This window comes from Sciurus vulgaris (genome assembly GCF_902686455.1).
Source record: "Sciurus vulgaris genome assembly, chromosome: 5".
NCBI classification, from domain to species: domain Eukaryota; kingdom Metazoa; phylum Chordata; class Mammalia; order Rodentia; family Sciuridae; genus Sciurus; species Sciurus vulgaris.
The window spans coordinates 36,875,185-37,159,170 of NC_136465.1; the positions used below are offsets into that span (position 1 = coordinate 36,875,185).

A 283,986-nucleotide genomic window follows, 5' to 3' on the forward strand; every position below is an offset into this window, starting at 1 on the left:
AGATACCCCAGCTCTCACTGTAGGATGAAGGTTCTGTTTCTTTGCTGCCTGTCAGCTGGGACACCCATTACTCCTAGAGGCCTCTCTCTGGTTCTTCCTCATGGGTTTCCACTCCCTAGAGCCAGTGATGATGCACCAAATCCTTCTCACCTTTGAGATCTCTCCGGCTCCCCCTTCTTCCTCATCTCTCTTCTGCCTTCAGCTGGAAGAAGGTTCTCCTTACAAGGACTTATGGGATTACATGGACCCAGTCAGATAATCCAGAATCATCTCTATATTTTAAGGTCAACAAACCTTAGTGAACTTGATTACATCTTCAAAGTCCCTTTTTCCATGTAATATAAAATATTCATAGGTTTGAGTGATTATGATGTGGAGAGTTTTGAAAGACCATTATTCATCCTTCACAAAGAGATTGGAGTTATTAAATTAGTGATGTGGTTTTGATTATCTAAAAATTTTTTAAGTTCACCTTCATTTTGAAAGATTAGTTTCATTGGTAATAATTCTAAGTTGACAACTATTTACTTTTGGTATTTAAAAATATATTCCATTGTCTTCCAGTTCCATCCTTCCTGTTGAGAAGTCAGCAAAATGTTTTATTGTTATATATTTGAAGTTAATGTGACTTCTTTCCCCTGGCTACTTTTAGGATTTTTTTTTTTTTTTTTTTGTCTTTTGTTTTCAGCAGTTTTATCTTGATAAGTCCATGTGTGATTTTCTTTGTGTTTATTTTACTTATTGCAAAATCTATGAGATCATGTTATATAATAGTTTTAGAAACTGTTCTTATCTCTTCAAATATTTCTCTGCCTCATTCTTATGGAATTTAAATTACACATGTATTAGATTGTTTTAATATACCCCACTTAACTCCTTGCACATTTTTTACATTTTTTCTTTTGTGCTATAAATTTTGTGTAGTTTCTATTCATCTTTTTCAGCTCAACAACTTTCCTGTTCTGTATATTATCTAATTTTAAACCTATCTATTGAATATTATTTTCAGAGATTGTACTTTCCATTCCATTCTAGAATTTCATTTGAATTTCTTCTCTCACCCATGGCAAAGTTGTCCTCTGCTGTTTTTTCCCACATTTTCCTAAAACATTTTAGTTTTCTTAAGAGTTCTTCTTGCTATGGGTCTGTTTTTGGTATATATTTATCTCCCCCACCCAAGGAACTCAACAAACTAAGTACAGTGATTTTCCCTTACATACTTTATAACTTTTAACTGAATGCTGGACATTGTCTATGAAATCTTGGAAAATCTCCAGATGATGTCATCTTCCACCAGAAAAAAATCACCCTTTCCCTTGCTAAGATCCTTTTGTTCAGTAAGGAACTGGGAAGCCTGTAGTCTGGCCTACACTTTGACATAGTTTGGTTTACCTTAGGCTCTTCCCTCCTCTTAGGCAAATGTGTTCTGAGGCTTTCAACTGAGGACCTGAGGACCTCTCCCACTTGGGTCATAAACTCTAATTTTTGTCTCATCATTATGATGAGTCTGCCAAAACTTTACTGTTTTTCAGCTGAGTGTTTGATCCTCCCATCCTTTGTAGGTGTCTTAAACAGAAAAACTGTCCTTGTTTGAGGCCTTTTAATTTGTGTCACTCCAGCTGCGTAAAACCACCACAGAGTCTGCTTATTTCTCCATCCATTAGAAGCAGCTCTCTACTCAGGCCAAGTCTGAGAATTTCCCAATTTCCTTCAGGAAAGGTGGCTATAGGAGGTTGACTCCTTGTCTCATAGATCCCCCCTCTGTGATTTTATTACCTTTTTGCTTCAGAGGCTGTGTGATCTCTTTAAGCAGACAGTCTTATATTTTATCTAAATTTTCTAGTCATTCCTGGAAGAATCTTTTTTTTTTTTTTTTGGCGGTGCTGAGGATCGAACCCAGGGCTTTGTGCTTGCAAGGCAAACACTCTACCAACTGAGCTATCTCCTCAGCCCTGGAAGAATCTTTGACCTGACATATGCAACACCATCCTACTTAGAAGCACAGGGTCAGTGCTCAAGACGATATTCTTTTTTTTCTTTAATAACTTCTCAGAGCTATTTATTGTGGTGGTAGGTTTCACATATCAGTTGTTTCTGAGATGTTAACTATTCAATGTCTAAAACTACTTAAGTAAAAAAAACTATTATTTTAAGATTACACTCAGTTTTCTAGAAAATAAGTGTGTATGGAATATAGAGGTGATATTCTTATATATAAATTTAAGTGCTTGTAGTGAAAACACTTAGAATAAACTATGTGCTCTATTGCTAGAAATGGAAGGCTTAAATGTATGTTTTTCTTGAGGGTACATTTTCTACAAAGATATGTTTTCTTTCCTGTACATACATATTTAATTCTGGTATGAAATGTCATTTTTTGACATGAAGTGTTCATCCAGTGACTTTTTCAAATTATATGTAAACTTTTCAAAATATTTAAATGGATGGTAGAACATATTAAAAGTCCTAAGTTGAAAATACACTAAGTTTGCATAATTACCACAGGTGGTAGACAAGTCTTGTGGGTGTGCTATTTATTTCTAGGATCAAGAAAATTCCCATTAATAGTATTAAAGAAATGTGAAATTACACACAAAACTACTTCAATTTTTAAAATGAACATATATATTTTTTCATCAGGAAAAAATGGGATAAATGACTAAAAGTTAATGACTTTATTTTGAATCACCAGGAAAAACTAACTACATATAAAATTTTTCTAAACTCTTTGGTCAGTCACATGTAAAGTGATCTAAGTATAAAACAGCATCAGAATCTAGTTTATTTTACCATTATATGCCCCAATCAGGTGGTTTTGAAGCTCTACTCTTTAATAAATGCAACATGAATTAGATCATTATGCTTTTTCTTATGACTATGTTTCTGCCTTTTAAATGTTTTGATATCTGCATGTTTCAGATAGCAGTTATCTGATTAACCATACAATTTCCCTAAAACTCCCTATTTTTAGTTGGCCCTTTCCTTCCCTTTGGAAATCTGCCATCTGCAGTAATCAAAGAGGGGGGAGGGCCTGTTTACTGGAGAATATGTGCTTTGGGCAAGATGGCAGCATCCTGGCAGGTTATAATTTCCCCTGCTGGAGATCTCAGATACTGAGTATTCACATCCTTCTTGGAGAGGGATACAGTCAAGGATAGAACTTAGCAATTATATTTTTTGAAAAATGAATGGATAATGAACTGCTGTTACTGCAGTAAGTAGGAGAAAATACATAAAATTGTGTTCTACCATGTAGCTTTGTTATGAACATCAGCAGCTATTGTTATTTCACATGAAGTAGTAACAAGGTATGCCTATATCCATCTGTATAGGAAAATAATGTTAATATAGTATGTATTTTGTCAGTAGTTGTCAGTTTTCCCACCTGGCCTTCATGGGGGATGCCATTTACATGAAGAACACAATTCCCTGGGAGTACCAGTGAGATGTGCAAATCCTGGCAGGGTTTCTGTAAGTCCACTCCTTCATTTCTTACCTAAGAAAGCCCCAAAATATGCTAAGGAATAGGAGTAAAATTATTACTGATGAAACTTTGAATCTTCCCTAATTTAAAAAGAAATCAATCCCAAAGTGATCTTTTAATGTTAATAACCATTTTCGTAAAACACACTTCCAATTATAGACACTCAGTCATAGATCAAGACCCCTAGGTTGGGCTGGGGCTGTAGCTTAGTGGCAGAGTGCTTGCCTAGGATGTGTGAGGCACTGGGCTTGATCCTTAGCACCTCATAAAAATAAATAAAAGAAAATAAATTATTATTAAATAAAAGAAACTTAAGAAAAAGAGTTGCAAAGAGCTAGGTTGCAAAGAGCTAGGTTGTAAGTACGTCAATATCATACTGTAAGTCCTTATTTTTAGGGCACTGTATGAAACGTACTAATCTTTCAAGTGTTAGTTTAATATTACCCACTGCATGAAGTCTTCTCTCACTCCAAGTGCCACACATTTATAATTAACCTTTCCTTCCTTTAATTCCCTTCTGTTTTTCTGCTTCTCTGCAGTCTTGCTTCTACTGTTGCAGCAATAAGGCATAAATTCCTTTTGCAGGGATTGCTTGTCTATCTTCTCATACAAATCATAAGCTTCCCCCACATAAGGGCCATGTCATATCTTTTTCTCTGTGTGTAGTGCTCAGTGCTCTGCTTAGAATACAGCAGTTGTTTGGCACATGATTGTCAATAAATGGGAGCAAGACTTGGTAAGTTCTGGTTATTCTGAATTAAAACTTGAGGCAAGCATGTGCGTGATGCAGGCATGAGTACTGTAAACATTTCAATAATTTGGTGTGGGTGATGGAATAAAAATGAGCATGAAATTTGGATTGGGTTTATAATATCAAGTAAGAAAAGAATAAAATATTTTATTGGAGAAAATATTACTCTAGGCTGTTTTCTGCTCTCAATTACTGCTGTGCTCTTTGAAAATTTGTTTTAGCCCAGGATGCACTTCTGTCATTGTAATTAAGGTGCCCAGGTCAGTACCACATTTATATGGCCTTTAGGCCAGAGTGAAGAGGGGTCATGGGTGTGTAGGTCAGCAGAAGTTACTATGGCCTGAACCAGTGTCCTGCAAAAGTCCATGTGTTAGAGGCCTTGTCTCTAATCCATGGCACTATTAGGGGGTGATGGAGCCTTTGAGAGACAGAGTCCAGTGAAAGGAAGTAAGGTAACTGTGGGTGTGCCCTCAAAAGGGAGTGTGGTATTCCTCTTTCTTTGCTTCCTGGCCACTGTGAAGTGGGCAGCTTCTTATGATGTGCTGCTTTACCACAGGCCCCAAAGTAGTGGGTCAAATTGAAATTTCCCAAACTATGAACACAAATAAATCTTTCCTCTTTATAAAGTTGATTATCACAAGTATTTTGTTACAGAAAGTTGACTAACACAGAGGCATTATTCAGAAGCACCTCAAGAGCCATTTACAGATCATGTTTAGGTCATATGAAGCTTTAATTTCTAGTGGCAATATTAAATTTTGTTCTAGAGAAGATTTATTCTCTTTGGGAAAAATAGAGGAATCAGAATAGATAGATCAGTATCCAGGGGGCACTTTGAGTCATTTTGAGAAAGTGTCTTAGGCAGTTGGAAAGTCTTTCCCAGGATCTCGAGAAAGGTAAGTGTCATTAGTAGGTTGTAGGGAGAAGTGAGGTATGGGATGTGCTTTTGCAGTCGTTTTAATATCAATGTAATTCTCAATCACAAGATAGCACCAATATCCTCAAAGTAAGTAATTCACACGTGTGCCTCAGATAAAAAAGATTACCAACTCTGAGAAAAAAAAGTACTGGAGTCTTTATAGTGTAGTTGTTATGAGTACAGACTATAAAACCAAACTTCTTGGATTTGAATTGTGGCTCAGTGACTTAACAGCTAAGAAGATGCAAATGTTTCAAAACTTCTCTGTGAATCAATTTCTCATCTGTAAATTAGGATAAAAACAGTATCTAACCCATATGGTCATCATGCAGATTAAATGAATGAATATACATGAAGTGTGTATCATGGTACATGACGCATAGGAAGCACCATAAAAAAGTCAGCTATTTTTTTATTCATCTGAAATCAGTTGTAACTTAGGCATTAATAATTGATTCTATTCTTTCTGGATAGTAGGTGAGCACATAGTCATAGCATCAAGCAAAATCATGAATACTGGAAAAGTGATGTGATACAATTATTATTATTTTTTTTAGTGGTTCTGGGGATCCAGCTTGCCTGGCATGCACTCAACCATTGAACTACATCCCCAGCCCTGATGTGACACAATTAAAAGTGCATTTCCTTGAAAGAATCCTTTGGGAGTCTTGTAATTAGAACAAATGGCCACCTTGTGGTTATAGGAGTTCTATGGAAATTCTAGACTCCTACTGCAGTAAGGTTTTATTGAGTGGTTTGAGCAGATGCCATTGTTTCTGACACATACCCATAATACCAGAAAATATGGACTTACGTACGTAAATCCATTCACATTTTTAAATAAAAATAATATATCAGGACATTGTTCTTTCTTTATAAAAATTGACTTTTCCTAGATGCTACTATTAGGACATCAACAAAATATCATTTCCTGCCTAGATTTATATCAATTATAGTTCTATGGGAATGACACATATATTGCAAGAGCAACTGTATTCCAAAGTTATATTTCTATGTAACTAATCATCCCAAAATTTGGTGATGTAAAATTGTCACCATTTTATTATGCTCATGATTCTGTAGGTTAGATATTCAGACAGGGCACAGTGGGGATGGCTCACCTTTGCTATGCAAAAAAGGAAGTTTCGACTGAGAGCCTTGTGTGTCTGGAAATGTTGAGGACAGCTCTCTGGGCCATCAGACTGGGGCCTCAGTTCTTCTATTCTGCTGGGGTTAGAATTTTCCTCATTTATATTTCTGGTGACTGGTCTGGGATGGTGAGGACAACAGAGGATTGGCCAGAGTTGCTCTCTGCACACTTTCTCCATGTGCTCAGTCTGAGCTTCCTCACAACATAATGGTCTCAGGGTAGTTGCACTTGTTACATGGTACTGACTTGGAAAAGCAGAATTGGGAGCTAAGAGATCAATAAGGTTTACACCCATCTGGTACAGTCTCCCTTCAGTTCTATTCTATTGGTCAAAGAAATCACAATGCCTGACCAGCGTCAAAGGTGTGGAAAGACTGCTTCTTGGTGGGGGAGTGGCAACATCCTATCACAGAAATGCACATGAATGAGATTGTGGCAGCCATCTTTAGAAAACACCATCTGCCATGAACAGAAATTCCCATCTGAAGGCACTTAGGCTGGAATGCACCTCCCTTAGCGATGATTGTTTGGGCTTCTGTTATAGCACAGTAGACAAGCAGCAATTGGTAAGTTTGGACAAGAACAAGTTCAGCAAAGCACTCTTTCCCAGCAAAAATGGCAGGCTACTGACTGCAAGCAGTGGGGAGAAGGGCTGACAAAGAGTTTAATTCACAATGCTCTTGCATCCTGCACAAAATCCCACTCATCCTGAACTTCCATCTTGAGACAACTGAAGCAAGTGTTCTCCCCAGGATATTTGAGATGGCTTTGAGGACTATGTGGTTGGATATTCATGCACTTCTACATCACTTTTATCTGAATGTTTTCAAGTAAATTGGAGCATGAATTTCTTGTGAATTATGTAACACTGGTTTATTTTGTAGGTTCTTAGCTTTTTCAGAAGTTGCAGTGGATGGTGAAGAAGCATGGGTTGGAGTCAGAGATCAAGTTCATATTTTGGCTTTATCAAGTATTAATTCATGACCTTGAGCATAGATTACTTAACATCAGAGAAACTAGTTTTTCTTAGAAGAAAATTAGAATAATAATAGTTCTTCCTTACTGAGTTTTGTAAGAATGAGGCATTTAATAAATGTTAAATGTTTTTCCTCAGAAAATAACCAGGAAATCTTACCACTACTAGAGTCAATATAAAGATCTTGGATACCGAATCTAGGAAAGGAAATAGTTGTTTGCAAGCAAAGTTTGCCCATTTCTTTTTGATGGTATGTATAAGCACCTCTTTGAAAGGGATATAATAACAATAACAATATTTCCAGCAATTTCAACAGTGTGATCAATGAAGTTTTGACAAGTTAAGCTCCTTTTAATCTTTTGGACTAGTAAAAGCCCACATCTTCTGAGAAGTCTTCCCTCATATTCTGTCCAATGCAGGACCCACCTGCTTCTCCATCACTTACCTGTTTGACATGCTGTAAATACACTTTTGGTCATTTCTTTACCTAGTGATTGCTATGACCACTTATTTTCTTTGACTGGTGTTTCTTTTGTTTTCATAACAGTATTTGAAGAGATGCTCAGTTTATGTCTGTTCCAGCTCTCTGCTATTTAAGCAACTAGAGATTGGAGGCTGGGGGAGGAGAGATGGGGGTGATGTAAATGTGAGAGGGAGGAAAAAAAAGGAGAGACTGAAAAGAAAAAAAAATTATCTTCATGGACAAATTATGGTGAGTTGACATGGAGCAGAAATAATTGAGTCCACGATGGAAAACACTAAGGGACAGCTAGGAACTGAGAATAATTGAAAATAAAAGTACATTGGGTTACTTATCTCAAAATAGTACTACCATTATATCGACTTCTTAAAAAATCACAATAAAATAAATGGCTATATAAGAAAAGTTGATGGTGATGTTAATGAGATTGGTTATAATGCAGATGCCAACAATAGTAAGAACCAAGAAAGTCTCTCCTCATCCTAACTCTATTGAGCTCTAATGGTGCATCCTCTAAGATGGCCCTTGTTTTGGAGACAGAGTTTTTCTGATATTGGTTTGCTTGCATGTATGTGTGTATTAAGAACTTTCTATGTGTGAAGGAGGTTATTTATATTAGAAATTGCTCTTTTAATTTGTCATGTCATTGCAATTGTCTGAGTAGTAGAACCTAATCCTGGTTCATTATAAATGTTGTGGTAGGCAGCTTCTACAACTCCTAACCATCTGTACCTCTTGGTATTCATACCTTTGCTTAATTCCCTCTCCTTAAGTGTGGGCTTGGCTTGAATGACTCATTTCCAGCAAATGGAATGCAGCAGTGGTGATGGGATGTCACTTCTAAGATTAGACTGTGACTTCCATCTTAGATGGTATGAAGAAAGTCATCTTGCATGTGGTGAGCTACCTTAGGGTCCATGTTACAAGGAATAAGGTGGACCTCAAGAGAGTGAGGACCTGAGACCCTAAAACTAACTCTCCAGAACTGAATCCTGCCAACAATCACGTAGGTGAGCTTGGAGATGGATCCACACCCATTTGGACCTTCAGATGAGACCACAGCCCTGGCTTGACTACAAGTTCATAGAGACCTCAAGCCAAAAGCAACCAGTAGGGCTGAATCTGGATCCCTAACCACAGAAACTGGGATGATGAATTTTTGTTGTTTTAAGCTACCAGGTTTTGAGATAATTTGTTATGTAGTAACTGAAACAAATGTCAAATATCCTTTACTCAAGAGGCAGTGTTGAAGGACTTTTTGAGAAAACTCTACCTTACCAGTAGTTAGTTAGCTAGATGGAACACATGGAGATTGAGCTCTGCAGACAAGCTGGCTAGATTAGGATTCTAGTTCTGCCACTTCATTGATGGGGAATCTGAGACAAGTTACTTACATTCTGTGTATCTTAGTTTCCTCATCCATAAAACAATGAGAATGGTAATAATATGTAAGAATATGTATGAATTAAAGACCTTTTCATACTGTTAACTACTGAAGTGCATTTCACTCCATTATTTGAGGAAGACAATAAATGACTCTTGGATCTAGATGTGGAAAGAGTATGTAGATAGGATTTGTCCAGACGTCTTAGAGCTGAGCTCCTAAGTTATGTATTTTGGAAAAGAGACTTTATTTCTGCAGATTTAGGGATAGGATAGGGAATGTTTGAGTCTTAGTCTTAACCAAAACTTGGCTTTAACACTTTTGAGCCTAGGTAATTAGCAGAAATGGGAAGACCTATTTTTTATTTTTCATTTTGAGGCAATTTTTCAACAAGTAACTATTTGAAAACACTGCTCCTTTGAGTGTAGGGAATATTCTTTGTTCTGGAAAAATCATTTGAACAAGTGGTATTTAGTTATGCAATACATAACAGATGTATTAGTACACAGTAATACATCTCCTCTGGATAGAATATGTCCAGACAGAGTTCAAAGGGAAATATATTTGGTTGTCAGGGGTGCCCCACGTTGGAGGTAGTCTTGCATTTCTTTTCCTAGGGAAATGTATCACATAGGCAAATGCTTGTTCTTATGGTATTCTGGACATTTTTGTTCCAAAACTGCTGATGGAAAATGAAGAGTATGTGTGGTGATATTCTGGGAACAAACAGAACTGCTTTAGGGCAAGATGACAGAAGGCCTACATCATGGAGCACTCTACCTTAGTTCCTTGAAGCAGCATGGTTTAGGCAAGATTGGGAGATAATAAGGAGCCCTTGAGAAGCTTCATGAGCAGGGATCAGGATAAAGGGAGGCATGGCAGGAGACCCCAAATATAGCTGATGCTATATTTCTGTTGCTGGCAACTTACCTTGGAAGCAATCACATGGAAAAGGTTGGATCACAAGATGGTCTTGCGCGTAAGTACTAGTCATTTAGAAAAGCTCTGAAAAGGATTCAGTCTGGAAGGATAGTTTGCCCAGGTGATCTTTAAGGTCCCTTCCTTCTTATGATTATATGCTATTTAAAAATGCAAGACACGATAGAACTTGCAGTAGAAGCAGCAAAATTCCCACTTCTGATTCACTGGAGGGAAAGCCTAGACATTGCAATGCAGTTGTATTCTGGGCTCTGGGAGAAGCAGAAATTGGGATTAGGAAGGAACTATACCATGGGAAAAATGTATCTCCATATGTGAATGACTAGAGAAGGAAGAAATTGGTGTTTCATTGAACGCCTGCCACTTTACACATTATCTTGCTTCTCATAACAACTCTCCATTTTGGACATAAGAAATTTGAAAGTGACAGAGGCAACTTGCCTAAGTAAATAGATTGATAAGTAGATTGAATATCTAAGACCACATTCCATAGTCAACTCCTTGTAAAAGCCATGCTGTCTAATATTTACCGTACAAATTACTGAGGACATTTATATTATAAAGGGGTAAGTATCATGGGGAGGGGAATGCTCATGAATAAGTGGGCTAATCAAAAACAAATGTCACCTCAGTAGCAGTGAACATCCCTATTGGCCAGATGTTGGCTTCTGAGTAACAATCTTCAATAAAAAGAACCAGAATTCCTTGTTAAAATGGCTGATCACCCCCACCCCCACCCCTGAAGTGAAAAGATCTTGGGACCTCCTGAAATGTCAGAAAGTAAGAACATTCTCAGAGATGATTGGATAGATCCAAAAGCCAATTTTAGAGGGTCATACTGGGTTAATTTAGGATCATATGAGCACAAAAATAAATGATAGTTAAGAATTATAACCATAAAAGTAGAAATGCATAGTCTCAGTCAATACAAATAATAGAGAAGAAAGGATAGCTTATCCTTACCGTGTAATGGCAACTAATAAATATAGAGGGAATGATGGAATTATATTACCAGAATTTAGCAACCATTATAATAACCAGGCCGAGCTAGAATCACTAATCACTATAGCTAATCGGTAAAATTTTGAGGAGTAACAGGATGATATTTATATAGTCTCAAAGCTTCTCTCAAAAAGATACTTGTTCATTACAAAGAGTAAAAAGGAGTTTATACTAGAGAGATGTTAAAAACAGCTTAGAAAAGGAATTTGTGTATGTGTGGTCTCAAAGGGTAAAATGTTAACTGGGGAACCTGACAAAAGATATGTGGGTGATTCTTTGTACAATTCCTACAACATTTATCTGTCTGAAATTATGTCAAAATAAAAAAAATTAAAGAGGTAAGTACAAATAAACAAGCAAGTCACAAGTGTAACATTTTTCTTTTTTCCCTTTTCCCATTCACCATTACTTCCCTTCTGGAGGACCAGCCACTGAGGAAGGAGGTGAAGAATGTGGCATTTCAACAGCGCCAAATTGAGGCTTAGAGCTAAAACACTAAAAGCTGGGCAAGAAAATAACAGGTCTCACCCAGTGTGTGCCTAGGGAATTCTCAGGGCAGGATTCAGAGCTCTAGCTGCTTTCCTCATGCCAAACCCAGGATTCAGCTTTATGAGGTCTGAGGAGCACCTGGTGTCTGTGACTGGTGACATGCCCTGGTAATGATGCAAATTTTGTAATCTGAGGGGACTTCATATTCCTTTCTTCTCTTGATTCTTTCCCCAGCTCAGTGACAGGGGCTGAGTAGTACTTAACTTCCATTTTATAGATGGGGAGACTGAATTATGTGTTCAAGGTCACCCTCCTCAAAGACTAGGCTTTCAAGAATCACAGGATACCAGTAGCAGAGTGCTCAGTTATTCCTTCAATCACCAAGTGTAGGCTGGACAACATTTTTTTTCTGGTTCATTGTTTTCCAAAGCATGATCTAGGACCATCACCCAGGAATTTGCTAGAAATTAAAAAAAAAAAAAAAAAAAGGAATATTAAAAAAACCAAGTACTCTCCAGATCGACTAAATCAGAGACTCTGGGGATGGGACCCACATACTTGATTTTAATAAATATTCCTGGTGATTCTGATGCACATTGAAGTTAGCCACTGCTCTAGGTAATTGGAACTTTAACCCCTAATGCTTCTTATATCAATCACCTCTTTAGATAAGACTTCAAGTCTCTCGATTTAAGAAAAATAGGCAAAAACAGAACCCTGTATAGAAACAAGCCTAAAAAGAAAAAGTATAATCATTTCCTTTTTAGTAAATTTCTATGACCTCTTAATGAATTGAGTGCTGCGTAGCTTATACTGGGAATTACTGGGTTTCTTTAGAGTAGGCCCACAGTACCTGTTGGAGACCCAACAGTAGAGTTTCATAAGAGTTTGCGAGGAGGTACTGATGACAATTTTTCGTGGTTGACTAAGTTTTTTAAAAAGCCACTTTCAAGGGTACATTAACTAGTCAGCGGGAGGTGGGAGGTGGGGGCGGGGGTGGAGCGTGGGGAGGAGCGACGCTCGAAGCTCGGGAATCGGTGCCTTCCAAGTGTTGCCGAGTCCCTCCCTCTCCCCCGTGCGCCTCCCGGTACGCTCACGGGCCCGCCACCCAAACGCACCCCTCTGGCCATCCACGCCACTTAGATCACCTTAGACACCGGACTCCTCGGAATTCCTCGGGCCGAGTCCAGCCAAGGGGATTCCCGGGCTCTGTGCGAACTGCCCGCCCCCTCGGCACCCTCCTCCTGGTCTCCGCCCCCGCCGGGGCCGCCGGGTGCCGAGGGCGGAGAGGGTGCAGCCGCTGGAAAATGAGCGGTGCCGGGAGGGTGGCCCGGAGCTGCAGGTAACGTGCTCGGGACCTCGGGCGGGGGCGGGCTCCGCACCCCTTCCCTTTCCTGCGCAGCGACCTGCGGCGCCCGCCTGCGGGCTGGGACTGCGCTCTGGCCGGCGTCCGCAGCAGCTGGGTCGCGGGGGGCGGTCAGCAGGACTCGGCGGGGACACTGACGCTCCCCACTTGCCGTGCAGCTACGTCCGGGCGGCTGTTCTCAGCACCGGCGAGGGACGGCGGCCGCGGTGAGCCGGGGCCGGGCGGCGGATGCCTCAGAAGATGGAGAAGTTTCTGCAGATCGCGCCTCACTCTCTAGCCATCGTCCTGGGCCCGGCCGAGGGGCCGGCAGGAGAGAGGCCCCGGGCGGCCCAGCCCGAGCCCTCGGTCCAGCCCCGGCAACTCGCCCGACACCACATCGGCTACGAGATCTTTGCGGATTTCAAGGCCGAGAACATGCAGCACTTCTGGAACAAGAAGGTCACGGCGGCGGTGGCCGAGACTTTCTTCCTGGGCTGGATCGACGAGCAGGTCCTGCTGATCCAGGGAAAGGAGGAGCATCTGGAAGCGCTGCGCGAGGGCTGGACCCGCCGGGCGCTGCGGCCACCTTCGGGCTTCCACATCCGCTGCCTGGGTGAGTGAGGCCGCGGCGCGCCCCGTCCACTCGGGTCCATTTCTTCCGCGGGACCCCCAGCCTGCCCTGAGCCTGCCCGCCGCCAGCACCGCGGAGGTGACCGGTGCCTGGGCATCTCCAGATGCCTGCGCCTCGGCGCAGGGCGTGGGGACCGTCGGCCCTCTGGAATCTCGGGTTGGGGAACTTCCTGGCACCTAAAAGAGGGAGCTGTGCTTTTCCCCACACGCCTCCCGGGCCGGCCCACGGAGCCTCCCTGGCGGCGCAGGCGGCGCACCCCGGCGGGGCGGTGCCTGGGGCGGCCAGGTAGGCGGCGCGGTGGTGGCGCGCGAGCTCAGCGGTGCGCGGCCGCTCTGGGGTCTGTGAGTCTCACCTTGTCCGCGCAGCGCTGGTGGCGGAGGTGCGTGCAGAGCTGAAGAAGGTGAAGAGCGCAGATTCAGGTAGCGTCAGGTAGCTGCGAGGCTCCAACTCCCAAGCGATGGCTGGCAGTTCAGGTGCGCCGCCGGCCCCCGGACTCCTTTCCCAGGGTGGCGACCTCGGGGGACGCGTCAGGTAGCTCAGGTGTCGGTACGCACCTGCATTTCAGACAGAACGGTAGATTTCGTTTTAAATATCTTGCTTCCAGTACTTTTTTCCACGTCATTTTGTGTGACTGAAGGAAGTAAGGACAACAAAGGACAGAGAAAAAAGCCCGAACTCTTGTTGATGAAAGAGGAAAAGAAAAATGTTAACAGGGGAAGGGAGTCCGAGAGGTGATTTTTGCCACCGCACTTTCAATGTTGCCTTGACTTGCTGTTTTTTATTGCACTGCTTAACATTTTTTCTTAATCCAGTTTGCATAGCTTTTCGAATTTGCTTTTTAGTTTTGTAGCGTGGGCCCGGTGGCTAAAAGCGAGTATAGTAAATAGTAATGCTTTATGAAACGATTTCAAGGAAGAAAGCGTTCTTTCTAGTTTCAGGGTTTAGAAATTCTTTCGTGACATTTTGGGAAGAGGTCAAAAGTTCAAACTCTAAAAGCAAAGTTGCCTTTTTCGTTACCCATGGTTGCTATGATGCCTTCCTCTGAAGGATTAGCTTTTACCTGCTAATGTGTTTTATATGCGCATGACAAATTTATAGCGTTTTCAATTTTGTTGTGTTTTGTCTATTTTTTTATAGCAGAGATTTTTACAAAGCTGTCCTTGAATAGAGTAGATAAAAAGCAGCTTGCATCTTGTGGGTTTTGTAACCTGTGCTGCATTTCAAAAGATGCTTTAATTCTCCTCCACCACCACCTCCTCCTCCTCTTTTCTTTTTCTTTCTTTCTTTTTTTTTTTTTTAGTTTAGGAGAACCCTCAGTTGCCTTCATGTAATTAGGCTGCTTTAGTGAAAGGGCTGAGGTTAATACTTATGAGACTTGATCTGCTCTTTTACTGTAGGGCTTTAACACATTAGGAAAAAAAAAATATATATATATATATATATATATGTATATATGCACACACACAGACACACATATATATTTACACATTAGGAAGAATATATATGCATATATGTATTCATAGTCATATTTATGCACTATATAGATTTTCCCTACAGCATTTTAATAGTTTGAGACTTGTTCTCATACTTATTTTTTTCTGCTTTTTATATTGGAAGTGGTCAAATATATTCAAAATTAGTATAATATAAAAACAGCATATTGAAACCTTCAGGTACCCAACTTCCAAATGTATCAGTGGCCTTGCCAATTATACTTCATCCACCCCTACCACCACCATTTTGAAATCTCAGATATGATAACATAATTTAATTTGTAAATATTTTAGTGTAAAAAATATTTTAGTGTGTTCATTTTTTTCCATTTCAGCAGAATTTATAAGCCCATAAGAATTCATGATCTATCCACCAAAGAGAAAATATCCACCAAAGAGAAATATTTTGGCAGTTTTTAAAGGTTCCAAATTGCTGTAGTTGATTGTTGCCCTGATCTGGGTAGGTTCAGGGGGTTGTCTCAGGCTAACAGTTTTCTGATGGGGCTTGCTATGGCTATTGCAGTATTGATTGGCTCAACCCTTACCTTAGTTTCATCCTAGGAAGAAAAGGGACTTCCTCTTAAAAGGGAGGCATCAGATGAAAGAGCAGGGGTGATACCTGCTGATATCAGAGTGAGAACTTTCTTTTGAACTGCCTTGGAGGATCAACATCTGTACTGGAATTCCAGTTGTGCTTCAGTAATGATGGTACAACTCCGAATTGCTTGAAAGATTTTATCTGCTATAAAAATTCTCAAATGGAACCTTAGTGTCTGTTGCAGGCTTCCTCATTTTTCCTTCTTGCCACATATTTTATTGGGCTTTGTAATGCCAGTGTCTGAGAGTCACTGATAATTGACTTGCAGGCTTTTTTTCTGAGCCACAGTATGAGTGATGACAAGGTCAAATGCTCAGAAAGAAGGGGCTGGGGATGCAAAACCACAGTGGAATGTCCACCCAGAGCCTGGCTGAAACTCTACTCTGAGAAGAGCGATTGATGTTAACATAGGGATATCCTGGAATCTTTGAAATTTATACGCAAAAATAGGAATCAGTCACTGTCTTTGACACTTTTTTATTAGTAATACATTTCTTGCAGCATCTCTGGTCTGCATTACATGTATTATCAGATATTTTTATACTACTTTGTGACTTTAGGTAATTATTTCATGAATGTGAAATACCTATGGAACCAATCTCATCAACAAACACTGCAGAGGGCGCTGTTATTCCTACTGGTTGAATTTGAATGAAACTCATCAATCACCAGTAGTCCTCTGAAAAAACTGGTAGCCAAATGCTGGTTCAAGTTCTATTATTCTTATGGTAGATAATGATTATTCATAAAATTGGTTGTTTTCTAGGTGTTCTCTTGGACCCCATTGTGGAGAGTTGTAATAAAACTCTTCTCTTAGATTGTCCCATTGAAGATGGGAGAGGAATGGCTTTGCTTCTGTTCTGGATTTTGATTTTCCTGGGTTTGTGCTCTCACAAAACCTACAGTAGAGAAGCTGCTCAGGGAGAAGCAGAGAAGGGTTTGCCTGGGCATTTTCCTGGCTAGTCTGCAGTACAGTTGAGGCAAATCCACAAGTTTATATATTTTTTTGTAACTTGAAAAATCTATGTTGAAAAAATGCAAGCATTTTGGTGCCTGTAATTCCAAAAGTTCTAACCAACTATAAAATTTTGGCAAAGGTTGGAAAACAAGGTAGTAATCACATGTATTAACAAAAAGCAGGGAATTAGGGAGCTTGAAGAGAACATAGTTTTTTTTTTTATATTCAGATCTTCTACTTAGAAATAACCTACTATAATATTCAAGTCCATTCTTAGAAATAGCCTACTCTGGGCAAATGGAACAAAAGGTCAGACATTTGATTTCTAGAACTCCCTTAAAAGGGCTGCATATGTGTATATGAGAAGTTAGTAGCATTTTAAAATTGTACTATGTATTTTGAGTAAATCTTATTAAAATAAATCCCATACATATTTATTGAGGACTTACTAGTGTTAGTCTCTGTGTCATTTTCTGAGACTCAGAAGGCATGCAGTTTTGGGGAGGGGATTCAGACATCAAAAACTGAGCATGTTAAGTGTTTTGAGGACTTCAGTTACTTTTGCCTTGTGAGTAGGTAGGGGTGGTTTCCTGGGAATGAGATGAGCTAGGCCTTGTGCAGGTGCGTGTGGGAGATTGTGCAGAGTGGAGAGTTCAAACCATGTTTGGGAACTGGGTGGGGTGTACAGGGTAGAATAGTGTAAGACAACAGAAAGGTAGGCAAGGGCTGGATATGAAGATTTAGATGCCACCGGGAGCTTTTAAGCAGGAGGAGGGTGACAGTTTTTGATCTGTGATATAATGAGATTTGAGGGGCCAATGTGGGTGATGAATGGGACTAAGAGGGACTTAGAAACAGGAATACCAGCTAAGAGTCCATGGAAACAGTCATGGGCAGAAATGATAAGTACTGTATTTGTCTCTTATGGTCCATTGCACAGATACCCTGGGTGAACCCAGAGGACCTTAACCATAAATTCCATAAACCCTCAAGCATTAATGTGGAGCCACACACTCCCCTCTCTCGTGGGGCCCCTGGATTTTTTCAGTTCTCAGGGAACATAAGTTCCCTTGACTTCAGATCTCAGGGAACATAAGTGAGCCATCTCTGTTCCCTTCAGTGGCTCTTTACACTTTCCTATTTGATCCTTAGATATTCAAATAATTAGGACCAAATATACTTTTTAGGACTTGAGTATTCTTTTTAGACTGTGTCAGAACTTATAGTTCATGTTATAAAATTGTTTAGAACATATGGGCATCAAGATTTATATTCTATTTCAAATTTTTAAATTTTTTTTTCCAAAAAGAGTTGCTCTCTTGAAGCGTTTTCTCTAAGAAATCAAATTTCAAGAGAGAATTGTTAAAAAAAAAAAAAAAAACCTGTATATTCCAAAAACATTTGCATACACAAAGAGTTCGAGTTAAAGTGCTTGTTTAGGTCAGTTTAAAATTGAATAGTATTTCTAGACTGATAGTTTGAATTGCTCAACGATCGTTTTGAAGCCTTTTGAATTATAAATGTCAATTCATTCAGCAACTGGAGCACCTGCCAATTTCTGGGTTTGGTTCTAGGCAGCACTAAAGTGGAGAACGAGGCAGGCGTGGTTCTTTTGGAGGCTACGTTTTAGTGAGGCATCAGATATTTAAAAATTTAAAGAAGAAAGGTGGAAAGATAGAGATTAATGGGGAGAAATGTCATAATAGTTAATATTTATTGATTATTTACTATTTTAGGTGCTTTATTTTCATTAGCTAACCTTTTTGACTCCTGCACTCTTTAGATGTCTTTATATTACTGTTTTAGTCAGCTTTTTCATTGCTGTGTCTAAAAGGACCCAACCAGAACAACTGTAGAGGAGGAAAAGTTTATTTAAAGGCTCATGTTTCAGGGTTCTCAGTTCAAAGACAGCAGACTCCATTCCTGGGGGCCCAAGGTGATGCTGAACAACATGGTGGAGGAGTGTGGCAGAGGGAAACAGCTCATATGAGGATCAGAAAGCAGAGAGAAAGCTCTGCTTGCCAGATCCAACTATGTACCCCAAAGCCACACTGCAGTGCCCCATCTCCTCCAGCGCCCCATCTTCTCCAGCTCCACCCCCCCGCCTTCAGTTACCAATCAATTAATCCGGTCAGATGATTAATTCACGGATTGGGTTAAGATTTTCATAACCCAATTGTTTCTTCTCTGAACTTTCTTGCATTGTCTCTCACCTGAGCTTTTGGGGGACACCTCATATACAAACCTATCTATTTTGAAAATGGGATATTGAGGAACAGAAAGATAAGTGCTGTAGTTTAAATATTCTTTGTCCCCTGAGAAAGTCATGTTATAATTTGCCATTGTGTTGGTTTTATATGGTGAGATCTTTTAAGAGGTGCTTAGGTCATTAAGTGGAGAATTATGCCTTTCTCAACTGAGTTAATTTTTGCAGTAATTACCTGGAGAGTGTGCTGTTATAAAATGAGATTGCCTATAGTATTTTGCCCTTACCTACTTACCCTTTCAGCTTTCCACCATGTTATGATACTCTTGGAAGACAGTGTAGCTAATGCTCTTGCACTTCAACCTCCAAAAGCATTGGACAAAGAAATTCTTTTCTTTCTAAGTGACCCAGTCTCAGGTATTCTGTTATAGCAATAGAAAATGAACTAAGACAGTAAATATTTCTCTAAGGACATTTAATTAGTAAATGATAGAGGTAAACTCTATATCCAGGCAGATATATGTGAGAGCAGTGTCTTGAATAATTACTATATACAAACTTAATTGAGGGAACACTTGAATGATGGGTCAGGCATCAGCCAAAAGTGATGGAGGAGCAGATGGAACCCATATTGTTGTGTTGGAGGAACAGAAAAGAAAGTCAGAGGGTCTGGCAAAGTTCAGGTCTTGAGGGGACTTGTGGGCATATATTCTGTGGTGAGAGGATATGAGCATCCAATAAATATAGAGTGCTGGGTTGGGGACTGTAGAAAATCCAGAAAAGTCTGATGTGGGCCTCATTTTTAAAGAAGCTTACCTCTCATATTAAAATCTTAGGATTAAGTCTAAACAGTGAACAATGATGTGTTTAAAGTTTTATTGATGTCTAGTAGTCATAATTTTTTTATGCATTACCTCACTCTGGCTCAAAGATATTTTAAGCAAAGGCATGTCAGTTTATTATACTAAAGCATTTAGAATGAACCTGTGAGATCTAGGCCTTACCTAACCATAACTGAGAGATTTTGCAAAGATTTATACATTTCATTACTGATAGCTTACTTATGGTCTTGAGCACATGTTTGGTTCCTTGAGGGCTGCCTTTGAATTTGGAAAAGAAATTGCATTGAAAGGTAAATTTGGGAGTTGTTACTGAGTTCTTTAGAAGGGCTGGGGATCCGGGGATATAGCTCAGTTGGTAGAGTGCTTGCCTTGCAGGCCCTGGGTTCAATCCCCACCAATGCAAATAAGTAAATAAAAGGGTGCTTAAAACAGAAAAGTTGTCTATCTGGGCATATTGTACAGGAGTGAAGGTGCTTCTATTCTAGAGGATGATTGTATGTTTTGGAACAAAACAAAAAAGCAGGGAAGTTTGTTGTACATAAGCTTTTTGCTCCTAGTAATTTTAAACATTTTCAGTCTACTTATAGTATCTCACACAGTGATGATTTAATCAACTTAAAAACAGAATTTTCAACCCAGCATGGTGGCATGCGTCAGTTGTGCCATACTGGGGAGGCTGAGGCAGGAGGATGCTTGAGCCCAAGAGTTTGGGGCCAGTCTGAGCAACACAATAAGTCTCCATTTCTAAAAGCTAAAACAAAAACAGAATTTTCAGTGTATGCAGTGGTGTTATCATAGTTACTGGAAGTTCAGAGATTGTACTTGAATCATTTTACTCAGTTTATATTTGTGAAACAAACTTTAAGCCTTGTAATATAGCTATAGATAAGAGATAATTGCAGACACTAGGTAATATGGGGAACTAATTATCTGGTTTATAATTTATCTCACTTAAGATTAAATAGGAATGCTGTTAAGAAATTAGATGTAGATCTAATGTACTAATATATAATACTATAATAATAAATGTATCTTTAAGAAGGTCCAAGAGCTTTTGATAAACTTGATGTATTAGTTAACTTTGTGTTACTGTGACAAAAATACCCAAAAAGAAAAACTTAAAGGAGGGAAAGTTTACTTTGATTCACAGTCCATAATGGGTCCATTCCATTACTCTGGGCCCAAGATGAGGCAGGACATCATGGCAGAAGGGTGTGGTGGACAAGTCCTTCACACCTCACAGCAGCCACGAAGCAGAGAGAGGGAAGCGGGAAGGGACCACAGGGAAGATACATCCTTCCAGGGAATGCCCCCAGTGACCCACCTCCTCTAGCCACACCCACCTGCCTACAGTTACTACCTAGTCCATTTAAACTAGGATGAATTGATGAGGTTACAGCTCTCACAATCCAGTCATTTCACCTTTGAACATTCCTGCATTAACACAGGAACTTTTTGGGGAAATCTCATATCCAGATCATAACATTTGAGTCACACTGTTATTGGAGGATTTGTTTTAGATAGCTTTTTGTATCTCGATATTAGCTGATCTCAACACTGTTACACTATCAGAAGTAGACACTGTCAAGGGCCAGAGCTAGAGCTATTTCTTTGAAGCATTTGATAAAAGACTTAGATAAAGAGGTAAAGAGGATTCATCCAATCCTTTGGGTTAAAGATGAGGATGTACCGTCCTAGGGTTTAGAAAGTCCACATGAGCAGACTCCAGGTCTTCAGATGTTCTTATGATGTTAATAATGTGAATAATACCTCTGTGTTGGAGAATTCACCTTTTTTTTCTTTTTCTTTTCTTTTCTTTTCTTTTTTTTTTTGGTACCCAGGGGTGCTTAGCCACTAAGCCACATCCCCAACCTTTTTTATATTTTATTTTGAGATGGGGTCTCAGGATTTCTCTAAGTTGCTGAGGGCCTTGCTAAATTGCTGAGTCTGGCTTTGAACTTGCAATCTTCCTGCCTCGGCCTCCTGAGCTACTGGGACAATTCCCCTGCGCCCAGTAAGTGAGAATTTACTCTTAAGACCTAAACACACATAATAAAAATCTATTTTCTCAATTTACTTTGAAAGCCCTAGAATATTATTTTCTAAAATGATTGTCTCTGTAACCAGGATGTCACATGATCCTTTGCAGAACACATCATATCCTTTAGTTTATTTCCAGGTTGTGGATACCGGTAACTAGTAATAAGCTCAAAATAATCTTCTTCTCATGGATCTAGGGTCCTTGGAACCCCCTAAAGGTTTACCAGTGTCTTTAAGAGGTAGAATCCAGTCTGGTAGGATTCCATCTTCTTACCGCCTGAGATTTCTGCAGTCTTCTGTCTTCATGGTGGACCCAAAGATGCTGAGAGATGCTGGCTCAAAGGATGGGCACAGAACCCAACAGTTCTTGCTTTTGATTCTTCCTCAGGGACTTTGGATTTCACAGCGTTTTTAGTCTCTCTCTGCACCTTTTATTCAGTGCTGGCTCAGGCAGCTTCCCTGATCCTTCCTGCTCAGCTCCTCTATTTTTCCTCCAGGGTTTGGGCAATTTTTTCCTCTCAAACTTTTGCAACACAATGTTAGGATTACATCTGTGTTTCTGCTTCTAAGTAAAGTTTTATGCCCTCCCCACTCTTTATTTATTGATTTTTTTAACAAAAGTTCTCTTTCTGTGTCCATTTCCAGGACAATAGACCCAGTACGTGTTCCTCCAGGGAAAGTCATCTTCAGATGACAGGCTTCTCCTACCACCACCACATCAATACCTGCAGGTGACCTTCTAGGTCCAAGATTTCCTGACACCCTCATGCTGAGAAAGAGGGGAGAACGTCTAGAGTGCTAGAGAGGGGGACACAACCACTGAGACCATTTTCAAAATAAAAATTTTATTTCTGTACAGAAACCCCTAAATCTTTAGCTGTTACCCCTTTAAGAGGTTTTCTCCTTTTGAATGGACCTGCAGATTTTCTAAGCCAAACAAAGCAGCCCTCCAGCCTGCTGCAGGGGTCAGCATTTGCTGCCACTTCCACTTTTGCTACCAATTCTCCTTTTCTTCCTTCTTGGTAATTTGGCTTTGACATCTTCTTGAAGGTGGCATCTGTGCTTTATGCTATTAATTTTACAGCTTAGTTTCTTATATTTTCCACTTGTTTGATGGCCTTTGGTGGGAGGATTGAACTGGGCGAGGCTTGGGGATGGGGGGATAGGCAGGTGAGGTCCCATATGCTTTTGGAGTCAACGGAGATACACAGGGTGTGTGATGGGGAGAAGGTGGGAGTGTGGGAAAGAGCACACGTCCAGATGGGGTGCTGAAAAATGGCAAAGGTGGTAACAGAAGGGGAGAGAGAAGAGAAGAGGATCTTCTGTCAGTGTCGGAACTATGTGGTTAATGTGAGATTGCAGGATGACTTTAGGTTGGAAGGAATCTTGGTGTAAGCCAGGTTGCTTCGTTGAAAATTCTGTCTAGTGGGATTTAGGGCTGAACCCTCTGCATTCTTTCAACCTATCTTGCCAAGGCAGGCGGAGGATTAAGATATCTAATATGGTCATCTCTTGGTTTGCTCGTGAGATTCATTTCAGGACCCTTCTTGGATACCAAAATCCTCAGATGTTCAAGTCCCTGAGAATGGTGTAGCATTTGCACATAACCTACATGCATCCTCCAGTATACTCGAATCTCTAGATGACCTATAAACCTAATATGGTTTAAATGCTGTGTAAATAGTTGCTATACTTTATTGTTTAGGGAAAAATGACAAGAACAAAATCTGTCCACATTGATCACAAATGCATTTTTTTTCTGAATATTTTGATTTGTGGTTGGTGGAATCTGCAAATACTGAAACTGCATATAAGAAATGTGTATTCTGGACTGTTCACCTTGGATTTTTTTTCTCTCCAAATCTCTATTGTCTGGCCAATAAACTAGACACTTCTGGACCCCTTGTAGGAGTGAGTGGATGATTCAGCTCAGTGAACACTGCCATTCTTTTAGAAAGACATTCTCATTCTTCATCTCATCCGTTGCACCTGCATCCATCCTGGACTCTTATTTTGTTGCCCATATTCCCCCGGTCTTTCTCCTTCCAAGATAATGATCTATTACCATCTCGGTTCTGATAACTCATCATTTGCCCCCCTGTTCCTTCTGGTTGGGTTCTGATAAGCTCAGAAAGCCTTGGAAAGCCTGCCGACTTTGGAGTTAATACAGAACCATAGGAAACATGAGTAATTCTTTTTTTCTTATTATGGGAGACTTTGTGACTGGCATGATTTATCTAGGTTGATCACTCTCCTTTCATCAGAGCCTGGTTATTAATTTGTTAAAAAAAAAAGTTTGTTCAAGGCAAGTATTTAATGGTTAGTAGACCATGAAGCACTAATGTAGAATAACAAAAGCATTGCTTTAGAAACCACCTCTGCTTCCAGATAATGGTGGTTACTCTAGTGTCTTTTTTTAAAAAACATTTACCTGTATCATCAACATTTCCTTTTATATTGAAACAGGAACATTCTAAAAGACAGTCTGTGTACATGTGCTTCTTCATTTCATTAATGCTTGCTATTCCCACCTCAGAGTTGGGAGGGGTGGAGTAACAGGAGAAGAGGAAGAATCAACAATTATTAATGTTTACTGTGGGATCAGGGATTATTCTAAGCACTTTATATACATTCTCAATTAATACTAAGAGAGGTATTGTTAATCTTGTTTCCATTTCATGGAAGAGGATGCTGAGATTCAGGGAGTAGCTTTGAATGAGCAATACAAATTTCAGCCCAGTAATCTGACTACAGAGTTTCTGCTGTTAACCCTTATGAGACAGTAGGCCATTTCTGCTGGCAAAGTTTGACTTTGTTCACTCGCATTGAAAAAAATACATATATATATATATACACACACAATGCACATATGTGTGTATATATATATATACACACATATATAGATATGGTACTGTAATTTCTTCTGAAAGTTAAAAATTGAAGACTTGTATTATGATTTATGAAACTTGATTAAAATGTGCAAATATCTCAGCAAATAAATTAAGCAGAATACTAAAGATAATGCTTTGGTCTTGCTATTTTAAGCCAGACAAGTAGTACTGCTTCGAACATCTGTAGAAAGTGACACAAACTTTTGGGTGACTTGCCAGCCCAGTTCTTGATAGAAGGAGTTTTAAAATGCAGCATTAGCAGGTGACTGCAGGATAGTGGTTGTGCCAGATGTGTATTCAAAGAGTTGTCACACTGAAGCCTTAGGAAGTAACTCATGATAAGAAAAATTTTGCAGTCAAATGAGAAGTACTTTATTTTAGAAAATAAGACACTATGAAGGATATTGAGAAAATTGTTTTAATAATAAAAATGGGAAATGGTGCTGGAAGGAACTTTAATCATATCATTCTTCACTGTTCTTTATTTTTCTTTTCTGAGGATCCAGAATTAAATGGCATTTGAGTCTTCAGATTCTGAATAAACAAATTATCAACATTATTGTACTTAATCTCATTCAGGGCATAGCTTCTCCTAGTTAAGTCTGTTTATTTTCTACATAAAAGTTTACACTATAAGTATTAGACATGAAAGTATTATGTTGATTTTTCTCAAATTAAAAAAATTAACTATGTATGGCAAAGTATATTTCAATTCTTTTCAGTTTTACTCTTGATCATGCTACAGATTTTTTTTCCCCAAAATTATATAGGTTCTGTGAAATAAATGTTGGACTGCATGATTTATATGATACATGTGTATTGAATAAATGTAAAGTGTAAAGTCTTCAGAGTTATGAAAATGCTTTTTGTGTGTGTGTGATGCTGGGGATTGAACCCAGGCCTCCTGAATGCTAGGCAAGCACTCTACCACTGAACTACATCCCCAGCTCTAGGAAAATGCTTTTGAGTACAGCTTTGACTCTTCCATGAGCTGCTTTGATTTACAGTATTCTCATTGTCATGGTCATTTAGATCGTCTATCATTAGTATTTTGATTTCCTATTGACCTAGTCAGTATCTTAGCCTAGTTTCTTTCTTCCTTCCTCCCCTAGAAATTGTTTTAAAACTGTTCTTTTTGATTTCTCATATTTTATAATAGTCAGTGTTGACTCTTTTCATAACCATGAGGTGAAAACAAAAATTAAAGGGGGGAAAGTATAAAACTTGAACTGCTGCTATACCAGTTTCAGAGTGTCAGTACAATTACAGTCATTCCTCTGTATACAGAAGGGACTTGGTCCCAGGATTCCTGTGGATACCAATATCTGCTGATGCTCATGTCCCTTATATCAAGTGACATAATACTTACATATAACCTCCTTACATCCTCCCGTAGACGAAGTCATCTCAAGATTACTTACAGTACCTGATACAGTGTAGATACTATGTGAGAAGTTGTTATACCATATTGTCTGGGGAATAAGGACAAGACAAAATGTCTCTACATATTCAGTATGGACACAGTGTTTTTCTTTGAATAATTTCAATCTGCTGTTGGTTGACTCTGCAGATGAAGAACCCATGGGTTTGGAGGGCCTACTGTATGTGTTTTTTCCAAGTTTATTGATAGTATATTATAGCCTAAGAGAGATCAAGTTTTTGTGTTCCACAGAAACTTTAAAAAGAGGAATTTTTCCAGAGGATGTTTATGTGTTAAATTTTGTTATTGAATATATATATATATTAAACATTATATTATTCAAATCTGCTGTGTTCATTTTTTTGTGTTTTTTGGGGGTTAGATGTTGTAATGAGTGTACTAAAGTCATCTCCCAGAAGTTATGTAAGTTTTTTATTATATTACCAGTATTTTGCCTCTACGTATTATGATATTTTGATGTCCTACACATCTTGAGTATTAATTTTGCCTTTTATATACATAAACAGATTCATATATTTTTTGTTTGTCCAATTTTGCGTAAGTTGTATTTTTATACAGATTTAACATTCTAGAAAACAAAAGAGAAAAACAGACTTTCAACGTAACCCTTATACATTTTCCTTTAGTATATTTACTTTGCATTAGCTGTTTTCAATAAAATATTTTAACTGCTAAATTTTTCCCTCTGAAATACCTTTGTACCAAACTGAATTATGAACACCTTTTGTTCACTTTTCATTATCCAAAAGTTATATGTCTCTATGTGAGACAATAAAATATCAGCTTTTTGTAAATCATTTACATTGAATTGATTGAAGTAATAAAGTACAAGACTCAAATGGACACTGCCATCTTTTTGTTGTTTGTTTGTTTTGTTCTTTTGGTACTGGGAATTGAACAGGAGCACTTTACCACTCAGCTATATCCCCAGCCCTGTTTATTTTTTATTCTGAGATAGGGTCTCTTGGCCTAGCTGAGGATGGCTTTGAACTTACAATCCTCCTGCCTCAGCCTCCCAAGTAGCTGGGATTACAGATTTGCACCACTGTGCCCTGCTTGCTCAGTATTATTTTTACTAATGAAAAATTAAGTACTGTCTTTGGAGTTTTCCTTTATAAAATAAATTTCTTTAATACATATTCCATTTTAATTACACAGACTAATGGGTTTCATTGTGGATGGTGGTTTCCTTTTGACCTCATAACTGCAGCACTGGTGTGTAAACCAGATTATTCTATGGATAAGTGAACTCTGTGTTCTTTACCACTGACCCTAAGGAAGTGAAGTAGGGAGAAGTAACTATAGTTGCTACTTTTAGTTGCATAGAAGGAACCAGCATGGATGTGAACTGGTAAAATGTTCACTTCCTAACCTGGCAACACCCTATGGCTGTTGAGATTACTCCTTCCTGATATTAAGGAAATTATTTAAGCCAGGCATGGTGGCACACACCTGTAAGACTGAGGAGACTGAGGCAGGAGGATCACAAGTTCAAGGCCAGCCTGGGTAACTTAGTGAGACTTTGAAAACATAAAAAAGGCTCAGAGTGACAGAGGGCCCTAGATTTAATTCGCAGTACCACAAAGGAAAACTTTATTCAGGACCATCATAGTAGATATGGGACAACTTCAATGGGGTGTTGCAGTGGGGAAGAGATTGGGCTCAACCAGAGATATAGCATGGGCAAGTGGCAATTTATAGCCAAAGATCAGAGATGAGTCAGTGGATGGAAAATGACTTAAAAATCAGAGGTAAGACGGGTATTCTGGCCAAACCATCTTAAAAAGATTCTTGCTGCAGGAAGGCCCAGGTGGTCAGACATTCCCTGTGGAATGATGGAGGACAATGAATGTAATCAGATATTGAGAGTGATCAGGTATCAAGAATGGGGGTTTCTGCTAAGCTGACTTAGCAGAGATTTTTGCCAAAAATGCTTTTTAAAATGCATAGACAGGCCTAAGGAGAAGGTTCAGGAACCAGACTAAAGTTCAGTCAAGCAAATGCTCTTTGTTACTGAACAGCACTTATAGGACAGGATGGAATTTTGGAGAGTACCTGGGCCGTGGCATCCATTTTCCTAAGGAGACTACTTCAGTGTCACTTGAAATTCAAATTGTTTTTTTGTTTGTGTGCCAGTTTATACTGTGTAAACTGCATGCTGTGTAAGTATTTTAGATCCAGGATTCAGAAGCAGAAAAGTGACGATGTTGGCACTGTTCCTAAGTTAAACTGGTTCACGAAGCCAGCAGTACTCTCCAGGCAATTCTAGAGAATTTCAGAGGGTATGAGCACCAGATATTTGGCGCAGGCTTGAAGAATGGGTGTTATGATCTTTCTTTGGGTGACGAGTTTTGTTCTTGTCACACTCTTCTCATTAGAAATCTCCCTTCTCCTTTATGTTTGAAACTATCACAAATCAAAAAGTAGATAAAGACAGGAACAAAAATAGAAGATTCTTGTAAGGAAAGTCTTCCATTTGAAGAGGTTCATGGAGACAGAAATCACATGGAAATGGATGGGGTTGCCTCAGCTGTATATGATTAATAAGAAAATGCTTCCTATGAAAAAGTTTAATCAATTATTTCTTTCCTTCCTTTCTTCTTCAAAATGAATACTATGTATTTCATTAAGACTGTGGAACAAAGAACACTCAGAAAACTCCAAGATTTCCTGTTTTCTTCAAGTAATGTCAGTTTCTTTTGTTATCAAGTGTGTACCCATTTCTTATACAGTGGCCATAAGAAAGCAATACTGAGTCTGGGGTTGTGGCTCGGTGGTAGAGAACTTGCCTAGCATGTGCGAGGCACTGGGTTGGATCCTCAGCACCACATATAAATAAATAAATAAAACAGTTATTGTGCCCATCTACAACTAAAAAATATTTTCAAAAGAAAAGAAAGAAAGAAAGCCCTTAAAGTCCCACTCTATGTAGCTAAATATATAGTGAAAATGTAAAAAACAGGTTTAGCTGGCCAATTTACATGAATCAATTTTACCTAAATGTTTATATTTTCACACTGGTGATCAGTTGATCAAGTCTCATTGTGCATACTGCCTTTGTGCACAAACTAAAGGGTTTTAGATTGGTTTCTTAAAAACTGCTAAAATAAGTATTACATTTAAAGTGATTTTTTTTCTTTCTTGTCTCCATTAAAATTTCTGAAAATTTATTAGAAGATAAGTCATAGGCTGGTAGACAATTAACTGAAACTATTTCTAAAGAACAGTTTTATGTGAATTGATGAATTCATGTAATCTCCATGGTATGTGTAAGATTGGCTCCTTTGTTAGAATGTCAGTCTTTCCTAGCCAACCTGAGGGTCAGGAGTGTGATCTATTCAAAAAATGCTTCTATTTTCAAGGAGAGGGAGTTGGATATGTGAGGTTATTCAGAGGGAGAATGTAAGTATTTTTCTCTAAACTCTGACCCTCTGAAGATGGAAATGTGAACTCTAGTGAATGAAGGTAGTCTTTTGTAAATTGGGAACATATTTAATTTTCCAAGTAGTAGGTCATTGTGCTGACTTTGTCTTCTTGCCAAAAAGATTATCTGGGAATTTCAATTAAGATACTGCCTTCTCCAAGTCATAAAAGTTGCAAGTGGTTCACTTTTATAAGATCTATTATTTTAAAACATAGTTGGCATTCATATTCTAGTTGCTTATATGAGCAGGTCTAGTTGCTTGTATGTGTCTTTTCCATTAGAATGTGATTTCTTTGAAGGTAGAAACTACAAACTTCAGTTTATATTTTCTAGTCCGGTTCTTTATGTAATGCAGATTTATAGATATAGTGTAAGTGTACTTAAATTATAGTTAATGTTAACAAGCTGCTACTGGTAATTCCTAAGCTACTAGTTTAACATTGAGGGAAAACATGTTGATAAGGGTGAATTAAGTCTGACATCTAATGCATTGCCAATGATACTGTAAATTGAGAAACTTTTTTTTTTTAAGAAAGCATCTTGACACTATGTGTCAAAAAGCCATCTAAATGTGCACATGGCTTGATGTAGTAATTCTACCTCCAGGACTGCATCTAAGATATTAGGCCAAAACACAGAGAACAGTGTGAAGGAGGCTGTTCATTAACAATTTCTTTCTTTCTTTCTTCCTTTTTTGGTACCAGGGATTGAACCCAGGGTCGCTTAACCACTTAGCAACATCCCCCAGACCTTTTCAAAAATATTTTATTTAGAGACAGGTTCTCACTGAGTGGCTTAGGGCCTCACTAAAGTGCTGAGGCTGGCTTTGAACTTGTGATGCTTCTGCCTCAGCCTCCTGAGCTGCTGGGATTATAGGTACACCAATGCACCCGGCTACACAATTTCTAAGAAAGAAAAGTTTCAAGTAATCTAAATGACATGAATGGAAAATAATTAGATAAATGAAGTTCTGTTTATTGGATAGAAAAACTATACAGCCATTAAAATGTCTATGAAGGTCATGAAGCAACATGAAAAAATGTTTATAGTGTCCACTGTTATTTAAAATGTATTTAATATTTCATAGCATACAAATTAGAACTAAATTTTAAACTAGATATTTAGGGTATAGTGGGAAAGGTTAACAATGTTGCTGTGTATTGAATAATTACCATGTTCTGGGTTCTGGGCCAAGTGCATTTTCTCACTTAGTTTTTATAAATGACTGTCCACGTGCCCATTTTGTGGACGAAAAAGCTGAGCTTAGTGAATTGGGGTAATCTTGCTCAGCTCAGCTAGGTTAAGTGATAGGATTTCCATGGTATTTCTAAGATTGGCTCCTGTGTTAGAACGTCAGTCTTTCTTAGCTAATCTGAGGATCAGGTCTGTCTTTGAGATTCAAAGTTTGTGCTTAAAACAGGGGATTCACAAATTCTCTCTACATAGGAAACATCTGAGAACTTTGAATGAATGAATGTGTGAATGAATGAATGCGTGAATGAATGAATGCGTGAATGAATGAATCTTCTCTGGCCTATCTCCTGAATTAGAATCATCCAATAGACATCCAGAAGCCCGTGTTGTTAACATGTAAATGTGGTTTGGTGGCCAATCTGTGACCAGCATTTAGGATCCTCTGCACATGTCGTTTGTTGTATATTAAAAGAAAATACATTAAATATTAATGTTGTGAATACTAATAGGTAATAGGACTAAGGGTGACTTTTTTTCTCTATTTTTCAGATTTTCTTCAGCAAGACATGATGTTACTTTGGGTATATGAATTTAACAAACAGAAAATTGAATAGAAGATTTTATTTAAATAGTACCTCTGTTTAAATATATGTAACTTCTTTAAACAATCTGTTGTGAGGAGGTATAAGAGGAGAAGATGGAATTATAGTCCAAAGAAGCTTAATCTTGGCAAAATACATCAGTCTAATGATGATTACAGTCAGCATATATTAAATCTATTTGATTTATGACAGTGCTTTAGAAATTAAGACTTGGACTATCAGTTTTTAATAAGTTAAATGGTATGTTAATTATATCTCAATTTAAAAAATAAAACAAATTGGATAATTATGAAATTATCCAGGTAGACTGGTCTGTTTAGCTCTTTGACATGAGAGAAAGGAAACTGATCACAGAACATTTTTTGTTAGGGGGAAAAGAGGTCTTTTTCTTACAGTTTAGAGGAAACGATGTGAAGTTAAATAATAACTACAGGCCTTAATGGACGTTATTGTTAATGTTCAACCTGTGGTAGTCAATATCATGTCTCTAAGTCACTGTAGGTTGCCATATTGGGTCACCCCCAGGCAGGAATAAATGTGTATCTTAAATTAAATAAAAAGGAAACTGAAGAGTTTCTATTTTTTTTAAGAAGACAGTGGAAAATGTCAACGTTTATACAAGTTGTATGTGCATTTTCTAAAAATTTTTAAAAGCATTTATACTATTGTATTTATTAGGATACATAGGATCAAAAATTTTGCTGACGCAATTGGATGAAGTAGTTAACATTAGCCTCCAGTATCCAACATCAACATCTTCCTGACTCTCTAGGCCTGACCAAACAATCCTCAGAATTCTTTTCTTTTGGGACCAGGGATTGAAACCAGATTGCATTTAACCACTGAGCCATAACCCCAGACCTTTTAATATATATATGTTTTTTTGAGACGGTCTCTTGAAGTTACTTAGGGCCTTGCTTAGTTGCTGAGCCTGGCTTTGACTTGTGATCCTCCTGCCTCAGCCTCCCTAGCTGCTGGGATTACAGGTGTGTACCATTCTGCTCAGCCTCAAAATTCTTAGGTCACTTCAGAAGATAACCAGTAATTTCATGAGGTTTATGTCATGTGTGAATTTATTTATTTATTTATTTATTTATGTGTGAATTTAAAAGCATATAGAGTAAGATGAATATTTACTTACTATCTATTTATTTATTTTTATTTTGCTGTGCTAGGGATTGAACCCAGGGCCTCATGCATGATAGGTGAGGTCTATACCCCCAGTCTCTTGTATTTAGTTTTGAAAGCTGAGCAATGATATCATTTTGCCTTAATCATAAAAGCCTTATTAAAAATAGTGTTTTTTCACCCTGGGGAATTCAGTTTTCCTCCATCTGTCAGACTGAATGGAACTGGAATGCGTTACCAGAAATCTAAGAAAACTGTGAAAGTTTCATATTAAATAATTCTTTAATTGAAAAGGTTCAGAAGTCCTTTAAAGATATTCTCATGAAAACTGACAGTTTACATCTGCCAAAACCTCTTTGGGGAGGAAATGGAGAAGAAATTCCAGATGATAGTGCTGAAATTTGGCTGAATTGATGACAGTTGAAAACGACTGAATTTCTGGTGCAGCCACAGATGGAATCATCACTTTTGTCGTTAATTGTGATAAATTGAAACTGTGTTCAGTCCCTGGTCTGGGTGTAGTATATGCCTGAAGTCATGGCAGGAGAGAAGGACTGTTGTTTTCCACATGGGAAACCACTGTTAAAACTTTGAAATGATGTCAGCATTCTTGGAAAATAATGAACTGAATCAGTGGGGAAAAACGAAACCAAAAACAAACAACAAAAATAGAAAACCTTCCAACTATTTTGGCATCTGAACTGTGTCATTAAACTGTAGACTGGGGCATGGTGGTGCACACCTATAATCCCCAGTGGCTTGGGAGGCTGAGGCAGGAGGATCTCAAGTTCAAAGCCAGCCTCAGCAACTTAGTGAGGCCCTAAGCAACGTAGCAAGATCCTGTCTTAAAGTAAAAATATTTTAAAAAGGGCTGGGGATGTGGTCCAGTGGTTAAGCACCCCTGAGATCAATCCCTGGTACCAAAAATATAAAAAATAAAAAAAAAAAAACTTTGGCCCCTAAAACTTCCCAGTATCTGGGAGACCAAATTTCTGATTAAAGAGTGGTTCATTGTGTGTGAAAGTGCACACAGCTTTGTTGATAATGGGGTCCCTCCTTTGATGTGTTGTCAGAGGGAAATAGGGTTGCAAGATTTATGATCTAAAAGACATGCTAGTCCTATTTTGGAACTCCAAAGAAAATATCAACTTCTTTGCACTTTTGAAGAATTTTTCAGTGAAGCATTGCATATTTGGTGGAAAGATTGGAAATTCTGAATGCACAGAGATGGATACGTCAAGGGATAAAGACCAACATTATAGGGGCTGGAGATGTGGCTCAGTGGTAAAGCACTTGTCTAGCATTTGTGAGGTCCTGAGTTCAATTCCCAGCACCACCAAAAAAAAAAAAAAAAAAAAAAAAGGCCAACATTACAATGCATACACTTTTAGATACATTTTTTTTTAAGCAAATTGAAAACCTCTGGTTGGATGACATTCTCAAGACTGCCTGAAAGTGATTTTAAAGAAGTTATATTTCACGGAGTTTGGGTGAATTTAGGCAACTGCACTTGACACTGGTAGAAAGTGGCATTTGTGAGCTTATGAGGAGAGACCTTGATGTTATTGGAAAGAACTGCACAAGAGATTTGGGCATAGGACATTGATTCCTGCGTCAGATGTACTTTACAGGTCACTGTGGTGAGCTCCTGATTTACATTCCATCAAACAAACATGCTTTTCCAGGTATTTTCTTTCTTTCATGTATATGCATTTGTTTAGGCTTTTTTTTCTGGACTATAAAAAAGCAGCAGAACACCTGATTTTGAACTGTCATTGTACTTTTGGTGAGCAAAATACTCAGCATTTAAAAAAAAATTAGATTTCAAGGTTACTGAAAATATTTTTCTTTAAAAATATTCCTTCAAAATTTTCTATGAAATTTCAGGTAAAATTAAAGGAGGAAGTTTATTTTTTTATTTTTATGTTTACTCAAAGACCCAAGTTGAAAAATCTTGAAACATTTTGTCACAGTAAATCACAAGTAGGAAAACAGCATTTCTTCCTGTGTTTGCCTTGCTGGTTTTAGGGCTGTGATTTTTTTTTTCCCATGCAAACTGCCCCTGGAAGAGAAGGTGGCAGGGTGGTGCTCCCAAATAAGAGAAGGTTTTGGAAAATGGTTTTATAGTTGAGGTTTGGAATGCTTAGAGGATAAGAATTGTGGCACAAGTATCCAAGTTAAAGTAAAATCCCAATAGATATTAGTGGTTAAAATGATTATTTTATTATAATTTGTCAGATAGTAGGACTTAAAAATAGTTTCCTCATTCTCAGTTTGTGAAGTGTGCTTTTGTTGTACAGTTTTAAAAAAATCCTCAAATTCCAGATATCTAAAATTTCTTGACTAAAATCATGCTGTGTGTCCACGAGGCTGATCGGCTGCTTCCACGCGTATCTCTCACCTTGGTGTTCACAGCTGGTCCCTATTCTTAGGACCCCACGTAGCAAGGCAGTGGGTAGCCCTCCCTTATCTCCACAGAAGGGCTTGGTGGGCGTGCCATGAGCTGTCTGCTTTTCTTCCCTCTCCTGTTGACACTTCCCTTATTAATGTCTTTGTCAGGGGACAAACCTGGGTGCCCAGCCAGGATATCTTGTTGTGGATTTGAATTTCCATCTCCACTCTGCCCTTTACCGGTCTGAGGCTTGGACATGTTGCTGTCCTGTTGGAGAATTAAATGCTATAAAAGGGACTACCAATGTAGTCATTTATTCATTATCTTTTTTTTTTTTAACGATGCTGGAGACCAAACCTGGGGCCTGGTGCATGCTAGGCAAGCAATTCACCACTGAGCCACATCCCCAACCACTGAAGCTTTGAATTTTGAACAAGTAAAGCAGGCTACTTTGTTGTTGTTGTTGTTGTTGTTGTTTTTCCTCTTTGGGTCTGCCTGCTTATTTATACAGTGTAGTATATGATTATTTTATACTATTAGGTTATGTATCTTGCAAAGGACTGACATTACCCTACTTGGTTTCAAAGTGTGCTGAGTACCATAAGTTGTGGTTGAAGTCAACCTGGCTGATTCCAGTAGTGAGTTTTTAGACACTCAAGGTTAACCTGGAACCAGAAGATAAAACACTGAAGTTAAAGCATTTTCTGTGCACGGTTCTGCTGACTTCCTGGCCCTCCTTTCCTGATGCTAATCCTGTGTAGTGTAACGACTTTATTTTGCTCTTGAATTGTGCCCAGAGGCTTGGTGAGGACCCTCCCTTGGCTGGCTGCCCATGTGTAACTACATGGCACTTCATGGAATGCAGATAATGGCTTCATTTCCCCCTCTGTTTTAATAGACGGAGGCCTGTGTGAGCAGGTAGATCCTTCGTAAAGCACAAATGAAAGCATTACACTGGTATTATTCATGCCCAGAGCACAGCGGACTGTTAATCTGTTCGGAAAATCCTAGTTCTCTTCCTACTACCTGCTCCATCTCCCCTTCCCACCAAAGCACCCCATCCCTGTTCTGCCAGGGTGGTTGCTGATCCTTGTTCCAGGAGTGTGTCACCATGTAGTTGGAGTCCACAGAGCTGGAGTTTAGGAGATTAGAGTGGATGGAACCTTAAGGCTCAGCATCCCCTCCCCAGCCCTTCACTGGTAGGAACCTGAAGTGTAGGAAGGTGATTTGCATAGGGTCCCCCAGCCAGGCTGACCCAGGTCCTGCCCAAGGCTTGGGGCTTTGTCCCCCAATATGGTTGCCTATCAGATTTGTTTCCTTCCCTGTTCTGGTCAGCTTTGCAGGGACTGTGGTGTCTTTGATGGGAGTATAATGGCTTTCCCAGGCTGGCCAGAGAGGGCCAAAGTCCCATAAACCACAAACCTGGAAAGGATTCCTTTACCCTCGCAGAGAAGCCAGAACCCATTGTTGCTTAAGAATGAACTTTAAGCCAGGCGTGGTGCGGCACTTGGGTAATTCCAGCAGCTCAAGAGGCTAAGGCAGGAGGATTGTGAGTTCAAGGTCAGCCTCAGTAACTTAGTGAGGCCTAAGCAACTCAGTGAGACCTTGTCTCTAAATATATATTTAAAAAAAAAAAAAAAAAAAAGGACTGGGGAGATATGGCTCAGAGGTTAAGCACCCTGGGTTCAATCCCTGATTACCCCCCACCCCCAAAAGAGATGAGCTTTACCAAGCTGCCATCTACTGAATATTCACTATATGTTATGTTCTGATATATCTCATTTACATACAGTGATGTAGCGCATAATGGCAATCTGGTCGGCAACAGGCTGCATATCCTGTATTGGTGCTGTGCAGCTTAGGTGTGTAGCCGGCCCTACCATGTGGGTTTGTATAAGTCCACTCTGATGTTCACACAGTGCCAAAATTAGCTAATGATACATTCTCAGTCTGCTTCCTTGCTGTTAAGCCATGCATGACTACATTAGGTATTTAATTTTTGCAGAAACTCAGTGAGGTTTCTCTTATTATCTCTGTTTTGTGAGAGGCTGAAGTTTAGAGGGTTTATGTGTCTTATCCAAGGCCAGCTGGGTAAAGAGTGCTACTGCTGAGACTTCAGCCCAGATCCTCCCAACTCTGCAGTCAGAGGACCTCCTACCGGTGTGTATTTCCTCTCACAGATGTACATGCTTTGGCTCTGTGGGCAACCCGCAGGTGGTCTTCAAACCTTATTCAATCATTTTTTTTTTCTTTGAATACAGTTTTTTGGGGGGGCGGATACCAGTGATTGAACCCTGGGATGCTTTACCACTGAGCCACATCCCCTGCCCTTTTTAATATTTTACTCAGAGACAGGGTCCCACTGAGTTGCTTAGGGCCTCCCTAAGTTGCTGAGGCTGGCTTTGAACTCGTGATCCTCCTGCCTCAATCTCCTGAGCCCCTGGGATTATAGGCATCTGACACTGAATTTGACTACAGTGATCTAATAATGTTCCTTTTTCTTTTTAAAACATCATGTAGAGGCCATGACTGTCAAAGTAGTCATCAAAGGCAGATTGTGCAATCAAAGGCTTTCTTTCCTCCTCGCCCATTATATCCTTTAGTCTCACAGATCTGGAAAAGGAGGGACTGTGGTATTCTGTGACTCTGCCCTTTCTTCCTAGTCAGAGTGGTTCTCTTGAGTCACCAGACATTTGACTCACGAGGGGTTACAGCAAAGCATGTGTTCAGAACTCTCAAACCAGAGACAGCAGTGCCTAAAGATATTTCACTCTCCCCAAGTCCCCAAGTTTGGTGGACAGCTGTAGCAGCTTTGAAATTTTACCTGAGGAGCAGGCTTTTCAATTCTAGCAACTTCCACAACTACCCTGGGTTTTTCCTTGGCTCTTCCCATCTGTGCTTCTAGATTATAAATGCTCCAGGGCAAGGATTGGTTCTTTGGCACATTTTAACTACCATACAGGGTGGTGTACACCATACTTTAAAGATGGTACAACAACAATACAACCTTGTGCCTCAAATGCAGCCCCGGGTCTCGATCTTTCTCCAAGATATGCAGACATGTATAGCCATGTATCTTGTAAAATCAGCTACTGAACTTTTAGTGAGAAGTGGTTTTTACAAGATGTCTTTTGCTGTGTTATTGCAAACTTGGAGAAAGCGTCAAGTGTTAAAATAAAATTGAACAGTTTTGTGTAATTTTTTTTTAGCTTTATGGCATAAGCTCTCACCTACTTGAAAATAATTTGAGATTAATACAATCTGGTAATCAATTGAGACTGGCCAGAATAGGAGAGTTTAAACAGTGATATTCTCATAATAAACTTTACTTTTTATTTTCTGGGTCATAAAGCTATTAAAATAGTCTTACTACTGCCTGATGCTCCCTAAAATAATTTATTTTAATATAAATTATTCTACTTTCATTAAAACCTGTTTTATTATCCAAGGCCATGAACCATGGGTACATTCCTGAGGTAAATTTCAGTTACATCTAAAATGAAATGCATAGCAAAGAGTAAAATGGAATCGTCAGCCTTCTCAAAAAGGTTTGGGAGCTTCCCAAACAACTATAAGATATTCTGATGTGATTGTAGAAGAAAAAGTTATTTCTGAACAAACTTGTAATCAAAAGTTATATTCATTGACTTGTGGCGTAGGCTTCAGAGGGAAGCAAAGAGAAAAATGTATATTTTATGGAAATAGAAATATTTGAACCAAGCATTTTAGTGCATGTTATGTGATACACAAGTTTTAAGCATCACCAAGGATACAATGTCACATGTGGTTCCAGGTCCTCAGAGGCCTGTGGCTTCACCAGGAACCATAGGGTAGACTGTGGTAGGGGGCTAAGTGCCAAAACGAGTTGTTGGGTGGGAAACCAGTCTGTCTCTTCCTGGACTGCAGATCCAGAATGCTCTCCATGTCTCTTCTCTCCTCACAAGGCCTCAGGCTTGGGGACAAGGGGTGAAACATGGTGGATAATCCTTGTCTCTTAGGGACCAAGGGAACTAACTGCACATCAAAGGCATTTGCTAAAAATGCACATCAAAGACATTTGCTAAGTAGAGGTGGAGGTAGGAGTGAGGGTCATTCCATGGTGTCAGGAGGTCAACTATGGGCAGGGCAGATTGAGGTAGTTGGGACATTCTTTTCTTTAATGATCTTGAGCTTCTTATTCATAGAAGAGATGGAGAAGCTATGAGTGAGGAAGAAAGGAGGCAGCCTGAGGAAGGAGGAACGGGGAGAAAGCCTCCAAGCGATGGGAGCAAGCCAGCTCAGGGCCTGTCGACAGCCGACCCATTTCTGGCTTGCATTATGTTCCTGTTGGGGCGGGCAGAGGTCAGATCATCCCTGTACAGTGAAAGGTGGCTTGCATGGTGCATTAGGCACCTTGAGCAGAATGGAGGTAGACTTCACCACAGGTCTGTTGGCAGCCTTTGCGGGAGTTGGTGGTAGGAAGCTGTTTGGATTTTTCAGCCTAGGTGCCTTGTAGTCTCTACCCTTTGGCCTGGGTTGAATGGTTCTTCCCACTTCCTCTGTGTCCCCCTGTTTTCTCACTCTAAAACCCTGAACCCTTGCTTATGTTGTTATTCTCTGGGGTTAGCTTTGGGATGGATCAACCTTAACCTTCGGGCAGCATTAAGTGGAGTGGAATGAGGAGGTGTTGGGCCTGACTTGCTCAAGGAGGAGAGCAGGCAGAGGGGTTTCGACCAGAGCAGTGAGCCCTGGAAAGCTGCCTCAGCTCCTGAGGGAGATTTTCTGGCCATGATAATGGCACTTGGTGTGGTGGACAGGGAGAAGATCGGAGAAGTAATGGCTCACTGGGCTGGACATCCTTTCCAGCCACTGAGTCCTTTGGGTAATCTGGCTTCTTCCCCTGCTCCTTCCTCTTCATCTAATCTAGCAGTTCTGCGTTTTCAGTGCGTGACGGATTCACTTGAGAGCATATTAATGACATGGACTCCTGGACTCCACTTTGGGGGTCCCTCTGACTCAGGAGGCCAGAGTAGGGTTGGGAATCTGCATTTCCATTTGTTACCTGGTTGATTCTGGTGCATTTGTACTGAGGACCTCCTTTGAAAAAAACGACCCCACTGGCTGTCAGGATAGAACAACTTTTGTTCTTTTTGCCTTTCCAGTTGGGCCCTTCTTTCTGTTCCGATTGTCACTTATTGTCCTGACCCTTAGCAGCTTCCCCGGGCCTTACCTCTCCCTGTCCGGGTGGTGAGCCCTCTTGCCTCTGGAATGGCCTGCTCTTTCATGCCAGGGCACGCCTCTCCAGCCCACGTCAGCTCATGGCTCAGGGTACCCCTGACCCCATCACTGTCCTTGTGGTGCATCTTAGTGGTGCTGGCCTGACCTCCCCAGCTCAGTAAGAGCTCCCCTCTCTGCTATTTCTATGGTTTTTATTATCCATACTACCAAATCCTTCTCATATACAAGCTACCAGCTTGTGGAGAGAGCAAGGGCCTGCTGTCAGATGGCCCTGGGCTGCTGCTCGCTGGGCTGTGCCCATCTCCCTCTCCTTCACTCTTCCCCACTATGAATCCATCCTGCAGGTCTTGGTAAGGCTTTGTCAAAAGAAAACACATGAAGGGGCTGCACCGTTCTAGTTCATAGAATGTGTTTAGGCAAATATTATTTCTTGATTTCCCTGTATGCCCTAATCCCCAGCTGCACAAAAGACCCTCAACAGAGACTGTGTTTTATGTTCTCCATCCTCAGAATGGAGCTTACTGCTCAACAGGTAATAATAACACAAGAAGGAGTTAAGGGGGTTCATGGTAATGGTAGCAATAGTAATAAAAAATTTGTAAGTACTTATGATATTCCAGGCACTGGAATATTATATGAGTACATATAATGTTACTCATTCAGCCTTCTCCATGAAGCTTTGAAGTAGGTACCCTCGGTAGCAGTGGATGAGAAAACTGAGGCCCAGAGTAGTTAAGTAAGTGGCCCAAGTTCACCTCGCTGTGACCTTGTTAGTAGTTGAACTCAGAAATTCTGGCTGCAGCTTCTGTACTTCTACAGTGCTTAAGTAAGATAAAAAAAAACACTTTTTTTTGGTCATGAAAAATATCAGACATGTGGAAGTAGAGGGAATGACATAATCAATTCCTGTTTACTTAGCTTCCATGGCAATCAACAAATGACCTTTGTGTGTGTGTGTGTGTGTGTGTGTGTTTCGTCTGTACTACTACCTACTCCTCTGTCCCCATTTTGGATTATATTGAAAAAAAAAAATCTCAGATATCATATAACTTCAATGGAAATACTTGGTAAATACATCTCTAAAAGATGACTTTTTCCCAGTTTAACCTCAATGCTATTATCCCACATAAAACTATTGCCAGTTTTTTAATATCCAATATTGTTTGTGTTCACTTGCAGTTCATTTGTTCAAATTGGGATTCAAACAAAAGATAACCTATTCTTAAAAAATAAATACATAATGGTTTTTAAAGCAGAGTACTTGAAACTTTTGTGCACTTCCTGCACTTTATTCAGTATTTCTTGTGTCCATGTTTTGTCAGGCACAGTTAGAGGATGGTGAAAGGAGCTGTCAGCTGGCTGTGATGACTGATTGGACTCAGAGAAACAACCCCTGTTGGCTCATTTTGCCTCTTAGTTTGCTTGGGTGAATGACACAGGATAGAGCTCCTGACAGAGACAGGGAAGGTGGAAGAAAAAAAATAGCCCCAGGAAGATATGACCGATATAGCTTGGGGTATGTATTTAGACTCTTCAATCACACTGGCGTGCATGTGTTTTCTGCTTTTCATTCTATATCTCTACCCTTCCACTTGCTTCTTCTTTCAATGGCATCTGGAAAGTCATTATGGTGTCTTCCCTCTCCCTTAAACAAACCAAACCAAACCAAAACAACAACAACAAAAGATGGATAGAAATTTGAAGGAAGTCCTTAATGATGACAGTGTCTTTGAGCCAAGTAAATGAATATGAAGGGGTAAATCCATTCATTTGGGGCATAATCCCATTGGTGACAGATTTAAGTTTTAGGTTTACGTTTTTTATTATTCAGCCTGGCTCTGCATATTGAAAACATCTTGTCAAATGAGCAAGCATTCAGAGTAACTGGAAGAATTAAATTCTGTGAAATATTTCTGTTTGCTTTGAAATCATTCATCTCTTTGTTTGGGGGACCTTACCAACTTCAAAGTAAAGTATCCTAATTTACCTTGAGCTTGATGGAATTTTTTTTTCTGTATTTAACTAAGATCACACTTTAAATCTAGACAGAGAATCAGAAGTATGTTATAAAAATCTACCACTGAAAACAAACCTGCTGCTACAGACATATGAGTTTCATCAAGTAGATTTAAGTTGTAACAGGCATAAGGAACAAGCAGTTTGGCTTTGGTGCCAACCAGAGGATTAGAATAGCAATTTGCTTATTTCAGCTGTTTTATAGGAACATTTATAAAGTTGACTAATTTTCTCCACAGTTATCTTGCCAACTAGCATTAAGAAACAAGAGATGTAAGAAATAAATGTTTACTTTTTTCCTGCCCGAAGAAGTGGTATTCCTTGCCCTGGCTGTTGCCTATCATCTTTTTCTTTGGTTAGAGAAATTATATCTGATTTATGTCTAAATATTTTTTTATGCTCATTATAAGTTATTTTTAAAACCAAATCATGAAACGACTAAATGTTTTTGGTGAGTTATTGAATCTGCAATGCTTTGAAACTTAGTTTCAGATATACAAGTTCTTATTTTTGAAAAATTAAAAACATTAATCTCTATATTCAGTGTTCTTTAAGACTGTGGTGGGATCGTGAGTTGCAGTAACAGCAAAGGGGACAGAACATGGAAAAGGCCTGTTTACTTCCCCCTTTTAAAAAGCTTTTAGTCCATTGCTACTTTTTTTCCCATTTGTATTTTATTTAGCATTTTCATGTATACCAAAAGAATTTCTATGGACATTTAAAGTATAACTTGGCAAAAGTGTAAATTCTAGTGTTGGGGGCTGTGCCATGCAGAGGGCGCCAGAACGGCGCCTGATCACATCCGCAGCGAGGAGGTTAATTGACATAAGCACACTCAGGTGATTTATCCTCCACGCACAAAATGCATGCGCGTGTGTTCTGGAGCACTCCTGATTGTGCCTGCTCGGAGATCCAGCGTCTTGCCTAATCTTTGCATAAGAGGCGTGGCTCTACTCTCCGCCTCCTGGAGGTGATATAAGCGGGCCCTAGAAGAGGGCGACCGTAAGAGCAGCAGCTAGTAGAAAGAAGCAGAGAAGCCATTAGCAGAAAGGAAGAAGAAGAAGCGGCAAGCAGATAGAAGCAGCGAGTAGGGGCAGCGGCGGAATGCAGAGCGGAGAACTGAGAACACACCTTTAGGTTGCAGATCACAGATAGGCAGATCGCAGTACGCAGAACACATCACCAAAGCACCTTAGATAGACACACCCTTAGTTCACAGGATGCAGGTCGCACCTTTAAGAAGAAAGCAGCTGAACTAAGAAGATATACAGTCTTTCTTATGCAAAGCCTCTCTCACTCTCTCTCTCTCTCTCTCTCTCTCCCTCCCCTCTCAAAGCAAGTAAGCCTCATTTCCTCTATCCTCTATAAACAAGTAAGTAAAGAAGCAGCTCAGAAATAGAAGTAGCTCAGTTTCCAGTCCACCACTGATAAATACCCGCGCAACTGTTGCCCTGGCGGTAATAAATATCTGTGGGTGGCAACATTCTAGGATGCTTTTTGTTGTTTTTCTTTTTAGATATACATGACAGTAGAGCGTATTTTGACATCTTATGTGCACAAGAAGTCTAACTTATCCTAATTAGGATCCCATTCATATGGCTGCACATGATGTGGAGTTTCACTGGTAATGTATTCACATATGAACATGAGAAGGTTATGTCTTATTCCATTGCTGTTTTATTGCGTTTCCCTCCTTTGAAGGCTTTTCCAACTTCCAGACCACTAGTGCTGTTACATGTAACTAGAAAACTCCGGTAAGCAAGATGACTGATATTCCCTGGTTTCCTTGCTCTTGGCTACAGGTCTCCCTTGTATTTTTATATTAATCTATAAGTCACTGGTACAGGTAACTGCTGTGGTTCAGAGATGGTTTTCAGTGTGTTTTCCAAAGGTTCACAGGTTGGAAGCTTGGTTCCCATCGTGGCAATGCTAAGAGGTGGGGCCTGTGTTAAAAAGTGAAATTCTGTCATTTGCTGCAAAATAAATGGAACTCGAGGGCATTGTTAAGTGACATAAGCAAGGCACAGAATTCTCTCACGTGGGGATGCTGGAAAAGTTGATCTCAAAGTAGAACAGAATAGATATAGTGATTGAATCTGGAAAGGTAGCAGGAGGAGGGATAAAAGGAGTTTGCACAATGGGTATCAAAATCTAGGTAGATGGGAGGAATGAGTTTCAGTGTTCTGCAGCAGAGTGGGGCCACTTTACTATGTAATAATCTATTATATATTTCAGAAGAACTAGGCTCATTGCCCTGATTTGAGCATCACACCTTGTATGCATATACTGAAATACCACACTATCACTCTGTAATCCACAAATACACACACATGTTCATTTATTCCGTGTTAACTTGCCTTGCTTATCATCAGGCAAGCTCTCAGAAGAGATTAAGGTAGTTCCCGTGGGACTCCAGTCACTCTGGCTCCTTTTCTTGTCATGTGATCTCTTCCTTTCATTCATGCTCCTGCCATGATGCCATCCACCATAATGTGACGCAGGCAGGTGGGCTCTCAACAGAGCCCACACTATGCTGTTTGGCTTTTTCATCTCCAAAACTATGAGATACACAAACCTTTTCTTTTTAAGTTACTCATCTTCAGGTATTTTGTTATAGTAATAGAAATGGACTAATGTAGTAACATAACACATTTAAAATTCCATATGGAAATCAATCCCTATTCACATTATCTGGAACACTGGGACAAGTACCTGCTGCTTTCAGCCTTACCTCAGGAATTCACAGTTATACGAGTCAACGGATTCTCTCCATTTATGTGTGTGTGTGTTTGTGGTGTTGGGGATTAAACCCAAGGCTTCGTGCATGCTAGGCAAGTGCTCTATCAATGAGCTACATCCCCAGCCCCAAATTCTTTGTAGTTTTTAAAGTGTGACTTGGGGTTTCTGTTACTTGCAACCCAAAGCACATAAATGATCCTAATTGTAATGAATTTTGTAAGAGACAGGAAGAAAAGTGAGCAACTATTGAGCACCTGCTATGTGTTAAGCACAGGGCTGAGTGTTTTCACAGACATTTTCTAATTTGATTCTGTAACTGGGCATTATTGTGCCTGTTCACCTGCTCATGCAGTTGCAAGACTGGGGTAGGACTGGCATTTTATACCACTTAGTGCATTGTTGCTGGAGTTATGCTGAGTGTGGCTATTTCTGGGACCTCAATAGACTTTTACATGGCCCTGGGCACATGCCTCAGGGAGAAAGTACTATTTCTAGTTTCTGAGAAGTAATCTCACTTCCACCCCTAATAAGGTATCTAGGGTCACTCTGTGCATTCTTATTTGCTTTTCTGCTGACCTGTTTTTTTAACACATGGTAGAAAATTGGGCCAAATACAGTGTTCTAACTATAATTAAAAGTTTTAGTGTTGAAACTGTAATTAAAAGTTACTGAAGATACAGAGGCATAAATCTCCAAGCAAATGTTTATTTGGGAATAATGTTTCCATGACGGGACATATATGGAGACCCGGAAGGCTTCAAGGATGTTAGAAGAACAAAGGGAATGTCTGGGGTTTTTATCAAGAATGAGAAAAGCTACATGGATTGTATTGAAAAAAAGTTCATTGGCACTGGCAGTGTCTTATGGGAGCTGGAGAGCTCTGATTGGCAAGTGGCAGCATTTTCTAAGTATAGTTCACCCTAAAGTCACAATGGGCCATTGTGGTTTTGGATTAGTTTTGGGAAACAGTTCCTGGATCAGGTGTTTGTGACTTGAATGTTTTACCCTGTGGCCCCTTGACTCTGTTTTAGTTGGGTATGACAGAAATAACTCCATTTTTCATAATCAGTTTTTGTATCTCCCATTGGCCAAACACAAGCAGACAGGGTTTTAAAACTCAGTTGGCTGTAGTGCAGTCTAGATGCATGGAGAGATTACTACTGTGGTGTTGTATTGTTTTCTGAATCCCCTAGGGCTGTGAAATAGAGCTAGAGTTGTCTCCTTTTTGCTTTAGAGAAGACAGGTGTCCAGTGAGGCCTGAGGGCCAGGATTGGGAGACGGTGGTGATGGTAGTCCTTGGGCTCCGACTCTGGGACTGACTTCCCTGTTGGTCCTGCTCTCAGGCCTGGTGCACAGGGCTGGTCTGGCTCAGTCACTAGTCACTCTTTGTGTGAAGTTACATAAAGGTACTTGAGGGCTGCATACTTGATGCCTTGATGTCTGTTGGTTGAAATTAGCTGGGGTAGAAAACATCTCTTTCATCCTAGACCAATGGTTCATTGAAAAGAAATTAGTCATGTACTTCACTCTCAACTGAAAAGCAGTAATTAAGGGTCCTCCTGCAAGAATAGGGAATTGGTTATGGTTTCTGTGTCACTTGATCCACCATTAATTCATTTGGGAAAGTCACCATGGCAGGGGACACTGAATAAGAATGCTATGCAATGCATTTTAAAAGGTTGTTGAAACAGGCTGCTCTGCATTTTTAGTAACTTTTTTTTTTTTTTTATCAGAAGTGTGTAATTAAATAGTTCTCAGTTGTGCCCTCTGGCTTTTAGATCCTTGCTGGCCTTAGGGGAAACAACGAGATTGGGGGGGGGGTGGGGGTCAGATCCCAAGGCAGTGGCACAAGGACTAGACTCAACTTCAGGCCTCAGCCGCTGGGTGGGAGGGGCAGGGGTAGGACAGCGGAGGGAGGGGTGTTTCAGTGGGAGATGTTTGTGCCCAAGGGCTGCCAGGAAGTAGATTTGAAAGTCAGGATACAGAAGTGGAAAAGGTTGTCCTGTAAAAATCACACCCACAGAATCTGTATAAATTTAGGGAAAAGTTTGGAAGGAAAACAGCTTGACTTTTCGCTTTTACTCATTCCTACCCCTAATTCTGTCTTGAGCGTGGAATCTCTGCTCACTGGTGTTGCCAGATTACAGCTCCTGTCAGGAAACACATGGGTTAGACAGTTCCTGAAGAGGCGAGTCATTGTGTGGATCTTAAAAATCAGTTTTCGAAAACCCGGATGGAAAGTTTAGAAATATGTAAATGTTTTGTGAATATCAGACTTCAATTTGGGGGAGAAGGAGGTTCTGGAAATATTTTGTTTGATATTGGAATTTGGTGGGGCAGTGAAAAATCAATCTACTACTAACATAAAAAAATCTGTTATAACTTGTTTTTTTCAAGACATTTTGTGAGTCTTTGCTGCTTGCTTTCTCTAGCTATGACCCCAAACACCTGATTCCCACGTTTAAGTCTTTCTTTTTCTGGTTTTCTTTACTGGAACTGCCCTGTTTGGATCATCCCAGTCTTCAAGGGTTAGTCACTTTATCATCTCGTCCCTGAAGCTTCCTCTGAAATTTCTGCTCCTTTTTTTTTTTTTTTTTTCCTTGAGCAATGCTTCTAAAAACTACCAGTTTTGGCTTGAAACCATAGCCATGGTCAACAGAGAGACCTTACTGAAATTAGCTAAAGAAAATAAAAAATTACCAAATTTATTTAAATTTCAACTCTTTAGTATCTTTTTAAACATTGTTTTTTAGATGTTGATGGACCTTTATTTTATTTATTTATGTATATGTGGTGCTGAGGATCGCACCCAGTGCCTCCCACATGCTAGGCAAGTGCTCTCCCACTGAGCCACAACCCCTGCCCCCAACTCTTTAGTATCTTATGACTAGTTTCTTATTGTGATTATATTTTTTCTCTGAGTCTTTCTCAGTTAAAATGAAGATGAAGTAAGCTTTAGACAGAATTTCTTGAACGCGTTTGAGGTATAAGGGGTGTCTCCTTTGAACTTCACTTTTGCAGACCAAACACTGCAGTTTCAAGTAGTTTCTGCTTTGGCATAATGTTTTTCCCAGATGACATTGGAAGATTGGTTGGCTATTAAGAATATTTTGCTAATTTGTTACCAAATTTAAATTATCCAGGTTGACAGTGTGCTTAAAATTTGCTCCCTGAGGTGGGAATGGTTCAGTGAATTTTTAACATTGATGAGTTTAGTTCTTAAAAATCTTTCTAAGTTTAGCTTCATTTCTTTTTTTATACATCTAATACCAGCCAGCAAGAAACCCAGTCCAGACTAAAGGGCCAGAATCTCTTTCTGATTTTATGGGAACATTTGTACTTTGTAACTTGATCTGTGTTTATAATGAGACCTATCAGAATTCTTTCATGATTACTGAGCAGAGCCCGTAGGTCCAGAATAATCAAACAAGGTCAAACTATGTTTGGTGGTGGTGGTGGGGTTGTTGAATTACTCTTAAAAAGTTGTTTCCGGGGCTGGGGTTGTAGCTCAGAGGCAGAGCGCTTGCCCTGCATGTGTGAGGCACTGGGTTGGATCCTCAGCACTGCATAAAAATAAACAAATAAAATAAAGACATGCTGTCCAGGTACAAAAAAAAAAAATTAAAAAGAAAAGTTGTTTCCCTGTAAGCTCATATAGCATGGGTATTTTTCCACAGAACATTTTCAGATGTTCCTTAATCTCTGTAATCCATCCTTTAAAGCCTTCAGCTAATATAGACAGAATCCTGAATAAATCCAGTGAAAATAGTGCACCAGAAACAATTGCTCCAGATTGTCCCAGCCAATAAATGGCAAGCGGGAGGTGGAGTTGGAATTCATGAAAATGTAATGTTGTAGACAGAAGAGAACTTTGGTGTTTCTACATGTCCTCTGCCCCCTCTAGGCATAAAGAGTTTGTCCGAAGCAGGTAGAAGAACGTGAGAATGTGTTGTCACACATCCGGGCATGAACGCGCTTACCCCACCCGTGACCCACTGAGCCTCCTTGGCCAGTCATTTGATCTCAGATCTCAGCTTCTCCTTCTGTAGAATGGCCGTAGTAGTGTGATTTGCTTCACAAGGAATGTTTGCTTTGAATTTCAGATTTAGACATGCATTATTCATTTATTATTCCCCAAATCATATTTAGCTTTTACCCTAGATCCCATATTACACTGGGGGCTGAGGGTCTTACCTCAGGATGCTTCAGGTTCTTGGTGGGAGAGACACACGACCTTTAAGATCCAGGCAGTGAAAGCTGACCAGATGCTCTGGGAACCCACGGTGAACTGTGAATCTTTGATGTCAGGGCTGGAGTGATAGGAAGGATGCAGGGTGTAAATGATTTTTCAGAATGTGATTCCACAGTGTGGTGAGGAGGAAACCTGTGTGTCTTGAAGCAGACCACAACTGATTGAATGTCATCTCTTCCTCTAAACAAAGGTATGATCCTCAGATGAATGACTTATTTTTTATTTTACTTTTTAAAATCTCATGCTTTTCATCTGAAAATGGGCAAGTCCAAAATCTTTAGCACGGTTATTGGCAATTAATGCTTTTTTCTTCCATATTAGGAACTGAACCCTCAGGGCACTTAAGCACTGAGCCGTAATTCCCAGCCCCCTTTTTTACATTTTCTTTAGAGACAGGGTCAAGTTGTTGAGGGTGACCTTGAACTCATGATTCTCCTGCCTCAGCCTCCTGAGCATCTGGGATTATAGGTGTGCACCATCAAGCGCAGCAACAATGGGTTTTAACTGTACTAATTAATTAACATCCATTTGTTTTCACTTTCTTCCTCTTACCATCTTTCACATTATTACTAGAGTTGAAAGACCTCTGAAATCCATAGATTCTGGCTCTGGTGATAATCCACTGTGCCACCAGGGCCCCAGAGTACACACCAAAGGTCCCCTTCTCTGGATCTTCTGTGGGATCTGTGAGAGGAAAGACTGGGTTGAGCTATTTCTGCTTATTGACTGTGAGTGATGCTGCTGCAGACTTTCATATACAAGTCTTGGTGTGGAAATATGTTTCTGTTTTTCTTGGGTATTTGCCTAGTAGCGTTATGACTGGATCATGTGGTAACTCTGTTTAACCTTGAAGAACTGCTGGACTGTTTTCCAAAGTGGTGACACCATTTTATAACTTCAACGGCAGTGCGTAAGGATTCCGATTCCTCCACATCCTCGCCAACATTTGTTACTTTCCACCCTTTTAATTTTAGACGTCTCTGTGGGTGTGGAGTGGTATGTGAGTGTGGTTTTGATTTGCGTTTCCCTGATGACTGGTGATGCTATCTTTTCATGTGTTTACTTGCCATTTACCTGTCGTCTTTGGAGAAACACGTTTTCAACTCCTTAGAGAGTCAGTGATTCTTAGATGATGGGTTTGATTTTCACTGACTCTCTGAGGCTACACAGCAGATCTGGTTCTTCAAGTTAATGGATGTGGTAGTGGTAGAGGGGCACCCAGCAGAAACAGTGACTTGAGGACCCTAGAAATTACTATGTATCAATGTTGCTATGTTAGTCAGAATAAGCTGTTTTGTGCTGAAGTAACAAACAATCCCAACATCTTAGTAAACCTTGTTCCTCCGTCATTCAAAGTCTGTGATCCAGGGTCCTTCAATGTTATGACTGTCTTCTGCTGTCCAAGAAGTCAAACAGCTGGAGGTTGTTCAGGTGATTTTCACTACCTCAGTCATTGGGAGCAAGGCTCAGGTTGTGGTGTGGCTCAGTGGTAGAGCATTTGCCTATCATGTGGGAGGTTCTGGGTTGGATCCCCAGCACTGGGGCAGGAGGAAAAAAAGAGCAAGCAAACTGGGTGTGGTGGTACATGCCTATAATCCCAGCTACTCTGGAGGCTGAGGCAAGAGGATCACAAGTTTGAGGCCAGCCTGGGCAACTTAGCAAGACCATTTCCAAAAAAAAAAAAAAAAAAAAAAAAAAAAAAAGGTTGGTGATGTGGCTCAGTGGGAGAGTGCCACTGGGTTCAATCCTTCAATCCCCAGTACTACGTGGAGGCAGGTAGAAGACTCAGTCACAAGGCTTCTTGCAAAGGAGAGGAATCCAACAAGTGTAGCTTTCCACGTCTCAGAAGAACTGATTTTAATGAGCACCAGTGGCCTCTGTCCTAGTCACCTAACTCTCACTCTCTGCAGGAGTCCCAGCCTCATGAGGATGAAAAAGGGGAAATGACGTTCAATTTGATATTTTACAATGTTTTTTTGAAAACATTCTAGTTGTCCCAGTGAAACCCCAGAATTTCACTCGGGGACATTGAGATTGATCTGGAACGTCTGCTTCTAGTTTATTAGCCTAAGCAGGTTCAGTAAAACTTTGAATGAGCTATTTTTTTCTATCTTTTGTATTGTCCTTCCTAGACATCATTTTTCTGAGTACCTACTATGCGCCAACAGGTTTGTTGTGTACTAGGGATATGGGATTAATCAGAGCTCATCCACGCAGGCTGGGAGTCATGCTGTGAGTGAAGGTGTAGGCACCTCAGTAGCAGGAGGAGAGGCTCCTGAGAGCCGAGGAGTGACACCTGGAGCGTCCTCAGAGTGAAAGGAAGCAGCTGGGCATTTCCTTTTTTAAAATTGTGGCAAAATATCTTTACTATTTATCATTTTGACCACGCATAAGTGTACAGCTCACTGGCACTAAACACATTCGCGAGGTCTCATGACCATCCATCAGGGTATGTACCAAGCCTTCTCCATCATCCCCAACAAAAACTCTGCTCATTCAGCAATAGCTGCTCTTCTGAGCTCCTCCAGCCCCTGGCATCCTCTTCCAATCTCTATGGTTTTGCCTTTTCTCAGTACTTTAACTAAGAAGAAATCATATAATATTTGTCTTTCTGTGCCTAAGTTATTTCACTAAGCATAATGTTTTCAGGGTCTATCCACGTCGTAGCATATATCAAAATTATATCCATTTTTGTAGCTGAATACTATTCCATTGTATGGTCACACTGTATTTTGTTCATCCATTTATTGGTTGATAGACACTTGGGTTGTTTCTAGCTTTTGGCTGTTGTGAATAAGGCTGCTACAAATAATGGTGCATAAATATCTTTTTCAGTGGCATTTACTTTTAAAAGTATATATTGTGAGATACATACTCACTGTGTATCACTGGAAATTATAATTAAAATAAGAATAACCATATTTGGATTTAGGGCCAATTTTACATTTAAAAAATGACATCTTCAATATCATGCTCTTTTTTCTCTTAACATTATTTTGTGATTATTAGAATTGTTTAAAATATTTTTAATGATCATAGAAGATAAATTTGTGGGTATATCATAATTTGTTATTTCATTTGCTGTTTTAGGTCATTTTGAGATTTATTATAAATTACATTGAGGTGAACATATCCACATAAACCTTTGCGGATGAATCTGTTATTTACTTGGAAATGAAATCGCTGCATCTAAGATATGAACATTTCAGTGTGCTTGTCGCAAGTAGTCAGCTTACTTTGTCAGAGTAGGGTAGGCAGGGTAGGAGGGACCCTGTTTATTTAAAGCAATATGGTAATACTCTCTCAAAACTGTGCATAAGTTTTAAAGCTTTTGTCCCCATCTGTGCTGTCCCACTGAGGACGGCCTGTTGTGGATGGGTGGACTCTGGCAGATAGCAGAGTGGGGGACCCATTTGCTCATAGGAACTCTCAACCCTTTGATGTGCTTCCACCTCCTTCTCCTGAGTTAGACAATTGTGTGTCATCATGCCTCATTCTTTGCAGAAATCTTCACTTTGGAGAGAGAAGAATGGGAGCGTTTTTTTGTTTGTTTTGAGACCCACTTGAGAATCACTGATTGTTTTAGCCAGGGTTCTCCAGAGAGGGAGAACCCAAAGGATGTGTGTATACACACACACACACACACACACACACCATACACCCCACACAGAGCAGGCCAAGCTGAAGACAAAGAGTTGATGCTGCAGACTGAATTTGAAGTCACTTGTTAGCAGAATTCTCTCCTCCTTGGAGGCTTGGAGGTCAGCCTTTTCCTCTTACGGCCTTCAGATGGTGGATGAGGCCACCCCCATTATGGAGGGTAATCTGCTTGACGCAGTCTATTGACTAAAGGTTAGCCTCATTTAAAACGTGCCCAGTGAAATCCAGATGGGTATTTGACCAAATATCTGGGTACGGTAACCTAATCAAGTTAACCATACACTTAGCCATCACGCTGATCTAGAAAGTTTGGGTTCCAATGATTTTAAAGTTCTACATTTTGTAAATGCAAGCTTTTTTTTTTTTTTTTTTTTTAAGCATGAAACAATTTTTCCTGACAGCCACCTGAGGGCACTGTGAACACAGGAAACGGAAGCTGCCGCTTAGCTGATTCTTTTAGAGTAACCAACAATCGCATGGCAAGAAACCTGAGGCAATTTCTCCATTCATGTCCCTAATTTTGCCGTTGAGAAAGTACCTGTCCCTGAGCACAGGGTTGCATTGCAAGGTTACAGAGTAAATTAATGACAGAGGTTGAAACTAGAACTGTGACCTTCTCACATTCTTCCTGTTTTGCAGCGCTCTATGTTAATAATGTAGTGGAAATAATGTGAAAGGTATCTGAGTCATTTTGGTTAAGTTAGTATGATGAAGTGCCACCTATGTATTATGCAAATTTCACAAGTTAAAGTTGCAGAAAACTTTTAAGCATGAATTATGGAATGATAAACTTTCAGGATACCCAGATTTTGTTGGTATTGTGTGCAAAGCTAGTTTTGATGAACACTCTAAGGAGCTCGTTTGTTTTTCTTTTTGTAAAATATTGACATCAATTCACACAAGGAGGCATGTGGTACAGGAAGAATCAGCATGCAGATCCCCTTCTTCATGGTGTGTGTGTGTGTGTGTGTTGGTTCCTTGTATTGGAGGAAAAGAGAATGCAAAAAATAATAATAATACATGAATAATTGTTCTCTGCTGTGTTGTAAAAAGGAATCTGATCACTTCGCTTTTGGAATCAAGTCTTTCATATCTATACTGGAATGTTCTAATACCTTACCATTACAAATCAATGGGTATGAAGGGCTGAATTTTTTGAGAATGGATGGATGATTTAAAACAATGATTCTTGTCTCTTTGGAAAATACTGTGTTCTTGCAAATATTCTCTCCTTGTCATTTTACAGACAATTCTTCCTGGCCGGGAGGGGCCCCGTTTCGGGGGGGAACGGTGGCGACGGTGGGCCCCGCCGCTGCCGCCCCGGCGGGTCCCTCTTCACGCTCCGGCTTCCCGCTTAGGGCGGTTCCAGCGCGCTTCCCCGTGCGGTGCGGTTGGTGGCGAGTGGGTGGCGTGTCCGGCCGCCCGCTGCCGTGTCTGTGTGTGCCACCGACGCCGGGCCGTATTTAAAGGACCAATTCTTTTGGCTATTTTGTCCCCTTCTTCAGGTGGCTGACTCGGGTTAAGTCTGCCCACCAGGGGGCAAGCGAAGAAAAGCAGAATCCTTCTGACACACCCCATTGCACTGTGAATTCTTTGCTGTCTTCCTAATACACCTACAGCAACCCCAGGGTTTACCTATGAGTGTGTGTGTGTGTGTGTGTGTGTTGAGAAAGAGGGAGAAAGAGAGCACGCACACACATCCCCTAGGGAAGTGGGGTGGTTATTTGCTGTATTTGCCTGTGTAAACTAACCACATCTTCTCCCCAGCCTCTTAGAAATCCTTTAAAAATGAGTAGAACACAGTAACGGTTTTAGTAGAAAATTTTAAGACTCTGGGACCTACCTAGTATGCATGTTTCATACTTGACAGGGACCTTGAGACTTGGTCATTATTTATTTGTTTGCAAAAAATGCTTAGGAACATGGTTCGTGTGTTAGAGATGTTGAAGACTGTAGATCTGTGGAGAGAGTTTTCCATGTAATGTGGATATTCTTTCTCCAAAATGCGTGAGCCTGGTGGTGTTTTAGATTTAAGATTTTCTTGGATTTTAGAATAATTTGCATGCACATAATGAGATATCATGGGGAGGGAATGTGAATTCAAACAGGAAATTTGTTTCATATGTGTTTTAAACACATAGCTTGAAGGTAATTTTATACAGTATTTTTAGTGAGCCTTTTTATTTTATTATTTAATTTTCTCTTGGTACTGGGGATTGAACCCAGGGGCATTTTACCACTGAGCCACATCCCTAGCCCTTTTATTTTTTATTTTGAGACAGGATCTCCCTAAGTTGCTGAGGCCGGACTTGAACTTGTGAATCTCCTGTCTCAGCCATCTGCGTTGCTGGGATTATAGGGGTGCACCACCATGCTTGGATAGTGCCTGTTTTTTGACTGTGATTTGTTACATGAGGTCACATTTGGAATTTTCCATTTGTGATGTCATGTCAGTGATCAAAAAGTTTCTGATTTTGGAACATTTCAGAGTTTGGATTTGTGCATTAGAAATATCCCCCCTTTTATTAAATAATCAGAAACCTCTGTAGCATGCTGGGTCCTTCCCCACTCTGTAGTGCTCAACCTGCTTATTATTTTAAAGTGAGGTTTATTTATAAGTTGCCTCGCTCACTCTTGTTGACCATCTAGAGAAACTTCTTAGAATAAGTAAAAAATGTAGAAAATAGGGGTAAGAAAAAATAAAGACCTAATTAAGGCATTCCAATATATATACCAGATGATTGTAGAGAATAACTCTGTTTTAAAAGTTTATTATTGGTGGGCAGTGAAAACAAATACAGAGTTGACCTTGCATTAGTCAAGATATTGAAGAATAATGGGTAAGATAAATACTTACACTGGAGTAGGGATTTTATTTTCTCACGGAGCCATATGATTTCAAGGAGTCATTTATATGGAAAAAATTTTGACTGTAGAATTATGAACACTGGCATTGCTTTCAGCTGTGTTCTTGCCAGCGTGCAGCTTATGTAATTAATTTCCTCATATAATCCCTGTTAGAAAAGTTAGATGGATAATGAAACCACTTGATCCTTTCACAATCATTACGACGTATATTCATTAAAATATAGCACACAGGTAATTCCCCATTTCCCTGGTAGTTTGTACCACCTTTATTGATTTGAGTCTTTAAGAAGCCAGTCTTGTTATTGGCTGCCCCAGGCATTCAGCAAAACTCAGTCTTTGTAAGAATGTATGAGAACTGCTGTTCCTAGATGAAACCTAGCCTGTATCGGTTTACTAGTTCCATACGACATGACTAAACTAATTTTTCAGATGCTTTGAATGGAGTTGAGCAGACTATTGCTTTACTAAAAAAGCAAACATGAAAACTCCAAGCCTTACAGTCAACTCCTATCAATTTCCCTTTAATTACCTCCTGAAGTACCTGTTAATGACTCATTAGTTATAAAAATAAATTATAGGTGCTCTGCAGCCTTGTTTGTAGTTTCTTTAAAGTTTTTGATTTGGCTACCACCCGGCAAATGGGTGTGTGGCAGGCATACAGGAATGTGCGTCCAATTGCTTTGTAATTTTATATATTTAATAAAGGGCACAACAGGGCAACGTGCAAATGAGTTAAGCTGAGGTGGAGGAAAGTGCTTTAGTACAAAAATCACATCTTATAACAAACCATGCTGGCTGCTTATGTTCTGTGACATGACATTTATGCTTGGGAAATGAGGCTGATTGGTTTCCAAACGTGTTTGGGGTGGTTTTAGAGCATAATGGTTCCTGTTTTATATGTGACCTTTGAAAGTTGCTTGAGGTCGTAGTCTCCTGTCATGGATAAAAGAGGTCACAGTGACTTTGAAGTTTTTTAAAAAAACTTTATTCAAGTAAAATGGCATCTGAATATATATATATATATATATATATATATGTATGAATATGGATAAAACAAGTCTTTGGGGGAAGAGGGATAAAAATCTCAAAACCTGTCTCCCATATGGACATCGCCTGGATCTGTAGGGCTTCTTAGAACACTGTGTGAAAAACACTACAATAGAAGAAGGCATAATTTTTGTATTTGTGTAATACTTATGTCCACTTAATTTTTATGCTTGTTCAGTCACATTTGCATACAGAACCACGTGTGTAGCTTCATGGGAACTCAATTTTAGATCAGGAATCCTCAAACTTTTTTATAAAGGATTAGATATGAAATAATTTTGAGGGCTGGGTTTGTGACTCAGTGGTAGAGCACTTGCCTAGCATGTATGAGGCCCTGGGTTCGATCCTCAGCACCACATAAAAAGAAAGGTATTGTGTCCACCTACAACTAAAAAATTTATTAAAAAAAAAAAAAAAAGAAATGTTTTTTGACTCTGTGGGCCAGATAGTCTCTGTCACAACTGCTTAGCTCTGCCATTGTGGTGCAGAAGCATCAATGGACAATATGGACTTGAATAAACCTGACTGTTCCAATAAAACTCTACTTATGGATACCAAAACTTGAATTTCCTATTATAGTGTTTTGATTTTTTCCAATGATTTAAAAGTGAGCAAGATGTTCTTAGTTCACCGGCTAGATTTGTCTCTGAGCCATAGTTGATTGCCATTTGCTTCAAGTCATTCTGTATACGATATTACTTCTGGAAAAAAAAAAAAAAAAAAAAAAGAAGAGGAGGGATATATTTTGCTGAAGTTCAAATTAAGGTGTTTGTAGTCAACTTCAACTTCTCTGACAATCTCTTTCCTTTCCTGAGACTTTTCTGAGACTGCTATATATGTCTGCTTTGTGTCTCAGAGACTGCCAATTCCTGATATAAATGTTCTCTTAAGTACATTGTGTTAAGAGACAGTTAAATATAGACTAGGTCTATAAGACATTGACCTAGGTTAAAAACTGGCTAAACTCTAGAGTGTAAAATTACAAAGTTGTTATTTCAGATTTAATACTTGATTGATTTCTTCCCAGTGTCTTACACTTCCTTCCTAATAGAAATTTTCTAAGGAATAGATGTCAAATCCCAGAACAGAGAAATATAAGCCTTGGTGTGGTAGGTTTCTCTGCCCAGTGTCTCCCCCACCCCCGTCCATGTCACACCAGAGCACAAAAGAACTGAGAAAGCATTAGGAGAGAAGGAGCTATAATTAACAAGTGCCCCAGAGGTAGACACAACATGAAATACTGAAATCAGTTCATTGAAGGAGCTGTTTAGGCCTCGTGTCCTGTAATTCTTCTCTTAGCCATTCCTGGACTTCTCTGCTCTTCTTTCAGAGTTGTAGGGGTAGGTGAAAGATGGAGAAGATGGTCTGTGGGTCATCTGGCTTCCTTCACTATCCTCATCCCCCTTGCTCTCACAGGTTACCACTGGAGGAGAGGATTCTGGGAGCATGCCAGGCATAAAGTATGGTGTACTTGGTGATATTGAGGCAGGACAATGAAGCAAAGATCTGTCTGTCTGGAAGTTACCAGTGAAAACTCAGACAGATGGAGCTGAGTCGGGCTTAAGGAATGAGGCAAGAGGGAAGATGGTGGCTGGAGGCCCTGGCCTTTAAAGCAGAAGTGATGGACAGATGGGAGCCACTTTGGGCTCTTGGGCATGGGAGCTGTGTGAGAAAATAGATCATTCAGGAAGTGTAATCTGATAACCTTTCAAAGATTTTATTACAAAAACAGGAAGCAGGAAAATTAGGATGCAGTGTTCATGACCCAGAGCTGCATGAGGAAGGTGTCTATGGGGCTCAAAGGGGAGTTGATGGACGAGAGGATTTTGAGAGACAGTAGGGAGAAATTGGTGACAGGTGAACGTGAAGAGGGAGCAGGAGGTGCTGGCCTGGAATGATGCCATCTTTTTCTGTTTTTCAGGTAAAGTAGCTTGACCATTTGGAAGGAGCTTTGTCCTTGAAGTCTTGGCGGAGGGCTCCACCACTCCTGATCTCCTAGACCTTAAGATATTTTTCATTTGCCCATTCACTCATTTGAGTAAGCAAGAAATATTTATGGATCATATATTATTATAAGAATAGGGTCTCTAGGGAATGCAGGAGAACCTGGCTTCCCTCCGAGAGAGTAGTTAGGAGGGACTCTGACATGAAGACAGGCAAGGGCAGCACAGTGTGGTAAGTGCTTATGAACACATGGGGTGGGTGCAAAGGCTCCAGCTGGGTGGCGATGAAGCCTGGGCACGAGGCCCTGAGTGAGTGAGCCAGGCAGGGGACAGGTGAAGGATAGGAGAGATGCCCTGAGGAGGCCCCAGGTGGGGCGTGGAGTCCAGAGGCAGGTCTGTGGGGCTGGTGCAGGTAGAGCTGGAGCTTCAGCATGAGAGGGGAGAGCATGTGATAGGGCGCGCAGGTGATCAGGGGCCACCTCAGTGAGGGCCTCTGTCCAGGAATGTCCACCTCTTGATCATGGTCCAAAGAATGGAAAACACTATACATAGGGATCAGTACGCCCACACTGGCGTACTTTAGGACCTAGAACGCTCGTGCATAGGACATGTATAACCAAAGACAAAAGTAATGCTCTTCGTATGTGCAGTGTATTCCATCATTTTATATTCCATTCTCTTCTTCCTTTTGTTTTTTTTTTTCCATTAGTGCTAATTGCCAACCAGCTAAATGGATCTCTGGATTCCTAGTGGATTGTGATACACAGTTTGATACACACTGTTTTATGCTTAGCATTATAAAGAAGTTGAATACTCTCATGGCATCGGGGATCCATTAAGCCTTCCAATCAGGATCCACACTTCCATTTGTGTGCCATGTAGAACGATCCCTCTGATTGGATGAGAAATAGACGGGTTGGAGACCAGATTGAAAGAAACCAGCAAGGAAGCAGTTGTAGTATCTGGCTGGGAGGAGGAGGTAGTGAAGTGAGGTCCCGGCTGTGAGATGGAGGAGTGTGGACACCACTGAAGTTAGGAAGGAACCAGAAGGGCCTGGTGTGGGTGAGTGTGTGCAAGGCCGTGTAAATGCACACTCGTGTTCTATGGGAGTTTCCTCTCTGAGTCTCAGTGTCTCTGTCTAGCTGGTGACAATAATGCAGGTTCCCATTCCTGGATTTTCATGAGGTTCCCAAGATGACAGGATAGGTGGCCTTGTTACGCTCCCCTGTCCTGGACAGAGGCTGGTTTCAACTGTTCAGAGGTTTCTTTAACTGCACAGAAAGATAGAAAAATGACAGGACTTCATGGATTAGTTGTGAGGGTTAAATGAGATGGTAGCTGCAGTGCCCCAAAGGTAGTGCTCGTTGAGTGGCACCTAGAAAGTTCATGGTGCTGGGCACCGTGGTACACGCGTATAATCCCAGTGACTTGGGAGGCTGAGGCAGGAGGACTGTGCGTTCAAGGCCAATCGCAACAGCTTAACGAGGGCCTAAGCAATTTAGTGAGACCCTGTCTCAAAAGAAAAAAAAAAAAAAAAAAGGCTGGGGATGTGGCTCAGTGGTAACATGCTTCTGGGTTCAATCCCCAGTGCCAAAACCAAAACAAACAAAAAACCCCAAAAAACTGGAAAACTCATGATGTTGCATAGATAATCCCAAATGCCAGATTCTTCCCTTTTCAATTTTTTTTGCTAACAGCAGATATTTAAATCATTAAAAATCATTCTTATTACTCTTTTCTACTTAAGTTGCTATAACAAAATACCACACTATGGGGGGCTTACACAACAGAAATTTATTTCTCAGAGTCCCAGCGGCAGGCAAGTCCAAGATCAAGGTGCTGGCCAGTCCAGTTCCTCATGAAGCCCCTTCCTGGCTTGCAGAGGGTCACCTCACTGTGACCCAGGAGTTGGAGAGAAAGAGTTCTGGTCTCTTCCTCCTGTCATAAAGGTACTAATGCCATCGCTAGGGCTTTATCCTCATGACCTCTGTCTACCTGGGCACCTTCCCAAGGTGCCACCCCCAAAAGCCATCACATTGGGGGTTATAATTTCAGTGTGAATGGCATGAACATTCAGCTGTAATGCTTTCCAATTTCTGTATTTCCATTTTCAAAAAAAAAGCAAAATTGGAGCTAATACACTCAGAGGGTTGTCTCATTCCTGCATTTGCTCTTGCCAACATCCTGCATCATTTGATAACAAAAAGTCAAAACTCCACTTACTTGTTTTCGAGGGGAGCATCAGGTTTTAAAGACAGGAAGCGGGCTGAAAAGAAGACCTGCAAGTGGCACACACCTGGAAACCCAGCAGCGAGGGAGGAGGGGACAGGGGGATTGCAAGTTTGAAGCTGGCCTTAACAACTTAACAAGACCCTGTCTCAAAACAATAAATGAAAAAGGACCGTGACTTAGTGGGAAAGCACTCCTGGGTTCAATCCCCAGTACCTAAAGAAAGAAAGAAAGAAAGAAAGAAAGAAAGAAAGAAAGAAGCCAGGAGAGCTCACCAATTCAAATGCAGCCTGAAATGTACCTCTTCTATCAGTAAACACCCGTGAAGAATTTTGCATCTTATGACTTGTCATCTCTTCCTCCCACCCAGCCACCCCAAGCCCAGTGCTCTATTCCCACAGCGGAAATGGCCATTGGCAGTTGTGTAGCATGTGTGTTTCGTAATCGCTGTATCTGCTCTTTACAGCAACCCTATCAAGTCAGTAGGCAATGCTGTCATTGTGTGACCTCCACTTTAGAGATCAAGGCCAGAAGTGTGGGGAGCTGGGGAGCCTGGCCCAAGATCACATCACAAGTTAGCAGCAGAGCTGAGATTGAACCCAGGCCTGCAGCTGAGGGTCTGTGTAACTGTCACATCATGCAACTTCCTACTGCCCCCTGGGTGGTGAAAAGTGCTTGTCTAAACCTTATCTTAGGGGCCAGATAACAGAGTTTCCTGTTTCAGCTTCCTGCATCCTGCCAGCTCTGTCATATTTGACCTTCTTGCTATTTTGTGTCTCAATTTAAATATTTCGGAAATGGGGTTGAGGGTAAATCCTTTTCTCTTTTTCTAGGGAAATGTTGCCTTTCTGGCACAGTCCTAAATTTTGTAGGATGTTAGAAACAAATTTCTAATCGTTAAGAAATTAAAACTGATTTTTCAGTGTAATTGTAACTGGCCCGATACTTCTAAAATGTGATTCGGCTTTTTTGAAATCATGTGCAGGAGAATGAAAACCAGAATGACTGATAGAAAAACAATAAGAATGGTAAAGCAAGAAATGAATAAGTCATTCTCTAAGGGTAGTACACATTCAGGATATGCATTCAGGTCTCTCTTAAGAATCATTATCTTAAAAAGATCTTTACAGGTCTGAATAAACTTATTTTTCTAGGCTGCAGTTGCACAGAGCGTTTGAAGTGCTGGAACTGACTTTGTAGAAGTTCTTCCTTCTGGCCCAGTGTTACCCCATGGAAGCCGGGGATGAGACATCTGAGCCCTGGGTGGCAGCTGGCTCTTGTAGTTCACTTTGTTAAGAAGAGAGCCAGAGGGAAATTCTGGGCCCTTTGGTTTTCATTAGCTGGGAAGCAGGGCCAAGTACAGCCTCCTGTTTTCCTAGAGATTCTAGGCCTATGCCAAGGATAGATATGGGTCCCCAAGCATTGCTGAAAATTCCTGAGGGTAGGAACTCTGGGGCAGCTCTCCTCCATGTTCTCGGTCCTGAATTTCAACCTCAGCCCGGTCACTCACTGCTGCTTCAGAACTGTGTGACTTTCGTTTTCCTTATATCAAGGATGATATAATCCAACAAGGTCTCGGGATTAATAAGAAGAGTCTACGTATTTCCTAGTACATGGCATAGAGTAGGTGTTTAATAAGGGGCAGTTCGCTTTCTTCCTCCTTACCATTTCTCCTTCTGTATGGTTCTAGGATTAAGTGACCCTTGAGGTCAAAGGAGGTCAAAGACTCCAGAACTGGCCAGTGGGTCAGGTGTGTGGGATGCAAGGGCCCTAGGCAGCTGAGGCCACACCTGTCCAGTCCTGCCTTCTGAAAGAGGCTGGATTTTGTTCGGGAGCCAGGAGAGGCCACTGAGTGAGCAAGAGACCCGTTACAGAAGTTACCACCTGTATCTGAGCCTCCCCCTCCACTGTGAAAACACCCACTGGAGTATCTACCAGTGATGAATCTTAGTAGCATCAGCTTACAGGCTTAGGACATGATTATCATTCTTCACTACAACTGCTTATGTATTTATCTTCTTCGTGTCACTAGGAGCTCTATGAGAGAAGCACCACGTTAACTTAATAGAGATAAACTCAGTGACTGAATATCAGTAACAAAATGACTGTTGAATTAATGAGGAAGACAGTGTATCTCTGAGAGCTGGGATTAAAATGTGGACTCCATTAATGCTTGCTGAGTGACTATATTTTTTTGTTACTTTTTAGTTGTAAATGGAGTAATTTTTTTCAGTAAATTTTTTTTTTTTACATCTGTACGTATATATGTGCACATGTGTACAGTCATCCCTCAGAATCCATGACAGATTGGTTCCAGGACCCATTGTGGATAACAAAATCCATGCATGCTCAAGCCCTGTATATAAATGGCATACATCTTCATACATACGTCATATTACCTCCAGATTACGTATAACACCTAATAGAATGTAAATGCTATATAAATAGTTGTTATACTGTATTGTTTAGGGAATAATGATAATAAAAAATTCTGTGTGTTTTCAGTTATAATTTTTGGGGTTTGGAATATTTTTGATCTGTACTTGGTCAAATCCAAGGGAAGATTAGTTAGTTACATTCTGAATCCACAGTCACAGAATCTGAGGCTGTTGGGGGGGGCTGACTGTGCATACAAACAGCCCCCCACACACATGTAACAACCACTTATATCTAGATACGAGGGTATAGAAAATTCCTGGTACCTCGAGGGTTCCTTTTTAGAAGGAAAGTCTGCATAATATATTCTAACTTTTATATTAAAATTTATTTATGTAACTGTTTTATAGGACACATGATCACAGAACTATGCTATATACCAGTGAAGATATCCACAAAATAAGATACATTCTGTCTTTATTATAGGGTCTTGATTTAATTTTCAAGATAGGACTAAATATAAAACCATCCAGTAACCAGTTGCTCATCAAAATTAGCACTGGAGATCAATGGTTTCTGGATATTATTTTCATACTTTTAGCAGCAAAATTCTTTCTTCAAACTAAAATATTCTCAGAGCCTAATATATAAACCAATAAACATGGAACGTTCTGGTTGAAGCTGGAGTACGGCCACTTCCCCACCCAAGCAGGGCATGGTGGAACCCACTGGAACTGTGGTCTGTGGGTGTTTAGAGGAGGAAGAGATGACAGTGTGTAGAGCAGCTAAGGAAGACCCCCAGATGCTGCAGAGGAACAATGTGTACCTCAGGACTGGGTGTGCTGTGGGTGGTTAGAGTGTACAGGGAATGGCTTTCCAGCCTGGGACAGCAGCCTTTGTAGCTTGCAGGGAACTGAGTTGTGTTTCAGGGACAGAGAGATGACTGCCCACCCTGGGGAGTTCTGAATCTGTCATCATGGGAGCCACTGAATTCCCACAGGAGGTGAGGGACGGGTTGGTGAAGGCAGAGGATCCGCCCTGTAGTAGGATCTGCATAAGTGCGAAGGGTCTCTGGAAACAGAATTATTCCTCACCAGGCATTACATTTAGTTGTTCTTATGCATCAGGTTTCAGTTTCACCCCAAGGAGACTTGAGCTCTACTTCTTTAGATGGCCAGGTCAATGTCAGAGGGTAAATAAAGGGAAGGTGAGTTAGTTACATCCACGGCCCACTGCGGTCAAGGGTGCAGAATCCATAATACTACCTGATGTGGTTGCCTTGAGCTGTTGGAAGAGTTCAGGACTCCGAACGGATGTCTTGTCAGTGTTTAAAATGGGAATTGCAAAGACTAGACGGAGAGGCTGGGGAGCTGCGGTTGTATTTATAGAACCTGAAGCCTCCAATGGTGGTGCCATGATCAGAGGACTCCTAATTATAAACAGGGAGCCTGGCAAAAGGCTCAGATCCACTGAGTTTTCTTCTAACAAGGTGAAGAGCGCCGATGTTCACCTCTTGGAGGCATCCATTCCCATGGGCAAGTAGGTTGTCATTAAGTGTCATTAAGTGTTAAGTGACAATTTACTTAATGTATCCTGTACTTAAAAGAGTTGTATGTCGAAATGTCTCCAGTTGTCAGTAAGGTGAGCTGTCCTTGCTGATTAAAATGACGTTCTGTCTGACTCTACAAAAGAGCCCTGGACAGTAGAGATTCAAATTCAAAAAGTAAACATGAAAATAATTGTTTATACTAACAGGAAAATTGGTAACACTTCTATTCCCAATTATTTGACTACTAAGCTGAGTCTTTTTATCATTTAGTTCTACAGAATAAAGAAATAAGTGACAAACATTTATTGAACGTGGTTTAGTCAGTTTTTTGTCGCTGTGACCAAAAGACCTGATAAGAAAAACTTAGAGGAGGAAAAGTTTATTTTGGCTCATGGTTTCAGAGACTCAGTCCCTGGTAGATTCCATAGCCCTGGACCCAAGGTAAGGCAAAACATCATGGCAGGAGGATATATTGAAGGAAAGCAGCTCAGGACATGGCAACCAGGAAGCAGAATGCTCTGGTCACCAAGGACAAAATATAAACCCTAAAGGCATGCCTCCCAGTGACCTACTTTGTTCAACCATAGTCTACTTACCTATAGTTACCATCCAGTTAATCCATTCAAGTCGATTAATCCTCTGATAAGGTTAAAACTCTTATAATCTAATTATTTTACCTTTTAATATTCTTATGTTGTTTCACACATGAGCTGTAGGGGGACACCTCATATTCAAACCATAACAGAGTGCTCACTGTATACGAGGCATCATACTGTTGACTGGAGACACAGCAGTGATCAAAACTGCAAAAGTTCTTGCCTTCATGAAACTTATTGTGTAGTAATCCCAATGTTCTTTCCACAGTTTCACTAACAAGATAACACCTTCAGAAAGCATAGGCAACTAGTTTGACTGAAATGCAGGTGAATTATCAAGTGCATCCAAATCTGACAAAGATTTTAAGAAAAAAAGATATATAAAAGTGAATTGTAACTCAACCTTTCAATAACCATTGATGTCTGCTATTTAGTAGCATTATATTCAAGGAGAATTCTTTCGGAAATTACTAGCAGATATTTTTAAATATTTCATTTCATGTAGAAAATAATGGAATTTGGCAGCCAATAGCCAAAACCAAGTATATAAATGGTCAAAGTATATAAATATTGATGATGTGAAAACATATAAATTATAGACCGGGGTTGTCCTGGGTGGCTTTCACATTTTGAAACATGTATCTATGAACACTTTGTCCATTTCTTTTATGTTTAACTCTCAGAGTAAGGACATGACTGAAACCATTAACATGAAGTGACACATAAAAATATGAATGTGAGGTTCAATGGCTAAAATGTTCTTACTTTTCTCATTTCTTGAGTATAGTGAGGGAGCAGAAGCGTTTTAAGCAATGAAAGAAAAGTTGTTTAGTGAGTGTCTTATCAGGATTGTCTCCCTGAAAAATCAAATAATGTAAACATGATAAAACAATCAGTTTACATGTTTCTCTTGTATTTATAAAAACCAAATACTTCTTTAGGGTTACTTAAGAAAAAAAAATCCCACTTATAATATTTTCCTTAAATATAAAAACACCAATAGTAAAAAGAAAAAGACAAGATTAATTACTCCATGTTTTATTTGAAGTTTTACTTCAAACCCAAGAATGGTTGGTTGTTTCCAAACTTGGTGTTAAAGCATTTTTCTGTTCCAAATTAAAAAAAATACAGAACATGATTTGTCAGTTACTTTCACACTTGTTAAAATTTAAATTTTAGAGACAGTTTAAAGAAAAACAGTGAAAATAAACTGTAAAAACCATTTATAATGTTAGCAGGAGAAAAAAAGTTTACTAAAGGTTCCCAACAAATATTCTCATATTATTTGTATTTAAAATTGGTTACAGAATGCACTAACTCAAGTGCTTCAGTTTTTTCCCTGGTTTTTAGTAAAACCTTTTTTTTTTTTCTAGAATTTCTTTTCTTCTGTTTACTCTGGTTACTCTAAAGGTAATAACACGAGAGAACATTTCAGAAGGAAAAGGCAAACAAACACAACTAATCCCAAATTCCATAATCCATTCATTCTATATCTTTTCTTCATGACAATGTATTTCCTAATAATTATAATTAACCTATAGTTCTGTAGTTTTAAAGAGCTTAGTTAACTTTTTAAGGTATAAGTCATGTTTTTGTAGCATAGGTATAATGCACTGAGGAGATATTGTATGTACTTCTTGAGTTTCACCCATATTCAGTGTTATTATATGCAATGCCAGTATCTAGTCTAAGAATAATCAGATCCTTTATGTAAAAAAGAAAGATCAGTCAGTATGTTGAATTTATATTTGTTAGTATCTGGGACATATTCTCTGAAAAAGTGACTTGTCATCTCAAGTTTTTATTAGGATGGCACTCATTCTTTATCCTCTGCCTCTTAATACCATCAAGTTCCTATGGTCTAGTTGAATGGCAAAGATAAATGTCTTTAGGAAAGCCATGGTTGATTCCCTAGAAAGTAAACCCATAAACTCATTTTCCACGTTAGGTTTCTTAGCATTTGTGGGTGAGTGAAAATCTAGGGTGAACAATTGATTTATTTTACTATAAAATTGTCAGTTTTGTTCATTTTGTCTTGTGGTATTAAAGATCTTTTTTAAAAACCTGGGCATAGTTTTGCTATACTAGGTTCAGGGATTTCCTTAAACATCTGAAACAAAAAAGACACAACAGAAAAAGAAGGAAAGAGGGAAGGAAGGAAGGAAGCTGGGGAGAAGTGGAGGGATGGAAGGAAAGAAGAAAGGAAGGAGGGATAAGAAAGAAGGAAAAATCAGATCACTAGTAGACTGTGGGTTAGCACATAACCTTCAACACTAAGCCTTATAGCTCGCAACTCTGCCTTAGCCTTCACTTCCTGCTTGTGCAGAGCCTGAAGTCAGCCAGAAGTGAAAGCTTAAGGCCATCTCAGGTCTTTCCTGAGCATGTTCCCTGCCTTTAGCTTATGTGTGGAGTTCTTGATTCCCAGGAATCTGAGAACTTGGCCACATCCTTATTTGGAGATGTGTCTCACCACTAGCCTTTCTTCTCAGGCTTTTTGGTGTCTATTGTTTCCTCTAACCAGTATACCTTGCCTCAGGTATCACCAACTAATTCATATACTTTTAAATACTTCAGACAAGTGATACTTGGGTAGTCATCTCTCCACCCAGGGTGAGTTCTGATTTAGATTAAATAAAGGTAAGCCATTTGCATCAATCCTTCAAGGAGTCACTGGACAGGTTAAAACAAATATAACAATTATTTGAAAACAAGGTGTACTCTGCTCCTTCCAGCATCAGGAACCTCTCAGCAAAGAGGGTTGCTATCTTCAAGATTACAGTTGAACTGGGTGGAGGGCATGGGACTGGGATAAGTTAAAATGTCATAAATCTCTACTACTGAAATTCAGTTGCCTTTTTCTTACATGTTCATCTGGTTCCTGTAAACTTATACTAGTTCCAGAGTTCGGATAAAGTTGATTCTGACAGATTTTGCTCATTTGTTAACTGTTTCTGGGGAGGAATAGGCCTTTGTAATTTTCTACTGTGCACTCTGTGTGAATGTGACTTAAAAACACAATGTCTATAGAAGGCTATATATATGTATACACACACACACACACACACACACACACACACACACATGCAGAATGCTAGTTTATTCCTTTTGGTATAAAATAAATAGGTGAGGAGAGAATTTGAGAAGAAAGAAGTAGGAAATGGGGATACCTGCTTCAGGCACCAAGATATAAAGGTTTTCCTAGAAAGTTATGCAATTCAGGTATCTGTTCTGTTTGGGGGACACTGTTTCGTTGCTTATAACAGAAAACTGAATCATTTTGGCTCACACAAATAAGAATTTATTTGACTCACATAGCAGGAAATCTGGGGATGGGTAGGCAAGGGCTGGAGAAGTATCCCAATGATTCTGCCAAGTGCTCAGATCCTATCAATCCTTCCCTTTCACTGTCATTAAAATATGGGTTCCTGTAGCCTCAGTTGTTGCCTCTTGATCTAAAAATGGCAAATGCAGCTTCAGATATCCCCTTTATATCCAAGCCAGAGAATTTTAAAAGACTTTTTCTTGGTGATTATTTTTAAGTTGGAAGAGAAAACTCTCCTCAGAAAACTTCTAATGTCTCATTAGTCATAAATACGTCACATGCTCACTCTCCCATCAATCTTTGACTGAGAGAAGAGATGATTATTACAAATTCATGATCGCCCAATGGGGGGCTCTGGGAAATGGTCCCCAAAAGATCAACGAGCCAGGGTTCTGTAAGCCAGGAAAAAGGAATAAGGATAATTACTAGACAGGTGGTAGACAGTGCTGGCAATTGACAGAAACAAGGAGGAATGGCAGATAAGGGTGAGGGATGGCTGCTTAGAAGGGTAACAGTTGTCTGTCCTACTCATATCAAGATTGAAGCAAGCTACCATCTTTATTGGGGAAGGGGAGATTAGAAATGGGGATCAAAAATATAAAATGTCCAGTCATGTAATTGAGGCAAAATCAGAAGTGTCAACTCTGAGCAATGTAAGCTAAATCCTGTAGTGTGTCTGATGCTGGAACTGGAGCTCAGAGCTCCTGTCAGGGCACAGATGGAGTCCTGATTGCTGGTTACTGGCTCCATTTTTTTTTTTTTTTTTTTTTCTTGGTGGGAGTTTAGGTTACATTTAAAGCTGACAAGCAGTTCCTGGAGGCTTGACTATCTCTAGACCCTCAGACAACTAGTCAGCTCTGGGTATGAACAGGTTTGCAGGGGCTAGCAGATTCTCAGCATTTTGGAGATGGGAGAAGGGACTTTTAGGGCCAAGTTGGGAAACTGGCAAGAGTCCCAGACCCAGGAGGAGCCAGATTTATTGGGCAGTTACCAAAACAGGAGCTTGGGAACAGGGCTTAGAGGTGAAGCCCTGTTATTTGAAGGTTGGAGGCAGGCAGGCGTTAGGGAAATAGGAGCCCTTTGATTAAAATTAGGACTTTAGGGAGGGATTAATAGCCAGTACTACCTTATGCAAGACCCCAGGGTTGAGCTGGCCCAGGTTAAGGGCCTCCTGCCTCAGGATGTGATTGGTCCCGAGAACTGAAGATTGGACTGAGCCTACCACAGATATATCAGATGGTCCCTGTTGGGGAGGGAAAAGAAAGAATGTAACTTCACAGGGGACTGAAGTATTTTGGAGGTAGCATTAACAGTGCTTGACAGAAGACAGTGTTGGATTTTGAGCCTAAGTGACTGGCCTTACCAAAAATATAGAATATGGCCGGGCGCAGTGGCACTTGCTTGTAATCCCAGAGGCTTGGGAGGCTGAAGCAGGAGGATCACAAGTTCAGAGCCAACCTCAGCAAAAGCAAGATGCTGAGCAACCCAGTGAGACTGTGTCTCTAAATAAAATACAAAATAGGGCTGGGGATGTGGCTCAGTGGTCAAGTGCCTCAGAGTTCAATCCCTGATAACCCACCCCGCCAAATGGATAGGCAAGCCCCAGCAACTTTTGAACCCCAAATGCCTTGAGTCTGAGCTATGTATAAGGCATGTTGGTAGAGATGTTATTCATTGACCACATTGAGATTGGGACTTGGGAGAGAGAGTACTGGTAGAAATAAAGATGGGAGCCATCCACTGGAGGAAAACGAGAAAGGGAGATTGTATGGGGAGAAGTCACTGAGGGCACAGCACATTGTTTCTGTTTATGTGCCATGAAGGAAGAGTCATTCTTTCAAATACTTGTACTTGTTTCCAATTCATTTTATTTGCCCATGAACTCTTTCCAAATTCCAGAGGTGTCTGGTTGATTTTCCAGAATCCATCATCCTCCAACCCTAAGACAAGAATTTGTTTTTATTATTCTTTATCATTTCCATTTTCCATTTATAGTAATTGTTACTAATAGATAATCCACCATTATTATTTTTTAAGTGCTGAGGATGGGACCCAAAACCTCTACATGCTAGACCAGTATTCTACCACTGAGCTACAAGCTGGCAACCCACCAGCTTTCCTTAAGTGAGGTTTCTTGAACAAAAAGTTAGAACATGTTGTTACCTTTGCCTTCATCCTTTAATTATGCCACAAAGAGGAGAATGGAAGACACGGTCTTATCATGTTCACATCAAAATTATTTTAGGGTGAACATCCGCCCCTGTACTTTGGAAGGAAGGAATATTCCTTTAAACCATGATGAATTCCTTTTTTCTGTATTGTTAGAGGTGGAATTTTTAAGATTTGAATTAATAAAGAAAAGGAAATTAAAGCCTATGCAATAAAATGAATGGATTCACAAGTTGGTGTAAGTCATTGACAGGCAAAAGCTGTAAGTTTTAGATAAAACGGCTAAATCATTATTTGAACCTATGATTTTGGGATAGAGGTATCAGCTATTTTTTTTTTTTTCAAACACACATGAAAGATGTAAAGAACTTTCTAGAAATTAGGTCAAAGCTATAGATAAGATAATCAAGTAATTTATTAACGAAACCAGGAGACTTTTGAGAGGAAAAAAGCAGAATCAGGAATAATTATGCACTAATACTGTTCTGGGGGAAAGAAAGGGACTTAAGGTCACCCTGGTTCTGGACCTCAGCAGTGGTTCACAGTTCATATGACTCAAGGTGAAATCATATGTGAAAGTAAGGTATTTCCTCCTGGTCTGGCATCTAAGTGGAATAATTGTTTTGTTATATAAAATACAGGTGGTTCCAGGTCCTAGAAATGCCAAAATGCGATCGTCTTAGTTGTTAGGCCTTTCTGGTTGCTTTGCAGGTCAAGGTGATGGTGTTTGGAGACGGTGCTGAGTGGATTCAGGGCCCAGCCATGTAGGTCCTTAATGACTTCAGTGTGGGTTTTTAATCTCCTGCCCAAGTGTTATCAGACTTGCCCAGACAAGCCATTCACCACAACAGGAGAGTGTGGGAAAATTAACACTGCCTGAGCAACCCGGGTAGGAATAAAGTGTCTGAAGGTAGAAATGAATTGCAGTAGGATTTATTTTAATGCAGTCTGGGAAAGTACAACTTTAAATCTCTGGGCTGCTTAAGGAGAGCCCACACCTTCCCTTGGAGGGAAAAAGAAAAAGAGGATTGAAAAATATACAGAGCACAGCTATCTTTAATGTTTGAGTTAGCTATCAGGAAACCTGAAATGCTGAATGTAATAAAATGTTGACAGAGTTTCCCTCAACATGCGGTAACTCTGGAATACAACGACATCTTTGGCACCAAAGGAAATCAAGAGAATAAAAGCAGCAGTCGCCAGGATTTGGAGTAAGCCACAGATGATTGCCATCTGTATGTTTTACAGACCTCTTGCAAAAACCAGAAACCCAGAATCCAGACTGCAGAGTAAGTATATGGAACTCTGGGGTGTTTCATTCAGACAGAAGGAACCCAGAAATGGGGCTGAATTTTTAAATACAATACTTCATAAAATCTGACAATTTATTTTTTTCTGGTGACGGTGACATTAATAGTTCATTTTTTAAAAATCTGGACCATCAGGAGGAATTACTTGTGTGTCTCATGTGGGATATATCACTGTTATAAACTTTTACTGTACCAGGCCTTCCTACCTTCACGATTCCTCTGTAAATGCAGAATTATTTGTAAATTACTCTCTAATTTCAGATTATTCTTACACAATGTGGCTTTTTTTTTTTTTTCTTCCCCTAGAAACTTGTAGAAAGGTCATCAGGAAACACATTTAAATGCTTTGAACAATGAATCGGTGCCTCAGTATCATAGATAATGTAGCTTGGGCTTTTTTATTGATTATACAAGACAAGGTTCTTACACTGAGTCTACATTAAATATCATTATGTGAATTTTTTTTTTACCTTATGTTTAATTATTTGACATGATAACTTGGATCATTAGTTGGATTCTCTATGGTTGAGACTAATAGAGACCAAACATACAACATAAACATTTCTAATCACAGTGCACTGGAGTGTGCTTGTGTGTATGTGTGCGTGTGCGTGTGTGTGTGTGTGTGTGTGTGTGTGTGTGTGTGCAGATTTTAATCAGAGGTTATGTTTGTTAAGAGATAGTAGTTCTGAATTTATAAACTCCAGCTTTTGAAAAACTAGATTCATGGTGGCCAGGTGTGGGAGGGACAGTGCAATGAGTTTATTTTTATGAAAAGGTAATGCATATTTAAAAGTAAGTAGTAAATAAGAGAGGCCCATTTTTCTATAATGTCTACCTAAGAATACAGTTAAATCCTATGTGGAAGGAACCATTAAGTAAATTATTTGACACCTCAGTGAGAAATAGTAACTTCCTTATAAACGAGTTTGATATAGAGCCCTGAAAATAAATGTTCATGGAATCATTTTAACTTGAAAATAGCAAATAATGGCAGATTGCAGAAGTCAGCCAATTAATTGTCATTTAGTGCTTTTGTCTCCAACACATATGGAAGACAGTTGACAAACAGGGAATATTTTTTTAATGCGCATGTGAATGTAGTGTAATACTTGGCAATTCTTGGCTAGTTTGGCAACATTAAAATCCGAGATCTTCAGTACTTAGACTAGTCTCATGAATAGGAAATATTCCATGGGTAGATTTGATCTTTTCCTTGCAAGCCTGAAATCTTAGTGTTTAAACAAGAAACTCTTGACTCCAATATTTTTCTTCAGTAACCTAAAATTCACAAAATATCCAAGACAGAGAATATGTCCAGATTTAAACAAGAAAGGGTAGAAATAACAAATCACTCTTTATGCTGTGTGGAACACTAGGTTAGCAAGTGAGCTGAATCACACACATTAGTTCAAGTGTTCAGTTCTGAACATAATGCGTCCCAACTGCTCACTTGGTGATTCAATCCTGTGTTCAAATCTCTCCTCCTAGTGTCCTGCAGCCCATTGCGTGTCTTTAACTCACAGTGTGGGTCCTTTTTGTTCATAATCTAGCTTTGAGGGAGTCACACAGGCCCATGTGCAAGGGGTCTCCCGGCTTCCCGGACACCTGGGTCCTATTGGATAAATTACTGCTTTGATACATAAGTGGACCCTAGTATCCTAAAAATGTTCATATAATTTCCATGCTTGCCTTTTCTTATTGGAAAGTATAACTTATAGCAAAGATAGCTTCGAAATCCAGGCTGAATATTGAAGAAAAATGAAGAGCTGTATGTTTAGCATCCATTTCAAAAAGTATCAGTGTGGGAAAATCTTTTGCAAAGTTTGTGATGAATATGCTTGTAATATACTTTAAAAATGTATATGTAAGCACTTTAAAGCTTAAGAAGAAAAAGTGCCAAATAGGCATGGTTGACTTCTCCCATTGCAAAATACATGTGAGCAAGCAAGAGGGTTTTATTCAGCGGAAGAAGGTATGGTTGGAATTGAGTTGAAGAATGTTAATGATTTGTGCAAATGGGGGACAAATGCTGGCCCTTCACCTCCATCCTGCCTTCTTTTTGAAGTGATATGTGGCATTGTAGCAGCCTTGTGCTGCCAGTCCGATAGAAATCTTCAGCCTATCATAAGAATTCTGGAAATGCTCTGTTCTCAGCAACTGCAGTTTGGACCAGGGACAGGGCAGGCTTAAGGGAAGCCTTGGCAGTTCTCCTAAGTCTGCTCTGTCCATGGGCTCATTCCTGGCCTCCCTGTGAGAGGGGCTTCTTGATGGATTTCAAGAGATTCTTGCGAAGGGATATACCTCTCAGAAACATCCTAAGGGTATACCTTGGGAACCCTGACAGGCCAATCATGGGGTGTCCATCTCCATCCGAACTGAAGGGCAGACCAAGACTCTGCCTGCAGACACCTTGTTTAAAAGCAGTCTCTGCTCTCAACCTCCTGTCCCTAACTACTCTTAGCTAATGATGGGGAGGACCATGTGAACATTGTTTTGCATTTGTTTGGCTTGGTTCCTGGGGGTGATAACTTCTTTGCCCAAGAATAGTGGGGTGTTTTGCTCTTAGGGAAAAAGGAAAGGATGATGTCAGGATGTTTTCTTTAAAAAAAAGTCTTTTTTTTTCCCCCTGTGGTGGTGTCTGTTTAAAAGTTATTACACATTTATTAATGTCTGTAGCTTTATTCTCTTTGGCACTTGTCCTCTGGGATTGAAACAGTCAACTGCCAGATCTCATCCAGAGTTGACTGTGGAAAGTCCTAAAGATTTGGTCTACGCCATCTGAATGACGGGGGAGGACCACAAAGCACAGAGAAGGACATGAGTGTGTAATTACAGCTAAACTGTGTGGTTAGGCTGGGAGTGCCGCAGGGTTTAGAGGTCAGGAGATCAAACAGGCCTTCCTCTCCTTCTCAGGGAAATCCTTCTGCTCTCTAAGTGTCTCCCCCAGCCGCCCACAGCTGTACAGCTTCACTCTCTCCTGTTAACATGTGTAGGTCCTCCCTGAACTTCAAGCTCTACCCTGTGATGGTTTGGATTTTAAATGTCCCCCAGAGACCTGTATGCTAAAATCTTGGTCACCAGCCTGTGGTACCAGTGGGAGGTGGTGGAATCTTTAGGAGGTAGGGCCTAGTGGGAGAAAGTTAGATCTTTAGGGGTGCGCTCTTGAGCACACTGAGATCCTGGCTCTTCTCTCTTTTTCTTTGCTTCCTGGCTGCCATGAGGTGAGCAGCTTTGCTTCACCACATGATCCCTGTCATGATGTCCTGTCTCACTACAGGTCCAAAAGCAAGGAGCCAAGTGTCCATGATCTGAAAGCTTTTTGAAACTGTGAGTCCCCTTCAGATATTTCTTGCTTATAAGTTGTTTATCTCAGGTATTTTGTCACAGTGATGGAAAACTGACTAACACATGCCCTAACTCAGCTTCTCCTGAACTATGAGGTTTTACATTTCCACCACACAACCTAAGAGATAGCTCCACATTCATTCCTTTCTCTTACCTCTAAGAATCGAGCTGGTATCTTCCCACTCTTCTGAAATCGTTCCTCCCTGAATCATGGGGAACCTTATAATTAATGAACTTTTTTTCCCAGCCCTGCTTCTTCTTGCTCTTGGCCACAGTAGTTGCTGTTGGTGTCCTTTTCTATATTTTAACACCTCTTCCATGCTATCTTTTTTGCATCTATGCTGTTGACAGTACTGGGAATATTTCCCAAGTTCTATTCCATTTCTCTCTGTATTCTCTCCCTCAGATCATGAAACTCATTCACTCCTATTACTTCAGCTATCATCCTGGGCACTCAGCAGTTAAATTCTGAACCATTCATGAAGTGTCTGCTGTGCAGACATACTGATCAGGGGCTGGGGTGGAAGAGGAACAGGACAGGAGGTGCCTGCCTCCTGGCCTCTACTGTCTAGCAAGGGAAAGAGACACGGTCCTTTAAGCTCAGTCTGAAAGGCGCCCCCTGTGGGCTTTCCTGGGAACCCATGGAGGGGTGCCTGACCCAGCTTCTGAATCTACAGCCTCTTGGATCCCTAACCTCTTGCTGGCACTGCAGTCTCTACCACTTCAGACAAACTGTGGCCAAGGAGTAAACGGATGATGTTTTCTTCCATGCCAGCTGCCCTCTCTGCTGACCCATTTGTGGAATGTGATCCACCTTTTCTGTGGGACTCCCACTGCATTTCCCATTCCCCTTAAATTCCTCAGCCAGGCAGCCACCCACCTCTGCCAGCTCCTCCTCTGTAATTGCTCTCAGCTCTGCTTCCTGCTTTCTGTTCCCATCGCCACTGCCTGCGGCCAAATCCTCACCGCCTCATTCCTGCACTATTTAATATTTATAAATGGGCTATTTACTTATTCAGAGGAGATTAAAAAAATACCTAGGCAGTTTATGTCCATGGCAGAAAAAAATTGGAAAATCCAGATAAATAAAGAGAAAGAAGGAAGGAAGGAGGGGGAGACAGGGAGGAAAGAGGGAAGGGGAAGAATAATATTTTACTAATTATATAGCATCCCTCTTAATGCTTTTCGCCCCCTATTAATGCTTTGATAGTTATTCTTCTAAACTTTTCCCTGTGATATCTATATATGTAAATATTCTCATACATATAAACGCAAAAAAATCTTACATGTCGTGACTATGTAATCTATATTGTTTTGTAGCCTGCTTTTTTGGATATAATCTATATGATTGCATTTTTGCATCTGTAAATATAATTATTTGTAATAATTTTTTATAGCTTCATAGTAATTGGAAATAATTTGTCCCTTGATCTCCATGCCATCTCAAACTATTTTGTATACACAGCTGCTAGGCAATCTCAAAACTTGATTATTCTTGCTGCTCTTCTGAAAAAACATAGGCGACTTCCTATTGCTCCCCTTCCCTTTATTTGGGACGAGCGTTCTGACTCCCTCAGTCTTCAGCATTCCTTCCGTCATCTGCACTTTGACATATCCTTTGGACACAATTTGGAGGCTATAATACCTTAACACCTTGTGTTATACATCTTTCAGGAAGGTGGGTCCTAGGGGACGTGGAGAGACAATCTTGGAATCCCCCAGCAACTTGCTCATTGCCTCATTTCTCCCTTGGCCTGTTCACCTCTTTCTGGTGTCATTGGGTGTCATAAGCGGGCTAGGTCATGAGACTACCAGGGTGACCAAAGTACTTCTGAGCTCTGACTCCTACTGACAAATGCAATATGGCAGGGTCCTGATGCTGGAGAAGCAGATGGGAGGCAGGTACTGATCCTGGGTGACTCGGGAGCTTGCACCACAGTGAGAGGAGCACTTGAGGAGTTTAGTTGGTGATGAGTAAAGAGGTGAGAGCGAGCAGTGCAAAAGTAGGTGAGCCGGGCACACAGGGGCATGGGAGGCAGTGTCCTGGAAGTAGCCAGACCTAGAATCTAAAGACCTTGGCACGGTGGGCAGCCTGCCAAAAGCAGAAGCCAGATTGTTACTGTTGGTGTGACGGCGGCAAGGAAGGGGATGAGAGACCCTCACAGGAATTTCTCATTCCACCCATTAGACGCTTTCGATTAGGCCAGTTAAATGATGAGGGAATTCAGACCAGAATGGCTTATGCCCCCCAGGAGCTCATAATGGAAACCATGACAAATTGCTGTAATTTTGTGATTGTGATATTAGAACCCAAATCCTGAAATTCATGTCATTGGGATAATCCAGATTATTTTATTGAGCTAGCTGAATTTTTCCCCCTAATATACCAAAGACCGTGAAGCTTTTTCGGTATCTAGGACTTCATTTTCCTTGTCAAAGTCTTCTTTATATTCAACTAGTTCTTGTCAGTTATATGCACTGATTTAAAGGCAGTTGAGAGAGAGAGAGAGAGAGAGAGAACTTGTGAGAGCACATTTATGTATTTGTCAACACCTTAAAACTAGTCAAAAACATAACTAGACCTTTCTAGGGGGAGCATTTTGCTGTTTTTAATGATAATATGTAATTCTGCTGTTAAATATTTGTGTCCCTTTAAAAATCACATTCCTTTTTGCTGATGTCTGTACCTCCTTAGGATGTAAATTGCGATACATTTTTAAATCAAAGAAATAACTTGCTCCAGTTTTTAATAAGGAGACAAGGAATTATTCAGGTTTCACAAATAGATTCATCTGTGTTTTAAACTGTGAGGGACTTTCCATTTGGTCCAACCTCATCATTATACAGAAAAGGAACCAGAGGCCCTCAGAGGTGAAGCAATTTGCCTAAAATGACACAGCTAATTAGTGGTTCAGCCAAAACCCAAATCCAGGACTTCTGGCTTTCAGTCCTGTGACCTTTCCACTATTCCATGCTGCCTGCTGCTTTGAAAGAAAGAAAGAAAGAAAAGGGGTGGGGATAGAAAGAGGGGGGAGGGATTGAGGAGGGGAAAAAGAGAAAAGCAGCAGAAAAGAAAGGAAGAAAAAAAGAAAGTAGCCCGAAAGGAAAAATTGAAGAATGAAATTGATATTGCTTTAATTCATTTACCTCTTTATAAGAGTGTGAAAAATCCTGATGGGTTTTAAAATAAACATTTAAAAATGTATCAGGATTTGTTAAAAAAAGGAGAAAAAAAGACTAGGAATATTTGCAATATGCTAATTAGAAAGTATCTCATTATGCGAGTAACAGGAAATTTGGCAGAGGGAGATGCTATTCAGAGTAACTTAAGAAACTTCAAAAGTAGACAAAAGAGTGGTTTTTTTTATTTATTTGATAATGGGTGGCTGCCATCAAATTTCTGATAGGGTCTGACACCTTCATAATAAACCCTATAGAAACTGGGGGAATCTGTCAGACACATGGAAGGAAAAGCAAACAATTTCATTTCCACCCGCATCTCCTCAGGAGTAAGACAGGGCCTTTCCTGGGGTACTTGCCTGCCAAACGTCTTCCTGTAGAAACTTGTCAATGCCACCCTTAGTCGTTTGCAAAGGATCATATTTTGGCAGCCATGCTAATCACTCCAAGGTGACCCTCTATTTGGAGAAACAAATCCTTTTCAGTTGTTATGGTACACTAATCCAACGATGCAAGTAGTTATTTGATTAAAAAAAAAAAAAGTCAAAGCATATTTTCTCCCCACTACAGCTTTCTCTCCAGCTCTCTCCTAACTAGAAACTTCCAAAGTTTCTAAATGGCATGGAGAAAAACACCAGAAACTGGTCAGATTTCAAGGTAAGGAGCAGACAGTCTCACCTAGATCTTAGAGGGAGTTTCCCCTACCCCCAGGAGGCCAAAGAGCTCCAGGTGAGAGTGGACTGACCCTTTGCCATGGCAGGCCCTCAGTCCTGCTTCCTTGGTGCAAACAGTGCCCTTTCTGTCCATTGTCTTTGTTTGCACCACACCAGACCAGTGCTGGTGTGTTCCGTGCAAAGGTGCAATTCCCCCACTGTGGTGCTGGTAGGTCCAGCAGAAGATGCAGGGTAAAGAGCATTCAGCCACTCCCAGCCCTGATAGCCTGTAGGTAGAGAAGGGTATGGGGAAAGAGAAGAACCCCCAACCAGCAGTTCTGACTCCGGAAGTGACTTCAAGCAGAGTACAGTGGAACACATGAGTCAAACCAACTGGTTTGGGATCCCAGTTTTGCTTACCAGCTGTGTGACCCACAAACAAGGTACTTATCTCTGAGCACCTCAGTTTCTTCCTCTGTAAAATGGGTCATGGTGACTCCCTGTAGGAGTGTTTTGAGGATACAGTGTGATGACACACACAAAATGCTGCGCAGAATATAGGACTCATTGTGGGTACTCAAAAATAGTAAGAATTATTATTTCTGTATCTACGATTATGTAAGCATGAATTTACCAGGAACCATTTTACTTTAAATCAGGACTTAACTCAAAAGAGAGCCCAGGTTAATTTACGGTAAGCGATTGCAAAGTGCACACACCCACATCACCACTATCCAGGTAAAAACTAAACAGTACCAGTACCAGGGAAGCCCCCTCCCCTCTCCCCACCTGCAGCAGTTCCCCTGCCTTCTAGTCCAAGGCAGCCATTTTCCTAAACATCTAATGCTCACCTGGTGGGGTTTCCTAGACTCCAGGCACTGACCACAGTGAACAAGATGACTAGGTTCTTGTCCTCATGGAGCTTACATTCTAGAGAAGGAACTGGACGACAACAACATAAGTGCGTAAGTTAATACAAGGGCATCAGGTAAGGCTAGGTGTCATGGCTGCTGGCTGGAGTAGAGCCATCTAAAGAGGTGCTTCTGGAAGGCTGGCGAACAAAGCCCCTTCTGAAGAAGCAAGACTGGGCAAGAAGCAGCCCGTGAGGAGGAGGAATGGGAAGCCCTGGGAGGATGGGACAGGGTCGAATTTGAATCATGGGAAGGTGGCCAGAGTGGCATGAGAAGGTGGTTCTGTTCATAAGGGCCTGATAGGCTTTGGGAAAAAATGGAGTTTTACGGTCAACTGCCGCAGTCAGCATTGTGAGAAAAAGTAGTGAGGGAATTCAGAAGAGGTGAGATTGCCTCCTCTCTGCTTCCTTCCAACAGGGTCCTATATGGGATATTGGATAATGTGTTTTCCTTTTGGACATAGGATTTCAGTTGATCCTCATGACCACCCTGTGAGGTCTCCAAGAAAGGGCTGGTTATTTCCTATCAGAGGTGAGGCGGTTGGAACCACGAATGCTTAAGCTTGCTGCAGAACACTTTCCACCCCCCCAGGGGGCCCACTGACCCTTGCAGCAGACATTGAGTGTGCGATTTCCAGTTCATAGCAGAGCTTTGGAGCAGATCCTCTCCTCCTACCTAAGAAACCAAGTAACTTCTTCAGGGGACAGGTAGTCCTGTGGCTTCCTAAAGGTTATTTGTAGAACATCAGTACTGGGTTTTGGAGGTGGTTTTTCCCCAAGGACTCATGTGCTGGAAGCTTGGTCCTCAGAGTGGTGATTGTCGGGAGGTAGTGGGAACATCTAAGAGGTGGGGCACTTAGGTATTTAGGTCCTTGAGGGTACTACCCGCAGAAGGATGGTTGCTGGTCTGGTGGATTGCCTTAGTTGTTCTTGCGGGAGTGAGTTATTATAAAAGAACAAGACTGGCCCCTCTCTGCTCCCTGACTTACTATCTTACCATGTGATTTCTCCCAGTGCTACCATCCACCATATGTGATATAGTTGGGGCCCTTGCCATGCTGTTTGGGCTTTTAGACCCCCAAAACTGGGAGCTAAATAAACCTCTTCTCTGCACAAATTGCTCAGCCTCAGTTATTTTATGATAGCAATGGAAAAATGGACTACTCCAATTAGTCACATATAGTACTTATGAAAGAAAGGATCCCAGGTTGAATACATGTGGACATGGTACATGGTACCCATCACCAGCCCCCAGAGTCTTGGTGTAAAATGTTAGAAAGGTTCTGAGAAGCTCTGCAGGGAAGATATATCTTAACCTTGCTATTTTCCACTTCAGGTTATAGGACCCCCTTTTATAAGCAATAGCCATTGACATTTCAAGGAATTCAAGTTCTGGAAATACCATTTGGAAAACGCCAGCCCAGAGCACTGCTATATAGTGTTTATTAAATGGTCTCTTGAAAGAGTTCAAGTATTTTCTGAGCCTGAAACTCTTCTCTGTGTGAAAGGATTAGAAACAACATTTGTAAAGTACTTCCATATGTTTAGAATGAAGAACCTGGATGAATGGAGATTCAGAGTGTTGAAAATCATAAACCCACTTCTGTTTTGAGCACTAATGTTAATTACTTTGCCCTTTGAACCCACAGCATTTCCATTAGTAGTGTGCAGTGATTTGCTTATGCTTCTGGATCCTGCGATCTCAAAGCAAGAGCCAGTCTTATCCGGTTTAAAAGATAGATAAATGTTCTAAATCATGCATGACTTTGATTTTGGATTATTATCTACAAAGATATATTTATATAGAAAAGAGCCCATGTATAGATCACGTGTGACGGTCATCTATACTTATTTCCATACAGATTGCTCTTCTTTTAACATTTTCTTGTTCTCACCCAGGGATTTGCACAATAATATCTGAACCTGCAGGAAATGTTTTTGATAGGTGTTCACAGAAGCCCCACTGATCTCTGGTGAAGTTTGTGCAAAAGTGGCTGATACACTTCTAACTTTAACTTTGTTGTTTCTCAAGGAATTTTCATATCTCTAACCACCTTTATCTTTCTCTTTTTCCCATCTTCAGCTCTGGGTTATCTTCATTTTGTTAACTTTGTGGTTCTACACTTTTAAAAATGTGAATGTTGTTTTATTTTAATACTTAAAATTACCTGGAGTTCTGCATTCTTCAAATTAGGTTTTCAAAATGAAACATTTAGAAATATGAGAGGACACAGAGGTAAACATGGTTTTTGCTGCGGAACTTCTCAGTGCCTTTAGGATTCTAATATGTATCCAGAAGTGAGATAGGATAGTTAGTATTTTCCAAACTTACTTAACTACTAAACGCCTGCCTCATCCCGTAGCAACTTGTAGAAATGTTGTTCTGCAAATCTCACTTTAGCTAATGCTGTTGTAGGATCAGATCCAAGCCTGTCTACCTGGGTTTTCCTTAACCACTCCTCCAGCATCACATCCTATTACCTCTTAGATGATCTGTACCAAACTAGTTGTTTTATAATCCTCCTAAAGAACTTTGCATTTCTCCACTTTGCATCTCGTGATATTTTCTCATTCTTTCCCAGCAAGCCTGGTATGCATTTCTTTCCTCTGCACTTGTATGGAAAGATCACAGTTCTTCAATCCCAGTGCACTTGGGAAGACTTTTGTAACCACCCCAATCCTCAGATAATCCTTCATAGAGTGGTTCACCCGTTCCACACCTTTAGCTAGTATTATGAACACTTGCTGCCTTCTGGTTTGTCACATATAGACTGTCTCTGCTCCCTGGGGCTAAAATGTGCGGTTGTGTGTGTGTGTGTGTGTGTGTGTGTGTGTAATCCCTAATTGAGCTTTGCATGCAGTGGAAACTCCATTGAATGAAAAGAATAGTTTATATTTCATTTTGAAGACGAATGATTTATCTCTCTCTTCTGGATACAAGGTTCGAAAGTGACTGGGGTGGGTGGGATTGTGAGTTGACCTACCTCCCAGTCCATCAGGGGGACAGAGGGTACAGGAAAGGGATGAACAATTGCTGAGGAAAATTGCCACAAACAAACATATGAAGCACTTAGAGGATGCCAGGCTCTGTGAATAAAAAGCACTTTTATTTTTCCTAAATGAACTTACAGTCTGTTTAGGGAGATAAATATTACAATGCAGTTTAATAAAAGGCCATGCTAGCTGTGTTCAAAGACATTCTAGAAATAGAGAAATGAGGCTGGCTAATTTAAGGCGCAGAGGGCTGTGGGAAGGTAGATATAAGGAATTTAAAGGATGTAAGGAAAGACCCACCAAAGAGAAGACAGTGATTTAGGTTAAAAGAACAAGATGGAATTAGGACCTTGGAAGGGGGAGAGAAGATAAAGGAGGTTGCAAGCAGAGGAAGGAATTGGCATGAGCGAGGACAAGAGGCCCAGAAAACCCTGCCATGTAGGCTGCGTGGGGAAGCTGTGGGGACAAAGGAAGAACTTCACTTGGGGGTCATTTACCACTGAGTCATCAAGAGGCCATTAAAGCAAAGTTTAAGCTGCTGAGTGATATGGTAAATTTATGTCCTAGGAAAAATGGAAGAGTTGTTGACTACAGATGAGTAAAAACAAGGTTCACCTGAGGTGGTCGCAGATCCACTGCTCTTGGTTATTTATTCCCGGCAGACCTGAGCAAGAGGAGGAGAGGAAACTTGGCTCCTCACTGGGGGCAACAGCATGGGTGACCCTTGTCTTTCCAAGTGTGTTTCCCTTCCTTATGAAATAGACAATGCAGGTGACTTAAGCTCTTGTTGTGGCCCTCCAAGTGACCACAGCTTGGCAGGGTCGCAGGATAAATGTTCAGCTTATCGCAAGAAAATAAATGACCCCTTAGTCTGATCCTCACTTGTTTGGAAACCTAAGTGCCGATTTTCCCAGTGGCCTTTCTCTCCAGGTTTCTCTAACCGGAGCCTCGAGGTATCCTATTATGGAGTGAGGAAAGAATGTTTTCCACAGAGAACTTGTCCCGACACCCTGAAGATCCTGTTTCTCCCAGTGTTAGGGGGTTGGGGGGGCAGTCCTCAGAGCTTCAGGGCATCGGATTTAAGAGCCATCTGCTTTAATCAGGCATTTTGCCTGATTTATGAAGAAGCTGGGGAGAGGGTGAGCATATTCTACACTGTTCTCCTAATGAGATCAGCATTATTGTGCAAGTGCCAGGGGCCCAGGCACTGAGGTGTTTGTTATTTGATGTCATTGTTGTTTTTTCTTTAATTGCTCTGCAGCTTAAAGTTTCAAAGCCCTTTATTAATGTTCTTTGAAAAACTTTAGCCATTTATATTTTTGGAACTTCCAGACTTTCGTTTTTTAACATAAAAATTGCTAGGTATATTTTATACTGTTTCTTAATGTATATATTGTCTCCCTACCTAATAAAAATAGTCTAGAGTACTTACTGTGTTCTAGGAATTGTTCTACATGCCAGACATAAAAATTCAGTTAATTCTCCTAGTAACCCACTCAAGTACGTCCTGATTTTATTATCACCATGGAATCACTTTGGAAGCTGAAATACTGAAATAGTGAAGAGTGATAAGAGTATCCCTGATCTGAAATGCCTGGGACCCAAAGTGTTTCAGATTTCAGATTGTGGAATATTTGCAAATACAAATGAGATACCCTGGGCACAGACTCAAGTCTGAACATGAAAATCCATTCATGTTTCATACACACCATATCACATAGCCCAGAGATGATTTTCTTACAGTACTTTTGGTGCACCTGTGTTTTGTCCCGTGAGGTCAGGTGTGGGATTTTCCACTCGTGTCATGTTGGCAGTCAAATTTCAAATTTTGGAGCACTTTGGATTTGGGGTTTTCGGATTAGGGGTGCTCAATAGTACCACCCGAGAGTGGAATCCAGGTGGCCTAAGTTTGCAGTGCATGTACACACTCCATTATATTACTTTTTCTCAGGTAATTTTTGCACTTACTATATGTAGAAAGATGTTATCTACGCCATTTTTCTAAAATAAAAAAAATTCTATAATGTGCTAGGTAGGAATCATGCATTTCCTACTAAGTTTACCCCTTTCCTTTTTAGAAGTTCTTATGGAAAATACAAATGATATTAAAAAGCTGCCAGGTGAGCTTAGTTTTTAGGAGGTGGTTGTGCATGTGCAGTAACTTGAAGGTCACAAGGGAGTTTCAATGTTAACATTGGTTTAGATCAGTTTTGTGACCTTATATAAGTTACTTTTGTTTCCTGAGTTCATTCTTCATATATAAAATGATTGCAGCTTTGAAGTTTGATGCTAACACAAAACAGTGGAAAGAAAGGGTTTTAAACATCTCTGGCAGAGTTGCAGAATCTGAGCTGGTTCCTTTCAGGATGACCAGATCTTGGGACTTTGCTGGAAGGTGTGGAGTTAGGAAAAGCAGGGGCGGAGCTGTCTCCCAAAGTAACATAACCTTCAGAAAAGATTTAGCTTGTGCTTTTGTGTAATTTTTTTCTACCTTTCTTTCTGGCATGTCATTTTCATAGAATTATGTTTTCCCCCCATATTTTAAATTACTATTTGGAATTTTGTCACTGTGTCTTGTTAGCATAAGCATAATCATCACTCATAGAAGGAATAAAGGTTAAAAGGGGTTTGCATTTTCTTAGTTCTCAGTTTTGTTTGTGAATCAAATTTAACTTAAACTCAACGTCTTGACAGCACTTCAAGTTTAACCAGCGATCATTATGCATCATGGCATAATATTGGAGTAGTTCTGACTTTTAAATCATGTTGTTATTCCCACTCTAAATTGAATATTTGATCTGTATGATTTCCCTTTGGTCTCTCATTGTCGATTGTGACATGCTACTGTACAGAAAGGATATGAGAATCTAATACATCATTTTCATGGAAAAAGACATGTTTTGTTGTGTGGCATTTTCAATCTTCTTTGAGACCCTCTTCTTATTGCTCTTGCTAAGTTTTACATGAACTTTTTTCAATATTCTTTTAAAAGTCTAGGAATAGAGTAAAATTTAAGGATGAAGGAAACATTTAATCACTTGGGCCTTCAGGTCTTCGGTAGTAGAAATTTTTGAAGTATATATAGTTGGATTGTTGGTTAGGTTGTGTTAAAGGAAAATCTGAGACCTGCTAAATTTTACAAAGTTTACTTTGAGTAAGAGACAGGTTCTAGAACTGGGAACTATTCTAGACCAAAGATGGTTCAGAATGCTATACCCCGCTACATGTATAGGATTTATTTGTAGCCAGAGAAAAAGGAAGTGACATACAGAAAATAGCCTGATTGACTACAGTCGGCATTTGCCTTATATAGATGTGGTCTGATCAGTTGGTAACCTGTTATTGGGAGAAGCTTAATTGCTGTGATTGGCTGAGACTCAGTTGCTTGGTTACTAAGATATACACTCAGATTAGGTCACAGTTTTTAATGCATCAAGTCAGGTAGGGAGGTCACTTTGGGCCGAACTTTATTACCCAAGTACAGAGACAGTTTTCAGCCAGACTTTTTGCAATTTAACAACTGTAAATTAAGTTTGTTTTTGCTGCTGATTTAATAGACTTAAACTCTGTGCTCACTTTAGAAGATATAAAATATTAGATCACGAAAGAGGTAAGAGTAGGGAATGTAGGTCTTATATGAGATGAACAGTGTATTTCATTTTGTAAATCAACACAACTAGAAGTTGAAGAAATTTACCTTCATATTTGATACTCTGATACAAATTAGAGAAAAGAAAAAAGGCTCTATTTCTCTCTCTCTCTCTCTCTCTCTCTCTCTCTCTCTCTCTCTCTCTCTCTCTCTCTCTCTCTCTCTCTCTCTCCCCTTGTTGCTGGGAATTGAACCCACCACATCCCTAGACCTTTTTATTTTTTATTTTGAGACAGGGTTTACGTTACAGAGGGTGGCTTCAAAATTGAAAATCCTCCTGCCTCAGCCTCCTGAGTCACTGAAATTATAGGTGTGCAACACTGCACCTGGTTATAGTTCTTTTTTTTCCCCCCTCTTTGAGTGGGCTCTGTCTTACATGTCAAGGGATCAGTGGTCAAACTTTTGGTTACCATGTTTCAGCTCTAGAACTGCTAATAAATAACACAGATTTCAGAGTAGATCCAGGTGGCTGTGTGTTCACCATGCATACATTTAACATGTGCCTGTTTCGAATGTTTAGAGCATAGTTTTTCTCTAAATCTCACTTTTGTTTGCTGACAACACTTTAGGGTATTTCACTGAAATTCTGATTGACTTCCAAACAGCCAGACTACCTTTAAAACTCACTGAGACTGTGTACTGAAGGGTTAAACAGAGATTTCAAAAATACAGCCTGGACAGAAAGGGTGAAAGGTTCAAACTTGTAAGCCAAGAGCCCAAGGACAGAAGGACAAGATGGTGGAGTGGCTCTCTGCCATTTCCTTGGCAGAGCTAGTTAGGGAAAGGAGTCCAGATGAGCTTTCAGGGAGTGCTGTCTCATTTTCTTCTTGAACACTTCATCATCTATAAAAGCATAGAAAAAGTCATAATCTCAGAGCGCTGTCTACTCCCTAGTCAAGATACCACTTTATGGTGGGACAGGGACCAAAGACCAGCAATTACCCCTTTTACATCATGAGAAGGTGTCCTCTTTAGTGACTCAGAATCTCTTTCCCATGCCAGCTCTTTTCGCTCATAATTGATTCTTGCCTTGTGCAATCACTTTTAGTTTATCCATATTCATTGCACCCACTTTCTGGTCTGGGTTCTGTGCTGGGCTCAGCCTTTCTTCAGGGGCATCTCATAGCTCCACAGGGGGAAGCAGACAGGGATGCAACTCAGCTCAAAGTGCCAAGTGTTACAGGAGAGCTCCCGCAGGGAGCTAGGGATGTAGAAGGAGGAGCTGATCGCCTGGGAGGGTCAGAACTTCTTCAGCTTTTCATTCATATAGTGTGAAATTTGCAGGCTAGGGAAGCAAATTTATATGTTGTGTCAACTTACACCTTGCAGTGTATTCTAATATAGGATTGGGACACTTGTTCAGCAAGTCTAATTGCCCTGAATGCTGAAGCTTCTCAATGGCATCTGAGGGAAATATTAGGAGAACCTTTAGACATTAGGTAAAAAAAAATCACAGAAACCAGTTTGCTTAGATTTTTTCTTTTTAGAAAACACTAGAATCCCAACTCGCCATAGGTGATCATTTCTTTGCATCATTTTTGTTCCGGAGCTGGGTGATGGAAGATGTGGATCTTATTCAGGATGTCAAGTCTGCTGGTAAGGCAGCAGAATCTGCTTCCAGGATGATAGTCAAAACATAGGTCAGGTTTGCTCGGGTGTACTTGAAAAGCTTGGGGAAATGAGGAAGTGTTAATTAAAGTAGAGGAAGATGTGGTATAGAGATCCTGATTGCTGGAAAGGAATCAGCGACTCAGTTTTCCTCTTGAGTGCAATAAAGTGAGTGTCTTCTCGAACCCAAAACCTTAAGGAAAGCAAGCACAACCTCAAATGAATGGAAATAAGGGGCCTGACTGAACTGAACTTTTTCATGTATGAAACGTAAGCCCTTTTGTTAAGACTAAGCTCTTCTATTTAAAAAAAAAAAAAAAGTAACCATTCATCCCCCATCCGTTTTTCTTCCCTGGTTTTGTCCGGTCATGAAAATATGTCTTTAATATAATGTTGGGTGATGATACCCTTGAGCTTTCCCGGTTCACCTATTGTTTTGAGGATTTCCTAGGTTTATTTGGCTTTGGTGTCATCCTTACAGTAATACATGAGCATGTAGCTCTGGGGGATTTATTTTCTGTGAGTTTAAACAACCAAATAAACATTGATTATGTACTTATTTGCTGTGTGAGAGTTCTGGTTAGTGAAATTAAAGCTTCCCAGCACTGCAGGATGTAGGCTGGTTTTAGTGTGCATGATGAACATGAGAAAGCAAGCTGTGTATCTTACAACAGGGTTTACCATGAAAAGGAAAGAAAATAGACAATAAAGAAAACAAACCACTCCTTAATAATGCTGTCAGAGTTGTCAGACGGGGCTATAAACTATTATTGAAAGCTATTCAGATTCCATTCAGAATCTGTATCAGTGATGCATACATAGTGATGGGTACTAGAGACCATTTTTATGATATTCCTGAGCTTGTTTTTTTTTTTTGGTATAGCAGCAGGAACTCCATGAAAGGTCACGACTTATAATGTATCACCTTTTCAACTTGCTGACATATTTCTACCATTGAAAGTAATTTGTATTAATATATCTATATACCACATGATCACATAGCTTTGAAAATAAGAAATGTTTTCATTCTTTAGATTAAGTCAATACAGGTGAAATCTGGCCTGTCAGAATACTTAGAATAGTCATTTATCACACTATTAGCTGGTGGACTCAGAATTTACCTTTAATAATTTTGGCTTCACTAATTCTAAATTTTGTGACTACTTGGATCAAAGCTGGACTGGGCCTAATTTTGTGAGATTTATAAACTGGCTTGTTAGATTTTACAGCTGTATAAGTGAAAACAATCAGTGACTATTTCAGGTATCATTTCTTTGGAAGTTTCTATATACTTGAAAATATTGGTAAGCTGTTTAAAAGTCAGTTAACAGAATCCTGGACATGATTTGCTTTTCCTTGCTTCTTTTTGTGAAGTATTAATCCCAGCCTTTATTGTGTTGGACCAGAGAATGGGCTTCTAACAGACAGTCATGTGAATCTTTCCTGAGATTTATTTAGGAGCTCATCTGGAAACTCTCAGAACTGATAATCCCATGGGAAAAAAATTGATGCAGTGAATGAAGTTTTAGACTAAGCATCCAAAGCCTATTTAATTTCTTATGCAGCTGTGATATTCTCACACTATTATCTTCAAATTATAATGCTGTTTTGCAGTCTACTAGTACTAAATAATACAGCCATAGAGTGATTACAATGGCTTTGTTTTGGACACTTCCTTGATACTTTAACAGCACATGTGAGTCTCTTCTGAAAAAAAAAAAAAAAATGGTTGGATTCTGGGTTAATCTATGAGTAAATGACTGTTTTTATCCTTAAAAACATTGATGAACTTTAATACCATTTCTTTCTAGTCATCAACTACAGGTTACATGGCTATCATCATTACTATTATTATTATTATAATTATTATTATTATTGGTACCAGGGATTGAACACAGGGGCACTTCACTACTGTGCCACATCCCCAACCCTTTTTATTTTTATTTTATTTTTTTGTGGTGCTGGGGATCGAACTCAGGGCCTTGTGCTTGCAAGGCAAGCACTGTACCAGCTGAGCTATCTCCCCAGCCCCCTTTTTATTTTGAGATAGGTTCTCACTAAGTTGGTTAGGTCCTTGCTAAGTTGCTGAGGCTGGCTTTGTATTTGTGATCTTCCTGCCTCAGCCACCGGAGCTGCTGGGATTCCTGGTATGCACTACCACACTCAGCTATTATTTTTAACTTTTTTTTACTACTAGTTGTATATTAAGACTCTTGTCCTTTTAGTAATTTCACCCACATTACAGATTACATTGGCTTTTTGTACTTTGTCCTATGACATGAATTACCATGTATAATATTATTTCTTGGGACAATACATTCTATAACTGGTTGTGGTTTATAAATTTTAAGTTGAAGAGAACCTCTGTACGTATTGGATTTATAAGACTGTGTTCATCGGCATTCCATCACTGTGACAGAATATCTGAGAAAATTAACCTGAAAGGAGGGGAGATTTATTTTGGCTTTCAGTTCCAGTCCATGGTCAGTTGGCCCTGTTGCTTTGGGCCTGTGGTTACACAATACAGCAGGGAGAAAGTGTGTGGTGGAGGAGCCGCTCACCTCCCAGAAGCAGAGAGGGGGAGAGAGAGGGATCAGGAGATGGCATAGACACACAGACAGAGACACACACGGAGGGGACAGGGTCCCAGTATTCCCTTCGGTGGCACCCCCCACCAACTGACCTAACTTCCTACCACTGACTCCACTTCTTAAAGCTTCCACCACCTCCCAATAGCACCATAGGCTGGTGACCAAGCGTTTTTAATACATAGGCCTTTGGGGGGACACTTATTCAAACCATCATAAAGACTGAGAATAAAATATGTTTTAGTAATAACGCTTCATTTTTAAAACTTTCTTTGATTCTTTTAAAAATTTCTTTTAGATATTTTAGACTTTCATTTTATTCATTTATATATATGTGGTGCTGAGAATCGAACCCAGTACCTCACACATGCCAGGCAAGCACTCTACCACTGAGCCACAACCCCAGCCCCTTGAATGATTCTTACAGCATTTCCTCTTTATATGGTCTTTCAAAGTCATAGTTATGAATGTCCGTTTTCATGGTGAACAATGTACTAAGAATTTCAGTGTTTACTATATTGAATGTGGAAATGCTAATTAATAGAATCCTGTTTGTTGATTATGCTATATTCTTAAAAATATGAAAGTGTATTTTTTTTTTCCAGAAAAAGAAGATTCTTTTTTCTCAGTTTAGTAAGCTCGTATTCGTGGAGTTTACTGAATGTAAAAATGTTCTTGCATGAAATGTTGAATCTATGATTCTATCCTGAAAGTTATACTTAAGAAACCTAGAAATCATGCAGATACTGATTATAGCAGCTTACTCGACATCTGCCTGAGATTATTTATGAGCTTTTAATTTATTTGATTTCCTTATCTGCTTTGGAACTGATATGGGAACACAGAAGTATTCTGGTGGGTGGAGGCCATTCCTTCTGGAATGTCAGAGGGGTGCTATTTTTGAATGGGATGGCAGTTTTTATGCCTAAGGTCAGATCTCTTGCCCCAGGTATGCCCAGAATTTATCCACTTATTTTTTTGCGTCATCAAAATCTTTGTCTCTTTATCTTTGTCTCTTTATCTATTATGAAATATCTTCAGGGAGTAAGAATTCTTTGTCTTCTTCTTGGCCACCCTTTGGAAGCCTTGCCATTTGATAGGTATTTCCTGTTCTGTTTTCTAATATTGTTATACTTGAAAAAGGTTTTGAACCTTGCAAGGCATGTATCCTGATCTGCTTTCAGTACTAAGGCCAGTGAGTAAAATTATACTAATTGCTTTTATCTCTCAGTCACTTTAGTTTTGGTATGAGAACATTTTGGTGTTTGTGAGCAGGCTTTTGTGCCAGAAAAATAACATAAAACTATTGCTCAGAAAAATAATGCCATTAGGAACCATCAGCAGCACATAATAATGGCAATTAATGACAATCAGAGGCCAACTTACTGCAGGCTATATCTGACATTTTTTTTTTAAAGGAGCAAAACATATGAAGTTTATTTTATTATTATTTTTTTCTACTTTGTGTAAGTATTTTTACATCTGCTTGTGATTATTCTGCCTTGTAACTACCACCTCAGGCCCAGTTCTTTTTTAGGGGAAAAAATGAATTCCTTATGTAATAAGTTATAGTTTGGAAAATTTCTCTGACAGACCATGAGCTCTTCTTATGAAACATTCAATACAAGAAAAAAAAGTGCAGCTATAATTCACTACAGAAATATGGGTTTATAATAGAAAGATTGTGGGTCTTATGTTAGTTACTTTCGTAAGGATGAAAAATGTAATAATTTAATATGAGGTGTAACAGTATGAAAACCAACCAACCAACCAACCAAAACCCCATCACCGGATACACTGTAACTTGCATCACATCAGAATGGCACCAAGCAGAGCCATTTGGAAAGACCTATTTCCCATGACTTATGTATTAGTATAGACTCTAAAGGAAGTTATAGGTAGATTCCCGAAAAAGGTACCAACTTTGTATGTACTTCAATCACAAGTGAGTTTTAAAATATTTAAATATTAGGGAGAAATGCAGAGACTGTATCAGAGACTTGAAATAGCCTATTTAACACTGATAACCAAAGGGCTTCTTGCAGAATGTGGTTTTTAAAATTAGAAGCTGGATATGTTGCAACCTGAGAAGCAGACCATAGAGCTGTTGCTAGGGTAAGTGTACTGCCTTGTGCCAATAGCTAAGTAAATAAACAAGATAAACCCACATAAATTGATGACTCTGTGCTCGTAACTCATTGACCATCTGCTTATTATTATTTTTTTAATCCTGCATTTTCTCACCCTACAATATCTGTGTATCTGACACTTAGGAATTCAGATCTGCTATAATGAGATTAGTCAGTGCTCTTTGTGGTTCTGCTGTTTGCTTTTCAGTGAAAGTTTGAAAAAAACCTGTGAAGTCCACGGAATCAACCATAAGACAGAACACTTTCATAAAGTCACGTTCAGAGACTTGTGTATAAGCTTCCCAGATTTTCAAGTGTTACTTATTTTTCAGAAGCTTTCCCTTTATTTTAATATGAAGATAGTCTTAAGTCTTCCCCCTATGTGTTACATCCTGTTGGGATCTTCAGATCTCTCTATAGACCTTCTTTTTTCGGGGTGGGGGTGTATAATGCACAAATGAAAATGTGGGGGAATGGTTGATTTCTTTGGGTGTTCCATTCTGGGTTTCTAGAAGGGCGTTGAAGACAGCTTTGACAACATTTAGGTGATTGCTAGTGATGCACACGGCATGCAGTCTCTCTCCTGGGACACTGGGCTTTGGGATTGTTTTTAAAGATGCTGTAGGAGTAGTGGTTCCACCCTTTACCACCTTGCAGGAGTGTTGAGAGGATAAGAAGACAATGTATGTGAGCTTGCTTGCAGTTCTTTGGGAGAAAGCTATTTCAATCTGGTAGGTAATTAGTTTCATCATCATTTTTATTTGTGTTTCTTGTGAAAATTGCTCAGGGAAGCTCCACATTACAGGAGTGAGGCAGTGTTTGGGTTGTGCAAACAGAACCTCTGGGGCCAAAGAACAGTGGTGCTATTTGCCTAGGAGTGTAACTCCAGTGCTCTGTAGTGAGTTTGAATGACATCTTCTCAAATTAGAATGTGTGGATGAACTTCTATCCAGACTTGCTGTCCCCTCCAGCGGAAGTCCATCCACTTGCTCTCTGAGGAACTCTTCAGGAGCCTGCTCTTTTCCCCATATGGTTGGATATCTGGGACAATTCTGCTCTGGCTTCCATGAAGCAAATGTGAGTGGACTGTCATTCTCTCTGTTTAAGAGAAGGGATATTTGGCCTTAATTGTGGTTGTACCAACTTCCCAGCAGATGGCAAGAAACACGTTGCAGAGATCTGGAGGGAAAAAAATATCATGGATGTGGTTTAGAGAGCATTTCCTAAACTCAGACTGAAATTCATTTGCTGTGGTGAAGGTATTAAGAAGTGGCACTATTAACAGGCCCATGAAGAGTCGACCCTCATGAGTGGATTAATGTCAACATCAAGAAAATGGGTTGCTATAAAAAGGAGTTTGACCCTTTCTGTTTGTCTCTCTGTATCTCTTTCTTTCTCTTGATGAGGCAGCATGAAGGCCCTGACCAGATACCCGCACCTTGATTTTGAACTTTCCAGACTCCAGGACCTTAAGTAAAATAAACCTGTTCTCTATAGATTATCCAGTCTCAGGCATAGTAATTCCCTTTTTTCTGACATGCATTTCAGGATCCTCAGGGAATGTCTGAAGCCACAGATAGTACCAAAACCTGTATTTACTGTGTTTTTTCTTACATATACATTCCTATAACAAAGTTTAATTTACTCATAAGGACTAAATTAATTATATACATGCCTGTAACAAAGTTTAATTTACTAATAAGGACTAAATTAGTAAGATATTAGTCATAACAATAAAATAGAACAGTTATAAGAAGGTACTATAATAAAAGGACTCTCAGAACATCTTACTGTACTGTAATTATCCTTCTTGTGATGATGTGAGATGATGTGGCACCTATGTGATGAGATGAAGTGAGGTGAATGATGTAAACATCATGATGTCACATTAGGCTACTCTGAACTTTTTTTTTAATTTTGTTTTTGTTTGTTGATGGACCTTGATTTTATTCTTTTATTTATACGCGGTGCAGAGGATTGAACCCAGTGCCTCACACATGCTAGGCAAGTGCTCGACCACTGAGCCACAACCCCAGCCCCTGAACCTTCTTTCTTGACCACAGGTCCTATAGTACTGCAACTGTTGATCTGATAACTGAGATGTCTATTAAGTGACTAATGGAAGGGTAGCATATACAGTGTGGAAACAATGGACAAAGGGATGATTTATGTCCTAGGCAAGATGGAGTGAGAAAGCGAGAGATTTCGTCATACTTCTCAGAACAATGCACAATGTACAACTTATGTATTGCTATTTCTGGAAGTTTTCAGAAGCACAGTTGATTGAAACTGTAGAAAGTGAAATCATGGATGAGCAAAAGCTCCTGTCTTCTGTTATAGCAGCAGAAAATGGACTAAAACAATGTGCCCAACCCATATTTGGAGCTACAGCTCTTGTTGGGATATTTTCTTATCAGTGACATTGTGGAAAATGTTCCATGCCTGGGTAAAAAAGATCCCTTTGTAAATCAGTTTTCTTTGGGTATGCTGGGGTATTCTACTATTCTCTTCAATTTCAGTCTCCCTGAAGTCAAAACTGAATAAAAAAAGTCTTTTGGTATTTACCGTTTCTCAGAGAGGGTAGACAGTTATGTGTCCAGAGCTTAGATTTATAGAATTATTTTTAAGCAGCTGCAATGTTTGGTTGACTCCTACAAAGCTCAGAGTATCTCAGGAGAACTAAAGATAATTAATGAACTTTGTTGACTATTTAAAAATGTATGTAGTGTTCTTAGCCATTGTATAGAATTCTTTCTGATAGTGTTGTTCTTGATTTGTAAAACTGTGCATACATATATGCAGAAATACACTTCTCTTTCTCTCTGTGTGTGTGTATATATATATATATGTATATGAATATATATAATAATTTTACAGTTTAAATTAAATTTGCATGTCATGGGATATCACTGGTTTCTGTACTTTCTCAAGAACAGAGTTAAATAATTTTGAATAGCTCCTATTCTTCACTGTCCTCAGACTTAGTGGCTCTCTGCTGCCTCTCTCACTGGCCAACATTCTACCCCAAGTGGTCACCAGCAAAACCTATTGTCAGGGGCTGGAGATGACTGGGGTTGTGGAGAAAATTAGCACCAATTCTAGTTTTTACACTCTTATAAAACGAGGTGGCTCCTTCCCTTTCTTTCTCTTCCCTCCACTTCTTCTGGGCTTTAATCTTATGCAGTGGTGAATACCATGGTCAAGGTTTTAGAGGGTGGGGCAAATGGAAAGCAGCCATGGTGGTTCTGTCTTCTCTTCCTTCTTGAGAACACCGTCCCAGAGGCAAAATGACGTTTATAGGCACCTGTGCACTTGTCCCAGGGCAAGTCCCCTTTGGAGGGAACAACCTGTGACAGTACACTGTGGGGCTCTCTTGGAGGACTCTCAGTCCCCTGAGCAGGAGTCAGAAGCTCTTTCCCCACCTCATCATGCTGCAGTGGTTGGTGACCTTTTTGCAAAGCTCTCTGAGAAATTTAGTGTTGGGTTGTGTTTCATCAAAAGAGGGTTGAAAAACAGGGTGAACTTAAAACCTGGCTTTTGAGAAGGATGGAGTTTTGCTAATTTTAGTCTTACATGAACACTTTAGATACTGTTGATGCAGAGTCCTGACTTCAGCTAGGAACATTTTGGCAGGATTCACCTTGAACCCCACAAGTTTCCCAAGAGGTACAAATCTCTCTTGATGACGCACATTCTGTTTCTTGGGGGCACCTGAACCCTGTCTCTGACAACACACATGGTTCTTTGACAGAGACTGTTGCCCATCATTTGAACTTGAAGGGGAGACTCCCAGGTGGGCTGGTGCATTACCCCTTCTTGGCAAGGCCCCGAGCTCTTGGCAGTCTCCCAAGCGTCCTGTGAAGGCTATGCATGACAGCCTTCCCGAGAGTGTGCAGCAGGCCTGGGGAGTCTGGGCTTCGTTTCCTTTGGGGAAAATGCCAGCTTTGGCCCCTCGACCTGGTTGGCTGTGACCAGTAAATGGATAAGTAATAGACATCTTGGTATTCTTTGTTTATAGTATTAATGACCAGAATTAAAGCTGTACCAGAGAAGAGATTGTTAAAAATGAAAGTAGTAAGTCATGTACGATTGGATGGGGAGGAGAGGCAGCCAATTCCAAGTGATTTGAAAGATGCTGAAAAGGCCCACTGTTTGTAATTGTCATTGTGCAGTCAAGGTCCCAGATCTTCTATTCTCTTCTGACCAGCCCTGTGACCTGAGCCACGTCACATCAGCACTGTGTCCTCTTGCTTTCTTGTCTGCAGAATGAGTGGGGTGGACCAGGTATTGCTGGGTAGGTAGTGTAAACTAGTGAAATGGGCTTCATGAATGTCCTCTTCTACTGTTTCTTGAGACATGTGGCCTTCTGAGTACCATTGCAACATGGGAATTGAGAAATATATTTCTAGTTTGCGAAAACTTGACGGTTGTGCATGCACCATGGTACCTGGCCATTGCCCTTTGGTTTTTTTTCCTGGGGAGGAACACAGATCATACATTGGGGAGGGATTTGGAGACTCAGTGTCCCATCTATAAGGTCACTACTCAGCTTCAGCCTTCATTACCATTGAGGAAAAAAAAGTTCCATGTTATGATATCTGTACAACTTGCCCAATTTCTATAAACGCTTTGAGGACCCAAAGAACAAATGAACAAAAATAAACAAGCAAATAAACAAAAAAACCCCACTGGTGTGTGGCAAGTTGACCAGTTTTCTCTCTTTGGATCAAAACCATCTCTATGTTCTCTTTTGGTTCAAAGTTTTGTGAATTTCTGATTCTAGTAACCTCCTGAACCCTCGTTCACTTCCTGCTTGAAGTGTGGTCCATGGACGAGCACATGAGCGTCTCCTATGAGCTTAAGAGAGTGAAAATTCTCTCAGTCTCCTGCCCAGACCTACAGGATCTGCATTTTAAGAAGATCCCACACATTTCAGGAACGATCCTGCTAAAATGTTTAGAATAGGGGAAAACATAAATACCTGCTGCTATATTAGCGTACATCCATTCTTCAGATTAATTTACTGAACAAAAAGATGAATGGGTCAGAATACGTGAAGATTTATTTTGATGAAAGCAGAAAATCAAGTCTGTAACTTTTGTTGCAATACTGTTTTGCAAGGCAGGAGGCTTGGAGGCTTTGAGCCTCTGCTTGAGGATAAAGGGTCATTAAATTATTAAGAATTTTAAGCACCTACCAGATGTCACACTTTCACATAATTTTTCAGAAGCCCTGATAGTGGTATTTTGAGGTGAGAATTATCACTCGATTTTTTTAGACAAGAAAACCGATTTGCAGAAAGCTTAAGTAACAATCCAAGGCCAATTGCTCAGAAGTGAAAGAATTGTGATTAGCACCCAGGAGAGCTGAATCCTGGAAGAGTTATCCAGTTCAAACTTCCTTTGCAAAATTTTGCCATGGCTCGACCTTGCTGGGGACATTTTTTAGATTCAGTGAACCTACCTGGTAAAGGGGCCATTTCCAAAGAACAAGAATGACTAAAACACAGGTCTAATACAGCAGCTTCTAGCCTGTTCATTGTATTTTATTTTTTGATTGTTTTTTGGAATAGCTATTTCTTAGGTATTCAGCCGTGGGTTTGTCGAATAAAAAGCGAGAGCAGCCACAAAATCAGAAATATTTGTCACTTCATAAGGACCAATTATTCTGTTTTAACAGTTGTTTCTGCATTTAATCCAGGAAGTTGGTTCCTGATTTTGATTTTGAATTAGAATCGCAGACAATAGCAAATTGGGAACATACAGGCCTTCTCAGTGTTGAAAGAAAACTGAATGAGTGTGAATTTAAAAAGCATGCTCATTGTGCACCTTTTAGCAAAAATTTTCCTCTATAACAACCTGTTCCATTTAGTATTTAACATTTCAAAGGATTTTGAAGGACTCTGCCTTCTCAAAAGTTGCCACAGATTTTAGCTATTGTCATCATTAGGCTTCAAAGCAGAAACTTGGGGCTATTTTAATGCCAATGATTTTAATCCTAACCTTTGTATTGAGATTAGGAGCACAAAGGGCAGCAGGACTGGGGTAAGCTGAGTCTTTCTGTTTTGTTTTTCTTTTCCCAAAGAATTACAGTGAAAGCTTTACTCTCTGAAATTGTCCTTCACTCATTGGTAGATGTGTGTGTGTGTGTGTGTGTGTGTGTGTGTGTGTGTGTGTTTGTGTGGTTTCTGAAGTATGATGAAATCTACACAATGGTGTCTGTCATTAAAAAAAAAAAAAAAGATAACTGCAGTAGTGAAAGGACTTGGCACTATACATCAACTTCCTGTGCTCACAGGCTGTTTCCAAAACAGATAAAAGGCCATAAAATTCTCCCAAGGAATGGGGAGATAGCTCAGTTAGTAGAGTGCTTGCTTTGCAAGCGCAAGGCCCTGGGTTCAATTCCCCAGCACCGCAAAAAAAAAAAAAAAAAAAAAAAAAAACACCAACTCTCCCAAATTATGTTATAAGCCGTGGTTATTTGAATGTTTAAAGGGGAGATCTGTGTGTGGGGTGAAGAGGTTGGTGTATATTAGCTACATTGTAATGACCTCAGGATGAAGGGGTTGGTGTATATTAGCTACACTGTAAGGACCTCGGGCCACCTGTGCTTTGCCAAGGGTCCTCCTGGGGTGGCCCTTGCCCATTCCTTCTCACTCTCTCATTCTTCCCCACCCCCATGAACCCTGTGCACAACTACTCACATGCCTTCCTACTCTCAGCCAAAACATCCCATGTGGAGTTTTTGGTACAGTGCCCCCAACAGAAGGAAAACTCCCCAGAAGCATCCAGTGGCCCTAGGGTAGCATCTCTGGGAAGGAAACCACAGAACTTCCTCCATGGGTGGCTTCTCCAGTACTTGTACATCTGGCATGAGCTAAGAATGTGGCTGGACAGGGGCAGATCGTAATTACAGCCACCCCTTGATATGCACAGGGAGCAGTTCCACAAACCTTGTAAAAACTCAAATGTGAGGATGTGAGGATGTTCAAGTCACTTTTATAAAATGACATAGTGCCAGGTGTGGTGGCACACAACCTGTAATCCCAGCGACTTGGGAGGCTGGAGGCAGAGGATCACAAGTTTGAGGCCAGCCTTGGCAACTTAATGAGGCACGGTCTCAAAATTGGAAAATAAAAAGGACTGGCTATGTAACTTAGTGGTAAAGCACCTCTGGGTTCAATCCCCAGTACTGGAGGGGAAAGAAAGGACTTGTAAAATTACATAGTATTTACAGATAACCTATGCACATTCTCCTGAATACTTTAAATCATCTCTACATTACTTATATTTCCTAATACAATGTAAATGTCATTTACATTGTGGTTGTATTGCATTTTTAGGGAATAATGACAAAAAAGGCTCTACGTGTTTAGTAAAGTTGCAATTATGTTTTGTTTTCCTGAATATTTTCAATCTGCAGCTGAATATTTTTGATCTGATAACGGTTGAATCTACAGGTGTGAGACCCGCAGACACAGAGGGTTGACTGTAATTTTCTCTTTAATATCAACTAAGGTTAGCAAGCCTTGTGTAGCCACAAGTTAAGGTGAGATGCATCTCCACTACAGCCTCTGTCATTGCTGGTGTGGGCTTCCTTGGGTTTGTGTGCTCCCTTCCGCCATTTCTCAACAGGCAGTTGCATAACAGTAAATTCCAGGAGAAATCTGGAGTGTAGTTTTGGAAGTCCAAAGTCGCATAGTTGATTTGCTACTAACTAGTTGAAGGAAAGACCAGTGCACACTGTATGGCTTCTGAAGATGCTTGTGGGATGGGAATAAGATGGGGAAAAAAAAGGGAACAAGAATGAGGGATGCTTGAGATGAATGGAGAGGTATGGAAATGAGGGGTATAGGAAAGTGACAGAAGGACATGGTAAAAATAGCACCGAATTGAAAGCCTAGGTCCTAGACCCCTCATGCTGCTCCATAGCTATATAGCCTTGGAAAGGTCATTTTTTTTTTAAAAAAATTTTTTTAGTTGTCAATGGATCTTTATTTTACTTATTGAGATATGGTGCTGAGAATCGAACCCAGTGCCTCACACATGCCAGGCAAGCACTCTGTCACTGAGCCAAAACCCCAACCCTTGGAAATGTCATTCTGTGCTTCACTTTCTTTAGCCATGCACTATAAGTGTAGGAGCAGATGGATTTAAAAGTATTCTTTTTTAGTCATTAGACTATTTGGTACTGATCTAAAGTATCTAGGCACGAAGCCTAACAGTGAGCCAACCAACCAATCCAACCAGCCAAAGATCTTATAGTGGAAAATAAACACATGGTGTTAATTTTATAGAGCAATGGAATGATATTGTTAGAATTTTACAAAGAGAATGTCACAGCCAGTACAAAGACAAAGATAATTTTGTCATCTACATAAAAAATATTCATAAAAACTGTGTTTGGACATCAGGAAAATGGAAGCGATGGATTAAAATGTTTAGGTTAGAATTAAATTGGGACCTGTATCTGATAAAATGAGAGATGGGGGGAGACGGATCATCTAGAAAAGATTGCGAGAGAATGGAATTTGACAATTCTGGATTATTTTCCTCTCCTTTTAAAATTGGAACGACCAACATAACTTTTTAGCATCTTGTTTCAGACAGGTAAAGAACAATGTGGGGTGGGTAGTAGTTTCAACTGTTTGGTTCAGAAGAGGATTTAGTAATTTTTTTTTTTTAACGAGTGTGCAAGCTTTTAGAGGAGATTTTTTTTTCCCCCCGAAGGAATACACATTATTTTTGGAGATGCAAAATTTAGACCGTTGCAGCTGGGCACGGTGGCGCATGTCTGTAATCCCAGTGACTCAGGAGGCTGAGGCAGGAGGATTGAGAGTTCAAACCCAGCCTTAGCAATTTAGTGAGACCCTAAGCAACTCCATGAGACCCTGTTGCTAATAAAAAAAAAAAAAGGCTGGGGATGTGGCTTAGTGGCTAAGTACCCCTATGTTCAAACCCTGGTACAAAAAAAAAAAAAATTAGACTATTGCTAGGTGCTGTGGTACATGTCTATAACTCTAGAGTCTTAGGAGGTTGAGGCAGGAGGATTGCAAGTTTGAGGCCAGCCTCGACAACTTAGCAACTTAGTAAGACCCTGTCTCTAAATTTTAAAAATTATTAATATTAACAAAAGGGAGGCTGGGGATATGGCTCAATGGTAAAGTGCCTCTGGATTCTATCTTCAGTATTGACCAAAAAAAAAAAAAAAATTAGACCATTGACTATAGCTGTCAACTGCCACCTCATTGGTTTCATCGTGCTTCGGATACTAAGCGAAGGAGCGAAGGTAAAAACAACTCCAATGAACAAGACCGTAGGGTGGCAGGGGCCTCTTCTTCGAGATCCTTTCTGCCTCCAATGAGACTGAAGTAAATTGTCTTTCCTGAGTTGCAACTATTGCTGAAGTTACCCATAAGCTGAGAGATTGTACCCAAAAGAAAGAAAGAAAAGCCTCAGCATCAAAGGAGCAAGAAAGCGGCTGGGCTTATGGCTCAGTGGTAGTGTTTGCTTAGCATGTGTGAGGCACTGGGTTCAATTATCAGCACCACATATAAACAAATAAAATGAAGGTCCATTGACAACTAAAAAGAAAATATTAGAGAAAAAATTAAAAAGAGGGGGCAAGAAAATTCTAGACCCAGTGAGGGAGACCAAGAAAAGGTGGGAGTCAGTGAATTGAAAGGATGTTTCTATGGCACATTCTAGGCTCTTTGGTAGATGGTGAATGACTGAATGAAATTGACTCTTGAAAAATAAGTTCCGCATCTGTTTATGTCCAGGGAACGAAACTGACTCTTGAAAAATAAGTTCTGCATCTATGTATGTTCAGGGAACATAGGAAATCCTGATAAAAACATTGAGTTCTCTACTTACGATGATGTTTAGACAGGAGTGCATGGCACAGAAACCTGTGCTTTGTTATGTTTTTCTCATCCCCACTCAAGCCTATTTCATACTATGGTTTACATTTTTCATCTGATTAACTTCTCTTTGTGGCATATGAGCCATCATCCGTACGACTTCATAACACCGACAGCTAATGGAAAGAATTGTTACAGAGAGAGACATCTTTCGGCATTCTCCATTCTAGGGGTGAAACTTAATTTGAACCAACAACTTTAAAAATAACTTATTTCGACTGGTTTGAACTTGAACTGACCTAGAACTGAATTAATTACATGTAATGAGGGTCCCCTCTAAAGTACCATTCTGTAATACACTTTATGATCAAGGGGCTATGTAAGAAGTACCAGTAAGTGACAGTTATTAGGACTTCAGGTCTAAAGTGCATAAACATAACTTGCTGTTCTGAAAATTGACCGAGAAAATATTTGGCTCAAACAGATTTCAGCCTGTTTTGTTGTTGTTATTATTATGAACCAGGGCTTCCAAAATGGAATTTGGGAGATTGAATCCCTGAGATGAAATGCCAATCCCTTGATTCCAGTTAGAGACTTCCCTGTTTTTCTGTATGTAGAGTTATCTGTTAATTGATCTGTGACTCAGAATGCACATCGATCTTGATGGATTCGTGAGTGCTGTGTTCCCACTTTTTAAAGCAATTCTGAAAGAGAAAACAGGGCATTTCCCAGACGGAAAACTATTTCTCATTTCCAAGTGAGTCAGTTAACCTTAGGATATTGTCAGAGTTCAATAAAACCTAATTTGGTTAAATTCTATCGCTTCATCTATCCTCATTCTGGCGTAGACCTCTGACTGCACGTGCAAGAACAAAGGCAAGACTTTGCTCATGTCAGACATGTATCTTTCTTTCGGTGTTTAAGTGCAGTGCTTAGGTTTTGTAGTCCAACAAATGCACTGTAGAATTTTAGCAGCTGTTAGAATTTACTATGCCTGGGTGCACTTTAAACTGCTTGTCTGACATATTTTGCTTCTTATTTTTAAATGGGCTTCATATTTCATTGAATCTTATAGCTGGAGGAGACCTGGGGAAACTCCTGGTCCAAGGCCCATAGGGGTTAAGAGATATGCTTAAGTTCTCAAAGCTAACATGTGGCCAAGCCAGGGCTAGAACCCCAATGTCCTAACTCTTGCTCCAGTGTTTTTGGTATTTTATTTCTGAATAGGCTTTAGTAATGTTCTTCACCTCTGTCCAGACTCCTGATTGAAATTTTTCTAAGGAATGCATGTTATTATTGGAGATTTAAAATTCAGATCACTTTATTTAGCTGTTGCTTTTTTCTTTCCCTTATACTCACATTCTAATATACATAAAAGTAGAGAAGACTAGACAAACCCAATCACCAACTTCAGTGGTTTTCAGTTTATGGTTCATCCTCTTTCATCTTTATCCCCAGCTACTCCTCTCTTCCCTCAGTTATTTTGAAGTGAACCCAGACATATTTTTGATTTATAAATATTTTAGTATGTGTCTCTAAAACATAGACACTTAAAAAATAACCACAATACTACTAACCTGATAACCCAAATAAATTAGCAGTAATTCCATAGTGTTATTAAATATCCTATAGTCATTCTTTTTGATCTATTATGAATATTATATGGTCTTTTTTATTTTCAAATATGTTTTCCCTTTCAAAGGAGAAACAAACTCTGTCAAGAATGGTGAGTGTTTTAGGTCAATGGAAAGAAAGAGATGCCATTAAGGACTCTCAATATCACTATTAAAATGAAGTATGACTTTATTATTGCAGAGGAACTTAATAGATAGTCGCTTAATTTTGGAGTGTTCTAATTCTTTCTACTTAAACTCATAAATTTTAATATGTTTTCCCAAGACAGTGCAGTCATTCTTTATGTATCTCCTTGTTTTAAGTATCAGTATCTTAAAGAAACTTGTCACTCCAATATGGGACAAAGTCAAGGTTACTTTTGCGACTGGTCCTTAACTGATTTGGAGCAGATGCACATACCCTGCATTCCTGGAGTCCAGCTAACTGGTATGAAAACATATGTTATGCTTAGAAACACCTTCCATTCACTAGGGACTCAAACCCAGGGAAGCATTCTAGGGGAGGTGGGTTGATTCTGTTGTGGGGCGTGGTTGATAATGCATTTCCCATTTCTTCCACCTCTTTTCAATTTCTTTAGTGATAGAAGCTGAGAACCTGTTTTGAATGCATATCACATCCCATTGGTAGTTTAAGATCGGCGTGGGATATTGTCATGCGTAGTACAGGGATCCAAACCAGTGTGTCATCGCTTGCCTGCTTCATGAGAAAGTGAGGCATTTAGTCAAACTGACTGAAACCAGAAAGAAAATGTCTCTTCCTGAAGGAAAAGTTAGGGGGCGTTGGAACCTGGGAGTCGCAGTCATGAAAGTAAACCTCCCCAGGAATGAGCTGGTGGGGAAGGACGAGTGTGGACGGTGGAGTATGACGCAGATGGAGGGATATGGCCCATGTGCAGGGTGTTGCTGTCTTCATCAGGACCCTGAATGTGGACAGTGGGGGGACGTGTGATCCGAAAGTCATTGATCATCTGCTGTCCTAGTCAGACTGAGTTCCAGGGTGAAGTCCACACCAGTGTTCTGCCGTACCTGGGGTCACTCATTCACTTTGTGTTGCGCTTAACTGTTTTCTTCCACTGCCTTGTCACGTATGTACCCCATCGCCATCCCCACCCCCACCCACCTTTCTCAATTTGGAAAAAGTTCTTCTCTCTCACCTTCCGGAGTGTTTATTGTGTGTTGGTGTGTTTCACTTTTTTCTCTCTGCTCTTGTCTTTGACTGGTCCAAGAAGGAAAAGTATTTCAGGAGGAGGGTGGAAGTGTGCTAAGTGGCTGGCAAATCCTACCTGTAGTTCCAGCAGCTGATTTGCAATTAGGAATGAAGACCCGGATGCGCACAGGCCTGCATTTTGTGGTCACTGCTGCTGTCCACGACCTCCTTGCCATGCTGAGTTATGGTGATTCTATTGTAGTTCTATGCAGGCAGAGAAGTGAGGATCCTGCATCCGAGGGCTCTGTGTTGGCCAGCTGCCTCACATCTGCTCTGTGAGTGGTGTTGAGGAAGGAAGAGGAAGCGCTTCAGCTTCTGGAAGCTAAACAATGTGGACATTCAGCTTGATGGATGAGTCAAATTTCTGCATCTCCCTTAGCCAATGGACCATGTATTCTAGGATCTGTTTGTTCTTTATGTTGCTGCTTGGACAATGGAGTTGTAGGAACTCCTCCTTTAAAATGTTTTGTTTTAAATTCATGGATTACAATTGGCTAATACCAGATGCCTAAAACCAATAGAGAAAGTTAACCCCCTTTCCACCATGTTTACATGGAAAATGCTTTCAGAGTTCCTAAGTCATCACATCTCTTCTCAGCCCCTGTCCTCTGAAACTACTGGTTGGAGAGAAGGAACCCTTTCCTAGATCCAGCTCATCTGTCGCCAGAGATTGGGGCCCAAGTGACAGGGTGGGCACAGAAGATTCTGGAAGGGAATAGGAACAGGGTCCCGAGAGGCAGGGGTCCTACAGGGCATGAAGGCTTACAGGACTTGTGATGTAGTTTCAGATGATTGTCAGGTGGTGTAGACAGATGCAAGATAAGTGTTCAGTAGGGTTGGTTGTCTTAGACCTAAGATATACTTCGTAAATTGAATGTTTCTACCTGGGGCACTTTTCAATAAAACAGGCTTTAAGAATACGGCCAGCCTGCATGCCTGCAAGTTCACTGGGAGCCCCAGGAGATCAAGAGAAGGAGAAAGAGAACTAACATTTGAGCAATTGTGTGTGTAGCCCGTGGCTTTGCTAGAGCACTTCCCAGGTGCAGAATGAAGAGAGAACTGGGCTGGAGTTAAGCAAATTTTACCAGGGTAACATACATAGGAAAAGAGAACCAACAGTTAGGTTTATTCCTTCATACCATCTTTCTCTCAAATACTGACCCCCAGCCCTGCCCAAAGCCGTGACATATCACCTACGGACACTTAACGAATGATCTTTTATACCTGCCCTTGCCGTCGTCACCTCTCCTTCCAACCCCTTCTTTTTTCCTCCTACCAAAGGATCATGCTAGGTTCTCGAAGGATACATTCCTGTTCATGTAGAGATTCTTTTCTATGACTGATCAATTCAGGGCCTGCCTTGCACAAGAGTGTCCTAACCAAGAGGACACCATTCACATCAGGGACATCATGAATTGGTACAGTATAGTCATTGTCACAGTTTCCAGAGAGGTAAAAAGAAATGGGTACTTAGAAAGGCAACTTTCTTTTCCCTAATTGTCACAAAGGTATTATATGAGATAATGGAGGTCTTGAATCTACCACCTTCCCCATTTGGTAATGACATATTCTACTAATGATTGATCACTGAACTAGTTGTTAGCAGGCACCCTGCTGAGCATTTTACATCCATGTTCATATTTATTCTTTATACAACATTAGGAGACCTTGACCTTAGAGGGAATAATGGCTTAGCAGAGATTTTGGACTTTGCCCAAGGTTTTGCATCTAATGAGAGTTGGATCCAGGAAGTACATCATGCTCCAAAGCCCATGCCTTTGTTAACACTGTAGAATGGTAGCCAAATCCCTGAGGCCTATCTGAATCCTCCTACCCCATGGGAGTAAAAATATGGTATTGGAGTTGTCCATTTTTCTGTAGTACTCCTGAGAACTTCATTTTTCAAAGGATGGAAATTCAAGACTTTCAGCAAGAATCTCCTTAGCCTCTGCCCTCCAAAGAGTATGAGTCCAGGTTGAGCATCCCAACTGGAATGCTTGGGACCAAAGTATTTTGGATTTCAGATTTTGGGGGGTTGGGAGGGTGGATACTGGAATATTTGCCTGTGTCATGAGATATCTTGGGGATGGGACGCAAGTCTAACGCAAAATTAATTTGTGTTTCACATATACATTATATGCATAGCATAAAGGTAACTTTATGTAATATTTTAAATAATTTTATGCATGAAACCAATTTTCACAGTGTGGAATTTTCTACTTCTGGCATCATGTTGGCACTAAAAATGTTTTGGATTTTGGATTTTGGATTTTCGGATTAGGGATGCTTACCCTGTAATAGTGCACATTTATAGTGCTTCCTCTTTCCCAGGCATTGTTTTAAGCAGTCCACATATGGTATCTGATTTGAGCTTTAAGGCTCAGCCTTTAATAGCTCAGCCCTATTGCTGTCCCCATTACACAGTTGAGGAAATCGAGATACAGGGGTGATCACATGGCTGCATTTTACTTGGGCAGACTGTCTTCCTGACATGCCACCTGGATCCCTGGTGTTATGAACCCTGCTTCCAATTTCCCCCTGGGCTAGAAGGAGCCTTCATGAGGCTTGACTGCCAGCTTCCCTGGGTCTGCATGAATTTTCTTGCCTGTTCCTTGCTAATCCCGTGGCTACTTCTTATTCTGACTTGCTTACTTCTGGGCCCTGGGGCTTGGCAAGCAAAAGCAGGAGGTTCACATGGCTTCACAGAAATGAGACAGATTCTTGCTCCTGTTAATGAGCATTAAACATCTGAGTTCTGTCCTTCCCCTCTCCCTTCCCCCACTGCACTCTTGCAGAAAGTGCCCAAATCACTCAAACCACACATTCATGCCGGTGGCCCTGAGCAGAGCTGATTTTCACTTGTTCCTTGAGCTCATTGAGCTTTGTGTAAGGGAAGGGGGAAATAATCCCTTTCTGTGGACCCCAGAAAACAAGTTGACTTCTTCTTGTGTAAGGGAGGAACAGGTTTACCAACAAGAAAGATTCGCTTTTATAAACTGTTAAAGAAGTTCTTGATGCATTATTGGGCCCTGTCTTGCTTGGTCGATTTATTTTTTTCTTAATGAATCTGGCTTTGCTTAAGGAGGTGGAATGATTTGAAGGATTGTCTTCAACAACACTGTTATGGTTTGAATGTTATTTTTATTCTCCACAATTGTTGAAGTCCTAAACCCAAGTAGCTCAGAGTAGCATCTTATCTGGACACAGGGTCCTTGCAGGTTAAATTAGTTCAGAAGAAGTCATGCTGGAGTAGGGTGTACCTTAATCTAGTATGACTGGCATCTTTATAAAAGGGGAAATTTGGACGCTAATATGCACATAGGGAGAATACCATGTGAAGACAAAGGTGATAAAGCAGAAGCCAAAGAATATAAAAGATTGCCAGCAACTTCTGAAAGCCAGGAGAGAGGCAGGGAAAAGGCCTCAAAAGAAACCAACCCTACCGACCTTTGGATGTTGATCTACAACTTGCGTAGTTTAAACCATTTTGTGGTTTTTGTTAGAGCAGCCCTAGCAAACTAATACAAATACCTTCAACAAATAAACAAAACAATAAATACAAAAACATTGTTAACTAAGTTTGATGGACTTGAACCCTTTGCAAAGGTAGTCTTTTCTAACACTGCAGCAATTTAGAGGACCTTCACTCTGAAAGGATTCTAGCTGGGACCTTCATAAGGAGCAGGTCAGAGTCTGGCCCATCTGGCTCTTCTCCTTATCTTTCCACTGGGCTGTCAGGCCTTTTCATAAGCTCTAAATCCCAGAGATGCTCTTCTTTCAGCTGCTAATTGCTCTCTCTTTTCCCACCTCTTCCTTTAAATCTTCCCAGTTTGATAAAAAAAAAAAAAAAAAAAAAAAAGTGTGTGTGTGTGTGTGCACGCGCGCGTGCGTGTAATATATATATTGACTACTTTCTTTCAGCTTTACCAGTCTGGAAGTGAAATCACTATGCCCTCTCTCACAGAAGAAAAGCCACCCTAATTTTAGATTTTATCACCTCCTTTAGTCTCAGCAGTGCTTTTTGCCTCTGCCTGTGCATTTAGATACCATTGTCTTAGGCCTCCCTGCCTCATCCTGGCATACTTCAGCCATACATTACTCAAGTCAGAGCTGAGGAAGCCAGGGAAGCCAAGGACTGGAGTGGGCTGAGGCTGGAGGTGATGTTAAGCCCGGGTAAGACCAGAACCATAAAGGGGTGGCAGACCAACAGTAGAAACATAAGGCAACACATAGCAAGACTGGGACATCTGGCCAAGAATCAGAGATAGAGGAGAAGAGAGATGTATGTAGAGGCAGGAAGCCAGATCAGATATCCTCTGGAAATTAGTCTCTGAGATTTTGGATTAAAACTATGTCACCCCCCACATCTCTCTGTTTGACCTGTCTCTTTCTTGTGGCTTTTGGGTTGTGCCTCATCTCATTTCTAGGATATTTTTTCCCTGCAGAGATAGGTAGAGAGCAGCCGACTCTGCCTGGTTGGTCTGATCACATGGACACGCACTTGTGGGCTGAGACTAGGTGTGGACTGCAGATCTTGTCCAGGTTGTGTTCTGAAGCATGTTCACGTGAGGAAGGTTAGGGCTTGCCCCTTTCTTCTGCTGCCAGTGTCTGTGGCTTGGTGGACTGGAGGGAGCCCTTGGTCTCTTGGGAATCAGGCTCCCTCATTTCCTGTGCAAACTGGGAAAGCAAGAGGGAAGAAATGTCTGGAAAATGCAGATCATGCTAGATTTCATGCCTCACGTTTTGGTTATTGGAAGGACTTGTCATCATATTTGATTACCTGACAATTTTTTGTTCAGTGGTAAATGGAGTCATAGTAGGCCAATTTGGTATATGTCTTGCCAAAAATTAACCTTTTACCACAAATCTTTGAGTCTTCATCTTTCTACTCAGGGATGGCAGAAGAGAAGCCAGTTACCCTAAAACACTAATATTTTGCATTAAAAAGTCTCGAAAACTACTGGTAATTTTTCTTGTCTCCCACTTAGATTCATTTCTCTTATAAACAAAGCATATTTTCTTGACTGGCTTCTTTTCACTTAAAGTAGGGTGACCTTAAGTTCTAGTTTGCTCAGAAGCATACTGGTTTAAGTGTTTTGTTCTAGTGTGATCAATAGCATCCTTTGTACTTTAAAAAAAAAAAATCCTAGTTGAATAAGTAATATGGTAACCCTAATTAAAGCTCCAGCAAACTATTGCTAGGTTTTCTGACCTCCTATGTTTTTGAAATAAAAATTCTACAGCACCTTTAACATATCATGTGAATAATAATAAGAAGATGTAAAGTTATTATTCATAAGCTTAATTACTTAAGCTGCTAAATATTGAAACGGAGATTTTAGAAGTACAAATGGTCTTAGCTGAAGTTATTAAAATAATAACATCTCTTTTTCATTCTATATTGTCATTGGAAATGTCGTTAGTAATTATTGAAGGGTATCACACAAAAGTCCTATAATTGCTAGAGTTAAAGAATTTTTTTTTTTTTTCTGTTTTGGGACTCAAACCCAGGGCATCACATATAATCGAGAAGTGCTCTACCACTCAGCTACTTTCCCAGCCCTAAAGAAGTTATTCTTAAATAGAGTCTGGAATTTAAATATTGGGAGCCTTAGTTTTTACAATTACTGTAATTTGACGAAACAGGAAATATTTGAGCTTTACTTCTTTTTTGATATATGATTTTAATTGTTCAGTATAACATTTCCTTAAATTGCAGGAAGCCGCGTGTTGGAAAAAGGATCCAGTCTTTAAAATCCATCTGTGTTATAGTGTGGTTTTTCATTGGCTTGGGAAGCAGCTCTGTGGTGACCTGCAAACAGAATTGAGAAAAAGAAAACTTTCAAGATTGATTAGTCTGAAGGAGGCATGTGGATTTACTCTAAATCTCATGCACCATCTGTATAAATGAGCTAGGGAAGTCATTTTAGTCATCTGTGTAAATTTGTCTTCTAGTTTACATGCACATATATTCATAATACCTTATTAATAAGATAACCTAAAAATTGGGGGTATTCTAGCAATAGAAAGACTTACATGAACTTCAGTCACACTATACAAACCACGATGAACAAGAAAACCCTTAAGTCTAGTTACTGCTCACACCAGGCATGATAGAAACACAGCAGATAGGGCAGGAAAAAAAAAAAAAAAATTCCTAGTCTAGAAATCCTAACTGCAATTCTAGTTCTTCAACCTCTGTGTGACTTTGAACAAGTTGCTTTTGTCTTTGAACCTTAGGTTTTTCATTTTTTAATTCTGATAACAACCCCTGCCTTCCCTGATTTGCTTATAAGGCTCAATAAACTGGAAAGTCCCGTGTTAGGTTTTTGACACTATAACAAATACCTGAGATAATCAACTTATAAATATAAAAGGTTTATTTTGGCTCATAGTTTTGGAAGTTCCAGTCCAGGATCAATTGATTCTGTTGCTTTGGGGCCTGAGATGAGGTATCACATCACAGTGAGAGTGCATGGTAGAAGAAAACCTGGTCACTTCATGGCCAGGAAGGTCACCAGAGGGCATAGGGGCATAGCCTCAATGACCTGAAGACCTTCCCACCTCTTCAAATTTCCACCACCTCCCAGTACCACCTCCCTGTTTTCTAAGTCTTCATCACATGGGTCTTTGGGGACATATAAGATCCAAAGCACAGAAAGTCTTCCACAACATGAGGGATTTTTTATTTTTCCCCAAGACCCAGAAATATTAGGGAAGATGAAGTAGACCTAATATTTGTTCCTTTACTATCCTAAATCTACTTTATAAATCCATGACATTTGATGTCCCTCTGCTAGGAGCACAGCACTGAAGAGTGCCTAACGTTAACACCTTGTGGTGCACATTTATCAAGGCCCTACTGGAGTTTTGAGATGAAATTTGATTCAACGCTTCTACTGCCAGGTGGGGTCTGCACCAGCTGAAGCCTCTGTAGTCGAGAAATGTTGCAGCTCTTAATGGCGGGCCATGACCCGGACCCCGGCAGCTCACCATCAATTTCTTCTTCTTTCAGAGTTCTTGTCTCATGAATTTGAAGAATGAAATCCACAGACCAGGATGGGTCAGTGTAAGAGCAGGATCTATTGAAGAATAGAAATAGAACCAGAACTCTTGCAGAGTAAGAAGTAACTCAAAAGCAGATTTTCACCCACGGAGTATGCTAGACTAGGGTTTATATAGCAATTGGGTCACTGCTCTTGGTTTAAACTTAGGCTAATTAGGGTTTGGAAACAAACTAGTGCTATTGGTCCAAGTTTATGCTAATTAGAGTTTGGAAATGTAGCAATGTTATTGGTCAACTTTCCAGTCCTGACTTCCACACAGGTGTGTCCAACTTTGATTTTCTCTCAGCAGGATGGGAAGTGGGAGGTTAAGGATGTCAGATGGTCTATGCTTGCAAGTTCTGGGCTGCCACACTCCACAGAACGGGCTTCTGCAGCAGGTGTGTGTCCCATGTCTAGGCCTGGCCTAGGGTGATAGGTTGTAGCGCTTTTGCTTTGGCATGCAGCACCTCAGGACCACCAGGCCTGCGTGGTACCCACCCAGGCTGCCAGTCCACCATGCCAGTGTTCCATTGCTGCTTCTCAGCATGGCCCTACAGGCCAGCTGCACGGCTTGGTCACCAGGGAGCCACGTTACTACTTTTTGAAATGCACCAGGCATGAAATGATCAATTAAGTGACTTCTTCCATCCCATTTTGAATTGCAAATGGCATTATTTTCAGTCTTAGGAAGTGGAGTTGCTTTCTTCCATTATACATAGCACCATTTTATACTCTATACAATTCGCTAAGTAATGGCTGTGTGGTGGTCTCCTCCCATTAGATTGTGGACTCCTTCATGACTGAAGCTTTTGTTCTAGTGGTTGTGATATGACTTTGCTTTTAAATTTTTGTATCCCAGTACTTATAACCATAGCATGTGCCCTGTGAATATTAGTTCAATAAACTAAACAGCCTTTGTTCTTGAGGAGCTCATGAACCAGGAGGGCGGGCAGATATTTTTCTATGGCATAACCTTGTACACCAAGGTAATGGAAGAGCACCTATTGTTGTATAAACAGACCAAGGACTTTTAATTGCAGGGAAATGGGAGTGCAAAGAAAGGAAGAGGGAAAATCTTTGGAGAACTGACCTTATTTTAAGTCTTGGAGGATGAATAAGGGTTTTCTAGGAGGCCCAGGAGGCGGTAGGCATCTCACGGAAACAGGGCAGCTTCCAAGAAGATTCAAGACAGGAAATGATACTATTGAGGAATGGGCATCGCTCTGTGTTTTTATACGTAGCAGCAAGTGCCCAAGATGATTTTTGGGGCATTAGGGGAAGATGTGAGAACTTAATTTGTAGTGATTTTTTTTTTTTTTAAGTAAAAACTACAAAAGAAATGGAAGTCTTAAAAATGGATATCTGAATGGATACTGGGTGGGCCAAACATGTGGCTACATGTTCCACAGAGGAGTCTGGATGTATTAATCAGGTAAAGGTGATTTCTGTGTGGTCCTAGGCCATGCTTTACTTTAGTATATTGCTTCCTATTGCAATTTATCTGTGCTCATTAAGTGAATTTGCTTTCATGATTTTGTAATGAGGAGAGAGAACTTGAAAAAAAATTTCTACCACACAGAAGTCCACACTGATTGTGGCAAAATATGTTAAGGATCTGTTCAAATGAGATATGCATTTTTCTTTGTACAATGATGACAATTACATTTTTGCATACCTGTTTTGAATATAAAACATTGGTAGTGTCATGATTGTCTGAGGAACCCAGCTTTGTGATGTTAGGTGGACTTTGGGGGGTCTTAGAAGGAGTGGTGTGAAGAAGCTCATGAAGACATCGTGGTGAAGGTCCCATTTTACCTCCTGAAGTTTGGCAGTAGAAGCAAAAGTTAACCATGGTTATTTACACGCTGTAGGCCTGAGATGCACGTGGAAAATCCAAAAATGTACTTAATGGATTGTTAAAATTGTCAGACATGTAAATCAGGCAACTTAATGCCTACTTCCCCCTTTCAACTTGTGAAGTTTGTTGACTCTCAGCAAGTATTATTTCATTCAGAGGCTTATTGGATTTTATGAGAGGAAGCCTGGTATTTGTCTGTGTGTTTAGATGGACATGGGGTTTGTTCTCTCGGTGAGAGGACCTGCTTGCTCCTGGTTTCATTAATGATAATATTTTGGTGCTATCTTTGTCTGTTTGAAGACTGGTGATTATAACTTTAAGTTCTTCAAAATGAAGAAATACGGTGGCAGTATATGCTAATTTGCAAAGACCGTGTTTTAGAATGAGACACAGTTGGAAAGGCTGGTTGTGGAGTTGAACTTATGGGCCACACACTGGGAATGTGGTAGACTGGCTTCTTTTAGTTAGGAGAACAGCCAGATTATGGATTCTTCTTATTTTAGAAGAAGAAAATATTTTATCCATTTTGGAGACATGAAAGCTTGATAAAAGAGCCTCTTGGATATTTTTCTCCAAGAGGAAGGCAAAGATTTTATTAAATACCAGCATATGCAAAATAAATAGAGTCTGCTGCTCACTTCCAGTAACAAGACTTATTGACAGAAGTAAGTGGCTTCATTGTCACTGTCCAACCTTGTCAGAGAAGATGCTTTAGTGTTTTCCATTATTCCCAACAGCATCCACATATGAATTGGGGCTTCTCCATACCAGTTAATATAAAAACTGAAATATATAATCTTATTATACAGCCTGATCTTTGCCTTAAAGTGTTCAATAATGAACCCAGTGACTGATTCTCAAGTTCCTTTTTTTTAAATTGAAATGCTTGTTTTGAAGTAAGCAGTTTTTATTTGTTCTAATTAGTAATAAATGACAATAGAATGCACTTTGACACATCATACATAAATGGAGTATAACACTTCTCCTTCTCCTTCTTCTGATTGTACATCAGTCCTACAGTCATATATGTATACAGTGTAATAATGTCCAATTCATTCTACTTCTCCTTCCTACCCCTATGTCCCCTCCCCTCCCTTTACTAATCCCAATTAAGCATTTCTTTTAAAAAAATTTATTTGTTCTAATTGGTTGTACATGACAGTAGAATGCATTTATACATTTTGATAGATCATACATAAATGGAGTGTAATCTCTCATTTTTCTGATTATACACATTGTAGGATCACATCAGTCATGCATTCATGTATGTACACAAGGTAATAATGTCTGTTTCACTCTACTATCCTTCCTTCCCCCATACTCCTTCCCCTCCCTTCACTCCCCTCTACCTAATATAAAGTAACTCTGTTCTTCCCTATCCCCGCCCACCGTCCCCACCCTATTGTGAATTAGCATCCATATATCAAAGAAAACATTTAGCCTTTGGTTTTTTGGATTTGGCTTATTTTGCTTAGCATGATATTCTCTAACTCTATCCATTTACCAATAAATGCCATAATTTCATTCTTCTTTAAAGCTGAGTAATATTCCATCATATGTGTGTGTGTATGTGTGTGTGTGTGTGTGTGTGTGTGTGTGTGTGTGTGTGTTTGGGTATATACATATATACACACACACCACATTTTCTTTATCCATTCATCTGTTGAAGGGAATCTAGGTTGGTTCCATTTAGGTGTATGATTATATGTAGTTTGTCATATATTTTGTTACAATTTTTAATATTTTAATTTTGTAGCATAGTCTGATTTTATTTAAGTTTTTGTTACTTTTTAATGTATCTTTGGTTAGCAGTGCTGGTTTTCTGGCTAGGGGCTCCCTCTCCTACCCCAGTGCCTTGGCTCAGACCTTCAGGATATAGGAAGGTGACAGAAACAGTCTGGTGACAGATTGAGTGGAGTGATGTCTCAGGAGACTGGATGGCGGGAATGTGCTAATCACCACATCTGGAAACATGTGCCAAGACCCAGAGGCTGGAAGAGTGAGGGTAAGGTGATGAATGTCATGTAATGAGCAGCTTGAGTTTGATTGTTCATGGAGTATTCTGGGAAAGCTTACAATTGACAGAAGGAAATAAGAATTTGGGGATCCAGAGGAAAGGTCTAGGATAGTGAGAGGTATTTGGAAATCATCCACTAACAGAGGTTAAAACAAAGCAGTGGACGTTGTCGGACTCGGCTAGTGGGTTGCAAAGGGGAAGAAAGGGTGATTGGAGATGCAACTCAGAGAACACCCAGTACTGAATGGGCAGAGGCATAATCAAGAAGTAGGAGAGGCAGTGGAGAGAGGCAATAAACAAGACCAGGAGGGAAAAGTTTTAAGATGAGAGAGTGGGGGTCAGCATCAGCAAGAAACCAAAAGAGGACCCAAGTTTTGCATGGATTTGGAACTAGACAAATTCTAGGTTATGTTAGCAAGAAGAAAAATGTGAGCATATGTAATTAGGAATTACTTAACACCAAAAAGTTACGGTGAGAACAAGGGCCGAAGTCAGTAGCATGAATGATAAGGAATGCAATGTTCGGAAGGGAGATCAAAATTAAAATGACTTCTCAGTTTCTGTGTGGAGTCACCCAGCCATCACGATTGGAGATCTCTCCAACCTGTGTCCTCCCCGACCCTGCTCCCACCCCAGTGTGCTCAGCTGTCAAGGTCAGCAGGCTCTAGCTTGGCTGTGCTTCCTGTCCATCCTCCTCCATTCTGTGGCTGGAATACAAATCCAGACTCACCTCATCTGTGGTACCGCTGTGTTTTCTAAGTTATTCTCCACACTGTAACTTGATAACTTTTTCTTAAACAGGTCTATTGAGGCACAAGTATCATGACACGTATCGTAAAACTTATCCATTTTTAAGTGTACAGTTTGATGTGTTTTAACAGATTTATGCGATTGGGCATCCATCACCAAAATTCAGTTTTACAGCATTTGCTTCACCCCAGAGTTCCCTGGTGCCTGTATGCAGCCAGTTCTCATTGGATTAAAATTTTAAATGCACGTCCAATTATGTCCCTCCTTTGCCTCGTAGTGCCCCCTTTCCTTTCTCATTATGCCCTGATTAGGTGGAAGCTTCAATGTGAGAAAGAATAAAATTGTAAAATAAGCGCCTCTCCTGAGACTTTAGAAGCCATTAAGAGATGATGGGCTAGTTTTGCTATCCAAAAACAAGGCAGACACTTCTTTTATCCTGCCTATGGTGAGCTCTAGGTCAGAGAGGAAGCAGACACAGCCTACTCAGGATACTGTGCCCCTAAGTGATGAGACCTCAAGCCGTGGAGGAGAAAACCTCACGTGGCGGGGTGCAAGTGTCCCTAGTTGGCTTCCATTCTTTTCACTGTTCCTCTTATTTTTTTTTCCCTCTTGCTATTCATATTCCAGAAGAGCAGCCTTTGAATTTTACGAGGTGCCCTATATACTGTCCTGCTCACCACACCCCTGTGCTCTCTTGTATTCCATGCCAAGCCCCGGTGTAGGGAAATCTGGGTCATCACTGAAGCATGTGGTAAGGGGACCTCCTTGTCCCAAGCAAAGGAGATCTGGGAATTGTCCTGCACCCAACATAGCTGTACATCTTCAGCCCTGAGAAGGGTAAGGCCTGGACCAGAAGTGAAGCTTTGGGGACATGGATGATTCCAGGCTGTGCAGAGGACAGCTCTCTCTTCTTCAGGTCACAGCTCACGGCAGGTCATAGGTCACAGGACGAGACACACTTACAGGTATCTTTATTCAACTGGAAGTGTGATAAGGTGCAGATTGGGCCATCAAAAGTACACATGGTCCCATTTGCAAGTTGGCAGTTAGGATTTGATCAAATGTGAAGTGAAGTTTATGTCAGGTCTTTAAAATAAATTTAATAATGTAGATTTGGCTTTAATTCAGCTCGAAAAAGTATTAGTTTATTAAGAAGAGGATGTTTTTCATTTCATTTGTTAATGTATTTCTTAATGTAAAATTTAAAGAGCAATAATGTCACTGTCTATAAAGTTAAAAAAATACTTAAAACATTTTTCTACAGATCTTTTACAAATTCATTTTCCGGTACCAGTTGGGTGGAACCTGACCATGTCAGTTTGCCTTTGAGCTTCTTTTGTATTTATGAGCTGATACTAGGCTTTGCTTTTAAGTATAATAAGGGAAAGGACATGGGCCCCCAGTGTGTGCCAGTAAGGCTCAAAGAACAATTCACAACTCATCCTCCATACCATGCTCATACCAAGCCCTTCTTGACTGTGACTTTGTTGCTTGGACTCTATTCTTATTTTTCTACTTCTGCTGAAATATACATAGCATAATACTTACCATCTTCATCACACAGTTTGTGGTGTTAAGTACATTTGCATCATTGTGCGACAGTCAGCCCCAGCCATCTCCAGAAACTTCCCCACGGATGTTCTGTAATCATCCTATATGAACTCCCCGTCCCTGGAACCTGGTAGGTCTTTTTCGCCTTTGCATCTCTGAATTTGATTACTCTGGGCTCCGCATGGAAGTGGACTCATGCAACATTTGTCCTTTTGGGACCAGTTTATTTCACCTAGAAGAGTGACTTGCAGGTTCATCCATGTTGTATAGCAATGTCAGAATTTCCTTCCTTTTGAAGGCTGAATAATATTCCATTTTATACCACTGTATGTGTGTGTGTGTGCGTGTGTGTGTGTGTGAGAGAGAGTTGCTGGGGATAGAACCCAGGGTCTCACTGCATACTAGGCAAGCATTCTATCACTGAGCTACATTAAGGCCTATACCACTTTTTCTTGATCCATTTATCCATCATGGACATTTGGCTAGTTTTCACCTTTTCTAGACTCCATTCTTGATCCGTACTGAATGCCACAGCTGCTGAGCACACTCCAGCTAGCCTGGGTTTTATTTTCTTCTTTCTTTTTCTAAACCAAGCTATGGATATTGTGTCTTGCAGCTTCCTAACTTAGCAGTACTCGTAGTGTTAGTGTTACTAACTGGCAGCATCTCTGTATATCACTGGGATTTAGCCTATCTAGTTATATAATATGAACATGGTTCACGGGTGACCCGAAGGATCTAGAAAGGATTCAGATTTTTAAAATGCTCCTTATCCTCTTAGAACTTGATTAGTATTTCGCGGGGCAAGATTTACAATGTGCTCAGAGAGGTCCGGCAGGCCTGTTTTAACCTTAAAATATTTTCCAAATTTACTTGACAATAAACTCTCTTTTCAAGTCACATCTGTTACCAAGTCTTGGACAAGCATTCCCTGCAGCACATCTTTGGGAGATGCACAGATAAATGCTAACCGTGTGACCACAATCAAGGTGTACACGTGGGGTCCACAAGAGGAGAGAGTGTCTTCTGGGAAAGACTATAAAGTGCTGGAGTTTTCTGATGTTCTAACTGGGAGTTGGGATCCAAAATCATACCTTTCAAATGTGCCTCAGGGACAAAACCTTGGTCATCTACCTTTCTGAGATGCCTTAGAGGACATACATATGTGAATGTGGATATATGGGTGTAGATATTCATCTTGTAAGAGGTTTCCCACCTCACAAGCCTGTGAAAGCCCAGGTCTTCCAGAGACTGGCTCTTTGTCAAATGTCCTCTGTTTCATAACCTGGGCCACACAACTACCTAACAGCAAGGTATATTATGTGTATGTTTTTATTTTCTGGGTTACTCAGTGTATTTGTAAAATTAAACTGCTAAATTTTTTTTTTGCAATTTGTGTTTCAGGAAGAAGCATAAGCATAAATTACTCTCAGATTCAGGACTCAGATTTTTATTCAACAAATATTTGAATCACAAAGTTCCATGCTTATGTAAATGCATTTATGCCTCTTTGCATGCTTAAGTCATGTTACTGCATCAAAGCCATGCTTTGCCAGAGAAAAGGCCAGGGGCAATTTGGTTTCAGTTTCAACGGAATGTACTTGGAAATTCCAATTTGATGAATCTAATGCACTAATGGAAGTTGCCAGTACTGTATCCGTGAGCTTCCATGTATCCAGGGTGATGTGTGTTTGGAAGGTCCTAGACTGACATTCATCTTCTGTGGGCTACATGTTCAAGGATCATCTCTGTTACATTTATATGCTTACATTTATTTATTTATTTATGTTTACTCAAATCCACCTTTTTTTTTAAAAAAAAAAAACTTTAGTAGTTCAGTTTCTTTCTGATCTATTTTATCCTATAGTTTTCAGTCAGTGTGGACTTTTCATTGAGGTAGGGAATCTATATGCAGCAAAAATGTTTACAGATATTCAGACCATTAATTAATGTTCTGTATACTAGTGATCCAAATTCAAATATCAAGGATTCCTTTACTAGTAACAAAATACCTGAGATATCAAATTAAAAAATAATTTTTTTTTTTGGCTCACAAATTTGGAGGTTTCCAAAATGTGGTCATTTTTTAAATAAGAAAAATAAAAACCATAACTCTTAAAAAAAACATTTGATCAACTCAAATTGAAGGCTTAATTCCCTTTATTCAACCATTATCTCTATTTAGAAACACAATGAAATACATTCCCTTCAATACTTAATTTCACCTGTAAATTTGGTATATTTAATTTTTAAAATTTATTATTTTTATCAAGGTAAATGCACATAACAAGTTTATAATTTTAATTACTTTAAGTATACATTTAGCAAAATTAAATGAATCCAGAACATTAGCATCCATCACCACCATCCATCTCCACAACTCTCTCTCCACCTCGTAAGATTCATACTTTCTACTCAACTCCCCCCAGCCACTCCCCGAGTCCTAACAAATGTCATTCTACTCTTGAGTCTCTTGATTTTGATGATTTGAGTCTTCATATTTGTGGAATTATACATGATTAGTCTTTTTTTTTTTTTTTTTTTTGACTAGGATTGAACCTAGAGACATGTAGCCACTGAGCCACATCCCCAGCCCTTTTTATTATTATTATTATTTTTTATTTTGGGACAGGATCTCACTAAGTTGCTTAAGGCCTTGCTAAGTTGCTGAGGCTGGTCTTGATCTTGTAATCCTCCTGTTGCAGCCTACCAAGTCACTGGGATTGCATGCTTGTATATTTGTCTTTTTGTGACTGATTCATTTCACTTAGCATAATGTCCTCAGGGCTCATCCATGTTGTAGCATGTATCAGAATTTCTTTCCTTTTGAAGGCTGAATAATATTCCATCATATGTATGTATTGCATTTTATTTATCCATCCATCCATTGATGAACACTTGGATTGCTTCCACATTTAAGGTATTGTGAATAATGCAGTTAGGAACATTGGTGTATAAATATATTTTTGACATTTTGCTTTCATTTTTTGGGGTAAATATCCAGAAGTAGAATTGCTAGATCATCTCGTAACTCTATTTTTAATTTTGAGCAATCACAGCACAGTTTTCCCTGGCTGCTCTACTATCTTGCATTCCTTCTGTCCATGTCCAAGGGCCTGGTTTTCCCACATCACTGCCAGGCTTGTTGTTTTCTGTGTTATTGATAGTAGCCATCCTAATGGGCGTGAGGTGGTGCTTTATTATAGTTTCAATCTGCACTTCTCTAATAATAAATGATGCTGAGCATTTTTCATGTGCTTTTTGGCCATTTGTGTATCTTCTTTGAAGAAATATCTTCTCAAGTTCTTTGCCCATTTTGGAATTGGATTATTTGCATATTTATTACTGTCGCTGAGCTTTAGGCCTCCTCTCTATAGTCTGGATATCCATCGTTTATTATGTTTACGATCTGCAAATATTTTCTCCCCTTCTGTGTCTTGCCTTTTTTCTGTTTCTGGTGAAAATTGATGCACACAATTTCGAAATTTTCATTAAGTCCAATTCATCTGTTTTTTCTTCTGGTCTTAAAAGTTATACTCTTAGTACGTTTAATTTTTAAAAAGCAGTTGCTATATCTGGGAAGCCTTCAATCCAAATCTTCCCCAGTGTTTAACAGGCCTTACTTAATCACTCCCAGGTATTGCTAGCCACTGGAGCAATAATTATGAATAAAATAAGCACAAGGAGCAACAATGCCGAGAACAAACTCTTACTCTTGTGGAGTTCACATTTTTATATCTCTTAAATTCACTCAACTGTTACAAGCGTCATAAAGTTTTAAGTGAAGAGAATTTCAAAGTCAAAGTTCTTACACCTTCGAATTTAAGATTACAACTCAAAAATCAATTATGCAATTGAATGAGAATCACAACGCTCATCATTAGTGTTGCTAATATGTCTGATATCTAAATATTAAATATACAAAAATTGTCCTTAAGCCTGATTAAATTATATTATTCTATAAAACCAATTTGCTTTATCATTTCTTTATTTAATGCTCGACTTTCCTGATAGTGAATACTGAGGTTGCAAAACTGAGCTTGCTTGATGGACAGCCAACGTCCCAGATACAGGATTGGCTCAGGTAGACCAAGAGAGGTGAAACTGGGACTAAGGACGTAGAGGTTGTGTATGACCAAAGTGAATCTTTTCCGCATCAGAGATGGACACAGCGAGCTTAATTTTGACAGTGGCCACGAGTGTCCATTCTCTTCCGATACGACTCATTTCACAATATATTGCTTGCCAGATTAAAGCCTTCTATTTAAAATTACCTGATTAGATGAATAAATTACCTAACTGCCCCTCCTCTCCTGCTTTACCTTCTGATGTGATTTAGCAAACCCAGCATATGACTGTCGTATTCTCCCGTCTCAGGTCGCTTGGCCGTGGCCACTGGATGATATGGCTCCTCTACCAGCTCTGCTTTCAGAGGTGGCTAAATGGAGCTGTAGCCCTCCTCCCCAAATATCCATCAGCCCACCCCCGGTTTCTCATATGAACAAGTTAATATTTTTGTAGTTGCAAGTCAAATGTGATTCATACTTACTTTCTGGAAAATTCCTAGCTGATTCCTTCCTTCAAACAGACCCCCTTCCCTAAGCCCCTTCTATATAGAAATCCTAAAACTATTTTTTTTCTTTGATTCACATTACACTTAAGACTAGAGTACAAACCTCTAACATGGCCTGCAAGTCCTTGCATGATCTGACTCTCCCCTCCTTTATGATCTCATCACACACCTCTCTTTCACTCCAATTCCAGCCACACTGGCCTTCTTTCACGTCTTCCAACAGTAGCTAAGACTCTCTTCTACCTCAGTGCCTTTGCATGGGCTGTTCCCATGTTTGCAAACATCATTTCACGCACTCTTTGCTTAGGTAGCGCCTTATGCTGTAGGTCTCAGCCCAACTGTAATTTCCCAGAGGTTATTTTTTCTTCATAAAACTTATTGTATCTCTCAACACCCATCACAGTGCTAGCTAGCATATATAAGAGAGTCAATAATTATTTGCTCAGTGAATGAATATCACAGTTGCCAAAGCTATCACCATTAACCTTAAATCAAACTATTAATAGTCATTCATATAACCACTTTTGGTTCATGGGAGGTACAAACTGTCAAATAGAGATATCTAAAGGTCAGTATCTTCTGCACTCATTAATGCAATTATTTTTATTATCCTTTTGGTTCTTTACACATTTAGCTTATAACTTCTAAAGCTGTAGTCTTTATGCTCTTAGAAGTTCTCTTACATTAAAGGAGACTTTTAGCAAAAGTGGCTTTTGGAGAACTATCCTAACTTTAAAATAAAATGTCATTGAGCATTAGCTAATTGGTTTACAGTTAATAAATACTGATTAGTGTAAATATAAGATCCATAAGAGACTTACTGGTCATTTATTTACCCCTGGTATCCCAAGAGATAGATTATACTGGCCGCAGATTACAGAGGGCAGCCTTGACATACTGAAGGATGGAAGCTCTAGTTCTAGATTCTATAATGCCTCTGCCTGGTTTTCTAAGAATCTTGTGCCCTCCCAAAGAATTGAAGCCTTGGAATAGCACCAGATTGTGCTAGAACTTCCTGAATCTTAACCATTTAAAATCCGCTGGCTTTAGCACAGCATCAGCCTATAGAGCATATCCCTAGATTTATATCCTTGTCCCTGCACCTTGGCACCTGTGAATGTGACACAACAGCATAAAAAAGATTTTGAACGTTGCATTGTCACAGATGAAAAGAATGCTCTAACATGAAATAAAATACAACGTTAAAAGGGAAATCATTTACTTTTGTTGTTGTCCATAGCACGAAAGCATTTTTTGGAAAGCCAAATGGGGGCGTTTTGGAGAAGATGGCAGTAGCCGAGCGTGGTTGGGGTTTGCGGCGGTGTGGCCGGGCGCCTTTAACTCGGCGTGACCTCGGCGTCCCGGGCCCAGAGCCCCGGCCCGGGCGGCGCATCGCCCCCTCCGCCCCTCGCGCGCCGCGCGCATTGTTGTCCTATGCCGATTGGTTGTTGGACCAGAAACAGCTGTGCAGACCGTGCGGTGCACAGGGGCTGTGGACCCGGGTGCAGCCCAGGCGGCTGGCAGTGACTTACACCGGGGATCCTGGGGGAGAGAGGAAGAAGCCGAGGCCACGGGCACTGCGCTTTCCAGGCGGCGTGAACCAAGGCCTCCGCGTTTGCCGCGGTCGGAGGAGCTCGCGCTGGCGCCCCCTCCCTCTGGCTCTGGCTTACTTCGGGGTTGGCGCAGGTGGGCAAGGCTGGGCACCGCAGCTCTCCTGTTCCCACGAAGCCTCGCTCTCCCTGCGAGCGGGAGGGACCATCCTGAAAATATGTAAATATCCCAGCGCTGTCCTAGACTGGGGCACCAGCCAAGGTCCCCGCGCCGCCGCAGGGTGTTTTACATGAGAATGAGAAGCGTGACAGGATCTGTGCTTAACTCGGGGCAGCTTGGTGATTAGCATGAGACTGGGCGGCTGTCCTGCTTCCTGCCCTTCAATAACCGCTCTGCGTGCTGGCTGCTGAGCCGCGGTGCCAACGCGCGGGGTCGATCGGCGGGCTCGGCATCCTTGGCAGCCATGGCTCCCGTCGCCGCCTGGGCCAGTAAGTAGGAGCATGCCTGTGGAGGGGGGCACATGCGTGTCGCCGCGCACACCCACCCACCCACTCACCCACACCCACACGCGCGCACACCACCCCGAGCCTCGGAAGGAGGAAGATTGACGAGGCGCCGCAGTCGCCGGGACAACTGGGCTCTTCCTGGATTCCGCAGGAGCCCGCCTGCCTTGCCGCAGCTGCTGTCTGCAGAGCCTGCCGCGATCCCCGTGCTCACGCGCCCCCCGTTCGAGCCACGGTAATGAAGACTGCCTCCCAAGGACTGCAGGGGAGGCAGAGCCAGCCTACGCCGGGGACCGCGGGCCGCACGGCGGATAGGCCCGGGGGGACACGACTTGGACACTGTCATCCCCACGCCTCGCGCTGAGTCGCCGGGTGCGGTGGGGCTTCCCGGGAGCCCGCGCCCGGGTCAGCCTCGGAGGCCTGGGCGTCCTCATTTGTTTGGGTCTTTTGTGCCGTGGCTCACAGTTGGCTAAGCACTCCTGCGCTGAATCGGGCCATTGTCTGCGCTCCCATTGCTTTCACGCTGCAAGTCTCGGCGCCCCCACCCCGCCCGCCCCCTCCCCGCCTCCTCCTGGCCAGGGAGCCTCCTAACGTGCCTTTCCCCCCAGGAATCTGGAAGCTATAAGCCGGGCGGATTGCAAATGAAGTGTAATGCATTGTGGGACGTGTGTAAAATCGGAGCCTTCGCCGTGGGGGTGTGGGGGGGTGTGGGGAGGGCCGGACCCGCCGCTGGCGGTGTAGACGCCGACGAGGAGGGGCTGGGAAAATGTGCGCAGAGTGCGCCCGGGTCGTGCCCGCCTTAGACGGATGAAGCAGCGCGCTGCGCCCCGGCGCTGAGGCCCCAGGATCGGGGCAGCAGGTCGCCCTCCCCACCATGAAGAAGACCCGGAGCACAACATTGCGGCGAGCCTGGCCTAGCTCGGATTTCTCGGACCGGGCCTCGGACCGCATGAGGTCCCGCAGCGAGAAGGACTACCGCCTGCACAAGCGCTTCCCCGCGGCCTTCGCGCCCCAGGCTTCGCGGGGCTACATGACATCAGGTTGGTAACCGCGTTTCTGCCCCCGGGCCGGGTTCGCGGGGCGTGCTCGGTGCGCGGCCGCCGGGGTCCTTCCAGCAGAGGACCGGCGGTGATGGATGCGATAAGTTATGGGGAAAGCAGGGAAAAATTAGCTCACATCCACCATTTTGTACCTCCGTAGGATCCACAGCAGGCCCTCTCAATATGGGGTTTGGGAGCTATTAGTTAGGTAAAATCAGGGAGGGGGGACGAGCCGGGCGTTTTGGTTGCAGGGAGATAAATGACTGCAAGCTCCGGCGCTGCAGCCTCCTTGAGCTTTGTGAAAGAGCTTGCGTCCAGTGTTGTCCGCAGGACCAGGCTGGCTTGCTCCTGCATTGTGGCCAGTTCCCTTAGTGGGTATTTAAACGGCCCCTTTTTCTTCAAAGGGAACAGGTTCGCTGCGCCGTTCTGGATGGTTCGAGTCGGGGGAGAGCTCTGCATACACAGGTCTCAGGCTTCTCCGAATTGCACGCAGGGAACTATGTTGGAGCTCATTGAGTGCATTCTGTGGGGTAATGGTGTGTATGCGGATTGAATACTCACATGATTCTGCAAGGATTTAACATATGTTGCTTTGAATTGGGTTGCATGGAAAGAATGGAGGCACTATCATGTATTTGCATGTCAGACAGGAGGACAAACAAAACGGTAAATGGAAGTGAAGCCTTCAAAATAGGTTTCATCTTAAAATGCCATGCGTTAAAAGCACTTCTGAATGAGCTGGTTCTTTGGAAATAGGATGGAATGGCTTTGGTTTGTGATTTGGGAACCCAGGAATGATATACTTGAGATGCTGAAGGAAGAAAATCCTGGAAATCTTTCTTTGCTCTCTCCTTACTTGTTGTTAACCACTTGTATGTAATGTTGTGTAAGACACCAATTTTTATTTATTTTTCATGTTGAAAAGAATTAATTTGCTTCTAAACACAGTGCAATGGAAAAAAATCAGGATTTTATTTTAAACCACATGCTATACCATCCTAAGCCTTGTCTTAAGTGGGAAGATTGTTTTAAGCTTGTGGTTGATACTTATAGTCCAGCTTTACTATCTTTCTCCTAAAACAGCAAGTCCTTTTAAACTGGGATCAGTATCTCATGCTTTAAAAATGTCTTGTGACCACATTTCCATGCATATAAAACCTAAATAAATAACTATCTTTTTTATTGCAAAATTAGGCTACATAAGGATGTTGTAGTACTTTTGGCAATAAGACTCCCATGATTTTCTCTTTCATGAAAAGCCAAATTTGTAAAGGAAGTGACAACTACAGTTTATACTTCAGTCATTTAAGTCACTGCTGTGATTGCTGTATTCTTCAGACTTGTGGCAGAAAAAAATTGAAATACACCTAGATCCAAATCTAACCTCAAAACACAAATGTATATAAACCCAAGACTGTTCAGATAATCCTGGCTTTCATATTCTTAGGGTTTGAATATCTTCATTCCACATTTAGCAGGCCGCTCTTTTCTGCCTGTCCTAAGGCAAGATTTAATTGTGAAGATATAGGAGGGCAGGTGGTCCTAATTTCTTCAACAAACCTTCAAGACTCCAATAATCTCAGGCTCATTCCCGTGGAGACTATTTTTTATCTATTTTGGCATTGCTTCATTATTATCATCACATTGATACTTTTTGCTAAAGAACTTCTTTGCTATTGCCAGGACTACAAGACATTTTTGAGGGCAGGAGGAAAGAAGCTTTTAATTTGATAGGATTTCATTTCTTGGCCTGCAGGAGGTAAGATGGTCTTATGGTGATAAGCAAAGGTAGCCTGTTTCAGTGGTGTTTTACCCAGATTGTTCAGTTACAGATCACAAGAAGAGCTGTGTCATTCATTCAGCATTTTATGGAGTGCCTCCTAAGGGCAGAATGTCTTTCTGATTCTCATGGGTTATAGAGTTGGGTAAGATGGAATTTCTGCCCAGGGAGGGAGAGCTGTTATTTATTCTTTTATTTTAAATGTTAACTAATGCACGGAATAAAAAGCAGGTGTTGGTGCTAATGGGAAGAAACAGTAAATATTAAGACAGACACCTACAGTGAACATTGAGAGTAGGTAAAGTCTTTGCTCCTATGCAACTTTTTGGCAGGGTGAGGGAGAGTTGAGGGAGGGAGAGTCTTATCTATTTCCTTTCCAAATATGGCTCCTTTAACATGAGAGTGCTGATAGAAACAGATGCTATATTGAAACTCTTTGAGATCATTTGTAAGAAGTTCTCTTCCCTTTAGGAAATGTAAAGGAAATCCACTTGTATCCAGTCAGTTGCTCTGGCTACAAACAGGATTTGCCACATAAAATAGAAATAGAAAAGGAAGCAGCTTAGATACACGTGTGGCTTTTCACGTTTCTTTTTTCTATTTGTCCAGTCCTTTGCTTTAATTACTACTCATCATATTTCATTTTTAGTAAAAAGAGTTTTTGGTGTGGGTAAATTACCTGGGTTCAAAGGACAAGATATGCCTCCTTAGAGATGTACTAAATAACTTAAAATAGCTTCAGCTATGAGACTATTTTTAGAACTCCCCCAGCAAATATTCTTGAAAAATAAGGGATTTTTTTTTTTTTTTTAAACTTTGGGAAATTAGGGATCCCTAGAAATTTTTAGAAGTAGATGTTACTGGTAGTCCTTTTGGTCTAGCATACTTATTGAGCACACAGTGGGTGCTTCAAGCAGAATTGTAGGCTTCTGTGATGGCTTTCTAATGAGGCAGCACCATTTCTAACTGGTAACAAGTAATTACCAGTGTGGAACGTGATTTATAGCAGTGGGTTTGACATTTAGCCTTGGCCTTTCGTATCTCTTCAAGATAACCACATTTAAGAGGTTAGATTAGGCACACATAAAACTGAGTAGGTTTTGCAAAAGGACAGTTTTGGAAGATTCTGAAACTTTTAATCTTGAACACCATGGTTTCTATGACTGTTTTAAACTCCCAGTCCATGCTACCCAGTCTAAAGTAATCCTCTAAGAATTCACAGGCCTCCTAGCAACCAGGAAGTTCACAGGCCAGGAGATGGGTTCATTGTTCCCCTTGCATATTAATTTCCCATTGGTAGTTTCTGAGCAGAAGGGGGAAAATCATGCCTTTTGTTTAAATCAAGACGAGTAATAAAATGCCCTGGGCATTATCTGAAGAAGAAAGGGTGTTGAATAAAACTGGATGTGGGATCATCCTTTTGCATGTTCTAAAACTATAACTTGTGATATTGACTAGAGATAGAAATCTCCCCTTGAAGAAGGCAATCTGTATAATGTAGAATACTTCATATATGCAAACATGCTCATGTACTGCTGTGAAATGGTTTTGAAGGCCCCAAACCTGTTGTGGATTAAGCCATTAGAACCTTCTCTGTTACAACTGTGTGAACTATGACCTCTTTGTCCAAATGATGCTAACTTTGAATTTCCTTCACTCTCTCTCTTTTAGCAGCATTGGGGATGAGTGCTTCTTCATATTCTGTATATAGTACCACCAAAGTTTAGGGAGCATTCTTATTGATCAAAATTGCAAAGTAAATTTTTTTTTTTTAACTTTACGAGTTCTACATGTTCATAAAAGGCTTTGTTTGTGAATGAGAAAGCAGAGTCGTGGCATATTTTGATTTGATACTTGTCATTTTAAACAGCATCTTCAAGGAATGAAGTGAATGTTTTTAATACTATGGCTTTAAAGGATTTGAAAAGAAATAAGACAAAAGCACCAAATTGACATCTTAAGGAAATTTAGATCAGTTTTGTCTGCCGATTTAATGAATGTAATCAGTGGGAAGGAATAGCCAACATACCACTTGATTAGTTTACTAGTTTCCATTTTATAGAAACTAATTCTGGGGCACATTTGACTGTGTGTTCCAGTTCCTTATGCTCTGTTATTTTAAGAGACGTGAGAGTTTTTTGGGAACGGAGGATGGACGCTGGAGGTTCTAATCTGGGCCTGCCAGGAACCAGCTGTGTCCCCGGCGAGTAATATGACCTCCCTCCATCTGTAATGAGTCCTCTGGTTCCACACTTCCATTACAGAATTGGGCTTCACAGTGGCTCTGTAATGAACAAGTGCAAGACTTCTAAACACTAGCACAAAAATTGTTAGAAAAACCCTTTGCCCTTTTCTACTTATTGGAGTCATGTGCTTTTATATGTGAGAATAGTGCTCAGGTTGCAGTGAAATCCTGTTTCATGTCATCTTCAAACCTTACATTAAATGATCGCATCTCAGGGCTCGCCCTGGTGACCAGAACAATGGGGAGAGGATGACAGATGAAGACCTGGCAGGTTATAACCATACTCAAGTTTTAATAAACAGCATCCTGTCACCTCGTTCCCCACTCTTTGCAAAGATCCATTTTCATCTTAGTTGCATCAACTGTGTTTTAATTTGAAACTATCTGTGTTGATTCCTTTCATCAGGCATGTGAAAGTGAGGAATATTGCACTTGGTGGTAAATGACTTTATTCTTTATTTCCCAAGAGAACATGAATGTGCTTACCAAAGGTCACCTCTCTTGGTATTTCAATATCTTGTATACTCTTGTAAAGGTTTTTATTTGAAAAAAGGAATATGAGTATATTGTATAAAAATCTTAGAATTTTTACACCTCCAGAGCAATCCGGGCCTTTAATTCCTTGCACCCCAGAGATGATGGACAGTTCAGACAATGGTATGTTTTTTGGTTCAAGATGGCTTATGTTGAATTCATGTAACCAGGGAGAAAAATCTGGTTAAGATCCTTGCCAGTGGCACAGTGCACTAACTTTTGAGTTTAGGACAAACTTTTGTAGATCAGTCATAGAGACAGGATGGTGCCTAATCTATAAGGAATCAAGCAAAAGCTCTTGTAGTTTGCGAGAAGATAACTACAGTCAACTCTAAATTAACTTTAGCAATAATAACACAGAAATGAAATGACATGGGTAATTTTTAAAGTAGGTAATAAACTTTTCCTCAAGTAATAAATCCCTAGACTATTTTTATTTGACATTGGAATGCACAACCAGTCGGCCAGAAAATCCTGTTGATTTCTGCCACCTAAGTTTTTCCAAAATAGGTCTCTTCCTCTTCATCCCTGCTGTTTAAATCTTCTTCTGTTCTGTTAAAACATCTTCCAAACTGACCTCTTCCTCAGTCTAATCCATCTTCCATGTGTCCCAGAAGAATTTTTTGTTTTGTTTTGTTTTTGTTATTTTTGATCTTTCCTAAAGCAAAATTGATGTATGTGACGAGTGTCTGGGAGACCTGCTGGGAGGTGGTTGGGGGCCCCTGTAGTGATCGCAAAGTAAGATGATGCGAGACTGTCATGGAATCATGTTCCCCAATGCTACTGGGCATTAGCATGCCATCCTGAAGATTTTTTTAAAATCATGCCCACATGCATGGTTTTACAGTGCCTTGGATGCATATGAAGTCACGGACCGTGAAGTTTTCATGGTACGACTTCCTCTACCACTTCCACATCTTCCTCTGTTCCTTCTCCCATCACCCTGTGTGTGCCCGAGGCTCTGGGGGCTCTTAACCTTCAGCTATACTTGCTGCCATTGTGTACCTTTGATACTTTATGTGCCCCTGCTTAGAACATACTCCCCTTCTCCCTAGGTCTGATGGAATCCCATTTAACTTTCCAGAACCAGCACAGGCCTGGCCCCCTCTTTCAGTCTTTCTCCCGATCCTTTCTGGAGTGAATCACTCATGACATTTGTTTTTACTGGGTGTTATAGTAACATGGTCATGTGTTGTACCAGCTGCTTTACCTGCATACCTCCTGTCCGAGACAGTGAGCTCCCGGTGCTGTATCTGTTTTATTCACATCTCTATTTTTGCCAGCAACCACAGAGCTTGGCACTGTTCAGGACTCAGTAAATGTTTATTGGATGAATGATTAAAACATGAGATCTCTTGAAAAGTTGGATGAAGAGATATCTTGAAGTCTTAATATGAGTCTTTTTAAAATAACCGTGTAAGTTAGAAATATATAGCTTTCCCTAGGATCTGACCCTTGAAGAATCTCCTGCTCTGATTGGTAGGACCAATTGTCCATCAGTCAGATATTGGAAAACAGTAAATGATAGAATATAATCAGGCATCAGGTAGTGTGATTGATAGGGTTGGTGTTGGCTATATGGAGGAAGGACTTGCTGGGATCTTGATGGAGTAGGTAGGATTTAGAAGATAGAGGAGGACAAGAGTTAGGGGAAAATTGGAGTTCGAACAAAGGCTTGAAAAGAAAATGGGTGTGTGAAATTTGTCATACTGTAATTTTGGGATGTAATTAGAAGTAATGTGTAGATTGGCCGGTGGGATCTTGAAATTTGGGTGGGTTCAGAGTTTACAGGGCAGGTAATAGATTTGTGACTTTGTGAGGGAATCAATGAAAGAACATTTTAGGAAGTGATGTCTCGCAGCCACTTGCAGGATAGAGGTATGCTAGGAGCCCAGAGGTGTTTGGGGGGCCATGTGGTAGATCACAGAGGAAGCTGATGCAGGATCATCGTAGAACCATGTTTCTCAATGCTGCAGGTGCATGGCACCCTGAAGGTTTTTCTTTTAACTATATCCACTTACCACCTAGTCTGGAGCTGCTGTAACAAACTACTTGAGTAACTTGTAAAGAGGTTTATTTGGCTTGTGATTCTGTTGACTAGAAAGTCCCAATGCCTGGCAAGGTTCCCCATCCCCATGGCTTCATTACAGTGTGTCTAGAGAGAACTGACTGCATACAGAAGAGATCATCATTTGGGATTGTCTCACTTTATAACCCACTCTCAAGAGAGCTAATCCAGTCACATGAGACCTAATGTACTCCTACTGGATAGATAGTAATCCCTTCCCAAGGGCAGTGACCTCATGATCTAATCATCTCTTAAAGATCCATCACCTTGTGGAACCATTACAATGAGGGCCAAGCTTCCAGCACATGAACCTTTGAGGAACAAACTCCACCCCAAACCTAATACACCTGTTCTGTTGTTTACTTAATAATTTTCTTTAAACCTGACCTACTTTTTATCTAAATAAAGAGAAAAATCCCCTTTCTGTGAAATTATGGGTTTTGCTAATTACATTTTTTCTAATCCCCACTAAAATGCATATATCAGTATTTCAGTTAAAAAATATTTAACCTGGGTACCACCTAAAATGAGCTCATGGACCTGATGGGAACTGCATAGTACAACACCTGTGTAGGCCAAGGAAGTAGAGATGGGAGGAAAGAGGAGAGGGAGGACCTGGGAGAACAAAGGAGCTGGCTGTTCTTTGAAACTGATTGGATTTAAGAGGTGAAAGAAAATAAAAGGGGAACCAGACTTTTTTTTTTTTTTTTTTTTTCTTTTAAAGAATGCAATAAATGACTAGGAAGCTGGGAAAGTGGAACAGATGAACAGCTCTGTTCTGGACCAACAGATGAGCTAAGCAGAGGGGTCTTGCAGGCACACGGTGAATAGTAAAAGTTATGGGGACAGGTTGAAGGTCATCCATGCAGCAGTGTCAGTTGAGAACACGAGGAGCGCTTAGCTTTTTGTACTTTATGTTCTGCGTCTCAGAGGGGAACAGATGACTTAGGTTATTTTTATTTCCAGCAGATGGAGGGTCAATTGGATTCCATTGACTCTGAGTTCTTCTTGGGTTTTAAAAAACTTGAGAATTGAGGTTAGGATTGCTTGGAGATGGCTCTTCTGTTTGTAGGCGCAAAGGGTGGTTTAATTTTTCGACTTGTTTTATTAGTGTTTGCTTTGATTCAGAAGCTGTTTTTTCCTTGGTAAAGGACTATGATTTTGATTATCTATAGTCAGATTTGGAAAGAGGTAGACTATTGCAAGTAGCTGCACAAAAGATGAGGACAGCTATGTAAATACTGTGCATTTCAAACATCAGTCATATTCAGGGGAAAAATTATGGCTCAGGTAACTCATACTCACAGCTAAAATCTCCATTTATCTTTCTACTTTAATCCATGATGGCTCCTCCAGGCCAAGTTTTCTCTTTTTGAAGATAAAAGAGATATTTGGCAGATGCCTGTGGGTACTCGGGGTAGCAGGACGTATGCCTGGCCTTATCCTTCTGATGGCCGTAGTTTCAGAGGGAGGAACGAACTAGCTTGACGGTTCACACCCTCACCTCACCCCTACTGCAAATTCCTGTCTGATTGGCTCCCCTAAGACAGCTAATAGACTCTTCATTGCTTTCAGCACATCCACCTTTTGCTTTGAAATCATTTCACCATTAAATAAAATGAAGGCCCCCCACCGCCCATAGCAATTGAGATGTATTGGTTATTTTTTTTTTCTACCCAGCATCTGAATCTCTCTTATGTCTGTGAAGTGCCCCATTCTTAAGTATTGAATATGTCCTCCCAAAAGATACAGTCAAGCTCTAGTCTCTGATACCTGTGAGTTTGACCTTATTTGGAAATAAAATATTTGCAGATGTGACCATATTCAGATGCAGTCATACTGGAGTAGGGCAGGCCCTAAATCCAATATAATTGGTGTCCTCAGAAGCAGAAAAGAAATAGAGACACCCACCATGTGAGGATAGAGACAGACAGGGCACATCTCGGAGAGAGTGGACACACCTGTCATCATCTTTCTGTTTGGCCCTCTTAGACTGGAAACTCTTTGAGGAACATGGCGAATGTCTCCCTTGGCTTGTATTCCCAGTGTCCAACAAGTGCCCAGCGGATAGTAGGTACCTAGTAGAAGTATAGACATATAGATGTGGTCTTGTGACTATGTCTATTTCAGTGGGGTTTCCATGTTCCAGTTCTTTTTTAACTTTAGGCCTAGATGGCTCCCTGGGTTTCAAAGAAGAGACCTGTGAGGTAATTTTTCTTGTGTCAGTCATCATGCTGAACTCACTCAGACTAAAGGAGCACACAGGTAAATTGGGGCAGTTTCAATGTCCACTGAGTTATGCAAATATGTGCTTCTGTCAGGATTTTTTAAAAATTCTGCTCTGGATCTTTGACATAATCATAGAACAATAGAACTTGTTTGAATCCACCAAACATCTTAGGTAAAACGTTCTTTTAGTTCTTGTAAGTGTGAGCGAGCTTCCTGTTAGCCTAGTGGAACTCATTTGAATTTTCGTTTTGATTGGATTTCAAATAATTGAAAGAAGTATTTAGACATGTTTTTTCCACATTTACTGACTGGCTGTTTATCATGTAGACAACAGACATATGCTGATAAACTTTTAAAAAGTCTATTTAGTCAGAGAGTTAACAAGACCAGAAAAACAAAACAGGGAGGATGGTCATCATGTCAGATGGATTTTTCTACATTTGTAATAGTGGCTTCTGTCTTAGATCCACAAAATGCCTTTATATGTAGCTTAGAACATTGTGATTTGGAGCTTTTTCATTTTATTTATTTTTAAAATTTTTTATGATGGTGTCTTAACAGCCACTTGCTGGCTGGGTAATCTTGGCAACATATGTGATCAGTCTATTTTGTTTCCTTATCTGTAAGATGAGGATGAACAAATGCATGCAGAATAACGAGCACAGTGCACCACACAGTGAGAACTCAATCCACCTTCGCTATTTGATTATTATTCTCTTGGAACGTAACAGTGTAGGCGTGGTCAAGCCTTAATGTTTTGCACCTGAGGATGCAGAAGGAGGTAGCCAACTGGTCCAGGGTCAGATAGAGTTCAAGGCACCTTTGAGTCAGATATTTAGCCTCATGCTTGATACTCATGTAACCACAAATCAGATATTCCATTTCTTACTGATTTTGGTGTGTGATCGTCTAGGAAAACTCACAGAATTATTCATTTATCCAAGTGGACTCGCTTGGCCTTGAATTTCCAACTTTGGAAAAATGGTGAAGAGTCATGGTGTGTTCAATATTCCTGTGAAACATAAATCTAAGAGAATTTGGCTTCACTTAGAATCAGGGAAGTTGTACCCTATCTAATCAGACACAGTTTAATCTGAGGTACTTATTTTGACTTTTCAGTTGAAAAGAAAAAAAATGCCTCTTGGGAGCGGGGAGTGTGCGTGTGTGTGTGTGTGCACATATGTGCACGTGTGTGTGCAATAAAAATGGGTCTCGCAGAAACACAGTATGAGAAAGGAAAGCTACGCAGCTGAGTGCTTCTTTCAGGGCCAGTTTGGAGAGGAAAGCCCATTGAACTCTCTTTGAAACCAAGTGCATTTTTCTTTCTTTAGTGAGTTTTTAAAGGTAATAATGGTCCCAGAGGAACCTCAGAGTTGTATAGGAAATAACAAGAGGCGCTACAGTTTTGGGTCCACCTTTCACAGGTGTTAATATTTCATCCACTTTGCTGGGAGCAGAAGGTTTGGCAGCCATACTTAGGGCCCTGAGCTGGGGAGGCATGAAGGGTAGGCCTCTTCTGCAGCTTTCAAAGCTGCCACCCCATGGGAACTCAGCTGACCAGGACCTGGGGCTCTGAGCCACTGGGGGGTGCTATGCCCACCCCAGTTTTCATTTTACCTAGTCATTTCAACATGTTTCCCCTCCCCAGTTTTTTCCTTAATTCAAATCCAGGAGAAAATACCTAAGGGAAAGCCTGAAAAGTATATGTGACTTGTTTTCTGTGGTAATGGCCAACGGATGAGGCTTCAAAAGCCATCTCCACTTGGGACTCCATAGCCTTAGCTTTTGCTAAGCCTGGTTTCTGGAGAGCACAGATCCTGTTTACCCTGTTTTATGGGGATGATTTAAACAGGGGGGAAATCACCAAGAGAGTGTTTGGGCTCCCAAAGATGCACTAGGTTGTGGTGTATACCCTCCTCCCATCAGTGCCAAAAGTGAGGTTGCCATTGTCAAACACAGCCATCTGTGTGGAACTCTTTCCTCTCCAGTGAGGCACTGTCGTGTCCTTATGCTGGGAAGGATGCTGTGGGCTTGCTGGGGGTGTGGTCATTGGTGATGCAGTGTCCTGCAGGCAGCAGGCCCTGGAAGGTGTAGGCTAAGAATGGCGGTGGGAAGTCCCAGGAAGTTAAAGGGCCTGGGACATAAGCACTGGCCTTTTCCCTCAGTTGACAACATATTTTTTTAAAAAAATTTTTTTAAATTATTTTATTTTATTTGTTCTAATTAGTTGTACATGACAGTAGAATGCATTTATACATTTTGATAGATGATACATAAATAGAGTGTAATCTCTCACTTTTCTGAAAATACATATTGCAGGATCACATTGATCATGCAGTCATACATGTACATGAGTTAATAATGTCTGTTTCACTCCACTATCATTCCTTCCGCTTTCTAACAAGACATCAGGAATCTGGGGTGCTTCTGAGATTTAGATCCTCCCAGAGGGATCCTCCTTACCTTCAACTTACATTGCCCCCAGGGAAGAGAACCATTGTTTATTGAGCATGTACTTGGTACCAGGAACTGCAGAAGCATTACCTCATTTAGACCTCAGAACCATCCTCCAAAGCAACCACTAATATTGCAAGCAGCACAAATGACAAAACCGAGATTCTGTACATACATATGCACAAACTCATACACATACTTTTAATCAAAATGTATGATTCATATGCTATTATTAGTAAAATAAATTTCTTATTTTTGAATAAAATGTTTATCTTATACATAGCCAAAAGTGGGGGCATCCCATTTTAGAGACCAACTATTTAGAGAGGATAGATTTTAAGCATCTCTGCATATACTAATGATTCTACCTTTAGATATTCCTGTGCTATTTGAAAGTAATCTCTACACAACCAGCTGAAGTTCTAAGAACTACCCAAAGAACAAGAGCCTCCTCAAATCTGTCCAAGGGTGAGGAGGGGGACTTGCTGTAGTATTTCCCTAATGCCGTTTCTTACCCTTCCTCCTCTTATCACGGTGGAGTGGGTTTTTCATGCCCTCTGAGCACTGCTGTCTTAGTTGTCTTGATGTTATCATGAGCTGTCAGTCATGCAGTCAACATCCCTGATTCTTGGAGGAGATGAGATGGTTGGCATTGCACAAGTCCGAGGTCTTAACTCATTTTGCACGAGGTGCCCGACAACAAAATGAGCAACTTCAAATGCAGAGACGTCCCAAACACTCGCACGATTTAATTCATTTGCAAACCATTTTTTTTTTTTTTTACTACTTTCTCATTTTCTCTTGTACTAAGTGTATGGATCTTGACTTTTTTAGTTATGAAAAACTGCTGAAGAAACACTAGGTTTAGTGCAGTCTAGCTTTTACCATCTGTTGTAAGAATTTAGACTGAACATTATTCTGAAGATAACCATAGGCCAGAAATCCAAATAATTGAACAACTTGACAGAATGTGGCACGTTAATTTAGAATGTAGCAGGGGGCAGAGAAGGAGGGGTTGTATGGGTCTGCCTGGTGTAAGATAAGATTAAGCCCTGGATAATCAAGAAGTTAATGTACTAGGAGTTTTGGTGAATATGATAAAAACATAGGTGTTTAATATTGGGTGAATCAACCATATCTTTGATAAGAATCAGGTAACTGGTTTTGAGTACAATACATTAAATGTGTATTATAAAAACCTTCAATTTGGAAGGAAAAAAGTGTCCCTGTGACTCCTCAGAGGAGAGTCACTAGATTTGAGAAAATCCTTTACAGTTTTCCAGTGGCCAAAGAGGATGAGTTCAGTAACCCATGGCAACATAGTGAATGTGGATAATAAGAAAGCCTAATCTTCAATTAGCTTTGCTAGTAGGCGGACTTGCAAAATCTAGCACCTACATTATCCTTCGAGTGTGTAACACTTAAAGCAATACAAATACAGCAAACTCCTCCTCTTTAGACTATTTCAGAATAGTCAGAATGCATCAGAATGTATAGTATATTTTCCAGAAAAGCCTCAATTACTTTTAAACAATAGGTAATAGTTAGAAATTATTTTTTATTAACCCTTCCCTGGATATATGACTAATATTTCAGTTCTCTATTGTCCAAAGATACTTAAGAAGTACAGCATAACCTTGTTTAGAATCGAGACATCAAGATAGATGAGCTCGGGCTGGGGAGATAGCTCAGTTGGTAGAGTGCTTGCCTTGCAAGCACAAGGCCCTTGATTTGATCCCCAGCACCGCAAAAAAAAAAAAAAAAAAAAAGATGAGCTCTCATAATGTAAAAGGTCAAATTCATCTGTAGCCAGTTTCCTCATATTAGAATTTTTTAAATTATCTCCATAGCTGTTTTTTTTTAACTTCTCATTGCCTTTCTCTTTATATTGATTTGCCAGCAACAGATTTAATTAGTAAACTACTACTTTACAGAAAAAGAGGTCAACAATATACAGTAAATTCAATGTGTAGAAACCACAGTTATCAGAGCTAGAAGACTTTCACAAATGGATTACGCTCTGGTCCTTTGAGAAAATAGTTTGTTGCATAGGTGCAAGTATATTTCATTTTGCAGATTCATTTTTAGTTATCTGCTTTTGTTTTTTAACAATAATTCCCATGTCCCCTTCCTTCTAGCCCCTGGAAGCCACCATGCTGTCTCTGTGAATCTGACTAATCTAGAAACCTCATCTAAGTGGAATGTACAATATTTATTTGTGACTGGTTTATTTCACTTAGCATAATGCCATCAAGGTTCATTCACATTGTAGCAATGTCAGACTTTTCTTCCTTTTTAATGAGAAATAATATTCCATTGTATGTGTGGGTTCCCTCCATCTCTCAGTGGACATTTGGGTTGTTCTGCCTTTTGGCTCTGGTGATTAGTATTCCATGAACTTGGGTTTACTGATATCTCTGGGTCCCCACTTCTAATTCTTTTGGGTACATACCCAGAAAAGGAATTGCTGGCTCATATGGTACTTCTGTGTTGAATTTTTGTGAGGAACCACCAAGCTTTTCCACAGATGTTGTACCATTTTTCATTCCCACTAACAGTATACAGTCGCATTACTCTTTTCTAAAGTCTCAGCATCTCTGACAATGCTTATTATTTTCTAGATTGTTTTGGTAGTACCAATCCTAACGAGGGGAGTTGGCATCTTAAGAAGTGTGGATACTCGTAGCTTCACTGAATTGTTTCCCACACAGAGAAATGTGGTGAGTGTTGGAGGCTTTCTTTACAAGTAGGCCGTAGTTGCCCAATAATAACAACAGTAGAAGGTAAAAGCAGAGCTAACGTGTCCAAAAGGGATCCTAGTTTTTGTGTGTTTGTGTGTGTGTGTGTGCTTTTCCTTGAATACTATCTTCCTAGTTTTTTTCCAAATGGGGGAAATATTTAAATATAACTTCTGATTATTCACATTTTATTCGGTTTGCAGCGATGCAGTGCTGTGGGTTATAATGCTGTGAGCCCTTAGCTCAAGTCACTTGAGAGGTAGTTAAAAGCATGCAATGTACTCCGCAGTGCACTGCAGAAAGCAAAATGTTGGACTCGTGAAAAGTCACAAGTCCTTACCGAGGGGCTGTGAGAGGCGCGACATGAATTTTCAGGCTACATTTGGCAGGATCAGCACTGAGTTGTTACCATTCTCACATTTTAGATAGACCCGCCAGGAAGTAGCCAAGACTGGAACATTCTGTGTAGACTGAAGTTCCTAGACACCATCTGTGGACCAGCCTTGAGTTGGTTCCTTCCGCACGATCATCCAGGGAGCTTGTGAAGCAGCCACACATTTTGGCTTCGTTCCCCAAGTCTTTGTAGGCTTGGGAAGCGGCCCAGAACCTTGTGTTTTTTAAAAACTCTCTTGATGATTCTGAGGTACCATCAGGTTTGGTGGCCACTGATTTGCCCATGTCCAGTTCCGTGAGCCTTTCAGTTCTCTACGCATTCGTTCCTTCATTCTCTTCCTCACACATTCGGCCAGTATTGGTGCTCGTGGAAGAGCCGGGAGACACGTGCCTGTTGGAGAGATTTAAGATCTGTTCTTGCCTCCAGGGATCCCACAGCTCCTTGAAGACAGGCAGCAATGACAGGGCACTGGGTGAGGGTGAGATGGAGCTCTGTTGGCAGGGCTGGGACACCATGTGGCAGGAACTCTCCACAGAAGCCCAGGAGATGGGAAGTGAGCTCTGATCCACCCTAAAAGGTTCAGTGAGAGTCAGCCCTGCAGGTAGAGGCTGGAAGGAGAAGGGCTGAAGATCCGAGAGGTCATACAGGCGATTCTGTCCCTTTGGAGATGAGATGGGATGGTGAGAGAGGAGGACAAAAGAGAAGCCGGGATCTAGGGAGACCTGGTATTCCAAGTTGAGGAGCTGTAATTATATCCTGAGTGAATGAGTCACTCAAGAATTTTAAGTAGGGTGTGTGACGAGCTGGGATTTGCACTGGAGAGAGATTACCCTGGTTCTGGGTGGAAAATTGATTGAGAGCCTTAGAGGAAGGAATTGACAGGCAGAGAGTGGAGTAGATATGCTTGTGAGAATAACAGAGGCCAAAATGTCGAGGAATTCCTCTCCAAAGGTGTCTGCCTCCTCCTGGAAGCAGGACATTGGCCATCTTCTAGGACAGGTGGACGTCAAAAAATCAGGAGAGCTGTGTAGATAATTGACAAGCAACTTAGAGAACCCCGCTGAGGTGGACACTATGCATGCACGTGGCATCTGATTGGAATGATTGAGTGGTTTTCATCAGTAGCGTTCCACAGTCTGAGAGCAAGAGTGGAAAAGCCACACATTTGGATTTTTCCAGGATTGGTGCTTTGGCCAAGTAGAAGAATCAAGAGCAACCCGAGCTTCCTTTGCCTCCATGTCCTATGACCTTCAAAAGAAGTCAGAGCTGGTAGAATGTCTCCTTTTCGGGGTTTGTTTCTGATAGAAGAACAAACACAAGGTGCCAGCTCAGGGAGGCCATCCGTTGGTCCTGCTTAGGATGACTTTCTTAAGACATATTCTGAATACTCAAAAAGGGAATCTAAATGAGAAAGGAACACAGTAGGTGCAAATTTGAATCTTATCCTCAAAGTCAACCAAAACTTACCTTGCAACTTGCCTCAAGAATAATTCAAATAGAGGCTGGGGTTGTGGCTCAGTGGCAGAGCACTTGCCTGGCATGTCTGAGGCACTGGGTTTGATTCTTAGCACCACACATAAATAAATAGAGGTCCATCAACAACATGGTTTTTTAAAAAAATAATTCAAATAGGACTGTATTATCATCAAGAATTATTTCTTAAAGATAATCGGAGCCCTTTTGTAGCTGAGAAAAATTGGCCTCTAATTATAAGTCTTTGTCAGATCTATCTATCTATCTATCTATCTATCTATCTATCTATCTATCTATCACTAGCCAATGTAAAAAATATAGCTAAGACTAAAATCTCACCAATTTGGGATAATTGGGAGGAAGACCTAAGTAAGTGAAAGATTTAAACTTTATAGAATGTTTAATGAAGTGGAGTCTTATTACTTGCATTTCATCAGTCTAATTATTTATAATTAGCAAATCAACTGTTTCCATGTAGGAGATTGTCTCTTTAGTATTTGAGAACAGGTTATTGTTTCCATCTTTGATAATTGATATAGTCCTGTGAAATTTTATTTGTATCACTCAATTGCATCAACTTAAGGTAAAAGGAGCTTTCAACCTGGCCTTGTCCATAATTCTCAAACTCCAAATTGGTAGATTTCAAATTAAATGAGATTTTGTTACATAGGAGGATAAAGTAATTCTGCATCTTTAAAGATGAGTGGGGTTATTTTTCTTTCTGTGTTCCTTCAATCCATTTGATAAAAGATATAATTTTAAAATTTAAGAGGGAGTAATACATAAATAAATATTCAAGATAAACAGGTAAAATATTCATGATAAATTAAAAAGTAGAAATTGAAAATTAAGATAAACCCAGTACCTCAAAAAAAAAAAAGAAAATTAAGATAAAATATTCAAGATAATAAGCAATAAAATAGAAAATAAATAAAACATAGAAAATGATAAATATCCAAGAAATAAGAAACATGTTTTGTTCAGGACCCGTTTAGATTTCATAATAATAATGTTCTCACTTTATTGAGGACCTATTAGGTGCCAGATCCTATTCTTTCATTTAATATAACAGCCAAGCCTGTGAGGTTAGTACTATTTTTATATGAATTGATAAAGAATTCCTGGGTGAATATGGTTAATCATTTGGCAGAGCTAGTATTTAAATCCCGATCTGTGAATTTTTTTTTTTTTTTTTTTTTTTTTTTTAAGGATATACCCTTCCTGCTGCATTCTTCAGTTTAGTTAGAAAAAAGCAAGTGTAATTTTAAAGCAAATCTGTAGGAGAAGTAGGAGTTGGAAACTGGGCAATAAGGATCAATCAACTATTAATAGAAAGAAAAAAAAAAGTGTCATTGTGGCAGAAATGGCAGCGTGTGGTAAGAATCCAAACAGTGCACCCCATGACTCAGGTTATTCATTACTCCTTGACTTGGAGAGTTTTTGTAGTCAATTACGAATTCCTTGCACATGCGTACGTTTTTCAGTTGCTTTTCTAAGAGTCAAGCCTGTGCTGAACAGTGTCTCAGGCCCAGTAGGGAAGGCAGCCTGAGTTGGGACAGGTGCTGTACGTGTAGCCGGCTGTGTAGCCTGACCCTGGTGCCTGACCTCTCTGTGTCTCCTGTGTAAAATGGGACAATAATTGCACCTACTTCATGAGGTTCTTTTGAGGATTAAATGCCTTCATAAATTAAGACCTTGATGATAGCAGTTGGCACATAATTGGTGCTCAACAGAAGTTAACGTTTATTATTATTAATAAACTTATAGTCTGAGCATACCAAAAAGCAGCTTTGATGGTGTAAAAAGGGGTCATTTATTTCTGAGGACTTTTTTCTCTTTTTTTAGAGGTAGAAGACACTCAACTGCTGGGTGATGACAATCCTGCTTGACCCGTAGGAGTGGTTTAAAAGAGTGTTGGAAACAGATTGGCTTTGCAGGACAGACATGGTGCTTATTCAGTGCACGTGACTGATCTGGAAGTAGCAATTAAGACTTCAGAGTCACGAGGTTGCCAGCTGATGTTTTCTTATAGGAGGTAGGAGGGCGCGCGTGTGCTGGTGCGACATCCTAATTATTGCCTTTTCGGGGACTTACCCAGGGCTCCACATCTGTGTGGCATTACCCTCAGTCTCTTCTCTCTTCTTCTTTAGGAGATACCCTGCTCTATTGGCAGGTAAGCAAACCCCTCAGCAGGGCTTCCCACCAAGATCCCCAGAAATGAACTTGGCTCTCTGCACCTCTCCTTGCTCTTGAAGGATGGTCTTGCCGTGATAGGACCAGCATGATTGTCAGGGTATTCTGCAGAGGCGACCAAACTGCAAGCTCGTGTCCGGTTGAGTCGGGGTCCAGAGGAGCCCTGCAGTGTACTGTGTGAGTGATTCCATTTGTTGATTTGCTCTGTGGCAGCCTTCTTCCTGTAGGCTGGTTTCTAGTCCAGGTCACGTGTCTTTGTGCCTTTGTTCCTTTCCCACGGGTAGAAAGGGGTGCAGCTGTAATGATGGGCCATTTTTGTGGCTCATGTTGCCCTCCTGTTCATCTCTCCATCTTCCCAGAATTGTTCACAAAATGCTCGTAGCCTCACTGTCTGCCTTTATGGGAAGAAGAGACACTGTTGGGATTAAAACCAAACAGAACCAACACGGACTTAGGAGGCTACTTCAGTGCCTGGAGGAGTTTGGATTTTGTCCCCTCAAGGCTGTTGAGAAATTCGTATTCGTTCAGAGAATGCTGTGGAGAGAGTGAACGAGGCGAGGCGAGGGGGCGTATTAGGGCTTGCAGTAACCAGCTGGGGATCAGGAAGGAGGTGTAGGATCAACTTGTGGTTTTGCTGAGCCACAGATTTGAATTCTATGTCTTGTCACCATGGGCATGGTCCAGTGACCAGTGAGTAGGCTGAGCCTGTCACTCCTTGTCCAACCTAGTGTGGGTCTCTAGGTCTGTCCTCCAAGGTTTTGAGACAGGAAATTAAAAATTTGACTTCTCTTTTGGAAATGGTCCTGAAAAGAACACCAACCACCACTGCTGGTGCATTTAAGAGAAAAGGAAGACATTTAAGAGGGTTAACGTTCTGATCCAGAGAAAGGATAGCTTGGGATAAAGTATGAAATCCAAAATTAGCTCATGGTTTGTATCACCAGAAAAAAGGAACTCCTGTAACTATCTCGAGCATGCTCAAAAGAATGTGTTTACTTTCTGTCTTAAGGTTCACATACAGAGTCTTTAAAGACGAAAAAGGGTAACTTGAATTTTGTAGTTATTGGGAAAATCGCATAGGATGTTGGTCTAATTGAAGACGTGGAGACTGGCCCAAAGCTTGGGACTTCTGCCTTACTAATGGCTAGTTTCTTTTGTGCAGCAGATAGGGTGAGACTCAAAGAGTTCAGAGCTGTACCCTGCACATCAAGTGTGGAGCTATCATTAAGTCAAATATGTTCTGCTATTTTCAATTCCATGGTATTATTTGCCTTCCCTTGCATACTCTGGCACAGATTTAGATAAATGTTTGGGAAATTCAAGGAAAAGAATGGTGCTGGTCTGATGAACTTGGAAGAGGTACACATTCCATTTTTACTACACAGAGTGTAATATGTTGGGTTATTGCCATACCTGAGTGCATATTGGGGACACAGTTTATATCAATTACCAATTAATTGTTGGGCATAATTCAAATATTTTACAAGAGGCAGAGAAAGTGGTTGACTCTGTGGCCATAGATCACACTAGGTTCTTTTGTAAACATTAAAACCAACTAAGCAATGAGACTCTGACTAAGGATCCAAAGCTCTCACTTCTCACAGCCACCCCCACGCATAACCAGTGTCACTAAGCAATGTTATGTGCTGGCAGCATTGATGAGTTCTCGGTTAAGTGTCTGTCTGAGGTACAACAGCTATCTTGTGGCATTATGTTCACTGCTCAGTGATTATTTTTGCACAGCTAGAAAATATTACAACTAATTATCCTAGCTACATAACTTTTGTTTTTCAGAAGGAAATGAGTTTTTAATATCAGTTACAAAATTTACTCAAATAATACCAAGCTGTACTTCTTTTCTTTTCGGAGGGAGGAAGTCATATATTTTGGATGCTACAAGTTGGTGTTTTTGAGTACCTGGCTCAAATATACTGATCCAGAGCTGCTGTGTTTTCTTTTTTTCTTGCATGAAATACCCAGAATCACATGTGACTTCTGCCAATGCTTCAGGTCAAAGAGACTGATCATAAGTCATACCGATTAAAATAGAAATTTCTATTGGGGGATAATAAAAGTGTCTTCACTCATATCAAAATAACTCTTCACAGAAATATTTGTCTAGAAACCATAGAGCTTATTATTAGTAGTACTGTTGTTGTTACTAAAATGGTTTTAAAACCAAATTCTAGCTTCTTAAATAGCTTTTATTTTTCAAAAGGTGTTTACTTGTCATCTACTGCAATGTACCAGGAATAGGTGGCTCTATAGTTAGTACATCTTCTGTTGATTGATGTCTAGTGCCTACATGCAAGTAGTGTATTAGGTGCCAGATGTCTAGGGACAGTGAAAGACACAGTGTATTGTTCTCATAGCGTGTACAGACCCCTGGGAAAGAGAGGAAAGGAAAGGAATTTCCTGTGCCTGGAAGGTAGTACTAACTATAAGAGAAACTGAGTCTGGAGAGAAAGGCAAATCTGGAGGAGCCTTGTAGGTAGGGTGACCTCAGAAACTAGAAGACTTAGGCTGGTTCAAGGGGTTTCTGGATAGTTCCACCAACTGAGCAAGGATAAGCTGCAGCAGTCCCAAACTGAGACTCACGGTTGTTGTACTTTGCTTGTTGTTCGAGGCAGTAGAAGAACATCATAGAAGGTTTTTAATCTAGACAGTGACGTAAGAAAAGTCTATTGTGGAAGGCGGAGGTGGGTTGGAGAGGGCAAGAGAGGAGGCATGGAGATCAAGTGAGGGTTGTTTTAGGATCCTGGCATGAGAAGCTGACTACCTGGAGCAGATGATGCCAGTGGAGGGAGATGATGATGTTGTGGAGGGGTCTGGAACATAACTGATAAAGGTTGGTGATTTCTGGGTAAGAGGGAGGTGCCCATTTACTGAGACGGAAATGCCTGAGAGGAGCAGTTTGGGGTAAGTTTAGAGTAGGGAACGTTGGTTCCATTTTGAACATGTTAGTTGGAGGTACTTAGGCAGGTATACAGGTAGAAATATTTGATAGACCTGGTTTTTTTCCTTTATGCGTTAATCTGAAAATCGACCTGCACATACCAGTATTGTTGTTTATGGCTTTTAATCCCCATTAAGATCTTGAGGGCATAGATTTGTTGTGATTCACTCAAGGGATCATGTCATTCTTGAATAATTGGTTACCGTTTAAAGCCTGGTAAAAGTTTGCACGGCTGCTCCTCTGGAAGCAGCTTAAATTTGGCTCTGACATGGGGAACCCAGCTTCCTCCAGACACAGCATTCCCAGGCTCTCCATGAGAACTCTGAAGATGTAGGCGTTTTTGCAGCTTTAGGACTCAAGAAATGTCCCACATGAGAGCTCCTCATTTGAATGACATTTATAGCGACTTCAAAAATACCTTGTATTTATAAAGCACTTATTCTAAAGAGCTTCCTTGGATTTTTCCACTCACCTTAGAACATACATAGGAAGTTTGCAAGAGGCAGATTTGTGTTCTAAATGACAATGAAAAATATTGAAATATGGCATTGCTTTCTGAATGATCAGAAAATGATTAGGTTAATGTTCAAATCAGCCTACTGTTTATTTATTTATTTATTATTATTATTTTTTTGCAGTGCTGGGGATTGAACCCAGGGCCTGTGCTTGCAAGGCAAGCACTCTACCAACTGAGCTATATCCCCAGCCCATGTTTACATTTTTAATGTGCATCAGTGGAAAAACTTCACCTTAAGGCTCTTGGGTGGTTTCCCTGAAGCAGATTATCAAGTTGGCCTGCAACATTTATTTGAGTGTGTGGACAGATAGAAATATCCTACTACCCCAATGTGTTTTAAATGATACTGATTAAATTTGATCCTGTAGACTTAGCAAAAGACCTAATTGGGAGTGGCTTTTCTTAAGCATGTCTAAGTCTCGTGGAAGCTAACGTGTTTGCATAAAAATCTATATAAAAAAAAACAGGAAAGATTTATGGCATAATACCTTGTGCCCAACTCGGGTATTACTAATGATTTAAATTATGAATGTGACAGTTAAAATGATAATATCTTCTTACAATTTGGAAGGACGTTTGTTATTCACTTACACTCCATTCCATCCTCCCTCTCCCTAAAGGATTTGAGCGTCTTAGGGAAATATAGAAATAAAATATGATTTTTAAAAATTAAATAAATGAAAAAATGGACAAAGGGAGAATAAAAGTACAAAAAGTAAGGTGAAGGTGGGGTGGTGAAGAATCTAAAAAACAAAACAAGATGTGCTGGAAGGTATAAGAGATTCAAATCTGATTGTGACCTCAAAGTAAAAATACAAATATGATATTTAATTGAATATAAATTAATAATTTCCTGAATGCCCTGCCCCACTCCCTTTCTTTTCAACCAGGAAAAGGGAGAATTATTCAAGCATATCGATCTGTGTATATAACCTTTTAAAAACTTTTAGTCCATATTCTTAGATAACTTCTCTTTATTCTTGTCTCCTTAAACTGACTTATCCACTTACACAGCAATTAGTGACAGTTAATTAAAACAAATATCCGCAATCCTTTATTCAACAATTCCTTGATACCAGACCTCCTTTTAATTTAATTTAATTAATTTATTTATTTTTTACAACAATTACTTTGGTAAAGCTTCTTTACCTAACCCTACCTACACACATGACTGCAAAAACATCAGATGTTCTTGGTGAGGGCTTCACTTAGGAGATACAAGGAGGTTTGGTTGCGTGTTTGCACCTGTTGGGGCATCGCCATGAATGCAAAAGTGGGCTGATCCATTGTGGCTGTGGGGGACAGAACCTCAGACACCATGATCACCATTGCCATTGGTGACCCAATTTTCTGAAATGAGAAATCATTTGAGAGAACGTTGCAAACAAAACAAAGTTTAGTTTGTTGCATGTCCAGTTGTAATCCTGGAAAGTTCAGCTTTTATTAAAACTGGGCAAAGCAGTTTGTGTTTATATACAAAATGGAGCTGTGTTCTAAGTGTAGATAATTGCAAACAGATATTTTCCAACGTGGAAGTCCAATAAGACATTGGGAAATGTGCTTGGGAACATGCATCCTGGGGTCTGTCCTAGGCGTGGCAGAGCCTGCAGCGTCCCTGGAACCTGCAACCAAATACCAGTGGCAATTAAAGCAAAATTGCCTCATGCATCCTACACCTCTCCAGTATGCTTGGGACTGAGGATGAACTTTAAAACTCCAAGTGTCCTCTGCTGCCTACTTCTAAAGAGATTTATAGTAATGGTGTTGGTGTTTGCATTTTGGAAGGGGAGATGTGAGAATGATAATCATGTGAAAGTTTTTGTTCTTAATTTTTAAGGTAGAAAACCTGATACCCAGTGCATTATGTACTCTTTGGAATGAACCCTCTGCATTTTGCATTGGATTTTATGTTGCTTCAAAACATTTCTTGGAGAAAAAAAGACTACCTTTTAAAAATTATAAAATAAACACCTTTCCTTTAGGAGCTTCAAATAATACATGTATAACTTGTATTTCAATCTGAAATCCTCACCACCTCTCATCCATCTTCCTAAAAGTAACCAAGCTATTCATCAAATTTAAACTTAAGTCTTCTCCAAGTCTTGGCAAACCGTTTTTTCCGTTTGCACTGTCTATGTGAGACCTTGTCTCTCATCTGTCCTGATGAAGCCAAGTTAGCATAAAATGCCACCTGAGTCTACTCATTCTGCTTCAGCACAGATTTTGTTTGTAGGACTGTGATTGATACACATCACTGAATATTTTCCCTGTAAGCTTTTTTTGCATATTTTCCTTTTTCTTATACAATGGAACATGAGTTTTTTTTTTTTAAACAAAGTATCTTACTTTATTCTAAAGTCTCAGTATTTTTTTTTTTCTTGTATAACACAGTTGCTCAAAATGGAAAATACTGATCAAAGTGCTGGATTGTGATTTCACATGAATATTCTATAGACAGAATCATGTCTACAGATGATCAATGAACAACTGAATTTTTAAGAAACTAAACTTTTTTGAGCATATGTAACCACAAATAAACTTATTTATGTTTTTTAAAATTTTGATTCATTGTATACAAACGAGTTACAACTTCTGTTTCTCTGGTTGTACATGAAGTAGAGTCACACCGTTTGTGTAATCATACATATACATCATACATATACATAGGGTAATGATGTATGTCTCATTCCATTATCTTTCCTTTTCCCTGCCCTCCCTGCCCCACCCCTCATTTTCCTCTATACAATCCATCCTTCCTCCATTCTTGCCTCCCCCCAAATAAGCTTATTTAAAAGAAATGTAGGTACATGGAATTTTTAAGTATTTTGAATTGTCATCCTGCTTGCTTCTTAGAGGCATAGCATGACCAGCTGTGTGCTGTGTGACAATCTTATTTCATCACCTCACTCAGTATTATCTATAGTCACCATTTGCATGTCTTGCCAATTTTGGGTCACCTTATTTCTATTCTAATTGATAGGGTTTGTAAGAATGAACAACTCTTAAAACATTTGGAGATGTCATTTGGTGGCTAGAGGATTGAGACTTTTGTGTATTACGAGTTTTCTTTACAAAGGGATTGTATTACTAATGTGAACAAAATTTGAAATGGTCATTGGACATGTCTGGGATGTACAGATAAAGCACCCTTTGGTAGGGACTATGATGATCTCCATTGCATTTGACAGACGTTTGTTGGGACATTCCTTCCCTGTGAGTTAAGCCCTACCTAAGAGAAAGCTTAGTAACATGGGAGGAATGTTCAAAACACATTGAACCTGTTTAATGCATGTGATGCTTCAGTTGAGATTAAAAACCTATCATTTGGGGCTGGGGTTGTTTCCCAGTGGTAGAGCACTTGCCTAGCATGTGTGAGGCACTGGGTCTGATTCTCAATACTGCATATGAATAAATAAAGGTCCATCAAAAATAAAATAAAATAAATAAAAATAAATAAGTGAATTTCCAAGTTTAAAAAATTGTTTAAACTTGAAATTGTTATTTCAAAATTGTTATTTCAAAAAATTATGAATCCAGAATACTCCTAGTTAATTTCAGTTCCCCATTTAGACATAGCTCTCTTGAAAGGCTATAATAACTTCTTCATCTGCCCTGAAAGAGAGTTTCCAGTGGAGAGAAGACTGCTTCTCTCCTTTCCAACACTCAGGAGCTACATGTCCCTCTCTATTACATGAGGCCAGGGGGCTTGCTTATGGATGTTAGCCTGATTCAGACCCCCTCGGAGGGGGGTGGGTGGACAGGTCCATGGCACATACATAAAATAAAGGATCAAGAGTAGGCAGCAAAAAACTGCTGACAGTTTGACATTTCAGCAACATCCAGGCACATGATTAGTGGACCCCAAGGTGCTCAGGTGCGGTATGAGCTGCAGACCAGTCATGCTCAGTGGGACCTTGTTACAGCATTCCACATCTTAAGATTAGTTTCCATGAACCAAAAGCCTGGTACCCAGAAACCTGGAAACCATTGATTTCCCCAGTAGATGATGGAAACTTAATTCTAATTTGCAGGATAAATTGTTGGAACTGACTGCTGATAAATGATTAAAGATGAGTTTTGAAAATATTTATTTTGAGTAAAAGTAAAAATAAAACAAACCAATAAACACCCCTACTCAGGCCTGGCATGGTGGTGCACATCTGTAATTCCAGCAGTTAGGGAGGCTGAGGCAGGAGGACTGAGAGTTCAAAGCCAGCCTCAGCAACTTAGTGTGGCCCTAAGAAACTCAATGAGACCCTGTCTCTAAATAAAGTACAAAGTATGGCTGGGGATGTGGCTCAGTGGTTGAGTGTCACTGAGTTCCTATCCCCTGTACCCACCTGCCCCCCCAAACAACAACAACAACAACAAACCCACAACCCTGAGCTTGGGAAAATTGCTTTTAAATTGTCTCCCATTCTCAGTAAACTTTTGTGAGACTGGGTTCTCTATGACTGTTATTAAAACAAGTCATAGCAGCATTTTAGATCTGTATCATTCCCTGTAAGTAGTACTGTCATCCACATTAGATTAGTAAATTAATGGGCAGGAAGCAAACCCATTGGTCACATTAAAAACTTTATTGATACACTTTGTTTGGGGTATGCATATAGGCATTTACTATGAAGAATTCTACTTCTCATAAATTTTATTTCATTACACTTACAAAAAGACAAAGAATTGTAGGTATAAGAGTATTTCCCTAAACTGATCTATGAACACACTTTGAGCAGTGTGCACTATTTGTAAGTCTTTCATTTTTCCTGTTTTATTTGATGTGATTATATTTATTGGTATTTAATTTTATATCTACATATAATAACAAAAGTGTGGGAGAAATTGGGCTTGCTTTTTTTTCCCATTTCATTTTTTATTACATATCACAACAGTATCCTAGATTGTCACGTGTAGTTTTTTTTAATTTCTTTTTATATATTTTTTATTTGTTCTTTTTAGATAGACATACAGTAGAGTGTATTTTGACATATTTTACATACATGGAGTATAAATTATTCTAATTAGGATCCCATTTTTGCAGTTGTACATGATGTGGAGTTACACTGGTCGTGTATTCATACAGGAACATAGGAAAGTAATGTCTGATTCATTCTACTGGTTTTCCTATTCCCATCCCTCCTCCCTTCCCTTCATTCCCTTTGTCTAATCCAGTGAATTTCTATTCTTCCCTCCCCCCTCCTTTATTGTGTGTTAGCATCAGAGAGAACATTGGGCCTTTTGGTTTTGGGGGATTGGCTTATTTCTCTTAGAATGATAGTCTCCAATTCCATCCATTTACTGGCAAATGCCGTAATTTCATTCTTCTTTATGACTCAGTAATATTCCATGGTGTATATATATCACATTTTCTTTATTCATTTATCTATCGAAGGTCATCTAGGTTGTTCCCATAGCTTAGCTATTGTGAATTGAGCTGGTATAAACATTGAGGAGGCTGTGCCACTGTAGTATGTTGATTTTAAGTCCTTTGGGTATAGGCCAAGGAATGGGATAACTGGGTCAAATGGTGGTTCCAGTCCAAGTTTTCTGAGGAATCATACTGTTTTCCAAGCATGATTGTACCAATTTGCAATCCCACCAGCGATGTATGAATGTACCTTTTCCCCATACCCTCACCAACATTTATTGTTATTTGTATTCTTAATAATTGCCATTCTGACTGGAGTGAGATGGAATCTCAGTGTAGTTTGATTTGCGTTTCTCTAATTGCTAGAGGTATTGAACACTTTTTTATATGTTTGTTGACCAATCATATTTCTTCTTCCATGAAATGTCTATTTAGTTCTTTTGCCCATTTATTGATGGGTTATTTGGTTTTTTGAGTTCTTTAAATATCCTGGACAATAATGCTCTGAGTTGCAGGTGCCACGTGTATTTTGAGAAGCACTGGAAAAATGAATTCATCCGAAGTTGATGAAACAAGAAGTCCATTTGTTTATAAGCACATCTTACCAACACTTTAACTAGGAGCTTTTAGTAAATGCATGAACCTTGTTGATTTTTCCATGAAACATGTAGGGTACTCAACTTTTTTTTTTTCTGTTCTCTTTAAAGAATGGCACTTTACTTTTTGCAACCATTTTTTAACAGTCAAAATCAATTCAATTCCCAAAGTTTGCTCTTCCAAATGCTAGACTTCTGTGTGATCACTTTGGTTTTCAAAACTCATCATTTTGGAGACAAAATTCTGCTTAATTTCAGCATGAGTGTTCCAAAATGCAGTTTCCATTTTTTTCTAACTTTGAGCTTACAATCATATCAATTCTGATTAAAATGTTCATCTGTTAATAGGCTGCTAGTTATAAATGTTTCTTTTTAAATGGATTATTTTTACAAATGAGAACCATATGATAAAGCTGATCAAAAGAAGCAACTCCTTGGTATATACTAAGTAGAAGACTATTTTCTGATTCTGGATTCATGAAAGGTGTAAGTAGTTAACAAGGTAATTTGGATTTTTTTGAGTGGTTTCTATCAAACTTAGTCATTTGGTGACTTGAGGCTGTCCGTTTCCTAGGGCTTCTGCAACAAAACACCATAATCTGGGTGGCTTAAAATCACAGACATTTATTCTCTCCCAGTTCTGGAGGCCACAAATTCACGATGAAGGTTCTGTCCCTGGGAGTGGATCCTCCTTTGCCTCTTCTACCTTCTGGTGGCTCCAGGCTCTGCTTGGCTTTGACTACAGAGCTCTAGTCTCTGCCTTGGTGTTCACAGGTGTTTTCCTCTTGAGTGTTATCTGGAATTTGCTAGAAGGGTGTAGGTGAGGGAAGAGTGCCAGCATGGGTTGCTGTTTTGGGGCTGCGTTCAGGCCCAGTGTTCTCCTAGCTGGGCAACCTGGGGAATGATGTTTAACATTGCCACATATCAATTTCCTCATCTGCAAAATGACGTCATGGTGAGAAGGTTTAGTATGCTTAAAAAATCTGGACAGTGCTGGGCATGGTGGCAACACTGGTATTCCCAGCAACCCAGAAGGCTGAGGCAGGAAGATTGCGAGTTCAAAGCCAACCTCAGCAAAAGTGAGGCACTAAGCAACTCAGTGAGACCCGTCTCTAAATAAAATACAAAATAGGGCTGGGGATGTGTCTCATTGGTCAAGTGCCCCTGAGTTCAATCCCTAGAACTGCCCCCCAGCCCCGGCAAAAAAGGGCTGGGGATGTGGCTCAGTGGTTAATAGCCCCCTGGGTTCAATCCTGGTACCAAAATAAAATTCTGGACAGTGTTGATAGATCAGGAGTGATCATCATTCCTCTTGAAATCAATCATTAGTTTCTTGATGGTTGGTTCACAGTACTTTTCTTGCCTTAGTAAAAATTTTCAGGGCATTACTAGGGCAAAAGAAGTGTTTAGAGGTCCTGTTTAGTTTTTAGTGAGACCCATATCACTAAATAAGCATCTATGTACTACTAACCAAGTAGCACTTTGAAAAATATTTTATTTTATTCTTATATAAGTCTAGTTGCTTTTTAAGGGAACGGGTGTACTTGCTGAGCACTGCTAAACTTCTCAAATCTGGGAATTAGATGGACCATCCATCCTTATTCCTGTTCCACACTGGTATTTGCACAGTGCAACTTTTTATCATAGGAGGCACCAAAAAGCCAGCTTCACAGAGATGTCATTAAAAGGAATGTAGCATGACCTTTTTGGATCTCTTAAGATAACCCATGCTGGTTGTTCCCATGATGTCCAACAGGAGTTAAGTATCATTTTCTAATTTGGTTGTACTAAATTTATCTCCTAATCAGCAAAGTTTGAAGGCCTGACTTCCTTTTCTTTAAGGCAATTTCCTGGTCCTCATTGAACTACATATTTGACATATTTTATTCTAAACCTTTTGCTCTTTCTTAATTTCCAACTCCACTTATTTTAACATTTGAAATATTCTCTATTTCCTTTATCAGTTGTCCAGTAAATGCTTGTTGATAAATACCATGACAAAAAAAGTCCCATGTTTCACTCAGCCTGACACAGAACTAAGGCATTTAGAAAACACAACACTTGCTATATTGTGTGTGTGTGTGTTTTTTTTTTTTAAAAACTATTGTGCTTAACCCAATTTAACTTGTTTACAAATCAAGTTCAGATCTTGTGCCTTTTGCAGAGGCCAGAGATAAGGATGATGAGTTAACATTAGGTTATATTGAGTTTGTCCTTTTTTTCTTTTTTAATTTTATTTAGTTGTAGATGGACACAATACCTTTATTTATTTATTTGTTTGTTTGTTTTATGTGGTGCTAAGATTCGAACCCAGTGCCTCACATGTACTAGGCAAGCACACTACCACTGAGCCACAACCCCAGTCTATAAAAAGATGAGTAGATTCGATTATGAATTCCCTGAGCTGATGGAGTCTTAGAGTAATATGGATTCATTCATAGTATTTATTCTTACTCATTTTTCTTGTTCTCCTGCTACTCTTCAGTTCTTTTATCCATTCCAAAGGTATTTCTTAAACACCCCAGTATTTGCTCACTGGGGCTGTATACCTACTAAGCATAGTGCACACATGGGGGTAAGAAAGATGGCCCTGATGTGCTCACACTACACATAGTAAGTCATCAGCCCATTACAGAATTAATGCCAGTCCTACTAAATTTAGGAGCACAAACTGAAATAGAAATCAGTAGATTGTGAATTTTTTATTTTACACTTTGACTCGAGGAAGGGTATGAGATTTCTCTATGACAGGAGTCAGTTATTCTTCTGTTGACATTTGTCATATTGTCGGTGCCTGGAAACCTACTCACACTCTCCGGTTATTAGGTTGCTCATGTGTTGAAGGGTCTGTCCTCAACCCATTAAAAAATATGTATGGTTCTCAGGGGTATTTTGTGCCTGAAATGTGTTTAAAGCCCTCAAGGATTAGTAAGTAATTAGCCTTCATGCCTAATGTGTAAACAGCAGAGGGATCTTTGATTTTGGTTCAATCAATGTAATTTTAATGTTAACAGCTCTGAGATCAGCGGCCAGCAGTTAAATAAACTTTGACACTGAGAGCAGACCTGTCAACAAAGGCATTATCCAATTTACTATTGATTGATCAACCAGTTAATTTACTTTTGGTTTAGACATTTGTAAAATAGTTATTTCACACATGTGCAATACTTCTTGTTAAAAAAAATTTTTAAAAATTAAAAAAAAAAATCAGACCATTATAGAATGAACACTCATAACTCACCCAGCAGGACTAAACTTCTAGTTATCAGATCTGGATCCCTTCTGGTACCGAAGGTTCGCTAGGAGGCTCTCTTGGATTTCAGATCTAGGAGATACTTTCACTTCCTCCTTCCATTTTAATGTGAACTTCTGGTTCTCAGGTTCCCCCCCTGTTTTATTCTTCATATCCCTCCCTTCCTTCTTTTTTTTTTTTTTGTACCGGGGATTGAACCCAGGGCCACCACACATACTAGGCAAGCACTCTACCATTGAGCTACATCCTTGGCCCATATTATACCTTTCTTTAAAAAAAGTCACGCCATATTGCATGATTTACATTTATAAATTGATTTTTTGCCACTCCAAAAGGAGATTTAAAAATGCTCTTGTTTATAAAATGTGGGCCAACTACTGTTTCAACTTAAGGAAGCACATGTCAGAACCTTTGCAGAACCGTGAGGCTAGTGAGTGTCGGTTCATGTGAGAAGGGAGAGGAGATCCTATTTATAAAGATTTTCTCTATAATGTGGTTTAAAAAAAAAAAAATCCAAATTTCATTTTATAAGGAAAGAGGCCTATGCTTTGTATGGCTATATAAGCATTATTTATCAGTTCATCTGCTTGCTGGGGCCTTGAATTCCAGTTCTAGCAGTAGTGAGTTAAAACGTTTCTACAGTATTTAGGATGCAGTCAGCTTTCAGAGTGACAGGACTGTGACCTTCCAAATTTATTAAGATTCATTCATTTGGATGGACTTTGAGGACTGGAAAAGAACACTGATATTTCATTAGTAAATATATTGTATCCTTTAACTAGTATTAATTTTAGTATTGGATAATATGGGACAATGACCTTGTGTTTGCAAATTTGACAATACAGGGACATTTCTTCAGGAACAGGACTGGTAACTAGTTGTTCAGTTGATAAAACTTAGCTAAAGCGAGGCATCTTTTTTTTTAAATCTCAGATATCTTAACTGAAATCCCCTTTTTGATATAGAGCCCAGGACTCTTCTTTGCATACAATTTTACATAGTTTTCCTTGAACAAGTCAGACCTACTATGTATCACCTATGCTTTCTAGTTTCAGTTTTTGTAAAGAGCAGTGAAAATAAGTTAAATATTAAAGCTACATTTTAGGAACATGAGAGTTGAGAATGTTTCTCTGTGAGTTTTTGACCTTGTTTGAAATTCCCCATGTTCAAAATATTTTAAAAATAAAAAAATAAAGAAAATGATCAAAAATTTAAAACATCTGAGGAGAAATGAAAGTGCAGAATCATTCTTGAGGTTTATGGTTATAAAAAAAAAAACAACACATGGTGCTAAGTGTTACAGATTCCAGATTGTTTAAAAATCAGGGTCCCCCCCCCCCCGCCCTTGAGAAGCTCAGGCTGGAAATATAGAAGATAGACATGTAAATCTAAAAACATACATTACAGTTTCATAAAGGCTCTTACTGGGTATATATAAAAAGTATATAAATCTTCTGGGAAGCTTTGGAATACTTCACAGAATTGTTGGCAATACCAAATCAGGGTAAAATTTGTCATTATTCTTCAGTTCATCCTTATTGCTGAATTTCTTGGTCAGGCTATGCAGAATGAAGACAGGTTGTGCTCCCCTACCATGTTCTGGAAAATATGCCTTTTTTTTTTTTTTTTTTTTTTTTTTTTGGTGGTGCTGGGGATTGAACCCAGGACTTTGAGCATGTGAGGCAAGAACTCTACCAACTGAGCTATATCCCCAACCCAACATGCCTTTCTTTGCATACCACTACTTAACTGGAATAGTTCACGTGTAACTGATATTTGAGTTCTCCAAACTCTTGTGAATAACATTCAACTACTATGTTAAGAATATATCATGACTCATCATATATTTATTGAACATGCATTTAAAATATATAGGTGAAAAAGTCCTTTAGGTATAAATTCTCTGTTTGCACTTGAGAACCTTAAGACGACAACTAGTAAAGAGTATTTGGAAGGATATATTTATTTAGCAAATTATGGCACTTTCATATTATAAGTCCATCTTTTATTCATTCAACAAATATTTATTTAATATCTACCTTGTCTGGGCCTGGTGCTTGAAGCCACATCAACAAAGACAGAGTTACAGAATAATATACAATATAATACCATTTATTTAGGTCTTTTATTATGCACCTAAAAATACCATATATTGTTTGTTCATACATTTACATATGTAAAAAAGTCAGAAGCATACTGGAAGGATAGCCAGTTCATAAGAGGGAATGTCTCTCTATGGAGACTATGACTGGAGATTATTACCTTTACTTGAAAGGTTTCATTTTTTTCTATAGAAAAAAATTATGACAAAATTCCCACAATTGCTTGTTGTATACGTCTCTAAGTGCTTTTTTGGTTTCGGTTGTTTGTTTGTTATTTCCACAATCCCAGGGAGCTGGGGACTCGAACCCGGGCCACCAGCATGAGAGGCAGGCACTCTACGAGATGGGCTATATGGCCTGCTCTAAGTGCTTTTTTGTTTAAAGATTTCCTCCAAAAAGGGAACACGTGGGAGAATCCCAGCCACAGAATTGGGGTGATAGAGGCAGAGGAGATATAGACAGATGTCATTTAGCATACAGTCATGCTGAGCAGAGAGTTGTGATAGTGTACCCATTTGTTGGTAAGAAAGAAAAAAGCAAAGTGACTTATTGATTATTCACTAATTAGAACTGATTTGTTTCATTGTCTTTTAACAATAAGTAATTTTGTCCTTCAGATTTCATAGCTCCTTTCCAGGTTGCATCTGTAGTTGGAGCAAAAGTTAATTGTGCTCATGTTGGTTTGGCTGGTACAAGTTGCTATGAATGCCTGTGGGTTGCATTTGAAAGTGCAACTCACAGCATTTCTCCAGAGAAAAAGTTTTGTGAAGACAAAGAAGGTTCCTTTTTCTCGGGGGATTATAAATGTGGCAAAGGGTCGAGGAAATCCATTTAACATGGTATAGCAAAGTTGTTTTACATCCCTGAAATCAAAGCACACCATTTTAGAGAAGACGAAAGGACACTTGTAATTTAGGTTTCTGACGAAGACTTTTGGAAATGTCACTTGTCCTCATTCAGTGTACTCTTTTATCTTCAGTTTGTTTTGCTAGGACGCATCATTTCCTTTCCTTGCTAAGAGCTCTAGTCATCTTATCCTCCTTTAGAACAGATTTCTTTAAGCTCTTTAAAAAACTTCAGTCACGAAATGCTTAATGTTCTCAATCTGAATAAAACCATTTTGAATGTAGCTGCATAGCTCCCTTAGGACCACAGTTTTTTAAATGGAACCATTTAAAATATTTTCTATATAAATGGGCGCTCCTGGTAAATGGTTTTGGAGAGAATGCAGTACTATTTTCTAGGTATAGCCAGTCTTGGTCAAAAACAAGTAAATACAAGATACTGGCAGAACTCAAGGCCGCCAACACTTTCTGATCGTTTCAGATGACCTCTCAGGGTTTAATAAAAATAGCCATGTTGCACAGTGATTAAAATTCTGGACTTTTTCATCAGACTGACTTGATTCAGGCTCTGAATCCAGCATTTATTTTATTCTGTGACCCCCAAGGAAATCACATACACACCTTTTCTTAGCCTCAGTTTCCTTATTTGTATATGGTTGGCATAATTATAAATGCTTTTAGAGATGATGGTGGTGAGCATCGAGTAGGATTATGTGAAAAGTGCAAGCATTTAATAATAAGTAGTACTTAATTGTTGACAATGGCACTTACTGATGTGTTGAGTGTTTTGTTTGGGAGCAGGCCAACCTTCATATAATACTCATTCTAAAATATACCCCCCTCCTTTTTTATTATTTATTTATTTATTTATTTATTTATTTTGCAGTGCTGGGGATTGAACCCAGGGTCTTAGTGCTTGCAAAGCAAGCACTCTACCAACTGAGCTATATCCCCAGCACCCCGCCTTTTTTTGGCTCATTGATTATATACAGAACTCCACTAGCTGTCTTCATTTCTTTGTGCTTCAATTTCCCTATTAGTAAAAAGCAAAATAATAATACTACCTGAATGAGTTATTAGAAGATTAAATTAAATAATATTTGCTGTATTATTCAGTACTTAATAATAAATGTTTGCTGTTTCTTTTCTTCCTCTCTCTGTTTCTCTCTCAATATTTTGCTTGGTTTTCATTGCTTGAATGCCTTCCCCCTTAGTCCCTTCTAAGGATTCTTTGTTGTTAATTTTTTGTTGTTTTGGGAATTCTCAGAAGCAGAGATGATGTTCCCCATTCTGTGTCTCAGTAAGGTTTTGCACATACCAGAATTATTTCAGTTGGCCTGTGGTGTTGTAATGGGTTGGTTCTGGATCCTATTCTGTGCTACCCTTAAGTAGTTTACAACAAGCTTCCATTGTAACAAACTCACATTCAGGAGTTGGAGAATGTGTGACATGCATACAGAGCCTGATATTTTCTTTCAAAAGGGAGAAGCCAATAGATAGCCTGTTTTGAGATTGCACATTTATTATTTGTCCTTAAACTGACACATAGCTTTTCAAAATTGGCAGGTGGAGTGTTTTCCAATTTAGTTTCATGTTACTGTTAGTCAGTTCAACACAATTTGGGGAATGATTCCTAGGCAGGGATCCAGGTGCTGTTCGGGCTGTTGGTTTAGTGACTGTAGTGCTTGCACAAGCTATTACCTTATTAATGCTCTATTCTTTTTTTAAATTTTTTTTTAGTTGTTGATGTATAATGCTCTATTTTTAAAACTAAAACAAGAGACTTAGCTTACTGGGTTCTTGCTGTGATTAAATGAGAATACATGTAAGGTACTGTCCCTGATATTCAGTAATGATCTTGGAAGAGTCAACACAGTGATTTAACTTCACTTAGTTTTATTTAATCCAGCTTTTCTCAAAGTAATTTGACCATGGATTTTTTTTTTTTTTTTTAACTCAAGAGGGCCAAGTGTCAAGTTCTGGGAACCACTGACAGATTTTTAAGACTGTGAAGATAGAGATACTTTTACTTTACTTCTGTTGTTTTATAGCTTTAAAAAATTCCTTTGGTGTATCCCATTCTTTTGGCAATTTTAAAAGCTTTCAAATTTTTGCAACAAAAATATTTAATAGAAAACTCCCTAACTAAATTACTTTGGTGAAAAAGGACCTAATACATAATGATGAAACCTCTACATATTTTCGAAAGCAATCATAGTTGATTTCAGATAATTCCGAATCAAGAATTTAAAAGCTTCGGTTAGGGCTGGGGTTGGAGCTCAGTGGTTGAGCGCTTGCCTAGCCCATGTGAGGCACCAGGTTTGATCCTCAGTACCACATAAAAATAAATAAATAAAAGCTTCAATTAAAGATATTCAGAACAACAGTAGCATCAATAATAGACTGTTTACTCTTGTATTTAGAAGGATGTTGAGAATTTTGGGTAATTGATAAGATGGAGTGTGTTCTGGTTTGAAAGTATATTTAACAATCTGTTTCATAAGACCTCTTAAATCATATCCTGAGGGCTGGGCAGCAGTTGTCCTGTTTTGAAGTATGCCTGGCAGATTATTTCACATTCACTTGCTTCTCTTGCTTTTGGAGAAGACTCATCAATGCATTCTTTCTGTACTCAAGTTTTCTGAGAGACTCTGGAAGCCCAGTTGTTTATCTCACAGAAAACCAAACTGCTTTAATGTGTGAAAACTGAAAAGAGCTCTAGGAAAGCATTGGACGGCAAAGACAGTCGCTCACCTACTTTTAAGAAATTGGATAAGAGACCGTCTTCCTCTGAGTCATGAATGAGAATGTCTGTGGAGAGGCAGCGTCGTAAGTCCCCTCCCCGAGTCTGCTCAGCTTCCCCTCTCCTCACCCCAGATCCTCCCTGGGAAGAGTGAGTTTCTGCGGGGCTTCCAGGTGACCTGCTCCTCCCCTGAGTAAGCCTTCCCACTGTTTGCCTTTGCCCTTCTTAGGAAAGGAACACCTTTCAGCATGGGTTGGAGGAGCTGTGTGCTGTGACTCCAGCTAACATCTCCTGCTGTCTCTTGGGAGTTCCCTCCTCTTGGCCTCTGTCCCTGCAGGACTCTGAGCTCCTGACTCCCTCCTGGGCTTCTCACAGCCTGCTCTCCTGAGACACTGAGGCTGCAGCACCCTGTAAGCCTCTAGGGACTGATAGGCTCAGTCACTGCTGTGACCTCACCGTCTAGCTCCATGCTATCCCAGCTCCCTCTACTTGTTTGTGCCTCTTCCCTTGTTAAGGACTTTTGGTGACTTCCTTTGGCACTGGTCTCCTCTCCTCCCTGCCTCCCACAAATCCCCAGGGGCTCCAGCCACACTGGCTTCCCTACTGCTGCCCCCGTGTCCTGCTCAGGTCACTGCTGTCTTCTGAGAGTTTTTGGTTCCAGTCTTTTTGTTGCCTTTGTAGTTGATTCTCTCTCTCCCTTTCCCACCAGACTGTAGGACCATGAAGGCAGGTACCATTTCACCTGTGCTCACCTGAGGATGTCCTCAGAGAACCCACAGCACTTAGACTGGGGCCAGGGCAACATGAAGTACAGCAAATCACAAAACCAAACTTATAGGATTGCAACAGCAGTTTCTTGAAATAAACAATGAAGGAAAATGATACTTTTGAATTTCAGTGTCTAAGGAATTCATATTGTGATTGATTGAAAATTTGCCTAAGTATTTGTTTCATCATTTGGCTCCCAGGTTTTTGTGACTTGAGATCATTTCCAATACCTCCTTCTCTCCTCCCACTTTGTTTCTTTCTCTTCCTTTTGTTCTTGATTTTGGATCTGGTTGGCGGTTGTAAACACTGCTTCCTTCCAACTTTGATATTGATAACTTCAGTTTCTTCATGAGAACATTCAAAACAATTACAAAACCATAAACCCACTACTGTGTAGAACTTGAATTTGCAGATATCACATTATTTTTCTCATGATCTCTGAGAATTAGCAGGCTTAATTAGAGACAAGGAGAAGACCCAAGATCATCACTGAGGACCATTTAAGTACCAGGGACAGTGCTTTACATGTTCTCTTACTTTATCATAATAGCAACCCAGAAAGTCAGGTCTCCTTATTTCAATTTTAAGAATAAGGCATTAATGTCGGGTGCAGAGGTGCACATCTGTAATCCCAGCGGAGGCTGAGGCAGAAGGATCACAAGTTCAAAACCAGCCTTAGCAATTCAGCAAGGCCCTAAGCAACTTAGTGAGACCCTGTCTCAAAATTAAAAAGGGCTGGGGATATGACTCAGTGGTTAAGCACCCCTAGGTTCAGTCCCTGGTACCAAGAAAAAAAAAAATGAAGGAGTTAATAAGTTAATAACTTATCCATAGGCTATAGTCACTAAACCAAAAGGCTTAACAGCACCTGGATCCCTTCCTCTAGCGATCATTCCCCAAACTGTGTTGAACTGACTGATAGTAACATGAAACTAAATTGGAAAACACTCCTTGCCAATTTTGAAAAGCTATGTATCAGTTAAAGGACAAATAATAAACGTGCACTCTCAAAATAGGCCATCTATTGGCTTCTCCCTTCTGAAAGGAAATATTAGGATCCACATACGTGTCAAACATCTCCTCTCTTTACTGGAGTGTGCTTGTTACAGTGAGGCCTTGTATCTGCTTAGGATAGCACAGAATCAAGTCCTCAACCAAGGAACGTGAGTGGTAATTCTCCCAAAGAGGTGTCAGGGGTAGTATTTTCCAGACTGATTTTTACTAATAATATAAAATAATGTTTTCTGGGACTAGTATTTTCTGGAGTTTATTTTGGAAATGGTCATCGTCACATGGAGTTGGTGGTGAGGGGAAGTGAGAAGGGTACCGGGATCATGTCTCCTGGCCCCGTAATGCTATTACTCTTCGGGCTATATATTGTAATTGCCTACTTATTACCACTTTCCCCCACTCCCACTAGAGAACCTATGGAGCAGGGACTCTCTGTTCATGTTGTACCTTAGTGTCAAGTTCAGGGCCCCTTGGAATAGTATGAGTAACAGTTAGTTCAACTGAATAGTTTTTCAGTGCTACGTGCTGTTTATGAGATATGTATTATTATTTGCCATTTTGCAGATGAGAAAACTAAGGCACTAAGACGTTAAAAAGTTGCTTGATGGCAAACAGCTCATATATGATGCAGCCAGAATAGAAGTCCTCAACAAATATTTGCTAAATATTTGCATAAAATTTGTTATACTCTTTGTAACTAGGATTCTACACCTCTTATTTTCCTGATACATGCTTGACAAAGACCCCTTTGTTTCTGTACAGGTAAAATTTTTCATGGTTCTTGATGAAAACTTATTTTCATGATAAATCTTTAATGTCATGAAAAAGATAGAAACTAAAAGAATATTTATCCCAGTACTATGGAATGCTTCTTGTCATGGTGCAGGAGCCCATGGGAAGTAATTATTAGAGGTCTGACTAGTAATTTGATTTCTGCCAGACCCAAGCCTTATTCATTAGTTTGGTTTTTATAATAATTTTTTACTTCGGCAAAGATTATATACCTAGCTTAAGAAGTCAGGTGATACAACTATTACAATACACACACACACACTATCTAGTGTAATGAAAGACAGTGTCCCCCACCACTCCCGATTCCCACTTTCCAGAGGCAGCCCCTCCAGATTTGTTTAGCTGTTTCTTTGGTATTTTATCTGATTTCTAAATAATGTGGTTCTGTAACGTTTTTCCTGATTCATTACGTTTAGATTTTAATTTTGGTTTTCCTAGGAGGATAAATGAAATTGAGGCCCCTGATGCACTCACTTTCCCTCCTCTTATCCTCTCAATATATGAATTTAAAGAATTCCAGCAATCAATGTTCACATTATGTTGGCCATAGAACTTTTATTCTTTGAAGGACCAGTTGTTATGAGTACACTTACTTTCTTGTGCAACCATTCCTTTTGCCTGGAGTTAATGCTTGCCTTTCTTTTTAAATTGCACACATTTTAGATGTCTTTAATTTTTTTTCCAGAATGCTCCATCAGTTATGCTAGGTGCCCACCAGAATTTTTCTCCCCGAGTTCTTTAGTCTCAAATTATCCATCCCTATTTTTTCATGGAGACTTTCTTTTCCGAGTACTGTTTCTTCCTCATTTGATCTGGACTTAACTGCTTTCTAGGCCAACTGTAATAACTGTTTTCTGGGAGTTCTCACTTTTCTTGTGTTGGATTCACTCTTTTCTAGGTCCCTATGTCTTCCTGTTGCTTATTTGGCTGGGCCACATCTCTAGTAACTTCTTAGGATTATTAATTTTTAGGAGTTATGGAGGGTCCTTTGGCTCTGTACCTTGTCCCCATTTCTTTAAATTTCCCTTTCTAGCTTTTTTTCTTGTTTTGATCTCTAGAGGAACTTAAAGTGCCCTTTGGAAGTTCCATGGGGGAGATGGGACTTATTCCCTGACAGGTCTACCTGCAGGGTGATCTGTAAGGGATACCGTGAGTCATTTATTTTGCACCACAGTTTCCCCAGAAAAGTCTGTCTCCAGACTGCCAGCATTCCAGAAACTGATTAGATTCATTTTCACATAATCCCATCTTATTCAGTACTTGATTTCCCCTCTCCAACATGCATGGTATCCCTAAGTTAACCTGTCTGGTTTTACCTCTCCAGAATGTAAAAAGTCTCTCATCTGCCTAGGTTGAGTTATAACTGTATTAGAGGATCAGGGCTGAGTGTTTAAATGCTTCTTATGAGGTTTTTATTTAACAATATTTGAATCATAGAGACTTTCCAGCATTCCTTCCTTCCTCTAGCTTTTAACTTACTGCTTGCAACACCATAGTTGCAAAAGAAATAAAATGAACACCAGTGAACTTTTCACCTAGATTTATTAATTAACATGTTTTCACATTTGTTGGTGATATCATGTCTCATCTATCTATCTATCTATCAATGTTTATCTAATGGTTATCTTCTTTATCATTTGGTAGTAGTTGTAAACATCATGACACCTCACCACTAAATGTTTTAGGGGTACACTTCCCAAGAATAAGAACATTTTCTTACATAGTGAAAGTAGGATTACCAAATTAAGAAAAGCAAACATGGATATACTATTATCAATATATAATAGATATAAAATATATATTCAGTATACTATTTGTATTTAAATATTTCCTATTATCTCAGTAACATTCTGGTTTTTTTTCCATTCTTATTTTTTCATTCCAGACTAAGAATCACATGTCGAATATCCACAGTTTCTTTTTATGTTGAACAATTTACTAGTCCCCTTTTATTTTTTATGACATTGACCTTTGTGAACATTACCTACTAGTTGTTTTGCACAATATTTCTATTCCTCAGTTTGAAACTGGTTATTTTCCCATGATTAGATTTAGATTAAGCAATTTTTTTTGTAAGAATACACTACATAGATTCACTGCATAGCATGGTGGTTCTTTGTTTCATTGGTGACAACTAAGTATGATCACTTTGTTATGATGCTGTTGGCCTGGCTTCTCCATGGTCTTTTTCCTTTTGTAATTAAAAAGTAAACTAAGGAGGGGAGGTTCATTGCTTGTTCTCCAACAACCTTTTACCTCATGGTTTTATCAGACATTAGTAATTCTTGTTTGAATCATTTATTACAATGATGTGATATTTGAGTTCTGTTGTTTCTTCTAAAGTAATAAATTGATGATGTTCATTTGCTTAAAAAAGAAGTGCTATTCCTTTCTGCACACTCTGTAACTTTTTGTTTGTTTTCATATCGTGATGGGCTCGTGGATTCGTTTTATTTCATTGGTTTTGGTCTTAGGTAGACATTTTATGATGAGTTTGCTCCTTATTTGACAGCAGAAAACTTTTCAGTCTGGTCCCTATATCTTTTGAGGTGTCCCCATCAGATTTTGAAGCTTTCATGCTTTGTGGCATTAAAAAAAAAAAAAAAAAAATAGAAAAGAAAAGAGACAGAAAAAAATGTTCTAGGTTCACTTATGCTTTTCCTACCTTGGACCTATCTATGAGGATCAGTTATTTCTCTAAAGAACCCTGGTTTCTTTTAGTGGTGAATATGCCATGTTCACTCATTGCTACTGGAGTGGCATTACTTCTAGAATTTCCCCATGGATAGAGCTAGAGATACACACACACACACACACACACACACACAGAGTATTCCCAGAATATGCATTTAAATCTAGAGTCCAAACTAACATCACAGGGTTCTCCTTCCTCTAACCTGCCCCTGTATCTTCCTTCTCCCACAAGATATTTACTAACTTTCTCAGTCTCTACCATACACACAAAATTATTTTCAAATTATTACACCCACGCCACCTTTGGTGGTTGGCATTTCCTCTTGTGTGTATATTTAAACTTCCTTCATTCTCAATTCAGCTACCTCTCATCCATCTGCTTTTCCAGCTTCCAGAATTATTTGATGATTTCATCTGCTTCCATCTTCCCTCTCATTTTCTTCTCCTGTTTTTATCCCTCTCACTGTCATTTGAGTGGTGTTGGGAGGCGCCGCTTGCTCTCTACCATGTTGAACCGAGAGCCCATCTTGTACGTCCTATCTGTCTGTTCCTCGAGGAGACAGGGAGGAAGTAAACAGGGTTTACCTTTGCTAGCCAAGATAGTGCCACCAATCATCTCTGCCTCACTTTCTCAGACCTGCATTCCTCCCATGTCCCTCACAGAGCCCATAGAGTGTCCTTGAAGTTTCTAACCATCTCAATAGGAGGGACTTCTTGTCAATGGTATTTGGCAGGAGACGTGAAATTTCAGGGGTGTAGACAGTGCTGGAGAGAATATAGCCAGCCTGTCTGATTATATATTTGTTTTGTGCTTGAGGACTAAATACTATAAATCAGACAGCTCTGGATTATTTCACACTGCAAAAAATTCATAGACCAACATGGGAGGAAACAGACCAAGCTCTATCTCCCAACCTGTTTTTGACATCTCAGCTTTCTCATTTAATTGAAGTGAGTGAAGACTTTTCCCATTAGCTGTAATACTTAAACCTTCAAAACTTTGATGTTTGCTATTTCCAATTATTTATAATGAACATAGTTTCAAATTAAAATTTTCTTTCTACTCCATTAAATCTGGTAAGGGACAATCTGAACTACCAAGCGAATTTTGTACCTTAGAATTCTAAGGAGACTTTTAGTATCAGCTCCAGTGATGAAGTAACCAAGGACAGAGGAGGAATTTTCAAAAAACTGATATATGTGAGGCAGCCATCACCTCTGAAACAGTTTGGGAGGTTTAATTTATTTCTCTCTGCTTTGGTAAACAAAAGCTGGCATTTTCTTTCCATGTTTTTTCAACTAAAGGCTGCTGTTTCTGTCCTTCCTCGGCCATGGTACATTTTTTGTGGTCAAATCTAAAACACATGGAAGCTTCACTGTCCTCTTTGGCCAGGAACCTCTTTAAGCACTTGCCATATTGGCAGTTACAGGATCTTCTCTCTGCTTTATTTATTTATTTACTCAGCTTGCATTGTGGAATTATGGGTAAAACTGCTTTAAATCAGAGTCATGTTAAATAAAAATATATAAAAGAACGTTTCGACCAAGAATAATGCGAATATTGCTACATAAATAATCTATGCCAAATTGGCTTATAAATTTCAAAACAGGAAGAACATCTTTAGCGATGTTCATGGTTTGGTTTTGCTTTGCTGCAGATTAGGTTTAGCGACAAATTCCATCTGGCTACAGCTCATGCAGTCTCTCTATTGATTGGTTATATTGGGACTTCATGGGAGTGTCCTGCAAATAGCTTTTCCCAGCATTTTTTAAAGCTCCATTGAAAAAAAAAAGAGAGAGAGAGAAAAGAAGAGAGAAAAAGGACCCTGCATTGTTTCAATTTGCGTCCAACATGCAAAACATAGTTCTAAATTTTTAATTAGCTAAGTGAGTGGTGAAAAGGAAAAGTAATATAACAAGCCTCGGTGAGCAGCTGGGATGTGTTGCCATGACGACAAGTTCAGCAGGCTGCCAGCGAGCATGTCAATGGGTAATATTGGGAGAGGGCTTTGAAACAGTGCCTGCTAGCCACAATGTGATTGGTCACGCCTCTGTTGTCTTTGTGTGAACCGGTGGATGCTGGGTAAGACCTAGAGTGAATGCTCAGCTTGTCTCAAGGCTGCAATGAGGTAATGCTTCTGAATCTTTGGGGATTATGAGCTCCTGCCTCCAAAAGACTGCAGTCTAGAATGTTTTCATTCCTATTCGCGTTAATTACTGACTATGACATGTTAGGAAGTTTTACAGCTGCCTTTATTCGTTCTTTTACATGTGCATGTGTATATTATAGATAACACGTGTGTTCGTGTCATATAGGATCTCAAGCGTTATTCTAAAAAAAGAGATAACCCTCCATATTAGTCATCCTGCATAGAGTCAACATTTCATTTGATTTCTGGCATCAGTGACAATATCTCTTGGTGGATAAGTGATACATTAAAGTGCATTTATGTTGGGTAAGCAAACTTGTTCATTTCTAGAGAATATTTTGGCATTGATTACTTTTTAAAGTCTTTTATATGATTAGTGTTTATGATAGGCATAAAGGGGGTTGTAAAGAGGGTCGGATTTGCTTGGTCAGTAAGTTTAGCTCATTTTTTATTCCTTGAAATTGGCCAGTTTATATCCTAATATTGATCTTATAGAGTATGTCATCAATTGAGCATACTGTCTGACTGCTTCAAAATTGTCTGCCGAATAATGCTTTGACAGTTTAAGCTTGAAGCTGTAAAAGGAAGCTGTATTTACAGATGCAAAGATCTAGAAATGTTGATGGGTGGTTTGTGAAACAAATACATCAAGGTGCTGATGTGACAGAGACACACGAGCCAAACCCCTAAGCCCTAACCCTGGCTCATCGTGACACAGTGACTTGGATTCTCTCCAGCGGTTTGTCGGGTGGTTAGAGTGTTTTATCACGTTCATAAATAGTAACCTAGTGCCCTGGAAAGGTTAGGGCAGCATCTCCAACAGCCGGGTGTGTAACTCGGGGGAAGGCTGAGTTGGACGATCTGGTGCATCGTGTCACAAATGGAAAGCATATGAGCTGGCTTTTGGACTGAGCTTGTCGAGCTGTCATATTGCCACCCTGTTGTATTTACCTCGCAAACAGTTCATAAAAATTTATAAGGCTTTAAATGTATAAACAAAGAATAAAAACACCTCGAATGACAAGGAATGGCTTCTGCTGCTGCTGCTGCTGCTGCTGCTGCTGCTGCTGCTGCTGCTGCTGCTGTTTAGTGCAGCAAATTCTGCCAGCTATCTTGCTTTATTGGAGGTTAGGACACGGGCATGGCATTGAAACTGGTTAATTATCCAGCCGACCATTGCCATTCAGGAAATTCGAGGCCCCGTAGCTGGGACTGGTAACCAGTCTTGCCTGTGCACCACACTGTCTTTATTCTTTTCAAGAATTTAAAGCCTGGTTTATTTTTACTCATCTATATGGTTTCTGTTTGTTTGTCTTTGTAAAGAAATACCTTACCAAAGAAGAGTAAATGGGACGGTGCTTCTAATTTATCAATAATTGATTCAAAAATACTTGTGGCAAGTGTGATCTTGGATTGTGATGTTCATCAACGTGTTGATTCTCTCCTGTGGCACAGATGCCACAGCCACACAGCCTAGACTTAGGCTCTTGAAGTAGGCTGGGGTCCTTTGTCTAATACAAAGCAGGTTGCAGTGACCTCCGGAAGAAAAATCCACCTGTTGATAAGAAAGACACTTCTCACTGTAAACAGTTTAATGTTCTGTTACTTTTCTTTCTCTGGGGAGAGGTTCTGTGGTTTCCAGTCTCAAGCATGCTTTGCTAATTTAAACAATTTTTAGGTTCATTAATGATTCAGAATTTACACAAGAGCAGATCCTATGCATCCAGTTATGCAGGCAGGATTTGTTGCTTTTCCAGGCCATCCAGGCCCCCTACTTAGGGACAAGGCATATATTTATTTGTCTTCATAGGAAGGCATCTTTAAGTCCTCTGTGCTAACTTGCTTTCCTTAATCAAGGGGCAAAATTCTCATTGTTGACACGATTTAGTATGTGTCAGTGGATCAGACTGATAGGTCAAAGTCTTCATTGTTAAGTCCTCTTGGCGCACTTAACACAGGCAAAATTAACATGTTAAAAATTAAGTTAAATGGAAGGTAAGAACCATTCTGTGTCCTATAGTGCATTGCACACACTTTTTAGTATTTCAGAAGCTCTCTTGAAGAGGAGCAATGGCAAGTCCCAACTAGCGCCAGTCGTTATGTCCTGTGACAGGTTCCACAATGAATGGCTTGCGATTGATGCGAAGCCTGATGCCTCGAGATTAATGGGAGATGCAGTGTTGTGGTGTTTCTCTGTCATCAGTAATATCATCCAACGCAGCCAGTAGCTTAGCAAAGGGCTTTGCTCAGAAATAACGTGCGATCGATGACACTGATGCTTTGTAAAGTTTTCTAAAACCATGAGTCTTCGGGAAAGTCCAAGGGAAAAAAGATACATGCATATCAATAATTTGAGGGGTTCAAGAAATTAAAAAATATTTTGCTTTAAAAAGTCACCCTTTGCAAACAAATCTGAAGCCTACCCTGTTTATAGAAGCGGGTTATTGAACAGTAAAAGCAAAAGTGTTTATGGGAAAAGCAAAACATTAAAGGAAGGGGAATAAAAATAGAGAATCTGAAAGGTAAATATCAAGAGTATTAAGGCTTTGCAGTCAGACGAAAATCTTAATTTTACTCCTTCAGTGTAAATTTCGGTCACTTGTTCTCTTTAGATTGATACTTTTCTCATTCACACCAGCCACAAAAGCAGGTGCTTCCCAGGTGTGAATGAACCACAGGGAGAAGAACCGATGTATGCACTGGAATCTTCACTATTGAAGAAGCTTTTTTGGGTGGAAGCATGAGGAGCTGGAGAATATTTGTTTAACCCCAATAAGAAAAACATGATCTCTTTTGATCAAACTTCATTATGACATCAGAAAGTGGTATTTGTAAAATACTTAACTTCATTCATAAATTGCCACTAATATAACTTAAGTGACACTAATGGTTATAAGAAACTCAGTGCTAAATGTCAATTTTGTCCATGCTAAAATGTTACATCATTTCTAAAATTGTAAAAACAAAACCTTACAGTGTTCCAATTTGTTCAATCCTAGTAATTGAAATAGGAACTAGTTTGAGATGTACTTGTATTTCATTCATGAAGAAAGAGTTTTCTGTTAAATTAGTGACCCTGGAAAACTCACCAGGGAGAGTATCTGTGGTGGCCAGTAAGGTCTGCAAATCACTCCAGCTTTTCAGATGGGCTGCAAATGAATATTTAGATATGAAGTTTGAATGGGAGTGATTTTCAGATCTTTGTGACCTAGACTCCCCTTTCATATGGTGGATTTTACATGCGTGTGTGGTTTTAATATGGAGTTGATCTTATTGGGCTTGGATATGCGGTAAGGTTATATGTGATATATAATGCTGGACTAGCAGATGCTGTCTTTACGAATTAGCCACGTTCATCTGGCACCCCTGAGCCGAAAGTTTGTTTCTTGTGGTGGATGGTACTGTGGCTTTGTCTTCCTTTCCTCCTCAAAATACCTAGACCAATGCTAAGTTCGAAATAGATTCTGACACACATGTCTTATTTAGTGGTTAAAGTAGTGGTGGTTTTATGTGGGGAAGTTATAAACAGTTATTCCTGATCTCAGAAACAGGAAGTGGAATGGTTCTGTGAAATCTTGGATGGGTTGTCTGTTGAATTTTCTTATCATCAAAGGGTGTTACTCATTTTTTACCCCATTCCTCCTTCAATCAACATAAAAATTTATAGTTTTGAAATTTGAAATTTCAATGGTAAAGGAAATGTTACAGTTGATTTTAAATCAAAACAATTGCACCATGTATATACCCTTTAAATACTCACTGTGCTTGTATGTCCAGTATGAATGGACAGTGATCAGGCATAGGTTTTGGATATTGGATTGAACCCCAATTGAATATTGTTCCATTTACGTGCTAGGGGACAGAGAGCACATTAGTCATAATACTTTAGTTGAGAAATACACATACATCCCAGTGTTCTATGAATTTGGATGACCTACATAGAGTGCCTGCCATACATTAGGTGCTTGGTAGATGTTACTGTCTATTTGCATCTAATTTCTCAAGTGATTAAATTCTTTTAGCCTTAATAGGGCATCTTTGCTGATGGGATAGGAGGAATCATATTTTTTCTTCAACACAGATACGTATTCCAAAAGAATGTCTTTCTGATATGATTAGATAATCTTATCACCTGTACTTATGTAATATCCTTGGTTTTATCAGTTTAAAAATAGCAATGCAGTTGGTATCAATGTATTTAGAGCATTAGCGGTTTGTCAGTGGAAAGCCATCAGGGAGGAGTTAGAAGGAGCTGGATTGGGAAGCACATTCTTGCAGTCAGGCATGGGGTGCGTGGAGGAGACCAGCATGTGGCTTCCAGGAGTCCAGGTGAAGACCTAAAGGGCAGTGGCTGGTGAAGAGAGAAGCCAAACAGAGGCATCCAGACTGTGAGTAGACTGGCCGTGTTGACAGTTTAGATTATGAGGGCAAGAGGGTGGTTGCTGAAGAAAAGGTGGGAATTTGGGGAACTATGACCACCTCAAAGGTGGTGCTTCCCCTCCAAAGGTACAAATTAGGAGATTCAAGAGGGAGAAGGATTTATGGAAAGAAAACAAGTCTGGTTTCGGACATGCTGAGTTTCAGGTCCTGGGACATCTAGGTGGGGAGAGAGAGAGATCTGGAAGTCAGAGGAGTTTCAGAACGGGTATGGAGCCCATGAACTCTGTGTGGCTGAGGATTATGACTGGGAGGGGAGGTGGGAGTGTGTCGGGTGTGGCTGGAGCAGGGAGGAGGGCTAATACTAGAGTCCTAGCGAGCATGCCTTTCTAGAGACCACTTGAGGAAACAGTTACAGAAAGAGGAAACTCAGATCCTAGTTGTGAGTTTAGAATTCAGATTTTCTTTTAATAATTTACACATGACAGGTTTCCCCAAAGAAATGGGTAAGTCGTCTGTTTGGAACTGAAAAATCAGAACTGGAAAGAATGAAGTCACCTACTTGGGTTCTTGCAGGTTTGATTGGCAGATGGATGGGTCTGCTGAGTCCCCTGAGGCCTTTCTGTTTCATCTTGCCTGATCTTCCAGCAGCGTGCCCCTTCTGGAAGATGATCTCCTGGTGGTTAGTACTCAAGCCAAACCACACATTGGCTCTAACTGTTCAAAGTACTAGAAATGGCTGTAGGAAGTAGGAGGAGGCATTGAACTCTCAAAACAGAAACTGGAATTCAAAATAGGTTTTACTCATCTTCGACGAGAGTGTTTAGATAAGTTTATTAGAAGATATGACTTAGGACCCATAGAAATCGTGACTTCATCTTCTAAGTGCTCTTGGGAACTATTAATCAAGCAATTTGCTCTTTTCTTCTTGAAATTTTGCTTCAAACCTTTTTTCTTTTTCAACTATCGGTGTCATAGTTATTATGATTGTCTGTCCTTAAAGCTTTTTAACTGTGACCATAGACAAGTTGCCTAACTTTCCTATATTTTGTCCATAACTTGGAGGTAATAGTATCTATTGCAGGAGAGTCTTGTGAGACATGAATGGCATGCCGTATGTAAAGCCCCTGTCATAATGTGTGGTTTACATCAGCACTCCATAGAGGACAGTGACTGTCATTAATAGAGGGAAGGAAGAAATATCCTGAAAATCTGGAGGCATTAGAAGTGAGAGGAACGTGGTTCAAGATGGCAGGCCCTGGAATCATGGTCACATTATTGTCAGAAGGACGTGGTGTCCTTATGGAGGTACTAGCCATCTGATGAGAAAAGATGGTGACCACACCTGGCAGTTGGCTATTTGAGACCCAAGATGTGTCTAATTTGTTCAGTGTTGTATATTACAATTGATTGGTTTGTTTCATTTTAGTTTTCTGAAATCAAATTGTCATAGACTGGGGTGAAAACGGTGATCCTAAGGAGGAAAGTCGTTAGGACCCTATATGGGATTGAAAGAATCATCAGATGGGATTATGAAAAATATAGTGCTGAAAAAGTATGGAAACATGAAAACTTATAAACTAAGGATGTTGTGATGCTGATCTAGGAAAATTAATTATGGAAGGCTCTTTTTTAAAAATTTTTATTTGTAAATGGACCCAATACCTCTATTTTATTTATTTATTTGTATGTGGTGCTGAGGATCGAACCCAGTGCTTCCCACGTGCCAGGCAGGTGCTCCACCACTGAGCCACAACCCCAGCCCTGGAAAAAACAAAAGGAGGTATATAAAAACAAAAAAAGCAGGAAAAAACAAAAGGAGGTATATAAAACATAAAAAAAAAAAACTAGTAGAGCTAGTAGAAAATTAATTGGTGAACACTAAAACTATAGCTAAAAGTTGATAGGCGTTAGACTGTAAGTGTTAATACTTTTTTTATTAATCAAAAAAGGTATGGGGGTCTGTGGTTGTGGCTCAGTGGTAGAGCACTTGCCTAGCATGTGTGAGGCACTAGGTTCCATCCTCAGCACCACATAAAAATAAATAAATAAAATAAAAGGCATTGTGTCCATCTACAACTAAAAAAAAATTTTTAAAGGTATGGGGGAGGTAATACTTTGCTTTCAAAACTCTGGGTATACCAAATGGGGTGGGGGTGGTTTCAGGGTATGTTAGGACTATCAGGACCTGTGTCTTTTCCCTCTTGGCTGCCTGAAATCTAGTCCAAGGATCCTCTGACTTTTGGATTTCACACAATGAGAACACTTTAGTAAAATTTGTGTGGAACAAAGTAAGATTACCAGCTTGTAGTTCTGACAAATAGGTACTTTTTTTTTAAAGCCTATGATCACCATTATTGCATCTAAAAAAAGAAGACGCGCGTGCATACGCGCGCGCGCACACACACACATACTGAGCAGAAGGGCATAATAAAAGACAAGTTTTTAATCCAGCAAAGTTATCTTTGTAACAATTTTTTTATGTTGTCCTGATTCATCCTTCTTTTCATGGGAACTGGTGAAATAATTGTTCACAAAAGCACAAACTCACCCACCAGAATTTGGAAAGTGCTGGTCCAGCTCTCAGGTGACCAGCCCAGGACAGCTCAGGAGACAGAAATCCTACCACTCCGCTGCTGCCGATCACAGTGCTGAAAAGACCAACCCTTTTTCCGGACCACTTTGTGGCCCCGAGCCAATTTATCAAAAGGATCTTTGTTGCCAGGGGATTTTTTCCTTCTTTTTGGAGAGTAGATTGGGTTGGGGAGGGGGTGAGGGTGGACAGGATAAAAGGTAAATAGTATAACCCAGGGAGGTGACACTTTAAATACTTACAGTGATTAAGTACATATGACTTTAAGCCATGTAGGCAAGAATATTTTAGATTCTAGCATAAAGTAATAGGATATAGTATCACATGGGGAATAATGTCTTTCTCCATCAGCCGTTTGTTCTTAAAACAAGCCTTTTATGAGGTGTGGAACTTTAAAGAGGCCAGTTTTGCTACTCCTGTGAGAATTGACTCCATTATTACAAAATATGAATGTGGTAGACATGCTGATTTTTGGAAAGGTAACAAAAAATTTACTAATCTGAACAGATCATTAGGAGCACAGTCTCCTTCATTAACATATGTGCTACTTGAAAAGACATTAAAGACTTGGTGTGGCTGTGTCTTAGCAAGGAAAGGCATAACAAGGGAAAATGCAGACGAAAACGTGCACCATGCTTCTTGTATTATAAAAGTGCTTACAGACAACTTCTGTTGCTAAGTTTTGTAAATTTAGAATTACATTAATAGTTCAGTATTCAGAAACATTTACTCTTTTTGGGGGGGGGGATTACCGGGGATTGAAATCAGGGGCACTCAACCACAGAGCTACATCCCCAGCCCTATTTTGTATTTTATTTGGAGACAGGCTCTCACTGAGTTGCTTAGTGCCTTGCTTTTCCTGAGACTGACTTTGAACTTGAGATCCTCCTGTCTCAGCCTCCCAAGCCACTGGGTTTACAGGTGTGCACCACCACGCCCAGTTTACTTTTATTTATAAGATAGAATTTTTAATTTTTTATTTACCCATATATTTATGATTTCAGAATTACTTCCATTTATGTGTTCTTTTTAGATGTACATGACAGTAGAATGCATTTTGACATATTATACATACATGAAGTATAACTGCCCACTCTTGTGGTTGTACATGGTGGGTTGTACAAGGTTACACTGGCCATGTATTCATATATGAGCATAGGAAAGTTATGTTCATTTCATCCTACTGTCTTTCCTGTTCCCATCCCTGTCCCTTCCCCTCATTCCCTTTTGTCTAATCCAATGAACTTCGCCACCACCCCTGCCCCCAGCCTTATTGCATGTTAGCATCTACATATCAGAGAGAACATGGCTTTGGCAGAAACATGTACTTTTAAAAATCAGTTTGACTTGTATCATTCCTAAAATTGATATTTTAGGAATGGTCTTCTGGTTTTCAGGGTTTGCAGCTCTTACGTGTTAAATGTATGTCTGGTATTGGGGGCACTGTTGATCTTGGACCACAGTTCTGATCACTCTAAAGGATACAAGAGTTAATTGATCACTCCTTCCCCTCTCAGTATAGACTGTCACTTTGCACTTGGCCCAGAGATGAGAAAATGCTTTATCCCACCTGTCCATCTACAACTGTCTCTCTCTCTCTCTCTCTCTCTCTGCATGTGTGTGTGTGTGTGTGTGTGTGGTTTTTGTTCAGAATTTGAATTAGAAACCAGCTTTTTCTCACTTTACAGATCTTTCTTGTGGTTTCAGTAAACAATGGTGAGTGTGACATTAAGACACCTCCAGTGGCCTTTGCCCTCTGTGTCTCATCAGTAATGTTCATACTTACTGGTAATTTAGTTTCAGTGAAGGATAGCAAGTGGGTGGACAGTGAACACTGTTTTCTTGGTTGGGGAGGATGCTCCTCAGGGAGTCCCACTGTGCAGAGCCAACCAAGCAGTTTGTCACTTACTGAGGCCCTGGGGCCTCCAATCTGTCCCAGGCCATATCACGTCCCCCACCAGATTCTTACCTTCAGCATGTCATTAAGACCAAAGAAGGTCACCACCACAGGTGCACAAGGAAAGTGTTTGGGTGACTCCTGTTAACTATGGGGGGCCAGGGAGCACCTGCATGAAGCAATCTGAGCTGTGTGGCCACCTTCTCTGTCTTCCCCCACCAAAGTGCTGCTGCCAATAGCCAGAAATGCAAATCCTCATTTGGCTTGAGTAGGAAAGTTTATCCATTGTCCATAAACCTTTTCTAGCAAATCCGCTCATGCTGCATATATGACTTCCAGATTTCACTCTTTAATATGGTAGCATTAAAAAATATAACCTCGCCTATTCATCAAGCTATCCACCAAAGATTTCTGTTGAGCAGGCATGTTGCTGTCCTATTATGGATGAACTGTCCTGCACATGGAACGCTTGATTGGACCCAGGAGCACTTAACCACTGAGCTACATCCCCGGCCCTTTTTATTTTTTATCTTGAGACAGGATCTCTCTAAGTTGCTTAGGGCCTCACTAAGTTGCTATGGCTGACTTTGAACTTGTAATCCTCATGGAGCTCATTTTAAGGTAACCACTCGGTTACACACTGCAGTGGGAAGGCCATTAGAACATTGAGGTTTTTTTATTTACAATTTTTGTTTATAATTGTGGAGTTGTACAATTTGAGGGTTTTGTTTTGGGTGGAATTTTTTGAGTCAATAAAACATAGAAGCCCGCTATGTGTATACATTGAGCATAAGTGATACACAAGTAACAACAATTTGAACTAAAAGTAGGAAGTCCAAAGATTCTTGGGGAAAAGTCCAGGCCCTGCTTGTTTCTCCTCTCAATTGTGATGGTTTCAGCCAAGACTAAGAAAGCGCCCATCACACCTCTCTGTATGGTGGAGATAAAAGAAAGAGGGTCAAAAAGGGAAGCAATGAACTCCGTAATTACATTTGACGCTAATGATCTGGTTTGTGGGTAGTAGGGGTGCCTCATTCTCCTTCGGACACTGATGGCAAAGCTCATTAGTACATGTGCCAGAGAGTGGACTTGGGGAACGGGAGATGGGGACTCCTGTCAATCAGGTTGGCTTCTCATTAGTAACTCTTAAGAACAGATTGTGCCAAAGAGGCCAGAATCACAATAAAGGAGGTAACTTTTAGTTAACCATGTCTGTCTATCCTTACCACAGAGGTGGGGAAAGAGAAATGTTTGGTATGTGACTGATGGATGAACTGAAAGAGAATCTTTTTGACGCTGAAATAAAACTTTAAAAAGAAAATCTCAACTATGTCAGCCCTAAAGTAAAAGTCAGTCTTGTAAAAAGACAACAAACAAAGTGAACATATTTGCTTCTCCTTTTAATAGCGCTCTTTTAAACAGAAAGTCATGTGGATTCTGCTTCTAGTAGGGCAAGGTGGAGTGAGCATCCCTAAGCCTGTCTTTCATGATGAACACGGCCATTAACCTGGACAGAGTGCACACAGCAGCTGTTTGAGAACTCTGAAATGTGGGTGGTAGCAGGTACATTGGAGAGGGGGGGTCAGAATTCGAAGAACCATCCAACTAGCACATAGGTTTTGAGTGCCCTGTTCATCTACCCAGAATAGACTCAAGGGTGGCCCAAACCATACTGGTGTGGACAGAAGGATCATCAAGAGAAGCCCTTGCTTCTATCTATCTATCTATCTATTTATTTATTTATTCATTTATTGTTACAGACTGCATTTTGATTCATGGTACACAAATGGGGTACAACTTTTCATCTCTCTGGTTGTACACGATGTAGATCGACACCATTCGTGTAATCATACATGTACATAGGGTAATGATGTCTGTCTCATTCCCCCATCTTTCATAACCCAGCCCCACCCTCCCCTCATTTCCCTCTACACAATCCAAAGTTCCTCCATTCTTCTCTTACTCCCACCCCCATTGTGTATCAGCATCTACCTATCAGAGAAAGTATTTGACCTTTGGTTTTTGGGGATTGGCTTATTTCACTTAGCCTGATATTCTCCAACTCCATTTACCTGCAAATGCCATAATTTTTGTTCTTTATGATTGAATAATATTCCACTGTGTACATATACCACAGTTTCTTTATCCATTCATCTATTGAAGGGCATCTAGGTTGATTCCACAATGTAGTTATTGTGAATTGAGCTGCTGTAAACATTGATGTCGCTGTGTTACTATAATATGCTGATTTTAAGTCCTTTGGGTATAAACCGAGGAGTGGGAAAACTGGGCCAAATGGTGAGTCCATTCCAGGTTTTCTGAGTTATCTCCATATTGCTTTCCAGAGTGACTGCACCAATTTGCAATCCCACCAGCAATGTATGAGTGTGCCTTTCCCCCGCATCCTCACCAACACCTATTATTGCTTGTATTCTTGATAACAGCCATTCTAATTGGAGTGAGATAAAATGTTTGGGTGGTTTTGATTTGCATTTCTGTAAGTACTAGAGATGTTGAACACTTTTTCATGTATTTGTCGATCGTTTGTATATCTTCTTCTGTGAAGTGTCTGCCCAGTTCCTAACCCCATTTGTTGATTGGGTTCTTTGTATTTTTGGTGTAAATTTTGAGTTTTTTATAAATTTTGGAGATGAGTGCTCTATCTGAAGTGCGTGTGGAAAGGATTTTCTCCCACTCCGTGGGCTTTTTTCACATTATTGATTGTTTCCTTTGAAGCCCTTGCTTCTTGACCTGAGGAGCAGAAAAGGGGACTTCAAAGCAAGTGAGTAGAAGTTTCCATTCCATTTTCTTTTGTTCTCTCCTTCCTAAATTGGTGGTCAGTCCTGTAGATGAGTAGCAACAGTGGGGACTGAGCAAGCCCTGAACTCTTGAGGGGAGGGAATCTTTTCTGGTCAGAGGAACTATGGTCCCAATGGGAACAAACTCCCATTGCTTCTTTTCTCCCCCTCTCCTCCCAGCACTGGGCAAGAGACTGAGATGCAGTTGCTGGACATACATGGTAGAGCAAAGCAACTGAGGCCCCAGTCTTCTGGCAGAATGAAAAGCTACCACCACCACCCAGAATTGAAACCACCATAGGACCCACTGACCCACTCCTTGGCATATGTCCAAAAGACCTAAAATCAGCATCCGGGAGGGATATAGCCACATCAGGGTTTATAACAGTGCAATTCGCAATAGCCAACCTTTGGAACCAGCCCAGATGCCCATCCACAAACAAATGGACAAAGGAAATGTGGCATTTATACACAATGGAGTTTTACTCATCCATAAAGAAGAATGATTATGATATTTAGTGGTAAATGGGCGAAACTGGAGAACATCATGCTAAGTGAAATAAGTCGTCAAGGATCAAATGTCTTCCCTTGTATGTAGAAACTAGACCAAAATAAGGGGGGAAAGAGAAGCAGGGATGGGGGTCTATGAAAATAAAAGAGAGATGAATGGAGTAGAAGAAGGGGATTGAAAGGGAAGAGGAACAAGAAAAGAGAGAAATGGAATGAAACCGGCCGAACTATCCTATGTACATATATGAATATACCCCAGTAAATTTTACCTTCATGTTTATCTATAATGCACTATTTAAAGAAAACTGGAAGTAAATAGAAGACAAGTAGAATAGAGGAAAAGGGACAGGTGGAGGGAGGAGGGAAGGGAAAGGGGAAGTACTGGTGACTGAATTGGAGTAAATTATATCCCATGCTTATATAGTTATGTCAAAAAAGAATCCCACTATAATTTATAGCTATAAATGCAGTAATAAAATTTTTTTGAATTAATGTATTAAAACACTGAGTAGGGAGGAAAGAATGAAAGGAAGGAAGAAAGAAAAGTATTGGGGATATCACAGAGAGGATCTTGCAGCAGACTGAGATGCAGTTGCTGGAAGTACATGCCTGAGCAAGCGGCTAATGCTTGTGACAGAAGGACCATAAAAGTCTTTCCCCCAACCCCGTCCCCAAACTGAAAAGTATTGGGAAGATCACAGAGAATCCAGAGCACTATTGCATAAAATACTACGTGAATGCCTGGGCTCACTTCTTACCTGTGCATGTTCGGACCTGACTCTAAGCAGCATTCCAAGCCTCTTAAGAGCTGAAAGTGAACTAGACCTTCACGCACATCCCAGACTGACCACTGAATGGTAGACATGGGACACAGATCCAAATAGCACTATAAAGGCTTTGAGATTTCAATTCAGATCACACCTGATGGAGGTGGCTGGAAATGGAACCTGAATTTAACCATGTTGATCAGCTGTTTAAAAAGAAAACTTCGGGCCACACACAGTGGTGCATGCCTGTAATCCCAGCACCTCTGGAGGCTGAAGCAGGAGGATCGAGAGTTCAAAGCCAGCTTCAGCAACTTATCAAGGCCCTAAGCAACTCAGCAAGAACCTGTCTGTAAATAAAATACCAAAAAGGGCTGGGGATATGTCTCAATGGTTAAGTGCCCTGGGTTCAAGCCCCGGTTTAAAAAAAAAAAAAAAAAATTCAACATTGTTCTTAGGATTTAAAGATTCGGAATCTCATAACATAGTAATCAACAGTACTCAAAATTACGGTAGCTTCTGAAGAACCTGGATAATCTCAATTTGTATGGGAAAGGACAATTAACAGTTGCAAATACTGGGATGTCAGAGATGTTGGAGTTTTCAGACATTGAATTGACTGTTGTAATCATGGTTGCGGAAATGTAGGAATGGAAGATAATAATTCAGGGAGCAAGACAGGATTTTAAAACTGAAATATATAATAACCAATATTGAAAATGTATGGATGATCTCCATAACAGAGTAGAAAGTTGGAGAGTCAGTGGTTTTGAGGATGCGATCAATAGCCCAGTCTCAACACAAGTGATAAGATTGAAAAAGTAAATAAACAGAGCTCCAGGAATATGTGGTACAGTACTAAAAAGGTTCAACTTTTGTGTAGTCAGAGTTCCCAAAAGAGGATGATTTGAGGAAATAATAACCCAAAACTAAATTTGGTAAATGATCTAAACTTTCAGATTTAAGAAGCTGAACAAATCTACCCAGGATAAACTTCAAGAAATCCAGACTAGACACATCATAAACTGCTGAAAACAAAACAGAGAAAAATCTTGAAGACAACTAGAGAAGAATGATATACAATATGTAATAGAATAAGTTAAACGATTGCACATTTTTCACTAGAAACCACCAAGGCCACAATGAAGTGGAACAGTATTTTTGAAGTATCCAATGAACATAGCCTTCTGATTTGAAGGTGAAATAATGTCATCCTCAGATAAAAGAAGATTAAAATACTTCCATACCAGATGGTACTGCAAGAGAAATGCTGATCAACAGGGAATTATGCTAGAGGAAATTTTGGAACCTTAAGAATAAAGGAAAATCAAAGGCAAATATTTTGGTAAATATAATTATTTTTTAGTTAAGAATGTTAATAATGATAGAAAGCAAATACAGAAGTAATAGAGTTTTCATGTATATAAATGTAACACTGGTGGCAACTATAACATAAAGGGAGACATGGGAAAGGGTCTACTAGAATGACAAGGTTTACCAAATGAAAATGTGAATTCTCAGTGAACTGAAAAATTCAGTATAAAGACTGAAATGTCAGAACAACTAAAAACATTATGCAAAGACATATGATACTCAATAAATAAATTAAGATAGAATCAAAAGTATTCAAATAATCCAAATGAAAGTCAAAAGGGAAAAACAAAAGAACAGAATGAAGAAAGAAAAATAATTCATGTAATAAATGGTACTATAAAAATTATATTAAATATAAGTAATTTCAACATAGAAATTAAATAACAGAGAGTTTCCAGCCAGGCATGGTGGTGCACACCTGCAATCCCAGCACTCTGGAGACTTAAGCAGGAGGATCACAAATTCAAAGCCAGCCTTGTATTTTATTTAGAGACAGTGAGAACCTGTCTCTAAATAAAATACACAATAGACGAGATGTGACTCAGTGACCGAGTGCCCCTGAATTCAGTCCCTGGTACCAAAAAACAAAAACAAAAAACAAAACCAAAGAACACTCCTGGAAACCTAGAGATTTCCAGGATGGATTTTTTAAAAATGACTGAAGAATATGCTACCTACCAGCAATACATTTTAAATATAATGATTTGAATAGCTCAAAACAAAAGATTTTTTAAAAATACCATGCAAACACTAACCAAAAGAAATCTAGAGTGGCCATATTAATGTCAGAAAAAGCAGCCTTCAGGGTAAAAATATCACCAAGATAAAAAAGGAACATCACAGAAAGAAAAATAGATAAATTCCCCACTAGAACATAACAGTCATTAAATGGTGTATATACATAACAGTAGAGCCTCAACATACATACAGAATAAAGCTGAAAGGAGAAATGGGAGAACAAGTGAGTGTAAGTAATTGTAAAAACAGTGGATAGAAAATCAGTAAGGATATAGAAAAATTGAACAATACTATCAAACAGCCTGATCTAAATGACATCTCTAAAATGTTCCCCTTCCAAATAGCAGAATGCACATACCTTTCAAATCCTCAGGGAACATATGCCAAGATAGATGGTAGTTTAAAACTTAAAACAAACCTAAAAACTGTTTAAAGAATTGAAATCATCCAAAGTAAGTCTCTTACCATAATGGGATTTAACAGAAATCAACAACAGAAAGATAATTGATAATATTCCAAATACTAGTAAATTAAAGTCTACTTCTAAGTAATCCATGGATCAAAGAGGAAGCTTCAGAGAAAGTAGAAAATCTTTTTAAGTGAGCAAAGATGAAAACACAGTATATCATAATTCATATGAAGCGGCTAAATTAAGTCTTAGAGGGAAATACATAGATTAAATGCTTGTATTAGAAAAGAAAAAAGATCTATACTGTGCAATCTATGCTAAAGTAGATAAAAGCAAAATAAATCCAGAGCAGGTAGAAGAAAGGAAATAATAAAGATAAGAGTAGATATTAATGAATTTGAAAAATCATTGACAATAAGGAGAAAAACAGTGAAATCCAAAGCTGAGTCTTCAAAAGTATCAATAAAATTGCTAAACCTCTATCCAGATTGGCAAGAAACTGGAAAACACAAAATTATCTATGTAAGTAGTACTATCCCCATTAGAAGTATAAGCAAATTCCAAAATCAGCTGTATGCACATACATTCAACAATTAGATGAAGTGAACCAAATCCTAGAAAGAATAAACTACCAAAGCTTACACAAAGAAAAATACATCATCTGAAAAGTCCCATGTCTTTTTAACAAATTTATTTTTTAGTTAAAACTTTACCAAAGGTTCAAAAGCCAAAATAGTTCAGGGTCCAAATAGTTCTACTGGAAAAGCATGTAAAACATTTATGGAAGAAATAACATCAGTTCTCAAAAAAAAAAAAAAAAAAAAAAAAAAATACAAGAGGAGGCAACACTTCCCAATTATTCTTATGTCCAGCCAGCCAAAGATAGTTCTATAGAAGAAAACTACACACATCATTGTCCCTTGTGAATGTTGGTGAAAGAAATCCTCTACAGTATATTAGCACATTGGATCCAGCAATATATAAAAATAATAAATCATGACCAAGTGAGATAAGCCTTGGGACCTACCGCTAATTCAGCATTTGAAAATCAATCAGTATAACCCACCACATTAACAGACTAAAGAAGAGAATCCTAGGATTTTGATTCAGAAAAAGCAATTGACCAATTCACATATATTCATGATGAAAATCTCATGATAAAAATTCATGATAAAAACAACCTATGAAAAGAAGGCAAATTTCTTTACCTGGTAAAGAACATATGTGAATATCTGCAGCCAACATCAAATTTAATGAAGAAAGACTGAGTATCTCCTTATAAGTCTGGGAAGGGGATAGGGGTGTCAGCTTTCAGCATTCCTGTTCAGCATTGTATTCAAATTTCTATCCATTGGAAGAAAGCAGGAAAAGCAATAAAAGGCTTGAAAGTTGTACTAAAACTCTCCCTGCAAACAACTTGATGGACTGTGTAGAAAATGCCAAGAAGTTTACCAAAAAAGCTACTAGAACTGTATTGCTAGTTGGATTGTAGAATTGTTTGTTTTTTAATTAATTGGTTCTTTTTAGTTACACATGACAGCACAACCCATTTTGATATGATTCTGTCAGCATGGAGTTTATCTTATTCTAGTTAGGATCCCATTCTTATGGATGTACCTGATGTAGGTGTTGTTTCATATATGTACATGGGATGTCTGAGAAACAGGTCAGTAGTTTATGAGACTGAGAATATCCATATCATAAGACCCAACGATCCCTTTCCTAGGACATGCAACATGGATGGATTTCACATTATATTCAGTGAAGAAGCCAGTCTCAAAAGCGTACATCCTTTATGTCACTCACACGACACTCTAAAAAAGGCAAACCCATAGGAACTGAGAACATATCAGTGGTTTCTCCAGAATAGGGGTGTATAAGGCACAAGTATGAGGTAGTTTACGGGATCCATAGAACTATTCCACACTAATGTGGTCTCTAAAAATATTATGCTTTCACCTTTTTGCTTAAAGGAAGCACTTTACAGTTTCTCTCTGACATATCTGAATTGACAGCAATGACTACTTTTGTTCTTTTGGATCATTATTAAGTGAAATAGGGGCTACTTGAACACAAGACTGAGGTACCAAAACAGTTGATCTGATAGCAGAGATAGTGACTCAGTGAATAAGGCCAGGTAGTGTATACAGTATGGATACACTAGACAAAGAGATGATTAACATCCCAGGCAGAATGAAGTGTGACAACAGGAGGTATCATCACATCATTCAGAACAGCTTGCAGTGTAAAACTTACGAATTGTTTATTTCTGGAATTTTCCACTTAATATATTCAGATTGTGGTTGACCACAGGTCAACCTCAGAATGAAATCACAAATAAGGGGATGACTACTGTATTGGACTGTTTTTAGATGCTGAACATGTAGGGGTGAACACAATGTGAACCTGTTCTCATTCTGGTTTGCAGGAACAGAGCCAGAGTAGATATTAGGAGTCAGTTCCAGGATTTATGGAGATCTGGAAACCACCCTGGAGTTTGTTAGATGAGGGTTTACCCTTTCTAACTGCTTTTGTTGGGACCTATAAGAAGTGTGAATTCAACCCAGATATGCCAACCTCAACTTTGTAATGGAAATTTGGGGGCATTATTTCTTTACTTTATATTTTATCTGGGCTGAGTATTTTTCCCTCTTATTCATAAATTTTTTTGAGAAGTATTATGATATCTTCTTTTCATGTGTGTTTACTTTTCATTTCCTAAGTTAATCGGAAGCACCTTGAGGTCAGAGGTTAGTTCCATGGCTACGTCTCCTTTAAAAAAAAAGAAATATGGCAGCCTTTGCAAACTTCATATTTCCCCCCTGATTTCATCTTACAGAGGAGGAATGCAGTCCACAGAAAGGCTAACTTGGCCGTAATTAAATAAGCCAGCAATAAAGTAATTCAGCTTCTTACCTCTTTGACCTTATAACTAATTCCAGCTAAAAGAGCTCAAAACTCAGTAATGGTATATCATTACCATTTGCTTGTGATAGTTTTGAACACTAGCTGGGAAATACCATTTTCAAGTATAGTTGTTGTTTTGCAAATTGGAGACACGTTTGCCCCCAGGAATAGGGACCATACTTTGGCAAATTTATTATTTGACCTTAAGATAAATTTGGACAGACACCCTACAGGGTCAGTTGACCTGTAAATTTTGGAACATAGTGTTGAACAGTGCCCAATGTAAACAAATTTAAATTTATTTATTTTTTTTACTATTAAGATAAGTAGCAATCTGTGAGAGAGTAGAATGCATAGCCTGCATGAATTTCAAGGAGTTTTCAAAATGGAATCTCTGTTTTACCCCCTATATGTCGCTGCAGGCTTCTTTGGGCATACCATCACTCTCTGCAGTTGAAAATTTTAGGGAGGAACATTTGCTGTAGATTCAGGCATGTTTTAACCCAGTAGGTTGGAAATGAGTAGTCTGCAAATCCAAATGCTGTTGTAGTAATAATATAATGGAGAAAGATGAAATTTCAGTTTTTCACATTTTCCGAGTTTTTGTACTTAATATTAAAACAACTGAGAATGTGTTCTTTGAATTGAAAACCCGTAGTCTCTCAGTTTTTCTCACTTTCATCTTTTCCCTCCTTTTCTTCTTTGGACATTGATTAGAAGGACTAAGGGCAAAATGTAATTCATACCATTGCTGTAGTGTAGAACATTGGATGTCTGCATATTTAATTTATAATTTCTTATCAAAAGTACATCTGGAGACTTGGAGTTTAATTTTTTAATGTAGTTTATTATACTTGGCATATTTTAGCATATATCTTCCCATTACTTCACAAATTCAGATGTAGTCGAGTCACAGAGAGATGTCTGCACTGAGAGTCAAAGACCTGGGTATTGTTCCTGCTTTGCTGCAAACTCTTTGTCACCTTGAGCAAGTCACCTCCCCCACCAGGGCTCCAAGATTATCTTCTGTCAAATGATGTACTAGCTGACTTTCAGTGTCTCCTCTAGCTCCAAAATGTCATTATTTTAATCCTGTGAGAACTGATCTGATCAAAAGACTTACAAGAATTTCAGTAAGTAGCAGAATATCCATGTTCTTCACTTAGCGATCCTATTGATGCTCTCACATGCTTGTAAGGATAGCAAGTGTATTTGCTGTTTAAATATTAAATTTTCTTGCCTATACTGTGCTGTATCTAATCCAGCTTTAATTGAAATTGTTTCTTCTCCATTAGAAAGATGCACTTAACTCAGTAGATCCTGAGCTGTATAGACCCAGAAAACTTTGGAACATTTTGTTTTCAAAACTGCTTTCATCAAGTTTTTAATTTTTGTCTTTTTATCCAGTTTTATGCAACCAGGAAAATAGGATTTGTTATTGGTGCCCAGGGATTTCTTTTTAGAGTGTTTTTCTTTTCTTTTCTTTTTACTTTCTTTCGTGTGCGTGTATATGTGCGTGTATGTGTGTGTGTGTGTGTGTGTGTGTGTGTGTGTGAGAGAGAGAGAGAGAGAGAGAGAGAGAGAGAGAATTTCTCAATTTGAACTAATATTCTACCCTGGGCCTATTCCAAATGTCAAGCTACTGCTGTGGCTCCATCTTTTGGGGAGGGTCTGGGAAATTAGTATTAAGTCCGTTGTGGAAATGCTTTCTGATGGTACCCTAATATTTTGTGCCGGAAATTTTGGATAATACATTCATGAAATAGAAGAGATTATCTCTTATATCCCTGTGCTTCTCTCTTCCCTGACTAAGCACTCTGCATCTTGTTCAAACTTCCACAGTCTCCCTTTTGCCTCAGTCATTATCTCCTCTCTATGGATGCATCCTACACCCTGGTGCCAGTATACTCCAAACATTCAGCATCAAGAACTTCACTGCTCTGGAAAAACCTATAATTCTTTTGTCTGCCAATTTAATGTTCTTCAAAAGCGTATCCCAGCCCATCTCATAGGCCTTATCTTTGCCAATCTCCTGCGTACACATCCTTCCATCCTAGCCAAGCCAGATAGCCCATCAGCCAGTCTCCAAAACATCTTGCACTTTCTGACTACATTGTCTCTGTTCATCCTGCTTTGCTGCCTGGAAAGACGTCTTTTCTCTTTCTTCTGCTTTTACTTAGCCATCCTGCATGGCCCACCTCAGATGCCTGTTCCCTCCCAAAGTGCTTCCCAGTTTCCGTCATGTTTCTTTGACATCTCTTCCTCAAAAGTAACTATCTTTCTTCTACTTGTGCCACTCTTTCCCTCTTTCCCTTGAGTGACTCAGATATTGATGCTAAACTATGAGGACAGGAGCTATAACTCATTTATTTTTATATTGACCCAAGCAACAAACATCATGCTTTGTGTGTTATGTTTAATAAATGTCTGTTGACTTGAATTAGGGTAGGGTTCATGTAATATTGTTACAGACTAGGATCTTTTTCCTTCCCTATGGTTATAGTCTTGCAAAGCAGAGAGAGTCTTGGCATCTCAGACTTCTGGTGGTGATGGGAGGCAAGAGAAGTCCCAGAGGAAACCATATCTCACCTGCCACTCTTCCTTCCCATAGCCAGCTGCCCAGAATTGATCAGTAATTGTTTTCTGGGTTTGTGGAGGTGTGATGCTTCTTAAGCAGCAGACTTCCTAGTGGCTATAAAAAATGCCAAATGAAATACATTGCATATATATGTCACATCCTTTTCTGATCCATTTAAGACTTTCTCAATCTGATCTGGAACCACCCTTCATGCTTCCTCTCCCTTTACTCCCCTGTATAAGAACTGTCTTATGATCCTCAACCTCCCTCCTCTCAATACTTCTCTACCTGAATTTATGCTTCCTCTCTCCAACTTCTTCCTTCCTTCCTTCCTTCCTTCCTTCCTTCCTTCCTTCCTTCCTTCCTTCCTTCTTTCAGCACGTATTTATTTAGTGCTAAGCACTTTTTAGGAATACATTTGTAAATACAAAACATGCAAAAATCCCCCTGTGCGCAGAGTCGTCGATGATCTAACATGTGGGATATCCTTTCTTTTTTCTTTATAGCACAAGTTCACCTTTCCCTTGAAGCCATTCCTGACTGTTCTAACCCAGGTTCTTTTCTCCTGAATTTTCAGAGGCACCTGTTTCCTGTTCCCTCCCTGTGAAAGACACTGCCTTGTATTCTTTGCACTTGTTATGTGTGAGTATCTCATCTCCTTGAGTGCATTTTAAGCTCCTTGAAGGTAGAGACCATGGTGTCAGTTCATGCAAAAGTACCAGTATACATACTTACATTATGTATACTACCTTGCACATATTTAAATTCCCCATGGTACTATAGGACATTGCAATTAGGTACCCAGTAGATATTTTTAATTGATTTAAGGGTATGTATTGCTTTCTGCTTTATCAAGTACAACAGCCCTAAGACTGTGCTAGACCATTAGTCATCAAACTGTTTATTAAGATTCCGCATGACTATGTCACTAAGTACTGCTACTATTTAATCTTCTGCCAAGGAACCAGTCAAGTGCCAAGCACAACCTCTGCCCACACCTCATCAACTGAGCAAATCACCTCTGGGATATTCTATATGAAGTTTGTAAATCTTTACTGTAACACCAAAGCTGTTATTAAAAGGAGCAGGAGGTACTGGGGGCAGGAGGAGAGCTGCTAATTATGGCTGGAGTCCATTCTTAAGCTTCCCTGACTATAAGACACTGGGGTCAAAAACTTTCAGAGTGCCTGTCTTACCTGTATTTTTGAGTCGAAGCCAATGAGTACCCATCATAGAACCCATCTTGCTATTAGTAGGGCAGCAAGAAAAACTTGTGATTATTGTTTTGACTGATCCTTTATACTCCTTTGCAGTCTATTCAATAGCAGTCTATTGGCTGAGGTTGGAGAGCAGTCAGTCAGAGAACCAGGCACCTGCTAATGCAGGGATTCAAGCTGTGACTTTCACCCCATTAGCCCCATGTGCCAAGTAAGCAATTGACTTCAAGTTAAATTTAAAAATCGAGCAATAGTCCTGTAACTATTTTTCCCCTGTGGTTATTATAATAATTGAGAATTAATATATGTGATGATTAAAATCAGATTCTGGAGCCAGCAATCCTGGTTCAGATCCTCCCTCTGACACATACAAGCTGTGCTGTGTCCACAGCACTGTGAGAGAGAAATTGACTGCCAGATCAGTAAAGGAGGGAACACAGGGCAGAGGATTTGGATGGTGGGAGGCACTGAAGAGGTGTTAACAATGTTCTGATCACATGTATTATTCACCAATAAATGGAAGTATAGTCTGCATGCTTACTAGGCTTCCAAAGGTGTAGGTGACCAGAGAAGAGATGATCTGGAAGGTGGAGATCAGATTGCTGTCTGTAGCTAGCGGATGAGTTAACAGTCTGAAGAGGGATGAATTAACAGCTTCCCTTGGGCAGAATGGGAATCGTTGTATGGGGTGATGGGAGAAGCCAGTTTGGGCTTACCAAAGCCAGTGTGTGACTTGAGATAGTGTCTGAGCTTTGTGGAAATGCATGTTGGAGAACAGGCTGAATCCCAGGAGTTAAGAGAGGTTCTGATTCTGGTGGGATTTGGGTTTGGGACCCAGTTGGGACCCTTCCAGCTCAGAGATCTGGGAGAGCCTGGCTAATGGTTCCTTGTGCTCTAGTGCTTCCTGTTTTGGGTGGTACCTCCACCTCATGCTCATTGTGACTGCTGATGCCCAAATCTAGTAAGTTTCTGAGTGAGGGATAACCAATGGCTATTTCCTGAATTGAGATAGTGACGGGTGCTTGTTTGGGAATTACTTTTGGTTTGGGAGAGTCTGGACAATAGAACTACTATTACAGTAGAATTCATTTGTTTCTTAATTATTCTTTTCCACTGTGACTCCATTTTTCTCTGCTTCTCCTGTCATTCTGTCCTCTCACGCTCAACTCCTGCCCTTCTTTCCTCTTGAGAGGTTGACGTGTTGTATCTTGTACTGTAAATAAAAGACCAAATGCTTTCTCAATGCTTCTGCTGAAATGGGGTCCTGTGTGTGTGTGTGTGTGTGTGTGTGTGTGTGTGAAAATAACATATATGCATGAGTTATTCGGTGTGGGTTAATAATGCACATGGTACACATAATTGTCATGAAAAGGACATTTTGATGCAGATACGTAATTGATTTTTTTGCCTTACTGATCTTGGACATAGAAATTTAAAAAGAAAAAGAAAAGGCAGTTGAAGCAGCGACATAAAAATCCTGTGACTCCTACCAGTTGTGTTGTAAGCTCAGAGAACCTCACGCTGAGAGCGAGTTCCTGACATAGTGACCTCATTCCCAACGCTGCCTTTATCGGCTGCGGCAGAGCTGCACGGGCTGCCCGGGCTGCCCGGACTGCAAGCCTGACGGGGATGTGTCGGGAATGACGAGACCTGGGCTTGCAAAGACTTGCACGGCAACTGGAATTCGTGACAAATAGCTCGCTGCAGCTAAACTTTGATCCACTGTACTGTAGAACTGCCTGTTACACACACGAGGGAGAGTCGTCCTTCATCACAATGAGAAGCCAGCCTTAAAAATATATAGGAAAATGTGTCAGGTCTATAATTACCGACTGGTGAGTATATGACGCCAGATCAATTTTAACGTGTGTTTTTTTTTTTTTTTTTTTTTTTTTTATGATCAAAAAAGATGAAATCTGTGCTAATGCATGTGAGGCACCTGGGCCCCTTGGAGAGGAGCATGTGCCCTGTGCAGCCCTGTGCCTGGGCTCCGTCCCTGACCCAGAGTCTCTGCACCGCACAGACAAAGGAGCTAGCCCAGACACACGGAGGCTGTAGCTTTTCTTGGAGCGATGACTCATTTCAGCTCACAAAGGATTCTGGGCAGGGTAGTGAGAAGTCAGGTTGGCTGATCCATCCCTATGACTTCACTTTGCAGAGAACAAGCAGAAGAGGAGTGACACTGCAGATTCCCGAGGCACTGCAGTGGGATGTTGGCTCACTGCGAGTGGCTGTGATAGATGGGATAGGCATGGGACAGGATTCCAGCTGCTCCATGCAAATAGGACAAAAGAATGGTGAAGAGGATTCCTTTTTCTTTTTTTTTTTTTTTTTTCCTCCTTCCTAAAAATCGTTACCAGCAAAGTATATTCACAAAGCCTTTTAAAGGTGCTTTTTGCCAGCTTTTGAACTGAACTTGTGCCACTATCTCAAGCCCTGAATTATAAGAAGAGCTGAGCGTTCTGGAGCTCATTTTTAAAAAGTAGATCTACCAAGGTAAAGTACCCCATTCCTGTTGTGTTCCACGGGCCCTCAGCAGCCAACCTGAAGTGCTCATTTAGGATACTATGACTCGGAAGTTTACTCTTTCTTCTTATTACAGATTCTAGGACATCCGTTTCTGTCACTGGCTCCTTCTTGTGCTTGGATGCAATGCCCTAGCACGCACCAGGCTTTAGCGTCAAAGCTACCTGGGGGATGGAGCCAGTCCAGAACGGGTCAGGTAGGTGTCCCCTGCTTTTGTTCAAGAGTTGTTATGTGCAAAGAAATATGGTAAGATGTCTGTCACACCTGCGATGAGGGTGAGCGGTACCCCGAAAAGTGGACTTCCTGTTGAAGTCCTCCTGCAGCCTCAGTCTTAAAGCCCAAGTCCTCCCTGGAGGCTGCCCGCTGCCTGAGAACTCACCAGCGTGAGTCATTGTCACACCAGAATGAAGTCAACAGCTGTAGGACTTGCAGATAGGATATAAACTGCTTCATATTTCCATCAGCTGGGTATCTCTCTCACTCCTCGGAGGGAGAATTCTAGTAAATACTATTAGAATTTTTTTTTCTCAATCAGTGTGTAGTCCCTAGCATTTTGCATGTTACTGTCCTGTGATCCTACATGCAATGCACTAAAACCCAAGAAAGCCTGATTTATATGTTCAGGGACTGTTTCCAAGACCAACATCATATTGGGGCTGCTCTGGACGGCTAAGGAAGTAAGCATATTTCACCATGGTCTGCCACAGGATTCTGATTATGACAGCTGTTTTCTTACAACTTTTGTGAGCTTTTTACACAAAAGCATTTTTTTTTTTTTTTTTAATGATTGTAAATGGTAAATGTTGGTCCTCGAAAGTATCATTACATGCTCCATTTCCAAAGTGAAACATGGCCCATCTGAAAACAGGGCTTTACCACTTCATCTAACATGTGGTTTTAGCGTTGCTGTTTATGAAAGGTATTTCTGAGAGTGTTGACTCCTTTACATAATCTGTAAGAATAATTAGAGCATTTTAAAATACTGTTGGATAGGACCCTTGAGCATCTCTTTTCCTCTTACTGTTCCACCATCTCCGTGACTTGTCCTTTCATGGAAGAAAAGGAAGCATGTTCCCTTTCTCCTTTGTCAAGGATGCGTCTGTGCATACATAGCACTTTGCACCTTTAAAACAATGTTGAGGATGTTGAGTCTGTTTGAAAGGATGTTAGTCAGGAAAAAAAACACAAGGGTAGTATGTTGAAATGTAACTGCATAGTATCTCTATGCCCAGCAATTCTACTCCTCCTCAAAAATCCTGTCCCCCAACAGATGGTCATTTCTGAATCTTTGAAATCCCCGTCATAAAATCAGTTGCTGGTCATTCCTGTATCTTTTTGTTACAGGTCTTCATAGGATATTTTGAACATTAATGTGAATATTTTATAATTAATTACATTTTCATATATTTATATCTTGTTTTCCCACTTAAATTGTAAACTTAAGAGAGGGATCAAGATTTGTGGATTTTCTGTAATTTATTTGTATCTCCTTGCAATTTCTTACATGTAGAAACTACTCAGTAATTAGTTGATTAAGAAGGGCAGCAGATGAGAAGCATTCATTGTTGTAGAGAGTTAAAATGATGTGCTCTGTTCATTTTGATGGAACTGGAGGAGATCTTGTTAAATGAAATAAGCCAGGCACAGAAAACCAAATACCGCGTGTTCTCACTCATTTGAGGAAACTAAAAAAAAGGGTCTTAAAGACAATGAGGTGCAACAGTGGTCACTGGAGACCGCAGAGGGGGAGGGGAAAGGGATGCAGAGGCGGGCAGACATGTGTACCAAGCTACAGCGAGGTAGGAGGAATTAGCTCTGGCATTCTCTGGCACCACGGAATAACCATCATCTGCCATAATTTATGACATTTCAGAATAACTGCAAGAGTCCAGAATTCCTCAGAATGCAGAAACAATAAATGTTTGAGGAAATAGAAATGCTAACTACCCTTATTTGATAATTACACACTACAAATACATATATCAAATTATCAGCTCAGTCCTCCATGAATATGTATAAATGCTATGTGCCAATTCGAAAATAATTAGATTTTTTAAAAAAGAATCTTCACAGGTAGAGTAATGATGAGGTAAACCTTGGGAGTTATGTAAGTCTCTCTGGAAATTATGGTTGTTCTCACTTTGAGAGACCTTCACACCTGGGAAAGCCTCCCATATGCTTCTTGTAAAGGTCTGTTAAGAACAAGTTGTGAGAGTGAGACACTCAATATGGACATGGATTATGGTTTGCTTGAATTTTGTTGGACAGGCCTTCCTTAAGGAAGGGGGATGTTAAACTCTGAAGGTGTGTGAAAGTCACTTTTTTTTAAGCCTACAGGGCATTTTCCTAAGAAAAGAGCACCTTGATGGCCAGGAACATTCCAGCTCCCTTGGGAAACCCTTTAACTCCTAGTGCCATTTTGATCTTTGCACTACCAGATCATACTTCAGCACTGAGACTCCTTTCCCTTTTGTAGGTGAAGGATTGGCCCAGCCAAAATTTTGAGCTGACCAACATTCCTCTGACAACCTTACTACTATGACATACTCTTCCCCAGCTTCTTCCCCTAAAGTCCCTGGTGCCTTAAGACCATTCTCTTCCAGCCTAGTGATAAATCCCAAAAGTTATAAGTTAATATACCTTCACTTTTCTTGCCTTTCAGTTACTATGCCATTCACTCAGTGCAGGTGCTCACAGCTAAGAATCAGGAGGAAAGCAATCCGATTAAACTCATTTAAACGAGTATAAGAAAGACCACACAGCCCTCCTAGCCTTCCCAAAGATGTTTCAGTTTCTTCAAAAGGCTTCTTTTTTGGAATAAATGAAATTTTTATTGGTATAGTTTCAAACAGTGTGAAAGAGTAAGTTGGTGAAACTTAAACTGGGGGGGAGATATTTTTTAATACTACTCTATTAAATATTTCTTATGTCTCAGGGACAGTACAGCACTCAATATTCATTACCTCACTTAATCCCATCCATGACTCTAACGTAAACATCACTACGTACACTTTGCTGAAGAAGAAATGGAGGTTCAAAAATTAAATAATTTGCCCAAATCATACAACCAATGAGGAGCAGAACTGGGCTCTGAATTTACTGTTTTGATGATGAAGCACGTGGTCTTTACCACTGTTTTGTAATTCCAAACTTAGGAGAGAAAAGCGGCTCAATGGTACAGGAAGTTGGAAGTTTTCTGTGTGTGTCTGTTCTGACCTTCCATTCATCCCTCTAAATTCTTACACATTTCTTTCATAACCACCTCTATACCTACTGGAACGAGTTGTAGGGTGTTCTGTTGTGGGGGAGTCTGTAGCAGTGGTTCAGTAAAAGTTTGCTATAATTTTGGAACTGTCAGTCTGTACACATTTGAATTGTAATTAGGCCTACCTAGTTCCGTTACAGTTGAATTTTACAGAAATCAGAGTATAGTCTTGATACCTAAACTGCTGAAGCAGAGATTACAAAGGTCGAGAAACAGGTAAGGAGACTTTAATGTCTAAATAGAGGGGCAGAGAATGACCCCGGAGAAGTTAACCTGCTTCATTGAATCATAGCTGGGAAACCTCAACAGTGGGAGTTGGAGTCTGTCCTACAGTCTGTCCTACACCTCCATGCGGTATCATGGAGTAGGAAGAGAAGTATGTGATGACTTCAAATAGGATTTCAGATTCTGTTCTATGTAAGGCACTTACTACAAAGGAAAGGAAGATGGCATCTTCCATAGGAGCTCTGGTTAGCCAGGATCCTTACACAACTGCATGGCATCTGAGCGATCTCACCAACTGTTGTCTGCTAAGAGCGATCTCACCAACTGTTGTCTGCTAAGACTGGTATTTCATCATGATTTTATCCCAGGTGATAAATGGCTGTAATGTAATTCGAGGTGAGGGACTAGAGATCAGGGTAGCAGCTGGTGTTGAGAACATCCTGGCAGATCACAGGGCCTTGCTTTGTCTTGCCTTTATGCGTGGGACCATTTTATTCAACAAACATTTGAGTGCCTGCTACGTAAGTAACACTCTGCTAGGTTTTAGTCCAACGTGCCTCACTAACACCACCCTTGTGGTAGTTGTTGGGTTATAATGTGAATGAAGCCTTAGCAGAGGTTTAGTGCTAAAGCGTGTAATTGCTCTGATGGCTTGTATTTCCTTCCTATCTTTTCAGCTGCAAATCTATTGCAAAGAACCAAGTGGTCCAGAAAGGTTAGGTGTTATGGATCATAATGAGATGTGAGGAATCATCTCTGGGGGTAGGGAGGGCAACTCCCTAGCAGGGCAGTTGTCACCCATCGCCCTTCTCTCCCTGCTTCTCTGCCCTTCCTGACTTGTCTGCCTCTTACTCAATGACACATTTTCATCAGGAGTCAAATCTCAGTGATAGAGCAAAGGCTGTTGTGACCAAAAAACGTGTGTAGACTGGGACAATGACGGTTCCCTCTGTGCACCCGCAAGCTGATTGATTTGTCATTTCTCCAGCTGCCCATCTCCACATCAGACAGCTGATTAGCAGAGTCAAGTGACATGGGGGACATGGACTCATTTTGGTGTGTGCGCCTTAAACCACAATAATTACTGTTCTTGACTCAGCTCTTACTAGAAGTTTCTTAATGGACACCATTAATAGAAGCCTTCTGTGTATGTTCACTTTTGAATTAAAAGTTTATTCAAATTAACAGCTTAGAAATGGACCTTCTTTAAAAGACCCTTCACATGTTGAAATAAAGCATTTGGAAACCTTAGAAAAGCTGTTATAGAATTTCTATATATTCTAAAATCCCACCCCCCCTTTTTTGTAAGGTCAAGTCTCTTTCCACTGACTATTTCAATAAAGGCCCAGCCTTAAGGTTTTGAAATCAGTGGCATTTAAAACAGACCTACAGTAAACTGGTAAAGGTTCCTTTTTCAATTCCAGTTTTCTTGCAGATTTCAAAAGCAAACATTTGAAAGTCAAGTACAGTAATCTGGTTTCAAAGGAAACTCAGCAGCAAGGGAGCTAATGGGAGCCATATGCTCCCCCCACACCAAGGGTGTTGTGGTCTTCCAGAGAACGTGTAGGAAAGGAATACGTGTTCTTTCAGAACAGCTCTTTAAAAAACCTTGTAGTAGACCTTCTGTCAAAAGAACCAAACAGCATTTATACATAAAATTGGGGTCAACAAATTGAATTAAATTGTAAAACACAAGATTTGTCTGATGCTCTGCATCAGAGAAACTGTTCACTTAACTGTAACCTCAGAGAGCTTATGATTTCCCCAAGCCCAAGGGCATTTAAGATAAAACTTGGCAAGTTGGTAGTTCTGTGAATAGTTTGTTGAAAGGAATAGAGTTGTATTGTCCCTGTGGCCTCTGTGCATTTTACAGACACAGGTGACCATTTTTATGAGGAGTCACAGTATCAGCTCCATGTGGTAATTTTATTGGAATCCATAATTTTTACTTAGTGTTAATTTTGGTAGTGCGGAGAACAAAAAGTCACATTTGTCCTGAGGAACAAAGCTGAATAAGAATTTGAATTAGAAAGAAACCTTTATTATAAGGGGAAAATTAATAGCTAGTATATTTAGCCATTTCTTTTAAAATTTCAGATCAGGTGAGATGAAAATGTTTCCCCCAAAACATGTAAATAGAACTGGATATAAGTACTGTATTATGATTTCCTGCCAAAATTCTGCTGCATTGATAGAGGATCATAGAACTTTGGAGCCTGAAGGAATCTTCGAAATAATTTCATCTGAACCCTCATTTTACAGTTGAGGAAACAGGCACAGAGTGGGTAATTGTATTTTGTTTTAAGAGACTGGGTCCTTATCAGCATATCTGTTACATGCTTTCTTATATTGGGAATTTCTCAATTATAATTTAGTACCATTTCAAAATCATATTTGTGATCAGATTGTTTTGGTATATGAACTTCATTAGAGCCGGAGATAACTCTTCAGCGCAGAGTATAGATTAACATTTGCAGTGAAAAACAGTACCTAAAAATAAAGGAAAACAGGATAATTGATACTAAGTGCAAAATTGGGTGGGGGGCCCAGATTATTGAAAGAAGGCCAGGATGGAAGACGGATGTTGGAGTGCTTTTAATATCGTCATTTATGATGATGTAATTCACTTGGGAAAATTAGGGCTTTTTTTCTTACAGTTACATGAAGATGAATATTTCAAGATGGAAATAGGTTTTTGCTTTTTTTAAGTAGATATCTTTGGGAAAGTTATGGATCTCATCCCAGAGGGGATGAATGTACATTGTCACGGAAGTCTCATCTTAAGAGTTGTGTTGTTCTCCCTGACATGCAAAGGTTGGGAGTATAGAGAACAATTGAATTAATGACTGAACAGGACAAAAATGGCATTCATAAAAGACAGTACTTTTTTTGAGCACATGAATAGAATGATATAGGAATACTTTTGGAACTTGAGCGCCTACAAGTATTTGATATATTATAGGCATTCGGGTATTTCTTGAAAGGATGAATTATGTGATAGAGAATTTAAGAAATCAAAATTCAGAATAAAGTAACTGGCCAACTGCTCAAAGGGAAAATAGATGTAGGGGTTTAAGTAGTAAAAATGGATGTGCCAGATATTATTTCCCCAGGTAAAAGGAACGAGCTACAGATAATGAGACAGAGCAAGTTGGCATCTTGCAGGATTTCCACTTGTTGTCTCAGGCCCTTGTTGGCAGTTGTGTGAGCAGAGGTAGCTGTCACCAGTTTGTTCTCCACGGTTGCTCAAGAGGGATTTTCTAACACAGAAAGGTCATGTGATTCCTCTGTATCAAAACATGGCCAGTGCCCTATAGTCAACGAGAATAAGATCTGAACCTCCTGGTCTACCAAGATCTGGCCTCAGCCTTTCTTTCCACCTTACCACCAGCCTGCTCCAGCTGAGCTCCCAGCACACCCAGCTCTGGAGACTCAGCATGCTGCTTCTTGCTGTGCATGCTCTTACTCCCGCCTCCAGTAGAGGGATCATCTTTCACTCACTTATGGTTCACCCCAATAATTATTTTTCTTCTCATACAGATCAGCCGCCAGAGCACTTTACAGGAAAGCAGAGTCCAAATTTTCATTGACCTGTTTTAAATATTAAAGTCTTTTAAAACCTAAATTTAGCCAGGTGTGACACATGACTATAATCCCAGCAGTTTGGGAAACTGAGGCAGGAGAATTGCAAGGTCAAGGTCAATCTCAGCAGTTTACCAAGGCCCTAAACAACTGTGTGAGACCCTGTCTCAATATAAAATCATAGCGGGGCACAGTGGACACTCCTGTAATCCCAGCGGCTCTGGAGGCTGAGGCAGGAGGATTGAATGTTCAAAATCAGCCTTAGGAACCTAAGCAACTCAGTGAGACCATGTCTTTAAATAAAATGCAAAAAAAGGGCTGGGGGTATGGCTCAGTGGTACAAATAAATAAATGTAAATAAAAATAAAAACAAAAGGGGATGGGAGTGTAACTCAGTGGTTAAGTGCTCCTGGGTTCAATCTCCAGTACCAAAATTAAGTTCACTTACTATTTTCATATTTTCATGTCCTTCTACACTTTAAGTCCACCTAGAAGTTTATTGACTGCTTACTCAGTACAAAGTACTGTGTTTGGTGTTATCTGAAGTATCCTAGATTTGGCAAATGTCCCCTTAGGACTGTACTTAAATGGATATTTGGAAGAAAATAAAGCATTTGCTCCAATTTTTTTTAGTACAGTAGGGCAGAATGATAGCAGTTTAGAAAGACTTCATTAGCTCACAAAGTACCTATGAGCTTGTAGTTAGCTTTATGAATGTGTTCAGAACTCATTTGACAGTAAGTTATAATTCATAATTCATGCAAAATGCTGTCAATCTGTAGATTACCTAGATTATGCTGACCAAAGAAATTTTAGCAATATTTACATTCTCTTATTTTCTTATTTGAAGAAATAAATGAGATCTAGTTGTTGGAAGAATTTCTTGTAGCATACTTTAAAAATGACTAGCTGGTTCATTAAACAGGTTTGTATAAGATCCACGAAAATCTTGGTAAATCTGAATGTGTTATGCTGTGTCAAGAGATACCTATGATTTCTTTAATGTAGATCTTTAATGCGTGTTATAAACCTCACTCAGTGTTTGTTTTTCTGTGGTAACTACTGTGTTTGGGGGACTATTGATGAAATGAATCTGGGAGAGTCTTAAAAATTGCCTGGTTAAGTATATTTGGTCTCTTTTGTTTTGCAATTATTTAGCTGAAAATATGAATAAAACCACTCTCCTTTAAAATGCCCCAAGAAATTCCTTGAAGTATAATGTTATAAACGGCTATTCATTCATTCAGCAACATGTCCTGGGTGTCCAGTGTAAGCACTACTTGATTGTCAGCACTGGGAAGGTGGCGATCATGTCGATGTCAGGGAGTTTACATGCTAGTGAGTGAGACAGACAGTTAAGTAGTAAACACAGGCATACAAGCACACATTCAGAGAATGGTCACAGTGAACTCGAGTCATGGTGGAACAGCATTAGACAGCGGTCAAGATAGGGTTCCCTCCCGGAACTGCAGATGTGGCTGCATGGTTGGGCGCTCACCTAGCATGTGCAAAGTCCTGGGTTTCATCCCCATACTATTAAAACATCATGAGGACATGATGTTTCACCTGAGACCTAAAGGATGAGAAGGAGCCAATCCTGACAAGGTCTGTCTGAGGAACATCCCAGGCTAACAGCACAAAAGTTAAAAAGGCTCTGCCTGAGTTCAGAAGAAGCCTTGTGTGTTCAAAGAACAGAGGAGGTTGTGCGTGTGGAATAGGAAGGGAGATGGTAGCAGAAAGGTGTCCCAGAGGTGGGTGAACAGGTGCAAACCCTGCAGACCCTTGCAGCTCTAGTAAGGAATTCAGATTTCCCTCTACAGGCAACAGGCAGTCACTGTAAGGTTTTATGCAGAAAAGTGGCCCGTCTTATGTTTTCCCAAGAGGACCCTGGCTGCTCTGTGGAGAAGCGGGTGTCAAGAGCAGGAAGGAAGGCTGAGTATCACCGAGGCATTGGCTTGGGCCAATTTGGAGTTGGGGTGTGAGTGGACAGGGTGGGGGGTTGTTAACCGTGGAGATGGAAAAGAGGGAACAGGTCCAGAAAGCATTTGGATGTAGAGTAGATAGGATTGCTGAGGGAGGTGGGTGATGGAAAGGGAGTAGAAAATCATTTCTCTTGATGGAGTATAAAACAAAATGACAGGGAGATACTTAAGTATCCAAATTCCATTTTTGTTCCATACCCTGAGTTAAGAGTTATTGCATATATTCATAATTACAACGAAACTCCGCTTTTCCAGAGCACATGCAATATTGACACACTGGAAGCATGCTGCTTCTTATAGTTGGCTGTAGTACATGAACAGAAATTAACCAAGAAGATGGCAGTGAAACTAAGCAAATAGTTTCAGCCAAAAGCATAAGGACATGCATGACCTAAAGTGTTAATTTTGCTATCATTTCCTTTTAAGAGAAATTTCCTCTTGTAACCCACACAAAATCAGGAAATATTTCAACCTGCCTCTTTCAATCACATGTAATCATTCTGGAATCTTCAGTCTTCTGAAAAGTTCTCAGGGAAATTTTAGACAGTATTAAAATCCCATGATATATAAATCAAAAGGTCCTAGAGTCTGCTTTGATCTCCCCCTTGGACAGCTGATCTCATTCTCCTTGTCAACTGACATTTCAGATCATTCCGGGGGAGACTTTGGACGTGGGTAACCTAGCAACTCTGCAAGAAAGCTGGCCTCGGTGCCCCTCATCCTCTACTGTAGAGATGGAGCTAGAGAGCGGGAGCCCAGGAGAGTCTGAGAGTCTGTGACTGAGGACTCACCACAAGAAGGAAGAATTGAGCAGGTGAAATTCCCAGCTCTCACGTCTACTGCATCTGGTCACCAGCATTAGTTCATTTGTTACACACCGGACTTTAGAATATGATTTTCTTGGAACCAATTCTTTTAAAAGGTTTAAATACATGGTTCTAGGCAGTGGCAAAGTTGCCTACTCAGAGGGGCCCAGCCTACATGATTCTGATATTTCTGAGTCTTCAGTGTGAATTGAGCTTCCCCAGACATTGAGCAAAACTCATGTCCCCAGTATCAGCCCCAAATTCCATGTGATAGCTTCCATCTGTTGCTACCAAAATACTGTAGGACTTTTGCAGTGGGCTTCTCTTTTTAATACTTAGGTCTCAGAAGTCTGTGAGTTCTAAGTTAGATCAATTCTGGTTTCTGCTAATTTTTATCTCCAGGGACCTTCTCCTTTTCTGAATTTGGGTAGTTCTTTCTTCCTTTGGTCATTGAAACATTGTACTATTCCTCTTCTCACATCTGTCTTGCAGAGAGTGGCGCATCGGAGCTGATGGAGCCTCCTGTGACATAGGAAAGGGGGAGGGAGGGCTACACTGTGCTGGGCTTGGCAGAGTTTCAGGCCTCAACCTTGGACACAGTCCTACTGCCCTGTCTGATGCACATGCTGGAGTGTCCCTACACGTGGTGATCGGCAACCCTGTCACCTGGTTTTGTCCATCAAACCATTTCCCTTCTAGTTCATCCAAGTGGGTTCAGGTTCTCCTAGAAGACCACTGTACAGTCCTACAAGCAAGGGGTTTTGGTTGGACACACCTTTAAGGGACAGTGAAGACAGTGAGCCGATCCATCCCAGAGTCCCCACCATCTGACCCCGGTCTCAACTCTGGGCAGCTACAGTAGCTTACGATGTGAGAAGGCATGCTTAAGAAACACAAAGGGAGAGGTTATGTAAATACATGTGGGAAATAAGAGAAGGAGCTCACAGATACCCTGCTCGGTTGATAGTGTTCACCTTCCTTCTGTGGTTGACCTCATAGAGAATCTCAAAGTATAAACCAGGTGGCACTCAGGTTACTTAGGGGCAGACTCTCCTGCTCTCTCAGCCTCTCCCTTTGCTGGGGTCACCGCTACCCCAGAAATCTCAGGAAAAATCTGGGGCTCCTGGGAGCTTTACTTGGCGTAAAGATTTTTTTAGATGAAGATAGATATTTGCCTTGCAGGTTGACACCTCCTGAAGAATTGCCCTCCCTCGCCCCTTTGACACACTGGGTCTTCAGCAGCTCTGCTCCCACTACTTCTTTTAGGGGCCATGTGTGTGCAGGAGGCCACAGTCTCCTAGTGCCTTGAAATCTGCTCCGTCTTGCTCCCCGCAGGCTGTTACCCATGTGGCCCCCTCAGGCATCTTTCTCCTATTCCATCTGCCTCTGTCATTCCTTGAGTTCCTCCCATGGCTCGCCATTCCTCATAGGATGAAGACTTCCAGCACTCAGCTCTTTCCTCTTGGTTTTATTTATACTCCTGTCTGCCTTGTCTGCTCCTCCCCAGAAAACACCTGCTTATAGCTCCTACCAGCTCTGGGGCCTCCCCACCTCCCAGGACCCTCCCAGCAGATGGTGGGGCTCTGGGAGGGACCGGGACTCACTATCTTCACTGTCACTTAAAACTGTGCCCAACCAAAACCCATTGTTGTAGGACTCTACAGTGGTCCTCTGGGAGAACCTGAACCCACGTGGATGGACTAGAAGGGAAACGGTTTGATGGACAAAACCAGGTGACAGGGTTAGCACCCTCCTGCTCCTTAGTACTGAATTCATATTGTAAAGCCTTGGATAAACTTTACAACTTCCTGTTTTGTTTTCTTTTTTTGGTGGAGGGTGGTGGTGGTGCAGGGGATCGAATCCAGGGCCTGTGTGTGCTAGGCAAGTGCTCTACCACTGAGTTACATCCCCGGCACAACGTCCGGTCTCTGAGCCCCATCTCACCCTCAGGTGATGGTGTACCACCCTCCTCTCTCTGCTCTGAGCAGTCTTCTCTGTGCACCAGTCACACAGCACTGTGACCTTTGACCTCGTCTCCTCCACTAAAAGAGAAACTAGAGATGCTAGTGGGAAGGGAGCCTACTCATTTTCTATCTGCAGTTCCCAGTCCCCCAACAGACATGTGACACATAAAGGCACTCAGTATTTGAATGAATGAATCATCAAGTTACCACGGATGCATCTGTGAAGATGTGAATGGCAGTTATTAAATAAACCAGCTCCAAGTTAATAAAAATATAAACCATTCTTCAAAGCCTCATTGCTGCAAGACTTTCAGTACTCTATTCAAATGAGAACTCAGGTCTTAAAAGGAAAGTTTTATTTGTTGGGACTACAGGAGCAACTGCTGTGTGTGGAGCTCTCTCCACCTGTGTGGAATTGGCTGTGGCCATAACCAATTTCAGCCTTCAGAGCTGATTGTATTCATAATCCAAGGAATAGAGAGTAGACGTGGGCAGGCGGCTACATGTGAAGGTGCGTGTGTGTGACAAATGACTGGATGTTTTAATGAACCGCTCACTTGAAAATTGTCTTTCTGCAGGTGATGTATCACCAATCAGTATGTCTCCCATCAGTCAATCTCAGTTTATTCCACTCGGGGAAATCCTCTGCTTGGCGATATCGGCAATGAACTCGGCAAGAAAACCTGTCACCCAAGAAGCACTGATGGAACACCTGACAACGTGTTTCCCAGGTAATGAGAAACGAACAGAGCAGTTGCCACATGGATGTGTGTGCTGGTGGCTCTTGGACTTCAAAAGAACTCTTCTGTTCTTGACATATTTAACCATAGCAGGGGGAAAAAGAAAATAAAAAAACACTTCACCAAAACTACCCTGAAGCCTTTCTTTCTGCTGTCATTAAAAGTCAAGGTACCTGAGTTACCTCAAAAGTAAGTTCAGTGTTTCATCCCTGATAGTCTTAAATTGGCACTGAACAAAAGAAATTCAATCGGAATCTGTGAAGAACCTGGCAAAATGACCAGGATCTCATTCAGCCTTTGCCATCCAGCCTTTCTTATGTACATGAACATGAGTCGTCAAGGGGCTGGGTCAGAACAACCAGAAATTTCTCATCCAAAGTGGTTAAACTATAGAATGAGTAATATTCAAAGTAAGCATATTTCACGAGTTCATGTTATGGCTTGGTGAGCTTTAAGAACGTATTATTTGATAAGTTAGTTAAGATTTCATTTTAAAAGAAAAAATAAAAATATTTACTTTCCTCTTAAATATTATAGAGAAGGCAATAACCCAGCTACTATAGGATGACATGTGATACTTCCAGGGCTAGAAGATGTCAGGAATGATAATAAGCTAAAGAATGCATGCCTCATCTCAACACAGCCCCTTCTCAGCTCCAGTGTATTGTTACCACCTGCAAGGCACAGAATCCTGCCAGAGTTGCCACATCTAATTTTTCAAGAAGAATCTGGAAACTCATTTTATGTGAAATCCCTAAATTTCCTTAAATTGCACAGTTGCTGCCATTATGTGTGTGTGTGTGTGTGTGTGTGTGTGTATTCAAATATGCGCACACACACAAATCATATGTATCCCAGCAACATGCAGGTCAAGTAAAATACGGTATTAGGCCACCAGTTTGCCAAACTCAGTATGGACAGAGCCTGTTCCTAGGTTGAAATAGAAGTGACATTAAAAACAAATGCTTGCCCTATGTAGTGGTGCGCACCAGTAGTTCCAGCAACTCGAGAGGCTGAGGCAGGAGGATCGCAAATTCAAAGCCAGTCTCAGCAACTTAGCAAGACCCTGTCCAAAATAAAAAATATTTTTAAAAAAGAATGTTTGATAGATTGTTCATTCAGCTTAGAAGAAACCTTAGTTAAATATAAGCTGTTGGCTGTATCATTCAGCTTGTGCTAGGAGAATGCTGGGTAACAAAGAATACAGAGCATCAGGGTCACGTAGCAATGACTGCTTATTTAGCTCCTTTGTCTGTGGGTTCCCCAGGAGTCAGCTAATTCAACTGAGGCCTAACAGGGTGGCCCCGCTTTGCCCATACCCCATCCTATTTAGAAAAGAGGCAAGCAGAGGCCTCCTCTGATAGGAATGGCAGAGGTACAAAAACATAAGTCCATTCCACAAGGGCTCTTCAACCCTTTGGTCTCACTCTGCCTAGTAGCATTGTGTGGGCCAGAGCAAACCTGACCAATCCCAAAGTCAAGGTGCGGGGAGGTTTTGTACCCCACACATGTGGAAGTGATTGGAAGTGCCAATTCTAAGCTAAATAGTAATCTACTTGACCAAACTGGGTTTTCTAAAAGAAACTTCAGGTTTCTCTCTTAGTGATTCTTCCTTCATTTTCAATTACCTGAGTAATATATTTTGATATCAGATGTAATGTTTAAAAACTCTAATATGAACCCACCCTTGCAACCTATAAATTACCTTAAATTCTGTAACATTATCAGTGCATTTTCTTCACTGATTGTTTCTTTTTGTTAACTTCCAGGCAGAACTTTTTCTTTCAGTATAAGATAAGCAGAATCCCAGGGGACTGCTGTCTTAGAGGGGACAGATGCTGTTGGCAGATTCTGTGCTCTTGTGAAGGAGGGCCCTTCTTTCTGCCTTATTCCTGGGTAGCCACATCTGCTATCAAACAACCCAGCAGCTTTTGAAACCCTTGTTTTTATATAGCTTCATGAGAGATCATGTAGCTTTTTCAGAAAAGGTTACTCACTTCCCATTTCTGAGAAAGAAGAGAAAAAACACAGAGTCAGTATGTAATAGTGAAATACTCACTGTCAAGCACCTGGAAACAATATCACTAAGGTGAAATACCTCATAGAGAAATTCATAGATTATCTATACTTGAAAGAATAACACTTTGCTAATCTTTATGGTAGGTAAAAATAAATCCCAAGGCCTTGGTCCTGAGAGGAACTGAGAGGAGCTAACTAAACTCTCTCTGTGATTCTGGTAACTATTGACCAGCTCCAGAAGTTTGGAAGGACACTGTTCCAACTTAAGTCTAGGACAGGGGTTTACAGACTATATCCCGCAGGCCTAGTGTGGCCCACCGCTTGTTTCTATAAATAAAGTTTTATTGGAACACAACAATGCCTATTTGATTATGTACTGGCTTTGGCTCTCCATATTGCAATGGTGGAGTTGAGTAATTGGAACACAGATCATATAGCTCACAAAACCTAAAATATATACTGACTCTTTACAGATAAGGGTTTGCCAACCCTTGGCTTAGGGCATGATGATAATTATTTAAAATTTTGTTCACCAGTAGTTCCTAATTTTAAACTATTATTTCATAAAAAATGAGATTTTGTGTCCTGCCTGCCTTTTTTTTCTTTCTTACCTCCTTTTCTCCATTCTTTTCTTTCCCTCCTTTGATTTTTTTTTTTTTACTTTCTTTTTGCTGTCACTTAAACTATGTCAGAACAAAACACTTTCAAAAACTCAACACTGCTTAAATTCTACTTGAAAAAAGATTTTTTAATGACAATGCTAAAGCCGAAGGGATTTGAGTGTCACATTTATATTTTTTGTTTTTCAAAGGTAAGCATATTCATTTCTTTAATACCTTATTTGAAAATAGAATTTTGAAGTCTAATTAAATATGAACATATTTGAATTCTCATATTTAGCACATGGTTTATAAATACAAAAATAGTCTAAAACTGGGCCTCTGTTCCTGTTGTGGAAATCCATATTATAAAGAGTTTCCAGTGAAAATTCTTCTAGAAAAAAAGGTATGCTATACTGAAAAATTTTTGTCATCACCTTTTTATATAGGTTGAATTTTTGAAATCCAACTCAACAGCTTTTTTTTGGTATGTGTTTTTAGTCATAGATGGACATGATACCTTTATTTTATTTATTTATTTTTATGTGGTGCTGAGGATCGAACCCAGTGCTTTACACATGCTAGGCGAGTGCTCTACCACTGAGCCACAACCCCAGCCCCCAACTCAACAACTTTTATATACCAGTTTCCATTACAGAATTAAAGAATATTGCTTAAAGGGTTTAAAAAGGATATATACTTGCTTCTCATATTTTTCAGGGAAAGGAATTAAACTCAGGGGCACTTAACCACTGAGCAACATTCCCAGCCCTTTTTATTTGTTATTTTTGAGACTGGACTTGAGGCCTCACTAAGTTACTCGGGCTTGTAATCCTCCTGCCTCAACCTCCCAAGTGGCTGGGATTACAGATGTGTACCATGCCCTACTGCTTATATTTTTAAAGACCTTCTCATCCATTCATGCAGAATGAATTATTGTTTGAATTGTTAGGTTAGAACTGGATCTTTCTGGGAGGACGGCTGGCCTTGAGTGAAATGAAGTTAGACCTATCAGGTTGAGTGTGGGGGTCAAGTTCCTTTTTTTTTTGGTACTAGGAATTGAACTCAGGGGCACTCAACCACTAAGCCACATCCCCAGCCCTATTTTTTAAAATTGTTTTTAGAGACAGGGTCTCACTGAGTTGCTTAGTGCCTCACTTTTACTGAGGGTGGCTTTAAACTTGTGATCCTCCTGCCTCAGCCTCCTGAGCCATTGGGTTTATAGGCGTGGGCTACTGTGCCTGGCTCACATTCATTTTTAAATATGTTTTTGCTTTGGAAGATGTTAAGGTGTGCAAAGGAGAGAGGTCGAGTTTCAGCTCTGTTAGTATGCAAAGCTTTTCCTTGTTCTTTAAGCCCTCAAAATTCAACGTGGACTTCAGGAGTAGAATCTGGAAGTGGTGGAATACATAGACATTCCTGGTAGCCATCGTTTTTCCAGGTCAGCCCTACAGATTACTGGTAGAACCCAGGATTTCATGACAATCGAAAATATTAGTCATGAGACAAGGGCTTAATAATAAAATAGTAGTAATAAATATCAACAATTTTCAGTTCAGTCTTTGAAAACGCAAGGTAGAAGTATGGAAAATGGATTGGATGGAGAGAAACGAATGTTTATGGTTTCTTTTTCTTTCCAAGTAAACATGATTTGATTTATGAACCGAAAAATCCAAAACAAAAAGCAGAGGTGCAAATGCTCTATGGAATTCTTTCTTATCTCTTCTTTTGGAACAACCAGAGAACTTGTTCTTCATGGTAAGTAAAGATGGCTGGATTGTAGTCTTGATTCTCTATAGTTCCATGAGTTTTCCAAGATCATCATTTAAGAGGCCTGTACCGTAATCAGCACATTCTATAACAATTCAGTTCTTGTTTTAGAGTAATGGCTGCTCTTAGGAATTACATCTCAGCTTTCCTTTAGTAGCAGCCATAGTAAATTAGTCCATCCTGAGTCTCAGACCATTGAGGGTACAGCCAGTTTTAAACAGGGTGGTGTTTTCTTAATTACTGTGCCAACAACTGCACCTTTCTTGACACTACAGGGGGGAGAGTGTGTCCTCCCCTCAGGAGTAGCGTTTTGTGTGAATCAAGTCTTCTTTCTGTTATTGGTTAGAAGGCCCTAATTGTTAGTAGGGTGGAGAAGTTCTTTTAAAAAATGGTTACCTCTGACCTTTTTTTTTTTTTTTTTCTTCATTTTATGATAGTGCTCAAAAATGGCATGTGTATGGTTTAGGTTGTATCACTAATAAAATTAAAATGCACTTTTGTATGGAAAATTTCACAAAATTTAAAATAACTTTTATTTTACCGGTCTTAAAATCATTTGTACAAAATAACCTGTGCACATTTGTCAAAAGTTAAGCATTAGCCGGCGTGGTGGCACACGCCTGTAATCCCAGAGACTCGAGAGGCTGAGGCAGGAGGATCGAGAGTTCAAAGCCAGCCTCAGCAATGGCAAGGTGCTAAGCAACTCAGTGAGATCGCGTCTCTAAATAAAATACAAAATAGGGCTGGGGATGTGGTTCAGTGGCCGAGTGACCCTGAGTTCAATCTCTGGTACTCCCGCAGCCCGCTGCCCCCCAAAAAAGTTAAATTAGGGCTGGGAATATAGCTCAGTGATAGCATGCTTGCCTAGTACATGCAAGGACCTACATTTGAAAAACAAATAAAAAGAGTAGAACATTAGATTAAAAGGAAGCAATGCAATTCAGAAACTAAGTAATTATGTCAATCAATACATTATCTATGAACAGTGTTATCTTTTCTACCTTGATCACTAAGGAGACCTTCTAAGGGAGGATAATATAAATGTGTGTGTATGTTACATCACATTTGTGGACTCTCTGTCCTTGAGACTGCAGACCTTTTTTAATATCTTTATATCCCACTTTCATACTTTTGGAAGGATTCGGGGATCCTAAACTTCTCAGGTCATCCAGCTGTTCTACACGACATTCTGAGAAGGTAATCTGGGTTTTCATGGATCCTGACCCAAAGTTTACTACTAACTAATATTTGTTGAACACTCACTGTACGCCAGGCACTGTTGTACAGGCACCAGACTCAGACAACAGCACTATGAATGTAGGCACCATGATTATCCACATTTTAGTGACAATGAACAGAAGCTCAGAGATGTTAAGAAGCTCAGAGATGGTGTCACTAACAGAAGTTTCTCATCCTACATTCTGGAAGCCAGATGTCCAAAATCAAGATGTCAGCCAGGTTGGTTGGTCCATTCTGAAGTCTGAGGGAAGAATCTGTTTCAGGCATCTGTCTTTGGTTTGTGGATGGCCATCTTCTACTGGTGTCTCTTTATATTATTTTCTCCCTATTCATGTCTCTGTGTCTAAATTTTCCCTTTTTGGAAGGATATCAGTTATATTGGATTAGGGCCCTTCCTGGTGATCTGTTTGAACTTGAATACAGTTATAAAGATCCTATCTACAAAAAAGGTCACATTGGGAGGAGTTACCACAGAATTAGAATTTCAACATATGAATTTGGGGGAGCAGTATGAGTCGACTTCCCATTATAACATATAACTGAAATGACTGACTTGGAAGGGGCTTATTATGGCCCCCAGGTTTAGAGGTTTCAGCCCATAATCATTTGACCTCGTTACTTACAGGCTTGTACTGAGGCAGGACTTTGTAGGAGCACCTAATGGAGCAAAACCGCTCTCCTCATGACCAGAAAGAGAGAGGAGACAGGGTCCCACAGTCTTCTTCGAGGCCACACCTCCAATGACCTCAAGACTTCCTACTAGGGTCCACCACTCAAAGGTTCCATTACCTCCCCAGAGCACCAGTCTGGAGACTGAGTCTTTAACACATGGGCCTTTTGGAGACAGACATTCCAGATCCAAACTATAGCAGGGAGTGAGGGAAGGGAGAGAGGTGCATAATTCATCCGTTAACACCAGCTATCAGTGACAGAGCTCGGCCTTCCATCCAGAAATCTGGCCCCAGGACCCACACTTCCAGTCTCCACATTACACTGCCTTAGCCACGTTTGGTTGACAATGTGAAATTGCCATTTTGTGGGTCAGACATGGCTGAATATTGGCAGTTATTCATATAATTCAACCTGACCTGTTTCTAAATGATATCATTCAGATCAATTTTATAAGTCTATCACCCTTTATGTGATGAGGAATGCAGAATACCCAGGAAATAAAGTAAATGGACTATAGCCTGACAAGTTTTTACTCTCTTAAGGATTTATACTCTTTTGATTCTGCCTCTTAAGGTGGAGAAGACATAAACATGCACACAAAACCCTTTGAAAACATCGTCATTGTACAAAGAAGCATCAATCATCTTTATTCCTGGTGTTTCTATTCTAGAAAATAAAGGGGTTTGGGACTTAGTGATCAACCTGATGGTCTTTTACGAGTGTGTTTATTAGGGACTGCTGGTTAGAGACTAGGAGAAACACCTCTACCTGCTGACTTATGACAAAAAGGAAAATGTTCTCACCTGACTTTGACCAGGGCTGCAGTCAAAATTGAAGGTGATGATGATTTAAAAATTAGAGGGTACGTCAGAAATAGTGATAAGTCCAATTGCCCTTTTATATAATTCATAAAATTAAGTTTAAGTAAACATAATCCTTTTTTTTTAAATGTGGGTATATGAAGTAGTTCCAGTATGTAGTCCTCTACATATGTTAGATTTGTTTTTCATATCAAGGTAGCTGTTCTAACATTGCTTTCCTAATCACTTTTATTGAAGATGCCTTTTCTGTAAGTTGATATCACATTATGTAAAACTTTTCATTTTCCTCTCACTTAAAAATAGCCTGTTTTTTCATGATTGAGTTCAGTGAAGGTTTGTATCAACAGTTGCAGTCTAGCCGGACATAGTGGCACATGCCTGTAATTCCAGTGGCTTGGGAGGCTAAGGCAGGAGAATCACAAGTTCAGAACCAGCCTCAGTAATTTAACAAGGCTCTAAGCAACTCAATGAGACCCTGTCTCTAAATAAAAATTTTTAAAAGGGCTGGGGATGTGCCTCAGTGGTTAAGTGTCCCTGGGTTCAATTCCTGGTACCAAAAATAAAACAAACAAAAAAATTGCAATCTCACCTAACTTCCATCTTTCTCTTCCATCCTTCCCCTGACACCCTGAGTACTAGAAATGGAACCCAGGGCCTCATGCATACTAGGCAAGTGCCCCACCCCTGAGCTATATCCCCAGCCCTCTTTGAGCTCTTATATTTTCTCACTGTATAACCAGTAGTAGCAATAGACATTGTTAGAGGAACTAAGATGCACACTAAACTTAATGGCCAACCTCATCTGGTTCCTGCTTACACGTCCTGAGGTGGTACTTGGGAGCTTGCCATTACTAACAGGATTCTGAAAATTAGGAATCGAGAACAATGTTTCCGCTTCATTCTCACAAATTCAAACAAATTGTTTGTTTGCTTGCTTTTTGGTTTCAGGTGTTCCAACCCCAAGCCAAGAAATCCTGCGGCACACGCTGAACACGTTGGTACGGGAGAGGAAGATCTATCCCACTCCGGATGGCTATTTCATTGTGACCCCACAGACTTACTTCATAACTCCTTCCCTCATAAGAACTAACAGTAAATGGTACCATTTGGATGAGAGGATACCTGACAGGTCTCAGTGTACCTCTCCACAACCTGGAACCATAACGCCCTCTGCCTCAGGCTGTGTCAGGGAAAGGACATTGCCCAGAAACCACTGCGATTCTTGCCACTGCTGCCGGGAAGACATGCACAGCATGCATGCGTCCACCCTGCAGAGGAAATCCGCCAAGGACTGCAAAGACCCTTACTGCCCTCCTTCTCTGTGCCAGGTGCCACCCACTGAAAAGAGCAAAAGTACTGTAAATTTTTCTTATAAGACAGAAACTCTCTCGAAACCTAAAGATAGTGAAAAGCAGTCAAAAAAATTTGGGCTCAAGTTATTCCGGCTCAGTTTTAAGAAAGACAAGACCAAACAGCTGGCCAATTTTTCTGCCCAGTTTCCTCCAGAAGAGTGGCCCCTGCGAGACGAAGACACACCAACTACCATCCCTCGGGAGGTGGAGATGGAAATCATTCGGCGGATTAACCCGGACTTGACCGTGGAAAATGTCATGAGGCACACTGCACTAATGAAGAAACTTGAAGAAGAGAAAGCTCATCGAAGTAAAGCAGGATCCTCTGCCCACCACAGTGGAAGAAGTAAAAAGAGCAGGACTCATCGAAAGTCCCACGGGAAGTCTCGGTCACACAGCAAGACGCGGGTGTCTAAAGGAGACCCTTCGGATGGCTCGCATCTGGACATTCCTGGTGAAAGAGAGTATGACTTTTGTGACCCTCTGACCAGGGCACCCAGGGAGGGCTGCTTCATCATCGAACACAAAGGTGACAACTTCATCATGCACAGTAACACAAACGTGATTGAGTCCCATTTCCCCATGACACCAGAATGGGATGTGTCTGGTGAATTGGCCAAAAGAAGAACTGAGATGCCTTTTCCTGAACCTTCCAGGGGAAGCTCCCACTCAAAAGTGCACCGAAGCCACAGCCATACCCAGGACCGAAGGTCCAGGAATGAGAGACCCAGCAAAGCCAAGGAGAGGTCCAGATCCATGGACAACTCCAAAGGCCCCCTGGGTGCTTCTTCTCTCGGCACACCTGAAGACCTGGCTGAAGGCTGTAGCCAGGACGACCAGACCCCCAGCCAGTCCTACATCGATGATAGTACTTTAAGGCCTGCTCAGGCTGTTGGTCATCAAAGGGCTCACCTCTCATCCACAAGCTATAAAGAGGTATGTATTCCAGAAATAGTTGGTGGCAGCAAGGAGCCTTCCAGTGCTTGTAGCCTTTTGGAGCCAGGCAAACCACCCGAGAGTTTGCCATCCTACGGGGAACTCAACTCCTGTCCAACCAAAACAACTGCAGATGACTATTTCCAGTGCAACACCTCTAGTGAGACAGTACTCACCGCACCGTCACCTCTGGGGAAAAGTAAGGAGGACCATGACACGCTGACCCTGGCAGAAGGGGTGAAAAAGCTGTCTCCATCTGATAGGCAGGTCCCGCATTCCTCCAGGGAGCCTGTCAGCCACAAGGAGGAGTCACCGAAAGGGTCAGGCGCGGGCCCTGCTGCTTCAGGTGGAGTGGCTGAAGGCATTGCCAACGGACGCCTGGTCCAGCACCATGGTGCGGAACCCAGCAGCCTGGACAAGAGGAAAGAGATATTCAGCAAAGACACACTGTTCAAACCTCTTCACAGCACCTTGTCTGTAAACAGCTATCACAAATCAAGCCTGTCCCTCCTCAAATCTCACCCGAAGACACCTGCTGACACTTTGCCAGGCCGATGCGAGAAACTGGAACCGACCCTGGGGACCTCGGCAGCACAAGCCATGCCAGCTTCCCAGCGTCAGCAGGAGTCTGGAGGGAACCAGGAAGCCTCTTTTGACTATTACAACGTCTCCGATGATGACGACTCTGAGGAAGGGGCAAACAAAAACGCTGAGGAGGAGAAAAATAGAGATGACGTAGGCACCATGCAGTGGCTTCTTGAGAGGGAGAAGGAAAGAGACTTGCAGAGGAAATTTGAGAAGAACCTCACCCTCCTCACCCCAAAAGAAACCGACAGCAGCAGTAACCAGAGAGCCACCCATTCAGCCCGGCTCGACAGCATGGACAGCAGCAGCATCACCGTGGACAGTGGATTCAACTCCCCACGGTAGGGAGAGGTGTCTCTGCACACATACACCTATCAGGGCCTGGGGCTTTATGCAGATAACGTGAGAAGTTTCTGATTTCACAGTCTCAGTTCTGTGAATGAGGGTTAAGAGTTGTGTGTGTTGTGTTGTTAACAGCCTGTTTCTGACTTCTTTTTCAGGAATTGAAAAAAAAAGTTTCTGCAGCTGTAGAGATCACCAATCTGGACTGGTGGGTTGGCTCCTTCCCTCAGACTTACATCAGTCTGGTCTAACTAAGACCAACACTTCCCCATATTTTTTCTTCTATTCCTGTTGCCATCATGCTAAGGGAAGTTTTTTTTATTTATTTTTTTTAATCTTTCAAAAATAGTAACTTTTTGAAGAAATGAATAGTCAATGGGGAACAGGGATGGGGAGTTACCTAATGCCACTAGAGGGGTCCCTCTAGTGAAAATGTTAATCACAGACCTTAAAACCTTTCCAGAGGACCTGGAATCTTGCTGCCACCCCCACTTTACGCAGCCTGCCCACTTGGCTCAGGCATCTTCCTCTCACTGCCCTCTTGTCTGCAAAGAAATGGAAACCTGTTTCTCTCAGAAAGGTCAGGGACCTGTGCGCTAATGAATCAAGACATGCACCAGCACTGTTACTTTTCTTCCTGCGGAATTGGTGACAACCCATTTAGGCACTGCCATCACAGTCGCTTCCTTTTGCAGGTATTGATAATTCAGAAGAGTTGATGATTGAGAGTATGGATACCTAATGGTCACGCCCAAAGCACCGAAGTTGTTCAGGGGTTACAAAGGCAAACCAAGGAGTCTGTGCAACTTCCTTTTTTCTCCTTAACTCTTTCTTCTCCTTAAAAGGGTAACTTGGGTCCTAAATCTCCTTCTAAATTCTACTCCAGATTGGTGACTCTGAGATGCAGAAATAACTTCAAAGAGATTGACATTCCTCATCAACTGTGATTCCCAAGATCTTATAGTACTTATAATTTTAATGAGTACCCAGATAGGATTATGGACTTCATGTGTTTATTTTAATTATTAAGAATTAAAATTAATTCTGTTGTGATCATTTTCACCATTTCTCTGGATACTTTGGGGATGGAGCATCCCAAAGTCAGAACTGGGAATCATTAATCTGTTTGTCCCATATCAGGCCTTTGTTATTTCTTAAAAGGGCTAGTTCCTTATTATAATTATAATAGTTATTATTATTATTATTATTTTGGTCATGTGAACGTTTTGCAAGTTAACCTGTGTAAGTCTAATGTCCAAACAGGCCACAGAGATGGCACTCTGGTTACAATTGGTGGGAGACCAGGAATCCCAGGTCTCCTCTACCTGTCCCTTGAGGATGGATCCCTGAGAAACCTCAGTCATCACACCTAGTCTTTAAATCACTGGGCCGATATAGTGACTTTTCTAAGAAATTGTTTTTGCTAAATCACTTTTTATCCCAAACCAAATTTTCATTTATTTTCCAATTTATTTTCTCTATCCTTTTCTGCCTGTTTTCCTGTTCTACTCTTTTTTCCCTCTGGAAATCCATGGATATGCATAATTGAAGGTCTGTAGTCTGTGACCAAAGCTCCACATCATTGCTTATTGAAGACATGTTTTATCTTTCTGTATCTTTGTGTTCCACTGTTTCTCTTTATGTAGACTCTACTGCCTGGTGCTTTTCATACAATAGTTTCAGACCCTATGTGTTGTCCCCTTGACCTCTAGACTTCCACAGGCAGAAAACTATAAAACTTCAGAGGTCATTGCTAAGGACACATTGGGAGTGGTTTAGTGGATTCTAATATAAAACCCTACTACTATATAATATTAAAAGATTTTGTTTGTTTAGGGGTTAACAGAAATACTCATAAAATAGTAGAGCCAGTATCTCTGCATAATATATTACCTTGAAACTTGGGGTGCAGAATATAGAATTTATGATTGGGATTATTTCTTAAATTATTTTCATTTTTTAAATAACATATTCAAGAGTTAAATGCTTTGTTATAGTAGAAGGTAATGTTTGTTCTAAGGAGACTGCCTTCACACATTAGCCACATGTCTATACTAGCACTATTACGAGGTAGAATTTTCTCTACGGTAGCATGCAGATTGCCCATAAATTTCATGCAGTTAGAGAACCTACAGAACAATTCCTAATTTTACCTCTTTCATATTTAATATCGTTGGTTAGAAGCCAGATGACAAACTTTATTTCTATATGCCTCAATAAAGTCATTAAGTTGCCTAATGCATGAGGATGTGCAAGAGAATATTTGATTAACAGAGTTTTCAGCATGAGTAGTGTAGTAGCTCAGTAGCATTATCATGCTGATCCCTTCCCATTGCTAGACATGGGAATCTTCAGTGCACCGTTCATTCAGATCTTTCAGTGAAATATTTCACTAAGCAACTAAGATGCAAGCAAGTAAGATGATTTTTCCCTACACTTAAATGCTTCAGTCCTGTCCCAGTGGTCCCGTTCAGCCACATTTCCAAAAATTTTTTAGTCCAGTCTATTGGAAACGAAAGGATATTGAAAAAGCAAAAAGATTAGAAACTTGATCTATGCTATGAGATCTCATAATGATGAAAAATCTTGACATGAAAAACCTACAAATCCATATCTAAGGCCAAAATATGTTGAGCAACATAATATGAAAATCAGGGAGACCAAAGGCTACCAGGGTTTGTCTGCTTAATGTATGGCATGGACATGGGCTATAGAAGCCTAGGGCCAAGGGAACACACACCAGGAGAAGGATAAACAACAGAGCTACTTGGTTCACTTCTCCTACCTATTACTTCCTGGGAATTTTATTTTTAAGGTTGCTTTCCATTAGCTCCCTCTAAAAAATAATTAAATTTGAGAAATATGTTTTATTGCTAACAGTCCATTTCTATTAACTGTTTATCATCATATCCAGAGTCCTCAATATGAATGTCATAGTCTGTTCTCGTTATTACAATGGTAATGAAATATATTCTTTATAGAAACTGGACTATTACATATATTTATCACTATCAGTACATTGTACTGGTCAGAGGCATCTCACAGCAGAGACAGCTCCCAATTTAGATGATCTGTTGGGGATGAAGAGGGAAACAGAGACAAATCCACCACAATTCTTGACCTGTTGATGACACAGAGCAGGCTTACAAGCTAAAGTTCTTACAGCCACTCTGAGGACCTTGAACATGAAATCTGCTCAGTTCCCCTCGATCAGGCTCAGTCATCTTCATTTCTGTTCTTGCCCTGCATGTTTGAAATGTTAAATGTTCTACATCTCTTAAAGCATTTAAATAGGTTCAAGGAATTCTAATTTAGAAAAATTATAAGAGAAATTGGAATAATAGAGCTTTTAGCCTGTCTTCTATAAGAATCCTTTTAAGAAGAAAGTATTTCTACCAAAGGGAGGCAGAAATGAATGTAAACGATGAATAAATGGGAGAAAAACCTAAGGTCCTTTGTCAGAAAATACGTTTTAACTAAAGTGTTAAAATTTGACACAGAGGTATACAGTGTTTAGAAAGAATTTCATCCCCATCAGTGTGGGAAATTAGCTAGTGGCATGCTTCAAGTCCACCAAAGTCAAAATCTTCTAATCGACGAGGCGAATGCGGTCATTAGGGTAAAATTACTGAGTTTTTTCAGGAGCAGTTATGCCCAATGAATTTCTAGCCTGAAATGAAATCATTACACTGGTATGAGTATTCACTTCTAAAACTAATGTGATAGCTTCTCCATCACATCAGATTTTGAAGTAGTTTCCGTGAATATGAAAAGAAGGCACAGTCATTTCAAAGTGTACTTGGTGATTGAGAAAGCCTTTATTCATTCCGCGTGCTGCAGATCGTAATGTGTCTCTTAAAGCTCCGGGAGCCCCGGCTGGAAGAGCGGATGCGAGTAATCAGTGGAGATGTATATTGATATGACATTGTGAACCGACAGAGGAAATCCATTAACGACATCATTCGCTCTTCCTCTGGGGCTCGATGTAGAACTATTTATGTTCAAAGCAAAACAAAACCAAACCTTTTTACTCTTTTAGTACTCGGGAGAGCCTGGCTTCCAACACATCAAGCATTGTTGAGAGTAACCGTCGTCAGAATCCCGCTTTGAGTCCAGCCCACGGTGTCGCTGGTTCAGCCTTCAACTTCCGTGCGAGTACAGATCCCCCGACCAACGAAGCTGAGAAATTACAGAAACCTTCCAACTGCTTGCAAGCTTCTGTTACTAGTGTGTGATAGTCCTTCTGCCTCAGATCTTCTGTCTCATTCAGTACAGCAAAGTTTACGACACTGGGACTGATGTTTACATCTTTGGAAAGACAAGCATCTTAAGCACAGTTTTTGTGTTTACTTAAACTGTGCAGCTAAGTAGGCTAGGGCAAAAAAACAAAAATCTTTATTTCAGAGTATTGCTTTTCACATTTATGGCTCTGTAGCAACTGAATAGCAGTAGGGGTGATATGTATACTTTGGCTTCACTAATTGTATCTGAGCACACATAGGAAAGTCTAGACACTGTAAGTGGAATATGCGTTTTCAATGTCATGCAGTTGCCAATTCCATTTTAAAATGCCACAGATGTGTGTTGCTCCCAGTCTGTGGTTCAGTGGGGCCACAGAACTGATCCTTGATACTTCCAAAACAAACAAACTAACAAAAACCCATGCCACCACAAAAATGTCAAATGCAAGGGTCCACCTTAAGGGAAATCAATGCCAAACTGACCAGAGGGACCCCAGCCCTTTGCGTGTGAACCGTTTATGCACCTGTCATTTTTCACTGTGAGTTTCGTGGTACTGTTTGCAGGAGTCGATGGAAGTATGTCAGAAGGGGTGGCGATGGAAATACTGGGAGCGTCAGTTTTCAGGATTTTATTTTCAAGTGTGACAGATGCTTGTCTTGATTTTAAACCTTCCATGATCACAAACAGGAATATAGGCCTTTGAATCAGAAGTGGATAAAGGAAGGGAATCCCCAATCTGGCTGGGGCACAGCACTAAGTGAGGGAAGAGGTGATGTGGACTTTTATAAAGGTATTAATCAAATATTGAAGGAAGATAATTTCCTCCTTGTGATACTTACGATGATCCTATCTTACTATAATAGATACAATAATTAGTTTGTTTAAAAGCAAAATGTTCTTTGTGATACAAATGGAGAGTATGGCCTGGGGATGTTATTCTTTCTAATGGAAGGATATAAATCTATTTTATGTAGTTTTAAATAGAATGCCTAAATTAGGCTGTGGGAGATAATTTTTAGTGGTTATAGGAAAGAGCAAATTTAGGGAGAGTTGAACTTCAGGCCTTTTATTCCTGGGAAGATATCTATAGAGAAAACTTTTAAAGTAATTTTTGATTAGAAATATACATGCCCATGTAATAAGCCACAGAATGAGCTCATTCTGCTAGTGTGGTATAATCATAATTTGTACTCCCCTAAAATTTATCAGAATAACAATTATGCATAATGAACTATGCCAGAGTAATGTTTACAGATACTTTGTAACCAATTTCAGGAGGTGTTTTTAGGCAGATGTATAGTCATTAGCCCAGCTTATTTCAAAATGATTTCTTAACATTTTGCTTTGGTTTACAATGTCACGTTGAACACAAAGAAGGCTCAGCAGCAAAGGATTACAAAAAATTAAGCATCAATCTTATAGGAAAGAGACATTTCAAAGTTTCTGAGCTTTACTTTCTGAGAACAATGGAATACATCTATAGATAATGGAAAACTATTTGCAAAAGGTTTCATCTGACCCAAGTAAATGGTCTGACCTAAAGTTATATTTGTATGTCTAGTGGCATGTGCTATTTGGAGCCAAACACCATTTTTTAAAAAAGTCTTTTATATATATATATTTTTTTCAACTTAGATTTAAATAATTGGCATAAAATTTGTGAGACACTTCTGTTCCCAGCTTAGATTTAATCACTAGCAATCAGTTTAAGGAATACAGTGAGATACATAGTCAGACTAATTCTTTAAACATGAATACTCGCTCATGCTTTATCAGCTATTTGAAAGTTGCATTGGGTCAAACTGGACTCCTCAAGTTTGGCATAATTCCCTTTTAGTGCTTATTATGGTGAAATTTAAGCACATTTCTTAGTAAACTGCCACCCTATTGAAATGCTTAAGCCAGTTGACTTTTAATCTCATGCCTTTTTTCCTCCAAGGCATGCCTCAACTGCTCAGAAATGCACCGTCTGTCTCATTGCTTAAATACGTCCAGAAGGATTGATAATGAATCTAGTAGACTTCGTAATCTGTTTCTTTGGGGAGTTGTATACCATACAGTTACTAAATTTTTCTGTCTAAATTTATTTTTTCCAAAAACCTGCTCACAAATTTTTGTCATCCTCAATTCATAAATAACATAACCATTGTAACAGTACATTGGCCTCTGATTGACCCTCTGAAAGTAGCCATTGAAATAATCAAATGCTGGTGTGAGCAGGAAAAGAAATCATTAACCTTTAAGAGAAGCTTTAAAATATGAACTTATCGATATTTCACAAGAAACAGGTTTACAAGAAACGTTATTCAAATAAAACGTGTTCACTATTTGCCTGACACCCTGGGGTACATGATTTTTTAAAAGAAAACTTCCTGAGACCAGTAGCCATTTAGCATAGAAATGATGGATAGTGAAAGTGATATACCATGTAAGCAGACGTTCCGTGTAGAAATACTCTCCTGAATTTAATCTGGATTCTTGATTGGAGGAGAGGTGGTGGCAGGAAGCGCATGACATACGTGGCATGTGACATGTGACAACTGTGCATGTCCAGGTTGATCTCACCCAGATGGTGAGGTTCTCCATGCCCAAGCCCTCGGGCCCTCTCCAAGCTTTGCATACTTTTCCTCCAGTGATACCAGAGCTTCGTGTCACACAACTGCTTATCTAGTCTTAGAGTTTATCAACTGAAAGGTTTACAAAACTGAATCTGGTTGAATCTCTGTGAGGCGTTCAACTTTAAAGGGTCAACACATCTGTCGGCATTTTGCACACTTATGTATTATTATGATACAGCATATTACTTTATGGTAATTTTTATTTTTACATATAACTACCTCCATGAATTTGATGAAATGGCAGCAGTGTGTTAAAGTGTATTGTTCAGAAAAGCAACATTTAAAACTTTCTTAAACATGAGGCCATGCGTTGTGTGTGTGTCGGTGATTGCCTCTGGGGACTCATGACTATCCCATTGCCATGGTTTTCTTTCACAGCATCCTTTGGCTTTCAGATGGAATTCTGTCTTCTCCTCTCTTCCCCATGAAAGCACACTTGACTTTGTCACGAAGGAACGGAAGTTTAAAGATTCTTGTATTTCCCCCACTCTCCATTCCTGCTAAAAGTTCTCTTTGGCCAAGAGCCAATTGGTAAACATAATTTAGCAAGCTATTCACTCCTATGGAAATCTGATTTGGTGGCTAGATTTTCAGTAACACAAGGCACACAAGAAATTAGAACTGCCAGCTCTGAAGCACTTTGGGCCTTTCTGCCTTTATGGCATGCCACCCTTTCGAGCCCCAACTTCATCTTCATTAAAGGAGCTCTGCCACGTGTTCCATAACTTCTGTTAGATAATTTATATTCCATTTGATATATTTTTGCACATCTCAGGGGACCTTAATGAGCATATGAAAAGGGTGTGCATCCAATAGCGAAAACAAAAAGAAGAGCTAAAAAGGGACTAACTGGGTAAAAGTAGCACATGAATCCCTCTCTGTGTTGGGGAGCTCAAGTTCAGGAAGCCTAAATTGAAAGAATCTGCAGTACCATTGATCAGAACACCAGCTATTCCCAAATCTCTATTTTTCATAACCCAACCAGCATTTCTAAAATGTAAACTTAAATTTTATTGCAGTCACCATCAGAAGAAACCTGTTTTGTGGAAACAGAAGCTTCGTTCCCCTTTCTGTTTGGCACAGTTTGGTAAAATTCTACCCAGGATAAACCACTGATCACCACAAAGTGTACTTGAAAATAAAGTTTTTAACTTAAATGTAGGCATATTTCTCAGAATACAATAGGGATCATTTTGGGAAAAGTCTCACTGTTTGTAACATGGGTAGGATTCGGAGCTTCATTTAAAACCCAACAACCAATGATGATGTTGCTCAGTTCATTTTGGGATCTCAAAGTGCTTCCAAAGCAGTAGTTAACAGTTAATAAGGCAGGTCATATTTGTAATACCCATACTTGGGATGACTTAGATTACCCAGAAACACAGTGGCAGCTATCAATGACCTATTTTCTGTTTGATAGACCATCATGAGAAATCACTAAATACAATGCTCTTTTTCTGATGTGTGCTAATAAAGTTAAAAAAAAAAAAAAACAAGTACAATCTTACACCTTGGTCTGTTTTCATTCAAAAAAGTTCAGGGTGTTTGGAATCTTGCACCTCAGCACACATTTCCGGTATTGAATGATCAAGTGGGAGAATAGCAGATTCACCCAGATGCCCTTGCAGTCCAAGGCCGATCCAGATGTCCACCCCTGTTTACAGTGTCATACTGGGTTTCTATAATTCCCATGCTAAAATACCATCTTCAGGAACAAGACTGCTTCAGGCAGTGGAAGGTGCTGAAACAAACTTCAATTAAAAACTTTATTAAGTAACTCTTCACAGTGCTCCGTGGCACAATAGAATTTCAGTACACCATATTGAGTCCTACTTTGTAGGATCTGACCCAGTTCTAAGTATTTTCACAAATTAGGAGACAGAAAACCCTTTACAGAAATCTTCTCCATTACCATAGGCCTGTCCCCAAACCAACTAGCAGTGCTGTCAGATCACAGTGGACCCAAGCAAGTGATTGCTTCTCCTCCTTCCTCCTTCCTCCTTCTCCCAGAACAGTCCTTCCCATTGCCAAAGCCATCCAGTACTCTCCTACTAGTGAGAGACTCTTCTGTACATGTTTAGGGCTCCGGGAAACTGGAATACAGGAAACATGAATGTGAAACCTGGGAGACATTGTTTTGCTTTTGGTTAGTAAAATATGAGCAGGAAAGAGATTACTATCAGATTGAGCTTTGCCAAGAAAGATAAAGAATCAGCTGTCACCCCAGCCCTCTTGCAGAGGTTTTAGGGTATGAAGGTTACATCCAATATTTTCCCACAGATTTTTATTTAGGAGACATTTCATAAATTATACGTATATGAAAAAATGATTATTAAATTCCCTCATGTGTTTGAAACAGGCATTGGCATCTCTCTGATTAAGTTAATGTCTGCATGTTTTGCAGCAGCATCCCAGAGAGACATTCCCTAGTGATCACTCCTAACACATAATCCTGTGTTTTTACAGTTGTTCTATGACTTAACAATTGATGATTTGTAAGATTCAGAATTCTTCAAAGCTTAAGGGGGGCTGAACCTTCTTCTTATGATTGTAAATTATCAGTTCTCGGGCTTTAATTGCTACTTATTGGCTCTGCGTGTGAATATGCACACACACACACACACACACACACACACACACACACACACTCTCAATGCCAACAAGGGAATAGGGTGTTTCCAAGTAGGCAGCGAAGACTCTGGAGATGGAAACGCATGGTTAGAATGTAAGGTTAGAAGCTGGACTGGGCCATGTGCACTTGCCTATCTTCCTGTGCAAAGGCTGACCTTGGGATCCCCCATTTCCTCACTCCCACCAAAAAGAGGTACCAAGTCTGAGACCTGAGATCTCCTCCAATACCAATCCTCCACAGTTGCAGGAAGTTAATCTTGCAGTATTCACTCAGCAACCCCTCCCCTTCCTTCCCTTGAGAGTCTCCCTCCCTGCCTCCTTCCCATCCCCCCACCTAGACACTGACACCGCCACGGTTTCCACATTGGAAGGGCAGAATACTGTGCAGTATTGTGCACACATGCTGGTTAGAAATAGAGCTGCCCTAGGGTCACCTTTATGTAAGTATTGACAGCTACAAATTAAAGTCCTTAGAGCAGTTGACAGAGATACTACTTTCTGGAAGAGAATTAAATTTGAACATCAAGTTTAAAGGGATCATAATTCTGCAGGTATCTTTCTCTGAGTGACTGAATGTGACTATTGCATTAGGGTAAGTGAATTAAGAAGTGCAAGTGGGATTTACTGTATGTTAGAAAGGAGTTTTGCAGCCAAGACTGCCTTGAATAAAATGTGTTTGCACTGAAAAAAAAAAAATTTAAATTACTTGGTCTCTGGTTGCTGTAAAGGTCATCCAAGATGGATGTTCTGTTTATATTGTATAGTATTTCATATGAAATAATTACAGTTCATGAAATGTCTTCCCTAATGTTACTGATTTATAACAGCACATTTGTAACATGGTTTTTATTGTGTCAGTGTACCATATTGTAAATGATGATTACTTGTCATGCTTAGTATAATAACTTAAAAGAAAAAAAGGACAGGGATTTTTGTAAGTCTATATTTGAAAGTCCCTCCATATGGTAATATTGTGTTCATGTTGTTTATGTAGTGTTGTGTGAAATATCCATTTTGGATTGTGTTACTTTTTAAGATATTAAATAACATTTGGTTATATGTCTAAGTGGATTTTTTTTTTGGTACTTGTGAGCAAATATTTTAGGTAAGATCAATTTATTTCTTCAGTAACAAATTTCAACTGTACACTCTTTATTTTTAGGGTTTTTGAGTGAACTACAAACAGAAATTTCTGATCGAAATTCTTTTTCCCAGGAATGTTGAAAAGTCACATACTGCACTGTGAATTTGAAACAGTGAGGGCTAGGGATGGATGTAATTAAGTTTTTTATATAAAAGTATAAAGCAACACAGTTGGTTTGGGGAGTTGCTTTGTATTAGCACTCCTACTATAGCTTTTATCCTCAGCTGAATGTGACCCCCTCCCAGGTAAACACTAGGAGGCTGTTAATGTTTCCGTGAGGCACTTGCATGACTTCGGAATGCCTGTTCAGTTGCCTTCGAAATCTATAGACTGGGCCTTCCGTGTCCATAGGCCCCAAATTCCAACTGTGTTCAACTGTGGATTGAAAATATTTTTAAAAATTGTGCCTCTACTGAGTATGTACAGACTTTTTCCCTTACCATTTTCTCCTGACAATATAGTATAACATCTACTTAAACAGCATCTACATTTTACTAGGTATTACAAGTAATCAAGAGATGATTTGAGAGTGTATGTAAATACAATGCCATTTTACATAAGGCACCTGAGCATTTGCAGGGTTTGGTGTCCTGGAACCAGTTCCTTGAAGATATGGAGGGACAACTGCACATTTTATTCTCCTTGGTGGTGGCAAATCTTTGTCTGAGAATGGATACTGGTTTTTTATTGTCATTTTTGTGTTTTTTATTTCAAACGAAAAGTGGTTTGCTGTCAAGTAAACGATTAAACTGGGAAAAAGCACTTTTAGTCAAAACCACTATGGAGCTATATCCAGTTGAGCCTGGTTTTCTTGCAAAGGCAATTCCCAGAGCAAACTTTCCAAAACAATTTTACACAGTGACTGTGTCTTTTGAAATGGCATGGAGACCCCCCAGGTGAAGATCTTGAAGAGCAAGTCTTTCTTTCCTTGTGTAAAATTGTCTATAATTTTTTAGGCACGAAGTTAGGAGAACAAATCCATTGTGTTCAACTCTAGAACCACAGGCCTCTGTGGTAAAGGGAGGGTCATTGTGTGTTCCTTTCAGAAAGATCCAGTGAACTTGGAGCACAGAGGAAATGTGGCAACTTTCTGGCTCCTGTGAGAGAATGGTCACAGTTCATAAAAATCTTTTCTTTCCAAAGGAAATGGTATGGTTTTAACTTATTTTTAAGTGTTTAGTGTGGTGGGAATTTTTTTCCTTCTCTTCATAAAGAAAATCCAAGGGAGGTGCTCAATATTTGCCTCCTACCCTGTTTGCGACTGTGAAATTGAGAACCATTGAATAATAAAAAGGAGTTATTCACCTGACTTTCAAATTTTTTTAATTGTAAAATCTTATTCCTACTGTGGGAATATTTGGTTTACTGATAGTCTCCTCTCTTCAGGTGAAGTGACTCCAGATTTTTCCTGTCAGATAAATAGTTCTCCTCTAACACACAAATCAGGTGTACGATGAATATATTCACATTGCGCATTGCCCTGTGCAAGAGTTTCAAGAAAAAGCAAGGCACCTACACTCGAGAGACTGGATAGGATTTTTTTTTTTTTTTTTTGGTGAATCTTATTTTTAAAAATGCAATGAGAGTATAACGTAAGAGAGATGAAATTTTAGATGAGATTAGTGCATGTTACACAGGAGAACTAAGGCCAGAGAAGTTAGTTTGGAATCCAAAGGGCAAAATTGATCTATGGACGACAGGCATGGTGGCAGGCCTATAATCCCAGTGACTCAGGAGGCTGAGGCAGTTTAAAGCCAGCCTCAGCAACTTAGTGAGGCCCTAGGCAATTTAGTGGACCCTGTCTTAAAATAAAATACAAAAAGGGCTGAGGATGTGGTTCAGTGGTTAAGTGCTCTTGGGTTCAATCGCTGATCCAAAAAATAAAAAATTGATCTATTGATGTTTGATAAAAAGTAAATTCTTTGCTCCACAGGTAGGTCTAGGGCATTGGGGCAGTTATCTACCCAAAACCTGTGTGCACTTGTCTGGGAGACCATTTAGGTGGATTATTTGTTCATCCCTCAAATTCCGTCAGATAAACTCCCTGATCATCTCCCTTCACATTTCCCTTGTTTGTCTTTAGTGTGAAGTTCCATACATTATTTTTCTATTCTACTACCTTGACTTTTTTTACTTTACTGCTTTTTCTAAAGATATTTGTTTGATTTTATGCTATTAGCATTTGGACTCAGTCCTGATCTCAATCACTGATAACCACAATTGATTACTAGTGTTTTAAAATTTGCATTTATATTTATATTGCCTTATCCCTCTTGTGCCTGCCCGCTGTCCGCCCCATCTTATTTCCATTTGGTTTTGCGTTAGGAACCTATTGACATCCAATACTTCTGTAGGAATCTGCCACTCATTGCTTCATCAGAGGTCTGATAAATAACTAGCAACTTGCAGACAGGCATAGATAGATGGTTTGATGACAGATGTTGCATTAACCAAAGAATTCTCTATATTCTTTTTTGCAGACAAAGTTGAACAGTTTTCTTTATTGCAAAATTACTCAAAACATGTTTTGTTTATTTGCATTTTAAGTCTCCAAGAAAAGGGAATTGCCTGCTCCCTTACAGAATTTCTATCTACCATGTATCTACCTCTCTGCATTCTTATAGCCTGTAAATGACAATGAAACAAAAAGAGAAGTCATGCACAGAGATATTTGGTTTTTACGCCACTTGCTTTTAAAGATGTGTTGAGAATTTAGGTTTTTGCTTTGTTTGTTTTTTACCAGGGTTTGAACCCACGGTTGCTTAATCACGTAGCCACATACTCAATCCTTTTTTTATATTTTGTTTGAGATGGTGTCTTGCTAAGTTGCTTAGGGCCTCTCTAAGTTGCTGAGACTGGCTTTGAACTTGCAATTCTTCTGCCTCTGCCTCCCAAGGGAAGTTTTGAGCCTGTTTATATGTGCTGCAAGCCAACACCTGCCACCGTGTCATTATTGGTAAGACAAGTGCTATAGATAAATAACAAATCTTCAGTGGATTGGAGAAGGCAGGAGTTTTTCCTTTTTTTTTTTTTTTCAATGTGTTATTTGAAGGTAGCCTGTGAGAAAACATTTGTCTTTAATGTCAAAGGATTGACATTCAAAATGGGAAAGTTTCACCATCTTTGGGATAGGGCCATGAACTTGGAAACAGAAGGTTTCAGTTCCACAGTGGTGACCCTTCCATATCTCCTATCTTTAAAAATGACCTCATTAGGGGAATCAAGGGGCTATTGGTGGTCTCATAAGTCAGCAAATGGGTATGATGGAGGGTATCTTTTATAATGGACTTTTGCACTACCCAATTGGTAGAACTATCAGTATTTTAGAGACTTGTCTGAGGATTTCAGCAGTCAGTGTATTTTGTTGACAACTTTTGAGAATAAAGCACTTCCACTGCATTTTAAAAACAAACCTTTTATTTTGTAGCAGTTTTAGATTTTTAGAATTGCAAAGAGTTGTATAAAGAGTTCTTACATGCCCTATGAAAAGGTTCTTCTATTATTAACATCTTACATTCATACAGTATGTTGGTCACAATTAACGAACATTGGTACATACTTTTAAATTTCCTTAGTTTGTTGCTACTGTCAATTTTCTGTTCCAGGAAATCATCTAAGACACCATATTACATTATCACATGTCCTTAGTTTCAGATAGTTTGTTTATTCTCTTTTTTTCTTTACTTTTCTGTGGCTGTGCATGTGCATGTGTGTGTGTATGTGTGTGTGTGCTGGAGACTGAACCCAGGGCTTCACACATGCTAAGCATGTGTTCTACCAATGAGCTAAAACCCCAGTCCTGAAATTGTTTTTAATGACCTTGAGAGTTTTGAGTAGGACCATTCAGGTATTTTGTGTGATGAGTCTCCATTTGGGTATATCTTGTGCTTTTCCCATGATTAGGCTGGGGTGATGTACTGTGGGAAACAGAATGCAATTGAACAATTGAGTCAAGAAATGGTGGGTGGTGGGAGCCAGTTTTTAATTTTTTTTTTTTTAAGGTACCCAGGGATTGAACTCAGGGGCATTCACCACTGGACCACATTCCAAGTCCCTTTTTATACTTTATTTAAAGACAGAGTCTCACTGAGTTGCTTGGGGCCTTGCTAAGTTGCTGAGGCTGGCTTTCAACTCACGATCCTCCTGCCTCAGCCTCCCGAGCTGCTGTAATTATAGGTGTAATTTCATGAGTATATACTATTTAGTATGACTGACTACTCTTGATACTAACCTTGACTGCCTGTGTTGAGGTGACACCTATTGACTTTCTTCAATGTGAAATTACTACTCTTTTTTCCATTTTCATACTATCCTCTCTGGAAGAAAGTCATTATGTACAGCTTGCACTTAAACAGTAGAGAGTTATGTCCACAGATTCTTTGGAAGTCTGTACAGGATACTTGTATCTTTTCCCCCCTTTACTTCTTTATTAAGTCATTTATTCACATAGGTATAGACTTATGGATGTTTATTTTATACTTTGGGTTATAGTCCATATACTTTGGGTCTCTGCTTGTCCATTTGTGAGCACTTCCTGAATCTCTGACACTAAAAGAGCCTCTAGGTTTATTTTAGGTATTTCCTGCCCTAGCCTTGGAATCATTCATTTCTCCTTGGAGCCCTGGTTTCTTATTAGAGAACAGTATTAGAAACCAAAATCTGGGTGCTAACTAAGTGCAATACTTCTGGGAATTCATTGCTTCTTAGTCTTCTCTTTGCTGACAGAGCAAGGAGACATTTGTCTGTTTCCTAACCTATGTCCATACACAATCTGTAGATATTTCCATCTCTGTCTCTATTAGGCTAACTGTGAGTTCACACTGATATCTTCACTTGTAATCCTGACTGACACAGATCATTCTAGCCTCCTTCCTTCACCCGTCTGCTGACTCCCACTCCAACAGTTAGAAAACTGATTCCCACCGGCGCGGTGGCCCACACCTGTAATTACAGCAGCTCGGGAGGCTGAGGCAGGAGGATCGTGAGTTGAAAGCCAGCCTCAGCAACTTATCAAGGCCCCAAGCAACTCAGTGAGACTCTGTCTTTAAATAAAGCATAAAAAGGGACTTGGAATGTGGTCCAGTGGTGAATGCCCCTGAGTTCAATCCCTGGGTACCTTAAAAAAAAAAAAAATTAAAAACTGGCTCCCACCACCCACCATCTCTTGACTCAGTTGTTCAATTGCATTCACAGCATTTTACAAAACTGATTTGATAGATACGAATAAACGCAGAAAGGCGAAACCTAGAAAAAATGTACTTATCCTAGTAGGTGACTTACTATGTGACAGCATAGTGAAGATCATCAACTTATTAGTGGACTTATTGGCACCAAATGGGACTGTTCTAAAGAATTTTAGGGTTCAGAGGGAAAAGAGGCACTGTAACTATTATTTGAAGTGTCTGTTTCCTTATGTTGCACTGTTAGTACTGGGAAAGTAAGCAACGTATTGACTTTAGTAACATGTCAGCAAGTCCCTACCCTCTCCTTACTTCTAATCCCTGCATATCTAAATTTTTGCCCTATTTCAAGGCCCAAGTCAAGTGCCATGTCTTTCTCAGGGGCTTCTCTGAACACCCCTCTCCACTCCCAGGCCCTGACAAAAATAGCGCCTCTTTCCCTCCCTTCCAACACCCATCATTTCCAACCCTGGTCTGATGAGCCTTGAAATCTTCTGGCTTCACCACAAGAAGTGGGCTTGGAGTGATGGAGTCAACCAAGACTTTGAAAATGTTCAGTACTTTGGTCAAGGCTGATCGTAATCTGAGTGACCTTCTGGAAATATCCTCACTGGCTGCTGCTTCCCGGCTGCCTTGGTGTCTTCCTTAGCACCAAAGAAGCCCAGTGACAAAGCCATGGCTTTCAAATAATTTGCTGAACTATTAGAAGCTGAAGGGAAACTTACTGTGGAGGGGAGTTCAAGAGGTGGGGACAGCACCGAGCAGGAAGCCAGGAGGCCAGAAGGAGCCACTGATCACTGGAGGGGATCAGCCTTGTTCAAGAGATGCAGACCACAGGCGGGGGAGTCTGAGGCTGTGTGCTGTGCAGGGCTGCAGCCAAGGAGGAGGATCTTCCCAAAGCCACTAGAGTATTTATGCCCACGGTCACAGTGAGTTCCCTTTAACTGTGTCTTAAATCTACAGACAGCTGACTATTGTTTATGCAAACTTTCCATAAAAGTATAACAAAAAATTTATTCTCTCTTTCCTGATTTAAGCATGCCCCCATCTTAGTCACATGTTTGTCTTTCTGTTTCTTGTCATTTCTTCTCCCCCAACCTTCTGCTCTTTCTCTGGGATTTGCCTCCAGCTAATTTTTCACTTTGATGTTCTCATTTCTCTCCCCTCACTGTGCTGCAAACTTTTCAAACAAGTACTTGAATATGATTTCTTTATAACCTTCTTCATATCTTCCTACGAGTTTCCCCAATGATTGTTACTAACTCATTGGCAGCCATCCCCTGTGCTGTTTTTTGGAGGGATGGGGACTGGGGACTGAACTCAGGGCACTTGTTCACTGAGCCACATCCCCAGCCCTATTTCGTATTTTATTTAGAGACAGGGTCTCACTGAGTTGCTTAGTGCCTTGCTTTTGCTGAGGCTGGCTTTGAACTCTCAATCCTCCTACCTCAGTCTCCTGAGCCTCTGGGATTCCAGGTGTGCACCATTGCACCTGGCACATGTGCTATTTAAAGAGCTTAAGCAGAGTTCAACTACTGACAAACTACTTGTTCTTACTACCAAATATACAGGTTAGCTTTATAAAAAAGGTTTTTTCCAAAGCCAACTTCTCTACTTAAGCTTTGCTGAGGATGAGATAATACCAAAATCTCCCAAAGCTCTAGTTTACCTGGGGTATTGGGAAATGGAGTCTTTGAAGGGATTGCTAGACAGTTCTCTGTGGCCCCAGGTTTCAATGCAGTAGTTGTGGCCCTGCCCCGGGGTTGGTTTGCATCTCAAGTTGAATTGAAAGACTGCAAAGCCAAGTTCTTTCTGAGAGATGTGATTTCACAGGCAAATCAAACAAGGGCTTCCAATTCACACCTCTTAAAAGTCTTGCTTTTGTGAAAACACTTCTCTTCATTTTAGTCGTTGTATACTCCAACTTTTCTATGATAAGAAAACTGTTCATGGACAAATAAAATATTTAAGAAGGCAATAAAAAGAAGAAAGCCCAGAGATGGTGGCTTATACCCATCTTCTCTTTGAATGCTCTCAAGCTCAGCGGGCGGAATTTGACAAAGTCCTTCTTTTCTCCACAGTAGCTTCTGGCCACTCTACCTCTGACGAAGGCCGAATTTGGAAGCCTGCAGATTTTTCTTGAAAATAAAAAAGCCTTATTAATTGCTTCAAGTTGCAAATTGATGTGCTTCTTGTTATCCAGAGTAAAAGCAATATTGGTCTCAGTAAAGAAAAATCCAGAATTTTAAAATATGAGATAGGATTAAGAGGGGCAAAGGGACTGAAGACAAGAATCTCCAATTGTTCCTTTAGACATAAGGTAAGAGCTACCATGTAAGAGAGATAAATGGATCATTCATAGGATAAACCCAGTTGGATTTTTCTTCCCTTCCTTCTCTCTCTTTTTCCCTTTCTTTCTCTGCTCTTTTTTCCCTCTTTCCCTCTATCTCTTTTCCCTCTCTCTCTCTCTTTTTCTTTCTACAGGGTCTTGCTGCATTGCTCAGGGTGGCCTCACACTCCTGGCCTGATCGATCCTCCTGCCTCAGTTTCCTGCATAACGAGTAAAAGCCATGCCCAGCTTGTTCTTATTGTTTTCTTCCAAACTGAAACATTTTCTCCAGATGATATGTCATAACTAACTCATTCCCCTTCGGATCAAAACAAAAATCTTCACACACTTCCTACATACCCAGAAATCTAGTGCTTATCAACTAATGTTGTACTTAATTGATTCTTATCATGATGTGTAATATATCAAACCCGTACACTTCACAAATGTGATCCCCAAAAAGTAGTCCATTGTGGAGAAAGCATTTTAAATATTTAAGACCTTGTTGTAGAGTAGGATTCTAAAAATCTAAATTTAAATTCGATTTCAGATTGAGTATTCCTTATCCTAAATTCTTGAGATGGAAAGTGCTAAGGACTTGTAATTTTTAAACTAGGGTAGCTCATCCTATACCTTGAATACTGTGTCCAAATTCAGAAATTAATAATCACTGAGAAAGGAGCTAAAATCAATAGATAATAAAAATCTGCCTTCACATATTGTAATACTACTTGGGATCTAAATCTTGTTACAAAGGATATTTTAAATAGCAAATTATCAGTGCTTTCCTCCTAGCTGCTGATCATATCATCCTAAATGGTTCTGGGAACACAAAGTTAAAGGACATGATTATTGCCTTCTAGAAGATTTAGAAGGGAAGGTCAACCCTGTGGATGGAAAGTATTGATGGAAACTGGTTGCAAAATATTCCAGATACCGTGGGAAAGTGCACCTGCCTGGAGTAGATCCAGTTTCCAGAACTCTCCCACCTGCTGGCCAACTGTGGGATTTGGCAGCCAACATCACTCATCTGACTGCCGGGGCTTAGTATTATGGTCTGTTACCAAAATGGGGATGGATCCTGCTTTCTCTGCCTCACAATGACTTCTATGAGAATCAATGAGACACTTGAAAACTAGATGTATCAGGTACAAAACCACCATTGGGCTATTGTGTGGGTTGGGGAAGAGGAGCTCATTTTGCACTCTTGTAGCAGGGATAGTCTTAACGACAATTAGGACTTGAGCCAGGTCTTTAAAGGAGAGTGAGATATTGGTAAGGGCAGAGGGGTTTGAATGTATTCCAGGCATGGATCACAAAAGCTTGAAAGCAGGAATGGCAAAGAAAACATTTGCAAGACAGGGCGTACATATAATTAATCTTCCTCTGGGGCTATGTGTGTGTAAGGGGTGAGAGGTTAACTGCAAATAATTTTCCTACAGAATATTAAAGATGAACATCAGAATGTGACACATTAGAAGTTTGTCATATGCTATTGCTCCATGCCTTGTCTGCAGATGGAGTTGCTATCCCATCCCCACTTTCAATTCATGTCTTAAAATTCCACTTTCAACAGGAAGCCCTCTGTCTTAGCCCACTGCCCCCCATCATTTTAACACTCTTGTGTTCTTTGTTTTTCTTCTTTTCCCCATGGACACAGTATTGTGTCCCCCGACTGGATTATAAAGTCCTTGAGTTTGGGATCATTTTTCAATCATATCACTCACAGGTTGTTAACTGATGCTGACAAACTGTTCTTTTTTCTTGAAGTTAATCAGGTCACTAATTCTAACAGTCAAATCCACTTGGAGTTCTGTGGGTAGATGTCAAAGTATCATTCACAAACTTGCACCTGAGTAGAGAAAAAGCCAAATATATTTTTAAGACTTCAAAAAAGCCTGATTTGGGCTGTGACCACACCATTGTTGTCAATGCAAAGATGCAATGATCCTATCATATCTTATGTTTGACTTGACATGGTTAAATAGCAAAACTGTATTCTCAGCCAAATTTCTAAACCACACTTTTCTGATATTTTTTTCCCAATTATTTTGGCTCTTTTTCCGAAGGTCCTCTCTTTAACCCTTTATTGATTGGCGTTCCTGGAGGATCTTAGGGCCTCTTTCCTTCCTGTCCGTGGGCCTTTTTTCTTTAATTCCCATGTCGAACATTTTAGTGTCTTAATCTCCATCCCAAACTTCCTCCCTGGATTTCAAATGAATTGTTTCTTGTTTCTTCCAAACCAATATCTCAAGCTAAATTTGTATCTTTCTCATAAGCACTTGGTCTTTCTGCCTGTGTCCCCAGTCTCACCAAAGGATCTCATTGGCCACCCATTTACCAAAGTACAAACCTAAGATTCCGCTCCGACCCCTTCATCTCTTCCCACATATCATGGAATCCATCACTGGGTCATCTTTGTTTACCTACTAAATATCTCCTGGATCAGTCCCCTGATCTCCAACCCCACCGCTATGGCTATGCTAGTTCCATGGTCTCTACATTGGTTTCCTGCTTCCTGTTTTTACCATGCCATAGCTGGAGGCATCTTTCTGAAATGCAAATTTAGTTACAGTGGCCTTATATTTGATGATACACGAGCTAGGTCTTTTTTCTTTTTTCTTTCTCTCCAAGCACATGCCAGTCACATGCTGTTGAATTTATTTATTAGCTCTGAAACCTAAATCCTTCAATACTCAAAGTTAGGTAAATTGGATCCAACTCTTTTCTAGGGCTTCTAAGTCTCTCAGACCTGCTCCTTGCCTTCAGTTGTCTCCCTTCTCTCTTCACTGGCCTTCCAGAACTCCAGCCAAAACCTTTGCTCAGGTTCTTACTGTCTCCAGATCATCTCAAAGACTCATATAGAGATCTGGAATTGTCTTTCCTGCCCCCTTCACTCCCATCATAGCGCCTGACCGCTATAAAAATCTTTATGTTTCACTCATTTGAACTGCAAGAAATTTGTCCTGTCTTGATGAATCTGGAGAAGGGTTCTTTTTAACACTCTTACTGAGAGGCCCTCAGTAGTGCAGGGTGTGTGTTCTGCCTCACTGGGGTGTTTGGCACAGAAGGTGATTTCTTGGTGGGTTTTAGCACCTTTCTGAAAAGATGCTTTCTTTCTTTCTCTTTTTTTTCTTTTTTGGTACTGGGATTAAACCCAGGGGTGCTTTACCATGGAGCCACATCCCTAGCCCTTTTTGTGTTTTATTTTGAGACAGGTTCTTACTAAATTGCTAGGACTTCACTAAGCTGCTAAGGTCAGCCTTGAACTTACAATCCTCCTGCCTCAGCCTCCTGAGTTGCTGGGATTATAGTCCTATGCTGTGCCCTGTGAGAGGGGATCTCATATATGTCCCCTTAACCCCAACAGTTACTGCTCAGAGTTGGGGATTATTTTTTGTCACAGCCTAGGTTTTCTGGGATGTAGACTCTGAGATTAAGATATGTGTGGGGAGAATGCCCTTGGAATGGATCCCCATGGGGAAAGAGGAGGGAAAGAAGTGTGCCTAGTCAAGGGGAAGTTGAACTGTGTCAGCACCCTTGGTCAAAGACCACCAAGAAAGCACCTGCTGTGCCAAACACCCCAGTGAGGTAGAACACCCACCCTGCACTCCTGAGGGCCTCTCAGTAAGAGTGTTAAAAAGAACCTATTATGGGACGTGGGCTTCACATGGGTGATTTGGAAGATCTAAGGTTCAATCTAGGACAGATGCTGCCAGAAAGTGGGAACTCTTCTATAAATGGACATCTCCATAAAGTTTGTATATAGGGTAAATTTGTAATTGGGTTACAAAAAAACAGCAGTCACACATACTAGCCAAGAAGGAGTGGGGTAGCACTATATATATACATACACACACACACACACATACATATATATATATTTGCTAGTGTATATATTAGCATATATATATTTGCTAGTGCATTTTAGTTATACATAATAGTGGGGTTCATTTTGACATAGTCATACATGCATGGAATATAATTTGCCCCATTTAAGTCCCCAGTAGTTCCTTTTTATCCCTTACTCACTCCCCCATTCCCCTTCTTCTACTCCACTGATTTTCTATTTATTTATTTATTGTTCCTTTAATTGGTGCTATACACACACACACACACACACACACACACACAAAAGCAAAATTCACTGTGGTAGATTCATATATGTTCATAGCATAATTTGGTCAATTTCATTCCGCAGTTCCTTTCTTTTTCCGTCCCTCTTCCCTCCCCTCTACCGGCTTCCTCTACTCCACTGATCCTCTGTCTAAGAATTTAGTATCTTTTGAGTGGCACCGTGTTCTTGCGTTTATCTGTGTTTAGACAAAGTTATGAAGAGAACTTTCTTCTAAGCAGAATTCACAACTGCAGCACTGGTACATTTCTTAGGAAGTCACCATCATTGGTGTTCCCAGGGAAGTCTTATTATCGGTAACTTTTTAAACAAAACAACAGAGATTTGAAAAATGTTTGCAATAGAACATATTTGTATATTTGGAAAATAACCTGAGTAAAATTAAGATGTTTCTAGTATGAGTTTTAAGTATTTGGTTTCAATATAATTTTATCCTGAAATGTCTCTAGCCTTGTCATCAAACTACTCAGCCCTGTTCCAATTCACCACTGAATTCTTCATGGCCTGACAGGCCCCAAAATACATACACATATTTGCAAATAGAGAGAAGAGGTGAGAAAGAGATAAACTTTTGGAATAACTATTGGCATGCCTCGCCAATATTAACATTTTTATTAAAAATGTGTAATTGTTTATTATAGGAAATCTGAAAATTATAAGCAGAAAAGAAGCAAACAAGAATTAACCATTATTATAGCAACCAAAGATGATCATAATTAATTTTTCAATAAACTATTTTTTAATAAATATGTGTGTGTGTGTATGTGTGTGTGTGTTTGTGTGTGTGTTTAAACAAAATTTGGATCATAATATCCAAACAATTTTGGAAACTGCTTTTTTCCCACAGTCATCCTGAACATTTCTCATGACTTTAAATATTTTTCTGCCACATTACTCTAAATGGCTGCAACGTGGTGTCTTTGAATAATTTTCCTTCTGTTTCTCATTGTTGGATATTTCTTTAAACATTTTCCTGATGTTGAATTTTTAATCTGCAACAAACATCCTGGAAGAAATCTGAATGTGTCCTGGAACTAGAATTGCTAAATCAAAAACTGTACACATAAGACCTTTAAAAATACATGATTGAATTACTTTTCCTAATTTGTTGTGACCAGTTACAACAGTTCACATTTATATTGCATCTAAAAGTCACTTTCATTTCATACTTTTACACCTATATTCATTTATCTACTATTTGTATTCAAGGGTTAATTTCCAATGTGTAATCCGGGAAATCATTGTGCCTATTGAGTGATTGAGTCTTTACCAAGGAAAGTATCAATCTCCTAATTAAATCTTAGTAAATAGTATTATGCTACAGGGATTCTTGACTTCTGCACCTCAGAAAGTACTAAGGAAAACAGAATTAATAATTTCTGATCATAAAGATTTTGAAAGAAAATAACTTTCTCTTGTACAATTTTTTTTTTTTTTTTTTTTGGCCTGGACATCCAGAAACAGCATATTCAAATTCAAAATTGTTTCTGCTTTCTTGTTCCCAAGTACTCAGGCACAATTCAAGTATGATTGGGTCTCCAGCTTGGCAGGGAAACATTTACAATTCGACCCAGACATTTTCTTCCTGTGTGTATGGGTTGAATGAAAAGCATCTCTAATTCCCACGAAGATGCAACCTCTCACATACGATGCTTTTTGTTTTAAACCAGAGTGAGGGCTGCACACAGAAGATGTGACAGTATTCTTCTCTGTGGGTGACATTAGATTCCCATGATGCAACAGGTTTGAAGCTTTATTATTCTCCCATTATGGGGAAACTCAAGGATACTTAAACCTGGGAAAGCTTTTGATTTGACATCATTCTTTCAAGGTAACAGTTCTGCTGCAGTTTGTTTGGTATGCACCAGCCTATTAGTAGTAGCTCTTCGTGAAAATGTCGTTATCAAAAAAAGATGATATATAGTGAGGACCAGCTGCTGCAAATCACAAACTATTCATAAATAGCTTCCCTCACCTCCAGTAAGACCCTCTATTCTTTGGTTATAACAGTCAGCAGAAAATTAAAACCCTGTAGAATGATAAATTGCTCAAAAAATATTTCTCCCCTGTGTTTCGAATGCTGTCTTGTAATGCAGTGCACTTTCCCTGAACCAGAAATTGTCTGCAGTAAAAGAATATTGGGGAAAATGTTTAGATTCCCAATGAATTCTAGAACTTAGAAGGAATGTTCTGGTTTCACTATTAAAGGTTAACAGCTGAGTATATGTCTAAGCTGCAATAAAATGAGAGTTTGGGGTCTCTCGTGTCCAATAAATAATTACAATTTTTAACACGTAAAAACCGGAGACCTTTTTTCCTTAATTTAAAATAACAGTCAAATGAATTTCTTGGCAATAAGCAAATGATTGCTTTTAAAAATCCCATAAGTATTTCAATTTGTAAGTCATCTAAAAGAAAAGATCACTTCTTCTGGCTGTCTTTTGACACAAAACCATCTTTTCTGTATACACAGGGAACAAATGTTATTGTTCTGGTTAATTACGTTGATCTTGTTTCGAGCTATTCACTCATCTGTTTACATGTGGTGTGGACCATTCCCTCACAGCCTAATGGACCTGAGGTTCCCCGTCCTTTAGAAAAGGAAGCCAGGCATCACAAGAATAATTTCAGAATTTCCCCAAGACCTTTTGAGACTAAAGTGAATTCAAAGTGAACCATGACAGTAAGTTCATTGTCAGTTCTAGATTGTGACATTCTACTTAAACCAACTTGCTTCTGCCAGAGGTTAATTGAATGTCAGTCTTCCCCATAGGGGACTCTTTTCAAACTATTAGCAATCCTCAGTGTCTAGGAAAGAGAATGTCAGTTGTAAGGGCTTGACTGTGTCTAGAAAATACAACTTTGTTCTTACCCTAGCTGACTAAGGTGTCCAAAGTGTGTGCACAAAACAAAGAATATGAGCTTGTTTTCTGCAGCCTGAGTCTTCCATAGAACAGATGGGGCTCCTCCTTATCTGAATAAGGAGAGTTTTGAGGACTCCCACCTTGACATTGCAAGGAGAACTTTCCCTACAATCTCTAAATTCTCTCATCTGGCACAATAAATTAGAAGAGCCTGCTGTTTCCTTTGGTAGGCTTATAAAGTGCCCCCTTGTTAGATTAATATCCAGAAACCATCTCTTCTCTGGTGTAGCAGAAGGCACATGATGAGTCCCAGATGTCTCTGCAGGGCCGTCATTCCCAGACGGAATAGATTACATCAGGGAGACCAACAATAAGGAATTGAGAACTCTCTTTCTCTGTTCCTTCTCTCTCTGTCTCCCTCCCCCATTTCTTTTCTAAATGATTTGGAGATTTTGAAGGCTGACTAGTAACCTCATTTTATGGAAACTCACCCCACACTTAAGTAACTGCAACTCGTTCAGAGAGCCGAAAAACTTTGGTTGGTCGGGAATATTTCAGATGTCACAAACTTCAGCATCAAACAAGAATGCAGAGGGGACTGTGGCATGAATAGCACCTAGGGGCAGTGGCTCACTGACACCCTGCAGCTTTCATGGCTTAACCTCCTGCAGTTCAAGGTTGATTAGTTCCTATGGGATTTATCCCTCCTTGCCTTAGCATAAGAGAGAAAACGAACAGAACTGCCTAGAAAATTCCAGAGTCTCCAACTGCATTATGGAGATTGTGTTAGTTTTTCATTATTGTGACCAAAATACTGGACAAGAACAACTTAGAGGAGAATAGGTTTATTTGGGGCTCATCTTTTCAGAAGTTTTGATCCAGAGTTTGCTGATTTCATCGCTCTGGGCCTGAGATGAGGCAGAACATCATGACAGAAGGGTGTGGTAAAGGAAAGCTGCTTTGCTCAGGGCAGCCAGGAAGCAGAGAGAGAGAGAGAGAGAGAGAGAGAGAGAGAGAGATACACACAGACACAGAGAGAAACAGGAAAAATAGAGAAGAGCCAGGGACAAGATATAATCTCAAAGGCACACCCCCGTGACTATTTCTTCCTGCCATGCCCCAGCTACCCCCAGTCACTACTTACTAGTGCGTTCAACTTGTCAATCCATCAAGTGAATTCATCCACTGATTAGGTTATGTCTCTCATAATCTAATCATCTTACCTCCGAACATTCCTGCATTGCCTAACACATGAGATTTTGAGGGGAGTCCTCCTATCCAAGCCATAACAATGACCTTTACTAATAACTAAACCTCTATCATTTCACCAGTCCTGTGCTGGGCGCTTTTCATAGATTAGAGAGAATGGCCTTCAAGATAGATTCATCACCTGATTTCATAGACAGGGGGACAGAGATTGGTGGGGGCACATGGTCCTGATTGTACAAAGTTAAGAAGGTGAGGCCATGCTCCAAATCCAAATCTATCTGACTCCCTAGTGTGCCATGGCAGGTTGGTAGTACGTACTCTCATCACGGCTGATTTCCTGCTTGCAGTGTGACCTCACGGCACTCCCTGGAGCTGGGTGCTCCAAGATATGCCCATGAGTCGTTCTTGGTAGCTGCAAGGGTGACTACAGCACACTGCCTGCTGGTGTCCTGCAGCATCAGATTCTACAAGGCTCCTTGTTACATGGGGAAGAACATGGACCAGGAAGAGAGAAAGAAAAGCTGTAGGATTTCCTATGCTTGTGGAGATTGGAAAATGCCTTTCTAACTGCAAGTCTGTCTGTTTTATTGCTTTCAGACCTCAGTCTGCCTGAGACTTGCTGGAGTTTGTGTTTCTCAAATTAAAGTGTTCCCTAAGTGAAAGTGGGGAACCAAGAGGGAGGCAAGCGCCATGCTGCGGCTGCTCCTGGTGGCTCTGCTGGAGTAGGCTGGCCTGGCCATCTGGGCTCTGGACACTGCTCTCCTCTGCTGTGGCTTCCCATCCCATGTCAGGAAAACTAGATTTGACTGGAGATCCCTTCTCATTCATGGTTGAGTGTCATCCTACTGAGAAACTGGGACTCTGAGGGAGGAGAGAGTCCCTCACAAGGGTCCATAGCCCTCTCTTTCAACTAGTCATCCTGTTTATGATTTAGTTGATCATGGATCTAAATGGACACTTTTGACTACCTTTCTTGCCCAAGCAAGAGAGCAGTCCTTAGATCCAGGAAAGAATTGAGACAGCTCCTTGTTCCAGCCACATTATAAACTCATCCTCGCCAAACATGGGATGTATGTAGACTTCCTACCATGAGCTCAGCACTGGTAGACAGCTGTCTTCCATGACCCATCACTTTCAATCATTTTGACCACACTGTAAGGACAACATAAGGTGGTTAGCTTCCTTCCCTGTGAGCATAAGAGAAATTTGAACCTGGAGGTCAATTGTGTTGTCCCAAGTCATATGGTTAGTAAACAGCAGCATCAGGAACCAAATACTAGTCCAGTTCACTCCAAAACCTGTTTCTCTAGTGACACCAGTCTGCCTTGTGTACTTTTAGATGAACAGAAAGCCTCTCATTTTGCATTCTATTTATACAACTGAATCAGTATAAAGATCATGGTTCCACTGTCTTTGTTATATAGCATGCCAAACCAGGGTCATAATGGAATGTGTCCACAGACTCACCACAACGTTGCTTACAGAAGACAGACTTTGGAGCAAATAAACTCCACAAAGCATGGCGAACACTTCTATGATGCCAAGTCATAAGAAAGTTTCTTTTTAAAATAATATGTATTTTTTTCCCTGTTTATAAAAATAATACACAATCATTGAAAAAAGGTCTAGGAAAAATATAAAAAAGAAAATGGAAACCAACCATCATGTTAACATTATGGCACACAGGTTCAATTTTAAAATTGTACATGTGTACATTTTTTAACAAAAGCAAGCTAAAATGTGTGTTTGTCCAGAGTAAACCTTCTGGGCTTATCAGTATCTTACTCAAATGACTTTTTTTAAAAAATATTTTCAGTCATTATTAGGCATCCACCTGTATATGTCATCTTTTTATAATGGTTGAGCATTTCTTGGAATTTCCGACTTCACGGTCAAATAGATCAGATAACCCCCAGTTCATGAATGATCTGTATTAGGTTTTTGGTCACCTGGTATCCCACGCTCAGGAGTCTCCACCAGGATCTGGTGGTAAGCCAGTACCTATTACCCTCAAAAGGAAAAGAGTTATGTGTTGGGAGAATGATTTTACTCATCAAGTTTAAAGTCTTCTTCCTTTTAAAATAATTTTTATTGTGGTAAAATACACATAACATGGATTTACCATCTTTGCCACTTTAATGTATATCATTCAGCAATATTAGGTACATTCGTATTATTGTACAATCATCTTTACCCTCCATCTCCATAACACTTCATCTTGCAAAATTGAAACTTTGTACCCAGTAAATAATAATTTCCTATTCTCCTCTCCCCCTAGCCTTTAGCAAATGCCATTCTGTGTAATGACACATGCTCATGTAGCATGTATCAGAACTTACTTCCTTTTGATGACTGAATAAGATTCCATTGTCTAGATAGACCACATTTTGCTTATCCACTCAACCATTAATGGAACTTGGATTGCTTCTACATTTTAGCTATAGTAAATAAAGGTACTATGAATATAGACGTACAACTATCTCTTCAAGATCTTCTTTCAATTATTTTGAGTGTATACCCAGAAGTAGGATTGCTAGATCATAGGGTAGTTTTCTTTTGAATTTTTTGAAGAATGATCATACTGGTTTCTAGTGACTACCATTTTACATTCTCACCAACAGTGCATAGAGATTCCAATTTCTTTATAACCTTGTCAAAAGTGTATTTTCTGTTTTTATGATAGCAACCATCCTAATGGGAATGAAGGGGTATCTCATTGTAGTTTTGTTTTGCATTTTCCTAAGGATTAATGGCATTGAGCATCTTTTCCTGTGCTTATTGGCCATTTACATGTCTTCTTTGAAGAAAAATCTATGTAAGTTCTTTGACCATTTATAAATCAGGTTTCCTTCCTCCCTCCTCTCCCTCCTTCCTTTCCTTCCTCCTTTCCTTATTCAGTTCTTTTAGCAACAATACCTACTACAGTACAACCCTGACTATAAGAGCGTTCCTCGGCTCTGAGTCTTATAGCAACTGTACAAGGTGCAGCAGAAATTTGCCTTTTATTACATTTTTAAATATACTGTGTTTTTCCAGCTTACTTTTCACCAATTATCAAAACCAAGAGTCTGCATTATCTTCTGATCTCACCAATACAAAATGAGAAATTCAGTTCATTTATTTTGCCCTTCCACCATCCCTGTCTCACCAGTTGTCCAGACTTTGCTAATAAATTCCAACTTGTAGTTTCTTATATTGTTTTATTTTATATATTTTCTCCATCTATGAAAATCTAAATTCCATTTGCATTCACTTATTTAGGATGACATTTTGAGCTTTATATTGATTTGTTTCCGTGACAATAGCCAGTTCTTTTATTCACCACTCATTAATATTAGAACTGGAATTATGGGATGATAATTTTCTGCGAAGTCTGCTTGAATGTATCTTCAGATAAATTTTTAAGAACACATAGAGGGTTTATTTTCTGATCCCTTGAATTTGCAAGACATTTTATTTTTGATGCTTTCACAAAAGAAAAATAATTTGACTGAAAATAAAAAGTATTATCAGTCCTAGGATATTACCCCTAACTTCTATAATTATTTTTTCATTTCTTCTGCTTCAGAGTATGGCAGAAAACAGTCCAAATCCAGGTTGCTGTCCAGTTGGACTTTTGCTCTTTTTCGAGGGAACATTTCTATAACTAAAGAAGCTTGGAATTGTTTGCTCTTCAGATCACTTCTACAAATATATTTTTTACCATTTTTTATAAAAGCAATTTCAAATTTACAAAAAAGAAGTTGTAAGAAAAGATCAATACAAAGAATACCCACGTACACTTCACCCAATACCTGACACAAGTATGTGCACCAATACCTAACATTTGCTCATTTGTTTTTGTTTCTCTCTCTCTCTCTCTCTCTCTCTCTCTCTCTCTTTCTCTCACTCTCTCTCTGCAACCCTCACACACCTATTTTCTAAACCATTTGAGATAAATTATGTACATCATGACCATTTATCCCTGAATACTTCAATGTGTATTTCCTAAGACTAGGGAAAGTATGTTTTCCAGATCAGCAAATTTAGCATATATATATGTATATATGCATATATATATGCTATATATATAAATATAATAATATGATATAAATATATATGTATATTTATATTTTCCCCCTAACCTAACCCTCCATCTTTTGAGGTTGCCAGTTGGTCTCCCTTATAGCATACTCCCCTCCAGCATGGTATCCTGCCTAGAGTCACATACTGTGATTGCTGAGTCTCTTTAGCCTCCTTCAATCTGGAATGTTCCCACAGCCTTTTGTTGTTTTAAGTCACATCAACATATTTTGAAGAATGCAGTCCTCTTCCCTCCTTTCTTAATGGAATATTCTTCATCTTGGCTTTGTCTGAAGTGGTCTCATGGGTTGACTTAGGTTATATATTCTTGGATGGATGCCACATACCCTTCTTAGGGTACCTCACTTAGAGGTAAATGATATCCATCTGCCCATCATACTCAACAGAACTTCTGCTTTGGATATTTCAGGTAGTTTCCTGTGGTTTACAATGACCAATACTATCTCAATGAAGAGTGCATGTCTATTCCTGTGTATCTCCATTACCATTTGTTGGAGATATACTTTCAGGGCAAATTCTTAGAAGTGGAACTTGTGGGTTGAAGGATAAACGAATATGTTGTTTAGATAGATATTCACACTTTCTCAATTCCTTTCATAGGAGTTGTGCTACTTTGTTTTCCTACCACCAATGTTTCAAAGTGCCTCTCTCTTCATAGACTTGCCAAGGAGAACATCTTTTCACATATTTAAGAATCATTTTTTAATCTCTTTATGAAATGCTTGCTCATGTCTTTTGCACATTTTTCTAAGTGCCTTCAGATGCCCCTTCCCCAATTTAGAAAGGTCCTCTGGTTTTTGCTAATACTAGTCCTTTAATGTTGATGTTTATTACAAATATTTTCTCCCAGTTTGTCATTTGTCTTTGTTTATACTGTTTTCTGCCATTTAAGTGTATTTAATTTTTTATAACAGTCTTTTATAAATTATTTATTTATTTTAATTAAAAATCATAAATTTACATAGGGCAATATTGTTTGATTCATTCTGTTATTTTTCCCCTTCCCCCCACTCCTCCCACCCCTCTTTTCCCTCTATGCAGTCCTTCCTTCCTCCATTCCTATCACCCTCCTTATCCCTAACCCTAAACCTAACCCTAACCCTAACGCTAACCCCTCCTACTCCCCCTTATATGTCCTCATCCGCTTATCAGCGAGATCATTCGTCCTTTAGTTTTTTGAGATTGGCTTATCTCACTTAGCACGATATTCTCCAATTTCATCCATTTGCCTGCAAATGCCATAATTTTATCATTCTTCATGGCAGAGTGATATTCCATTGTATATATATGCCACAGTTTCTTCATCCATTCATCAACTGAAGGGCATCTAGGTTGGTTCCACAATCTGGCTATTGTGAATTGAGCAGCTATGAACATTGATGTGGCTGTATCCCTGTAGTATGCTGATTTTAAGTCCTTTGGGTATAGGCCAAGGAGTGGGATAGCTGGGTCAAATGGTGGGTCCATTCCAAGCTTTCTGAGGAATCTCCATACTGCTTTCCAGAGTGGCTGCACTAATTTGCAGCCCCACCAGCAATGTATGAGTGTACCTTTTTCCCCACATCCTCGCCAACACCTATTGTTGCTTGTATTCTTGATAATCGCCATTCTAATTGGGGTGAGATGGAATCTTAGGGTAGTTTTGATTTGCATTTCTCTTATTACTAGAGATGTTGAACATTTTTTCATATATCTGTTGATTGCTTGTACATCTTCTTCAGTGAAGTGTCTGTTCATTTCCTTAGCCATTTGTTGATTGGATTATTTGTATTCTTGGTGTAGAGTTTTTTGAGTTCTTTATAGATTCTGGAAATTAGTGCTCTATCTGAAGTATGAGTGGCAAAGACTCTGTAGGCTCTCTGTTCACATTACTGATAGTTTCCTTTGCTGAGAGAAAGCTTTTTAGTTTGAATCTATCCCAGTGGTTGATTCTTGCTTTTATTTCTTGTGCTATGGGAGTCCTGTTTAAGGAAGTCTGATCCTAAGCCAACAAGTTGAAGGTTTGGACCTACTTTTTCTTCTATAAGATGCAGGGTCTCTGGTCTGATTCCGAGGTCCTTGATCCATTTTGAGTTGAGTTTTGTGCAGGATGAGAGATAGGGATTTAGTTTCATTCTGTTGCTTATGGATTTCCAGTTTTCCCAGCACCATTTGTTGAAGAGGCTGTCTTTTCTCCATTGCATATTTTTGGCACCTTTGTCTAGTATGAGAAAATTGTATTTATTTGGGTTTGTGTCCATGTCCTCTATTCTGTACCATTGATCTACCTGTCTATTTTGGTACCAATACCATGCTGTTTTTGTTACTATTGCTTTGTAATAGAGTTGAAGATCTGGCATTGCGATACCCCCTGCTTTGCTCTTTCTACTGAGGATTGCTGTAGCTATTCTGGGTTTCTTATTCTTCCAGATGAATTTCATAATTGCTTGCTCTATTTCTGTAAGGTACGTCATTGGGATTTTAATTGGAATTGCATTGAATCTGTATAGCACTTTTGGTAGTATGGCCATTTTGACGATATTAATTCTGCCTATCGAAGAATATGGGAGATCTTTCCATCTTCTAAGGTTTTCTTTAATTTCTTTCTTTAGTGTTGTATAGTTCTCATTGTAGAGGTCTTTCACCTCTTTTGTGAGATTGATTCCCAAGTATTTTATTGTTTTTGATGCTATTGTGAATGGGGTAGTTTTCCTAATTTCTCTTTCTGAAGATTCATCACTTATGTATAAAAATGCATTGGATTTATGAGCATTGATCTTGTAACCTGCTACTTTACTGAATTCACTTATGAGTTCTAAGAGTTTTCTGGTGGAATTTCCAGGTTCCTCTAAATATATAATCATGTCATCAGTGAACAGGGATAGTTTATAACAGTCTTTTAATGTGTATGAATGTTTAGCTACACAGAGCTTTCTCCAATAAACCTGTTATAGGATTCACCAATATTTTCCTAAAGTACTTGCAGAGTTTTGGTTTTTAATCTTTTAAATCTCTGATCCACTGAATGTACCAGGTCACGGAATGAATCTCTTTATTTTTACTCTTTTTTTGTATCATTATAAGTGTATCTAAATCAAAGAGTAGGATTTTGTTTATAAGTCAGTTTGAAAATATTTTTCCTTGAATAGGTGAGTTAAACCAATTCACCTTTATTGATATGCCTGCTGGGCTTGATCTAAATTCTGTCACATTAATGTATGTTCTAATTACTTTTTGTATTATATTTATTGTATTTGCTTTTTATTCATTTGGGGACTTTTAGGAAGATTTGTTTTATTATTCAGGTGATTACTTTTTATTAATACTATTTAGAGGAACTTTAATCCTAGTTTTTTTTTTATACTAACATGGTAGTTTTAAGTGACATCTTAGACTCTTGTCTACTATCTATGGAGAAGTTTTATTCAATTTTTCCATTTTTTCACATTTTTTGGTTGAATTCTTTTCACTTTGTCAAAGCATGGAATGTCCATGCATTCTCTTTTGACCCGGGACCTTGTGTTTGTTTTGGCATATGCTCTACATCAATTATGAAATGCTCACATCAGACTCTTTGCCAGATTTTTCCCTTGTCCACTTTTGGTTGGATTAAGCTTACCATTTAGCAGGTTCAACAGAAAGGGCATGCACCTAACACCACTCTCTGAGCTCTGTCACACTCAAACTGCCTTTCTGTTACTCTTTACCTGGATGACAGTTTGTCTAGATATAATAGCCTTGGTTCAGTGTACTTTTTTTTTTATTTTTTGGTTACCAGGGATTGAACTCAGGGGCACTTTACCACCAAGCTCCATCCCCAGCCATTTAAAAAAAAAATATTTAGATTTGGGCATGGTGGCTCACACCTGTAATCCTAGTGGCTGGGGAGACTGAGGCAGGATGATCGTGAGTTCAAAGTCAGCCTCAGTAAAAGTGAGACCCTAAGCAACTCGTTGAGACCCTGTTTCTAAATAAAATACAAAAAAGGGATGGGGATATACCTCAGTGGTTGTGTGCCCCTGGGTTCAATCCCTGATACCCAAAAAGAAAAAAAATTATTTAAAGACAGGCCAGCTTTGAACTTGCAATTCTCCTGCCTCAGCCTTCTTGAGCTGCTGGGATAAAAATGTCTGCTATCTGAGGAAATTTCTCAACACATCTCTTCTCTGCTTTGGTTTTCCACAGCATCACTTTATATTAATTAATGTAGCAGTACCAAAATTTTAAAAGTTAAGTATAGTATAATAGTTGTTTATCTCTCATTTAAAGTCAAACCAGGTATTCCAGAATAGTGAGAAACTCTTTCATAAGCAATGAGTTAAGGATTTAAATCTCTACCCATCTTCTTGCTGCACTACCCCTAGGACCTCTGTGTTCTTTGCCCAATTATTAGCATCTGATTGCCAAATAAAGAGTTTTATGAGCCCAACTTGAAAGCAGTCAGACTTCCTTCAACTCACAAATTCTATTGGCCAGTATTCAGTCTGGTGACCATTCGTAACTTCAAGGGAGCCTGGAAAATGTGCTGTGTGCACATATTGAAATGGATGCAGGCTGAGTAAGCACGTAGCCGTGTTGGTCAAAATCTCTTGGTACTGACTCCATTTCAGACTTTAATTCTATTGTGGTTATAATTTTGATATGATGGCTTTGTATCATCTATTTCTGCTTTATTTTTAGCTTGTTCCTTTTGCAACTTATTGTTGACTATTTTGTCTTTCTAAGTCATCTTGTTACTTTTTGAATCCTATTATAAATTGTTATCACATCAATTATTTTTCTGGTTCCTGTAATAATAATTATAGAACACAATAATGGGTCAGAGGCAAAAATTATAGCTATGTAACATGTGTAGTCTTTCAAACATGTATTTGTTTCAAACACATATTCTTGTGTTTTTAAAATATTGTTCCATTTATTGGGTTCTGTAATTATTTTCCGTAGTAACTATCTATGTTAGATATTTTCTTTTCATTCATTATCCAAGAGAATAAACTCTAGAATTTCGAGTCTTAGAGGAATGAATTTCTCTCTGTTGATTACTTAATGTTCTTTCAATAACTAGTGCTGGAGAGCATTTTGATATATGCAATTCTCAATTTAATTTGGGTTGTATTATTTATTCCTCTAGTATAATTCTGTTTCATTAAACTGTGGTCATGTTCCTACCATGCTATCTGATTCTCCTGTAGAATTCTCCAGGATTCTTTAGCAGGTTCAGGCTTCAGACTATCTGAAGTTCACCTGTTCAAGTGCTTAACTTGTTATGAATAAGTAATAATTATTCATTACAAAGTCCCACGGTTACATGAGCAACACTCCACACCAAATGACCTAACAGACAAAATACAGAACACTCCACACAACAGCAGAATGTATGTTCTCTTAAGTGCACACAATATTCTCTGAGGTAGACTGTATGTTAGACCATGAAATAAGTCTTAATGCATTTTAAAATATTGAAATTATGCAATGTATCTTCTCTTACCAGAATGAAAAAAATAAATAAATAAATAACAGAAGGAAAACTGGAAAATTCACAAAGATGTCAGATTTTTAAACAACCAGTGGGTCAAAATTTATAGCTATATAAAATATATAGTCTTTCAAATATATAGCTCTATTTTGAAAATAAGGAAGATCTCAAATCAATAACTTTATGCCTTAACAAACTAAGAAAAAGAAAGAAAAAACCTAAACTAGTAGAAAGAAGGAAACAAATAAAAATAAATTTAAGTGAAGATATGTGAAATATAAAGTGGAAAAACAATGGAATTCATAAAACCAAGTTTTTAACTTTTTTGTGTATGGTACTGGGGATGGAACCCAGAGGGCAACCAGAACCTTTTTCATTTTATTTTGATACAGGGCCTCACTACGTTGCTCAGAGTGGCCTTGAACTTGAGACCCTCCTGCCTCAGCTTCACGAGTAGCTAGGATTACATGACTGTGCCACCATGCCTAGCAAAAGATTTTTTTTCTCAATAGATTAAACAAAATTAACAAACCTTAGCTAGAAAAGGAAAAAAGAGAGAGAGAGAGAGTAAGTCTCAAATTTGTAAAACCAGAAATGAAAGTGGGAGGATTATTACTTGATATAAACAAAAGTAATTATAAAAAAATATTATGAACAATCTTACGCCAACAAATTAGACAACCCAAGTGAAATAGTCCTATTTCTAAAAACACACAAGCAAAGTGCCAAAAGTGACTCAAGAAGTAAAAACTCTAAGCAGAACTAAGTCAAAGAGACTTAATCAGTCACCTCCACAGAGAAAAGCTCAAGACCAGACAGACTCACTGGTAAATTTTTCGAAACATATGAGGAAAACTTAACACAAATCCCTCTCTAAGTCTTCCAAAATATTGAAGGGAGAAAGCTCCATAACTCATTTTGTCAGACCAGTGTTTCTCTGATACTGAAGCCAGGCAAAGACATTAGAAGAACACTACAGACCAAAATCCCTTATGAACACAGATGCAGAAATCCTCAATGAGATTCAACCAGATCCAACAGTAGGTTAAAAGGAGTATACACCACGAGGAAAGAGGATTTATCTCAAAATACAAGGGTGACACACACCCAAAATTCAATCTATGGAATAAAACACATTGTCATCTCCCTGGATGCAAAAAATGCTTTTGACAAAATTCAACACCTTCATATGATAAAAACAATACTCAATAAAAGTAGGAATGAAAGGAAACTTAACATGATAAATGACATTTATAAAAACATAATATTTAATGATGAAAGACTGAACGCTTTCCTCCTCACATCAGGGAAGAGACAAAGATGCTACTTCTACCACTTCTATTCAAAATTGTACTATGAGTCTAACCAGAGAAATTAGGCAAGAGCAAGGAAGGTATTAAGGCATCCATACTGAAAAAAGAGAATCTCTATTTGCAGATGATGTGATCTTACAGACAATCCTAAAAACAAACACACACACTACTTTAAACTAAAAAATAAATTCAGCAAGATACAAGATCAATGCACAAAATTCAGTTGTCTTTTTGTACATTAGTGGTGAACAATCTGGAAGGTAAAGAAACAATTCCATTTATAATAAAATAGCAACAAAAAATAAAATAAAATACCCAGGAATTGATTTAACAAAGGAAGTACAAGACTCATATGCTAGAAACTATAAAATATTGTTGACATAAATCAAAATAAATGAAAGACATCTTGTGCTCATGAATTGGAAAGGTTAGAACTGCCAAAGATGGCAGCATTATCTAACTTGGGTTCCTGATTCAATATAATCCCTATGAAAATCCCAAAGGTCTTTGTTATTTATAAAAAAAAAAAAAAATGGAAAAGTTGATCTTTAAATTTGTATTAAATTGCAAAGAATCCTGAATAGCAAAATAATTTTGAAAAACAACATTTAGAGGACTCACACATCTTTATTTCAAAACTCAATGCAAAGCTACAGTAATTGGAACAGCATGGTATTGTACATGTTAAGTCATTAAAATGGCAGACTTTATGTGCATTTTGACTCTTTTTTTCTTTTTTTTTTTTTTTTTTTTTTTTTTTTTTTTTGTACAAGGGACTGAACTCAGGGGTGCTTAACCACTGAGCAACATCCCCAGGCCTTTTGTATTTTTTATTTTGAGACAGCTTCTCCCTAAGTTGTTTAAGTTCTCATTAGCTAAGTAGTGGAGACTGGTTTTGAACTTGTGATCCTCCTGCCTCAGCCTCTTGAGTTGCTGGAATTACAGGTGAGTGTCACCACACCTGGTTTTTAACCACAATTTTTTAAAAGTCACATATGACATTTCCTTTTGTATACCGGCTGATGTTTGTCTGGGTTTCTAATTGGTATTAATTTTCATATTATATTCATTTATTATGTCTTCAAGTTTTCAAGTATTATATAACATTACATTTTCTATCGTGTTCTTGTTTTCCAGGAAATCTCTTATTCAAGTCCTGATTCTCCTACTTTAAGCTGGATAATTGTTTTATAAAGACTTACTACAAGAAAATGTCCTTGACTAACTCCATCTGCACTTTAATCAAAGCTATTGCTTCTTGCCTTTTATTTGGTTTACTTGTTTCACTTCAGCATATCTTCAAGTAATTTCAGATTGTTATGTCTTGAAATGGCTACAATTCCCCCTGGAAACTTATTATTTACCAGTTGAAAATACTGTTTCCCTCCCCTGTTTTCTAGGCCACAGTGCTGTTTCTGATTTTTGATATTTTGTATGTTGCTTGATTTTTCTCTCAAGAAGTTATTAAGTTATTATTCTGAAGTTTTATGATGATATTTTTAAATGTCTTCCATTCATTTATTGGTTCATTGATTAAAGTGAGCTCTTTATTTTTGGACACTTATTCTTCAACTCAGAAACATTCTCATATTAAATCTTTGCTAATTTTTACTCCTCCATTTTCTCTAGTCTTTTTTTACTCAAACTGTTTGTTTGCCATAGGTCTTCTTGTGTTAATTTACTTGGTTTCTTATTATTTTTCTTATACCATCTCTTTGTCCTTCCAGTTTAATTTTTAGGCATTTCCTTTACTTGTCCTTCCAAGCACCCTACTGAATTTCTTTCATGTTGGCTCTCATGTCTGGGAGGCTGTGGTGCTGGGGACTGAGCCCAGGGCCTCACACATGCCAGGCACACACTCTACACTGAATCTTTGGCTCTCATATTTTTAATTTGTAAGAGCCTATCTTGTTTTCTACCCATTCCTTTATCAACACATCCTGCTTTCATTTTATGAATGTGATGTCTTCAATTTTTTTGAGAATACCAGAGCTTTGTGTTTGTTATGGTTTGGATATAAGGTGTCCTACAAAAGCTCACATGTGAGACAATGCAAGAAGATTCAGAGGGGAAATGATTTGGTTGTAAAATGCTTAAACCAATCAATGATTTAATTCCCTGATAGGGATTAACTTGGTGGTAACTGAAGTGGTAGGGTGTGGCTGGAAAAGGTAGGAATCAAGGCCTGGCTTAGGGGTATACATTTTGTATCTGGAGAGTGGAGTCTCTCTCTCTCTGCTCTCTGATGATGTGATTGCTTCCCTCTGCCACACTCTTCCACCATGATGCTCCGCCTCACCTCGAGCCCCAGGAATGGAGCAGGCCTTCTATGGACTAAGACCTTTGAAACCATGAGTTCCCCCCAAAAACCTGTCCTCCTCTTATAATTGTGCTGGTCAGATCATTTAGTCACAGCAGTGAAAAAACTGACAAAAACAATGTTTTAGGTCTTTCCTGTCTCCTGCATTAACTCTTTCTTCCGGGATTGTGTTTCCTTCTTGTTTATGATGAACTAGTTTTTTTTCTTCACATATTTTTGATCCCAGTTTATTCATTCATATGAAGGGTAACATTCTAAAATTAGAGCAGGAGCTTTGTATACTGGGCAGAGTTTTGTTTTGGGAGGATCAGACAGGTAGGCAGCTTTTATGCTGAGTGTCCACCCAAACCCAGGATATGGAAATTTGTGGGGAGGAGGGTGGATATTTAATTTTCAGAAAAATAAGGTGAGTCATCAGCTTTGAGAGTATATAGTCTCCAGGAAACAATTCTATTCTATGTCATAGACCTTGACTATTGATTGTTTACTTATTTTAAAGAATCCATTTATTTTCAGCCTTAAGTTTTACTTGCACTTTTGCTATGCCAAAATATATGGTTCTTAAGCCTCTGAGAGTCCTGCAGGGCCAGTCACCTGTCCCTTTGATCCCAGTTCTCCTGGAGAAACTCTTCCTCCACCTGGGTATTTCAGCTATCACTTGCACTAGCTTTCTGCCTTAAAGAATTTTGCTGGAATTGCTCATCACCATATAGCTACCCTCTAGTCCCTTTGACACTTTAGGTTAATATATATATTTTAATCTTTCATTATCCTTATATTATAGTAATATCTCAAAAGGGAGGTTTTATTTTTTTCTTTTTCCTATGGACTTAACCTCTTAATTTATTATTTTTTCTCAACTGCAAAATTATCATTTCTAAGGTTACTTATAATTTTGTCTGCTCTAAATCTCTCTTCTATTCATAAGTTGACCTTAGATCCTGAAAGACTATGCTTCACTAGTTTTCAGCAAATCTCCTCAGACTTAATCTGAGTGAATAAATTAACCTTTTTTTTTTTTTTTCTTTTTGGGGAGTGAAGTTTCCAACTTATCTTTACCTGCTATATGATCTCCCCAGAGCTCCACAGGAGAAGAATTAACTGCTATTAAGTAAAGAGATCCTTCCCTCTCTCACCTGGGTCAACCTGCATAGGGTTGAAACGTGACGTGAAAGCAACTTGGTACCTGGAGTAGGAGTGTGGGTCCTTGGGACTTGCAGCTCAGGGTTCATGTTCAAAATGACTCTGATTTTCTCATGCGTGGCATCTTAATATCTGTAGCATGTCTCCCTCAGTTTTCAGTTCTCTGAGTCTTTTGTTATACTCAAGTTTCTGCTGTTCTGGACAAAATGACTGTCCTTTATTTTGACATTTCCTTTGAAACTTTTCCAAAGTGAATTTTGACCATGCCACTGATAGATATTTAAGTCAGATCATCTCCAAATTTAGTAAAAACCTGTCTACATATTTTTGTGTAATGCAAATGGATAGAATTTTTATTTTTGCTTTGTTTTTTATTTTTTTGGCTATATTGATCAATACCATTTAAAACCAAATTGAAGGCATACAGAATAAATCTAAATTAAACAAATTTCTTCATGATACAATAATATCAAGAATAAAAACAGTCAACTCCTAGAAAGTTCTTAATATATGTAAGGCACTACTCTAGGGACTTGGTATTAATTAATTCCTTTAATCCCCACACTACCCTACAGGATAGTTACTATTATTATCTTCATTGTACAGATGAGGAAAGTGAAGCAGGATACCAACCCAGACTGTCTGGGGCATGATGGAATTTTTTTACAGAAAGTGGTTTTCTCATAGAAACTGTCCAAGAAATATCTGGTCCTAGAGAAGTGAGATGGATGTTGGAGTTATTAAGGTGGGAAAATAGGAAGCAGGCTAATGGTCATCTTAGAAATCAGGAGATGACAAAATAGTTCATTAGGATTTGTAATATTTTATAGGAGAAACTAGGTAGAGAAAACCACAGGAGTAGAACATCCAGAGACTGGGTTTTACTTCCAGAAGTGTCATTCACCACCTAGTATATTAAAACTCATCCACCTTATAAGTTAAATAGCACGTTTTGAGGCATACCATTTTGAAAATAATTTTATACTTTTATTCAACAGTTCTTTCAACAAATATCTATCTCAGCTGTGCAGCAGACTTCAGTCTAAGCAAAGGAGATACACTAGTAAGTACAACATTCGTGCCCCAGGGAGCTTATCTGGAGTAGGGAGGGGTGTGGAAACAAGAACAATAAATATAATAAATAGACAGCATACTGGAAGGTCGTGGGCACCACGGGAGGGGGAAATGCAAACCAGGGTAAGGTAGATTTGGAATGCCCAGAGAAGGGATAAGAATGTTACAGCTTCCAGAATGGTGGCTATATCAGCCTATTAGAGGTTAGATTTGAACAAAGACTTGAAGGAAGCCTGGGAGTTAGCCTTGCTTAGATATCTAGGGAAGGATGCTTCCAGCAGAAGGAATCACTAAGGCAGGATGTTATGGTCTCCCAAAAGCTCATGTGTGAGACAAAGAAAATTTAGAGATGAAATGATTGGGTTATAAGAGATTTAACATAATCAGTGCATTAATCCTCTGATAGTGGTAACTGTAGGCAGGTAAGGTGTGGCTGGAGGAAGTGGGTTCCTGAGGGTGTGCCTTTGGGATATATATTTTGTCCTTGTTGATAAGATCTCTCTCTCTGCTTCCTGATATGATGTCTTGAGCTGCTTCCCTCCACCGCACTCTTCTGCCATGATGTTCAGCCTCACTTGGAGTCCCGAGGAATGGAGTTGGCTGTCTATGGACGGAGACCTCCGAAACTGTGAACACCCCAAATAAACTTTTCCAGCTTTAAAATTGTACTTGTCAGGTTTTTTAGTCACAGCAGTGAAAAAGCTGACTAAAACACAGGAGCATGCTGGACAGAAAGAAAAACTAATGAGGCCCATGTGACTAGGCAAGGGATGAGGGGTGAGAGTTGAGTCTGAGAGGAAGAAAGGAAGGTTTTGTAGACTCCATTGGGGGCCTTGGCTTCTTTTCTGAATGAAATGGGAAAGCATTACAGGGTCTGACACGGTCTAACTGACCTCAACACAGACCACCATGGCCATTGTATTGAGCATGGACTGTAGAGGGACAAAGAGGGAGAAGCAGAGGGATTGGTAGGAGTCCAGAGCAGCATCAGATAAGAGATAATGGTGGGTGACTCATCTCATGGAGGGTGGAAGGGGTGGTGATGTTCAGATTTTGAAGTTGGAGCCAGAAAGATTTCCTAACCCATCAGATTTGGGTTGTGAGAAAACTAAGGATGCAAAATTGGATGCCAGAGTTCTCACCTTGGGCAGCTGTGGGTGCTATCATCAGGGAGCAGGACTGAGTTATAGGTAGAACAACTCTGAAGAGTTGTACCCTTGAGGTTCAGATGGCAGCCAGACAACTGAGTGTCAAACAGAGCAGACAAGTTAATTTGAAGGAAATGTGTGGCCTAAAAATGCACAATGCCTCTGTGAACATGTGTCTACCAATTATTTATTTAATTTATAATCGGGTAGATTTTTGGTCATTAGTGGGAACATCCAGAAATTCTGATAATTTCTTGGCATTTTGTAAGCCCTGAAATGTACCCAGCCCAGGCACCAAACCCAAGGCTGATGGCCACTGACGGTGGCCATCATCGCCACCTGAGGATGAGTGACCTGCTTTTCCATGTGGATCTAGTGAGGACACCTCTGTATCTTCTCTCTTTTCATGTTTTGCCTCTTTTTCTTCCCGGCTGGGTGTTGCTTTTCAGAGGGAGTACCAGGAAACAGTTCCTTCTTAACTCTACTCTTCTCAAAATCAGGCTTTAGCAGCACGTTTATCTTATCAAAGGTAGGAAAGTCTCTGTAATTTAATAGTTTATTACCCTGAATCTGTCCTGGTCTCTGCGCCTATGTAAGATGTTGCTAATGTAGTTGGTAGGAGATGTAACTTAGCCAGTACAGGGTCTGGCAGTTGGGAGTAACAACTTTCTATCAATTAATTATTTGCAGGTAAGCAGATGGAATCACCCGGTAATGTCCTAAACCCCGTCATTTGATCAGTGTTATAGAACAATGAAAGGGACTAAGGTCAGCTGGGATCTGCCCTCAAATTTTCTCTGCAAAGATGTGAGGGGCCCAGAAAGCTGACCCTGAACTGCCAATGGCATCAACTTAAATGAAAGATAAACTGTTCTCCTTTACAGTCAGAGATGAGGCTTGGAATGGAAGTAATTGAAGGGGAAACATGGCCAACAGGAGTCCTGCTGCACCTGTGAGACCCAGAGCATCCCCTGAAGGCTTACGCCCTATTGGCTTTTAAGGACACATTTCCTGAATACATCAACCTGGGTTTTAGGAGCACACAGTTCGTGAGGAGGGAGAGGGAATGAGCCTTGGAACACCACTTTCCTAAATCCAGAACCAGGAATCAGAATCTCAAACCTAGAATCCAGGTTCAGAAGTAGAGAGTGTCTGCTGAGCTCCACTCTCGAAGATGCCAGCTTCTCTTGGCACTCCCGTACTTCATGGGGCTCTGTGGTTGTCCTGGCCCCAGACCTGTGTTGTACATGCGAAGCCTGGACCCCATTATCCCCATTGTCCCTTTAGAACAGCTTGTCATACAGTGCTCTCAACGGTGGAGCAGGTGGAAAACAAAATAACATATATGAGTATCAAAACTATCCTACATTTACCAAGTTAGATTTTATTTTTAATCGACGCATAATAATAGTATAAATATATGGGCTACAATGTAATGTTGTGCTACATGGAGACAATGCGGAATGATCAAATCAGGACTTAGCATATCCATCATCTCAATCATTTACCGATTTTAGGGGTGAAACATTCAAAATCTTCCAGCTATTTTGAAATATACAATGCATTTTTATTGACTATAATCACCCTACTGTATAATTGAAAGCTGAAACTCATTTCTCTTATTCAATTGTAACCTTGTGCTTAAAACAGACATGCTGGCAAAGGCTGAGCTAATTACCATCCAGCACCGAAGACCTGACACAAAGAGGGTGACCTCAACTAGTTTCTTGAGCCCCAGCTTTTGGTTTCTCCTTAGAGGGTATACTCATCCATCAAGGCCAAGGACCAGAGAACCAAAGCCTCTTTTCCTGTCCTATCTGAGGTGCTCCTTTCAAATTTGAGAGGTTGGCTCCTTACCTTGATGACTGACCTCCCCTAAATGATCTTCTCAAATGATCCCTCTACCCTTATATGCAAAAAGGGGTTCTGAGCCCAGCACAAGGTGTACACATCTACACCGCCTGACCCGAGAGTAGCAGCACAGCAGCGGTGTGCATGGGGTGCATGCACACGTATGCACACGCAGGAATGTCTGGCATGGTTCCAGGTATCACCCGCAGACCCCAGTACATTTGGAAGTAGAGAGGAAAGAAAGACCACTAAAAAAAAAAAAAAGAAAGAAAGAAAGAAAAACTCAGACAGAGAAAGCAGGGGCCACCCAAGAAATTAAGGTCACCTGCTTTACAATCCTGCCCCAGGCACCTCTGCATTTATGATATTTGAGCTGGTAATCTGAGGACTAAAACCGAGAATCTGTGTCTTTCAAGTGGTCACAGGAATCTGGAAAACAAGTAGCAACTCCCTTTTAATGGTTTACTGTGGGACAGTAGCCAGCGGGGCTGCCAGGGCTCCCCCTCTTCATGTCCTTGTGTGAGGTTTCCCCTCCTCGGAAGGGAAGGGCCCTCTCCGGGAGGGCCCGTGGGTGGGCTCAGCTCTTTCTTTTCTTGTTGGGAGTTTTGGGGTACAGCAATCCGGCCTCCCTGCTGCCCCCTTCTCATCTGTTTGTTTTGGGACATTTTTATGAAGCGTTCACTGACTCACAGGTGGCAAAGTTCCTGTCCTACTCTCCCCTCCACCAACTCTTCCTTCCTCGCCACACCCGTCTTCATAATGGGCCCTAACTTGCTATTGTCCAGACATGAGCTACTGAACTGAATACTCAACTTCATGATTTAATGTATGCGGTTTTTTTTTTTTCCCCTAAGAAAATTTATCTGATTTTTGGCCCTGTTTTAGTTTGTCATATGCTGGCATGTAATGTTCTTATATTAATCTTCCTTCTCACTCCCTTAGCTTTGGTTTATATCAGACATGCCTTGCTTAAAAGCACCCTAGTCATTCAGCGTCTGAATACTAACATTTCAAATAGACATGGATGATCTCTTTGAAATGGGTTGGAAATTTTCAGATGGCCAGAAAAGGTAATGAGGAGAAAATACCTTCCCATAATTTGTAAGCTTTTCTTCTTCTTCTTCTTCTTCTTCTTCAAGAATGACTTAGAATATCTTTGAGGCTTCTTGAGAGTTTGCGTATGTCTTAGGATTGATCTTGGTTTCCTTCTAGTCTGGCACTTTAATCTTTTACCATTTCCTGTCTCAATTTCATTCTGTGTGGGAAAAAAATACCAACATGGGTGTCAAGTAAAACTTTAACAGATGTTAGTCTGAGGTGAATTCCTTGTTCTTTACAAAAACCTAAGGGGAGTAGAGAACTAGAATTTAAAATTTTGTCCTTTTCCTCCAGAAATAGCAGCCTTTTTTTTTTTTTTTTTTTTTTTCTGGAAACAGCTGGATGCTGAAGGTTCCTCTTGTTCACACATGTCTTTTCATCTTTGTGACTTTTGTTTTAAATAAAGCAAATCTCTTTCAGTTCAGTTTCTAAATGGAGAAACCATATACTTGGTCCCTCTGTGGGGCTTTTTGCCATTTTGAACACTTTTTTCCTCTCCCAAATGATGAGTGTTCCTCAGTGAGTCTTGAAAATAATTTCTAAATTAGCCCTGTCTGAACTTGTGTTTGGTAATCTTAGGCATTTAATTGTAAGTGTCATAGATTCCTAGCATTTCCAGGCCAGGTGTCAGATTAAAAAAGACGGTTTGACGTCCTCATTGTGCAGGTCATTTTAGTCATTTTCTATGCCAGGAGCAAGGGAATTGATATTGCTCTCTTGCTGCAGGGCCAAAGAAGCGACTTTCTAAATGGCACGCTTCACATGTATGGACAATCATGCATGTCCTACTTGGGGTCTGTCTGATGTGGTACCTAGCACACTAGCACAAAGAATACTTTGGTTAGGAGACCACACTGCAGAAAGCAATAAAGCAGTTCTTTGACCTAGAAGCAGAGGAGCCAAAGCTAATATAGTCATGTTGGCTGAAATGCTTATTTTACAAAAATTTTTGAAAAGTGAACAGAAACCATGATTTTAAATTGAATTAAGAAGATTATACTATGGAGGAAATCAGATGCACAAAATGTTTATAAAGAACAGTTTAGAGCTTAGAGTCAGATTTTTGTTGTTGGGGATCTTCCTACAAATTGCTTCCCTAAGCTCCTTGCTGGTTTAAAGTCAATAGGAGTTCTGGGTGTGGTATGGAAAGAAATAAAAATGGGGAAATCCAGATTTCTGTGCAATGATTCTGAAAATATTCCACTGTAAAGATTTTTCAGTGACCATCGGTCACCACATGTCTCTTTGCAGGGATCAGAATGCTTGTAAAGCCATCCCCTTGTCCATTTGTAATCTCGCCTGAGAATTAAAATAACTAGTCAGTAGATTGCTTGGTGAGTAAAGACTTCAGAGCATAGAGAAGTGAATTGTTTTAGGAGAGGCTGCAATCTGGAAAAGAGTTGACACTGCTCCACCTACAGACAGCAGCCTGCGCCTCACTATTGGCTAGATTCTCTGTCCATCAATTCCATGTCTCCACAAGGTTTATGCCCATCAATCTTGCCAATCCCCTGTTATTTGCCCTTTTGTTCTGAGTTCTGGACTGTGGGTTTACCCATTTACCAAGTCATGCTCATGAAAATATGTATGCAGCATCCACCTGCCAAGCTCTGGTCTATATAGTCTTTCGCCAACCAAGGTACCATACAATTGATCCTTTACTAGTCTCTGACTTCCTGGGATTGTCCCCATCCTGATTTTAATTGGATCTGGGACACTTTCAAAGTTGGTTGATTGAATGATGGTTTATAAAGCAAGTACATACCTTTGAAACTGGAAAAAAGTCAAATGCCTCATTCTGCTGATATCTAAAGGAGAACAGAGCCCAACAAAGACTGGTGGAACAGAAAACAATTTCCAAAATCCTCAAGTGGTATTGCTCATTTCCTGGAATCATATAATTACTATCATATTTTATTACACAAAAATTCCTACTCCATCACATTTCCTTCTGTAAAAACAAAAACAAAAAACAAACAAAAACCTTGAATAGTGCACTTTGGGTGGAATTTGAAATAGATTGTTACTTTTCTGATAAACTCATTTAGTGTTTTTACTATGAGTTAAGAGAAATAAATAGCCTACTTCAAAATATTCCCTATTCTACATTAATGTTCTCAAGTAGAGAAATGCACAAGGACCCGAATATTTCAGACTTTCATTAGGGTCCTATAGCCTCAGAAACACTTTCAGACACCTTACAACCATCATCACAAAAAGATGCATCTTATTACAATTCTCACACAGTGAGAGTGCTTTACACACACAGGAGCTACTTTGGTTTGGATGGATGTTCCCAAAGGTCCACTTGTTAGAGGTTTGGCCCTTAGGGTGGTGATATTGGAAGATGATGAACTTTTGATTAGGTTAGTGGGGGAATGCTTTTGATGGAGATTGTCAGATCCTGGGGTTGCTTCCTCTCTCTCTCTGCCTCCTGGATCATGATGTAAGTTCTGGCCATGATGTGATGCCTTTGACAGAGCCTTAAAGAGACAGAATCACCCAATGTTGGAATGGAACCTTTTCCATTTATAAGTTAATTGCTTCAAATATTTCATTATAGAAATATAAGGCTGACTAATGCAAATGCCTCTGATGCCTGGCCTGCCCACAGTCCTTTCTGAGGAGTTCCATGAAGCAAAATAGATGCCGTAAGCAGAGCTTGTAGGCAGTGGAGGTAGGAGGAAGAGTTGGTTATCCAGCTGTCACTTCAGAATGGCAGAATGCCCAGATGACAGAGCCCTGTGGTAGGATCAAGGGGTGAACTCCACCTAGGCACCCAAGAAGGCATGTCTAGATGGCTGTTGCTCTTGGCCTCTCTGCCAGGGCTCAGTGAAGGCTGGTTGCACTACTGTTGTCCGTGCTCCAATCTGTTCAGGCTCCCCATCATCCTTACCCAAACTCAGAGATGGAGGTAACCTCAGTCAGAGCGCTTATTTCCCACCATGCACCAGAAGCCTCAGGGGACCTGGGCTGTATGGCAGTAACTCTACCTGTGCCAAGTTCCCTGCCTAACGCAGCAACATCTGAGTTTAACTCTGTTGTCCATAAAGTGTTTTTTCTGAGGAGGGCTTCTCATCTGTGGAACACTTCTCATGTGAGACGTACATGCTGGGGCACTACATGCTTTCAGTACTTGCAGTAGCCCCCTGTGGTGGCAGTCACTATTGGCATTTCACAGGAGAGGAACCAGGCCCAGAGAGCTCATCAATGTGCCCATAGTTACTCATGAGTAGTGACTGAACTGTCTTCTGCCACCGAATCTGATGAAAACCAAAGCCAGTGATGTTAACCACTCTGCTGTGCTACTCAGTGGTCTTTTTTTTAATCACTTATGTTTTTCAGTGTTGATATAGGAGATTACTTACTGTGACCCATGGATTGAGGCTGTCAAACATGAAGTCAAAACACTTAGTGTTTTTAATAGGGTATCATCCTTTATACATCAGGAGAAGCCTCTTAATTCTGCCACTATAACACACACGTTGAGCTTTTTCTAAAAACAGTTGTAGGAGGATTCTTCTTATTCATCTATATTGTAAAGGGGTCATCCTTTTCCTGCATCCAGTAACCCACATTTTACAATACCTGGTTTTAGAAGTGGCTTCATGAAATAAGATAGGAGCTGGGTGGACTAAGGGATTTAGAAAAACTTAAAAATTTTCTCATACAACCCAGAGAATATATTTTCTGTTCCAAACAGTAAGTCTAATTCATCAGCTTATGGGTCAAAGAATGATTTGATGAAGACTGGCAGAGAATCATCAGAGCGTTGCCTATAACAGTGCTGTGTGTGTTATGTTGGTGTGAGGTGAGCTACAGGGTGTTCACCCACACAATCATCGTATCTAGTTCCACGGGCTGTTGCATTCTTAGGAAATGTGTGTGAGGACAGGGGACATGGGTCTCGATTGTTTGTTCAGGGGGAAATCATTGGTTTTACAGTTGTTGGAAAAAGGAAGTTTGTTTTTCTAAAATTTGATGTGTTTATTTTCTAATGGAAAACATTATAATCTTAATAGAAAGGTAATGTAAATTTATTTAGATAAATAAAAAATACAGATAGTCCCACGCTTATACATGAGTCAAAATCTGGACTTTTATTCTCAGTCCCTTTAATTTTCATCCTAAGGGTGAATAAGAAATTTTCAGAAAGACAGAATGTCGGGATCTAAATCTCACCTCCCAGCTGGTGCCTCTTTGGGGACCTGACTTCCAGCTCTCCATCAGCCCCACTTGCCTAGAGGCAGCCAACCCTGAGTACGTCCCTCTCCTCCCTCCCCTGGCAGGCTCTCATGGTTTCAGTTATCGCCTCTTGACTCCAAAATCTGGATTTCCAATCTTGGCATTCCACGTAATTAATCTTCTACTAAAAATTTAACGTCTATCTCTACTTTTCACTCTCCATTCACTAATGTAGATCTTATTACCAAAGGCCAAGCCTGTGACGATATCCTCTTAACTGGTCTCCCCGGTTCTAGTGCCTTCTCCTAATCCAGCCTTCATACGGGATCTAGTTTATTTTTTCTAAAGTAGTATGTTTAACATTGGCCTTCTCTGGTAGCTCTGATGCCTCAAGGGTAGCGTGCTAACACTTCAACCTGGAAGTCAAAATGCTTTGCAGTCTTGCCCTTATTTACCTGTTCCCTTGCGGCTACAGTCAAGTTACAGCAGAGACATCTAGTGTTCACTAAAATGCAGGTGCATTTTCCAGCTCACTCACTCTTCGGCTGAGCCTTGGTGACTGAGTTCTGACTAATGGGATATGGGTAGAAATAGAGTTTGTCACTTCCAGGCATGGTCATGAAAGCCTCTATGTGCCTCTCTGGTCTTTCCCTTGTGTTTCATTGTGTCTTCAGAGGTCTCATGTGCAGCAATTTCAGAAAGTACAGCTACAAAGTGGTGAAGCCTTCATTAGCCTGGGTCCCTGAGTGACCATGTGGAATAGAGCCCCCGTGAACCCCTGCTGGATGTGTAATACAAATAAAAAGTAATTTAGTTTGTATTAAACATTTGAGATTTTAGGCTTAAGTTGCTCCAGTAGCAGAGTGTAGTGTATTTTGGCATATACCCATGGTTTTACCACCTTTCTTGAGTGGAGAAGAATCTGGGAAGGAGTGTGTCTCATTATTGGCACCTTGCCCTAGGCTGGTTCTGGGTTAGGAGGTGACTACCTGTGTGGCCTTATCACGAACTCATTTGGGCTTTAGATTCCCTTTGGATGGTCATTAATCTACCATCAGTCAGAATCGCCTATTCAGAAAAGGGCACTGTGGGGGCAGACAGAGAGGCAAGAGAATGATCTAGTGCATGCTCAGTCTCCCCTTAAGCCTTTTATGGATTGTAGGTCTTCTTCAGTGTTGGTACAAGATGCAGGGAAGATTGGGTCAAGAAAGAACTGGGCCCAGAAGCGCAACACAGGCCTGCAGCTCTGGAGTGGTTGTTAGAAAGAGAAGGCACAAAGATTCAAACCAACTCAAGACTGAATTTACTCTCAGCTCATCCATTTGAAAACTGCCATATCCCAGGGCCCTGTTGTCATGGCCTAAGTGTCTCAAGAAACCAGTGAAACAGATCCGTGTTGCACTTAAACACACATCACATTGCATGTCTCTCCTGCTGGGTTTACAAAACCAGAACGACTGGACAGTTTAGTCCAGGAAATTGAAATCACCATCCATTACAGGTGACAGCACAAGGTCCATTCTCTCCTCATGTCTACTCACACGCACAATGGTCTAGCTTAAGTTTTGCTCCAGAACCTTTGGATTTTCTTGCTGTCAGGTTCTATTAATGCTTGACCTGGCCCTCTCCTCTCAATTTATAAATAAACACAGTAACAACCAAGAAACTCCACTTGTTCATCTGAGGCACTTGTTCATCGGAGGCCGTACATCACTGAGTGACACAGTCCTGGGAACTCCAGTCCAAACACCCGCCCCACTGACAGATGTTCAGTTTCAAATATGCTGTCCTTGTCAAACTCCTTTTTTAAACTAATAACTTCTTCCTGACTTTTTTTTTTCAAATGAAAATGACTGATTTTATATGGTCATTTATAGTTCTACAATAAATGCTAAATCAACATCCAGAATTCTGACAAAGAAAAAATAGTAGATAAACCAAAGAATCACATGTATTTTACTATGTTTATTATCATTACTTAAATATTTTATTTAAAAATTATAAAAGTATTTTATTGTCAATTATATTTTACTGAGGCAAAATTTACATAGCATAAAATTAACCATTCTGAAATGCACAATTCAGTGGCATTTAATACTTTCACAATGTTGTGCAACTATAACTTTTGTCTGGTCCAAAACATTTTCATGACCCCAAAAGGAGAACCGAACCTATCAAGTGGTCTCTCTCCATTAATTACACACTCTGATCTCCCACAGCCCCTGATAACCACTACTCTTTTATTATTTTCTTTGGGGGGAGGGTTATGGAGATTGAACACAGGGCCTCATGCATGCTAGGTGTGTGCTGTACCACTGAGCTACAGCCCCTAATCTTCTTTCTGTCTCCATGGGTATCCCTGTTTTTTGTATTTCATAGAATGAAATCATACGATGTGTGGTTTTTGTGTCTGGCTTCTTTGTGTGTTATGTTAAAATACTGTTTTGTGTATTCAGAAGTAAATAAAGTGAAAAACAATATGCTTAGTGAGAGTTTTAACTTCTACTCTTTAGCTTCCACGATCAAGAGTGTGGTAGCACTTCCTTTTATTCTTAGCATCTCCCTTTGCCTTGGCAAACTGGGACCTTTGCCTTGTAGGTGTTTTATTGTTACTGTTTTTGTTGTTAGACTATTTTAGAACAGTAAAACTAAGGAGATCATCCAAGGGGTTCCTACAGAGTGCCCTCATGTCCTTCGCACAATTTCTGTTATTATTAATACCTTATATTGGTATGGTACACTTGTCATAATTAATAAGACAGTCCTGATACATTATTATTAACAAAAGTTTGTTCAAATTTCATTAGTTTTTACTTAATGTGCTTCTATTCTAGAATCCCATCCAGGACACCATGTAGCATTCATTGGAACTTAATGCTTTTCCCATAATTAGATTGGAGTTATGAGTTTTTGAAAGAAAGTTTTTTACAGATAAAAAATGACTTTTCATCATGGCATCTCAAGAGCTCACAATCAACATGATTTATGACTATTGGTATTGGCCTTGATCACCTTCTGGCTAAAGTAGAGTTCAGGTTTCTCCACTATAAAGCTACTCTTGTGTTTTTGGTTTTCTCTGTTGCAAATTTATCATTTTATCTTGGTTTTTTCAAATTTCATAAAATTTTGTTCCTATGATTATGTTGAACTGTTTATGAATACTTTGTGTAGGTACCAGCAACCTTGAAAGTCTAAATGGCCTTGTCATCTGTTCATCAGAAAAAACAGCCATCCAAATACAGGCCAAAGTATCCAGAGGCCGATGTACTCAAAATCTTCCACAGCCACTATGGTGGTTACAGGACCCACAATTTATAGAACTAAAGTTTCCACTGGAATGTTAAACACTTTCCCATGCCTAGACAGTAGGTCTTCACCGCTTGAATTCTTATTTAAAACTCTTTTCAGTTTTATCAATCATGAAGTCACATGAACAAGAGCATGAATGCAAAAGAAGGTAGTGGAATCAAATCTTCATCACTATATATTCATTCAACAAACATTTCTTAATAGGTGGAGCCTTCTGCAAGGGTATCTGGATAATAAGCTCCTGTATTGAACATGGGTGATTATTCTGTGTATCATTCACGAGGCTTAACAGTCAGAGAAGATCTATGTAAGACATGGAAAACAATGGAAGTTTTGAAGACGTAGCTACAAAACCTATGAAAATGGTTTCCCTGTTGCTCCCATGAAAATTCATGTAAGCAAGGGTCTAACCCTAGGCTCTTAACACTTAGATTTAGAAATAAGTTTTTGCTTAGATGTTTTCCAGGAAAATAGGTAACCTTCTTATCAAGTAAGACAGACGAAATTGAATGAAGTTAGCTGGGTAATGGTGGACTGAACACAATTATATGGAAAATAACTTGGGCTGGGAGCTTTGAAAGTTCAGGCTAGAGAAGCTGGAAATGTTGGTAGATAGCAAAAGGGAAGTATGATCCTTTCTTTGGATTTCAGAGTGCCAACCTTTCTCTCTCTCCCACCCTGCCAGTAAGAGCACCAAGCATGAAGACAGAAAGGGATGGGAAGGCAGAGGGTGTGGGGAAAGAGGAATGTCAGCAACTGCTATTTGGAGGGCAATCTGGGTTTGTGGAGGGATATTTTAGGGCTCCTTTCAAAGCACTAGTAGCAAGAGACAGGAAGTAGACAAAAGTCATTGTTTTAGTCAGTCTTTTTCGCTGCTGTGACTAAAAGACCTGACCAGAACAATTTTAGGGGAGGAAAAGTCTACTTGAAGTCTTGTGGTTTCAGGGGTCTCAGTCCATAGATAGCTAGCTTCATTCCTCAAGTCTCTAGGTAAGGCGGAACAATATGGTGGAAGAATGTGGCAGAAGGAAGTGGCTCACATGATGACCAGGAAGCAGAGACAGAGACTTCACCTGTCAGATACAAAATATATACCCCAAAGCCATGCCCCCAATGCCCACTTCCTCCAGTCATGCCCTACACACCTTCAGTTACCACTCAGTTAATCTCCATCAAGGAATTAATTCATTGAATGGGTTAAGGATTTCATAAGTCAATCAGCCATTGGCTAGAAAACATACTTATGTTGAAAAGAGAAAGTGGGGGTTTTCCTTGGAAGACAGAGAACATTCTGATGGTTGATCATCAGCACTATGGTCATCATGGCAGGATCCCCTTGTACTGGGTGTTTGGTTGACCCAGGGCTGGGTATCCATTTTTTTCAACCAATCTTCAAGATAAAATTAAATCAGCCTGTCCCTTTTTGTTGAGTGACATAACCTGCAGTCTGAGAGACATCTGGAGTAGACAGAGTTTTCCAGCTCAAACTTCATGACTTGTTTTCTGCATACCACTGAAGAGAAAGAAATAAATCCAGCCCTTCTTATTTTTGTGTACTTTGCAGTCACTTAAAAATAGTTCAATCTCCTAGGAAAGAAATGAGCACTGTTTTTGAGTTTTACTTAATGTCTCTCGTCTACTGGTAGGATTGCCAACTTGTCCGTTTTTTTTTTTTTTTTTTACCAGTTTTAGGACTGAAAATCTCACCTCCTGGAGGTCCTAGGCAAACTTGGGTGGTTGATCACCTTTCCTCCCAGTATGGCCATCTCCATTTAATGACTCTCTTATGAATAATCTGGATTCATTGTAGTATGAAATTAGGAAATGATTTTCGAGTGCATTTCTTTTCCTGCTCTAGAAGGACTGTCTGATGAGAAGGTGTACTCTAGGCACCAGTTTCATTGGGAAAGGGCTTAACATACCAATGAGCAGATATTTTCCAGAAACCCTAAGTAACATCTTGAAGGTCACTGTTAACATTTACTAAAGTAGTAACACCACCATTTTCCAGAATGCTGGGAAAAATAGGATTTGGCACCAGAAAAATATGGTAGAAAAATCGGAAAGCTCCTGAGCTGTGCCTGAGTTGAGAAATTCCTGGATTTTCTTGGAGAATCAGAATCTTCAAGAGTCCTGTGTGTGGTGTTGATGCTCAGAAAAGGAAGGAACCCCTTGGAGGAAGACTGAAGAGGGGCATCTGTTTCTAGGTGAGTCTTAGTTGGGACTATCACTGTTTCTCAATAGCTTTGATCTCTAGGACAGGCCAAATGGTCCCCTTCAATTTTCTCAAAACTGTCTTATTTATTTTTGTTTATGTCATATCTGCAGACATGTATTACATGGGTTTCCTCTACTGTGTCTCCTCAGCTGCAGTTTCATAATTTATACTGCCAGGCTCAGCATGTCCTTGACATACCAAGCCATTAACTTGAAATCAGGAAAGTTCTGTGAGGTCTCTAAATTCTTTCCTCTGATTATCAGACCCTATGCTAGCTGAAAATTAAATTGCTGGCTGGAAGAGAAAAAAATAATTGACTTAAGTGGTCATGGAAAAGTCTAAACAGAAGATTTTCTTTCTCTTCCCACTTGCAATGATTTATTTTCATGGTTTTATGAGACTTTAATGAGGAAACCTTATCTGTATGCCTGGTAATTATCAACCAAATTCCCATTTCCTGTCAGAAAATCCACAGTAAGTAAAACAAAAATGGCGGAATGAGGAGACTCTTTGACCTCTGACCCATGTGTCTGAGGAATAACTCAATGCCACACAAAGTATGTGATTAGGAAGCATGTCCATGACTTTTCTCAAGTATTTCTGCTTAACCTAGATTGCCACATTCAATTTAGGATAACATTTCAGTGGAGTAAGATGTTGTGGATCCTCCTGGATGTTATCCTGTGAGATAGATGATTTGAGCAAGTACAATTTCCTTCTTTATGATTTAATAAATTTCTGGACTGATCCAGTTCCTTCTGTTGGATGAATGAGGTCACACTTGAAGCAAAGACTGAATAAGATGTTATGAACTTTGTGTTTTAAAGAGCTGGGATTGTTTTTCACCATAAATCAAATCTCTTGCCCATGTGAATAAAGATGCTACAACTGGGGTCCCTCAACAAATTTGCCATGGCCACTGATTTAGGGGTCCTCATGGGTGTCTCTGGAACTTCTTTATATAAAGGCATCAATAAGAGGAGATAGAATGAGCATACCAGGAAGATGAAGTTTGGTGTTTTAGAGTCTTTTTAGAATTTTAGGGCACCATAGCACCTAGAGCAGCCAAGAAGTCAGAACACATCTGAACCTTTATTTTCAGTTCTAGCTTAGTTAACAAGGTGAGAAACTTCTTTTCTTACACTTTTCTCTAGGTGAGAAAATTGTCATGCTCCCAAATAACCTACAAACTTCTCTCTCCTAGTTCTGTTATTTAAAAAGAAGTTTGCTAATGTTTTAATTGTATCTTTCTTGTTATCTGGGCCAGTGGTAAAGGAACCTGAATAATAAAGTAATGACATATTAAAGAAATACTTTTTAGAAATGTTTTTTGAAGTCAGTGCAGATAGGATGAGATAGTATTGTATCAGACAGCAGTTCTTTTCCAAGAGAAAATGATATGACTCAAATTTGTCCTTGCCCTGTCTAGAATACAACGTACCAATTTCTTTGCTCTATCTCTGTATCCCTCCCCCTTTTTGCCTTGTCCATTGGGAACAGGCAAGGATACCAGGAAATAGAGGTCACTATATGTATAGTAACACAAGATCTGGACACTGTTGAGTTCTTTTTAAGAATATTTTTTAGTTGTAGATGGACGCAATACCTTTATTTATTTATTTTTATGTGGTGCTCAGGATTGAACCCAATGCCTCACACATGCTAGACAAGTGCTCAACTACTGAGCTACAACCCCAGCCCACTAGTGAGTTTTTATGATCTTTTCAGTTCTTAATTAACTTCTACCCTGTGACTTTGTCTCTCTGTTGTAGGAGTGTTTATATTTGGCAATCTTCCTCGAGTAGTGAGTGAGCTGGGCCAGGCCTGACTACTCTTCATCTTTTAGTTAAACATGCAATGAAGAAGGGGTTCTTGGCATACCAGTATTATCCAGATGGAGCACCCTTTGAGATCAAGGGACTCTATAAATTAAGACCCAGAACACATATTGGTATAGAATAGTACTGTCCAATAGATATAGAATGAGAATCACATAAGTAATTTTGAATTTTCTAGTAGGCACATCTGAAAAAGGAAAAAGGAAAAAATAAAGTTATCTTTTAATTTATCTTACTTAACACAATACATTTAAGAATTATTATTTCAACATATAATCAATATAAAAACATGAGTGAAATATTACATGGACACATATTGCCCCAAGTTCTTGAAATTTAATGTGTATTTATACTTACATTGTCTCAATTTCAACTAGCCATATTTTTGGGGGGGGATAGATATTTTTATTTTTTTAATTATTATTTCTTTATTACAGATTGCATTTTGACTCATTGTACACAAATGGGGTACATCATTTTGTTTCTATGGTTGTACACGATGTAGATTCATACCATTCGTGTAATCATACATGCACATAGGGTAATGATGTCTGTCTCATTCCATGATTTTTCATATACCCCACTCCCTCTCATTTCCTTCTACATAATCTAAAGTTCCTCCATTCTTCTCTCACTCCTCATCCCCCTCATGCTAAGTGAAATAAGCCAATCCCAAAAACCCAAAGGCCAAACTAGCCATATTTTAAGTGCTCTATAGCCACATGCAGCTAGTGGGTAACATATTAGACAGCGAGGATCAAGAATATTTATTGCTCCATCTAACTCTTTAGCCTCACGTAGTTTCCATTTGTTATTTTGGGTATGGAAGTGACTGTATGTAGTAAGAGTTCAGAGTCTCTCTTTCCCCGCGCTCTGTTATTATATTTTTCTCCACTATCCATTCTGAAAGAAAAGGTAGAACTAGGGTGGGCCCTAGTTTTTTTCTGCTTTTGGAGAATGAAACCTTAAGACTATGAAGTGCCATCTACAGAGTCTCAGAGTTTGGTACAAATAAGAATTGGTTTATTAAAATGCAGATTCCTGGACAGAACTCCAGACCAAATGAAGATAGTTTCTGGTGGTGAGGCCTGAAGATAGGGGTCTCACACACACTGAGGTTCGAGGATACTCCAGGGACCCTCAGACGACTTATGGTGGCTTCTGTAGGAACTCCTGTTTTTCCTCATTCAGGCCTTTGTTCAGTTTCCAGGACAGACAACCCACTTTTACAAATATGCAAGGCACTGGAGCTTCTCAGAAGACTGATCATCCCTGTCCCACATTGTATAATTGCCTCAGAGACCTGTATAACACCCACAACTGAAAAACCACTCCATGCTGTATTTTTAAGATTCACACTCTCCTTTTGAGCTCTTTCCCTCTATTTTTGTGTATGCCAAGATAGCTCTCCATGTGCAACACCTCACACTTATACAACCACTTTTCTCTCAGGGACTTTTAGGATATTTATAAACATCTTCTCATTAATCTTCATTGTGTCCCTGAAAAACTAAGTAACAAGCAAGATTACCTTCATTTTACAGGAGGGAAACTGAGTCATCTGGTAGCTGATCTGTGAGGAAAATGTGAAGGGCCTAAAGTGAAGGGTTAAATAGCTTCTCTTTCTGGTGGCAGACTTGTGATCTCAGATCTCTAACCACCGACATCTGTTGTCATTGAAACCAACTTGGAAGTACTTCCAGTGAAAATATTTACTGAAGACACTGAGCATGCCCACCTCCTGCCTCAGGTGAGAGGAAGATTATTCTATGGCTCCGTTGGACTATGTTCTGAAATGAATACTGCATCTTCTAGAAAGGAATTATCTATAGTTCCCAATTCTCTGAAGTCAAATAATAAGTATTTGAAGTGAAAGCTGGTGTCTTCCCTTTCTGTAACCCTGTTCTCCATCAGAGCTGACAGACACTATTCACTCAAGGCTGTAGCAGGCCCAGGGAGGGCTGGAGTCTCACGGGGGAGGGAGTGCTGGGCTGTAATATCTTAACTGAGTCCCAAGGCCTTTTCTGCTGCCGGACTTGAAGTAGAATCTTCCTGCCAAGAGATACACATGTACATAGTTACCCCAGGGAAGAATTCCTTTAAAAAAGAATTCAGATCTCTCTTTTGACTGTCTGATGATCTCTTTCAAAGGATCCAATTTAATATTTTTAAAAATTTTTATATCTGTGTTTTCATAACAGTTTTATTGTGCTTTTTAATTTTAAATTTTCTTTTTTCTCCATTTTAAATTCATTGTAGAGAATTAAGCATAAAGAAGAAAATTTAAATCACTTACAATCCTACCATCCCCAGAGACAATCACTATTGTTTTGGTATATTTTCTTTAGCTTTTGGACTTGCTTTTTAAAAAAAAAACATATTTGAAATATCTGATGACTTGAAATCAGCTTTTTCTTCAAGAAGGCCTGGTTTCATTTAGAGGGAAGTGATATTTAAAAAGCCATAGCCTGAACCCCAGGAATGCTAATGGACATGTAATTGTTTCTGCATCTTTTTAGCAGACAGAGCTAGAAAATAGATATTTAAAGGTAAAACCTCAAAGAGATTTCATTGATATTTCCAATTCAAATTCAGCACATACGGGTTTTATTTTATATCCACATCTCCTTTCTTTCATACTGAGAATTCTGTTACTTAATGACACAGGGTAGATAAAATGCGAATATTCCATATTAACTCACATACTTTATTCTATATTACTTACATTAACAGTCTCAGGATTACAGTACTAATATGCATGCAATCAATATGATTATGAAAACAGTTTTCTAATTGCCTATTCTCTCTCCTTTTACTCTTTTCTCATTTTAAAACATTTATACCAAGTCTACTTTGTCAGACACATAGACAGTGCATGCTACACTTTGTTCTATAGTAATCATATATTTTATAGTCATTATGAGACTTCAGGTCAATGCTTCATTTTTGTTGTTTGAATCTTGTTCTCTGATAGATTCATCAGGAAGGTCTCCTGGGAACAATATTATCTAAAGTCTTTCATGCTGATAGCAGTTTGTACCTTTTATACTTGAGAAAGTCAGTTTTGCTGGATATAAAATCCTTGGTTCACATTTTCTTTCCATTTCTATTTCAAATATGTTACTCTGTTTTATTCCATGATAAAGTATTATTTTTGAAAAGTCTTTTTCTTACAAATTCCTTTCTCTTTTTGCTTAGATGCCCTGAGAATTGTTTTTTCCCTAGTCTTAAAATCCAGTGTATTTTGGTCTTGGTATTAGTGGTTTGGGTTGATATTCTCAGATACGTGGGGTGTTCTTTCAATATATCATCCCAGGGTTCTTTTCCCCTAATTTTAGGAAAGTTTTGTTGCTTTATTGACTTTCTAGCACATTTTCTTGTGCTAGTAATATTTGATCCACTGGATAAGTGGGGAAAATAAAGCAGCCTATGATGCCAATAATTTCACTGGACTATTGCTGGTCACTGTAGTTAACAACTTGCCAGACACCATTGTCTATCATGAACTTACACAGCCATCAGGAAAAAATTGGCGTGCTTCTTCATGAAGAATGGGGGATTTGAATATACCTAGGCTTGCTAGAACCACTGATTAAAATCACTTTCTGAAAGATACTTGTTCCTGTCCCAGTGGGTACTGTTTCATCTAGAGATGAAATTTGTGCAATAGAGTATAACACCTATAAATACCTTGTTAGGTCAGCTGTAAATATCCCAGAAAATCATCATTATTCTTAAGCACTTAAAAAATATTTCTATGTAAATTATTATAATGGTTGGAAAAACGACAATGGCATAAAACAAGTTACTAAAATAAGATTGCCAAAAGAGTTGTAAAGAGGTTAGTACTGGGGATTGGAGCAAATTGTGATATATGCATTCATGAATATGTCAAAGTGAATCCCACGATTATGTAAAACTATAATGCACTAATTAAAACATAAATAAAAGTGGCAAATTGATTTTGTGCATATGGACGAAATTCTCAACCTTAATGGAGGTTCTCAAAGATTAAGTTTTCAAACTATTGCATAAAGTGCTAAAAAATCAAAGTAGCACTTGAAAAACAGTTAAAACATTTAAAAATAACTTATTAGCTATTGATCAAAATAGTTTAATATTTGCTCTGTTCTTTTGCTTTGGTTTTCTTCTTATATTTCTAGTATCTGTATGTAGATGTTCTTTGCTTATCTTCTGAATGTATCATTTTCTCTTGACTCCTCTTACCTCTGAATTTATTTTTGATTTTTCAGATTGTCTTCCCCCACACACCTTTTATTTCTACTAAAGCATTATCTGTTGTGATTATTGATTTTCATTTTCTATCTAGTGTAGGCCTCATTTATGAAATTATTTTTCTTTAGCTTTTATTTCTTTCTTGAGTTCAACCCTTTCTGAGTTTCCATAATCTGACATGTGTTGTTCTTTGACATCTTGTACAATGTTGATTTCCTATGTATTTTGTCTCTTCTTGAAAGGTAGGTGAGAGTTTAATCCATTTTATGAGCAGGTCATTCTGGCATGCTTTCATTGTAGGACTGTTTCAATGTTCTCTGTTTCATTTTAACTTACCTTAGGATGGTAAGATGATTTGATTTCTGATGCTCTTTACATATTTATTTAAAGTTAGCTTTTCTAAATTTAGAAGATGTAGTCCAGAACAGTGTTTCTAATTTTATAAAGTACCTCCTCTTGTTTTCATGTGGTGTTTAAAAACATGGTAGCTTGCTTCTGAGAATTTCAAGTTCTCTTTTCTGATTCTACTCTCTGGACTTTCTCCTTCCTTCATCTCTGTTATTATTCTTTTGTTGCATTTTGATTTACCTACTGGCAAACTCTTCTAAATTGGGGGCCTTGCCCTAGAAATGAGCCATGGCTGGTCAGTTTCAAGAGTTCTGAACAGCTAGACTGTTCCAGCCCTTCAGAAATAACTGTGGGCCCCAGGCATTCACTCTATTGGTTTGACCAAAGTCCCCTCAGTTTCAGCTGTTATCGTTGAATAGATTGTTTCTGCTTCCCAGTGAACACATGTTTTGAGATTCATTTGTCCCTAGGTCCATCAAATGCCCCTTTGCTTTTGTCTGCTTCTTCCCTCACAGACACCTGCATAATGCAGGCCTTATGACTATTGGTACTTTGTCCCAGTAGTCATAGAAGTTCCACTTGTATCCTGAGGTGCTTGAAAATATTAGTTTTATTGTAAAGTTGTTCATGTTTTGTTGATTTTGCTGACCATTATCTTTAAGGTAGGATTCAGAGATAATAATAATAATTTTTTTTAAAAATCTCCTTCCATCGCCTTGCCTTCCCAAGATCTCTTTTTAAAAAAATTTTTTTGTAGTGCTAGGAATCAAGCCCAGCACATGCTAAGCAAGTGCTCCTTCACTGAGCTATATCCCCAGTCCTCTCTGAATCTTTAAAAACTGTATTTTAAGAAAAAATTAATTGAGAGACTCCCTCCCAACCAGGCACATCCCTAGCCTTGCACATCTCTTGGTTTATGGCCAGTTGCTCTTCCTCCTGGTCTCTGAACTCCACTTCCACCTAAATGATCTCAGTGCCTATTCACAAGCCACCATTTCATTTTCGTATCCTTAAAGCAAACTCCACCCATACTGAGCTACCCACTGGTGTTATCCACTTAATCTCTGAAGGTACCAATCATTATTTTTGTTATTGCTTTGGTTACAAAATTGTATCAGTTTTGAGAATTCTGCTTCAATCTTATTTTTCCATAAACCCTGTATTATCATAGTGTACAGCTATACTGAATATAAGACTTTCCATAAAGCATATCTCAGATTATTATAGAAATAACTGCACATATTCATGTATGAAGCATGTGAAAGAGCACTTGGAAATAACTAAGGATCAATATATAGAAAACTATGAGAATGTATAAAGCAGGATAATTGTTAATTTAGGCAAACATATCACTGTTGAGAGAGGAAATAATCATAGTAAAGTGAACAATATTGATACAATCATAGTATTTCAAGCGCTGATTATCACTCTGCTAAAACTTGTGAAATAATCATAGTGAAAGGAAAAGACTGATGCAGTGGGCAGAGAAATTGATAGATTCTAAAAATGTAAGAAATAGTGTAATAAGCATTTGAAGTACGGACAGAATTTGAAGAGAAATATCAGAAAAAAAAATAGAAGATTAAGCACAGAGAACTGAAAGAAATGGAACATAGGATTGCTATTTTGTATCATAACCCTTTTGTTGTTTCACTTTTTAAATGTGCATATGCACAATTTCTTTGTTAATAATTGGGGGAAAACGTTTTCAAAGCTGTGCTGAATAAAAAGTTGTTTAACTTTTCTTCTGTAGAGTGCCAAATTGTTTTCAGAAAGGACATGCTAATTTAATATTTTCAGAATCACATATCTTCTGATGAGTCTTCCAGGTTGAATTTCCACTAGAACAACAACTCTGGCTTCTCTTGCTATGACTGCTGAAAAAAAAAAAAAAAAAACCTTTGCCAATTTTATAGACAGAGTAGTATCTTGCTTATTTACAATTTTAATTACTGGTGAGTTTATGTTATTTTAAAAATCTGTTTATTAAATATTTTTATATAGTAACCTATGTCCTTTATCCATTTATTTACTGGGATATTTTACAATTTTCTATTTTGTTTCATATGGATTTTTTAAAAATTAAGGAAATTCACCATTTATCATATTTACTATAATTTATTTTTTCAATTTTGTTGTTGTTTAGGAACCAGTATAGCAATGTTGTTTAATTTTTTTCACACACAAAAGTTCAGGGCTGGGGATACAGCTCAGTTGGTAGAGTGCTTGCCTCACAAGCACAAGACCCTGGGTTCAATCCCCAGCACCAAGTTCAAACTTTGTATGCTTCCCATTATAGTTTCCATCATTGCTCTCAAACTTTAAGAATTCATCTTCTCCCTCCTACCAAAGTCTGAAGATTTGATGAATAACATTTCATTACTATTCTTGATTTGGGTGACTGCCTTTTGCTATGATAAAGACCTTCTGTATTTACAGGGAAAGAAATAGACAATGCTTACGTCCTACCACAGCAGGCAGATGATTGTGTGATTGAGTTCAAAAGCCTCTAAAAATGATTGGTGGAAGGGTCTCCCTGACCCTGTCACATAAGTCTGCAGGCATTACTGTGAAAGCCCTCTCAGCCTCTGGAGAAACCCAGCAATGGTGGCTCCCTCCTGCACTATCAGTGCAGAGTGGTCCCTGAGAGCTGCTTCTTACCAAGTGTGGGTCTGAGCCTTCAAGATCTGAGTCTTTATCTAGAATTTGCTAGGTCAATTTTATTGACTCTCAGTAGCCCTCTCAACATCATGTTGTCTGGTTCCCAGAGAACTAATTCTAAGCAATGTTAATCTAATTTTAGTATTTTGTGGGGTGGGGCCCGGGAATTGGACCTAGGGTCTCATGCATGCTCAGCACTACCACTGAGCTACACCCCCAGCTCCTAGATTTCATTTTCTTTGTTCAAATTGATGAGTGAATTAGGTAAGATAATTTTTCTCAAAGACAAATTTCAATTCCTATAAAGCTTCATCCCTTGTGGCTTAGAACAAGGTCTGTTGACTTTCTAGATCTATTGTCCCAAATATTTCTTTCTGGCTGCACCGCTGGAGCAGTTTCCTGCTTGTCTAGTAGATATTTCTGATTAAGTTTAGCAATCCATAGAAGGATCTTGAAGTGACCATGATTCACTCTAGGGAGACTGTTATCTTCACTCTTACAAAATGTGAGCCATGTCCTAGCTGATTTTTGTTACTTTGGTATTATAAAGCTCTAAAGAATTTCCAGCTACCACATGAAATGATTTTTTGCAACACACAATACAATAAATATTGTAATATACACAAATTCTAATATTAAAATTACATAAACCATAAAGACTCCCCTAGGATTCTTAGAAGGGCCTAACTTCTACTACTATTTTTCTTCTTTTATTAGTTTTTCTTTCTCTCGAGTGTTTTTGCTCCTAGTTGGCCATTAGAACCACCTGGGGAGATTTGGGGAAAATATCAACATCTGGGCCCCCTCCAGACTTTGAGTCATATCTCCAGGATGGGGCCAGGGCATCAATAGTTTTAAATAATTTCCTCAGTTAATTTTGGACAGCCAGTGGCACGTGCAAGGCCTTTGGTTTGATCCCCAGCACTGCAAACTAAATACAAAAAAAGGAGAAAATTAAATTAGTTGAGATTATTACACAAGGCCATAGATAACTCTTTTTTACACAATGCCACAGTACTCCTCTTTAGGGGCTTATATAGAAGCCATGTGATGGGGACTTTGAGGTACCCCAGAATAACATGGAGGTCCATGGAGTGACAGAATTTGGGGTGCAGTATGCTGAGAGTCTGAAGATTTCTGCAAAGTCAGTCCTCTTCCTTGAT

The 283,986-nt window shown here is 39.8% G+C and overlaps 1 protein-coding gene across 12 annotated transcripts; it reads left to right on the forward strand.

Moving 5' to 3' along the window:
* The first annotated feature begins 12,042 nt into the window (after positions 1 to 12,042).
* Positions 12,043 to 228,741, forward strand: STOX2 (storkhead box 2). 12 transcript variants are annotated; one of them, XM_079141853.1, is made up of 5 exons: positions 12,043 to 13,533; positions 207,695 to 207,847; positions 215,925 to 218,190; positions 218,350 to 218,399; positions 222,231 to 222,370. In XM_079141853.1, the coding sequence occupies exons 1-4, from the start codon at positions 13,170 to 13,172 to the stop codon at positions 218,354 to 218,356; spliced, it is 2,790 nt and encodes a 929-aa protein (XP_078997979.1). In that variant the 5' UTR covers positions 12,043 to 13,169; the 3' UTR covers positions 218,357 to 218,399; positions 222,231 to 222,370. The 12 variants fall into 12 exon arrangements, with proteins under 12 accessions (XP_078997979.1, XP_078997978.1, XP_078997974.1 ...); XM_079141852.1 differs by lacking the exon at positions 218,350 to 218,399 and having other exon boundaries at positions 12,044 to 12,917; positions 13,100 to 13,533; positions 222,231 to 228,741; XM_079141857.1 differs by lacking the exons at positions 12,043 to 13,533; positions 218,350 to 218,399 and adding exons at positions 13,721 to 13,970; positions 192,127 to 192,191 and having other exon boundaries at positions 222,231 to 228,741.
* Positions 228,742 to 283,986: the final 55,245 nt, after the last annotated feature.

Coding starts and splice junctions, on each gene's coding strand:
- STOX2 (XM_079141848.1), top strand. CDS start 13,170: ATGCCTCAGAAGATGGAGAAGTTTCTGCAGATCGCGCCTCACTCTCTA. Junction 207,848..215,924: donor CCTGACAACGTGTTTCCCAG/GTAATGAGAAAC, acceptor TTTTGGTTTCAG/GTGTTCCAACCCCAAGCCAA. Junction 218,191..222,230: donor AGTGGATTCAACTCCCCACG/GTAGGGAGAGGT, acceptor TTACTCTTTTAG/TACTCGGGAGAGCCTGGCTT.